Source organism: Hydractinia symbiolongicarpus, chromosome 8 (genome assembly GCF_029227915.1).
Source record: "Hydractinia symbiolongicarpus strain clone_291-10 chromosome 8, HSymV2.1, whole genome shotgun sequence".
Lineage (NCBI taxonomy): Eukaryota > Metazoa > Cnidaria > Hydrozoa > Anthoathecata > Hydractiniidae > Hydractinia > Hydractinia symbiolongicarpus.
In genome coordinates this window covers 8,756,303-9,012,589 of record NC_079882.1, presented here as the reverse complement: position 1 = coordinate 9,012,589, position 256,287 = coordinate 8,756,303, and the positions used below count along the sequence as shown (strand labels likewise).

Sequence of the window (256,287 nt, the reverse complement as noted above, 5' to 3'; positions counted from 1 at the left end):
AAGATTTATCTATTTTTAAGCATGATAGATCAATAACTCGATATTTCCTCACTTTAAGTTTTGTAGCCAAAGATATAATTGTCGCAATAAACTTGTTTTCATACAATTTCGACAAGATGGAGGGGAGTGTTCGACAAAAATATATACCGTTACGAATGAAAATTTTATTTAAATAAAAGCAAATCAAAGACCTATGCTTTTACCTGCAAGAATCATGGTTACACCCACTTAACTTAATAATTCATGAATATTTTATTTAAAATTAAAGGTAAAGTATTTTCGCAGAACTTTGGGTCTAGTTATTGTTAAACAGACAACAGGATAACATAACAGGATAAAAATGAAAAAAATAAAGAAATAAATTAAAAAGGTATAGATGATAAATAATAATATATTTGTATAGGTTATTAAAGTGTGTTTATTAAATGTTTCCTATGTTATATGTAGGGATGCAATTTTTTATTCGTTCTGCATAACTCTCTTTAATTATTATACAGATTAAATATATTTAAAGAATTTTAAACTTTGAGCACACTATTGAAAACACTAAAAGAAAATATCAGGAAATTATGCCAAGGAATCAAAATTAAAAAAAATATTTTTTAAAAAAAAATGATTGTAGGTATTTAATGTATTTAAGACACAATTTTTTATATATTCTATTTTTATTATCCAGTGCATGTTTTCTATTTTATCAAACAGGATTTTGTACCGTAGAGACTTAAAAAGGTATTTAAGACACAACTTTTTATATATTCTAGTTGTTGAGAGGAATACATGGGAGAAATATATGTCAGAGCTCACTCCAAAGTTAAATTTATGTCTTGTTCCTTTAGAACAATTTGGTAGCAGAGGGTAGTTGCTGGTTACAAAATGGCTGACCTATCACATTAAATGTAATAAAGAGATCAAAAGCAACCAAAAAGAGCAAGCCGATTAAGTAAGTATTCAAGATCATCACTAAAAAATATCTATATTCCAGAAAGGAAAAATCCTCGCTTGCATCCAGAGTGATGAAACTAAAAGCATAGGTGGACCTAGGCAGGGAGATTGAAGATAATGAAAAAAGCTTAAACTGTCAGACTCAGCTTAATAAACTACAGCACGCAAATGGACATTTTGCAACGTGGATCTCAAGTGGATGTGTTGAAGTGGATGTGTTGCAGCATGGATCTCAACAGGATGTGTTGTAGTGTGGATGTGTTGCAGTGTGGATCTCAAGTGGATATATGTATTGACCTTAAGAAGTGTCTCTGCATGGATCAAGATAGCTCTCGTACTCTGTGCAGGAGAACGGGGTTCGATTGCTCTTGACGGCGATTCAACATGGGTGAGTGAATGTTACCATAGCCCCGGGTTCACCCAAGCCATGTAAGGGAAATTGGGGTGATGGCTCCATGTGTGGGCCGTTGGATGTTGTCGGGAGTTGTCTAGTAGAACGTGGGCCCTAATTGGGTCTGCATAGCTCAAAACGAGCATTAAATACTCTAGGACTCTCCATCTACGCCATGGCCCCTCCTGGAAATAATAGACAGGGTATATCCCTCGATATTTGTGAGGCTAGCCATGTAAAATATGCACATCTATCTATCTCTAGAAGAGAAGTGAGCCATAGGGGCCATCGTAGAATTCAGCTGCAGCATACAAGTCTGCAAAGTCAAGAAGTATAGTGGCTACCGTATTGCCCTCTATATTAAAGAATTTGAAATAGTTTAATTCGACATGGAAATGCATGTGGAGAGGTTTTGCTGATTTGCTGCTGGCTAAAAACCTGCTTTTTGATTTTTGGGTTAGAAAGGAGACCTTTTCCTGTGGTTATTGCTACAGAAAAACCATTCTTAGTCCATCATTCTTTTAGGTACCTACTCGCGTTAACCATGTAAAAACCTTGACTTGTAATGTCATTCAATAATGTCATTTCATTCAACATTTACCATGCCGTAAATATGCTTGCACTGTTGCGGTATCATCATGGATTTCACAATGTTGGTTAAGTGCAGTATAGTCCCAGGACGATTTCCCGGAGTAAAAATGGCGGTAAAAAAGTGACTTGCCCACAAGTGACATATTTTATCGCCAACTTTTTTTTGCAGAGCAGTTCAGCTTTTTTTAGTCAACATTGTTGTAAAAAGAAATGTTTGTAACAAATTCTTTTTTATCTGATCAACGTCGATCTAACTGATTATTTTTAGGTGGAAACCATGGTATACACGTTTTTTTTAATAAGAAACATGTTTATAAGAAACCTACATGTAGAATCTTCAAAAATTAAGAAGCTTTCACCACTACATTTTATGTCTATTTCTGAAATAAGAAACTTCTTGTTTCTAATTAATTCTTAAAAGTGTTTATATTTTGTGCTGTTGTGTTGTTGAGAACTTTTAGTAAAAGAGACTTTGAAACGAAAAATGTCATATTTTTTTACCAACTAGTCCAAAAATTAAAGAAACTTCTAGAACTAGCTATTTATTTGATATAAGAAACCCTTATTTTACTAGGAAAATTAAGGAAGTAAATAAGAAACTTTTGAAACTAAAAACATGGAATTTCAGCCTACAAAGAAGAAACTTTTAGAACAAGGCCCCTCGCCAGGTTTCTTATAAAAAAAAACGTGTATGAAAATATCGTAATGATACGAACAAGGGCCCCCGGGCGCTTATTAAATTTTTTGCATGGCGCTTAATCGAGGGGGCGCTTAAAAAATGCTGGGCGCTTAATCGGATCATTATGATACACGATAGTTTCACAATCGCTTAACAAAAATTTACTGTGTAATCATTCTATCGCAACAATCAGCTTTCCCTCTGATTGGATTGTACCAGTGGTGATAAGTCCGTCAGTTAAAAATAACTAATTGTTTGCTAGGTGACAAAAATTTTCACGGGCGAAATTAATAATTAACGGTTTTTCACTGATAAAGTTTTGAAAAAAGTTAAAGGATTCTTGCATTAAAAATGTTATAGATATGCACCTTCAAAGAGTTTTCTGGCCTCATGACACGCAATAAGTAACCCTATAAATACTTGAAATATCTTGCAAAGATACATAATAAATATCATTTTTTTTAAGCAGTGTGGACTTATGCTCTGAATTTGATGATATCTTAATATATGTAATGTTTTGTAGTTTAAGTATCAGAAGTTCTCGGATTGTGAAAATTTTAATTTTGTATAACTTGAGAATAAAAAAATATTATTGAAGATATTATTTCGGTTTGTCTGTTCAGTATATTCATATTACTGTGGAAAGTTTATCATTTCTTGAACATGATAGTTTAGTAGGCGACGTTTCGGGAGATCCTTCTCCCATCATCGGGCAAAGTAAAATGGTGTTGAGCATGTATTTATATAATTGCAGAGGATCGAAATTCATAAAAATTAACCAATCAGAAACGAGCTGATAATTACAGTTAATTACGGTAATTAACATTTTCGGACCTAGATGTAGGTAACTACTTCTTCTGTAGGGCTGGTAACCAAATCTCAGGAAGTTGATACGAGATGCTGTTTATGTGTTTGTTACGTGCTACACTGTTGATGGTTTCTTTAATCTTCCTGGCCGTTGTTCTGGATTCTCTGTCAATGATTTTCTTTTCATCCCAATTAAACTGATGACTTCTGCTCCAGCTGTGGTCCGCAATTTTGTTTTTCTTCACATCTCCGTTTCTCACTGCGCGCATTCTTGTTCTTGTACTCATTGCTTAAACTTTCTTTTTGTTTCGCCTATGTACACTGCATCACAATCTTTACACGGGATTTCGTAAACAACATTGCATTGTTCTTGCAGGTTTATTTTGTCTTTTGGTTCAGACAAAGTGCTTCTTAGAGTGTCTTTAGAGTTAAGAATGCATTTTATCTTGTGTTGCCTTAAAACTCGACGAAGGATCTCGTACTAGACCTGGTACAAAGGGTAGGAATGCTGATGCGATGAAATCCTCTGATGTTTCCTTGTTGTCTCCGTTGCATCTTCTCTTCATTTTATTTTCTACTTGCGTGATGATTTTATGACTGTATCCATTTGCGATTAATGCATTTCTTACACGTCGAATTTCTTCTTTCCTCTCCTGTTTGTCACTGACTACGCTGTTGGCACGATTCAGTAATGAAGATATGACACTTTGTCATATCTTCATTACTGACTAATTTTTATGAATTTCGATCCTCTGCAATTATATAAATACATGCTCAACACCATTTTACTTTGCCCGATGATGGGAGAAGGATCTCCCGAAACGTCGCCTACTAAACTATTATGTTCAAGAAATGATAAACTTTCCACAGTAAAATAAAAAAATATTTTTAAAAAATTCCAAAGAACTTAATAAACAACTTTTTACTCTCCACAACTAAAGAATGCATCAACGTTGCTTTTGGTACAAGTAACATTTTTAAAATCAAAATCGGGTTGATTTTGTACATTTGTTGTTGATGTATCAAATTTATGTTGCGAGTGACAAAAAGCTACACTGGGGACACAAACTATCATTATTTTAGGGTGGAAGGATAAAAAAGAGATCCACCTATAGATCTTAAGCAATAGCAATCAGAAGTCGCGATAATAGCCTAAATTTTGAACCGCATTAAACTTATATGTGTGATCTTAAAAATCTTGATCACCTTGAGAGAGAAAAAGAAATTTAAAAAGGTTTCTTTAAGTTCTTCAAATTCACCTCCGAATACATACATACTCTCACCCCTACTTTCTTTTGGTACCGGGGAAAGTTAAACGTTAGGTGGTTTTAATTTTGAATCATAATAAAGGAAAATGTCGAGGCAACCGAACTGTCAGAAAGAGAAAAAAAGCCCTACGGACAAGGATCAAACTCGTACCTAGAGCTCTTTTTTTCCGTCGAGGTATGCGGCCTCATATTAGACGGCGCACCAGTCTCTTCTGCTAGCGCATACTTGACGCGCAGATGTTACAAAGGCAAGAACCCCTAGGGATGAAGTTGGTTGGAAGTCTAGAGTCTTCTTATAAACTTTTAAATATTTTATAAGGATTAAAAATAAGTAGCATTGTACAAAGGTTAATTCTGCTTCATTCTTTTTCTTCTTTTAATGCTTCAAATAGACTCTTTACAAGTGGAAATTGAAAAGTGACAGAGCGCGAAAAGCAGAGGGCGGCTATATTGTTGCAACAGCCCCTTCGAACGCGCGTTTTTAATCCGCCTAGTAGAAAACCGGCCTAAGGGATGTCAATATTGCAACCTGTACATAACAAGCTCTTCATCGTTGTCCCGAATCAAAATAGTTGTTTATAATTAGTGCATAAACTGACAAATTGTGGCGAAGAGTTCTATGTTACGGCCACGAATGCAGCAAAAGTTTTTTAGCTCGCTCGTCTAGGACTTTAATATTTTCCAAGAAAATTCTCATTAATATTTAATAATCATTTGCTCAAATTTTTAATACTGTAAGACAAGACATTTCTTACTAATCAACATCAAAAAAATTAGGGTAAGTATATCCTCTAACCATTTTTCCCCTCTAACCTTTAACTAACCGCTATAGCTGAACCAATTTTTATTTTATTGCAACGATAACGTTCGTGATTATGTATTTTAGGGGTCCAGCCTTTGCTTAGCATGTTCTCAAACTACAGCCAACCTTTCATTTTAAGCAAGAGGGGGTGTAGCTAGCTAATTCTAAATTGCTCTCTATTCTGTCCCAACAAGCAAACGCTTCAAAACTCCTTAAGAAGGAGAATCCTTCTTAAATTAATAATGATATTTTTCCTTGAATTTTTAATTTGTCTTTACTACACTAGTGTAGCAAATAATAAAGAAATAGACAATTTGTAACCTAATTTTTAGATGACTAAAAACTAATATAAGCTAAAAAATAAATAACTTTAGCTAGAGGCTCCTTCTAAACACTAAAGAAAAATCGCAGTGATATTTAGATTACAATAGCTAGGCTATATGACTATGATTTGAAAATGTCTTAGTCTCTGATTTGCTTTGTGGTCAATTAAGTTATTGCAAATAAGAAAATAGCCTATATGTTGCTTTGTTTAAGTGATGCATCATCCTTGCATTATTTATTATTTTGCATTCTAAATTCCATTATTTGAAACATCTCACCTACTTGTGTTGTGCCATTAGTTGTCAATGTGTGGTTTAAATCACTTACTCGTCGCCTAGCTAGGCAAGTTTCTTAATTAGGCGGCTGTAGCCAGGACAAGCCCAGATGCAGAATCACTTGCATTTAAAAATAGGCAAGAAAAAGTAGTACGATCAAAGCTCTTCAGACATCCTATTTTTTGGCCACTGTTAATAAGAAAAAATCACCAAGCAGAAAAACCCTGGATCCAGAATATTATTGCATGTGTTTGTTTGTAAAAATTGACAGCTTTCTTTATCTTCCAAGCAAACACCTCTTAGTCAGAATAACTAATGATAATTTGAAGCTTCTATAGTTTGAACTACCAAAGTTGATTTATCAGTGTCTTATTACTTCTGAATGAATAGATAATTCTGCAAAAACTCTGCCCTTAACTTTGAATAATGTTTAAATTTGTGCTCCCACATGTTCGCAATTCCTGGTTGTTACGCCTGGTTATCAATATTTTGTTTTTTAACTTAGAGTGACCATGTATCAGAAAAATTAGAGTTGAAAATAATGTGTCTACATCGCAACTTTTGACCTCCGGGTCTGGAAAATTTTTTTTTTATCCCTGCACCATACACTTTCATGTTATCTATAACGTATTGGAAACTTAGAAAACTTATACAAGAACCATCCGATTTCCAAGTCAGATTTTGAACAAACCGAACAGGATAACAGGGAATTTCATCAAAAACAAAAGACGCATGCTACAAGTCGTTATCCATAATAGAGAATTTGCGAGTTTAATTTATATATAGGGCCCCTGAGTGGTGTAAAAGTGTTAAATGTATATACCAAATATATGCTGTAGGATTACATTAAAATACTGAACAAAGAGTGGGCTGTGTCTTACCATGTATTAACTGGGATGGTGTGCCATTTTGTTTGCAGTGTCAATCTGCCCCTTAACTTGGTCTCAGACTATCTTTTCACAGGGGGTTATCTTTTCTCCCTAACGATTGTACCACCAGGGGTTATTTATTTCCTTTTATCATCAAAGCTATTTTTCACACATATTTTTAACAAAGAAAGTTTTAAAAGTTTTTCCTACTGAAAAAAAAAACAAATAAAAATGTGCAGAAGATTTGTTTATATAGCATGATTTTGCATTGTATTAAAAATAATAAAAGGCTCCCAAGAGCTTGTGGCAAAAATTGAATTGCAAATGAGCAATGCCGAAACATTCTTTGCATAAGATTATTGCATAAAATTTCTCTTTCGAGAAAGGAAAAAAGGGTTTGAAATAATTCACATGTGAACTTTTTTTTATGGATGCAGTTGAAAATTTGAAAAAAAAAATACTCTCTATGAATACATGTAAACAAAAATAATATTAGAATTACACTGAAGGATAATATTGGAAGTTTCAAAACTACAGTAAGACACAAACCAAGCTTTAATGAATAATGCTCAATGTTTAAATTTTTTAGTAAAGATGAAGATAAGTGTTCTAAAATAGCCTTGTAGGTGAACATCACAATTTTTCAAAAGCGATGTGTAATTTTTGGCTTGTGCGATAGTTCACATGCCTGGATAGCATTTGTGCATGTTTGGGCATAAGCGCGTGTGATCTTATGCATCTAATGGAACTGTCTGGGATAACTAATACACATGTTTAACAAAAACAAACACAACCTTTTACCTATAAACTCTTTTACTAGACATTTTAAATAAACTAAAAAGTTTAAAAAAAATTTCAACAGTGAAGAACACAAAAGGAAATTATAATTTTTTATTTTCAACACTTCTTAAAAATGCAGAAATAAATAATATCAGATACACATACGTTGAATCGACATCAAATAGTATGCACCTGAGAAAGTGTGAAAACTATGTTATTTACCTGTTGTACATCTCCCAGACATCCTATTTTATACATTCTCAGCACAAAGCAATATAACTATTGTTAACATAATATGGCTATCGTTACAGAGGCTAGTCATACTGTGGAAAAATACATGTGTCAGCATAATTAATAACATTGTGATCCAGAATAAAGTTGTATAGTCATTTTGAACAGATGAAATATGAGTATTTATTATAACATGTGTCTTCTTTTTTAGATATATGAAAAGACAAAGAAAAAATTCTGATTCTAAAGAGGGCAAAATGGGTGAAACTCTTGTTGCAAGATCTGTTAAAATCTTCTCTGTTGTCTGTGCTTATTGGTTAGTGTTATTTTGTTATTTTCTCCTGCAAAAGATGCAGGAGAAAACAATTACCTGTGATTTCTCTAATTTTAAAATAATGTTAAATTCAAAGTGTAAATACAATTTTGAAGCTTTTTTCTATATCTTTGCTCCCTCATGTTTTTTTTTAACAAAATATATAACATAAGCTTTTGCCATTTTTTCCTTTGTCCTCCTCATAGCAGGTAGTCAGATGCCATAATGAAAAACATTTAAAGTTGTTTATTCTACAAAAAAATTTATTTATTATATTATGTATAAAATTAAATTAATCACTATTGGTGTTGTGAGGGACTGGACTAGAATTTTTGGGTCCAGAATGGCACAACTCCCATGACAAAAAAAGTTTATGAAATTAATTCAATATTTCAGGCCTTTGTAAGAAGTTTTTGGCACATGTGTATCAAAAAGCATGCAAGTGTTTTAGGCATGTTTTTTTTAGTTTTCCAAAAAAACCGACATTCAGCATTTGTGATTAATAGCACACCTTAATCAATTTGCATATTTGTGAGGGAGTGCTATTGCATGGCTCTCCTGAAAAAGCCTGATATTGTTTTTATTTTTTTTTAATAATTTGAAATGATGCTCAAGATAGAAGACAAACTTTGTCTATTGTTTCTTATTGGTTTAGTCAACACATTTAATTAAGCTAACTTTCAGAATGCTAAATTTTTGCTGACATATTTTTTTAAGTTGTATGTACCTTGAACAAAAATTTCACTTTTATATTTGCGTTAATTTGACTGTTGTTTGTGTTTAGTTTAAAATGTGTGGATATGAATCCCCCTCGGTCTGAAAATTTAGTTAAAATTTCGGAAGGAGTACATATAGTAGATATTCAAAAGAAAAAAACAGAATATGTATTGCTAGTTTAAAATACAAGTTTCATCATTCATCATTCTAGGCTTAACGTCTGTTTTCCAAGTTTGCCGACATGAATCAGACAACTAGTGCAGACATGAAATAAATTGAAATATAAAGGCTGACAAACTTTACAACAATTTGATATTTTCAAAAAATGGAGGGAAAATTATAGCAATATGTATAATAAACCTAACAATGTGTGTTTAGTGAAAAAAGACGATAGTTTTCTCTTATCATGTAAAATTATCTTTGATTTGGAAAAATAATCGTAACATACTAAAACATGCTTCTTGTAGTTGTGATAAAAGAAATAAACTCGTTTTAAAAACACATGTTAACATTTGTTTTAAAAACTTTTCTTATTTATTTGTTGGCTGATTTATCATAATAAATAAACTCGTATAAAATCATATATATTGGCTTCTAAAATTTTTGACAAAACTAAAATTTTAAAGTTTCTGTTTTTTAGGACTGTTTCCATTTCATTGGTATTTTTGAACAAGTACTTACTTAGTAGCAAGGATCTAAAGGTTGGTTTATATTTTTATTATTGTGGTCATATTGTTTTCCATGAATTGCATGACAACTTGATACAGGTCAATAAATTTCACGGGAAATCACATTGTGTACATATTTAATGCATCACAATTTTATTCACCTGTTAAGTATGAATAATAAGATTACTTGGATGTTACTAATATGATTATAGGTGCAATACACATGTATTTTCATATCCATCTTTCCTGTCATGCGTTGGAGGGCTGTTTTTATACAAGTTAGGCATCAGTTTTAAATGACACAGAATTGAGGTTCAAGTACTTAACCAGGTGCAAAACAAGATTTAGCAAACTTTCTCTTTTTCCAACACCAAATCAAAACAAAATTAAGATATCATGTGAGATTGTCTACATTTTTGTAAATCATGTGTTCTGCCTTAAAAACATGGCATGTATGGCTACCTAGCAGTAATATCATATATTAGCTAGTATAGCTATACATAACTTGTGGAAATAATAACTTCACTAAGCACTGTATAGCTAGCTACTGTAAATTTTGCATGGATTTTTACCCATATATAGCTTTATCAGATTAAGGTTAATATTTTCTACTCTCTTTTTGAAAATTAAAAAATAAAGGATCCTAGTGTTTTCTTGTAACTATATATTCTTTTAATACATTTCTCGTGTTTCTATTACTGTACTCCTTTAATATCACTACTACAAGGATCAACAATACTTTTGCTATCCTTTTCTATCAATCCATCTTATTGTATAAGAAGTTAAACCACAATAATAAGGCTTTTGTAAAAACCCATCTTTCCTTATTTGTGTACATTCAAAATATAATGCCTAAAACTTCCTCTTTTACAAGTACAGCCACATTTTGATTTACAGCAAAATTGATAAGGAAAATAATTATGATGGCATTTTCGATTATAGAACCCTCACTTTTTAAATAAGAAACTTGGTATAATTTAGCTCACAGACCGACAACAATTATAATATAGGTTTGCAAAATTATTTGTATATATCATATCACATTATACTAATTGCCAATTATATCTTTAGTTGGAGTAGAAAATGGCTATTTTTATTGTCTTTTTGACATACTGCAATGCTGTGATTAAACTCCCCCTTCTTTTTGACACCAATCTCGATTTAATGCCCCTCCCTTTTAATAATGTTTTTCAATGAGCACATCCTCTAATTAACACCCCTTTTCTTCAGACGAGCATTTTTTTTAACATAATGGAAGTGTTGATTTTCACCATTTAGGATCTTCATATGAAATATGTGAATAAGATATGACTGACACTGCACTAGTTCTTGATATATTTTGAACATGACAATATTGATTTTGATGTAGATATTATGTGAAAATATATGTTATTCAATTGGCAAAAAAAAAGAAATACATACAAAAACTCATTAAACACCTCCCTCTCTGAAAATCGAAAATTTTATTAACGCCTCGGTGTTTATTTGGAGTACCATGGTGATTACTAACAAATTTATTTTTCAGCTTGATGCTCCTTTGTTTATAACATGGTATCAATGTGTCACATCTGTTGTGGTGTTGTTTTTCCTCAGCTTGCTTGGTGATAAATACCCTAAAATTGACAAGTTTCCAGCTTTTCGTATTGATCTAAATATTTCTAAACAGGTATGTTATTTCCTGCTTTGATTATATACCATATACTGTATTTCCTTGAAAATTGGTAAGTTAAAAATAAACCGCTTCAAATGTAGGCCAAAAAGTTCTAGAAAATATAAGAAAAGGTTGACCTGGAAAATAAGCTTAGCAAAGTGAAGCCATTGTATTGCACACGACTTTAAGCCAGGCAAACAAACGTTTAAATCAAGTCATTTGAATGTACTAGCAAGTTGTTTAAAAAAAGATATTTTGAAAAAATGCCTCCCATGAGAAAGTCCTTCTCTGTTAAGTCTCTGTTAATAAAGGCTGTTGCAACAATGCCGCTGCAAGACGCTTTGGAATTAAGGAAAAGAACAGAAGATAAAAAACGCTTCTCCTCTTTTCAGGAAACCCAATTCAAAAGTAGAGCGAAAAGTTTTATTTTATTTTATAAAATAATCCACAACTTCTTTTTGAGAATATACGATATAAAAAGGAAAGATTTTTAAGTAGTAATTGTCTTTTACATGTTTTACTTTTTAGGTGTTACCACTATCTATTGTTTTTGTTGGGATGATTACAGCTAACAATCTATGTTTAAAGTACCTTGATGTAGCCTTTTACAATGTAGCAAGAGCTTTAACTACATTTTTCAATGTGGTAAGTTAGACTTATTTTGTTTGTCTTTCCTCTTGCTGGATAAACTGTAAACTGACTGTACTGACCCTTTCCAAAAGTGCAATTCTAGTTGTTATGGTATTGTGTTGTTATTTAGTAAAAGTTAAATTTTATCAATATTTCTATTAAGGTTTTCTCGTATTTCATTTTGGGTCAATCAACATCTATGCGTGCAATATTATGCTGTGGTCTCATTATCTTGGGTTTTTCACTTGGGGTTCGTGAAGAGGGAAACATTGGAGAATTATCTTATAAAGGTGTTATGTTTGGTGTGATTGGCTCCTTATTTGTTTGTTTAAATGCAATCTACACAAAGAGATGTATGCCAGCGGTTGATGGTAACATTTGGAGATTACAACTCTACAACAACGTAAATGCTGTGTTCTTGTTCTTGCCATTGATTTTGTTAAATGCAGAACATAGTATAATTGCTAGTTTTACACATCTTTCTGATCTGTATTTTTGGGTGATGATGACTTTATCTGGTGTTTTTGGTATTGGAATTGGATATGTGACTGGACTTCAAATCAAGGTGACATCACCACTCACACACAACATTAGTGGTACCGCCAAAGCATGTGTGCAAACGGTTATTGCGGTTTGGCTAGCAGCTAGCAACAAATCTGCATTGTGGTGGAGTTGCAATTTCATGGTTTTGGGTGGATCTGGTTTATACACTTACGTGAAACATGCAGATATGAAAAAGAAAATGGAAGATGAATTGCGAGCACGTGCTATGGATGAAGAGCAAAAACTGATAGATAAAAATAATATTGTTTAAAATGACAGTCCTGTCAATTTCAATCTAATCATGATTTGTTATGTTTATAACTCCTGTAGTTATTTTGCAGTTTATAAGTATTAACTATGTTTACACTATAAAGATTCAATGGAAGTATCTAGATTTAAACGAAAACGAATGCAGAAAATGTTTTTTCTAAAACTTTTCTATCGTTATTTTTTTATCGTTTTGATGCCAAATCTGTACAACTTTGCAAAATCTTTTGTAAAAACAATCCATATAAATTTTAATTTAAGTAACTTTACTCATGAATCTGGATAAATTTGCTTGTTTAAACAGAGCGGCATTCAATTTTTTTATTTACCATAATTGCGAATAATGTTGTCCTTGGCTGTTTGTCCTTCTTACCTTGAAATGCTGCTTAAAAAGACAGATATATGTGTCACTAATTAAAAACGTAGTCAAGAAGACTGTAAAACAATAAAAGTAGGTTTGATGTAACTTTGGGCCTTTTTATATGAGACCGGGAAACTCGGTCCACAGAGATATCCCGCATGACCGAGATTTTGGATATTTGGAAAAGACCGCTAAAAATTGAAATTGTGTTTATATGGTGCATATTCATCTCGCCCGGGCAAGTGAGCCGGGATCTCGGTCAAACAGGATGGATATTTGTCCATGTAAGCAGAAAAACCAAGTGTCAAAGTACGAAAAAGTTTATGTAACCTTAGAGGAGTAATCTATATTATAATACCCGTATACGTCTGTCCGTCCGTCTGTCTGTCACGCAAAATGGTAGCTTAGCTGCACAAGTAGCGAGACGCTCGCAATATGCGGTATAACAATGATGGGCGAACCCATAGATTTTTCCACAGCCTAACTACTAGTTATCACTATTACTACATATCAATGGACATATTTGTTTTTGTATCATAGTGTATTTGTAATAAAAGACAGCAAAACCATGAAACATGCTCTTAAACACAAGGTTTCACTAAAATTATAATTGAGAATGATCTAAGATCAACTTTTAATCTTGTTTCAAGTGTGTGGAAGATTTTAATGAATAATATATAAATTGGTCAGAAATGATGGAATACTGGAATTTTCAAGAAATTTGAGAAATAATTAATTGTGATAACACAGTTGTTTCAAGCCTTAACAATATCGCTATCTTCTTTTTTCTGATAATGGAAGCAATATTTGCTTGCATATTCACCCCTCCACTTTTAATTTCCCGCTAATTATTCTTCATATAAACCTGGGATGGAAAATGACAAATTTACATATAAACTTTAGTTGATATTAGCCCGCTCTACCGGGAAACGTGATGGGCGAGTTTCCCAGTTCTCATATAAAAAGGCCCTTATTGTGTTGATAGTTTGAATGTGACAGTCACATTAACACCTAATATAATAATTTTTATTCTGCACAAGAAACTTTTTTAGTATGGGAAAAAATTAGAATTTTTTTTGTAGGGAGTCTGGTTGTGTTTAGTATTATTTATTTTCATGTTTAGGATTTGCCAGTTGTTTATATTTATTAAACTTGTTCATGTTTATTAGCTACGTTTCACACACATATTTACGTTTGTTTTCATAGCTTTCATGTTTGTATTTTGTGCCAGTAGGATTTTTGAGCACTTTTCACTTAAACATATATAATTTTTTTTTACAGACTGACCTTTTGAGGTCTTATTGCACATAGTGAATTAAGCTATGAGTAAAGTAAAAAAGTTTTGTCATCCAAGGGTTGATTGAAAATGCATTTAGTTCATTCAATAATTCCAAGAAAATGATGTATGAGAGAAGAGTTGTTGAACTCTTAAAACCTTTCCTTCCTTTTTATAAATTAATTCAACACGTAATTGACTTTTTGATTGTTGCAAACTATTTATTTTTATGTAGTCAAATATATCTATGCAATAACACTTTTTTCAGTTTTTTTCGTTTTTTGTTTAAATCCAAATCTTACCCTAACAAACTTTTATCTTGTGTTCGCCTAAAAAACTTCAAACTGCATTTTTAACCAGTGAAATATAAAAATTATGACATGCAATTTTTGATTTCTTATTAAATCTTTTAGTCTACAACAGGGTTGCAATAAACAAGTCATAAAAATTCCAAAAAATTCATAGAAAAAAATCAAGTCATGTTTTCATCTGTGTTTTTTTCACATTTTAGTGATTGTCTGTTTATGTTGTGTTTTGCTGTTTGCAGTTATATCGAGTTGTTTCAAATTGTCTGGTTTTTTTGTTAGCTATATAGTTTCTTGACTTGAATGCAATTATTAATCAATTTCTAACCTTGGAAACATTTTTACTGGGCTCAGTGAGCTTGGAATTTTTTTTATGAAAATCATGGAAAGTCATTTCGAAATATTTGTGACCACAAGTGACCACTTAATCAAGACAAAAGCATACATTTTTAATATATATATGACATGGACATCATCGAAATTTATCAAATCCTATCCTATATTGTATTTTCACTTTATCTTGCACAGCTTGGATTTATATACTTAATAATTTAACACATTTGAATTCTTTGCAAGACTTTTTATTCCAAGGTTTATGTTCTGCCATGTTTGGAAATATAATGACATTATCTTAGACGTCATTCAATTTTATTTTTATTTCAATTGTTCTCCAATGTGCTAAAAATCTTTGCAAATTTTTGTGGCAATGCGCTGTCTTATTTGTTACTTTTGAAGAGGGAGTGTTAAAAGAATTTGGCCTGTGAAGAATATTAATAGTTGTTAATGTGTTGGGCCAAAAAAAATAATGGTGTATCTTTTTGCATGGAAATAGCAAAAAAATATACATAGTATTTCGAGGATAAACAACTAAAGGTAACAACATCTCAGTCTATTTGTTCTATTTTTCAACTATTCTTAGCTGTGTGTGTTTTTAACAATCATTTTAAAATCAGGCTTACTGCAAAAAACACCATCATTAGATATGAATTCGAAAGGAAAAAAAAGAAGAAGAAAACGAAAGTTAGAATTAACTAAACAAAAAGGTGAGTGCTGTAAACACATCTGTGATTGGTACACAAATCTGAACGTCTATGTGTTGAATAACAAGCTACTAAAGGATATTGTCAATATAAAACTGTCTAATTTAATCATATAGATATAACACAAAAGGGGGGATTCCAAGAACAAAATAAATTTCGTGACTTCGCAGTATCTCTTCAATCCTGTTCATATAAAAGACAACAGGTTAGATTGCTTACGTTAATGCATACATTTTAACAAAATATAACAAAAGAGCACATTTACTGATGAAATATACGGAAATAAAAATTGTTAGAGCATTTGGAAAATGTTGTTAATTTAACCTGTAGAATCGAAATGAGGAGGATATTGATGGATTTTCATCATCAGATGGTGGCAGTGATATTGATCAAAGGTTATTTACCTAATATTAGTCCCTACATGAAATAAATTCTTTAGCAGTTTATTATATAACTTAATGCTACTATTTTAGCAATTATATAAAAGAAGAACAAGCTCATTTTTCGACAAAGGTACATTTTATAAGTGTTTCCACCCCTACCCCCACTTTCGCTAAGATGAAGTGAAAATTCTATTTAACTTGGTTTAAGTCACCATTAAATTTCGACTCAAAAGAAGGGGTAGTATTTGTTTCTTTTTTTAGTTACTTATTTACTATCATAAGACCTCTTCCAAATTTTTAATAACACAAATAGAGTGAAATAAAAATTCTGCAAATTTGGTTAAATTTCTTATTGTTATTTTCTTGGTTAAAGAAATTTTTTTTATCCTCATTTTCTGATTTGTCAGAAATGTTGTGCTAGGGGACTTATAAAACTAGGGGTGTTTGGAGTCTTAGCTTCTGTATGGAACAAGTGGTTCAGGTACCATTCTTAAAGTGATTTGTTAGTTCCATCAGCTGATTTAAATAATGTTTATTTTAGAATAAAAGCTACTTCGACATACTAGATTGTGACGAAAGTGAGAAAATCAGATGGTCTGATAGTAGCATTGGTAGATATTTGCTCTTATTTGGGACACAAAAGGGTGACATGCGTTGCCATTTTTATAATTTTTATTACAAGTCACAGAAAACACTCTGGAAACGATTTTCTTTGGCTACATAATTTTTTTTTGACAGAATTAACTTTTGAATGTTCATCTAGAAATGGAAAAATTGTTAAAAATAGAAGTTAGTTTTTATTGGTACTTCAAAGGATAACTTTAGGTAATTTTTGGGAATTATTTGGTATATTTCTAAATTATGTCAAATAAGTAAAGACTATTCGCAAATATTTATTCAAGCGAAGAATCTTGATTTTTATTTTGTTTGTACTATAAATCCTGAAGGCTTGTAATTTTTGTGACCCACAAGTGTTAAAAAATATTTAAAAAGAAAAAGAAAATAGCTTTAAAGGGCAGAAAATACCTTCCAAATTTTGAAAATAGCTTTTAATACAAAAGTAATACACACCCATCAAAAAGAAACATAAAAAACCAAATGATATAAATGTTGCGCATCAGCTGATATGTATTGTACAGTATTATCTTTTTAATTATAAGACTGGTCAGTGCCTAAAAATATTTCAGGTAAATTTTCGATATATAATTTTGTTTGGGGTACAAGTAACCCAGTTTGACTGTACATTATAATTTTTTTCGCAAACAAAACAGTTTTACGAAAACGTTTTTCTTTGATTGCATGAATGTTGACTGACAAAAAAAAATTGTAAAAAATGGAAGTTATTTTTATCTTTTTTTAAACCTCTGTAAATTTTTGAAAACTGATAGATGTATTCTTTTAAAAAAAATTTCATGTGAAAAACAAGAAGAAAAGGATCATCTATTTTTTTCAAAATATTTTTTTTTAGATATAAAAAATATAAGGAAAAAACCCACAAAATTTATATTTAAATTGCATGAATTTACTACATGTTTTTTTTTTTTTTTTTTTTGTAAATTGTCTTTGCATTTTAGTGTTTCGAATGTTTTTAATTATATTAATTATGAAAACTCATCATAAAACTTCTTACATGTTTACTCGAAAACTCGTTGTTTTTCCACTGGTTAGTTTGTAAAAATTAAAAAGTTGGCCAAGAGTAAGTTCAGAATTGTACACATCAATGTCTCAAGATAGCCTCCTTAAATATCCTAAATAACCTAAAATTTGTACTCAAAATATTGCTTCATCCCGAAATCTAACATTGTTTACGGTAACATCCTTTTTCAAATAGTCCTTTTTACGGTAACATATTTTTCAAATAGTGAATTTTTGTTTTTACAAACTAGCCAGTGAATCATTCTTACAAAATTACCACAATTCGAAATGGACAGCTTTTTTGACACAGAAGCAAGGAAAAGCTGGATTATTAGTAACTTTGTTTTTTCCTAATATTTCTGCAAAATTAAAAATATGGAATAACTTTTGTACGTATTTAAGAAACCAGTTGTGAATTGTACACTATCTGATGGATAGATATCTTCAAAATTACAGTCAGATTGAAATTAGGAATACATTCCTATTTTAGAAGATATTCAAATACCTGATGAAAAAGAGGAAGAATCTTTCTCGGATGAATTTGTTGAAGAAAATCCATCTGAGATTTCGTCACGCAGACATATCCTTGTAAGTATATTTTCTTTAGTCACAAAAGTAGTTACAACAACAAAACACATTATTCAGATTGTTAGGTGGTTGAGTGACAGTATACACAAGTTTTTTATGGGAATCATTTTACAAGTTAAGGTTTGATAATTAAACAAAAAATTTGGAAGAATGATCATGTTATTAATTGGGACAATAAACAGATCATAGACTGAGAATCTGGTTGGACAGCCAGAAAAAGTGAAAGAAACCATAAGTAGTATAAACAGAAATACTCATATCAATAGTATTTCCTATCAACTTCCAGAAATATGGTTACCCGCACTTCGGAAAGCAAATATTTAGAAAAAAGTGCAAAATGGTTTGGGACAAACGTAACAAAAAAGCGAACTTTTAGAAAAAGAAACGTAACATAGAGCGAACTTATTTATATTAATAATAATATTAATAATATAATAAAATTTATTGCTTCCATCTGGATTCGTAAAAAAGTTAATTACTTTAATTGCTGTGATATGATTGGTTAATTTCGATCCTCTAATTATCTCTTCAACTAATAAATAGCCGAAGATAATTACAATCATTGCCCATCGATGACAGCTGTAGCTGTCAAAATGTAGCCTAGACTAAACTCGCTTGTTCATGACATGATAATATTTATATCAATCAATGACAATGACTGAACAGATAAGTGGTAACATTTTTTAAAAGAAAGTTGTAGCTTTTGTTCCTGTTAAGCATCTCGGAAATGTATATAGATTCAATACCTTTTGAAGTTTTTGTTTCTTTTTTTGCTCCTGTTAGGGACCAGCATATTTTAAAATAAGTTATGCAAAAATTTGTAAAGTTAATTTCCATCTTTTTTTTCATATTAATAGAATGTTTCAATTAAAGAATATGATTCTGAAAGTGAGGCGCCTGTAGAAAAGAAAGATAGAGTAGACATTGATAAACAGGTGGAAATTTTTGGATTATTTTTTTTATTATTATTATTATTATTATTATTATTATTATTATTATTATTATTATTATTATTATTATTATTATTATTCCAAATATTTATACAGGATATAGCCACCTCAGTGTAGGAAACACTGTTATCAATGTGGGTCCTGTGTTCGAAATGTATACATTAAGTATACATCGGTAATACCTACCCAATTTCCCTCACATGGCATGGGTTGACCCGTAGCTGTAGTAAAGACACTTGCTAATCATGCCCGCGCTGTGGACCGAACCACAGACCTTGTGATTGCGAAGCGAACTCCATAACCACAAGGTCACGCGCCACTTTTTTATTGTCAGATTCAAAAGATTTCAGCGAGATGTTGTCTATTTTTTGTCTACTATGAATAACTAAAACTACTACGCATATTTGATGAAAAATTGACCTTGAGTATATGTATGTAAAAAAATTTTATATATTATTTTTATATATTATTTTTATATATTATTTTTAGTAAGAAAATGAGCCTCAAAACCACAAAATCTTAGAAAATGCCTAGCCTCAGCGTATTAAGATCCAATTTTGGAGACCAATTTACAGTTACTGGATTAAAAAACAACACAATAATCCTTTCGATAAAATATCGTAGTTATTTATAAGGAAAACAAATAAAATAGAGGAATAAAAATTAAGAAAAAGAATAAGAAGTTATTCAATCTTAGTTGTAAGTAACTGTTTAACTTTTAAGACGTCACAAGATACGATTGATGCTTTATCACCTTCACCAGCTCTTCAAAATGTTCAATCATTGGTTATGTCAACAAAAACAGAAGTTTTTAACAATGAAGAATATGAAGAAGATTACGAGAATGCAAAAATGCAAGATGAAACTGCCAAGAATAAGAAAAAACCTCTCAAGTACCTTTTATTTCTATTCGTGTTTTGAATAAACGATTAAATGATTTCTCAAACACAGGAGAATGAGAACTATCAGTAAATATCAAGTTCTCAAAAATAGACAGTGGTTGATTTATTTTATTTATCTACCCATATTTTTAGCTAATTTTTTCACCAACATTAATTTCCTACCAATTTTTTTTATTAAAATTTTGCTGTAGTATTAGCTATAGTTTTTTAAAATTTCACACGAGTGACTAAATTAAAAATTGACTAGCTGACAAAATTATTTCTATAATTTTTCATTAACAATTTGCTTTACTCTTCTCCTGATAAAACATATGCACGTGTTTTCAATAAGGTAAAGGGTATTTGCAACTAATTGTTTTGTATGTTATATTAGAGGTAGACTTGTGGAAAGATTGCATATGCTGTTGACAAAAGAAAAATCTGATTTGACATTTTGGAAGCATGGTGCGAATGAATCCTTGTTGAGAATTATTAAAATGACCTAGTGGCGAAATAGCTAGCTGGAAAAAATGTCAATTAAATTAAGTAGTAATTTGTTTGTTTTGTTTAGAAAGTAAAAGAAGCTCAGCAGAAGCATTACCATTGCAAGTTATCTCAAAAGACACGTGTTTTTCTGTCACTTCTGTTTGCTGTCAATCATCATCTGGTATGAAAGTTTATTTAATGTTACCGCTTACCACGATGAAAAACATCTCCATCAACACAAACAGCAAACTTAGAATATATCCTCCATGGTAATATGTTTAGTGTTAATGTTTGTTTGCATGGTGTGAATGCTCTATTATATATACATTAAAAAGATTTATGTAATGATGAATTTTAACCGATATTAATTGCAAAAAATTTCAAAAATTAATTGTGCTTACAATAACATAAGAAAGTACTAGATTTTTGAAAATCCGTGGCACCACTGGTTGCCTTTTTGCTTGTCCCAGGCCTCTTATTTTTTTGCTGATGAAGATCAAATATCTTAGAATCTGCTCATTGGTTTGCGATAAAATTTTGTGGGTAACCTTATTGAGCTCTGTAATTAAATCCAACTTCATTTTTTTTTTTTTATCTCGGATTCCCTTTATTTTTTCTTATTGGTCCATTTAACAATACAGTTCGACCTGCTGCTCTGACTTTTAACCATTACTACAGGAAGAAGATGTTTTGCAGAGATTTGAAAACTATTGTGTTATTATGTACATATCATTTGGAAATTCTGTCAAAAGACTCAGTTATGTCATACAGTAAAGCGGAGGAAGGTAGGCACAGTTGTCCTGGCCTGGATCGTTATTCTTACCTTCAAAGTTCAAAATCAATATGTCACAGTGACTTTACCATGCTCACGTGTTATCTATGACTGTCTGTTGTTTATATTTACTGTTCTTTTATTAGATTTGCTTGCATTTTGCCAGAAGAATTTAAAGTTTCACACAACTTCCCAGGTATTTTTCACGCCAGTAAAAACATTCTCAATATCGCAACTTTATTAAAAACACTATTTTTGAAATTTGTTTTGTCCTAGAACACATCTATTGATGAGCAGGTCTTAACCGCATTAAGTGTGACTGACATAAATCAAGCTTCACCATCGAAGTATAGCACCATTTCTGAATCGGTTGATAAAGATGGCTACTCTGGTCGTTCATGTATTTACGGAAGAATTCAACGTGTGCTTATTAAAAAAACATCAAGAAACGACAGCGAAACAATTCTTCAGAAACCAAAATTCTTTTGCAAAAATTTCAATCAGTCTAAAAGGTGTTTGCGTAGTTTCGTTAATTTTTTTTAAAAGGTTGTTCTTCTTGTCGCATTATTTGTTCTTTCTTAAGCATTTATGTCTTCTTGGTGCAAGATAAAGAACATGCACTAGCGGAGGTGGAAATCCCAGAATGCATTGCAAAGGGAAATTTGCTTTGGTATGTTCATTTGATACATTTCAGTTGCTGTTGACGTGTCGACATGTAAACTTCAATGATGTGCGATCTCTTGTGTTTCTAGGAAGCAAGCTGTGGCGGAAGGAGAAGGCAAGCTTTGTTCTTTTCTTAACATTAAATTAGTGAACAGAAAGAGTTACAACAGGTAAACAAAATCCTAAGTATATAAATTTTTATTAATTTTGTCTTTTTATATACTTCATTTTTTTTATTGTTTTAGAAACCCAGTTGTTCTATCAATGATGAAAACATTTTTTCCAGACTCACAATCTTCTACGCAGCAGTCTGGTGAAGCAAGTCAAGACATACAAGTAAGTCAGTGGTTTGATCATAACCTAAGTTGATCCTTTTTTATACATTTTAAAGATTTGGAAAGCTTTAAAAGTTTAGTAAGGATTGCACGTTTTGTTTTAGGACATTAACACACAGCATTCGTTCATCGCACCGACCTGTGCATATACCTTCAATGCAGACCTGCAAAGTTCGTTGAATTTTGATGCAACACCAGAAGAATTTAGTAAGCAGGGTTTGTTGTGTTGATGTGTTTTAATGAACGAGCTGATTTTGTTGTGTTGATTGTTTATTTTCCATTTAGTTATTGAGTACCTCCCACCTAAAATCTTAACAAAAGGCGACAGTTTATCGAATGGTAGAGTTTCTATGGAAGCAAAGATTGTAGCTGTAACCAGCTGTAATGTGGAACTCGAGAATGTTTTAGATATATTGGACGTTCACTGTAGATTGCACTGTTTCTACACTTCTTCAGATAAGTTAGTCACAGTCAGGAAACTTCCAACTTGTTTCATTTCTAATTGCGCCAAGGATTTGTTGGTTAATGATATAGAAAAAGATAACAATTGCGTATTTCTCAAAGATTTAGGAATAAGAAGTAAGAAATTTCTACATAGCTGTTTCTACTTTACATTTCAGGAAATCTGAAATTCTGATATGTAATTTTACTTTAATTTTACATTTCAATGTTCCAATGCTATATTTATTTCGAAAAGGAGAGCTTTAAAGTCGTCAATATTGTCATGTCATTCAAAGCTTTAGTTGCATGACCTCTTGTTGTGGATTTTTAAATTTATTTAGAATTATATTGAGTATATCTATTTTGCACTTGATGAATTTTTAGGTGATGAATTAATAGCGGATAGCTACACTCAAATCATCCTCAAAGTGAATCAACCCACTGCGACGAAAATAAATAAGATGGATGTATGATGTCACAACTACTGTATATGGATTCTATGTGGTGTTATAAAAATGACTAAGACTTTTATTGTTTATTATATTTCAGGATTTGTTTATAAAATGCTCCAACCACATTCAGAAGTTTGCTCCTTGTATTTCTATGTTGAATTTATCTTCAAAGGTTGGCGATCTGGTGTCTCTTGAAGGTAAAAAATGAAATATATTACTTCTTTTTTTACTCTTTTTTTGTTATTTTTTGTAAATGTTTTCGGTTCGCTAGGCTCTATTTGTGGTGTTGACGAAGAAACTACATTGTTTTGGAATGCATGCAGTGTTTGCGGAGGAGATGAAGTGGGCCATGACGAGAAGAAGTATGTCTTTTTTATGCTGAGAAATTGCTACCTTATTGTTTCGCGCAAAAAAAATTCGTTAGTGCGCGAAATTTATTATTTACGATTAAAATTTTTTTAAGAAACAAAACTTATTGCGGAAAGGCGCTTAACGTACTTTTCCTTGTTTATTATTTATTTATTTTTTGGAGGGGGGATTGAAACTTGCGCGCAAAAAGTCGCGTGCAAAAATTAATACGCGCGAAATACGTTTACAGTGCTTTTGTGCTAGAATTAATAGGCGAAATATATGTAATTTTTTTTACGGAGCGAATATATAATATGCATGAAAATTATTACCAATAAGGTATTTGATTTTTGTTTTCATATATAGTATGTGTGTGTTTGTTTTATTCTGAAACCACCTTTCCATTTTGTCATCCTTGGCTGCTGCTCCCAGTGTTTGCTATCGGGGCGTGGAAGTTCAAATTTTCTTCTGGTCGCAATGTATATGATTTGGCAGTTTCGGAAATTACAGCTACAGATCTAATCGTTAATTTAAATGGAAATTGACCATATTGGGCGCCGATGCTGAAACGCTCGAAGGTGCAAACATGGCAGACTTACTGTCGAAATTCAGGATTGTTTTTATGCTTTAGGAATGTGTGGTGCAAGACATGCCGTGCAGTAGTATCCTCAAAATTGCGCATGCAGCTTGATGTGTTTATATACATGAAGTCGGTGTCGAAATTTTGTATTCTTTGCAAAGTAAGTTTTTCCTTCGATGACGATGATAGGTAGATATATTTGCTACTTTACGCCAGTTTAACAAAGGTATTATCGTAAATCCCTTTTTTCAGTTTCTCTACTCCTGGGAGAATTATTTATTCTAGTTCTTCAAAATGTTTATTTGTCAACAAACACAATTTGTCACTCTACTATTTTAAAAACTTGTCATTGTCAGTAACAACTTATCGAAATGTTTGTATAATCCTTCTTTTCTTGTTTAGCTTCTGGAAAAAACAATAACATCCCTACTTGCCAAACCTCCCGATGTAAATTTTGAAGTGAGTTTTATCATGTTTGAGCAATATTACCAACTCTTCGAATTCTAAGTTAACTCACCTCACTTTTGTTTATATTTAGGGCTATGACGTGAGCAGTATTCTTAACAAGTCATTGTCGCCGACACTCTGTGTTGTTGTTGACGTCATCAAACAAACTAAAGACGATGGCTGGAAAGTATTTTTGAAAGAAGTTGAACCACTATGCAACTTCGTTTCTACTTCGGTTTAAATTTATGAAGTTCATGTATATATGTTTCCAATCTGTTACTGTTGTTAGATATTGTATATAATAATTGTATGAAATATGAAACTATACAGTATAAGTTTGGATTTTTTTCTCGCCTCAAGAAAACTAGTCAATAAGCCCGTGAAAGAATCCACTTAGTCAGAAAAGCAATGGAAACACACAGGTTATTTTAGGAATTTTAATGACGTCAGCAGTGCATAGACTAAAAATTTTTTTGTAAAACATCACATCGAATTTTTTCTGGTTCGGTATTTTCACAACCTTGTCCCAGGGTCTTGTGCCCCCTAAGTCGTTATTACGGAGTGGCCAACAATCTTTTTGCCGTAGTCAACTTCATCAACAAGGCAAAATGTCCTGGGAATGAGGATAGTATTTTCACTCACAGACAAGCTTTCCGTATTTATATTATCAGAGACTAGTCATTTAAGCCTGTGGAAAAATCCACTTAGGAACATTAAAAAGCTCCTTTATTTAAATTTGATGACGTCAGCAATGACTAACAAAGTAGATTTAAAACATTTTATAGAACACGAAATGCTAATAAGAATAACTTATAAGGTCATGTGGTTTCAAAAAACAGTTGAGGAGATGGATTTAAAAACATTTGCTAAAATTAGCAAGGAGCTGCCTAAACACAAAAATTAGAAATTTGTATACCCGTTGCCTTCATCCTATAGATCTTGAAACGCTGTTTATGAAAATGTCTAGGATTATGAACTTTTGACAAACAGTTACAGAGATATTAAAGCTTAAACGCTCTTTGCAAAATGAATTTAGGGATCCAGGTTTGAGATACTTATGGTGGCAGCGCATTCGGCTTGTGATCATAAGGTTTCAGGTTCGAGTCCACATTCGGGCGCATTTTAAATGTAGTGTTGGTACCATCTACTGACCGCTAATCGGCTACAGTCGTAGAGGAGGAGGAGCCAGCCGTTAGGGTGAAACGCCAAGGAAGTTTAAACTCTTGTTACTTATTTGCGTACTTACATATTTCCGATTCCATACACGCATAAAAGAACTCTGTTTACATTTTATAATACCGTTTTTTAAAATCATTTATCCTTTGTTGTGTAAGATACAATGTTTTGGTTAAGAATTGAAGAGTGAAAATTACGCATAATGTTCAAGATTTAAAATTATATGAACACTGTGGAGAAAATTCAAAATATAAATCATATCAAACGTAGAAGCATATTGCACCCCTGCAATATGTGGGATTTGTATTTTATATGGTTACCCTAACTAATTTCGAGGGTTATAATTTGTCAGTTGTTTCCAGGTGTGACCACAAAGGCAATTCTAGATTGTTTAAAGCTCCCATATGAGCTGCAGAAACTTTTTTAATTTCTTCCCAACCGGACAACGCCCATGGTGTGTATGGTTGAGAAGAATACACGACACCATTTGGAGGTTAGTCGAACGCTCTCTACTACTGATTACTGAGCTAAACTGGTTCAGATGCTCATCCCTTTCTAAAGATGAGCATCTGAATTTTTTTCGTCTTGCTTAGGGAAACGAGGGCTGAAAATATTTGCGACCGTGGATTTCCTATTTTTTTAGATATTTGACAAAACAATGCTACGAATTCGTAATTGTGGCCGCGAAATTATTTTACCCTCCTTTCCGAGACCAGCCGGCACTGTAATTCCAGTCCCCCTTTTTAGAGTTGGCTGTTGCAAAAAATTGATACGACCGACTCGCTACTTTGGCCAAAAAATACTTGCTTGTTAGGAAAACGTTTTTTGTAACCACCTTTCTGAGACCGGCACGGTAATTCCGCCACTCCTTTCTAAAGTTGGCCGTCGTAAAATATTGTGGCGAACTTTTGCGATGAATTCGAAGTAACACGGATTGTTTTTGACCCTCCTGCCTGCCATGCATGCATAAAAAAGAGATGAGAAAAGAACATGGCCAGCGAGAGCATGTCTTCTAAATCAATAAAAAAATACTGCAATAAAGTCCACTATACCGTAATTGCCATTCCGTAAAGTCTCCGTAATTGTGGCCAATCTTACCTTAATTCATATTTACCTTAATTCATATAACTTGTTTAAAACAGTGTGGCCATTTTATTGCAAGGTCTGCAAGCAATGGGAATGCTTTGCTAAAACTGTGGAGAGGGTTCGATGGTGTAAACATTGCGAGAGCGAGGTGTGAACATTTGTGAATAACATATTAGATAACAGGTGCATGAAAATGCTACGTGATTATGTGGATAAAAAATAAGAAAAAAATTTTGTTGATATTTTCATACTTTATATGCATAAAAAGAATTACTTAATTAGTTACTTAAGCATAGCTTAGGCGGGCTTAGCTCTCTTTCTCTTGAGCTTTTGCTTAAGCTGTGGATATTTGTTTACTACGACGCTATTCTTTTTTCCCTTCTTCCTTTCCTTTTTCCCTTCTTCCTTTCCTTTTTTTCCCTTCTTCCTTTCCTTTTTTTTAATCCCACCTTCCTTCAGTCAGAGGGAAAACAGTAAATTAGGATATCATAAACTAATTAGGCTATTTGCCAAATTAGGAGAAGAATTCCTAACCTAACCTAACTTGGCTATGCTATCCTAATTAGGCTATGAAAATTTAAAAGCAAAAATACCACCATTAACAAGCTATCCACATCTTTATTTCACTGTCTTTGTGCAGCCAAATTTCAAAACTTTGATATTTGGAAAAATTGCATTTGTAAAATCAACTACAGGTGCTTTAAGCTGAAAGCTTAAAGTGCCGGGTTTTTTCGTAAAAGACAGTAGCCTTAGAGTGCCGGTTTGTTTGCAGTGATACTTAGAGAACCGGGTTTTTTCGTAAAAATAGGGTGCCAGGTTTTTTGCAGTGATACTTAGGGTGTGCATAGTTTACATGGCTAGTCTCACAAATATCGATTGATATACCCTGTCCATTATTTCCAGGAGAGGCCATGGCTTAGATGGAGAGTCCTAGAGTATTTAATGCTCTTTTTGAGCTACGCAGACCCAATTAGAGCCCGCGCTCTACTAGACAACCCCCGGCAACATCCAATGGCCCACACAGTGTGCCATTTTCCCAATTTCTCTCACATGGCTTGGCTTAACCCGGGGCTATGGTTACATTCACTCACCCATGATGAATCGCCGTCAAGAGAAATTGAACCCCGGTCTCCTGCACAGAGTACGAGAGCTATAACCACTAATCTACGGCGCCCTCTAGGGAACCGTTTTGTTCCGTAAAAATTAGAGCGCTAGGTTTTTTGCAGTGACACTTAGGGAACTGGTTTTTTTCGAACAATTAGTGTCGTTTTTTTGGAAGATACTCATTAAACTTAGAGTGCCGGTTACTTTGTACGAGACAAGGTTACCTTTAGACTGTCGATTTTTGTAGAAGATTAGGTTAACTTTAAGTGCCGGTTTTTTGTAGAGATATTGGAGTGCCGGTTTTTTTCGGGAGACTCATTAGGAAGGAGTGCCGTTTTTTTCATGCGATTCAATAGACTTAAAGCACTGTTTTTTTCTGTTTTCCCTGAATGCCAGTACAGCCAGAAAAGTTTAAGTTAAATAGAGCTGGCTATTCTTTTGGATCTGGATTAACTTGTCCAAATGACCAACATATTTGAATTCAGCACAAAATTATATAGAATCGTGCAAATTCTCAAGCTTATACCCTACATACAGCTGCCTCTGTTACATAAAGTTAATGCTTTGTGAAGTAATTACCACACAAATCAACTGCAGTGAATATGTTTCACTGCAGTTAAATATTAGGGTCAAACTCTTATAAAATTTATCAATAAATCCTGTTCTAAATAATCAGAATCAAATTCCCTATATAATTTATGCTAATAAATAAATATGCCACTCATTTTCTTCAAAAGTTTCTTTTTTCTTTTTTAAATTTGATGATGTTAACCTGGATCAGAGAATTAAGTAATCATTTTTATATTTATTTAGTTAGTAGGTAGGCAACGTATTACAAGAATTTTATTGGTAAGACGTTAATACTCACATTGCCTACAAGAATTGTACAATAGGTGTAGGCAGGTAAGTTTAAGGTTGCCCACTCACTGAAAATGAATAAAATTTGTGACTCTACAACAAAAAAGGTAATCTGCGAAGTAGTAATACTTCGATTGCTTTATAAATGACTTATGTAGGGTTTTAAGGTAAAACATCAGTGCTTTACTACAACCAAAAAGCATCATTTTCCACTGTGACCGACGAAAAATATTTTGTATAACTGTTGCACATAATTTGTAAACAGATCTTTATTCTTAATTATGGCATAAAGCCGTACATCTAAACCTAAAAGATATAATGAACATAATGACAATTCTCTCCCTCTCGAAAAAAATAAATCATAAAGTATGTTCAACAAAAGAAACTGCAAGAAGCAGGAACACAATGTAAGAATGTTTTTAAGGACAATGTTGTCAAACATTTGGAAGTGTCATTTGGCATACTGGTATATTTGTTCTAATTAACCAAAACTCAACGGTAATGCAACTGTTCTCTACCAGATAGTATACGAAGCAGTTTTTCAGCTAAAGCAGTGCCTTTAGTAAGGCAGTCAGCAATCTGATCACTTGATTTTGTAAGAATAAGTTCCCCGATTTCTCCTTTTTTGACATCTCACGAAGTGCACAAATATCAATATACAATTGTTTATCTTCTATGACGTTGGTATTTTTTACTGCTTCCACAAGTGATTTATTGTCTGATATACAGTTAATCGGTATATATCAGCTGATAAAAATCTCTTTAATTGGGTCTGATTAACATAGCATGTTCCACACCTTCTAATTGCTTTTCGCACCTAACTACATGTTTTAACTTGTGAGATCTCCAAATAAGTGGCGCAATTTGCTTTCACCATGCAGTAGCAGAACAAATCCACATTGTTGGCTGCCATTAATTAAATTGCCATGTGATGCATCACTGAAAAGTATAAGCGATGATACTTTAACTTCTCCAGTGTTTGAAATAACAATCTTTACTTCAGTCTGCTGTAGATGTTTGAGCTGCTTGTTCCATGTTTTATGCGAGTGCTTAAATCACAGGCAACGTAAGCAGAATCAGGTCTAGTTTGTTTTGCTGCCCATTGAATTTGACGTACTAAAGGCTTTTAAGTGACATGCTTCATATTGTGCAAGTGGAATTGTAGACGTATGGTCAAATTAATTGGTTTAATGTTACTATTTCGTAAATGTGCAATGACAGTGTCACGAAACAAATCACTTGCAACGAAGAAGCAATCATCAACATGACTGCAAATTACACCTTTGAGTAAACTTTTTTTTCTCCACATGTAATGCTTCTTGTAGCTCCAACTTTATCGAATTTGTTAGATAATGTCTCATACCAAGCGCGTGAAGCATCGCACAAACCATAAACAGGTGTTTTTGGTTTCTACAACTTGTCTGTGTTAGCTTATGGTGGCAGAAGAAGATGCACAGCTGTATTAATCTTGAAGACCTTGAAGAACACCGTTTTAATATCAAGACTGAATTCTCCACCCATGTAGAATTCAGACGAAAGGTCTCCTTGTTTACAGTTGGTTAGTCTGTTCAAATACCAATAGTGTACTCTTCAAAACCCTGAGCCACTAATCGTGCTTTAATTTCTGTTTTACCTTCATGACTTTTTTCAGTTATCACCCAGAAGGTTGTGATTATGTCTTGCCCTTTGTCTTCAACTTCATCATAAACATTATAATCATGCCATTTATTTAATTCTTTATGTTGAGCTTCACTAACATCACAGACGTTTTTACATTATATACTGACTCTGTGTTTCCCTTATTTAAATCCAAAATTGACTGTTCATTGCAAGGTGTGTAAACAACTTCTTGCTCAATGCTTGATTCATGTGTTGTTTCAACCTAAGCATTGGAAATAACAGGGATCTCATTTGTATTTGCAGCATGATCACTAGGACTGTCATCAAGTACAACTTCTGACAATGTGTTGATATTAAAATCGTTTGTGTTTTCAAGCAACCCATTCGCTACGCTGTTTGAAATCTCATCAACACAATCTTACTTTTTGGTTGTAGTTTTCTTCACTTGAGGGTTTCCACTTGTGCTTTCCTGACAACTATGGTGTCCCTTCACTGATTGCAAGTGACAAGGACTTATTCGAACGTAAGTTCCCCCGTGTTTAATAAGGATCTATTTTCCATCAATTCCATTTACACCAGGTCCTCTCCACTCTTTCTCCCCAGGTCGCTTATAGTATACCAATTCACCATTGTAAAAATCTTTGCTGGTAGATGTCTGTGTTTGATGACTGAGTGCTGCTTTAATTCTCCTTGAAGATTCACTTTCAATAAGTACTTTGTGAGCAGAACGCAGGGCATTCAGTGATTCGCAATTAATTGACGGGATATAACTGTTTGAAGAGCAGGAGGCTTAGCTGTAAGCACAGATAGGAGAATTGGATTGTGTCCAAATACAAGCTGATTGGGGCTGAATCCATGGTTATTATTCTTGGCACAAGTGGTCCACATAATTGCATTTTCAACAGAACAACTAGTGTTGTTGACAATTTTCAAAATAACCATTTGACCATGAAGCTTCTGGGATGTTATTCTAAGTTATATTCTGATTGTTGTGTTACTTGCCACCACTGTTGCAATTTTAGAGTTTACTGTGTAGTGATTGAGATTTGTTTTGGGCTCTGTGAATGTTACATTTGTGGTGTATTCTTTTTTGCGATGGTACTCTTTGAAGTATTATACACAGTAACAGATTCTGATTCCAGTTCATAGACTGTTGATATTATCTGCAGGACGTAAAATTGCATTGTCTTTTGTATTGTCTGAGAAAAATCTCCATACATTTAACTTTTTAAGATTTCAAGATTGATTCCTGCAAGAATTATGATGTTACAATCTGTCAGCAAATTCATGAAATTTACTAAAAATATACGTTGTTAATGTAAGAACTAAATAACATGAAAAAGTGTATAAAGATGAAATTTGTCCAGTTGTTGAATTTTTCTCAAATATTTGGTGCTTCACAGTTTGTAATAAAATTTAGTTATTGTTCCTTTGCCATAACAAAATTGCTCGAATTTATAACAAACTTTGGACAGCTGATAACTGTTACTGTAATCCTGGTTGTTTTACAATATTTCTCAGCAATAATTGTTTTTTTTAACTGTTAAAAAAAATTGATTTGGACAGCCATTTTGTAATTCTTAACTTCATTTTGACTGCCGAGGGTGAAAGTGAAAGCCTGTAGCAACAAATGGCCATCACCAAGTTCTTTACTTTTCTCATATCTCTCATCCAATCCTTCCTTTATCATGATTGTACATGTTGTATGATCTTTTTTAATTATTTGCAATAAGTAACAATTAAAGATATGATTACCAGTCTTGGTCATGAATACTTGCACCCGCGTGCGGTTGTACATACGCCTACACTAATACAGGCGTGCGATCAGTATTGCCCGTCTAGCCTATGATTTTGGCGTGCAATTATTACATTCAGGAGAGCGGCAGCGCAGAGTTTTTGAAGCATTGTTTTTTACTTTTTATTTGCTTCTTTTTTGTTTGTTGACTTATTTATTTCAGCAACAAAATGTTTACAAACCATGTTCACAACAAGCTGCCATATTGAATGAAGCATATGAAAAATGAATAACCAACTTTGATCCAGACCCCAAACAACCAAGTAGTAAATGCAGGCTTCTCATTTTGAGGTACGTGATCGCGTTCCTTCGCCCTATCGTGTACCTAAATTACATGAGGTACGGGAAGAACCGAGTACCTCCGTTAACAGATTACTTTTAGATCTAAGAATTATTGAATAATCCTGGCCCTTTTAATCCATAAGCAAGTCTATTCATAGCCAACCTCCCCATCCTAGCTAATTCACCGACTCCTGACTTAGTTAAAAGACATAAATCTCTTTTGCCTGGCCCCTTCGTCGTTGGTAACCAGGTCTTACCAAGAAATCCAGCCATGCGGTTCTTAACTAATGCGGAGGTGAATGCCGACGGAGCACGGATGAAGCAAGTCTGCAAATATGCACTTACAGGCAGAATAGACATTTTATCATGGATTTAATGGATGCAAGTGTTATTTAAACAACTTTAGAAACAAAACCCACGTGCTGTTGTCTCTATAAATATACAAAGTTTTGGTATATATTTTTAATGAACTTAAAGATTATTTATACATCGCTGCCTGTTTCATAACTATCACTACTCTCGTTACTCTCTTCGTTGTCGCTGTTGCGTGTATCGTGATCCATACCTGTTACTAGAACAAGTGTCTCCATGCTGACAAACCTCTTCTTCTGCATGTATGAATCGACTGCGCTGTTCAAAATTTCTTCTTTCTCTCCATCACTCCACATAATACTTTCTTTTTTCCAAGATAAGAATGTAGATACTTCTATGGAAATCTTTTTTTGTTTTTTTGAAGCAGAGGCCATCTTTCAATGAATGTCGCATGTAGCTAATTTTACTGTGATTTTTAAATAAAGATGCTCCCCCGTGAATACTTAGAACGTTGTTTGTTCGATTGAATGTTCAATTAGAACGTCTTTTGCTTGATTGAAGTAAACATGTTATGCTGCATTTTTCTCACCTGTTTTTTTCACGTCACACAAAAAGGTTATTTGATCTTTGATCGATGGGTGGTTTATTTCATTCGAAACTGATGGATCAAATAAATTTATTAATTCAACTCACGAAAAAAAAAAAAGAAAAGAAAGTAAACATAAAATAAACATGTCACTAACTAAAATTATTCAAGCAGCAGAAAAATTGCGGTGCCTTTCGATTCGTAATAATGATCGACAAGAATGTATATCGTATTAAAAAAAAGTCAAGAAGTTCTCTCTCCCACACGACACAGCAGGCAATAAGTAAGCCCTGCCCTCCGTTTTGTGAGAAGAAATGTTCTGCGAAGACTCTCAATTGAGTTTCCTGTACAGTTCTGCTTTGCATTAAACTGTGCCTGTGACAAGCATTTTTGAAGTATGTCACCTGCGACTTCTGCGATATTCAACTTAATAATGCCCTGACCTTCGGTTCGTAAATAGCATTTCCATTTGTCATCGTCTTAAGGAGATCAATACAAGGGTAATGAATAAATTTTTTGCCAGCTGAAAAACAAAAAAAATATTGTCGACGCAATGCCGACGCAAAACATTTGAAATGTATCTCACATGAGCAATTTTAATGAAGGTGGGTATTTAATAGAAATACATTTTAACGCGGAAGAACAATTATGTATTGGGTAAAGTTTGGGTAAGGGATTACTCTAAAATAGCTCAGTTCTGGCGTGTGTACGAAGTAGAACAAGGCGTGTGATAAAGAGCACTCCCGAATTTCACATGGCATGTGCGGAGGCGTGCGCGTGTGATCGCACGCCATTCATGACCAAGACTGGATTACCCAATATGAAATATTATTACAAAGGTTAACACGAGCAGGCAATAACACAAGTTGACAAGGCATAGTGTGAATGAAACTGAAGTTTTATGGAAATTGTTTTGCTAAATCTGGTAAGAGAATGAAAAGATGTGACACTAAGAATCCAAAAAATAAATTCCGATAAAATTACTGTGGATCACTTTAGAAAAAGTGAAAATCAAAAATTGGATCAATATTCAACCTGACCATATTGTGATCAACATTATCGTATTATTAAAGTATATTAATAGTCTAGTGGCTATCGGCACTGCATTGAGATCTTTTTTTTGTACCCAGGATGTAGGCCTATGCAAGTAAAATCATTTTTACAACTTATATTTTCTGTAAAAGATGTAAAGCAAACAAAAACATTGGGTAGCTGTCAGTGCTGACTGACTGACAATTCATGGTAAAGAGTAGTTAGAAATTTTAGACTCTGGGCAACAAAAACAATAGTATTTTTTTACCATGTTAAGTTGTATAAATACTTTTTTAGGTACCAAAAATATAAATAAATATACGTTAACAAGAAACTACCTGATGTGTAATGGGAAATTTACTTCGGTTACTAACTGGACCCAGTGAACCTGATTCGAAAGATATATTTTTAGACTTTGAAAGTAAGTATGTACATTTTTTCACGTTGCAACAGGCTTCTTCAGATAGATTTGGGTACACATGCAGCAGAAAGCACATGTCATCTGTTTTTGGTGTGCTTTCATGTTTGCTACGTTAGTTAACCTCTTATAAAATTTGTGATATTAATAGCACACCTTAACCAATTTGTGTGTGTGCAGGGGTGTGGACACACTATCTAACACCTCCCCTTAAAAGGCATTCACATGAATGGAATAAGGGCTCTTGAGAAATTTATCATAATAACTTCTAAGATCTTGCATAAAACCTAACGTTCCTTCCTGTACAACTGGTTGTGCTGTGATAAACTTGTGATAAACTGTGATAATAAATTGTGATAAACTATTTTATCAAGAGTCCTTGATAAAATAGTTTATCACAATTTTATGTGGTTGTTCATAACTCTCCTCTCCTAAAAAGATTCAGATAGGCATTCTAGGCTATTAATGCAGATCCCACACTTCCCAACATGCATGCACGCACACCCACACAAAGATTAATACTTTTATGTAAGCAAAGACTATTAAAGATTTTTTAAGACATATACAATGCCCCAACACAATTCAAAATCAGGCCCATAAAAAAACAGCGATAAGGATAGAGCATCCTGAGCAAGGCTGGTTATGTCCACATACACAATCCTAAATTAATAAAAATTTGAAGTTTAAAAAATGTCAGGGGACGATTTAACCAGTGAATCCCAAGGACTGGAGGCTTTGTAGCTCTCATCTTGAGTTAAAATAAATTGTTATTTTTACCTATTACCTGTTACTTATTTAATAGGCTTGTTTTTACTTGTGGTTGCACTGAAATATAATAAATGTTGATGAAAAATATGACTTGTGCAAAAAAAAAAGACATATAAAAAGACATAAACGAGTCAACAAACCCAATTTAATTTAATTTAATGAAAGCTTTCAGCCATAACTTCAGCCATGTTGAGTCATAATACAAATTTGTTAACATATAACCTGCAATTTATAGAAAATGTAACACAAAATGACTTCCTAATTTGGACAAGTCATTATCACACTTCAACATACACACGAATGCTGTATTCCATAAAGAGTTATAAAGAAACTTCTCAAATAAGTACAATGGAGTTAATGATATATTCCTATTGAGAGATGGTTTGTATCTATAAATCATGAGACTCTCCTTAATTTCGAAAAGGAAATTTTGTGCCAATGTTTTGACAAGGATGTCGTTGAACGATGCCATACTATAAGAGAATAGATGATCTTTAACAGCAGTAGACTGAGTGCTATTGACACGCTTAACCAAAACTGGTGACACTATTCAGAAGCTCTCACTTACAAATGTGGGTTAGTTTTGTCAAGATAAGTAGCATTGCAACTACTACACTTAAATGACATTCGATAGAAGAGCTTTAGGAACACGATCTTTGAATTTAAAGAACCATGACAAACCAACTTGTGATGTAAAATCACTTTAAGACTACAGGCTGGAAGAGATTTGTTAAAAAAGTTAACCAATGGAAAAGATTTATTAAAAAATTTAACCATTCTAGTTCGAAGTTGTAGAGATAATGTACCTAAATATGGTAAAAATAAAATAATTGTTGCTTTTCTACAGTAAGCCGTTTAGGAAAAAAGATTTTAATGTAATCTAAAAATGTTTTAATACACTTGTCAATAAAACAATCAGCATATTGGTTCCTACGTAAAACAACCTTAAGTTTTTTAACCTAAAATCTCAAAATTAGAACAAATACAAAATATACGATGTAATTAAGTAAATATGAGGCCATGTTTGTATTCAACAGCAATAAAGCTGTTAAAGTTAGAATAAATGCATTGTGTTTTTGATAGCTTTTGACTTCCTGTAATTTACATTTAAATATTAAAAAAATTAAATATTTGTATCTTTTTCTGTCAAATTCAGCTATAGTAAAATGGCAGAAAAGATGTGTATATTTTCCACATTGGACCACACCCATATTAGTTTGCAGGAACTTTTCTTTTTCTGATCGCAAGTAGATCGCTTACTTAGATTAATTAACATATGTGATTCCGTTTTAGAACTAGGCCCATATAACTTGTGTGTAGTTTTTTTGATAAAACCTTCAGCTTTCCATTTGGCTTAATGAATTTTGTGCAAAATATAAATACAATGCATTTAGCCAGAAAAGCATTCATTCACGCTGAATGTTCAGAATAAGTAAGATGAGCATCGTGACACAAATTATGAACAGCATATGTTAACATTTACCAAGATTATTACATTTTTTAAACAAGGTTTGAGTGTATTTATTGGCCAAAATTAACTGGCTATAGAAAGGGAATGTAAAAAGTAATAGCTCTTTTTTGTCTACTAAGAAAAAATTTCAAAAAAAATCAAAAAAAAAAATCAAAAAAAATTTTTTAGGATCAAGTGACTAAAAAACTTGAATTTATTTTCTTTGAAAAAGCGGAAATTTCAAGTTTAAGCTCAAAAATAAATACGAAGGAATCAAGTTGTAACCTTAAAATTCAAGCATAATTTAGGCAAATGAGAGGCCAAACAAACAAAAAAAAAATCAGAAAAAAATCTTTTCTACATCTCAAATAAATGCCGCTCAAGTAAAAGAAAAGCCAGAAAAATTCTCAATATGTTGTAAAATAAAAAAAATGACATATAAACTTAATAAAAACTAGAAACTTAACTACAACTTCATTTTGTTCACTGTCTCTTTCTTCAGTGTCTTCACTAACTTCACGTCTTTAAATCTCTAGGATAGAGGTTCAAAGTTTTCCTCTACCTCACTTTCATACTCCCAATAACATACAGAATCACTTTCCCTCTCCAAAACGATGTCTGAGCTATCACTTCTAAGGACAACATCTAGAATCTCGGTAATGTCTGTGTAAATACCTTTAGCAGCAATTGCTCAACTAGTCAATGGCCTAAGATATCAATCCTATTCTCATGCTGAGTGCTAAGCAGAAAAATAGATTCACACTTTTATAGTCTTTTAAAGTCTCAATCTTGATTTAACAATTCTGTACAACGATTATTTGATGTTATGATTTAAACTAACGTTTATGCTGAATATAACACTAAGTCATCTTAACTATCCACTCATCCACGCCTAATTCTGCAGGCAAAATTGGCTAAATACTTTTTCTGAGACTGCCTAATAAAAAATATTGTATTCTTATACCACACCCTAGAGCAAAGCCGAATTGCATTCTATCTATACCAATTTTTACTCTAAGTAACTTTCAATCACTTTTTAATAACTTTTGTTACATAAATTCTCTATAACTACTTCTTTCTAAGGCATCGTCCTAGCTCTACTACGTTTGGCTGTCAGTCACTCAGGATAACAACTTCCTTTATAATCTGATTGGTAAAACTTGTGATAACCTCAACAACACCACTGCAACCTTATCAATCTTCATTTTCTAATAGCGTTCACTACCCATTCTGTCTTAATGTGCAAAGCTGGCCCCTTTATGGTATCATCAAACAAATTATCTTATCCCAATAAACCTCAGTGTTAAGTAACCTTTTTAAATAACTTTGCCAAGCAACTTTTTTCTCTTCTCTATTCTAGCCAAGACACCTTTAATCATTACAGCATACAGTATCTAGAAGATTTGGCGCTAAAAAATAAATTTTAGAAATTAGTCATTTTCTCACTTGCAATGTACATACACATTTAATAAGCATTATAAATCTTTAGTGGAGTTCAGTTGTATATTGCACAGATTTTCGGAGGCGTGAGCAGCAGATCCTTCGCATTGCCAAACTGATGACACGTCTTGTTGCCTGAGATGCCATGCAGGGGAGACAATTTTGAGGAGTATACCATCCTGGACCTCTTTTTAATACATTAAACAAATGATAACACATTTATTTCCTTTAGTTTATATATTTGTCATTTAATAAACAATCTTCAACAATAATCTCTATGGTGTTTTTACATTTGAATGATTAATTCATTATGCAATCAAAGAATAAAAGCAAAAAACTGGCAAAAAAGCGAAAGAAATAATTCCACAGGTGTTTCATTATGTCAGCCTAGGACGGCATTTACAATGGCATTACACAATGCCATTATTGATTCCAGACACTAATATTACACACACTTCTCACATATAACACCTTATTAGTCTTCTTGATTTGTCTTGCTGTCTTGAGTACCTCATTTATTAGTATAATTAATATAATGTTTGCATCCTTCACCATCTTTTTGTCTGAATTTCTCACTAGGAAGTTATCTTTCTGTTTCTGGGGATCGCCTGACTAATATGTTATCAGCTTGCTCTGCCTCCTACTGAAGGTTGTGTGGCAAACCAATTGCCATTTCAAACACAAGCCGTCACCACCTTTTCTTATGTCTGCTCTAAAATCTGTAGTCTTCATACACATCTCTATAACCTTCAGATGACTTCCCAACATGACCATTAAAGTCATTGTCTACCTGGACAAGTTTACTATCTCCAAACCTTGATGTAACTACTATCAAATTAAGCTGAGAACTCAACTTATTGAAATGAAGATGTTTAACAAAATTTACCTAGTGTCCCTTTTGATGTGTTTGTGTTTTAGTTTTCAGGTGGCGAGGTGTCTCACCAATTAAACTTAAAAATAATTTGAGAGAATTTAATACCTTTTTATCACCCTTTTTTTAAATTGTATTTTATAATTATTAGGGAACAGAGGTGTAGAAAGTTTTTTATTTAATTTTCCGTTTAGACCCAGAGAACAAAATTATACAAAATCATAAAAAAAAGAATTTTTGGAAAATAATGTATTTTGAGCAAAATACAAGCATTTAAAATTTTCAATTTTTGAGTACAAAGTTTATTTTTTCACAAAATAGGTGTGTATTGGTAGTGTCGTTTTAATGAAATTATATATCACATGGAAGCTAAACAAGCTGTGTCATTTCATCTTTCTACTGTTATATGTATATTATCAATTTATTATGTATAAATATGCCTCAGGATCAACATATCAAAGTTTCCAGTCACCTACTAGCTTAGCTGTTCTTATTTTTGTTGATTTACATACTTGCTAAAAGTATAATACGGGTAGCCCACACAACAATGACGTCATATCTATTGAAATTTTAAATTTCTTTTTTCAACATTTCTGTTATTGTCACATTATACTATTTTATTGTAACTAAAAAAAATAAGAAAAAAGTTTTGACTTCTGTTCCCCTTTAATCTGAAGATGAATAATCACATAAATCTACCTAATGATTTTTATTATTAAATTAACTTTGGAGCTTTCGAATTTTAATTTTTTCATTTAGAAAGCTTATCAGGTTAATGTGATTATAAAATTGTCACATAAAAACATAATAAGTTGGTCATTTCTTTTCCTATTAAATAATGTTTTTGAGTATTTAAAGTTCTTTATCAAAAAAGCAAACAACTCAAAAATGAATAATGATAATAAAAAGCAAGATTATCTGCATCATTAAATGTCTCCTTTTGGATATTTTGTATAGGGCTACTCAAAATGTAAGATTATTTTAATATTAGAAATTATGAATATCATAGGAAGTGAACCTAATTCATCAGAAGGCCTTGCAAATTTTAGAATTTGCACAGCAATGCCGCCTTGTGTACATCTTTGTGTGCGCACAATTATTTACTCATAAAACTTAGTTTTACCATGAATTATTGCATTTTTGGCTTTCTGCAATCATGTTTTGGTAGTACTATAAACTATAACGTTATTCCCTTTCACATGGTTTATAAAGTTTAAAACAGCCTTAATTTACTTTAAAATTCTGTAGGGTAACTAACCTTATGCTTGTTGAAGTGTATATGCAAGTGCATCATATATGCACACTTATACCATGGAAGCAAAATAGAGGTGTACTGACTGTTACGAGACCTCTAATGACTGTACAACTAAAGAATTTTATAATAGTAAGTAAGTAACAGAAAAATGTTCTTGGGGATTCCATCCTAATGGTTGGTTCTTTTTCCCCTCCGACTGTAAATATGTAGATGGCTCTACATGGGCTGACAACACTACATTTAAAGTTTGCCAAAGTCGGAGTTCGAACCTGAAACTTTATAATTGATTACAAGCCGAATGCGCTACCACTATGCCATCTCCACCAATAGTATAAGTTTTTAAATCCCCCGATATAAGGGTGATCTTTTAATACTTTTCTTTATCACGTAGATGCAAAACCCACTCCTGAAGAGCAAGAAGTATGGGAAGTAGTTAATACAGTGCTGGAAAATTCTTCAAAAGTGTTAACAGATTTAGAGAATTATCAAGGTGCTAGTGAAGAGATACGTGTGGTAGGCGAATATTTTGCTTCTGTTTCTGTGTGTAGTATTGAAATTATTGAGAAATTCTAACTTTAAAAACATGATTTTTAATTATTTATATACAACAGGAATTTTCTTTGCAGTTGTGTTTGTAGGACTATATAAGTTTATCCTCAGAAAATATCATTTTACTACTTCAGAATAACCATTTTGTAAATAACTCACAAAATAACATTTGGTTGGTTGGTAGCATTTGTCCCAGAAAATAACAACTGGATCAGTTACATTCGTGATGTAAACATTTACTGATTCAAACTTATAGTAAAATGAGGTTTAGTTGTGCAAGTAGAGATGGTTACTGTCACCTAGAAAATCCCAAAGGCACTTAAATTTTCATTACAATCCTGTTCAAAAACTTGATTGCTGGGTTAACCTATAAGTTAATATGCTTCAAATATATTAATCATTGTAAATATTGTTATTTTAAATTAGTTATTTATTTCGCAGTTATATGCAACAGGTTTGAATAGAAATTACGACGATTGCACTTATTCACAAAAACTGTGTCAAGCTCTGAGATGGTAGTATTATTTTTGAGTATTATCTGGGTGGCAACACTTGATTCTGTGGAAAGCCTGTTGATTTTATGTTGCAAAAAAGTTTCTTGTTAAATGTTTGGCATTGCAACACAATGGCAAGGCATTAAACTGCATTTAAATAATCAATTGCATTGTACCTTTAAGTTTGAGGACTTGGAAACATGTGAAAATAACCAACAACATCTCCAGCAAATGTAGCTAGGAGAGCAAAATTGGGTCAATTCCCTTAAACTTGGTTAAATTATATTGCGTATCAGCAGGTCATTGCCGAAAACATCAAAAATCAAACGAAAATTCTTTTTCATTGTTTTTTTTGCCTAAACGGATTTTTCGCCGGCTTATTGACTGGTGTTGAAAGTAAGCTTGATAAATTTGATTTCAAATCATAAATGTTAACTCATGAAATTTCACTAAAATATATTAAACAAAACTTTTAATATTTAATATAAATGTTTTTATAGTAAATTTTTAGGTAGTTAGTTTTATTTAAGCACTGCTAAGAAAAACTCAGGACAATCAGGAGCAAGCACAATGTTAAATTCATGTTAAGAGTTTTCCACCAATTTGTATTTTAACTTATTAATCTATATTTTATCTACAGGCCATCGGCAATCCTCGGAGCGATGAGTTGCAAGAAGTTGCATGGAATGCTGTCTTACCTTTGGTTGCTAAACTAAAATCATTTTACGAATTTTCAATAGAACTAGGTAAATGGGAACGACTTTTTGTTTTACACCAATCTAAACTTGTTGAAAATTATTTATATCTTTTAATATAGTAAGTTGTCTTATTTTAAAATAATTGTGCTCTGCATACAAAATGGTTCAACTTTAGAATCGGTCGTTCCACAGCTTCTGTACGCTCTCTGTGTTGGTGGCAATGGAGCAGAAACTCAACTAGCAAATAAACAGGCTCTTGCAAAACAGTTTGCGGAAATATTGCACTTTACACTGAAATTTGATGATTTAAAGGTAACCTGCACATTAAGCGTTTATTGTCTCATCATTGCACCTAATTGCAGATGGTCCTATTTTTAGTTTTAATGTATTCAACTCTGCTTTGTACTAAATTTGAATTTCTTGTTAGTTCATGTATATCATTATTTTTCTTTTCAAGAATATAAAACTTAATTTACAGGAACTTTCAACTTGTAAAATTTTGAAAACAGTAAATGTGCAAGTTGACAGGCTTCTAACTAAAATATATGAATTTTTGAAGAAACTTCATCAGCATTAAGAAATACCCAGGGTTAACTCCAGAAGTCTGTTACATAATTGTTATTAACGTGTACGTATTTACCAACCTGTTTAGATGACGAATCCAAACATCCAAAATGATTTTAGCTACTATAGAAGAACTCTGAGTAGAAAGAGGATGGCCAGTGAAGTAAGATATTATAAATTTCTCCACCCTTACGGAACCTATGTTATCATTTTTATTCTATTATGTTCTATTATGTTAGAATGAGGGGGAAAACGATCAAGCCCAAGTAACGACTGAAATGGCCAATAGGATGTCTTTATTTTATGCTTATCCTACTCCTTTATTGAAATCTTTGAGTGATGCTACATCAAAATTTGTGTCGGAGGTATCTTTTACATAAATACTATTTTTTTCCTTTTCTTCGACTTTGTTGCAACCAACTTTTTATTGCTTTTAGAACAAAAGTTTACCAATTGAAAATACTACGAATATGTTGAGTACACTTTGCACATTATGCCGTGTTATGGTTGAAAATAAGTGAGTATTTCTTTTTCTTGGGATATAGATGAAAATAAGTGAGTATTTCTTTTTCTTGGGATATAGATGAAAATAAGTGATGATTTTCTTTTTGTTGGGGTATAGATGAAAATAAGTGAATAGTTTCTTTTTGTTGGGATATAGATGAAAATAAGTGAGTATTTTCTTTTCTTGGGGTATAGATGAAAATAAGTGAATAGTTTCTTTTTGTTGGGATATAGATGAACATAAGTGAGTATTTTCTTTTTGTTGGGATATAGATGAAAATAAGTGAGTATTTTCTTTTCTTGGGGTATAGATGAAAATAAGTGAATAGTTTCTTTTTGTTGGGATATAGATGAAAATAAGTGAATAGTTTCTTTTTGTTGGGAATGGATGAAAATGAGTGACTACTTCTTTTTGTTGGGATATGGATGAAAGTTAGTGACTATTTCTTTTTGTTGGGATATGGATGAAAGTGAGTGACTATTTCTTTTTGCTGGGATATGGTTGAAAATGAGTGACTATTTCTTTTTGTTGGGATATGGATGAAAGTGAGTGACTATTTCTTTTTGCTGGAATATGGTTGAAAATGAGTGACTATTTCTTTTTGTTGGGATATGGATGAAAGTGAGTGACTATTTCTTTTTGCTGGGATATGGTTGAAAATGAGTGACTATTTCTTTTTGTTGGGATATGGTTGAAAATGAGTGACTACTTCTTTTTGCTGGGATATGGTTGAAAATGGGTGACTACTTCTTTTTGCTGGGATATGGTTGAAAATGAGTGACTATTTCTTTTTGTTGGGATATGGATGAAAGTGAGTGACTATTTCTTTTTGCTGGGATATGGTTGAAAATGAGTGACTATTTCTTTTTGTTGGGATATGGATGAAAGTGAGTGACTATTTCTTTTTGCTGGGATATGGTTGAAAATGAGTGACTATTTCTTTTTGTTGGGATATGGTTGAAAATGAGTGACTATTTCTTTTTGTTGGGATATGGTTGAAAATGAGTGACTACTTCTTTTTGCTGGGATATGGTTGAAAATGGGTGACTACTTCTTTTTGCTGGGATATGGATGAAAGTGAGTGACTACTTCTTTTTGCTGGGATATGGATTAAAATGAGTGACTATTTCTTTTTGCTGGGATATGGTTGAAAATGGGTGACTACTTTTTTTTGCTTGGGTATGGATGAACATGGGTGACTACTTTTTTTTGCTTGGGTATGGATGAAAATGGGTGACTATTTCTTTTTGTTGGGATATGGATGAAAGTTAGTGACTATTTCTTTTTGTTGGGATATGGATGAAAATGAGTGACTATTTCTTTTTGTTGGGATGTGGTTGAAAATGAGTGACTATTTCTTTTTGTTGGGATATGGATGAAAGTGAGTGACAATTTCTTTTTGTTGGGATATGGATGAAAGTGAGTGACTATTTCTTTTTGTTGGGATATTGATGAAAGTTGTATATGTTTAATAAATCTTTAATACTTTTTTCTTTTAGGGAAATATATAACAAATTTGAAAACGACGAAACAAAATTATTTGTTTTAAGTGTCATGGTATGTTTTTTTAGTTTGTTGTCATTGCTAATAACCACCTTATTATTGTTGTCAACAAACTTGACAGTTGGGCTTCATTACGTCATGCTTAATCATTTTACAAAAGTCCACTTTTCTTGCGGAATGTTTTGATCGTGGAAACCCTCTGTCATTAATATTTTTTTCTTTTTGTGAAGAGGTTGCGGCCATGCTGTTGTGTCATCAAATTACATGAATGGATTGGAATTTTAGTTTGCTTTAAGTAGTAATAATAGACAATTTGTGTGTAACTGGACTTTGACGCTGAATCAAAAAAATGAAAACATGGCACAGATTATTTTTAACAGTTTATGTTGAACCACCAAAAACGTTTAGGCTAGGGACAGGAATCTGTCCAGGAGAGAGGAGAGGGGAGTGGTAGGGAGCCTCCACACCAACTTATCTTAACTCTGACCTTACAAAGTAAAACTCGAGTATTAAATTCTGTTTTTTTTCAATCTTACTTTTTGCTGAATGGTTAGTTTTATAATAATTCTTAATCTCCTTATTTATCCAAGAAATCATTTTTTAATTAACTTATTTAACTTACTGTTTACTTATTCATTTAAGGTTGGTGTGATCATATTATACGACCATGTACATCCTGTTGGAGCATTCTCCAAAACATCCATTGATGTATGTTCATTCAACTTTGTTAGGCTTTCCAAAGTAAAAAATAATGCTGAACTGTAGCTTCGTAAAGATGTCATCTTTTAGAAGGAATATTTTTTACTTTAAGACCCTTTCAACAAGACTTGTTTGAGTTTTATTTTATTACTAATAATAACAGAACAACATAAGACCTCCCAATTTGAAAAATTGAATGAAATTTTTTTGTTGATATAAATTTCTACACATTAAATATTTGAAGAATTGTTTTGATCCCTTATAAAGTGATCCAATAAAAACAAAAAAAAGGTATTTTATTAACTTTTTTATTAAGGATATAGTAAGCCACTTTTGTAACATGTTTACTGTACTTGTTTTCTTTGTAAATAGCTGGAGAAATTTCTGAAAGTCTGTTAAATTTTCTATCGATACAGTAATTTTCCATTTTTAAATAAAATTTGACTATTACATTTTAACCTAGTTTTTTTAAAAAAAGAAAATGTTCAAAAAGCTTGTGTAATTATACAAGACAAAAAGACTTCTTTTTTTGAAAAATTATCTAGTTTTTTTTTTTAATCTCATTATATTATAAATTCCTCGTTTTCATGTAAATTGTAGGGATAGGAAAAAAGTATCTATAGCTATATTTTATAACTTTATAATAATAGCCATCGTGTGTCTCTTTGTCTGTCTGTTACGGAAACACGGAATGCAAAATATAAAGGACAGGCGACCCCGTGGGTTTATTCATAGGTTGACGACTACTCTCTATAATAATAGCCGCTGTGTGTCTCGCGAAATGGTAACTGCACTAGCGAGAATCACGAAATGCGGTAAATAAAGGACGGGCCAACTTGTGGATTTATTCTAGGGCCACCGACCGTTTATAAAAAATTTAGGTTAACATAACAAAGTTTCTGTAAATGTAATTGATATTTTTGTGTATTTTTATAGATGAGAGCTGTAATAAAAGTTTTGAAAGATCAGCCTCATGGAACAGTAGATGGACTTTTTAACGCTCTCAGGTAGGTCGGATTCAAGCTCACCTCCTACAAAAAAAAATTTCAGGAAACTTGTCCGGGAGTCTTTTTTGACACATTATAGCGAATACGTGACGTTATGCATAATTGCAACACTTCTAAGTTCAAAATCTTCAGAACAAATCAAGATCTATTTAAAAACGTAGCTAAGTTTTTTAAAATAACGAATTGATTTTGCAAAGAGATTTGCAAGTTGTCTAGAAATTGATATAAAGTTGATCACATTTTTTGCATCACATTTTCATGTCATGAAAATGTGATGCAAAAGCCCCCGGACGTTCGGAGCCTCGGGGCTTATCTGCTAATCAGGAAAAGCTATGCTGCATACATGAGGAAATCATATTATTTACATTCGAAACAATTGCAAAAGCAAAATGGAAAAAAAAAATTTTTTTTATTCCTTAGCGGACGCAAGTAGTTTCCGTAGTTGGTGACAAGTGTAAGGAAATTTTTTGGAAAAATATTTTTAATGATACGAAAAGTCAACAAATGTCCTTACTGATATTTAAAAACAATCTGGAGATGCCAGGAGCACTGTGAAATCCTCCCCTGTCCGCATGAGGTTAAAAATGATCATATAAAATTAGCTTTTGTTTAATCCACACATGCGTAAATAATATTTTCCGTAAAAATGTGGAATACTACTGTTAGTGTTTTTCTGTGAAGAAAATGAACCTTCAATTTCGCTGTGTTTTTAGGACATCCCCTACTTTTTCTTTCATTACTAATGTCGTTGTTTCTGAAATAATTTTTCTATTTTTCAAATGGGAGTCGTGAAATTTTACACGTTTTGCCCGCACACAACATGAAAACAAGAAGGATGCCACGACTGAAGTCACAATGCGATGAAACAGTTTCATTTTCGAAGTTGCTAAAATATATTACAAAAAAAACTTTCTTTTTAAAAATTTTTATTTTACGGAAAGTTTTAAAACTTTTTCTCGCGTTTTTGTGCCAGAGGCATTTTTTTAATTTTTTTTTTTTTTGGAGTTTACATATAGCTGAACTATCCTTCTCTGGTGTAATCTTTACATAACAAAGGGTTTCAGTGGCAGTAGTTGCCTCATTTATTCCAATTAAATTCACTGAATAAAAGGCGTTGGAATGACACTGAAGTTTGTCGTTCTCATCAGGGACCTTATCAAGTTGTTAGTAGTTAATAAAAAACCCGAAACGTGCACATTCGCTACGTCAATTAATGTCTCGATTGTTCAGCCGTTATTTGCTCACCTGTTTGTTTTCTATTGTATTATCACGAAAGAAAACATAAACGATTTCCATAATGGCATGTAAACAAAACAGGTGCTCACGCACTGTTATTTTTTCACGCTTAAAAAGTCTGTCTGCTAGATCAGGGTAAGGTCGAGTGAATTTGCTGGAATATAAGGAAACAAGCTTTTGCGTAACCAATACAACCATAGCGACAATACTTGTCTCTTTTTTTGCTCTAGACCTTCGATGTCTGTCCTGATTTTTGTGATTGTGACCCTGCATTTTTTAATGTGCTCTATTAAAAATATCAAAAAAAGAAAAGAAAAAATGATGAGTTCAGTGTACTAGACTAAAGTAATACTGTGAATATCATTTCTTCCTCCATGCGCTTTATTCGGAATTTTTGTTTGATTACATTTTTTTAATATTATTATTTTTATAGGTATACCACAAAACACTTAAATGACGAAACCACGCCCAAAAATATTCGTATGTTACTGGCATAATTACTGCGAACTTGTATATTTAACAGAATGAAGCACTAATTGAAAGGACGTTCCAACGTTAGCAAAAGAGATAATGATGATTCAGCCAAAAACACATACAGAAAAACCTAAACGTCGTATTCGAAAATTAACATGTGAATTTTTTTGAAAGAATTATTTCATATTTTTAGTCCGTTTGTTTTAATACTTTTTTTGTTTTTTTGTTGTTTTGTTTTTTTTAATCAAGGAGTAAGCTCTTTGTAGAATTCGATATAATAAATTATAGAAATTATATTTTTGCCTCTTTTGTTTATACAGGGTGTCTACTACAGTACTCTCGCGTTATATGGGACACTAATAGGATCGTAAAAACTCGTCTGACTTAGCGAATATCTCACTTTACCGAATCTCCTGCTAACTGAGACTTTTTCAAAAAGTTTTTAAATGCCCCACTTATCGAGCTTTTTTCACTTTCGTGTATTTTTTGGTAATTAATTTTGAATTTAGTTTTGACATCCCTTCACAGTTCGTGGCTTTTAGACAGCAACAAAAAAGTTTTTTTTAACTCGATTAGCAGTGAATTGCATTGATGTCCCACGTAACCAGTTTTTTGCGAAAGGGACCGCAAAAGTAGTCCACGTGTAACTAAAGTCCCATTTATCCGGGAACTCACTTACCCGAAGTATTTTTCCTTGGACTTAGTAAGGAAGTTCAAGGGATTGAGAAATCTTGACCAACTTCTCCAGGGTCCGTCTCAACGCGAGTGTACTGAACTCCTTGTTTGTTTTTTAGCGCTAGGTTCCCTTTCCTTTTTTTTTCCTCCTAGGAACTTCTGTTTTTTGTCGTACGAATTTACTCTTGTCAAGAGATTTCTAGAAAATTCCAGAATTTACTTTTTGAAAATGACTGGCCATTCTGTATGGTGTAACACGGGTTTACCCTCTCATCTAAATTGCGTTTCCTCTCGTATTATAAGCAGATCAAACCAGCTAACGATTTCCGTGAGAACCTAATTGTAGAAAATGAGCTGTGAATAAGCTCGCTTCTGCTCAATCGGCTATTTGGATTAATGATGTACTCTCAGTTGAAGTTAAAAAATTATAATATTGTATAAATGAATCATGTTTGCTGTCTTTTACATTTTGAATTCCTCTGGTCGCCGAAATATGGCTTTTCCATCCTTCGTCCCTTTTTATCACTTTTTGGACAAACAGGGACTTGGAATTTCGCGTTAACAAAAGTGTGAGGGGTCGGGGTTGCCCCTGGGGCCTTCAGGGTCGTTTTTCTGCTTGCTTTAGCAAAACCATTTTGCTTTCGACTATGATAAGATGAGGTTATTAATTATTTGGCAGCTATAATTTCGGATAAAAAAATGTAATTCGAATGATGTGACTGTATGATTAAAAAATATTGCGTCCTGCTTTTTGAAATTCAGTCTTGATGTAGCACTTCACTTCGATTTCAGGTTTTTACGAGATCAGATTTAAATATATGAATCTGAAGTATTAATGGAAGGGTGTTTAAAATTTAAGAACATGGTCAGTCTGAATTACAATCCAAGTAAATCTGGACATCGTTTCCCTATTTTTATGTCGAAATATCTAATTCCGAAAGAAACACAAAAAAGAACATTCGAGTTTAATAACATTTCGGATAGAAAATCCACAACTTGTTATAATTTTTGTTGTTCATTGCTGCCTCGCTTGCCCAATTTTTTGTGCATAGTTATTATTATTTGGGACTTTGTTTACTTTTTAAGCTTTATTCAAAATCTTGTCTCTGTTCTGTTTTCATGTTATTTGTTCATACAAAATGAACAAACACATGACGTCATAAAGTTTTCGTTTCAATTGTTGTTCATATCATAATGTTATTATCTACACAAAGCTTGTGCAAACAGCAGCTGATGTGATTGCGAAAGACTGAACAATACAAAAATATATCAACTAAATATCAAATAATAAAAACACGTGTACTTCTTTAATTGTATGAATAAAATAATATCTAAAGATCTATATTTTGCGTAATTAAGTTAGCAAATCTCCTAATTTTGACTTTTTCTGAATGCACTGTAAGTTAAAGACTAACATTCCTGCTGAGCTGGGTTCCATTTATAACGAACTGACGTCATCATAATTATGTATAATTAATCTGGAATGTGTACTATCTTACCTCGTTAGTGAAGGATAAATTTATTATTTGTGAAAGCTTTTCATAGCTTGTTTTACCCCCGTGAAGTTTATATCGACTCCATCTCATCATTTTCTGCTCAATTTTCGACATGAGTCAACAAAAAAAGTGCAAAGTAAAACTGGTATATATATCACTTGTGGTTGCAATCAATCATCGCATTATGAAATTTAGGCTGTGATATATTTTTGCCTAGCCAATCTTAACGCTCTCAAGAACAAAAAAAAAACATTTCTACTGTTGCCATGGTTGCACATTAAAGACACTCGAGTTTTTAGGCTCCTTGTTTATCACTTCAGAATGCGAAGATCAAAATATTTTTTAAAAAATTTTTTAAGAACATGAAAATTTCCTAGACTATCTAGCAAATTACTTGCTGTTGGATCTACGACTATAAAAGGGCCTGCTTAATAGAAAACAAACAAGTGTCCGCTTTTTGGACGTTTTGTTGTTGTTCGGCTGTCAAGCTAAACCATTCCGAATGCAAAATCAAACTTGACGTTGAACTTTAGCTTGATGGACAAACTGCGGGTACAAAAACAAACCCAACGTAAGCAAGAACGGGTTTTTAACATGGAAAATTAATTATTAAAATTCATTCAATATTTTCTTTTTTCTTGTATGCATGGTACCTGTGCCGAACATTAATGTTTTTAATGACCTTATTTCTTTGAGTTTCCGCTCGCTTGTATTCAAAATAAAGCCTCGCGTGTCTTGCTTGATCGAATATTTATCTAACTAGACACTTCGGCATACCCAAGAGACATCATTAACACCTGAGGGCGACATACGTTAACACCTATTTTTACTTTGAGAAGATAACTGACAAATATTATGAAGGGGTAAAAAGTTCGTTATACTATTTGCAATTTGACATAATTTAAATATATATTATCAGCATCAATCTTCTATCGCACCTTTATAAGAATATCAAAGGTTTGATGACATACGTACTAACAAGTCAAATATTAAAAACTACTTTCACAGGTATTGGTACAAAGCTAAAATTAAATTCGAACGCAAAAATTCGAACTGGAGTAAAAATAACTTTACAACTGGAATTAGTGTCCCCCGTGCCACCATTGTGCATATACGTCTATTTTAAGTGGCCACAAGAAAATGCGTAAAAGCTACAATTATGCCACCCATAACATTATACTAAAACAACAAAATGAGCAAAACTCCCTTTGAGCACACGAGCCAAAAAAGTTGGTTGGTTTTTTTAAACACAAGATCATTAACAATAGAAAATTTTGTCATTCAAAACTACGGTTATGCAACGTATCAAGGGGAACCCCCCACACAGAACTTCACAAATTAATGCAAATCCTAAGTACATGGCAATGATTGCACGATTAAAATTCCTATATAAACATAAGAAGTCAGTGTTTACGTTGCAACACCGTTTGACTAAATAAATTTTAAAGTTGGGCAGACAATGTTTTGTTGCCCATTATAACACTTCCACAAAAACACTATATAAAATAAATAGAAACTATTTTAATAAATATATACAATGTCGTTTTTCCCGCTAAAATTCTCTCAAAATGTCAACCGCGAAAGAACACAATCATAAAAGTCACCGCATTTAAAACACTATTTCTTTGCCTTCTTGCAATAGCTGTTTGAGTTTGTTTATTAAGTCTTGTTTTTCTTTTTGAAGTAGAATTTTTTGTTCAGTTAATTCAATTTCTTCTTGCGTTAATTTTGCTATGTGTTGCGCAGCTCGTTTTAAAACCACAACTTTTGGAGCTTTATCTTGCTTCTCAAACATGGGGACACAGTCACGTAATCTTTCAAAACTGTTTTTCAGATCGATCCTTCGTTTTCTTTCCAGTACGTTGTGAGTTGCTCGCCTGGATTCAGGGTCAGAATCGTCAGCAGAGTTAGAGGAAGCTCTTCGAGATTTTTGTCGTTCGAACGATGGCAACGTAACGGGAGAACTTTTAGCTTTTTTCAGCAAAGGCTGTGGCGGCACTCGAGCACACACAACAGCGGTTATAAGTTTTCGTTTTGTTCCTACGGCAGGAGTAGGCTTTGAATCGACGGTCACAACATCAATTTCTTCGTCTAAAATTAACACAAAGAAATGTAAATACCGAGATGCAGACATTCAGAATATCGGAGGCTCACATTTACGTTTTTCATAAAACACGAAATTTGAATTAAAAAATTAGTTAACATTTTCATCTAAGAACAACAAAAACTTGCTTTACAAAAACGTCTTAACGAATTAGAAGCTAAATTTACCTGTATCTGAAAATTGGGTGCTGTGTGTTTCGTTTGTTAACGGAAAAGGGAAAACTGTAGCGGGATCAACACATTCACTACTTGAAGGGCATTCAGCGCTTTCTGTCGTGACACTTGGAAGTGGACTGGGACAAGGTGTAGGATACAAATCTTCTTCGTTTTCTGAATACAATTTTTTACTGTGACTAATAAGTTTGTGAGCACTTGTTCTGACAATTTCAACAGTATTACCAGACCACATACAATCTGATATGAGTTTCGAACGTAAGTTTAGAACACCAGCTAGCTTCGAAGCGTTATAACTTGTTAAATCGAAGGTGGAATCGAGACTTTCGCAAACATCGTGTAATCGCTCAGCGATATCTGTACGACGATCCTCTGAAGTTTCACCGTAGGTTCTAGATGGAGAACTGGGAGGCGTTAATGGCAGCGCAAACTTCCGCCATATATCGTCACTGGGGTTGGAAGCATCCATCATTGGCTTCGCTAAATTCATAATTTCTTCATTGTCACTTTCATCAATGCTTGACCACACGCTGTGGTCTCGATTTGCACTAGTTATGATCATTGCTAAAATAAAAATAAATGTCCCGTAAATAAAAACACACTTCGCAAACAAATAAACAGAACTCTTGAAAAATGTTGAAAACCACATATTCTTATCAAAATAAAAGTAGTCATAAGTGACACAAAGAAATAGACAGCTGGCTACTTTAAAAATGTCAAATAAGCGACCCAAAGCATTTTAAAAATCTTAAAAAATTATGCAAGTTGTTAAACACTAAACTGTTGCTTCAACACAAGGGAATAAATATATATAACTTACTACTCGCCGCGGCTTCCGTCGTTTATTAAAACTTTAGTTTAGTGATCCGCTTGTCTAAATAAAATACAACTAAGTCCTACAATTTTTTTTTAAAAAAAATACGCTAATCAGTAATTTAAAAAATCATCTTCTTTGTTTACCTTAAACACTAACATAAAAATTTAAAATGAAACTTATAAAATTCGTGGACAAGCGAGGCCACAAAATCCTCCACACTTTATCAATATTAACAATGTTAACAAATTGAACAATAAATAGTTGCACGTTAAAAATACTTACATTGAAATATAAAATTTACTCAGCTTATAAAGCTGTCTCAAGTATTCGATTGAACGCTGCTGTAACTTTTGAACTGATATACTCAAATTAGGTTTACTGTGGAAACCCTGTAGTTATTTATGTTAACGTGATTGATTGCTACATTTTTAAACCAAGGACGGGTGTGAAAATATAAAAAGATTTAATGATATATAATTATGTTATTTTTTTCTTCTTTCTGTTTTAATAACTAAATAAACAATATAAAACTAACACAATACAAGAAAATATACCTATTAAATGAAATACCATATGTATTTATTACATTTACATATAAAGTAAAAAAAATATAACCATACCCCCGGTTACTAAAAAAACAATTAAGTAAATAACCCAATCACAAGCAAAGTTCTAAAAATGGACTGGTTATCCGCTATTCTCTATAGACGTTTTTAGATATTTGAAGCAAAAATATATATATAAAGTCTCCCGGGATCGGATAGTCTTTTTTATGCAAATCTGTTGGGAAATATAAAATTCTAAAGCGCAATCATTTTTATGAATGAACCCACGTGAGCAAAAAACATGTCAGGGGAAAACCCGAAATCAATAAAAAAAACTACGTTTGAATGAAGTTAAAGAAATTCGAAACCGTTTAAATATCACACCTTAAAGGTATTTCGGCCAGGAAATAGATTAGGCTATCGGCTAAGGGTGTAATGCAAGTGGAAAAATGCGATAGCAATAAAATAGTTATAAATTTCTTCGCCGTCATAATAGACCCAAACTGAATTATGCTTGTGCTGGTGAAAACCTCAAGTTTCCGGAGTTATTCAAGTTTTAAAGAGGTAATTTCGTCCAACAAGTTTTATTCACAAGTGTCTAATACAACTTGATTGACAATAAAAATATTTTTATAACGCAAGAACACACGTGGTAGATCAACAGCGACCAGTCAACAAAGCTAGCAGCGCCATACGAACATACATCCCACATTCCATCTGGCGAAAATAAGCAGCTCGTGGATCAGAATCTACCTCAATGCTAAAGAAAAAATTATTAATTTTAAATCAGGATTTGTGCTTACAAAGTGTATACAAAATGTTTTTGCTGTACCTGATTTCATTTACTCGGGGTAAAGGATGCATAACCACCATTTTTTCTTTGGCTTTTGTTAAAAGTTTCGGTGTTACTATGTAACACCCATGTACCTGTAAACGAGGAAAAAACATGCAGACGATGTATGGAAGAATGCAAGACATGAACAGTTCAAAAAAGCAAACAGTCGCAATTTTTGTACCTCCTCATACTCAGCTTCAGTGGAAAATCGTTCCTTTTGTATGCGCGTCATATAGAGAACATCGGTGGAGGGTAAAGCATCCTCGATCGTTGGATACTCTTTCTTAAATTGTAAAAAATAACACAAACATTAAATTTACCGGGCATTTATTCATGAATGAATCATCAATGAGGGAGTTCACCTAAGCAAGTGTTAATATTGATCTGTTTAACAAGGACAGTAGCAACCAAATAAGAAAAGACAGTTTTCTTAGAAACCAACTAAGTAAACACTAGACATTGTATTGTATAAACTTTGAATGCCGATAAACCACAATTGTGACTATTTGAAAGGAAGCACGAATGATTTAAAAAACTGTCTGAAGTTTTGAGTTATTTCAGCTCAGCGGGAGTTAATAAAAAGAGATTCAATACCCGGACAAACAACAAGGTTGTTTTACAAAAAGATCCGCTGAGAAGATAGAAAAACTGTCAAGTAGAAACTGTCTGGATGAGATAAACCTTCGGTCATTTAATATACTAACAAGATTTAAAAGCAAACATGAGTAAATAGCAAACCTATGACTAGTGACTTTATGTATAACCAAAAAAAAAAATAAAGTATAAAATATTTAAAATGAGTAACTAGGAAAACTGCGACATTAAGCATTTTTTTGCACTGGGGGTCGTTCACTCGGAGGCTTTGAAATAATTGAATTAATTAATTGATAAATTTAACGGGGATAACAAACAAAATTAAAAATGAAGTAAAAAAATAATAACACAAAACAACCCTGAAAAGAGACAAAGCTTTAACCAAACAAAAACTGAGTAATATAGCCTGTGATATCCGTTTAATTCGGTAAAAGGAATTCTCTTTTTTTTCCCACAGGTCAATCTTGTGACACGATAAGAAGGCTTTAGCAACGCAATTAAATGAACACAATTCATTTTTGTGGTTTTAATGCTCGACAAATATATGAATGAACTTTCTTTTTAACAAGATCAAAAAAAAATCATAAGAATTTTAATTCCGAATCTCACGGTTATCAATCGTTTCTTTTAAAACTGCTTAGGTTTGATTAATTGTGAAGATAGCCTCACGGCTCTACGTGTCACGATTGACATGTAAATTGACACCAATGGAGTTTTCCAATGATGCATTATGCAAATTACCCAGATTCTCAATTGAGGTACATAGAAACTGAATAACGTGTCAAAAACAAAATGTATAACTCACCTGTGGAATCCCTCTGCGTTCTACATAGGCTTTCACATTTTCTGGCATTTTTAACGAGTTTGGTGAAACGTATTGCAAATTGACTCTGTAGAGAGTTAGTAGTCTAGCGAGAGAATGTACTGTTCTACCATGCTTCAAATCGCCCACCATTGTGACCTAGAGCAAAGAAAATATATCAGTGGACCAACGTTTTTTTGTTGGGGAATATTTTGTTGGGTTAAATCAGTAAAAGACTAGTAGAACTTTTAAGAAAACAACAATTTTGCAGTTGAACTGGTTAAATTTTAAGATAATAAAATGTTATCTAATAAATCCCTTAACCATCACATCTTTTAACTTCACGCAGTGCTTTATTTCACGCGGAGGTTAAATTTTACGTCAAAACTTCATAAGACGATAAAAAAGGCCGTTAATTAGATAGCTGCAACAGACATATGTAATTTATTTTTTAAATTTTTACGGCTTTTTAATCATTGTTAATAACATTAAAATTGTAACCATCAATTATAGGTATACACCAAAACTAATCATGCGCGAATACGTCACTTTTAAAGAAGTAAAATTAATTGGGCGAAATTAAGATTATGAGTTTCCAAAATCCATTTTGAATCGCGATAGCCTGATGGCTTGGTTTTAGCTCAGACTATTATTATTTTACTTTTTTACTTGTGGTTTTAGGCAATCACTTTAAGTCACTTCCCGCGTTTTACTTAAAATCTAACAAGGCATGTACAGAATGTTTTAACATGGGACTGCCTCTTCCTGCGAATTATGTTTAATATCTAAAAGCAAGATAGTAGCTATGATAATCCTGCTTCAAACTTGACAGACCTAGCAAAATCAAAAATATTGCTTCTAGTTTCCAGAGTTTTTGCTAACAGGAAGTACCTTTTTCAAATCCAAATACTTTTTAACTTTTTCGCTATGCAATTTTATGTAAATATGTCAGCAGAACTTACAGTAATTCCATTCACAGTTCCAATTTCTTCCCGGATTGTAAAAACATCAAGTAGAGCTTGCGTAGGGTGTTCCCCTACCCCATCTCCAGCGTTTATAATCGGGCGACGACAGTGCTCGGCAGCACGCTAAATTCGAAAGTTAGTTACAATACAATTGCGAATAAATTATCGTTCTACCAAGTATGAGTAAAAAAATACCTGGACAGCGCCTTTCTCTGGATGACGCAGAACAATAGCGTCACAGTAGCAGCTCATCGTATGCACAGTGTCTAATTAGTAAAAAAAATGTCATAGTGAATCTGATAGAGAAAGGTCAAGTCGGGTGAGGATATTTAATCTGTTTAGAACAAATTTTGGCAGGATATTTTGGTACGTTTAATATTGATGTGGGTATTAAAGACAGTATAGCTTAATTGAATTGTCTCTCTTTTAAATAAAATAATGGTGGCTTTTCACTACGATTTTACGCCATCTTAATCTTAAATATTGGTTAACCTCAAAAATTTGGACTATAATTGTTCAACTATGGGATGCAATTGACGATGTTGTCATATCTTGGACATGAATTTCTTGTTGTAAATAATGAAATATTTGAGGGAAACAATAATCCCTCAACTTAAAAATAATGTGATAAAATTAGATCAGTGATCAAATGTGGGTATGGTAATATTCATTGTGGGTAAAATAACACGTTGTGGCGACGTACATAAAAGAAAAAACAATAGCCTCAAAGAGGCTATTATTTTAATTACAGGCTAATGGCGTCTGCTGTAAAATCTGTAATGAATCAGTTGTTCAATCACGATAACGTTATGAGCAATAAAAATGTATGGTGAGTTGGTTAACGATGGGTTAAAAATATCAACAACAAAAAAAATATACATTTTTTGTTAACAAACGTGATAAAAATAAAAAAAAAATTTTATGCAACAGTAAAATGCTACTTTTTTTGAAAAAGGAGCTATTGTGGAAGGATGCTTAATCACTTTAAATTCTTGAAACTCTTGTCAGGATGTTAATTGATGTTGCTGTTTGAAGATTCAAAATACTACTGCTTATTCTTATTATGTACAAAGATTTAAAAAAACGTTTCTCATGCTCCTTGCTGAGGTCGCTGTACTCTCAACAATATTTTTTTAAAAAAACTGCTTATAAGAATTTAGTGAACAGCTCTCTAAATATATTTTAGTAGTGAAGAAAGTTACACGTTTCGATATGAAACAACATACATTTTGAGTTCAGTCTGGATGTTTCTTAACTTTAAAAAAGATTTTCTGAAAATTTATAGTCAGATCCCTGTTTTATACTTTTAAAATTTTTTTCACTAAGACATCTGTCAATTTTCTCAATGTTTTGTGAGTTAGCAGTTGAAGTACCTATAACCTCAGTCTTGTTACATGTTATGCTTTCTTGAGTATATTTTTTACAAGCAGCAATTAAATTTTTTAAATGTCATATTGACAAGGTACCTTAAAAGTAACAACGAACTTCAAAATCACAAAAATAATGGTAATAATAGTAAACTCTCAATTGCATTCGACTTCCTGTCCAATAAATCTGTCTTTAAGGAGTTAGGGTGAATTAATAGTAAAATATTTCAGTGCTGGGTTCACTCAACCTTTTTTTAACACAAAATAACATGCACCAACATCTACCTGATGCTTTTAAAATTTTAAAAAACGAGCAACACATAATCATCATCTCATTACAAATTTGACGAGGGGGAATAAGGGGATAGAAAAAGCAGGCCCTCCCACCTCTTATCTACCACATTCTGCTATCAGATCCCTTAGCTAGATAAACTAATCATAATATTTCCCCAAGTTCACCAAACGAAGTACACTAAACAAAACGTTACAAAATTCATAATCTTAATGGTAACTAATTAGAAGCGATTAAACTTATTTATATAAACGCGATTAAAAACAACTCATAACAAGTGTGGATACAAAGGTCAAAGTTACAATTAAGTAATTTATTGAAGAGAAAATTGTTATTTAATGTATCAAGCTATTGAAACAAACCACATGCTATTTAAATGATGGAGACTGTGCAGATTAATGATAGCAACTACTCCAGTAACAAATTTTTATTAAATTTTCTAAAAGAAGTTGCCATGGTAAGTGATAGCTATATCCGGCTGAGTAACTTGCTAAATCTTGTTACTATAATAACACTGATACCAAAGTATCCACTTAATATATTGCCTTAATGAATTTGTTGAAAAGCATTTTATTTTTGTTTAATTTGTTTTTGATTAACGATGTAGATTGCAATTAGAAGTAGATGATGACGTAAATGCACAATACAGTAAACTAAATGTATTTAACCTAAAAAAAATACCTTCTAATGATTCTCCCTTCTTTAAAGATGAATCTGATGGATTAATACAGAACACAGTTCCTCCCAACCTTTGCATGGCTATTTGAAATGAACCTGAAGTTCTTGTACTGGCTTCAAAAAACATTAAACCAAGAACTTTACCCTATAACAAAAAAAATTCGGATCAGCGTACAAGGTCTCAAGAAAGAGAAGTCCCAATTATCCTCAATGAATAGATTGAACAACCTTCTTAAAAAAGCGCATATAAATGGACAACCCTGACCCACAGGGTGATCAATTGAATAGAATAAAGTAATTCCACAAGTTTTACCCTCTTTTAAAATGAATTAGTTTGAAAAAAAATCAGGAATTTCAATGAGAAAAAAACACACAAACACACAAAATTTTTAAAAACCAGACATACCACAATGAAAGGAGTGGAAAAGTGACTTATGTTAGCTGAGGACATTTGAATGGAAATTTTGACACAATTAAAGAGTAAAAATTAAAGAAAAATATTATAAAGGCTCATCTAAAGGTGAACTAAATATTCCTAGTTTAAAATACAGGGCATTTCTGGTCAATTCAATAATTGTCTGCATCCAATAAGAATCCTTCTCAAATTTTGTCTACTCCAAAACCTCTAAAAATTAATTAGCATTTTGGTGCGCTTAAACGGTGCATCATGGAATTTTATTTATAGTGCGTTATGATTTCGCTAGGGATTGTTTGACCCGTTTAACCTTAGTCATTTACTAATTAATTGGAGTAATTTAATACCTCATAACACTAGAAGTCAATTAACAAACTCTAAAATTAACCGTTATATCTACCTTTAAAGTTTCGAATATCTTTCCCTTCCGCACTTCCTGTCGCATGTAGTGAGCAAGGTTAAACAAGGAACCCAGCTGAACAAAAATATTATTTGAAGGTTTAACTTAAATAAGTTCATACAAAGCTGCAAAAAGTATAAGTAACAAAATACAAAAATAGCTAATTGAAGACTTACATGGTCTTTGCTTAGTGTTTCCACAGACAGAATATGTTTTCCATACAAAGCATGTGATTGCAATGAAGGAGGGAGTTGTTGCATGACAAGAGTGGGTACACTTATGTGTGGTGTATCTTGAAAAACATCTGAAATCAATCATAAAATTGGAAGAGATAATGGATTTATATTTTGCCTAACTTAACATTTGAAATCATCAAATACGTTGTTTTTGTAACAGTAAACTAACTTTTAATACTGACAACGGCCTGTAAAACAACCAAGCATAAAATAAACAAAATTTATGTAACAACCTGGAACATTAACTTTCTATTTAAGTAAAGTGCGTAAGGTATAAAAATAATGCAAAGAAAGCCTCCTGTACCTTCTAACGCTTTTTGTGGTGTTGCTGGCAAGGAGAAGGATGGAGCAGAACCAGCTTTGCCACCTGGGCTGGCAGGAGTATCTTCATTTGAATCTTTCTTTCGCAGTGTTTCATGAAGTGTTGGAACATTAAGGAGTGAAGACTGTGTATCCTTTTTGGTTATACTGGATATTTTTTGTTCAAGAACAGTTACTGGTGGCAAGCAATGAGGTGGTTCCCAAGAACGAATATCTTCACCAAAACCAGGTTTCATCAAGACCTAAAAAAGGTTCCATGAAGTGGGGAAAATAGTTTATTATTGAAAAAAGCTGGTAAACCAAAATAATGTAAAATGTCTTAAGCTTCACCTGATCTTCGATAACTGCAAGTTGACCCCTTAGTACAACTCGACAAACTTTCCCTTGAACTTTCATTCCAGCAAAAGGGGTCCATTTGGATTTAGTGTATGATAAAGCATCAGGAATAATCCATTCTTCTGACATGTCAACTTCGACATAAGTATCTAAAAAACACATTTAAATTGTTGAATGTTTCATAAAGTATAGGGATCTAAATAGCATACAATTACCAAGCAACAGATGAGAATAGGTAACACTTCATTAGCAGCCAGTACTTTTTACATTGCATACAGAAACCCTACAGAATAATTGTGCAAAAAAAACATACTTTGCTGCTCAGGCAAACCAAAAATACGTCTTGGATTTGTATTAAGTCGCAACACGATATCATCAATTGTCAATCGACCTTCACTGACTGCTGTTAATAACAGTGGCAACATTGTTTCCAAGCCAGGAAATCCTGGTGGAGGATTCTTAGAATCTTTTTCATCTACATGATGGGGTGCTAAAAACAATATATTTTTATTGTAAATAGTACTTAATGCTAAAAAAAATGTTGCATGATAAAAGAATAAATCATCCGTACCATGATCTGTAGCAAAACAATCAATTATGTCAAGGTTATCCCACAATGCTTTTTGATCTTCCTTGGTACAAAGTGGTGGTTTTACTCGACCTCTCAATTCGCCAATGTTTGGGTAATCATCAATAGTTAAAAACAAATGATGTGGTGCAACTTCACATGTCACTTGCAAACCTTTCTTTTTAGCAGCTTTAATAATTGAGATCTAAAAGAATTATGAAGATTTGATTTAAAAGATTTGAATTACTTTAAGGTAGTCACACATGCAATAACAAATTTCTATCAGTTGTTGGAATGAACTCTTCAGCTTATGTTCTAAACACCCACACATTCTTCTGACAATAATTTTATTCAAAACTTTTTATAAAAGTATAATGTGAAAGATTAACCTCTTCTTTTCTGGCTACATGTGCAATGTGAACTGGTCTGCCATAAATTTCTGCCACTAGCAACACCGCAGCAGTTGTTTGGCTTTCAGCATGACACACAATAGGAAGATGCTTTGGCCATGCTTCAAAATGTTTCATCCAATCTGTTAAGTTATCCATCTTTAAAGTAGTGAAGGTGTCATTCAAGTACATCTTTAAACCAGCACATGAAGGTGCTAACTTTGAAATTTCAATTGCATTATCTGTTGATGCACCAGCGTACAATGCAAAATCACATCTTGAATTTTTATCTGCAATCTTATAAAAAAAAACTCATAAAAAAAAATTCATAAATTAATGCAAATTAAATATCAATGAATACTTGTCTAAATTGAAAAATTTACACTTTTACACAAATTTATCTGGATTCACACCTTTAAAAATATAGAATATGGAATTAAGAAAAAATCTACCTTTTTAGCCAATTCAAAAGCAGCTGCATCCGTAATTGCAGGTTTTGTGTTTGGCATACACAGAACCATTGTAATACCACCAGCCAAAGCAGCAGCTGTACCTGACTGAAAATCTTCTTTGTGAACTGCACCAGGTTCTCTCATGTGAACATGCACATCAATTAGACCAGGAAGACGTATTATATTTCCAGCAGTAACACAATCAATGTGAGTCTTTACTTCCACTTTCTTACCAATACGATATAAAGCCTTGAGAACAGAAAAATAAAATCTGACAGGTACACAGAAACATTTATTCAATTTTTTTTTTGTCTGGGGTAGTTTCATTTGTTTTGTTTTCATGTTAACATGTATACTAATTTTTACTATCTTTACTTTTCGCAATGCAAAAGTCAATATTATCTTTTTTGTCAGCGAAACCTTGTAAAAGATTCAGCACACCAAAAGTATTTAAGAACAACCCAGTCTGCTTGATTTTAGTTGTTCTGCTTTAGGTTAAAATGCTAAGCATTCAATTACTTTTTTTTTTTATTTTGCAAATTCTATGCTACTCTTTTTTATATTTTTGAAACATTCATACGAACTAACCTCACAAAAAAGTCTTGCACATTTTATATTAGTAATCAGTGGGACAGCATGATCAATAGCCAGTCTGCGAGTTCTGTAACCATGCGTAACAAAATGAGATTTCTTTTTCGTACTAGTTTGTCTCATTGGTATGTTAATAACCAAATCAAATTTATTTTGTGACAAGTACTCTTGGATACTTTCTTCTTGACCTTCCATACCATTTTCTTCAAATGGCCAATCAATAACTTGTATCTGCAATAATGGAATAAAAAATATAGTAAAACCACATGCTTCATTCAGTAGCTTAGCTCGCAACTAATTAAAAAGAACATTTTTGAAGGAGTATTTTTTCTGATATTTTGCATGTTTTTGTTTAGGGCTATAAAAAAGAATTTTGGATGTACAAAAAATACAGAATCCAATCTATCAATGGGTCTTGAAAAACAATCATTTCCATACAACCACAAAGCTTGTAAGAGTACAACCAAACCAACCTACAGAAAACTATAAAACTGCGAACTCAAAAAAAAATAATTGAAAAAAGTAAATTTATAAAATGACAGAACTCGCTGAAAAGCATTTTAAAAGCAAAAGGCTTTATAAACTTTTTAAAAAAACCTGGAAAAATAAATTATTAGCTAAACTTTATTTCTTATATTTAGAGACAGTGCTTAACAAAGCATAATTCAAGCTAAACATAGTGAGTGCTAAATTTGCTTCACCTTTGATTGTGCTTTCTATTCATAAATTTTAATGCAAAAACCTACCTTAATCCCATGCTCTTGATAAAAATCACCAGTTCCCATGCTAGCGTACAATTCATAACCCATTTCTTCCAATAACTTGACACTTGACAACATTTCATTCTTCGCCTATAAAGTATAATTTTAGTTGTTATTAAAAGAATCTGTGCCTTAAATTCAAAGTATAGCCAAATTTAAAAATTGATGAACACACACTTAAAACTCAAGCAATCTGATATCCCCTACCTTGTAACTTCCAACCGTAAGAAGAATGGTTTTTTTTGGCAATTTGAAGCCAGTACTAATCATTGCTTTTAAATAAGCTTCATACTTATTTTCACCGAAACATGCAACTTCACCAGTACTGGCCATTTCCACACCCAACTCAAAATCTGCACCAGCAAGTCTTGCAAACGAAAATTGGGGAACCTCAAAAGTACAATACATTATAAATAAAATAAAGACACCTAAAATATTTAAAAATGTTATATGTACATAAGAAAGAGCTTTTTTACGGTTTTTGCGAAATTATCTTTTTGTATCCATATCCCTCTGGCAACTTTTCTAAGCTCATTAACCACCAGGTAAAAGAAATAGCATTTTAGCCCTTTTCTAAACTTAATTATTGTCTCATCTATTGAATAGACATTTAAATACATGCTTAAAAAATGCGAGGACCATACTGTTCTCTATAATAAAAAATGTATTTTGTCTGTTTTTGCATCAAAAATCAAGTGGTTCTAAGGAAGCACAAAATGGCATTATCCTGGATACATACAACAGGCAAAAATTTGACGTGGGAGTAGGTATGATGGACAAACCCATTTTCAATTTTATGAGGTTGGCCATATTACAAAATCCTACAGTTTCTTAAAGTCCATTGTTTAAAGTGACAACAGAATTGGCGAATTTGTGTAGCAAAATTTTTATCTTTATCAATTTTAATATTATTAATACATTTATATCAGTAACTATTGCCATCATGTACCAATTAAGACCATAAAACTAAAAAAACTTAGACAGTTTTATTGATAATGTTTAGAAAACATTGCCGATGAAGCTATTCTATCATTTACAAAAATTTATTATCAAGACAATATTGATGTCAAAGAAGTTTATTAAACTTAATGAAGCCTTTGTATTGCAGCTATAACCTTTTGAGAACAAATAACTTTAAACTGGTTGTAATAGCTATTCCTGTATGTATAACTAGATCTGCCTAATATTAATTTTTGACAAATTTGTTAAACCAGATCCAATCTGCTGGTTTCAAATCTTCTTAACAGTTTATATAAAAAACAACAATCCTATAGATTATTTTGATCAGCGAAAAAGTGTTTTGTTCACAAGTCATCATAGAAAATCTATAATTTTTCCATTGTCCTATTGGATTCCCATGTCCTTACAAGTAGTCCAACTCACTGAATTACAATACAAGTTGTCACTAACCTTACATCCAACTTTTTTACATTTGCTCATGATTCCTATCGAGGGTTCCACTGTTTTTCCAATAATAACTTTCGTTGCCATAGCAACCATGTCAAAATCAAGAGTTTTTGACACAAAGGGAAATGATCTTGAAACTCTTAAATTACATTCAATCACTTTTAATTCATTATCCTGCAAGAATATTAAAAATAAATGAAAGAATAAATTTACACTGGTTTACAGGTAGTAAGATTTAAAGCTTTAATACCTTAGCAATAAGTTGCATATTAAAAGGACCGGACACATTTAGAGACCTTCCAACTTCTAAACAGATCTGCTTGATCTTCATTAATGTTTCATCGTTAAGATTTTGTGGTGGGCAGATCATGGTTGCATCACCCGAATGAACACCTGCATTTTCTACATGTTCTGAGACAGCTATTGCCAAAACTTCGCCATCTGCTGCTACAGCATCAACATCTATTTCCTAAAATGAAAAAAAGTTCAATTTAAAAACAATACTAGAAGATATATTCTACTTTGTTGTTATTCACTGCAAAAAAAAGGGTTTAATGTATACTTTTGCGTCAATTATGAATTTTGAGATAACAACAGGGTGTTCCTTAGAAACTGCAGCAGCTGATCCGAGGTAAGCTTCCAAATCATTTTCACCAAATGCAACATTCATTGCTGCACCGCTCAAAACATATGAAGGACGAACGAGTACAGGAAATCCAACATTTGAGCAGAACATGAATGCTTCCTAGAAAAAAATAGTTGTTAAAAGATAAATTTGCCACGATTATTAATCGAAGCTTTGTTTGTTTTAACTTACTTCCATTGTTGTTAATTCTTTCCAAACTGGTTGCAACACACCAATTCCATCAAGCATACGTGAGAACTTGAAACGATTTTCTGCTGTGTCAATCATTTCTGGTGAGGTTCCAAGTACATTGACCTATGAAGGTTTTTGAAAATAATAAAAATATCAACAGAAGTTTTATTATATTAAAATTCAAATATTAACACAACATACCTCCTGTCGATGTAAAGCCATAGCAATGTTATTTGCAACTTGTCCTCCCATAGATAAGATAACTCCTTCTGGGTTTTCTTTGCAGTAAATGTCCATAACAGTCTAAAGAGTAAGTCAGTCAAGATAAGGAAAGTTTTTTAAATGGGATAGATTCATTCACAAATTTTACAGAAAGCAAAATACAACTTTTTAAAATCTTATTTGTCCTCACCTCAAATGAAATTTCATCAAAATATAATCTATCACACTCATCGTAATCTGTACTAACAGTCTCAGGATTAAAATTCACCATGATAGTTTTCTTTCCGAGCTAAAAAACCAAAAAAATTGTGTGAAAAAAAGCAAACGCAGAATAAAGTTCTTCTGGCACTTTATTCCTTTTCCTTAAAAAAAAATGGGTTGTGAAACTGTATGTTAAAATGAGAGATTGAAATGAAGTAATAACAACAAAAGTACCTTTTTAAGTTCACGGATGCAACCAACGGCACACGAGTCAAATTCAACACTGCTTCCTATTCTATATACACCAGAACCTATCACCATTATTTCATTTCCTCCGTTTCCAAACTTAACATCATCAGTAACACCATTGTAGGTTAGGTATAAGTAGTTTGCCTCAGCTGGAAATTCTGCAGCAACAGTATCAATTTTCTTAACAGAAGGTAAAATGTTTGATTCAAGTCGAAGCATGCGAATGGCTAGCTCAGTGCTAAAAAAGAGAATTAATACATTAAACATTTTAAAAAACTACATGTTTAAAATGTTTAATGTTTGTTTACTTTATGTAAGTAAAAAAAGCATACCTTTGTACATGCTTTGCTATTTGTTTGTCTGAAAATCCCATTTTCTTGGCTTTTAATAAAACTTTAGGAGGAATATTTTCATCTTCCGTAAATTCCTTAATGTAAAATATGTTAGAAATTAGCAGCCTCAGTGGTTGCGGTTTAGATTTCTCAACACATATTAATATTGCCTCTAGGCCTCAGTAAATATTGTTTTTTGCTGTTTGGATCATACATAATGGAAGTTTTAGCATTCTAAATTTAAAATAAATAATTTGCTACAAGAACTCTAAGGTGTAAAGACGTTTCTTACTTTTTCCAACATCTTTCCAAACTGAGATATTTTTTGAAGTTTGTAAAGAAACCAATGATCAATTTTAGTAAGGTCATACAACTGCTCAACACTATACCCAGCCTTTAACGCACTAGCCAAGTAGAAGATACGTTTGTCAGACGGCTCTTGTAGTTCCTAACAACAACAACAACAGTCGAAATATCCATTTCCTGCAGTATATAACAGTATTCTCTAAAAATGAAATCTAGAATATTTCATACAATATCGTTTAAGATATAGTCATGTGCATCAAATCCAAGATTATACTCATCAACCATTCGAAGAGCCTTCTGAATAGCTTCTTCAAAAGACCTGCCAATAGCCATTACTTCACCAACGCTTTTCATGGATGATCCAATCTAAAAAAATTGGTAAAAACTGAATTTAAATTATTTCTTAAATCATCTAGGGTACACCCAGTTATTTCTAACGAACAAAAAAGTAGACACCAATTAAGTTGCTTCAACTACAATCAGTTTACAATAAACGAAACCTGACAATTAGTAACTCACAGTAATTTTTTGTGTACTTTGTGGGGGCTAATACAGAAGTTTATTTCATATTATAAATATTATTATTTATATTTTATATTACTGAACATCTAAGATCCCACAATCATGCCAATCAATAAGGGGCAATCAATTGCTCTAGCACACGCAAAGAAACGTCTAATACTGAGAATTGCGATAATAGCTAAGCCATTAACAGCCCTTAAAATTAGCGTCGGCATTCGGCACTGCCGACGTAAAATACAAAGATACACGACACAGCAGGCAATAAGTCAGCCCTGCCCTCTGTTTTGTGAGGAAAAATGTTGTGCGAAGATTCTAAAAATTGGGTCTCCTGTACAGTTTTGCTTCATGTTAAACTGTGCCGGTGACAAGCATTTTTAAAGCATGTCACCAGCGAATTCTGCGATATACAACCTAATGTTGCCATAACCTAATGAGTTCATCATAAAAAGTTGGCAGTGAACTATTAACCTAATGAAATTCACCATGCGGAAGGTATGTCAATAAAGACTTATACTGTATTCCCATTTGTCATCGTCTTAGGAGATCAATGCATTGAATTTATGAAAGGTCTAGCCCTAATAAAAGGTGAATGACAAAAGTTATTGCCGGCTGAAAAATTTTATTACAAAAAGATATTGCAGACGCAAATGATGTCTTTCACGTCGGCAATTTTATTGTCTCATCAGGTCTTCACCTCAGCACCAGTGAAGGATTGCATGGCTATAGATACAGCTGTAATCGGCTGCTACCAACTACGAAAGGGCCATGTTGATGATATCTTAGCCTGCGTAATTTTTTATCTGGGTGAAAAGTAGGTGGATTGGCTAGGATGTACAGGTTAACTTTGAATAGGCCAGGTAATTTCGATGGTTAATTGCTTCACAATAGAACAAAAATGTTTATTATTTCTGAGGTGTGTGATTATTACGTTTCTTAGGAAAGTATAATCGACAGGATTATGAGAATAATGATCTTACAATCATCAGGTTTGAAAACTTTTTGATAGTCTCAGACGACTCCAATTTGATGAGTTGTTCTACGGGCGAAGTCGATAGTGGCTTACGGTCGGATTTTATCGAGAATGTATGGTTGGAACAACAAAAAACAATGAAAATAACAACGGAGGAAGGTGTTATGACAACCGTTTTTTTTCTATGTATTTTTGCATAAACGCACACAGTTTATATTTTTTGGTTGCAAAGAAAAAATAATAATTCGTCTCACTGAAAAATGTAACCAGTTTAAGGTGAAAAGATAAAAATACTTGCATGCTCAAAAACTTGTTTTTAAAAGTTATGCAGGAAAAAATTTTCTTGTGTTGTTTTGAAAGTTATACAGCAAGAATTATTCTTGTGGTGTTTTGAAAGTTGTACAAAATATACTTATATTGTTTTGAAAGTCTTACAGCAGGTTATACTTGTGCTGTTTCGAAACTTATACAACAAGTTATTCTTCTTCTACTTAAAATAAAAAACAAACAATTTAAAGTTCTTTTAATGTTTTTGCGCAGTTTTATAGGAAAATCTAAATTTAAGTGCAAATTTTTTCTCAGACTATGGTTGTTTAGTTGAGAATATTTGAAGTCTTTTGCAGCGTTAAAATCATTTTTTTTAAATTCATAATAGAGGAGGGTGTTACGACAAGCGTATTCTATTTTGTTTTAATTATTTTTCCTAAATGGTATCAACTGTATTAGCGTAATTTTAAACATATATCGCGCATTTTAGTTTTATCGCAAAATATTACCATAAACAAAAAAACAACTTCCAGTGGCCTTAACAACATTGGTCCTAAAGTAATGTTATTGATTTTAGTATAATTGTAGATTGACATTCAACTAACAAAAAATAACATTGATTATCTTCTATAATGCTCATTATATTTTCAGGAGATGGGATGAGAAATTGTTTTTTTTCCTTTTTTTTTCTTTAAAACTTTTTTACTTGATATTATTTTTTTGCTTTCGTGAAAATTAGGGTTGGTTAGGCCGTATAACAACTAATTAAATTGGAGTCTCCTTATTGAGAAAAATAAAATAAGTAAAAGATCAAAGAATTTTTGACAATAACAGAATAATATTTTAAGTACTGATTTCAGATCCATCGTTAGTATTGTCATTATAGGCTATTGTTCAACATTCCATAACTTCTTGTTCCACAAGTAGTCAATTAAGTATTATTTATTCCACAAGTAGTCACAAAGTTTAATTAATGACTCTACTTACAACTTTATTATGTGGGTCGAAATACCAGACCGTGAACATTACTGGAACTTGTACATGCTTGTTCCCCACGCCAAAACAGCTACACCTGTGCGGTGCAGAGTCAAAAGAATTTTGTTGCTTTAAATTTTCGACATTCTTTATATTTTGGAATCGGTGGTGCAAACAAAATTATGGAAGCTTGGGGCACGCGATTTATCGCGAAGGTGTTTTTTTTAATAGGTCTGAACAACATGGAGCATACATGTTAAGGAAAAATACCATGCTTTACTTAAAATTATAAACTTAAGTTCAAGAATTTGATGCATAATCCATATACTTCTCTATACTTAAATTGTCCGCATGATTTTATAGTCATGGTACAGACACACAAAAAAGCAAATAGGTTAAGCTTAGCAGAATTTGAATGAGTGAAAACATGTTTCCGCGCTCATTTGAAACCCATCCATTGCACTGTATTTGGTGCATTTTTATTTGCTGAGTGAGACTAGTATTTTAACGACAAAATAGAACTTTCAAAAAACATATTAAGAACTATAACGAGCATCAATAAAACACCTGGATTCGTAGAACTATAAGAATTCATGCTGGTAAAGTATATTTTCTTTACTTGCAAAACAATTCAGCTGGTATTTGGAGCTTGTATTGTGTAAATTGTTGCCCTAAGATATGATGTAATTTTATATCTTGCAGATATTCCTGTATGTGCCCTCTTAGCATAGGGTCAGGTAAAAAACATTGATAAAACTTTTAAAAACTATTGCAGCAGGAGGGGTTGCATATTGGTACATATTTTTTTCTTCAAAGTTACTCAATTTTCGGTATAAAATCAGTGACTATTGTATCTTTCATAAAACAGAAGAAAATATTAATCATTTGTTATTATCACTAATTATGCGTTTTTCGTTGGGTGATGATTTACTTTGCCGAGATTGTTTTTTTATTTTTATTTTACATAATTTCCCAATAATAATCCTCATATTCGGCTGATTTTACTTATTTTGTGCCTTTACCAACAAAAATGTTTAAAAACTGTTTTTAAATGGTCAAATTACAAAACAAACGAGTTTTCACCACTAGAAAAATAATTTATAATCTATGCAGAGATAACAATGAGCAACGGTTATTTTTATAATTTAAGCGCAAGATTTTAAATTTTTTGTTTACAAAATTGAATTTGAATATAATGCAGCAATCTGCAGATCGGCAACGAATGGTTAAACTACTGAGATGTATCTCCTTCTCTCTTTACACCTCTGGTTTCTCTCTTTAAACCTGATTTAACTAAAGCTCCCTATGTGCTTTATTCAGAAGGAACAAAATTAGGAAGGAAATATTTTAAATCAGTCAGCCAGATTGCATTAAATTAATGACATATAAAAAATTAGTTCAAAATTAGCAAATAAAAATCATCCCTTACCTTTGTACAAACTCTCTGAAACTTTGCCAAATCCCAACGTGGTACTTTCACAACACAGTAATCAAGAGATGGTTCAAAACAAGCCGTTGTAGAATTTGTTACAGAATTCTTTAATTTTGGCAAAGGAATCCCAAGTGCAAGTTTGGCAGCAACATATGCCAGAGGATAGCCTGTAGCCTTGGATGCCAGAGCTGAACTTCTTGAAAGTCGAGCATTAACCTCAATAATGAAATACTAAAAAAAGGAACGTAAAATTGGTATTAATAAACGCAAATGATGTATAAAAATATTCTGCAAAAGATAAATACCTCTTTAGAAAGTGGGTTTAAAGCATATTGAATATTACATTCGCCAACTACACCGAGATGTCTAATAACTTTAATTGCTGTTCGTCGTAGCATATTGTATTCTTCGTTGGTTAGGGTTTGACTTGGCGCAATAACAATGGATTCTCCTGTATGAATACCAAGCGGGTCAAAGTTTTCCATATTACAAACCTAGAAAAAAATATAAAATAAATTTTGACTTTTAACAAATGAGTTTGTAACAGGTGTTTTGCTAAACAATTATTTTTTTAAACCTTTGCCTCATTAAGCACTACAGAATAAAAAAAAATGTAAAAAACTGTTTATGGTTCTGCCTTGGTATATTGATATTATTTGCAGAAAATATAACAATGAAACCTAATAAGAACTAGCACTTACTGTAATACAATTATCATAAGCATCCCTAACAACTTCATATTCAATTTCTTTCCAACCTTTCAGAGATTTGTCAACAAGAACTTGTCTTGAGTGTGCAAAAGCAGTAGTTGCTAACTTTATAAGTTCCTCATCGTTTGACGCAAAACCAGAACCCAATCCCCCCAATGCAAAAGCAGCTCTTAAAAGAACAGGATATCCTAAATTGTTAGCAGCATCTAAAGCCTAAGAATAAACAAAAATAAATATAGTAAATCATGTTTAGACTAACAATTAGACTGTTACTGGCAGTGTACTCTAAAAACTATTTTTCCGTTTTCTTTTGAAAGAGCCTCTGCACCTGGTTAATACATCACCCAATATCACAAATATTTATCACAAATATTTTATTTACATTATCGAAAAATTGTGATTAAAAAAATCATGTTGAAGATTTATCCTTTGGAACTATGGGTGTACTTCGACTCTTTTTGCCTGATAACACTAAATACCTTTCCTATTCACCCTATAGGCTCAAGTAAAAAATGTCTGCCCTTAAATTCTGCAGAAGAACTCATAATTCACTGGAGACAGATACATAACAAAGCTAAAGAAACATTTATGTCCCACATATTACACCCCACTAACAAGCATTTCCTGAATAAACTATTTCCAGCATCAGTGAGCAAAGTGTTCATTTTAATTAACAACAACTAACCTGTTTAACATTGTAAGCTACTTCACTTGGTGCAACATGCTCATGTATTTCTTCCATTTTTTCTGAAAACATTTTTCTATCCTCAGTCCATTCAATTGACTTCACTGGAGTTCCAAGTACGGACACCTCAAACTGCTCCAAAACTCCTCGCTCTTTTAACTTAAGACCACAATTTAAGGCTGTTTGGCCACCAAATGAAAGAAGTATTCCATCTGGTCTTTCTGCCTCTATTACCTGGACAGATATTGTAAATTTTGATTAACTATTTATGCATGTTGAATTAAATTCTTTTTTTACATAATATTACTTAGGAAATAATTTAATAAACATACCTTACTGACATATTCAAATGTCACTGGCAAAAAATAAACTTTGTCTGCAAGTCCTTTTGAAGTTTGTACTGTTGCAATGTTGGGATTGACCAACACTGTATGTATGTGCTCTTCTTTTAAAGCTTTTATTGCTTGTGAGCCTGAATAATCAAATTCGCCTGCTTGACCAATTGATAGGCCACCTGAGCCAAGAATGATCACTTTCTTTGGAGTAACTAAAAAAGTTTTTAAAAAAATGCCTTAGAATCAGTATGGTCTTGTATAAATCATTTATAATTTTAATTTTATCCTTGCCATAAACATTTAGAATGAAACATACATGCTTTTGTCTCTAACCCATGTTTAGGTTCATACTTGATTTCTTCAGTCAGTAAATCTCTCAAGTGTGGTTTTTTACCATCTTTAACTTGCCTTACAATGTTGATGAAAAATGAAAACAGAAGTTCTAAATCTCGGGGACCACCTTGATGCTCAGGGTGGAATTGTACAGAAAAGCAAGGTTTCGTCTTGTGAACAATTCCTTCATTGCTGTTATCATTTGCATTTGTAAACAGAACTGACCACTCTGATGGTATTGTCTTTGGGTCAATGGCGAAACCGTGGTTTTGACAAGTTATGAAACATCTTCCAGTATCTTCATGAACACATGGCTGATTATGACCCCGATTGCCATATCTAAAAATAGCCCATTAATTTAAATCCATATCGTTAGATTGTAAATTTAAAAGATTTATAACTTAGCCAAAATGATCAACATAAAGCTGCAAGTTTCAATCCTAGTTATGTAACGAAAGACGTTTAATCAAGCACCTACTGAACACTTGAAGGGTAAGCAAAGTTCCTATTTATCAAGCGAACTACTTTCCTAACACATAGAACAAAAACAATAAAAATAAAACAGCGGACAGGTCTAAGTTATAATTGAAATATTACTTAAATAATGTGTCTAAAAAAAGGTTTGGACAAAATAAACACTGTTGTGTCGCTAATACGTATAACTCTGAGGCTTTCGCTTTTTCTGATGCTGAAAAGGAGACTGTGAGATATGACTTCAAAAACACCAAAAAAGAGAAAAACACTAACTATTTAACTAACTTAAGAGAAAAAAATTTCAAAAATGGAAATGGATGGAAACTGAACAAGACCATAAATGTTTCGTGTAAAAAATCAGTTTAAAGTCAAGGGTATATTTTTCAGTTCAGTTTTTTTTCTCCTTGGAAATTCTTTATTAAATGAAATCATCTGTTATAAGAAATTTATTAACACAATTTCCAAACATCAATAAAATCAGCCATTACATTTCATTCACTGCTAGGGCAGAGTTTATTTTCATCAAGCAATTGATAAGCTTTGTTAAACCTTTGGGAGTGGGTGCTTATTCAAAGGGGCAAGGGCTAAAAGCAGGTCAGGATAGGTACCAGTAAAAAAGTAAAGAGAGATAGAGAGAGAAAACAAGTTCTTGTTGACCAATGAAATATTTAGACTTTTAGCAGTCAATTTTACGTACTGTCAGACATTTACTTTCAGTGACATTCTTTGTCAATACCCCTATTTTTAACGTAATATTCTATCAATAGGATACTATTTTTATCACAGGTAAAACATTGGTATCGATATAATATTAAAAATAATTTAAATATAACTTAAGAAAATCAAAAAAATCATAGATTAAACTTACTTCATCTTGTAAGATTTGCAACCAGCAGCAAGTGATAACAACTGATGACCCATACATATTCCAAAGATAGGGACATCTGGAAACTCTTGCAGTAACTTCTTCACATTATCAACAGTAACTTGACACATAGTGGGATCACCAGGACCATTGCTAAGAAAGACGGCATCATATTCTAAAAGGTAAATAGCATTAACAATAAATAAGTTAACATTCAAAGATCAAGCCACAAGGTATCTAAAATGCTCCTATCACCTTTGTTTTTGAGCAGCTCCAAAAAGTCAAAATTCCAAGGAACAACAATAACTTGACAGTCACATTCAATGAGACATCGTATTTGGTTGTATTTTATGCCAAGGTCGATAGCGATTACTTTAAACTTTCCTCCTTCATTATAAACCTTTGATTTCTAAAATATTAAAAAAATGAATTATTATCCAAGCTGTTTTCTGTGTTTTCCTGGGTTTTTTTCTGAACAATATTGGAAATTATTCAAAGCCCTTAAAATCATCTTTTCTATTAGGTGTCAAATGATAGGGTCATCCTAGTCATAAAAGCTCAACACTGATGATTAACGTAAAAGTTTAAAAAGGTTAAAAATTTCTAGGAAATGTGTGTTGCTTTAAATTAACTTTATAAAGCTGTCACTATTCTTACCACACTTTTTAAGCAACTGCACATTTTGACATATTTAATTAATTATAATAAAAAAATAACCTTTGAAGAAACTTCAGCAACAAGGTTTCTTTTATTTGGATCTTCTAATGGAATCTGATCAGCATTATCCCCATCAACCACAATCTAAATTTTTGTATTTCTTCTGTAATATAAATGTACATATCCTAATTCTAGTTTTCATATTGGTACTTCTTGTTTTAGTTCTTTGCAGGTATATCATTAACCTCCCATTTTTTTTTTATTTTACTAGTGTTACAATCGTTATTGGTGGGCAAAGCCTTTACAAAAGCTTATAAACCAGGCTTGCATTCATTCTAATCATTGACTGTTATTTTTTTTATTCTTTAAAAAATAAAATAGAAAGTAAAATTTTTTACCTTTCCTAACATTGTGCCTTTTTGCCTTATCTTTATTGTCAAAGCTCTGGTGTCAATATCTAAAGTTAAAACATAGATGCAACTCAAGCATGGAATGATAAGCAAGTGAAAATCCAGCTGCTTATTTTGGTATTGACTTCTATATGAATGTAAAACTCATACAAACATACCATAAATTCCAGGTATTTTATGAGACTTCAGCCAAGAAGAAAGTGACTGGTCTGCACACCAATGACTGTAATCTTCGGTCAAGTCACCAACAATTAAACCATTAGTCCAAATTCGCTCAGACTCAAAAAAATTTGGCATTCCATACTTATCTTTAGAATTGTCAGGAATGCCATAATTTCCAATTAATGGATATGTAAGTACAAGAATTTGACTGTTGTAAGATGGATCAGTCAATGACTCAGGGTAGCCAACCATTCCAGTTTGAAATACTAAAAATCAAATGTAATTGTATAACTAACAGTCAACACCAGGCAACATTCTTAGTAACAATTTTTCCAGTTAATTCAATGTTTCATGTTAAAACTTTTTAAAATTTTGTCAATCAATCAATCAATTGTCGCAAAGTTTAATTAATCTAACAAGTCCATAAAAATTTGTCTAAAATCTGCTTAAAATTGAATTCTAGAAGTAATTTCAATATTTTTTATTAGAGAGCCAAATAAAGCTATATAGCTGTGATTCAGATTTGCTATATGTTTGCTATATGTTTTTGGCATTAAATATATTGTAGACATTTTTGATTTCTCTTTCCCCTTTTAAAAGATTTTTTAAACTTTTTTCAACATCTTTTTTCTTTGGTATTACATCACTAAAACATTCGTCCGAAAGCTGTATTAAGGTACAGGACACCTAATCTCTCCCATGTTCTGGTTATATTTAACTTGCATGGGTGCGCACTCTTCTCGCAGTATTCTCTGTGACGATGAAGGTCGGGCTGACTTATGGCATGGTTCCAAATGGTCTTCCGTCTTTCGTTCGAGTCTCAGTGTAATGCACCAGCCGAGCATAGGAGTGTCAGCATGAAGGAAAGGGGCTGACTTTAATGTTCTCTATACTTTTTAAACAAATCAATCACGAAGAAATGAATGTTAGGTAATCAGCATAATAGCCTTTTTCATCGCTTTATAATATTTTAGAAAAAGAAAAAATTCACGAGTGCGATAAAAAGCACTCGTAAATCTTTTTACGAGTGTGCGGGCGAGTGCGCGTGCGATCGCACTCGTCTCAACATGGTGCCATAACACCATGTTCAAATGAAACATTAAAAACGAATATTGTCATTAAATTTTGCTACAAAGTAAATCTGGGCAGTAACAAAAAATTTTGCATGCCTGAGGCCACAAAGAACTTTTTCTGCATTTCTATGCTCACTTTTTTAATACTGCTTTTGAGCTAAGGCAGTCGTCATCACCATCATCATTTTATTGTAAATTGTAGTAGGCCTATATATATCTTTATTTAACGACTTGGAAATCACAATTGTTAAATTGCTCATTATGAAATATTGTTAATATTTTATTATTAATGAGGTTATAAGGGAATAATGGTTAGAAAGTCAGACAAGAAAGTGGTGAAGGACGTGAAAGTTAAATCGGGTGTTTCCCAGCATAGGTTGCTGGTTTGTGATATTATCTTGAAGAGCGTAGCAAGACAATTTAGTGCAAAAGTTCAGCAGTTAGCCCACAATTTTCAGTGTGATAGTGACAATGTTGAAAGTACTTGGACTACTTTGAAGAATTGTCTTCTAGAAGCTTCTGATGATACCTGTGGGTGGATGAAAGGACCAGCTAGATATAGACAGACCTGGTGGTGGAATAATGAGGTTGACCAGTGTATAAAGAAAAAGAGGAAACTTTGGAAAGAGTGGAAGTCGAGTGGTAGTAAAAATATTTACTTAGAAGCTAAGTGTTGTGCTCGTACAGCAGTGTATAAGGCAAAATCAGAAGCAGAAAGAAACAGATTTGCAAATGTGTTAAGAAGGGAATACCAGCGCAATGAAGTATTCAAGATAGCAAAGCAAATGAAAAAGATGTTGTAGGTGAGAAGTGTATACATAATGATGAAGGTGTTTTGGTTAATACAGGGGAAAAGAAAAGGGTAGCTTGGAAGAATTATTATCAGAGCTTGCTTAACACTGAGTTTGATTGGAATGAGGATAATTTGTCTGATGATGTTGTAGAAGGGCCAGCTATGCAGATCAAGACAGAATGGGTAGTGGAGGCTATTAGGAAATTGAAGATTGGCAAGGCTGCAGGAGTCTCAGGTATTGTTGCAGAGATGATAAAAGCATCTGGATATATTGGAGTTGAGCTTATTACAAGTCTTGCTAATCAGATTATAAAAGACTGTGCTATTCCCAGTGAGTGGCAGTCGAGAGTAATAGTGAATTGTTTCAAGGGCAAGGATGATGCATTAGAAAGAGGAACTATAGAGGTTTGAAGTTGGTTGATCAAGTAATGAAAGTTATTGAAAGAGTGATTGATAAGTTACTTAGAGAAAGAATTGATATAGATAAGATGCAATTTGGTTTTGTTCCAGGGCGTGGCACTACAGATGCAATATTTTTACTCAGACAGCCTCAGGAAAAGTATTTAGGAAAGAGAAAGAATATCTATTTTGCCTTTGTAGATTAAGAGAAAGCTTTTGATAGAATGCCACGTAAAGTTATTTGGTGGGCAAAGACAAAATTAGGTGCGGATGAGTGGCTAGTTACGATGGTACAGTCTATATACAGCGATGTCAGAAGTCGTGTCAGGATTAACGATTCACTTGGTGATGAATTTAGTGTAAATGTTGGTGTACATCATGGTTCTGTACTTATTCTTTTGTTGTTTGTTCAGTCTTAGAAGCGTTGTCAATGGAGTTCAGGTTGTCCATGGGAGTTATTGTATGAAGAGAATGAAGTATTTCCAGCTTCAATGATGTACAACAGTGGTTCGCTAGAGATAGTTGAGAACTTCTGTTACTTAGGTGATATGTTGGGCAGTGAAGGGGGTGTTAGAAGAAGTGTTACTTGCGGGATAGGTTCTGCTTAGAAAAAATTCAGAGAGTTACTTCCTTTGTTGACTAGTAGAGTGTTCTCAATTAAGTTAAAAGGTAGGTTGTATGAGGCCTGTGTAAGTGTTATGTTGTACGGTAGTGAGACATGGGCAGTGAAGCAGAAAGATCTTGACGGTTTAGAAAGGAATGATATGAGAATGGTTAGGTGAAAGTGTAACGCCAGTCTGAGAGACAGAAAGAGTTCAGATGAGCTAAGAAGCAGGCTAGGTATCCGTAGAATTAAAGATGTTACCCAGATAAGAAGATTGAATTGGCTGGGGCACTTGGAAAGAATGGAGGGGGATAATTGGATAAGAAAGTGTAGAGGCTTTATAGTTCCTGGTACGAAGCCCAGAGGCAGACCGAGGAAGACTTGGCAGGAGGTTATAAGAACAGACTTGATACAGAGGAAGTTGAGTCTAGATCAGATTGGAACAGGGTCATTAATATACTCCGTCCAACCCATGCTAGCATGGAAAACGGACGTTAAGCGGAGAATGATGATGATGATGAGCTTTGACTTTTTAACACAAGAGCATTAAAACATAGCATGTCTATGTAAAGGTTTTCCAGTTAAAATTGCAATTTTCTAATCTTGTGAAAATGACTGTACTTTTCCAATTTGACAAGTAATAACGTTTTCATACATACCAACTTCACCAGATATACTTCTTTTGTCACCAAAAACTTTTCCAGCAAATCGACTTCCATCTTCTAGGATAAGTTGTGCCATTCTATTCTAGACCTATAAAATAATTTAAGCATTAATCATTTGAACTGAAATAGTTTTGAAAAGACAGCTATTTTTAACTGTAAATTGCACAAAGCAAATAAAGTTTTATTTATTTCATAGTTGTCTTTTGTAAGAATCCACGGGTCCTTAGATTTTCGTCTGTGGTAGGATCGTTATTTAGTGCATTTTTTTAGTATCACACACTGTGTGTACCTGTTTATCCATTTTTGGTTGTTTCAGTGCAAAAAATGTTAAGGTAGCCTTTTAAAAACAGAAAAAATTTTCAAACAATATCTCTGCAATCACCAGTGCCTAAAATATTGTTACATCCTATGTAATCACTGTGACCACCAAGAATTCAAAATGGCCAGTCAAGTCAATTTTATTGGTGGTCAAAAAAAACCATAATAATTGCATAGTAAAAGAGAGTCTTTAATTAACTTTGTAACTACTTATGAGAAAACATATTAAACATACAGCCTTTGTATTTTGCAACAGCACTTATTTTCAAAACATAAAACCTTGCGTCAGCAATTATTTGCCATGGTAAAATTGCACATAAAAAGACCATTCATTAGGACTTGTGCGACCACATGTGCGAAAAAGAAGCCAAAGATATAACAAAAAGGGAATGTTTTTATTCCCATAAAACATAAAAACTTGCATTTCACACACAACATTACGCTTAATTAAAAGAGTGGATTGAGAAAAAGTGTTTTTAAAGTGAGAAGGTTAATATAAACATGTTGTTAACTGTGTGGAGGCGTGTCACTCACTGCTGACTGAACAATTTAGATTAAAAGTCAAAAACATTTTTATATGTTTTAAAATCCATATTTTTAACAATTTTTAAAGAAAATTTATATACATATAGCACGGCTTAAATAATGCAGCTGTTTTGACAGGTAAAAAAAATTACGTAACTTTAACTGCACCACTTTTAGATGATAAGTTGTGTGATAGTTGCATCAGGAAGATCTATTACTTACAGTTGACGAGAAGCTTATACAAATACTGTAGTTAGTTATTTAATATTAGTGTTTCTAAAAAATATGGCTAGCACAACGAAAATAAGAAAGAGATCAATTAACTGCTGTGTTATAGGTTGCACGAACAGCTAATACTCCTTAGAAAAATGGAAAGAGACTGAATGTTCAATTCACGAGGGTTTATGTCATCATTCGTGCTCATGCAAAGCACTGTTTGGTAAAGCTGAATCTCCACTGGACGATATATTCGTGGCGATTTTTGTGAGGAAGAGTAGAAACCAATTCAACTTTTTGTCATGAACAAAATTGCAACCAATTAAATTTGAGTATTGATGACAATCGCCGTAACAAAATTGTCCATAGGGACTCGCCTTAAGGCACATATTATAGTTCAAATTATAGTTAAAAGATTGCATCCTAAAAGCATAGATTAGATGTGTAGGTTGCGTAATCCGTCTGAAAATTACTTTGCTAAACAAGCATAAAAGTGACAACAAAGATTGCACATAAATGCTGTGCTCGGAGCAGTACGCGAAACAAGCCAAGCTTTGATGATGCTTTATTTGTGTGAATGTTAAAATAAAATTGTGCCAGTACAGCATGGTTAGATTCTTCTTGACAACGATTCAAAATATTTTACCCAAGCTGAGTGGGCTACTCCCCATATTGGACTGGCCACTCCTGGAAATAATAGACAGGGTATATCTCTCGATATTTGTAAGGCTCGCTATGTAAAACATGCACATCTATCTATCTAGCTAGCTATCCATCTTAGCCCTTGACAGCCTGGGGTAATTTTGTGGATTTCACGAACATTGAGCAGCACAGCCAATGTGAGGTGTGAGCAGGAAAAAATATAGTTTGTTACACTCAGTTTAAAACTTACCAAACTTAAAGTTGTCTTTAAAAAATAGGTTTTATAAGTAAAATAAAATTACCTGATAGAAAGCAAGGAAACCGTCCCTTCTCACAGCTGCGGCCTGGACAACAGCATCACACACATGATCAATTGTGGAGCACGTGCGATTTGGTTGTGATGCCTCGATTTCCCTTATTATGTGCGATATGGCTGGACGAGGCAAAATCATTGCCTCAGTTAGCCGTGGAGGAACACCTCCCCGCCACATAAAAAAACATTCCTTTTTGGTGAATAAAATGCAATTTTGTCCGTCAAATTTTGTTTTTTAAACAGACTGAATCTCTGTCTTCCTCCTAAGTCAAGGACTGGGGTATCTCAAGTTGTAACGACTATTGACCGCATTTAATATTCAAAGAGATAATGATATTTTTACGTTGTGGAGGATATGCAAGTTTCCAAGTCGTTCCAGCAACGTGTCCTTATTATCCCTGCCGTATTGTATCGTATGTTATCGTTAAAAGTTGACAAAAAAGCGTCAGTTATCACAACGTGAAGATGTCTTTTGACTTAACCTGATGCTTCTAACGCAAGTACTGAATTTACTGTAACAAGCAATTTTGCAGTAGCGGATGAAAAAAGGAGAAATGTGTGAAAAAAATGTTAGCTTTATGTTCTTTATTTATTGCGTATAGTTGTCAAATATACAATAAAATTACATTATAATAAATTCCTAAAAAAATTATACAGCTCAGTGATATAAAAAACAATAAACGACGTTTTACAAAAGCAAAATGCAAAAACAAAAAAATACCTTATCTAAAACTGCAACAATAAATAAATTACACTATTATATACTCAGAATACTTTATCATTATGAATATGTATTTATATATATATATTTATTTAACATAACTTGTATGGAAAAATTGTTATGGAAAAAGTTCTGTGTAGGTCTGTTTTCAAAGCTATCTCTAAAAGTTATGTTAGAGATCTAAAGTGAACTTTAGGAACGAATGAAAGTGATTCGACTCAAGTGGATAAAATCAAGATGGATTTAATTTCTAACACAAAGAGAATATTACTGCTAAATCTAATGCTAAACATTTAAGTTTTTTTAAATACTGTTCACTTAGAGTTGATGCCCCAATCATACGGTATGTGATTCAACTTGAAGTTGTTGGATTTTAAAAGTTCCGCAAGTTGAGTCTTTTTTTCGCACGCTCCCATGTTATCGTGTACAAATTGAACAATCTAAATAACCAATGAATATTAATTTACTCGTTAACTTGTGAAAAAATCCACGGGTTCAGCCTTTAAATTCATTGGGAGTCCACCTGCGGCAACAAAGACAATAAAAATATGTCTTAAGTACTATTTCGTGTGTCCGTAGCACGACTCTTTTTTCTCAAAAAGAAAGACAAATATGGCGATTACCAAAGGAGGTTTTTCAACACGATACAAATAAATAATGACGACAAAGGTTTTTTAGACACCCTTTCGATATTGTTCTTTAAAATATTTAAACAGAAAAATAAGAAGGAAAAACTCACCTGGTGTTTATTTGAACCAAAATCTTCTTTGTACCATTTTAAAATTTGACTGACACACACCTACAAAATAAATTCACACACGAATGAAAAATATTGTTAAGATAGGAATAAGAAGGTAAATTATTTGCAACGCTTACTTCTTTTTTCTTCATGTCGACGATGCATCCATCACCTTCCAAGAAAGATTCTGCTGCAAGTTTTAACTGGTTATCAACATCCTAAGAAATATGCAACTTCGAACAATACATCATGTTTTATGAAAGAGATTACTTTAATCGTTCGTCTACTTTCAGTACTTCGTACTTCGTGAACTTAAATACACTGTCGTGAACGCGTGGAAAAATCCACAGGAATTCGCCTGTCGTATATATTTCCCGCATCGATATTGCCTGCTAGAACAAAGTAATTTGAATTACTTTTCCGGAATAAAGCTGCGTGGCAGCCATTTCGAACACGCATATGATGGATATTATCATTATAGTAATAAAAACGGCTGTTCCTCCTTTGAGAATACCTTTGTATTGCTTATAAAAACATCGTGTATTCCTGTCAGTTTAACACGAAGCAGAAAAAACTGCGCCACAAATTTAAAACAGAAGTCGTTTTATTAATACAATATGTTTCACTTTGTCGATAAATACACAAATACAAGATTAAGATTAATTCATCACTAGTTGGTTGTAGAGCAGTATCAGTGAGACGAAAAAAATTTAATCATATCCATTATCTACATATTCGTGTCAACAACCGACAAAAGAAAACAAACAACACACAAGAACAGCCAAAAAACTTACCTTCGCTGAATATGTTTTAATTGGAGGACAACTTTTTGCACCACAGACCAACGCAAAGTGGATTTTTGGTTCTGGTTCAGCCAATGAGATCTTCAAACGAGGATCAGATTTTGAAAATGGCTTTTTCAGAGAACCAATTGGTTTGCGGTTTGAACGTAGTACACCATTCTCAATATCATTCAACGAGTAGTTGTATCCACCAATCACATATGAGACTGTGTTGAAAAACTAGAAAGAACAAAAATCATCAATGCGGTGAAGAAAATTAACTTAGAATGATTTCCTCCGACGAGGAAAATGAAGCAGGGTTGCTTTCTGTTTTGTTAACTACAGCCTGGAAGTGAGTAGAATGCCCTCTTCACGTTGCTTATGGGTATCAGGGCTGTCCTGGTGTATATCTGTCTGCTTCTATCGTTTCCACCACCATGCAACAAATTTGTATATTGTTGCATGGTGTTGTACTGGGTTATTTGTTGTTGCCGTATTCAAAATGCAATTGTTTAATTCGATCTAAGCTAAAACAGCAACCCCACAAAATAGGGTTGTTATAAAGAAAATGACAAATAATAGAAAGTGACCTGACTGATGTGTTTTGGTTGCAAGATTTGCCTTGTTAAAGTTTATGAGCAGAAATGTTTACACTTTCGCCAAAATTATTATTATTATTATTCCGAATATTTATACAGAATATAGCCACTTCAGTGTTAGGAACAGTGTGGGACCTGTGTTCTTAATATTACACATTAGGTATACACCGGCATTCCCTATCCAATTTTCCTCACATGACATGGTTTGACCCGTAGCTGTGGTGCAGACACTTGCTAAACATGCTCACGCTGTGGACCGAACCACGGACCTTGTGATTGCGAAGCGAACTCCATAACCACAAGGCTACATGCCACAGATTTTACTGAAGTTTTTAAGTCTGTCCTAAAGCTTTTAAGTCTGTACTAAAGCATTTTTAGTGAAGTTTTAAACTTGGTAGTAAAGCTTTGAAGTTGGTAGTGAAGTTTTGAAGTTTGTCGCCGAAGTTTTGAAGTTGGTAGTAAAGTTTTAAAGTTTGTACTGAAGTTTTGAAGCTGGTACTAAGTTGTTTTGAACATTAACGACAGCTACATGCTTGGACTCAGCATGCTTGGACTTTTTATAGAGTTAGACCCCTGTTTTTAGCCCTTAAAGAGGAAATTTAGTATTCTTCTTAATTTGATCATTATGTTGTTGATGTGAATATCGTGTTTTATAAGAAACACTTAGGAAACATGAAGGTGACACTATAGGTAATTTCAACTGCTAACTAACAGATGTTAAGAAAATTGAAAAAGGAAATTAATAGATAGTGCAAAACAGCATGTAACTGGCTGGTAGAAATGAAATTTTTTGTTGTTGATTTCTCCAGATATTTAAATATGCATTTATGACTCAGATGATGATTAAAAATACGTGTTAATATATAGTAAACCAAACTCGACAAACAGTCATTCTATTTATATATTATTAATGTCACTTGAAATTACCTTATATCTTTGCCAAAGATTAACAGGTGGTCCTATAGTTACAAAAGCATGTATAACCAATGCATTATAAATATTGATGAAAAAAGCAAGTTTTTCCTTTCTAGTGGCACCTTCTACATTGACGCGATGAAGTTTACCAGTGTGTTGTACATACGCTTTAAACTTTGGATTTTCCTCAATTGCTTTGTAGTCAATTTTCTAATGGAAAAATGTAGGATATGTAGAAAAATGATTCTCCTTTGCATTTCAAAAATTGTTTATTTGTTCCTTTTACGATTTTCACAGATGAAAATAAAAATTTTTTTTACATAAATGACACTATAAATACCTTCCCATCTGAAGAAAGATGAGAATTATAGATTGATAAAATTAATTGACGTAACTCCTCTCCAAGGTCTGAAGCTAAAACACAAAAAATTACTTAGTTTAAAGGGCTACTGTAATAGACTAGATTTTCCTCCCTGTATCAAATAATTACCTTTCTTGAGAACTTTGAAATAAATGACTTTAGGCCACAAGACCACCATTTTTTGCCTTGTTTAATGGTAAACAAGGCAAAAATGGTGGTCTGGTGGCCTAAATTCTATGAGCAATAATTTGACTTATCCACAATATTCTATACCTATTTAACCTACCAAGTAATGGGCATTAACACTTTACCAATGCTCAGTAGATATAATGATAGCTTACCATTAAAATATTCTAATAGGTAAGATGAAAAAAGGCTAACCAATGTTGTTAAGTATTAAAAAATAAAAATTGCACTGCCATTCCTTTTAACTTTTTTAAGCCCAAATAGGTTAAGAATATCATGCATTCTTTAAATTTTGCAAAGTTATAACAGCACAAAGTTGTATAATCTTGTGTTAGAGAGCGCATCGGCACATATATTATATAGCTACAAGAAGCTTTGAAACAAAATAAAAAACTGATTGTCAATTGAAGTAGTTTGAAATAATTGGGAATTTAAAACTTTACTGGAAAGCACATGTTGCATCAATCAACATACATATCAAATTACAGCTTCCACGGTTAATTAACAACATGATCAAAACGTAAAAAATGACACTGTCATCTTTAGAAAACTGTGTATTAGGAAGGAATGGCACCTAATTTTAAAAAAAGGGGTTTAAAAAAATATACCTGGCCTTGGTTCACACTGTGTGTGTATACCAGCATTTAATGCTTTTCCTTCGTCATCCTCAATAAAACGATAAATTGAATTGTCATCCTTGAAAGCTGACTCCTTCTTTACACTGTGGCCAAAATGTCTTTCAACCAATTGCTGACACATTGAGATTGCAGCTTCTCGCTCTAATTATATCAAAATTACTCTAATAATCGCATTTATTAAAAAAAATCTGGTATATACATTAAAAAGATAATAAAAAAGTTTACCAAGATTTTTATTTATAGACAACCAATCAACTGCTTCTTTTCCAATGAAAGAATTTTTGTATGTTTTCAAATTTTTCTTATGTTCTTTGACTATACCACTATCTCTTAACTCATTAACCAGTTCTCCATATTCATCCAATTCGCAGCGAAAATCAAAAGGATTTGCTAAATATATAAATGAAAGACGAATTACAAAATACCAATGATGTATATACAGATTGAAATCCAATAAATCAATAATATGCTTTTGATGTATTTATTTGGAAAGGGGATAGTCAAAACTTTTACATCAGTTCTCAGTTGAGTTCCTTTCAAATGATAAAATTTAAAAATAGTACAAATCAGGCTTTTCACTGTTTTGTGAGTATTTGTATTAATTTTCAGCAACTTACATTTCAAACCAAGCATTACCTTGAAAAAAACTTCAACTAGACATTTTTTTAAACAACCTCTAAAATTCAATAAAGATATGAAAAAAAGGAAAGGCACATAAGCAAAAAAAAAAAAGAGAAAAAAACTGCTAACATGTCTTGTCATCTTCTACTGCAACTGGAGGCTTTGGAGCACTTTCTGGTGCTTCATTCTCTTGCACCAATTTTATCAAGCGATCCAATTCTGCTTTTTCCTGCAATAAATCAAAATCTATATAAATCACTCTGATCAACCTTGTACTTTACATATCTCGAAAAATATCAGCTTATACAAAAGTGGAATGATTAAAAGGTCTAAACTTTATATCAGCATTTAGATTGTTACTTCGTCATAAAACTTAACAAGAAGCTTTTTTAACACATCAAATATGTTGTCAGTTTTTATAGTTAGCATAAAAAAGGAATTTTTTTATTGGCACTTTTGATAAAATACACAATATTCAGAAAATATTATATCAACGCAAAGTGCACCAATATAACTGGCGAGATCCTAAATACAGCACTAGATGATGACTACAAATCTGGTCATGACTTGCGTGCGATCGCATGCGCACGCCTCATCACACGCCTAAAAAAATTTGGGATCGCAATATCCTGCATGCCTCAGGACCTGTGTGAAGAGCGATACACAAGATGGAAAATCAACAGTTTGATTTTCGATGCTTAAATGAAACTTTTTGCAGTTGAAGAGACTTTGAATTTGTACCATTTTCGGGTTATGCATGTCACACAAACTAAGGAATGCTGGATCGTCGAAGTGAACTCACTATTTTGTCATATAAATTTTAACATTCGTAATTTATAGAATAAATGATTAATCTAGCCAGTGATATCCCTGTTACCAAGCCCTCAAAACAGAAATCCCCTGTGACAGTTTTAAAATCCGTAAAACTTGCACCAGGCTTTTTGTTTATATTTTCTTTCTAATTATCTCTGGTGGTTCATTGAATGAATTAGCTTGTTTTTAATTATACTCCTCCCAGGAAGTTTTTTAGGAATCGCACGCCTACTATCCTTCATCGACTTCTAAATAGATCTCAGGCATCCAATGTTTGTCTCACGCTATTGCAATTTTAGGAGTGTGGCCTACCACACACTCACAACCAGGCTTTTGAACAATCTATAGATCAAATATAGATAGCCATTTCAAGATTGAAAGTTTTTTTCACATCTCTATGCCATCTTATAAAATACATACATCATTGAGTGATAAAGACTTTTATGCAGATTTATGGAAGAATAATTTATGTATGCCTAATTATACGTTACTACAAATTGTTAATAAACATTTACAAACATTTAGAATTAAAACTAAGTTAGAATTTTTTGGAGGTAACCTCTTTCTAGATTTCTGATAAAAAAAATTATTGACTTACTAATTTGTTTAAGTCTCCCCAACTACCAATATAAATTTCGTTAAAAAATATCTGTGGAACAGTTTTTTTACCAGTCCTTTCAATTACCAGCTGTCTGGCAGCACAATTTTTATCTAAATTAACATCTATATAAGATAGGCCAAGTTGTTCCAAGTAACTTTTTGTACGAATGCAAAACGGGCAGCCAATGACAGAAAAAACAATTATTCTTCCTTTCATTTCATTTTCTCTTTACCTTAAATAAATAAAATAGTACATCAATAACAACAAGTAACAACAAATAACAAGCAATGGTTTTAGATTTCTCAAGTATATTCTTCATAAGCAACCAAGGCTGAGATTTGTTCTAAAATTTAAGCAATTGCAAAGCAATGGCCAACAAAAAATTGTTGGAATTGTTTTCTTAATGTAATGACTTGACTCTGCTGAACTTGTTAAATTGCATTGGTGGGTGTATTGTAGCTATATTGGGTATATTTTTTATTATTTCCATTTCTGCCCAACTATAGAGACAACTGTATAGCTCTTCCAGAGTCAAATATGAATTTCAGTGCTTTCTCATGCTCAAACAATAAGCTAATTTTAATTAACCTATTGATAGTTTGAACTTCCTTAACCCCAGTCTGTTGGGGCACAACCACACGACAATAGCTGGTAGGTAGGTTATGCAACACTAAAGTGTAATCATGCTTTAGTTAGTCACACAATTCAACGCACCTGTTGGAGAAAGATTTATCAATAAATTTCGTAGTTCGTAAAAAAGCTCACCTAGTAAACTTTGAGAACAGTACGCTTGCTCCCGCAAAATAATTTCAGCTGACAGTCACATGCACGTTCTCCCTGGTTGGTTGCACTTTCTTTTTGGCATTGTTTGGGTATTTTCGACTGTACTCACTTTACAACGGCCGTTTGTTTTGAAGTTCACAGACCCAGACGGGCCGGCAACCCGATATATTCAACTGGTAAACCAAAAAAGTCGCAACCTCGTCCCCGAACTTTTTTTTTGTTGCTGTGCTGGCCGCTCGCATGTCACATCTTAGAAAGCTTCTAAATTTTCGCACGGAAGAACTTTTAGCCAATGTTATCACTTACTTAATCATTAAAAGTGCCGCAGTTAAGATCTATTATTTTCTCTTCTTTATACATATGCTTTTCACGAAATAAAAACTCAGCCACCCTGGCGGCAATATGTCATCCCAGAAATAGCACAGATTAACACCAAATTTATTTCTGTAAACACAAACAAACATCAAAAGAGATGCAACAAGAAAATGATGAAGCGAGTAATTTGATCCTGATTTACATGATCCTCGCTAGGAATTTTTGCCATTTTGATATGGATGGAAAAATATTTTTGTCAGGGTTGGAAATTGCAGCATTACCTGACTGCTGATGTGGTTCTTGGTTAGTGATGGTGACAGCTGCATTGAACGGTAACGGGTTGAAATATGACTCTGAGCTCTTTTGAGCTATATCCCAGGACCCGGACTGGTCAAAAATGTCATTTAAATTTAGTGTTTTATTTTTAAGAAAACGTTGCCGAATATGATTTCGCTCCCAGAAATAAAAGCAACACGAGTTGGCTTCCCCTTTATGTTGTGATGCAGTGCCCTTTGAGTAAAGTTGCAGTCTTTACTCAAAATTTTCAATACTTGTAGGAATTCATCCAAGTCTCTCCAGGTTGTTGTCGACAAGTAGCTAACAGATGTCGAGCAAAAACTTCATTTAAGGATCGTTATAGCGTCTGTATATACCGTGGATTCACTGAAATGCTCATATACACTTGGTAATACATAATTGATTAATATCGAAATTTTGTCAATACCTGTCAACGGCAAAATTGCAAGGAAGTTCTCAAAAGTTTTAAGTCAATACGTTAATTCTTTTTTAGCGGTTAGGTTTGTTAGGATTGCATTCGAAAGAGAATATAAAATGTTCCTTCTGGCGCAGTCGCGTGCGCGTACACAGTGACGTCACAGCAAATCCAATACCCTACAGTACCATACCATGTATAGCTATGGAATTCAAAGGGTAAAGTCCCTATCATACAGCGTTGAGTAGGGGTATATCGCTAAGGATCAATGACATCATAAAATGCAGCAAATAGGAGTCCAAAATTTCTAGCGAGGAGAAATTCCCTGATATTCATCAAAAATCAACGCATGCGCAGTAAAGACACGCTAGGTCGAGCAGAATGAAATCCTCCGACAAAGTAAAAATCCATACAATAAAGAAATAAACACACATACGGTGAAACAATTACGTGATGTCGCAAAAGATCGTGGTTTAACCGGGTATTATAAGCTACGAAATGCCGAATTGATTTCTTTATTGGATGTACCATACGCCCCGAGACCACCTAAAAGGGTTCCAGTTAAACTATCGGAGCATGTACCGCAGTATGCCTGGAGGCCGCCTAAACAACCAGCTAAGCCTATAGTACCGGGGGGTATGGATATCTTTGAGAGGCAGGAGATGGCGAAGGTCCGTCCAACTATTGCGGGTAAAATCAGGGAGTGGCATAACTGGGTATTGCCCCCATCTCAGATGGACGTCTTCGAGAAACAGGAGCTGTCGAAAAATCGTTCTGTTGTAAGGGATGGAATGAAGGAATTTTATAATTGGCTTGTGGACGCTGCCCCCAAACCTATAAGGGAGGGGCCAAGAGAACATATGCAACCCTTGAACCTACGGTGATAAATCGGGGCAAGATTTTACACCACAGGAACATAAGCATGCTCATAACAGGACTTATCGAAGTTTCCGAATTCCCGGTATAGGAGGAGCAGACGATGGTAAGGCCCAACGTGAAAACCTTGGTTGAAGGGCAGATGGAAGATATGGGCTCAGCGAAGGTACGGATATTCCTATGGATTATGTGGAAGAAGAAGAAAACGAACCTGGAGGAGGCCAACGAGGAGTATATCGAGGTGAATAAGGTTTTCACTAGCAAAATGACGTCAGTGTTCCAGAGTAACGACGTAGATGACGTGCTGGATAGGATGTTTGCACAGGTTAAAATACATGTGGAAAATCTAGCACTACCCCAGAGTGGCTTGACAATCTCTCAAATCCTAAACCTCGACGTAGACTTCCACAAATTGAGACTAACAAGGGGTTCATCGTACATCGAACTACCTAAATGGATAGCCTCAAAAAAGGCAATTATTAACCCAAAAAATGAGGATGAGGAGTGCTTCAAATGGAGTATAATAGCATCCTTACATCATGAGGAGATTAAAAAAGACCCACAAAGGATCGGCAAGCTGAAATCTTACGTGGACCTTTATAACTGGGAAGGTATAGAGTTCCCAACCAGCACCAAGAGCATATATAAATTTGAGGTGAATGACATTGCGGTGAACGTCTTGTATATAGAGGGAAAGAAGATCAACATCCTACGCCGATCAGTGCGCAACGGACGTACTAAGGTGGCGACCCTACGGCCGTCAAAAGTCTATCGAGGCTCCTGGGCAAGGAGACTTCGAAAAATAGGAATGCAATGCATTTTTGTTTTAACTGCCTACAGGGCTTTCCCACAGTTGAATCGAAGGACAAACACTATAGAAATTGCGAGGATCACGAGGCAGTCAAAATCACATTGCCAACAGAGGCCGAAAAATGGCTATATTATAGGGATGGACAACAACAATTCAAGGTACCCTTTGCTATCTATGGAGATTTCGAGAGCCTACTCATTCCGGTAGAAGATGCAAGGGGTAAAAAGACTAAAAAGCTAAGCAAGCATGTACCATCTGGCTGGTGTACCTATAGTACCTTTGCCTATGGGGATGTACCAGACCCTCTAAACGTCTACAGGGGTGAGGACTGTGTGACGAAGTTCGTGAACCATCTGGAGGATGAGGTGAAATGTCTCTACCATGCCTACCAGCAGCTGCCTCTAACAGAGGTCCTAAAAAGGGAACATGATGAGGCATCGGAATGCCATATCTGCCTAAAGCCCTAGCATGATTACAAGAATAACCGCAAAGTTAGGGATCATTGTCACTATACTGAGCAATATAGGGGTGCAGCCCATAAACGCTGCAACATCAAATACAAGTTACCCAGCCATATACTTGTGATATTCCACAACCTATCGGGGTATCTTTATGGGGGAATTAGGTGAAAAATATGACACTCAGGACATTGGTTGCATAGCAGAGAATGTCGAAAATCAGTTTCAACGTCAAAATCAAGGTACCCCTTGGAGGTTTTGGGATGTGGTGATGGGGAAAAGTACAAGACAATTGAGATTAGGTTCATAGATTCCTGTCGATTTATGGCATCCTCGTTAGACAAATTGGCAAGCAACCTCATTGGTACGAACGCCGCTGGTATAAAATGCCACCAGTGTGCAGATACCTGCCTTGAATTCCAGGGCATAGACGCCGAATACATGGCAAAGTTTTGGTGTAAAAATTGCGAATCAAATACCACGAAGGAGCTTCATCGGGACCAGGTAAAGGCAAATGTACCATCCATGGCAAAGTTCGTCGACAAAGATGATACCTTCAGGCTGATGCTGAGAAAAGGCGTGTACCCCTATGAATACATGGATGGATGGCAGCGATTTGAGGAGTTGGAGCTACCTCCAATGAAGGCCTTCCACAGCGAGCTCAATATGAAGGGCATCAACGACAGGGATTATGCCTATGCAAAAGAGGTATGGGATGTCATTACCCCAGAGGATGATAACGTCACCATGGGGGACTACCATGACATATACCTGACCATAGACGTCCTTTTGTTGGCCGACGTATTCGAGACATTTCAAGGCGTCTGCTTGGACAATTGCAGCCTTGATCCCTCCCATTTCTACTCCGCACCCGGGTTGGCATTAAAGGCAGCCCTGAAATTTACCGGGATCAAGCTAGAACTCCTTACGGACCTCGACATGTTATTGATGTTCGAAAAAGGTATCCGAGGAGGTATAACCCAGGCCGTACACCAGTATGATATTTATAAATAAAATTGCGACTCAAATACCACAAAGCAGCTTCATAAGGACCAGGTAAAGGCAAATGTACCATCCATGGACAAATTTATGGACAAAGATTATATCTTCAGGCTGATGCTGAGAAAAGGCGTGTACCCCTACGAGTACATGGATGGATGGCAGCGATTTGAGGAGTTGGAGCTACCTCCAATGAAGGCCTTCCACAGCGAGCTCAATATGAAGGGCATCAACGACAGGGATTATGCCTATGCAAAAGAGGTATGGAATGTCATTACCCCAGAGGATGATAATGTTACTATGGATGACTACCATGACATATACCTGACCATAGACGTCCTTTTGTTGGCCGACGTATTCGAGACGTTTCGGGACGTGTGCTTGACAAACTACAAGCTTGATCCCGCCCATTGTTACAGTGCACCAGGTATCGCCTGGAAAGCAACACTGAAATTTACAGGTAAAAGGCTAGAGCTCCTCACAGACCCCGACATGCTCCTGATGTTCAAAAAGGGTATAAGAGGAGGTATAACCCAAGCTGTACACCGGTATGTCAAAGCAAATAATAAGTACATGGGAAACCAGTACGATCCGGGGGTTGAATCCTCTCACCTACAGTACCTCGACGCCAACAACCTGTATGGATGGGCGGTGCGTCAAGACCTGCCAACAGATGGCTTCAAATGGGTGTCAAACGTTGAGGCCTTTACTGAAAGGCGGATCGGGAAGCTCGTTGAGGACAATAGGCATGGGTATATCCTGGAGGTTGATATCGATTACCCGGGGGGACTACACGACAAACATAACGAGTTGCCGTTCCTACCTGAACGCCCGAAGGTCCATAGGGTGGAGAAACTGGTGTTGAATTTGGAGGACAAGCATAGATATGTGGTTCTTATAAGGACCCTTCACGAGGCTTTATAAGATGGGCTTGAATTGAAGAAAGTACGCAGGGTCATCCGGTTTAACCAGAAAGCGTGGTTGAAGGGATACATCGATCACAACACTAGGCTGAGAACGGATACTAAAAACGAGTTCGAGAAGGACTTTTACAAGCTTATGAATTTAAGCGTGTTCTGCAAGACCATGGAAAATATACGCAACCACCACAACATCTAGCTGGTTACCAACGAGGATAAGTATACGAAACTCCTCACGAAGCCAAATTTCAAGGGTGGAAGCCCCGGTTTAGTAAAAACCTAGTAGGCGTTGAAACGGGCAAGACTGAGGTTAAAATGAATAAGCCGGTATACATTGGTCAGGCGATATTGGACATGTGGAAGCTAATCATGGAGTTTCACTATGATTTCATGCAACCAAAATATGGTTCTAAAATACAGCTCTACATGGATACAGACAGTTTCGTTTACCATATACGAACGGAGGACTTTTATAGGGATATTGCGCAGGATGTCGAGACACGCTTTGACACAAGTGCCTATAATCCTAATGATGGGACGCCTCTTCCTATAGGGAAAAACAAGAAGGTGGTAGGACTCATGAAGAAAGAATTAGGTGGTAAAATCATGACCGAGTTTATAACACTGAGGGCCAAGCATACAAGAGCCTTACCAAAGAAGGCGGTGATCGAAAAGCCAAGGGCGTCAAAAGATGTATGACTAAAAACTCCATTATCTTTGATGACTATCGGCGATGACTGGAAGAGGGCGTTGACATCTACAAGAGCCAGGTTTTAATTCAACACAAGGGTCATAAGGTATACACGCAAGAGGTGAACAAGCTAGCACTCAACAGGGAGGACGATAAACGGATCGTGCAGCAAGATCAAATTACAACGATTGCCCGTGGCCATTACCGCCTAACGTCTAGAGGGGAATAAAATGGAGGTGTCTTTGTATATAGTTATACTCCTACCCTATGCCATGATAGCTTACATACTTTTTCGTTATAAACGACTACTAATAAAGTGTCTGATATTGCACAAGTCTTTGACAATGCCTCTGCAGAATATGAAAATATTGAAAAGCCTATGGATAAGTGTCAGGTGTTGAAAGAAGCCCTACGCAAAGGCAAGGGTCACTTACTACCCAAAAAAATGCACAGATGGCTCCATTGGCAAGGCCCCCGACGAGGCGGCAGAAAAAGTACATGCCGAGTACGTACAACGTGAGCTTCAGGAGAAAGGGGAGAAAACAGCCAGAGCATTGTCTACCCATGTTATTAGCCTGTATGCTAGCATTATTGGAAACCTTGTAGATATAGACAGCGTAGATAAATTGCGTCGAGATATCCAGGAAGATGCTATAATCAAGTAATATCAAGTAATAATAAATCCATGACAGATTTGGGAATCCTTGTGCACTGCCCTATCGGGAGGTGTTTGGCCCCGCTTCTCGTGGCGGGCCATACTGCGAGGCATATGAGCATGAAGTAAGAGAACGCGGAGAAGAAGGTGGAGCAGGCGGATGAGGTGCTGCTATAATAAAATGAGTGAAGAGGAACAAAAATAAGAGGAGAGAGTCATAACCAGGAAGAACGAGGGTCGTGTAACAGCCGGCAAGAGACTTGCGGAATGGAACAGGAGGAACAAGGCCAACCTAAAGAAGAACGTGGGCAAAGAACCTTCACAGGATGATAAAGAACCTGCGACAGGTTCCAGCAAGTCAACGGATGTATACCTTTATGGAATCGGGAATTTAGCCATAGTGCCGATAGGAGTATGCGTCTGGTATAAATTTGGCATGGGTGGGATAGAAACTAACAAGCCGGCGACCCATCCAGAGCCTTGGCAACAGGTCAAAACTCAGTCAAATATCGATATTTTTAGGATGCAATGAATTTTCTAAAAAATGACCTTAATAAATGGCAACAAGCCACGTAACCCCTAAGAGAAGGAGATCCTAGTTATGCTGTATGAGACCGTCGTAGACCTTAGTTTCACATTTGCCTATGCCCTAGCAGGTAAAACGTTCCTGGGTATTTCACGCCCTTCTACAAAAATGGATACAAACGATGTCCTCAAGATGGTGGCGTACTTCGCCGCAGGGAGAGCGAGTCGTGAAATAGCTGTAAAGAAAGGGTGGTTACTCGCGAGTATCGTGCCAAAGCCAAAATGAGCGTATAGTAAAGTTTCTATTTGTTGTAGAGACAAATAGAAATCAATATGGGAGGGAAATGTAAGTGTTCTAACTGTAAACACTTTTATCCTTGGAAAATTTCATGATCAAGGGAAATGGTCAACGGGCAAAAATTTGCATCAAATGCCTCGATGCTAGCAGGGCGTCAAGGCATCGTAATAGGTGCCCCCATCAAAGGCAGAGATCCAAGTGTAAAGAATGCGGGAGAAGTGAGATTTGTGAACATGAAAGGCGAACATCTCGCTGTAAGGACTGTGGAGGAAGTGAGATTTGTGAACATGAAAGGCGAAGATCACAATGCAAAGACTGCGGGGGTAGAGAAATATGCAGCTATCATGGTATGATAAGATTCTGGTGTAGGGACTGTGAAGGTGAGGTATCTGCAGTGCGCATGGTAGAATAAGATCTCGCTGTAAAGACTGTGGGGTGGAGAAATATGCGAGCATGAATAAAAGGAGAGCAATATGTCCCACCTGCAGCCCTGATGGACATGAATGGTGGATGATGGATCGCTAACGTTGTAAAAAGCCAAACCCACCATGCTTTGAAGGAAAACAAGGAGCTTAGTTCTCAGGGGTACCTTGGGTGCGACATGGCTACGCTGCGGGCCCATATTGAGGCCCAGTTTGTCGAGGGTATGGACTGGGGCAATTATGGAGAGTGGCATCTCGATCACAAAAAACCACTCGGGTATCAAGAAAATGGGGATGCTCCATCGCTTGATGAGGTGGCGAAAAGACTTCACTATACCAACACTCAACCCATGTGGGCAAGTGAAAACATGTCGAAGGGCAGTCGATACATTACGGAATAGACCCCATGGTAAAGTTTCTATATCTTCTGGAGATATAGAATTATGAAAGAGACAAAAAAAATGTTCCAAGTGTTCAAAATCCCTTTTTCTAAACCAGCTCAAGATCAGGGGCAATGGTGAAACTACAAGTACATGCATCCCATGCCTTGATCTTGATCCTCAGACGCTGCATCTATATGCAGCACCTACACGAATTGATAATAATATAACAGGACCATATTCAGGCCCATATTTCCGAAGGTTATACCTGGGAGAACTTCGAGTTGCATGTACACCACAAAACACCTTTCAGGTATCAGGAAACATGGAAGTCTCCACACGCTTACTGATGTCGCTAAGGCATTACATCGGACGTACATCTCAATACTAGATGGTGAACAAACGCTGTAGAGGATGCAAGAAACTGCTTCCCCCGGACAAGTTTAAAATCATGGGTAATAGTTGAACCAAGACCTGTATAGACTGCCTGTCCAAAGCTAAGGCGAGGCGGTGTACCAAATGCAAGGACCATGTTATCGAATACGAAATACAGCCCCTTGTATTGATAGTGAAATTAGAGGGTTCAAACAGGATGAGAATTACCTACATTATACCTCAGTGTACTGAACTAATCGGAGAGGACCCGGAAAAGGCACTGCTGGTCAAAAGGTACCGCAAGGTACTGCGATGTCTGCAGGGAAAATTAACATATCCCCCATAACCCATCAAATACTTGGCTCGAAATACCAAGCTATGCCCTGCCTGTCGGGGGTCTTTGGTGAACAATCATGGAGGTGTATGGATTTGCTCCGCATGTGCTGCCATATACCCCAAAATTTAAGACAGAAAGTGGTCGAATTATTGAAATAAAATGTTAATTACAGTAAAAGACCCCCATACAGTAATCTTCACAGGCCGTACTACTTGTGGCAAGACACAGCGTGTTTTTGGACCTCCTCGAAAATGAATACAGACACTACTATCACAATATCATAACTTTATGCCCTACCTTGTGGTGGAATACAACTTATTTAGAGAGGGCCTCGCTCTGGCGTGACAAATATGTGTTTCTGATTGATCCTAAGGAGCAGTTATTTGAATGGATAGCAAATTATCCTCATTGTTCGCAGGAGAGAACACGTTGTTTGTGATTGACGACGTCATAGCCGATAAAAGCCTCGATAAGCGTCGATAATCACTACTTGAGCTTGCTATCAGTGGTAGGCACCGCATACATAGTTTGTGCTACTCACGCAGTCATATACTGCCTTACCCAAAAACGTGAGGAGGCAGAAAAAGCAGTTGTTTTTGTGGTATCCACAGACTAATCGACAAGGAGATGAACTTGATCCCCGACTGGGATGATATTAAAGCCGAGCTTAAAAAATCCAAGCATGCATGCCTATATGTGAGATTAGAACATCCTAGGCTTATAGGGTATTAAAATGACCATATTGAAATCCTCCGGCCTACGCTGATATATTAGAAAATATCTTCACGGCTCGCCTCATTCAACGCAATACCCGCAGGATCGATTGAGTTCTTGTTCAATAAACAAAATCAGCCCCTGTTCAAGCGTGCTGATCTCGAGAGATTCCTGTGTATTCCGAATGCTAGGAAGTATGGTCTTTATCGCCATATGACAATATCAAGGGGAGAACTAGAGGGTATACAGGGAACTGTACCCGGCGGGTACAGTTGTTCAGGTATGCCGGAAGGAGTGAAAAAACGGCATGACATATTCGTCACATTAGACGTGGCGTTGGAAATTACCGTCAGGTCAAGAAAGCTTAAGGCCGTGGCTTTAACAAAATGGTTGGCCGGTAAGGGGGTGGAAAAATTACAGGATGAACTCAAGGAGCAGCGTCAAGCCCTCGAGGATAAGGAGAATGCCATGGCCTTTCTCAATGATGAAATTGAGGATAGAGATAGTCACATCGTGATGTTGGGGGATGAAATTGAGGAGCTACAGCAACCTGCCGTGCGCCACTTCGAAGATCCTGGAAGGGATAATAGCATGGTCATTATCCAGAAGAATAACGACGATCCCTTCCAATACCTTGCCATTTGCGGTCAACGGGGGTACGTTGCCCAGAAGATTCGGAATAAGCTTGTTGACTACCCCAAGGGTGAAATTGTGGTACTGGCAGAGATACCAAATGCTATCGTCCATTATAATTGGCTTCGAGAACGCAGATGTATAGAGGTAAACCCGGAGCGTGTGAGACATTTTAGGCTTGGTGAGCATTACACGCATGAACGCCTCCTAGAGCTCGCGGAATGACTTAAATGTGCACTAATTTTAATACTCTTTTATGGGTATTAAAATTGATTTTCATGACCATGTTGAAATCATCTGGCTTGCGTTGATATATTAGAAAGATGTAGTCACAAGTTATGTTCAACACAGGATCCATCGAGAGACTATCCAACAACCAAGATCAACCTATGTTTAAACGCGCCGATTTGGGACGGCTTCTGGGTATTGAAAAGGTTATAAATATGACGATACCTTTATCGTTCATATCTACCAGGTCCAAAATAGTAGGCATGTCTAATGAGGCATCTCCCATGGGCCCCCGATCAGGTATGCGAGGAGGAGTGAAAAATGGGGACGAGGTCTTTGTCACGCTCGAGGGCGCCTTGGAAATTGTGCGTAGGTCAAGAAAGCCTAAGGCTGTGGGAGTCATCAAATGGCTGGCCAGGGCAGGTGACCAAAAATTACAAAATGTAATTAAAGAGCATCGCCAGGCCCTGGAGGACAGAGATGGGGCCCTGGCCTTACTCGGCGATGAAATTGAGGATAGGGAAAACCAACTCCTGGCACCCGGGGATGAGCTTGAGAATAGGGATGAAAAATTTAGTGTTCTTGAGAAAGACAACTCGGAACTACGGCATAGGCATGCTCCACACCGATATCAATATGATACCGTGCTATGTGTGGTTGATAAAAACGATCCTCAAGAGCATGGAAAAAAGGTATACATAAGCACTATATGATCCAATGCCAGCGTAGGCAACTCGGTGCAAGGATAAGCACGTTAGGGAAGATATACCCCGAGATGACTGTAAGGAAACTGGAATGCGACGACCCCAATGCCGTACATGCCTGGTGCCGATTCAGAGACGATACCCTAGGCACCGAGAATTGTTACCTAAATCACTTCACGTTACCCGACGTGATACACGAGATCTATTCGAGGGAATGTTTGACATTAATATGTCGTAGGCAGGCGCTAATTTTCACTACTCTAATTGTATTCAAAAGTGGTGGGTTCCCAGCCCCTCCCTATTGAATACACCTTTTCGACACTTTTGGCTGTATGTTAAAAGGTAATGAAAATATCAAAAAGATGGAAGCCTATCTACAAAGGAATCAATTTACAATCAACTACAATATTCAGGCACCTGTGCTAAATTGCTGTATAAAGGTAGGATCAGTGACCAGTTATTGCTCTACCTGCCTGGAAAAATCTTAGGTATCGAGGTGGAGTATACTACGAAGGTTTTGAATACCTCACAGACGAAGACCTTTTACACAGGGTAGCATCAGGCGAAAAAGCATGGGCAACATTTGCGAGAAACGAGATCGATAATGATCTCGAGAATGATATTGAACGTCTAGGTCTCTATATCGTTGAGGCCAAGGAGAACAACTATGGGCACTCTGCTACCAGATCGTCAAGGATAAGGATTTGAAGCTAACGGATTTTGCTGATATCACAATATACTCAACTTTCCGATACGAGATAGCCGTCTAGTCGATATTAATTTGGATAATGAACCTAATGTCATCAAAGGCATCGTCTATGGGTACCCGTTCTACACCCAACATCCTTTGGACTATGTAAGGGAACCGATTGAAGAGGATGACGAAGATGACGAAATATATTTGGATGACCTAGAGAAACTCGTGAAAGCATTTTACCATTCTTTGATAACCTCCAGCGGTACCTGAACATACTCTGGTACTCTTCCGAGACGAAGCTGCGATCAGGACCGTCTTTCTTTCAGGTACTACCTGTTACAATACGGTCCAACCTATACATTTTCCTGCTCCACCAGGCGTCAGTGGCGCGTCTTTTCGAGTCACTGTGCTCCTCCCCGGGTTGTAGGAGGTAGAAATACAATCCATCCTCAGGTAGGGGTTTCCTTTCGGGATATTCCTCGCTTTTTGCGAGTGGTATCTCATCCAGCTTGATCGCCTTGTTAGGTTTCATGTTTATGACAGTCTTGGTATTGTTGAGGCTTTTGACGATAGTGTATAGGTGTTTGACCCAAATGCTACTAGTCTCATCAAAAGCCAACTCTTGCGCATCCTGAGGCTTAAAGAGTCTTGACGCGAGTACCATATTGTAGGACTCTACGAAAGCCGTGAATGTATGATGATATTTGTAGTGGACCACTTAATCTCAACACCTTTGCCTTCTAGTAGCTTGGTTACATCATTTGAATTCGATACCGTTGTCACACTGGAAGATTACCGGGTAGTGTAACGGTCCCGCCTTGTAGATGTCCTTCAACATGTCAGCGACTTCAATATCTTTCTTCGTACTTAGAAGTCTTGCTACCTTATACCTACGTCATTACCTGTCAGGATGTATTTATACGTATTGCTATACAGTCGATCATGGAGCATGTATAGTAAATCGAACTGGTGCATTCCGTTGGGTGTTGTAATTGTGAAATGCGGATAATCGATACGTTTTGGACCTTTGATTTACCTGAGAAATAACAGTTGGCGAGGCAGCCAATAAGTAACCTTCTTTTTGGGGAGGGCACTCCCCTTTGCAAGCAGTTTTATAGCCTTGCGGCCTGTCCACAGGTGTTCTGGCATGTAGTAAAATTCTTCCTCTGTAACGATATGTGATGCTTTTGACTTTATTATAAATTTTAAAAACGCACGTTCTTACAGATACCAGTAGGCAATAAACGATGAATTTGAGTTCCCCATCATGTTGCTCCTTTGAAGGGGTGTAAAAATCTTTCAATTGTGGGGCCTTCTCGCTTGAAACGATGAAGTATTTGTACATATCGTCGTCCAACTCTCTCAGACTCTTACCAGCCTTGAGCTGCATCTCCCTTTGTTTTGCAAACCAGTCCAATTTGGCTTGTAGATCTTGTACCCACTTTGCTTGGGCTGCCTGTAGTTGCTCCATGGCTTTATCATGTCTCTTCCGTTCCGCTTCTCCATGTCCCGCAAGCTTACTAAAACGTTATAAAATCTACGATCTAAGATGTTTAATTAAGCGTCTTGAAGCAATAGTACACGTAGCATCTAAATTCCCCATTTCCATCAGCCTTTTTTGTCATATGCAACGTGATGCCATCACTAAGGCGTTGCAGGGTCCTTCCACTACCATGCAGGGTATCATTGGAGGAAGCTCGAAAATCGATGAACAACGCATACCTCTCGTTAAGAAATTGGCCAATTGTGACATTGCTATCGTGTGCACCGAAAATATTGAAAATCTGTTCGATGTGGTCTTTTGGGAGCATGGCATGTGAGTAGAACTCGTTAGGTTCCCCTTCAACCGTCACGCTTATCCTCTCAATCTTGGGGTTGTAGAAGACTTCATTGACACCGGCAAAGGGCTTCACTTTTCCAGGGTCTATAAAGAGTAGCAAGACACCTTTGAGACTTTTGGCCGGGTTATTTAGCTGGAGATTATATGAGGTGTCAGCCTTTTTCATCGTGACTACCTTGCTATGTATTTTTCTCTTATAAGGTGGTGCTAACCTTGCATACCTTGACATCATGGCACTTGCCAGACCTTCATGGGTAATCTTGTCAAATTCAAGCTTGATGTTCTTAATTTTATACTTAGAATCAGCCTCCTTGGCTGCCGTGCTTCCCGAGGTTGCTGTCTCCGCATCTTTGATGACGTCACCATAAGCCGCAAAATGTATTACAAACTGCAGCCTGTCATGGAGGTCCGCCGGATAAATGGGGAGATCTCTTGTCAATCCTGCCCAAGGGTATATAGAAGGTGTTGCCGTACGCGGCAACAATCGCCTTTTCCTCATACGTCCCAACCTGGTCGCTAGTTTTGACTTACAGAGCCCTGATAGTCCCATCGTTCAGGTTGATGCCGTCTAAGATGAGGTTGTTGTCCCGATCGAACTTGAGTAGCCAGAGATAACGGTATACTGCCAGGGTATTATAATCAGATATATTTTGTACTTCCTCGCCGTCCAACGTTATGCGTAGATTACTATGGTACGCTTTGGATTGCTCCCTGTCAGTGTCAGGTCAAACAGAAGCTTGAAACTACCCGGAAAAATTACATCATTCTGAGGCATGTTGGGAATATCAACATAGAGGTCTTCATTCCGAAAAGCTGCTTCGTCTCTGCGTATGGATCCAGAGTCTTTCCGAATGCATTCATAACCCGATGATACGCAAAAACTTCCATCAACGCCAGCTCTACGAACGTCTTAGCCGGGATCCGAGGCTGGGGAGGCGTATTGTTATACCTTACGACGAGTTTAGGGTGGAAGGGAAGCACAGACTATAAGGGGTAACTTGAAAATCTTGAAAAGCAAGATAATCTTGTATGATAGATCAACAAGGCGGATAACGAGGCGAAAAGACTCGAGAGGCAGAAGGCCACGGTAGACAAAGAAAAAAGAGCTAATCTTGAGAGGGAAATAGCAAATCTTGTGGAAAAAATTGAAAAATGGAACGATTTGAAAGAGGCTGCGCAGAATGCCCATAGCTTTCCTTCCAGATTTACAGCCAGTTGAAGGTCATCAAGGAAACGTTGATGAAAATTGCCGGAGATGACACGTCCCTGCTTGAAATGCTCTTCAAGATGCTCTTCAAAGAGCAGGGTATAGCCATAGCCGGTATAGTCTATGCTATTGACCTATTGATTTCAACCATCGTGCTATCCGTTACAGGAGGAGGTGCCGCAGGGAACGGGTTTGTAGAGAAACAGCTTGAAAGTCTCGGAAAGTTCTTGAAATACCTGGCAGGTAAGACAGGTGTTGCATTACCCGGGATTATGGGTACCATAGTCTCCTTCTTTTCAGGGTAGCGGCAACCTTTGTTGAATACGCCGCCAAGCATCTGTACATGGCCATCGCGGCTGCTGTCGGGTTTGTCGTGCTCTATATCAGGAAATGGACCTATTTTTTAAGCCATATATAGGCAATGATGATCCCCACCCCTGTTATGATCATAACGGTCTTGGTATCCTCATGCTGGTTTTTCGCAGGTTCATGTCGGAAGGCAACATGCACACGCCGGGCATAACGGCGAAATTCACCGATGTCCGAGCATATTGAAGCACCTTCTGGAATTCCGTAATGTCATGGCCTACATTCTCCTGGCGTTGTACCATGGCTTCAAATTTTTGCGATAGGATCTGCCTTGCTGTATAATTGTCTGCACCGGACCCTAGAAGAGATGCCTTGGCCCCTGCTTGAGACCCCAATAACAAGACTACATATACTCTAATACTTTCACTCAGCTTGGTCAGACCTTCCGACGTTAGGCCTTGACTTGTGGGGGTGATGAATTTTGTATTCAGAGCGTAATCTTCTCTAACTCAATATTTACAAAAGTGTGCTCTTATTGTTCATAGTGTGCAAACCAAGTTGGCCACTTGGTATGCACCAGGTTGGCAATATGACAATGAATTTGGCCCAATCGCCGTCAGCTTGGTGCCATCATCTCCCGTTTGTCAATGACGACATGACATTGAATTTGTAGAAGGCATCAGGGTCTGCACCATACTCGCGACATACTTGGGCGTATCTGGAGGTTGAGTAGGGTTTTTTGTACTGAGAAAAACCGTCATCATACGGCATGGGTACCTTCATTCTGGCAAGAATACGACGCATGTGGTAGTACACGTGAAATTTAAAGATGGAGTTGACGAGGGGTACCGAACCTGTCAGATGCTTAGCAGAGATGCCTAATGCCGTGCTTGCACAATGGGTAGCAAAATTCACCTGGATATTCCAGTAGTGCAACACTTGCCCTGTCCAACCCACACTGACAGGGTGTTTCACCAAATTGGTGGGTATTTTTATAGCATACTTGGTGAATCCAGGGAATGCCACCTCAATATGTGAGTCTGTAGACACGTACAGACCTTGATGCTCCAAATTGGTTACACTAAATTCCCATTCTCCTCTGTTACTTTTGTACTTTGCATTGGGGTTGTATGAGTATATGTTCATCTTTGTTTTAAAACAGAATTGCATCTCATTGTACATGCGCAACCACCTCCGTTATATGTGATATATTCATGGTAGTAGCACCAGCACAACATTTTACCCTTTACCACGAACCTCCGAACACAGGTGCATTTATCATACTCGTCAAGTACCCTTCCACAGTCGTTATAATGCTCCATTTATTTATCACAGTTACAAGGACGATCTAGGACATTAAATTGATCCCAGAGGTCTTGAATTGAGATACCAATACCAGTAGTAACCAGTAATACCAGACACCAATACCATACCAATACCAGGGCAGGGAGATACCAATACCGGCTATAAATAATGTCATGACTACTACAGTTCCAAAGCTATTGAATTTTGATTGACAGCTGATGCACATTTATTAGTATTATCTTACAACTATGTTGTAAGATTACGTTTCAAACCAACCTTAAAAATTCCTTTTGCGTTAAGTCCCCTCCAGTCTGGGGAAGGCCTTCTACGATGAGGGCCCTGTTGCACATGTCCTGCATCTTGAACCAATCTGGTACATATTCGAGCGCGCCGGGATTCTTTTCAACAACCTTGTTGTGCATGTCCTGCGTCTTGAACCTATCCGGGACATATTTGAGTAGATAGGGCTCCTCCCCAACGGCTTTGTTGCACATGTCTTGCGTCTTGAACCGGTCCGGAATACCATGAAGCCAAGTCATCTTTATTATTCTTCAACAAAGTCCGCAGATTACATAATTATTCCCCTCTTTACTGCGCATGCGTTTATTTTTGATATCAAGGAATTTCCCCTGCGCTAGAAATTTTGGAATCCTATTTGCTGCATTTTATGATGTCATTGATCATTAGGGATACACCCCTACTCAACGCTGTATGGTAGGTATACATGGTATGGTACCGTAGGGTATTGGATTTGTTGTGACGTCACTGTGTACGCGCATGCGACTGCGCCAGAAGGAACATTTTATATTCGCTTTCGAACCGTTCAGGTTTTAATGCTTTTCCCATCATAAAATTGTTGTAACGTGGAGTAACATATAACACCTTTACTTCTTATCATAAGGTTTTTATCTCCCTAAAGTATATATAGAAATACATATAACACAACATTGTGCACGAGAAGAAATAAAATTAAGAACGGCAAAAAGGCTGTTTGACGAAACTAAATTGAAGCAAAACAACTTTTTAGGTTTCCAATAAAATTGCCAAGAATTAAGTTTGTAAAAGCATATTTTATCTGTTAAAAAAATTTGCTTTAAAATCAAAGCATCTCCACCATAAAGTTTTACAAAGAATTAGTTCTCAATTATGCTCCTGTAACAGTTCATTCAATCAAGGAAGCCCATGAAAAATGATAAACAATATATCAAAAGATTGCTCTTCAAAGTAAAGATGAATCTGGCACCTGTGTACTACATGACGAAGGCTGGTAAAGAATATTGACCTCGATTTAAAGAAACGAGAAATAGTGATATATCTCTAAAAATTATTCGCTGAATGAGCAGAACGATTGTGCATTTAAGAGAAGCAAGGATTAGAAGCGTTTCTGACGTGTAGACTTGTTTCTTGAACAAAAAATCCAAGTCTGTCCCGAATAGACATCATCGAAGGTTTTCAGAAAAACAATAGAAAGGCAGTGCCAAAAACCATAATTGGACAGGCAGTTTAAAAAGGCAAGCATTGTAAAAGCAATTTAAAAATGTTGGTTTCCTTCATTTGTGACGTTGAAAAAGAGGGCAAAGGTTTATGATGACGAAGATAATGAAGGTATGCTGTTACATGAATTCATGGAATTTTAGCACACATCTAATTTTCGCGGATATCTACCTTATCAGACGAAATAAAGCCTGTCCAAATTTTCTCCATTTTTTGAAAATCTCGTAACTTATTTCATTTCAAGTATAAATAACTAAGCGACATCCAGACTGAAGTTATCATGTTTCTACAGAAGGAGTTTTAAGCTTTTTTAGTGTCTTTCATCAAAACAGATCGATATTATCACAGGAGGAGTGTGCTTTTGTACAATGACCACAAAGTTGTGAGAATTTCTATAAAATTTAAAAAGGAAACAAGTTAAATGTTAAAAAATTTTTTTTTATAATTTCTATAAAATAAGCAGAAGCTTTTCAGACTACGTCCGTCTTCAGTGCAATGAATATACAAGTGAAAGCAAAGCATAAACTCCGAAATACAGAGATAAAAAGAAATCCAAAAAATTGATTATTTTTACAATATGTATACATAAAAAAGGTGTTAAAACGAGTAATCCCAAAGCGAAAAAGGTATAAAATTTTGGAAATCTAATTGTTCATTCAAAACAGGTCTCTTAATGGAGCTTTTAAGTTCTTTTTCTCTCTATCATTCAATTTTCTACGAGATGGTTGGCTGGTTTTAATGTGTGAGGAGGAAGGAGGAGGAAATCAAGTTACTTTTTGCTTTACAATTCCCTCCAACCAGTAATTTTATTACCTTTGACCAATCTCTAGCATGGAGGTTTAATATTTGCGTGATACTTATGCATATCTTTACTTTTCCACCGTAGCGCTTATTAATGTCAATATAATCTCAGATAACTCAAATATATAAAGGTGAGGGTAAAATAAATTCAGAATATTTGAGCTTGTTCTTAGCAACAGCAGTCGTTGAATTCGTCGATGTCTTCAATGTTAACCGCTGCCTTTTTGTATGGTTTGTACTTGCATAGCCCAGGATTGACGTGTAAGGTGCCTGAGCATTCTAAAGCGCAAAGCTATTTGACATAAACCTCAAAAGTACTTTCGAGGTTTTAATCTGAAATAGCTCTGGGGACGAGAATTGTGTCTGAGTGTTCGCGGGAACAGGCTCTTTTGACTGGTTATTGTTAAACAATGGGGTCCATAATTGTACAGAAATATAACAATATAACTCAGTATCCCTGACATTTATATTATTAAGGATTTTTGTAAAAAAATTGTTCGAGAAAGATATGATATTACTTGCATCACCAACACCACTGGTCACATCTACCGCTGCCATATCCTAAAGCAAAAGAAAAACAAAATATGTAGACGAAGAAAAACATGACTACTAAATGTTTATAGCCTGTTACCTCTTCTCACACGTTTTCACAAGTTGTGGTGCACCTAATTATGCTTTTTACAGGAACATCTGTTTGTGCCAAAGTATCTAATCGAATGTTACAGACAGTAATTCGATGCAATGCTCTAAAATAGATGCAATGCTCATCGGAGGGGTTTAGGTTAATTTTAAAAAAAAATTGTATAACATCTTTTCGATTTGTGCTGAAAGAATTAGTCACGTCCTGCATATATCCTGACCAGCTCAGTCGAGTTTTTAGTTCACTACTTTGTTTGTCACATGGATGGGTGCATTCGTGGCTTGTAAGATTGGTTCAAAGACAAGTTTTAATACACCCTTTGTCCTGGAAAGTAACTTCTGATGACTTCGAAAAAACAGCCTATGCAGGCAGCCTCCAAGCAACTAATGACTCTTAGACAAGCTTAAACAACATACTTAGCAAATACTCTGCACTTGACACAGAAGCATCGTCCATTTTAATTTATTCTTATTTTTTGTATGTTAACTGTTGGAAGGATAATAGAAAAGAGAATTATTGGAAACTTGAAACAACACCTGTCACCCTCGTTTCCAGACTTTTTTGCGTTTTTGTCTTTTTTCGTGTCAAAAAAGAAAGAAAACTGTAAACGAGGGTTTGGGAGATAAGAATGTGAAATTCTTAAAAAATCACGCGGCTGCAAATATGCATTGGTAAAACTGATATGGACACCTATTACTTTAAAAAAAAAGAAGTTAAAACAATTAAAATTTTCGAATAAAAAAGGTATCGTAACAAGATATCATAAAAAAAGAGGCAAAAATTTTTACGTGAATTTGTAAGTGGAGTACGTAAGAGGGATTGGCGACATGAAAAAAGCAATAAAATTGTAAACTGTTTCTTTTTATTTATTAATCTAAATTATATAAAAAAATTCAGCATCTAGCCGGGACCAGAGCTGCGAGATTACCCCCATTACACAAAAGGAACAAAAATCCCCCACGAATATAAATTATTTAAAAACTACAGTGCAAACAAAAACTAAAAATAAATACATTTGATTTTTTTTATAATTATATACTTCTATTATTAAATATACCCGGGAAAACATATAAAATCGCTTTTTTACCGCGCGTATTTCCGATATTTAAAAAAAATTCCTTATATCTTTATTGTATGTCGTTTTAAATTTTTACTTTGAGCTAATAGCACAAATGTTCTGCGAATAAAAAATAGGTTCCTGATATAAAAAATTGTACGTGGTTCTTTCAAGATGTCATTTACATCGTCAAGTGGGTTGGTTCGCGTTTGAAAATCTAAATGTTAGTTCTATGTATAAACGTAAATAGAAAGAAAAAGAGACAGCTTCCCAACTGTGCCAACTAAAGGCTGAATATATAATCTTTATTTTTTTTCCGATAATACTGCTCATTTAGAGTTGATGCCCCAATCATACGGTATGTGATTTAACTTGAAGTTGCTGGACTTTAAAAGTTCAGCAAGTTGAGTCTTCTTTTCGCATGCCCCCATGTTATCGTGTACAAATTGAACAATCTAAATAACCAATGAACTATTTATTATGTGGTTTCTAAATAAGTATAAAATATTTAATCCCACTAATTTTAGGGTGCAGTAGTTTTCACGCAATGGACTTGAATTGCAATTTCGAAAAAATTAATTCTCACGCATAAACCGTTTTTCAATTTTAGCACATGAAAAGGGCAAGGGAACAGAACAGAAAAGAATAAAATACATATTGAAAACGTCAATGCCCTAAGCGTGATAAGTGACATAATTTTCATACTTTTGCGCGCAAATTTGTAGCTGCGCACAAGAATTATGATGAATATGATACGGACGCTAAAAATTAAAAGACAGGGGTGCAAATACTATTCTCTCACAATCCTAACCACAAAAAAGAAACTCCACCTGTTGTTTATTCGAACCAAAATCTTCTTTGTACCATTTTAAAATTTGACTGACACACACCTACAAAATAAATTCACACAGGAATGAAAAATATTGTTAAGATAGGAATAAGAGAGGAAATTATTTGCTATCCTTACTTCTTTTTTCTTCATGTCGACGATGCATCCATCACCTTCCAAGAAAGATTCTGCTGCAAGTTTTAACTGGTTATCAACATCCTAAAAAATATGTAACTTTACACATACATATAACATGTTGTATAATTTTTGAGAGAAATATTTATTTGAAACAAACTTCACTTATTTATACACTTGCTTGGTTTTACCAAACATTTTCATGTGTCGCTTACGCTGTACTATAAAAAACTAATTATATAAAAACAGGTCCTGTCTCTTTGAGAATAATTTTGTCTACGTGATTAAAACAACTCTGTCTGGCTGCCTCAGCAGTTTCCACAAAGTAAGTAAAAATGAAGATTGCTCAATATCAGAAAAAAGTATTTGTGGGAAGAATTTTTTTAAAAAAATGCTTTATTCTCTATCATCATCATCATCATCATCATCATCATCATGATGATGATTCTCTATCACCTAAAAATTAAAATTTGTAAGAAAAAGGTGTGAAATTCCATCTTGTAATTACTGAAAATACTCACCCCAGCTGAATATGTTTTTATTGGAGGGCAACTTTTAGCACCACAGACCAAAGCAAAATGGATTTTTGGCTCTGGTTCAGCTAATGACACCTTTAATCGAGGATCAGATTTTGAAAATGGTTTTTTCAGAGAACCAATTGGTTTGCGGTTTGAACGTAGTATACCATTCTCAATATCATTCAACGAGTAGTTGTATCCACCAATCACATATGAGACTGTGTTGAAAAACTGAAAGGAAAGAAAAAATATTGTTGTGTAGAAGATGTAGCAAGAAGTTATAATTGGCAGATACTGGTTATAAGTTTAAAACATCAACATAGTAGACATTTTAGTAAACTTTGATTATTCCATAAATTGATAAATGAATAATTTATCACTTTGCATGCTTGATTACAGTGAAGAATTACAATAAATTTATATGTGTCATTTCTAATTACCTTATATCGCTGCCAAAGATTAACAGGTGGTCCTATTGTCACAAAAGCATGTATAACCAATGCATTATAAATATTGATGAAAAAAGCAAGTTTTTCCTTTCTAGTGGCACCTTCTACATTGACACGATGCAATTCTCCTGTACGTTGCACATAAGCCTTGAATTTTGAAGTTTCACCAATGGTTTTGTAATCAACTTTCTGAAATTTAAGAATGCAATTAATAACCATAATTGTAACCTTTGGTTTCCCTCTCATCAAAAAAATCAATTGACAACAAGATTAAATTTTAATTGAGTAATGAAATGCATTAACCTATATTACCTTTCCATCCGGAGAAAGATGAGAATTATAGATTGATAAAATCAGTTGACGTAATTCCTCTCCAAGGTCTGATGCTAAAAAAACAATATTTAAGATTAAACTAATTTATTATAGAATATATGTCAGAATCTAAAAACACTATATAATCTATACTAAAGACTTTTTCTCACAGACAAAATCTTTTGTAAAAACATAAAAAACAATATTGAAGTACCTTGTGCATGAGGCAAATTAAGCTTTGACTCAACTGCAATTTCACTATTTATAGGGATGTAAAGAAAAAAGCGTTGGTTCTGCAGAAAGCGCCAAAACCCAGTGATAAGATCACAAAAAATGTGCAAAAGTACTTTAGAGATAATCAGGATGTATCTGATAGAACCTTTCCTTTTACCTAAACAAAAGGTGACTAATAGCACCCTGCCAGGTGAAATTTAGTAAAGTTAGTTTATTCTCTTTTGTTTAAATATAGCTGGTATCAGTTAGCTTTTCAAATTTGTGCAGTCAAAAATAAAAAGTGCAGATACATTAGAAATAAATACAGTAAAAAAAGAAAGATATAGGAACATTAAAAAATATATATATATACCTGGCCTTGGTTCACACTGTGTGTGTATACCAGCATTTAATGCTTTTCCTTCATCATCCTCAATAAAACGATAAATTGAATTGTCATCTTTAAAATATGACTCCTTTTTTACACTGTGGCCAAAATGTCTTTCAACCAATTGTCGACACATTGAAATTGCAGCATCACGGTCTATTGTATGAAAGTTTAGGACACATTTTATCATTATTATTCTTATTTTGATTTTTTTTAAAAAACAAAAAAAACAAACAAATAGGTTTACCAAGGTCTTTATTTTTGACCAACCAATCAACAGCTTCTTTACCAATAAAAGAATTTTTGTATGTTTTTAAATTTCTTTTATGTTCTTTAACTATTCCGCTGTCTCTTAACTCCTTAACCAGTTCTCCATATTCATCCAATTCACATTGAAAATCAAAGGGATCAGCTACAACAAAAAATTTAGATATGAGATATTTTTATTTTTTTAATAGAAACAAACAGTTTTCACAACACATAGGAATTAAACACATAGGAATAAAAAAAGGCTAACCACTCTCTTCTTCTTCTACAACAGCTGGTGGTTTAGGAGCATTCTCTGGAGGAACATTCTCCTCCACTAATTTGATCCAACGATTTAATTCCTCTTTTGGCTATAAACAAGGAAAAATTGTACATTTGTACATATGACTAATAAGCCACTATAATAATATCTAACAAAATTTGTTTATACTTACCATTTTATTTAAATCATCCCAACCACCAATGTGAAGTTCATTAAAAAATATTTGTGGAACAGTTTTTTTACCAGTTCTTTCTATAACAAATTGTCTTGCAGCAGAATTTTTATCCAAATTAACATCTATATATGGCAAACCAAGCTGTTCTAAGTAACCTTTTGCACGAATGCAAAAAGGACAACCAACAATTGAGTAAACAAGTATTCTCCCTTTCATTTTTTCCTCACTGTAAAGATAGATTAAATGACATGTTTACTTCTAATGAAACCTTTTAAAGTATCTTTATATATATAGTAATAACTGATGAATGAATGAATGAATGAATGAAATAAACAATGAATGAAATAAACATATATTTCAGTTTACTAGGAGATAAATATACATTATTAATTAAAACTTTTGCCCTAGTAAACCCCGGAAACTGCCAAAGTTAGCAGAGCTCGAAGTATGACAGCCACCGTGGACAATACAAAACACACAACTTACACACACAACACTACAAAACAAGACAGACAAGCGAAAAAATGTGAAAAATATTGCAATTGCAAATCCCAAGAAAAAAGTGGTGTGAAAGTGATTGTGAACAATAGTAATTTTAGGTATATATAAATTAAACATAATTAGACAACAATGTATGCTTTATTAGAGATTTAAGTCTATGCAAAGGGAGATCTAAAAGTCTTATTTCAGGTAAGGTATTCTGACAACTAGACCATGATAGGACACTTTGATGCCTAATGGATTTCAAACCAAATGCAGATGGTATATACATGGGTAAATAAATGTTTTAATTGGAACAGATTTGGCAGGTATGTCAGCCTGGTAAATGAAGAAAAATGCATAAAAGATCATACAAGTGTGATTGCACTGAAATTGTTTGTTTCACTGCAGTTGAATATTACCGTCAAACTCTTATAAATCTAAAATCTTTAAATTATATACAATAGGTCCTTTTCTAATAATTGTATGGTATTCTCTATCTTATTTAATTTTTGCTGATAAATCCAAATATGCCACTCATTTCCCTCAAGAATTTATTGTTTTGATGATGTTAACCTGGAACTGAGAATTCAAGCAAACCTCCTTTGTATTTCAAAAGAACAATAAATAAATATCATCAAGATTATGTGGGAATTTAATATTCCAGATTTTTCTGACTATCACAACCAAGGTTTGAATATCATAAGTAAGTAAGAGGAAGGTGGAGGAATGATCTACCACAGTCTCTAGTTCTGATAATGGACAGCCCTTATTTTACATTATAACCCTGTCCCAAACGACCCATATAGTATAGCTATAGGTTTAAAATCGATGATGATAATAAAACAGAGGACTCAAACTCAAATATTTTATTGACAACCAAATGGTTAAAACACAAAACAACACCCAAACAACGTTTCTAAAACAATAGTTTCTGCATATAGCTAATGTAGCTGCAAAAGAAAAAGTAGAGGGCAACTTTTTCTTTTTTATACAGTTCCGCAATTTAATGTTACCTACCTATCCTTATGTTTAACATGTGAAAGTTCTTATAATATATTAATTCACAGTTTAAGCTGGATTTAAACAGATTAATTGCACGGGAAGCATGACTTTGCAATATTCATTCAGTTCTGTTATCCCGCAGATCGCATCAAAACTAAAATGGCCTGGTTTCTACTACTTCCTTAAAAATGACGGGAATTTCTATTGTTATTAATGTAATACATTTATTACTAGCATTTGATTATATTTCAACAAGTGTATGGCAAATTTGACACATATCTTATTATTTAATACGCAAGATTATTAAAATTTACATAGTTTTTTACATATATTTTTCAAAATTGTAACTGAAACACCCCATTTGTTTTGATCAGAAAACGGTGTCCTATCCTTGGCCAAACGCTCCCGGACGTGTTTAAATTATCTTATCAAAGTTGTGACCTTAGGAAGACTGAAGCTGCATGGAATTTAGATGATGGAAACAAAATGGCACACATACCATGACGAAGCGATGAGGAATAAAAATAAGAAGCTCTTATAAAAGCAATCAATAAATCTGTTTTATTGTAATAATATGTGGTATAATATTAACTAAGAATGTCAAGCAAAGACAATGAAAAATGTAATACACTAGATAAAGACTCGAATGAGAACGAACTAGACTATGTATTTGAAAAACTTCAAGTCAGTCCTCATAAAAATAAATCTACAATTTTTAAATTGAATACAAGGTAAAAATTCAGTTAGTCTTATTTACATTTTCAATGAATGCATTTAACCTTTATCTAACATTTTACTTTAATGACATATCAATAGCTAATGATGGGACAAGCTCTATGCTGGTCCAATAGCATTTTAGTTTGGACTGTTGTCCTAATTAAAAAAGACAATTTGTTAAATAGAGTACAATTTCTGCCAATCTCTTGGATTTCCTTGTCTTATCTTTATCAAGATATGACCTTATATTCATGCTTTCAAAACAGAAATTATATTTTAAATTTTCTTGTATGGGGTCATGGTGGGCTAACAACTTATATATATCCTCCATTACTTGATTTTTTAAACAAATGGGTGTGGAGGAGAGCACACATGACAATACACGAGTTTACAGTTTCAGTTAACCATTGCTTAAATGAATCTTTCTTTTGTAACGATGCTCTTATTGAGAATTGAAAAAGGAAGTTAACTGTTATAAATGAAGAAGGCTCTGACCTTGAAAAAAAGTAAAATATATAATTTTTTGTGAAAAAGTTACAATTCCTTCACATATTATTAAGTTTCATATTAAATTTTATCAACTTGTTTCGACATATTACAAATGTCGTAATCATGATATACACAGTAAAATTTTAGTTAGGTTACAAATGTTGTATATAAGTTTATACTTCCTATGCGAATATTCACTATATATATAAAATAATACCAAAATACACAATAATTACAATGCTTTATAATAATAAAGAATGGGTGAAAATCTATTTACAATATGTAAAAAATAGCTAAATAGTCATATGATACAGTATAAAATACTTCTGAATATTTACCCAAATACTTACGAAAACGTGTTTTATCTGTTTGTTTAACAATGGTTTTTGCCAGTCAATATGTATAGCCTCCTTGATCTTCAATCATCACATATGTTTTACGTAGGTTTACAACATAATTTTCATGCCGTGAGACTAATAATTTCTTTAGAAAATGAAAAGTATTCATAGTGCCTACGATCAAAGCCCTGTTAAATTTACTCTGTGTACTTCCTTTTTTTTAATGCAGAGAATGAGTGAACAAATTAAACTGTGAAAAGGTGTATTATAATAGGTTCTAAATTCATTTTTGCCTGAAATGTTAATATACAAGCTAAAACAAGCTACCAATTCCCGAAATTATAATGTTGTTGACCATTCTGTAACTTAAGATTTGCTTGTCAGTTTGACTAAAATTTTATAAGTATGATCATAAACCTACTTTGACATAACTATTAACAGACAAGAAGATCTAGTTAAACATCGTTTATCACCTAAAATTGATTTATTATATTCCTGCCAGCGGAATGATTAAACTTTTTTTCTCTTTAGCTTCGAGAAACAATTTGTGGATAAAATCTCCAAGAAGCAAAAAAGAAAAAAGAAAAACCTGGTTAGGCAAGCAAAGCTCGTTCTTGATAAAGATTTGAAAAAAAAGAGGCAGTGTTCTAGTAGAACTAACGACCAAGAGCACAAACCAGAAAGTTCAGATGATTCATGTTTGAATAACAAGAAGCAAAACAAACATTCTGAAGAATGCCCCACAACATGTAGTGCCCAATTTCTATGTTTAAAATCTGTAAATTACAACACAAATGAAGATTTAAACCCAGACGAATTAGCTTCTTACTTTGGAGAGTTATTATATATTCCAAAACCCATGTCTCTAATGGCAGAAATGATGTATGCGTGACAGAGAAAGTTTTTTTATTGGAAAAGAAAACTAATGTAATGTTGTGTATGTTTGATAGTGGCTAATATTTATATTTATATATGTTCCAGGTTTCTTACTTTCCCTGAGGATCAAATGTTAAGTCATCATGGGATATTTTGTTTTAAAGTTTATTCTTTGCAACCACATTGACCATCTGTGAAAGGTTTACAAAAATAAGAAAATAAAAGTGGTCTGTTTCCGTTTCAATTTTATGCTTCTGTAATAAAATAAGACGTTTTGATGTTCAATCCTGAAAGTTACTATACGTGAAATCTTTCAGAAGCATTCAATTTACAAAAGTTTATGTTCGCATATTCTTTTAATATGGCTTATTAGCGAAAAATTTAATGTTCCTGAATTACACACATTGTTGATCATTTAACTCTTTCAGTCCCTGGTCACCACCGTCAGGGATGACCAGCATTTTTTATGTTGTAGATGCTTTGGCGCCTTATATATAGTTTATATATTTGGGCGCCCTATAAAAAACACATCAACATTGCCGAACGAATACCGTTAAATAAAAGTCTTTATTGATGATATTATTCATGGTGCAGAATATCATATGGCAGATATAATGTTGTAGTTATATTTTTAACAAGAAACTTAGAGTAACATTGCTCTTTATACATTTTTTGTGTTTTGAATATCAAAGAGGCATCCTTTTTACTTAGTTTTTCAGTCACGTAAATTTTCTTAGATTTACAAGTTCAAAAGGGTCAATGTTTTTTGCTATAACTCTCAAGCTTTTTAAGATACTTGCAATGCTCTTAAGATGCAGTGAAATTAACTGACCAATATCCGGAACTGAAATGTTTAACTATCGCGAATGACCAAATTAAGTATCATTTTTATGATATTGAAAAAGTTGGACAAAATCAACTTCGATATTATATATATATTTTTCCTTGTTTTGAGTGAAGCTATAGGATTTTTCAAAAAAGTAGCTTTTTTAACGCGAACACGCACAGGGAGTAAAGATCGGTCGAACTATAGAGTGCTCAAGTTTTTTGCAGTTTGTGCATATATGGTCAATTTAGCAAGGTACCTTATTCGGAGGAAATTTAGCATTGATTCTATTTGGCGTACAGCACAAAAAAGATTGAAATTTAAATATTTTTTTTGTATCAACGATAGACTTTACTTATTTTCCCATTTTTGTAGCCATTTCTTAGAAACTTGAAATTCCCAAATATTCAGTGCTCCAGTACCGTCGGAACCATTTTCTTGAGAGCATTATTCCGTTTATTAAAAAAAGTTCACTTTGCAAAATTAAAAAATATTACTCGCATAAATCCTTGAAAAATCCACATGGGAATTCATTTGTGGGAAAAATATGTGGGAATTCGCCCGTCGCTACTTACAAATAGCGATCGAGCATGACAATACAGATTTCTGCCAAGCTTCGTTAAATTCATTGAACTTCTCTGATTTTACTTTCTTAAAAGATAAGATATATTTAGCTGTTATAAATAGGAGTAATATGTTACTATCAGAGGAAACAAAAGAGACGCGGAATGTCTTAAACGTGTTACATAGCTTTTATACGAAAGTTATGCCATTAATATTGTAACTATCTCTCCAAAACTAAGAAGAGTAAAATATCAGGGTTCTATCGAAGTCAAGGCAAGATATTTGAGGTATTGATTGAGGAAAAACAACAATGATTTTTAAAGAGTAAGAAATAATGAATTAATTCCAAAAATTATGGGTGGTATAAAGGACAAAATGAAAGAAAGAAGAAGCAGTTGAGGATGATAAGTTTAATTTATATATTTATATATATATATGTTATTATATATATAAATTATTATATTGTTTTAGGTTAAGCTAAATTTATATGTTGCAGTTACTATTATTAGCGGATGTTCTAAAATATGCCTTGCTGGTAAGTCACTCTTCAATTTTGGTTCTTCTCTGTCTTGTTTTCCTATCCGTTTTTTCTTTTAAAGGTCCCCATAGGTGCGCAATTTTTTAAAATGATTTTAGCGGGTGGGCACACTTGAAAATAACTATTAGGATATTAATCCACATTTTAACATATGTCTCACAGATGATGATTTGATCTTAATATGAGTGTTCATTTACCAAATCAACTTTGTCAACATATCACTTACCAAAGTTTTTGAAGAGATGATTTCTATTTTTAACAAGATAGAATCAACGTTTTATCCAATATTAACTGGTTATAGAAGCGGATCCACATTTGTTTGTAGGGATTTTTGCCTTTTCGATATGACGGCGAAAAGACCTTGGCATCGCACCCTCGTCTGCAAGCGACTGGCATCTTTTTAATTCGTGAAAATCGGAAAACGTACAATTTTTCGTTGCTCTCCTGCAACCCAAAGCAACAATTACGTTGCACACATTGAGTTTTTAATGTTTACAAAAGTTTGTGAACGAGAGAAGATAGCACACCAACCTCGTCCCCAGGGTTGTTTTTTTCTTCCGATCGATCTCGGCCGGCCGTCGTCAAAAGAGCCCTAGGGACGAGGTTGGATAGCAAGCATTTTGATAACCTGCCATTGTACGTGAAAAAGCGACCGGAATTCTCGGATCTGCTAATTTTAATGCACAAAACGGCTGATATAGCCATTCTAATTGGTCGATAGACTGTGACTGATACCGTAATTCCTCTTTTAAGCCCCCGGGGGAGGGGGAGGCTTATTACATTCTGGAGGTTTTAGACGGGGGCTTGATAGAAAAGGGGCTAAATAAAGGGAGGGCGCTAAATAAAGGGTGACGAGGTTGCAAAACTGCAACATACTATCGCAAAGGACAGAACAATCAGTGACATGAACATAGTGTGGGAACAGAGACTTTTAGTTAAGAACAAGAAAATCTACATTTTTTGCGATCACATTGAACTTTCAATCTACTGAAATCAGACGAGTCCAAAACCTCGTGACATATTTTTTGGAGAAACTTTCAAACAATCGCACCGAAGTGTCAAAATTTTTAAACAATTGCTATAAAATTTTGTTTGGGGCAAAAAAGTAAAAAATAAACAATTTGCCCCGTAGATCTTACACAGGTAAACAATGACTAAACAATTTTATGGGGGTTTTTCCTAAGTAGCCAAACAATGTTTTGAAAATGGGCATCGAAGTCATTTCCAGAGCGTTGTTACTTGAACGCTTTAAAATACTTGTCTATGCAAGTCTATGCAAAAAGAGTTTTGAATATTTTTGGAAATTTGAATGCATTTCTTTTTTTTTTATTTACCCAGGATAGCATCTTCAGTTTCTAATAAAACTGTTATCAATAAGGATCCTGCGAAAGGGGTCCTAGCGCATATAAAGCTCCCAGCAGTGGAAGCGAACGCTCTACCACAAGGCTACCAGTCGGTAAGCTTTTTAGAACTGAAGTTTGAAAAATAATTTAATGGATAAAATTTCGCGAATTGTCGATTTAGGAAGTTTATACCAAAACTTTCTCGAGACAAAGTTTCGCAAAACGGGCAAAAAATCGCTAAAATTAACAAAAGCTTTTTTAATTAAAGTAACTGAGATTGAATTTTGGTGTTTTAACAGAAGGCCGTATTTATTTATTCATTCATTTATTTGTTTATTTATTTATCTTTTAAATTGGTTAGGTGTGGAATGAACATATATTTGTACCGAATAAAAATTTCAAACAAGTTAAAATTCTAATGCTTTTTACACCACGTGCCATTTTTGGTCAAAATTGACGACAAACTTGAGGACACAAAATAAAAAATCAATCTTTAACTACAAATAACTTTTTTTATTTTCAGTACATTTTACATAGAGGTTTAGTGCTGAATACGATATTTCAGCACATACCTCTTAACGATGAGCAAAGTCGATAAAATGGTTTCTTTATCTATGTTTTATAAAATAAGATCTGTTTAGCGCACGTCGATAATTTCATCACCGCAGAGTTTAATACAATAAAAAATAACCTAACTTTCATCACACTAGATATGCACTCTTCTATCAGCGAAGGAGAGTTTATAAGATAATATCTGAATCTATAATCAGAGCAACAAAAACAAAAACAAACTAACAATTAATTATTTTACACAATATACGTACGCGGGATGGAATTTAAAAAAGCTAATAAATTACTCAGATTTCCCACAATATCATACAGTAGAGAAAACGTCCTAAAAAACCCACTACGTGTTAACTATGAATGATAGCAAATTCATGATGTAAAAAAACTCACATGGACTCTCCTCGTAGATGCCGAAAATAACCAAAAAGGAGTGTTTGTTTTCCTCTTTTCCGATAATTTTTCTTGCTTGTATACAAAGACCAAAAATTTGACCTAGCGCTTGTGTACAAACATTTATAAAAGATGTAAAAAATGGTAGAAAAATTCTGGTGTATAAGAATTACAAATAAAACCTCAATTGAAGGCAGCTATGCGAGGATAATTTTATGTAGAGAAAATCAACTAAGATAGAGCACGTTCATGATCAGTCCACTGGGTAAGATGCTGTATTGGTATTCTTCGGAGTTGTTTTGTAAAAGAGATGCGTGATATACGATTACACTAAATAAAAAATAGGAAGATTTACCCTAAATACCCTTGCGATGTAGACTTTCGGAAAAAAAGAATGTAACAACTTACTTGGAATCAATCCTTACTGTTCGACGCATTCGAATGTTGTGACGTAACAGAAGTAGATCGATGAGAAGACTTGTCTTTCCCTTTCATAGATTTCGTTGAAAGTGTTCTAGATATGCTACCAATACCTGATTCTAAATTTCTAAACAAGAAAAAATATTAACAAACTTAACAAAACAGTAACGCAGGATATCAGGCATTCAACACATTTAAAGGAACGTGAGATTACTTTAATAACAGGCAGTTTATCTATTATTACAATTATTTATACAGAATAACATCTTCCATTCCTATTGCTACTGTTATCAATGGAATGAAAGTGCATTTAAAACTCCCATTTTAACCCTAAGCAGAAAAGATCGATTCATATTATTGTACAGTTTCTGGCATGACTCTGCAGGGGGGATTGAAACCACAATCTTCTGCACTATAACTAGAAACCGTTACCTTTTCTTAGGTGGGCCTGCAGCCGTCCTTACGACCTTTTTTGACAGGTTCTGTACCCACTGTTTTTGATCTTCCACTGTATTTGCCAAGACTAACAAATCTTTAGCGGTGGCGTAATCGACAGTAACTAAGGCAAACAAATGGCTATACATAACACAAACTAAAGTAGTTCATCAAATATTCAATAGTCATAAAGCATACAGGGAAAAGAAATAAAATTAGTTCCTGTATTACCTTTGCATTCTTGTATGCAACTTTCTTCACGATCAACATGATCTTTGTGACATTTTACATGACACCCTAGAAAGTGAATTACCAATTTTAGAAGCGAATTAATCCCATGAAAAAAATCTGTGAATTTTTATATATAAATTGACAACACCAGTAAGAAAGAATCTTACGCCTGCATTCCAGGGCGGGTGGCGGTTTTATCACATTCCACATAGCTTTGGGACATAAATCACAAGTGGTTGGCATATGATAATGCATAATATAAAACTGATGATCTTTGAACGGTATGGAGAAACCAGCTTTATCCTAAAGCAAAGAAAAGGACACATTACTTCAGTTCACGGTAAGCACACTGCAGATATATAAGATAATCAAGGCTCACGTCTGCTTGCTCTTGTTCCGTTTTCTCTTCTGGGTTTTTGCTCTCGCCCTCATTTGCGTATAAAATCTAAAACAAAATATTTCAATGAAGTGTACTATATTTTGCATATGGAGAGTAAGAACGTTCTCGCATACTCATTTCCACAAACAAACAAAAAGGATAAGCTTTCTCGCATTATCGTAATGTAAGAAATTTATTTAATCAATTTCCTACTACACTAAGGTACTGCTGATGACTAGGTAATACCTACCTGGAATATTTTTGGGATATCTTTTGCATCGGCTCTGATGACGTCACCTTGCGTAACTGATCGTACGTGAAATAATTTGCTGAAAAATAAAAACAAAAGATGAAAATAATATTTAAATAAAAACTACAAAAAAAGGCAAAGAAAACATAAGCGACGGGGCGCCATTTGCGAAAAATAATACCTAATATCTAATATCATGGAGGGATTAGATGCGGCTTTTTCTTGTTCGTTGTTATAAAAAAATATCTTCTTCCGACTAACCACCACATATTGTTTCTTCCAATCATAACGTTTTTTATTCTTCTTTTCTGGTATAGACAGCCAGCCCTCTAATTTGAAATTTGCTGAACAAACAAAAGTGTGAAATTATATTAAAAGTAATAATTTATAACGCACAACACAAGAGAGAAAACGGACCTTTTGTTGATAATATTTTTACATCGAAACAGCAACATGAATCTTGTATACATTACTACCCAGGAAAGAGGACAGCATTGATATTTTCTGTAATCACGCAATGTGATTGGTTAGAACTTACGTCATAGCCCTTTTATGTTTCATTTCGTTTCACAAAATAAAGCAAACCCGAGCAATAATTCACTTTATAAATGTCTATTTCGGTGAATACCTTGGAATATTGACCTCGCAAGCTCGGCCAATACTGTCCATCAGTCAATATTCTCTTGTATTTCCCAGTTAAACAAATAATCAGTCATTATAGCGTCAGTCTCAGATAAAAACTCAAATCAAGTTACATACATTGCTGCAACAGCAGACTACTATCAGCATCACTAGGTACCAGTGCTCTAACTGCAGTAAGTTCACCATTTAAACTAGCGATTTGGTCTTGAAGTTGCTCAATGGTCATATCCTTGGAATCTGCTTCCATCTAAGTATGTAAAAACACAGCTTATTTTGAATTACTTTGTGCAGTGACTGAAGAACTAACTGCAATGTAACTTAGCCTTTTTTTAAATAACTTTTTAGCTGACAAAATATTTTTATCGCCATAAGTGTTTAACAAAGATTTATGGCAATAAAAAAGACGTTAAAAAAGCATCGACATTATACTTTTCAAACAAAAACATCTATACACATATTAGATGCGCTCTATTTTAGCAAAAGCAGTGTTCACATAGTTCCGTAGATCGTAAGCCAGCAAGGCGAGCAGGAACAAGAAAATACATTATGATTACACGTAAAGCGTAATCGCTTCGTGCATGCAAACTATGAAAAGGTTGAATTACCTTTGCTTTACCTAGCTCTTCTTTTGCATCAGTGTTGGACTAAACATGGATATAAACAAAATGTCATCTTATTTATCACAAAAAGGTGTTCACTATACGAACCCTACTTACCGTTGTCAGCTCGTACACTTGACCTTGATATTTAGTTACCGCCTGCTGATATTTTTCTTTTTCCTGAAATGTAAAAAATCGTTAAAAAATTTAGCTTATTATTTACGATCTCGTTGAATAAATAATGTGAAGTGCAATGCGTCAACATCAAAAATATTCCTCAAGGGAAGAAATTTTGGAATTTAGCGGACAAAATAAAATTTTCTATTAATTCTATTATCTTACCTATTATTTTTTTATAAATGAGGGAGAGCGAAATAAATAAATTTTGGCGGGAATTTAATTTATTTAATTAGATTTCTACCCTTAAAAGAAACTGAACTACGGTTTTTTTGGTAAACATTAACAACCGTCCACAACATTTAAAATATTTTCACCTGCCGCAGTTCGAGTTGTAACTTTCGGTTTTCTTTCTCTTTCTTTTTCACTTCAGAAGAGCTTACTTTATTACCCTTCCCTTTTCCACTGCCTACATCTTTTCGTTGTATAATTTCGGCTAATTTATTTACAGCTTGTATTTTTAAAGTTTTTTCGTTGGCTAGAGTTTTCTTCAGAGCTTCAACTTCGACGTTATTACTCGACGTATCATTCTTCGCACTTTCAACGTCTAAAAGTAGAAAAAAAAGTTAAATGCTAATATAGGGTGTCTGAAAAACGTTTTTCGAGGTTTTTAAAGTCTTTTTTACCGGGGTTTTTTAATCCAGAGACTTTAGTATCCACCATTCTCTGGAGAAAAAAATCTAGTTATAAAACATTGACTCTTATTAAAAATATTATTGGCACTTATAATCAACGTCACATATTCTTACTGCCATTTTGGGGTTTTAACTACCTTATCGTGTTCTTATTTTTTCTCTATGTGCATCAAAACTTTAAAAATTCTGACTAAAAAACAGCAAAGTTGTTTTTTTCGCAAACAGGTTAGTTTCTTTATAGAAAGTTACATTAGAAACAGTTTATTGGGGAGAACAGAAATTGTTAAAAGAGGTCTCATTCGGTTAAATCAACATTCCATTCATAAATAGCAAATATACGAAGAAAAAATTTACCTATTTTTAATTGTTCAATATTTTCTTCTAATACTTTGATTTCATTATCTTTGTTTTTTATACTAAGTTCCAGCGAACGAACTTTGTCTTCTATCTAAAGAAATTACCAAAAGGAGCGTACTTTAGGACAAGAAACTTAACAATAACAACAATTTTTGTGCCGGCCTGCCTTTAAATATAAAAATATCTCAATTTGCTATATTAAGGAAAAACTTGTTAACGCCATTGCAGTATGACTCATTGCTTCAATGTACAGTGTGTCAATCTCCACTGTCATAAAATAAAAAATTAGAAGATTAACATACCTGTATAATTTGGTTACTTCTGTCCGACAAATCCATTTTATGTCTAGCAATTAAATCTTTTACTTCAAGTTCCAACATAGTTTTTTCTTTCTCAAGATCCGCTATTTGCTCTTCTGCAATGGACCGTGCTAACTCTTCAGATTCTGCTTTTGCAAGTGCTAATTCTAACTGTGCAGACAACGAATCTCGTTCTTCTTGTAGAATTTGTAAATCGCCTTGAAGAGCTTGTGTTTGCTTGGTGCGCTCGTCAACTTCTTCTTTTAACTCGCGCACCTGCGTCTTGTACAGCGTCTAGAAAAAAAAAGTTTGTCAGCTTTTTTGAAAGCACTTAACTTACAATCAAACAATTTAAAAAATAAATAAGCAAATCACCGAAAAGTATTGTTGTGCTTCCAGTTGATCTTGCAAATCCTTCATCTGCATATCATCAACAGCTGATGCACTGAAATTTAAAAAAAGACAGATATGATAAAATCCAAGTTTACACTATCCAGGTTTCGGCGTAAAAGTTTTCGGTCTGTAATTTCTGAATCCCCACAGGATTAGTTTTAGCGTTAAAAAGCGAGTTTTTTTTCATGAAAAATGAAAAAATCACAATTCAATGACTCATCTAACCTAGTAAGTTTCGTTAAGGAGTCTTGAGCTTGCTTTTTTTCTTCCAACACTCGTGCACAATCTGCTCTTAATTGTTTTTCTTGAGTTTTTAAAACTGTCAAGTCTGCTGTGGCAGCGTTTAATTCTGATTGGATGTTTGCTCGTCGCTCGCCTTCGTCATCAAGCGCACTTTTTAAATTATCAACCTACATATAATGAATTCGGTTATCAACCTCTCATTCTCTGCAAAGCGTACATAGCAGATTATTGTGTGAACTCCTATATACACAGAGAGAACAAGTACAAATCTTACAGAATGTTGACTGGCTTGGTAATCTTGCTCAAGTCGAGAAAGTTTTTGTTTTAAATTCTTCAAGTCCAAGTTTAACACATTAACTTGACGTTCTAAGTTTGCAGCTTTTGACTCGGCTCGTATGCGATCGTCTCTCTCTCGTTGAATGTCAGCAGCTAATAGAGAAATGAAATTATTTTGAAAGTTTTAACACAAAAAAAGCACTGCGAAGGAGTTTCAGTATGCGTACATTCTTTTTCAAGTATTTGTATTTCTGATAACTTTTTCTCTTTTTTCTCAGCATTCAGTTTTGCCAGTTGGTTCTAAAACAAAAATAAGAGTAGAAAAATCTTTTGAAGTTTTCAGCAAAATTAAGACAAAAAACAACCCGAAATAAACTAACATAACAGCGGAAACATTTCCTATAAAAAAAGCAAGAAGACAAAAACAAAAACAAACAAACAAATAAATAAACAAATAAGCAAACAAACAAACAAATAAACAAACAAACAACCAAGAACATACCTCAAAAGTTTTTTTGTTAGAATCATATCTACCCTGCAATTGTTTATACTCAAATTCTATATTCGCTTTCGATTTTTCTAGTGTTATAAGTTCATCTTGTAGTTTCTGCATGGCTGTAGTATCACTTTTATACTTGCTGCGCAGTTGATCAACTTCATCTTTTAAAGACTGGTTCTGTTTCTCGTACTCCCGTCGAATGTCTTTAGCATGTTTTACCGAATTTATCTCGGCTTCTAGTGATACTTGCGCTCTCATTAATTCCTTTTCAACATTTGCCTGAAGAAAATGTCGGGGAAAAGGTTATTAAACAGATCCTCAAAGGGGGTAAAAAATCTTAAGTAAAAATCTTGATTAGCTAAGAAAAACAAACCTACTTTGGAATTTGCTAGTAATTTATTCTTCTCATTTAATTCTTTTATAGAGTGCTCAGCAACTGTTTGAGCTTTTTTCAAATCATTTTCAGCTTTCTTTAGCTTCATCGTGGTTTCAGTTGCAGTTTGCAATTTTTCTTTTAATTCATGATTCTAAAAATTCAAATATTAAAATCAAAACTGATCTCGAATATAACTCTACGTGTTAAATACTATAAAATATGTCTAGACTAAACATAATAAATTTTACATTATCTTACTTCTTTTTCCAAACCTTGTACCCGTCGGTGTAATTTACTGCTTTCCTCTCTGATATCATAATCTGAATCAAGTTTGGATTGAAGCTCTTGAGCTTTTAGTTCTAACTTCCGTTTCGCGTCGGCTTCAAACTCAGCTTTACGTTGACTTTCCTTCATATCGTGTTTATACAACGCTGCTGCGCGTTCTAGATCACGATTCTGTGCTTCGGCTTTCTTGCGTGCTTCAGCCTTAGATTGAAATGACATTTCAATAAGAAAGTGATAGTAAGTGCAAGTCAACTATGCTTAACAGCTGTAAACCATAAATCAGTACCTCCTCATCAAGTTCTTTACTCTGTCTGACTTGCTTAGCTTTTAAAGTTCTAAACAAAAAAACATCTATTTTTTAAAAAAGTGATCTATAGATACAATTTGAGTGGATGTATTTTCATACAATTAAAAGCATCCTACATTAAAGAATAAAACAAGGATAAAGAAAAAACAAAACTTCACAATACTTTATCTGATTCTCGAACTGCTCCTTAGAGCTTTTTAGTGTAGTTAATTCTTTCGTCAGTTTTTTGTTTTCCATTTCCAAAGTCTTCACCTAAAAGAAATATGGGATTGTATAAATTCGTACAAGTTAGACCATCAGTGCAGTTAGTTTTAAATTGACTAAAATCCTACCTTTTCATTATCATTTGTAGGTGATATCTGAAATGAAGCAGAAAGAAAGTCATTTTTGCACATAACATCTGTTCTTGCTCTTTAAAAAGGCTGCACATTACTTCGTCAAAATCTTAAATGAGCAATAGTAACAAGTGATACTCACAACAACTGCATCTCTGGAACTGTTTTTTGATAAAATTCTAAATAGAATTTTTTTTAATAAAATAATAATAAATAGTAATAAAAAAATAAACTTAAAGCAAAAAAACAAACAAAAAAAAAACAGAAGACTCACTGATTATGTTTTGAATACGTAAATCCAATAAATGGAAGATGGTTACCAGCAAATGCCTACATAGTAAACACAGTATCAATTCAAATGCACATAACACTATATATCGAACACCTCTAATTCTCACATCCAAGTACAAAAAAACAGACCAAAAATCCTAAGATTACATTCCTGAAAATCTTCTTTACACTAGAATAACATAAAATACCTTCGTTAACTCAAAATTTTCATTTGTACCATCAGGCTCGTTAATATCTTCAAAGTTTGACGTATCATCGTCTCCTCTCAATTCTGGAACAACTGGAGCAACAGCTAAAAATCAAAGGCGATTCTTTAGTGTTCCATAAATTTAATTTGAAGAATTATTGGTAGCGAAAACAATGTTGTGCTGGAGAGAAAATGTGTACAGCTTGTTTTTACTCATTGTTAACTCACTTGTTCGTATAGTATCCCAATCCCATAAATCTGTGACAAAAAATCTATGTTTTTTAATTTCTGCTATTCCATTTCTACCAAGTCTGTGTTTACTAAAAATATAAAGCATGCGCAAGTATAGAATATATTTGTTTTAAGTACTTTTACATAGAAATTAGAGAAGCGTATTAGATGATAAAACACCAAAAATATTACATACTGATCAGTTAGGAAGGCCATAATGAGCTTCTTTCCATTACCCGATATTTCAATGTCATCAGGGAACTGCAGTGAGTTTCTGTGATCCATAATTTTACCTTAAAAAAGCAAATAATATTCTTTACTTTCCTATTATTAAGTAATTGTATATAAATAGAAAAAATTTCTTACCATATGTACCGACGAGAGAATCAGCAAAAAAGGGAGTCTCACCTACAAAAAAGTAATGTATTAAAATTTGAGAAGGTTTGCGAACTTTTGATAATAATTTTTAATCTTTAAAGAAAAGATGACAGTATTTTTATAAAAAAATGAGGAGAATTGGGGACCCTTTTACATTTTTATAAAGAAATTAAAAATATTTGAGATTTTAAAGGTAAAGAGTGAAGATCAATTGGGTGAAGCGTAGCGAACCCTATCTTCTAACAAGTCAAATTATTTCTACTCACCAACTAACATTTCATAGAGAAAAACACCAACTGACCAGTAGTCACATTCTCTACCGTATATACCTTCTCCTCCCTGAGAAGCTAACACCTAAAAATTAGAAAAGTTATTCAAAAAAAGTCGAGACACATGAAACGCATAAAAAACACATTTACAAAGATGCTTCTTCGTACCTCTGGTGATATGTAATCTGGAGTCCCTACAGCTGTGTCTGATCTTACAAGACCATCCTTATTCATTTTCATGCATGTACCAAAATCACCAAGTTTTAGATGACCATTCTTATCAAGTAACATATTGTCAGGCTTTACATCTCTAAAATAAATAAGTTTTTTTTAATATATAAACCCTAAATACATAAAAAATCATTCCTCTTAAGAACCAAACAATACCTGTGAATAAATCCCATATTGTGGATAGCATCTAATGCAAGTATAACTTCAGCAATATAAAATTTCGCCCAAACTTCAGGAATATCATAGTTACTCATTAAATTCACAAGATCCCCTCCTAAAATAACATAAAGAGTTTTAGTTGACTTTTAGTTATGTAATTGTGTCTGTCTGGAATTTAAGGACAAGCTAAAAAGAATAAGGCAGAATTATTAGTTGTCTCTTATTCTCAATGACATCAACAAGGCTGGCCCAGAAATTTTTTTTTTGCGTTGGTAACTTTGGTGGTAATGGTAAATTATCTGTCTATATTTTGTTGGCATGTGTTTGGTTATGTTTTCAGAGAGACTGCAAAAATGTATGCTTATAATATGCATTATTTTAAAAGTGTTTTTCTCTTTCATAACATACTTACCTGGCATGTAGTCCATTAACATATACAAAAACTTTTCATCTTGAAAAGCATAATGTAGCTAAGGAAAAAATGTTTTTTTTATTATTTTATTTAATTTGAACATATTGAAAAAACAAACAAACACGCAAGACCTACAGCTATAATCCATTCAGAATTAGCATGTGCCATAATATCACGCTCTTCCCAAAAGAATGCTGAATCAGACCTTTTTATCTAAGGTTAGAAACAACAAATTAAATTATGTGACTAAAACGTCTATAAAATAGAATTGACAAAGGCATATCTTACCATTTCAAATTTACTTAGTAATTTCATTGCAAAAACTTGTCTAGTGTCTTTGTGTCGAACCTAAAGAAATAAAAATAAAAGGTTTAAGTATAATTTAATAAGAATAAAATAATTACTTTTTCACTTAAGAAAATAATAATGGGCATTATGGTTAATCCAGGCTGCACAAAAAGAGCTTTTTCTAAAAAACGTTTAGGTTATTCTGGAATTTCCAGTAGCCTCAGAGATTACAGGTACAAAATTTTGTTGACACAAATTATTTCATGATTTGTAGCTGAGAGCATAAGATTAAGTTTCGAGATTCCATTGAGGTAAAACCTAGCTCAACAGCAAAGGAGAATTACCAGATTCAGATGTTCTAGGTTAGCAGAAACAGCCCTTTTAAAAATTCTGTTTTTTTTCTCTGTGAGCAATCATATATAATTCATTTTTTTTCTTTACCATGAAAGAAACATTTAACCAAATAAACATTCCACACTTATTTGATTTTTGTTTTAATATCATTTACTTAAAGATAAAAACTTTTAATAATAATTATTATATCCCTGTAACCTTAGTCTATCTATTATTATCAACCACAAAGATTGGAACGATTTTAATCATTTTACTCAACTCAAATACTTTCGAACTAGAGAGCATGTATTACATCGTGGGAAAAAGTAAACAATTAGGGGAACATATTAGTGATGTTAACAGGTAGAAAAGGATTAAAAAGAAAATCTCCTGTAGCCACACAAGAAGTTGTCCCTTAAAATCTTGGACAAAAATATTGAGATCAAGGCAGTTTTTTCCATTCTATTGTAAATATGGACAAAAACGTCAAATAGTCAATGCTCTGCAGATGACTGCTAAGTTGCTCCTAATGCACATACGTAGGCCAGTAGGCAGCGTTAAAAATTGCTTATTGCATTCTCTGGCACAGCCATTCACCACAAAATTCAAGTCAGGCCTTAAAGGCACCAAAATCTGGGAAAAATGGCCATACTGACGTTAACAACAATTAGCACATATTAAGAGTTCGGACATAACCAAATAAACTAAAATCCAGTCCAAGTGAACTTTGGCTAGTTCAAAATGTGTTCATCTGAATTAGAAATAGTCTATGATATTATTTGAGGTAGCAAACTTCGAAATTGCGTTTTTCAGGGGAGGGGGAAGGAAATTGTATAGCACATATAAGCTTTCATTGATTCACCCTGTAAAATACTGTTTTAAAAAATAAGTTACAAAATAATATCTTACCAATTGTACTTCCCCAAAGGCGCCACGGCCAATAACTTTTAGAAGCTTGAAATCTGTAACATTTGCCCTATTTTTTTGAATCATTTTAGCAGACTGGCCATCTAAAGAAAAATAATAAAGCATGATATGTTAAACACTGCTCACAAAAACATGTAAAACATGCAGCTTTAATTATTATGATTTATCATAATGACATTAAAAATATTGCCATACTTTTGTGGTGTTTGCAGGGAAGGGGTTGGTAGTAACTCAGTTTTTTTTTTGTCAGACTTGCAAGCATTGGGTACATAAGAAGTGCAGTAGTATTGTTGGAAGGTTAAGATCTGACATTCAGTTTGTATGCAAGCGTTGCAAAGGTGAGATTATAGAGAATGAAGTATTTCCAGCTTTAATGATGTCCAACAGTGGCTCGTTAGAGATAATTGAGAACTTCTGTTACTTAGGTGATATGTTGGGCAGTGAAGGGGGTGTTGGAAGAAGTGTTACTTGCAGGATAGGTTCTGCTTGGAAAAAGTTCAGAGATTTCTTCCTTTGTTGACTAGCAGAGTCTTGTCAATTGAGTTAAAAGGTGAGTTTTATGAGGCTTGTGTAAGAAGTGTTATGTTGTACAGTAGTGAGACATGGGCAGTGAAGCAGGAAGATCTTGACCGTTTAGAAAGGAATGATATGAGAATGGTTAGGTGGATGTGTAACGCCAGTCTGAGAGACAGAAAGAGTTCAGATGAGCTGTAAGAAGCAGGCTAAGTATCCATAGAATTAAAGATGTTACCCAGATAAGAAGATTGAATTAGCTGGGGCACTTGGAAAGAATGGAGGGGGATAATTGGGTAAGAAAGTGTAGAGACTTGATAGTTCCTGGGGCAAAGCCCAGAGGCAGACCAAAAAAGACTTGGCAGGAGGCTATAAGGACAGACCTGATACAGAGGAAGTTGAGTTTAGATCTAACACAGTCCAGATCAGATTGGAAGAGGGTCATTAATATACCTCGTCCAACCCAGCTAGCATGTAAAACGGACGTTAAGCCGAGAATGATGATGATGATGATGTTAATTCTCATCTGTAATGAAACGTTTATCAATGCTGAGGAGACAAAGGAAGGTATAACATTGATTTTTACATGCACGTTTATTTTTACATGTTGAGCAAAGTGTAGGTGTACACCAGGTGAAAGAATACAAGGAGTGTGCACCTAATTTTTAAAGCTCTGTTCATTAAATATGTCAATTTAAAATTTTAATTTTTTTTGTAATAAATTATTTTCTTTTGAATCTACAGGTCCAATATTTGTAGGTTCACCTTTGAATTTACGATGGTGCAGGAATTATTACTTGCTAGGAAATTTGATACCTAAAATACTAATGCCAGTTGGATTTACAACAATTCCCAAGAGGCTCTTATATCTATATAGATATACTTATCTATACAGGCCTATTTACAATTGTAAATAACAAAACAATGCAACTTACATCTATTTAGAAAGTTCTCAAAGTTCTTTTCTTTCCGTATATTTGGGAAATCACAATCGTTGTAAATGGATGTGATTGCATCCTGCAAACAAAGAAACATACATCAACTCAAACTTTTCTCGAAAGCAATTGTCTAACATAAACTATACCTGAAAATGCCTTAGCGTTGTACATTGGTAAATTTAAAAAGTTTCAAGAAACTATTATTTATTTACTTGGCAATAATACTTATACACAACAAAGACTTCAGTCATTGTATACAGTATTAACAAAAAATTTAACTGTTATTAATGATAGTAGTGTAAAAATAAAATTAATGTGAACGTATAATGAAAGTTAAAGAATGTTTTCCAAGTGTTTGTAGGTGGATAAAACATGTTTCTGTAAAGATAGAGAACATGCGCATGAATTAAAAACTGTCTGCAAATAAATTTTATATTATGCAATTTGTTGAACAATGCTAAATTTGCTGGCGAATCTAAAGGGCTACTATATGTAAATTCCATGCAATGGCTTCCTTTTTCAAAAAAGGAGAAGCCTTTCTACGAAAAATCAAACAATTGTCCTGTGAACATTGTGATTTAAGAAAATCAAATTAAACATTCTTTATATAATATAGTACATTAAATCTAATAATAACTTATTTCAACTATTTGATTTCTTTGTCTCTGTTATTGACAAAACTTATCATTTAAACTTGCTCATTCTTTTTAAAAAAAATGAAATACAAATCCTTTTACCAAACAAAGTGTAAACAGTTTTTTGTTGTATAGCAATTAAAAAACCTAAATATATCACAATTATGTTTAGATAAATTTTCTTCCTTATATTTACAAGATGTGTTTATTAAGCATAAAATTGCTTCCCTATTCAAACCTAACAGCATTTTTAAGAAATTTTGGCGATGTTCGAATTATGGCATGTCATTTTATTGATAGATTTATTTTTTATCATATTGCCTACTACGGACTGTTCCAGTCAAAATAAAGATAACAGAAACATGGTGTTTTTTTATATAACATAACTGGTGACTTGCCAGAAGACATTGGGTTTTATATTCTTTTTTAAAATTTTGAGACAGAATGCTTTGTAGGTCCTTGTACACACATTAGCATACAAAAAGGGATGTAGAATAGAACAATTAGGTTCGTAAGTGTTAGTAATTTTGTGTTTAAACTTGAGAAGGCTTTTTAAAACATTCTCTATGAACACATAATTTTTAGCATAGTTTACTTTATAAGAGAAAAATGTGTTAAATTGTCACACCGTGCATCATTTTCTCTGTTAATTTTCCATTTGTTTGGAAAAATGTTAAAACGTTATCATTGTACATCCATCAAATGATTAAACATCACTGTATTTTTTATTACAAAACTTCCAAAATTGAGCTTTAAATAATTAACAATAACAATGATGTGCATTAGAACTTTTATGCCTTAAATCATTTTTACTTCTAGTTCTAGTGACAATGAAAGCACTGCAACTGGGACCTATAGATCATAACAGATAACAGAGCGTGCTCCAGCAATCTCTGTACGCATTAGTTATCTTCCAACTAGAATTTTATCAGGAAAATAAAACTTTCTATTCTCTCCAGAATATCACTTAATCAAATATGTATACTGAGAAATGATCTGATTTAAGGCACCTGAAATTTCTCGCCTAGCCACATGCTTTAGGGGATTTAAGATAAAATTCTGAAATAGGATTTAAATTATTGTCATAGCGCTCCCATGTTTCTTTTAATTCTTCAAAACAATCTACATTGAAACATTCCCAATTACGTAAAAAGTTTAAAGAGACAGATTTAATATAGATGTTGAATATCGATGTGAAACCAATAAGATATGTATACTCAGAACAAGGGCAGATTACATATATATCACCATCATCTATGATTAAATACATTGGTGGCAAACTAATTTATGCAGCTGGTGTATCTTTTTACTACTCCAACATGAGATGAGATATATTTTAAATAATTCAGTATGCATATTTAATTTTTAAAATTTGCACAGACTTAATTACCTCAATCACATATTAGCCAGGTGAACAGCAACACTATAGATGACATTTTTACATTTAAAGAGGTGAAAACAAAGAACAGTTATAAATATTAAATTTCCTGGGATCCTTGAAATACAAACTACAGTTCAAATTTTAAATCCATATTAATTAAAAATTTAGTTTAGTTAACCAAGCATGAAGAATTAAGAAAGTACACAACACTTTACTGTTCATGTAAACAAAGAAAAATGTTTATTATATTGTGTAACAGTTAAAAAAATTAAGATTGTATTTGACATAAGTAAAATTATGGCAAATTACTTTCCCATGTTTTAAACAATTCTGTATTGGTGCTGAAAACGTACTTAACACATTTTTACTTCAGTTCTATTGCGGCTAATATTTTTAAGTGTCCTAGTTGCAATCTACAACAATCTCCATTTCTTTGACATTGCTAAGCACACCTTGACATTTACAGGTTGTATTAAAACTCTTTCTTTGTTAGTTACAAGGTACAATTTTAAATCCAATCCTGACCTAAAAGAAAGTTGCCCATTAAATAAAAAAAATTTGATGGCATTTTTTCAATTCATATAGTTTTTAGGGACTTTTCTGTATGAAACATAAATCCTATTACATAAGTGCTAAGAAAAAATAGTAAAAATTTATTAAAAAAAATAATCAAATATTGAAAGAATAAATTTTCGCAAAATTGACAAAAATACAAATTACAGTAAGTCAATTTACACAATAATTCATTCTGTTGGGGTAGTTGGAAAAAAGGTAACTGATTATATACTGAATATTCCAACTGTTCATATGGGAGCAATTCCTATATAGATTGCTTTAAGCAATCTATTTTTACATTTTTTTAGACATACTAGTTCTTAAGTGGAGTTGTCTATTGGAGAGATAGAACCTCTCCTAGTAAGACCAACCTTTTTAACACAATATACAATGTTGGTATTCGTACTTCGTTTTTTTTGTTTTTTTTAATTTATGGTTCTTTATTTAATGACCATTGTCAGCTTTTTCTATGGAAATTGAGTAGATAGAGCTTCCACATTAACCTTCTGTTCTTATGTTTAAAGGATTAATTCATTGTGGAACAAAGGAATAAAACAACAAAGTGGTAGATGTGCACTATAATGTTGTGAACTGGGAAAAAAATGAAAAAAAAAATAAAGAAATTCTTTACAGGTTTCTTCACAGGATTTTAAGACCACATTTACAATGACATTGGCAAATGCTGTCGTAGATTCCCAATGCTGTATTGTTCTAACTTAAAATCCAAACAGTATCTTACATTTGTTTGTTATTATACAAGTTGTTTACAAAAGGTGTATGTGTATATCAGGGCAAAAAAGCAGGCCTGCGTAAGAAAACATCATTATTACCCTAATTCATGGATTTTTCTTGAATGTAAAATACAAAAGGAACCAAAACGAATTTCCTTGTTACTCAACTTCCGCTAATGTGGTGTTTGGCAAAATGGTGGCAACAAGTGGTAAGCCATTGCAAAATCATCAGGAAGGGTAAATATATGAATTTCTGAATATTTATAAGAATTAAGTGAAACAAATTTTTCATATGTGTTTTTTTCTGTGTTAAAGAAACAAAAGAATAAAATTCTTGGAAAGAAAATGATATAAAAATCCACTTTTTATTATATACAAAAAAAGGTACATTAGGTAGTAACCCTACGTAAAAGATATGTGAAGAAATTAAAACCTTTTTTTCACAACAATTTTAGACAATGGTTAACTGAAACTTTGCACTCTTGTAATGCAGGATTTTATGCATGACCATTTGTGCATTATTGCCTGCTTGTTACATGAAGTTATGAATTTTACTTGGAATGGGTTTATTAGATTACAAAATCTTAATTTAAATTAAGTAAGTAATATAAAGTAAGTAAGTAATATAATGTATACAGATTTGTAAACACTAACTATAAGTGATGTAACATTGTTAATGTGAGTTCTGTGACCTTAATAAGGAGATATAGATCAGAAGTGCTTATCCTAGTTAGACCAACATAGAACACTAGCTAGCTAGTAGGTGGTTTAGAAGTCATTATAGTAGTTAGCCGAGCTAGGAAGCTAAACATAGCTAGCTAGCTAAAACAGAGTGACAATATAGAGGTTTTGCATGTAATAAAAAAGATTACATCTTACCAGTAAACCATCCACATGCAGTACACTGGCAGGGTTACGAATGCTTTCTTCCAAAGCAAGGTAACGCTTTTCAAGAGACATGATGTATGGGAATTGTTTATTTTGCCGCTAAACCAACTGGCTTTAGCAAGCTATTAATTTGTGTCTATTAAAAACTACTAATATAGTAGTTACTATTATGGCAGATATCTATTTTTTCTATCCTCCCTCGTGACAAATACTAAATGCCATCATGTCAGCTAATATACAATGTACAGCTATTATGTGTCAATTTCATCAAGCCTTCACAAGCCGATCGAACGTTTTTACTCTCTTCATGTTTGATCTCAGTTTCATACAGAGACCGAAAACAACGGCCGTTCCATGGGAGGTGGTATAAGTCACGTGACTGAACGTTCTTGTAAAATTTAACATTGTAGATATAACAAATTTACAAGATGACCTTTGTTTTTGCTTTTATGACCTTACTCTCAAAAAATGAATTTTTAGTTCTTTGTTTTTATCTGGAAATTATTTTTTTTTGATTTAAAAACTGTATTAGTCAATTTTGTCGAGAGGTGTTGAAAGGCTTATCCAGCATCGCTGTATTGTAGTTGTCTGTTCCGCAGAATAAAGCACCCATTCGCGCGTAATCAGTTTTGTTTGTTTTTATTTCTCGGAATCGTCGGACATGTGTTTCGGTGAGGGAGAAGAAAAAGAAAACAGAGAAGAAAGGAAGATGCAACAGTTGATGAAACCTTTTAGGTCAGATTTTCAATAAGAAAATATATATAAAATATATTTTTTCTGTTTAGTTATTTAGCTATATAACTAAATAATTCTGTGGAAATAGCTGAGTTGTTTTTTTCCGAATTCGCAAAATAAGCTTCCGAAAAAAAGGTAATAAATGATTAAGCCTCCGCAAAAAGGTAATCCATAAAATTATTAACAGCGAGAATTAATTGATATTTATATATACCATCCACACTTGAGAATAAAGGTGCCTGGTGATGACAAAACTTTTCTGCAATCAAAGGGGAGAGGTCTAAGCAGTATGAGTAGGATAAAAGTCGTAAAACTAATATCCTGGAACCATTATTGGAACTTACTAAGGTAGAAAAAACATGTTGACATTTCTTTGTCTATCAAAAATCTTTCTGTGATCTTGTACATGCCTTTCCTCTAATGCCTGGATTGTTTACTAACAGCACCACATCAAGCCTTGTATTCCATTGTTCCTGAACATTACCTTGACAAAAATGTTAAATGCAGTTATACTGTGAATGGTAACATGAACAAACTTTGTTAAAAGATTTTTGTTTGTTTATCCTCAGACCCCCAACCCCAGTATCTCTTTAACTGTTCGTCAAAAGCGCATAACTCTATACATTTTTTGATCAGCTCTACAAAATGGCAACAAAGAAAAAAAATTCTCAATTTTTTTTTTGGGCATTAATGGGTTGTTGCTGACGTTATTAAAATTCAAATGATGGATATTTTTTGTTTCTTTTTCACTTAAATAAAAAGGCTTATTGACTAGTTAATTGTTATTGACTGCTCAACAAGTATGTGGTTAATAAGTATATAATACAACCTTGTTTGTTTACTCCATAGGTTTTTTTTGTGCCCAGATTTAGGGTGATGTTTTGCATTTTGGGAATAACTAGGTTGCATTCAGGAAAGTGTAGGAGCTTTTGGAAGAAAGTCAAGGATTATTTATATTTAAAGTTTTAACACTTTCCCAAATAGAATATGGTTGTCATAACAAAGGCAAAAGGCATTGGCAGTTTTCTCAAATTTACAAATCCAAATACTTTTTCTTTAACTTCCAAAGAATCTTCCAAATATTCTTGTTATGAAGATCTGCAGGAATTATCTTGATTATTAGATCACAACAGGCGAGGTGTGTCAATTCTAAAATTATTATTGAAGTAAGTGTGATAAAATATATGTGTTATATATGTTTCTTAGGGCCGATTTACCTCTGCACGCTTTTCGGGAGTGCATATACTCATTTGGAGATTATTACATATGAGAAACACAAATATAAACACATATTTGTTTGCAGAAAGTCTTGAATAATACTAAGGAGTAATATATAGTCCAGAAATTATTCTTGAAAAGTAATTATTTCCAAATATTTTCATATAGCCTCGTATCACTAAAAAATAGCCATTTTGATTTTGCCTGTAGACAAAAAAAATGAGGGAACTAGAAAATGCCTAAACCAATACACGCCTCTGTGAACAGACAAGTGTAATATGCACATATTTTTAAGTTAGTACACAAAGTTTTTAAAGTTTACACCTAAGTCATTTTTATTTATTTTTTGACAACTAACTTGTCACACTTCACAGATTATGGGGGTTTAGTCTTCAAGGTAAAAGTTGGTAAAGTGTTGCAAAAGTTATTTGTTGCCGAATGAATCTGTATTAGAATGCTTGCTCTCTGTCTGAGCCAATTTAAAATGCCAATTATAATTGCAACAAGAATCATAGTAATGCCCAAGTACATTTAATTACTTCTTGCTAACAGGTGGTCAAGGATGCATGGAATAGCATAATAAGGAATAAAATAAATTACCTCGTCTCTCTACCATTTAAATTCAGCAATAACAGAGACAAAACTTAATTATCAATTATGGCAGGATAAAAGTGGACACCTTGGACAGTTGACTGTCTTATAAGGAACGTTTGTATAATCTTAAGCAGTTCATTTCAATTTTACAATATCGAAATAATTCATATAAACATTGTGAAAAAACTGTTGCCAAGTAACATTGTGTCACCACGCTTCATACTGAACATAATGCTCTATTAATAAAATAATAACTAGACAGAAGTTGGCAATTTAAAGTCTGCTAAATTAAATGTGCTTTTGACCCTAAATAAAGGGTTTTTTGAGTTTGTACTCAAAAAATTAGCCACTACCAGCGTTAACTAACTGGGTAACTATCTTGTTCAATTAACTGGGAATGCTGGTTTGAATGAGATTATAAATCAAACAGGCAAGACATTTATACATAAAACTTTTTTCCTTTTATTATTGTTTTTAAATCCTAGTTCTTTTATACCAGATGCTTCTGGAGTTAAAAAGCAACTGAAAAAAATTGGTTGCATTCTAAGCGTAACGTTGTATAGTTTTATATTTTTTTAGGTATTTAAAATTATTATAGAAGACTTTTCTTGAAAGAAAAGATTTAATAAACTTGCAGTTTTATTTATAAATGTTGGAAAGCAAAGAGAGTGCAACACTGATTCAAATTACTCTTGAAAAAAGTGAAACTAAGACTTGCATGAGAATCAATCCTTTACAAATGTCACAAACTTTGCAAAAAAAGTTTCTTGCCAAAAATAAAACAGATGGTATTAACAAAACTATAATATCTACTGGTTTGTCAGCATTATCAGCTTCAAAAAAACGGTCCAGTTCATCGTCAAGCATTAGTGAGAAGAAAGATGTTTTGAAACCCACTAATATCCTTACTGAATCTCGAAAGTTGAATGTAAATTCTCCTATCGGTTTGCATCAAAACTTTCATGCAAGTGACACAAGAAGTAGTGTTGTGTCTTCAATCTGTGATGGTTATACAAGTATACAAGGTATTTTATTGGTAGTTGTTCTGCAGTATTATCAGTGTCTATAAAAGAATTATTAAAGTTTGTAAAACAAGTTCATTTTTTTCAATTGTTTTTACAATTTACCTGATTGATTTTTTAGCCATCACTGCCAAGCCAAGTAGAAGCTATAACCAAATATATTCTTTCGAGCTATTTTACCATAGAGTCATTATCAGAAGTTTGCATACAAAAATATAAACAAGGAGATATAACAAACAGTGTCAAACTACATGAAAAGTCAGTTGCTGTAGTTTAATTGAAATCAACCATGTCCTTTTTTGTGTATCGATTTGTTTATCGCTATCTTATCACTATCGTTAATAGTAGTGTCAAGAATTTCAAAATAGGACTAGTCACTATTGTGATTGTTATTATCAATAATTTATTGTTTGTTTTGCTTTAAAGTGTTAAAAATTATTTTTAGACCTAAATATGCAATATTGTATCTATTTTTAGATGCAAAATTTGAAAAAGAAGAAGACTATTGTGAACCTTCAGTTGTTAAATATCAAGTTGATGAGACTGATGGTAACATTGATACAACAAAATATCAAGCTAGCAACTCTGTTAATTATGTTCTGCCAATAGAAAGTTTCAACAAATTTAAAGTGATTTTACCAAAATCTAAACTGGAATTAAAAACCATTGATGGAACTAAAGTAATTGTTACAAGAAGTTCTACAAATAAAAACAATTGTCTAGAAATCGAAAATTCTGAATCGACAAAAGCATCGTCAGAATTGACTAATAATAATTTATTAACAAGAAGTTTTTACAAACATCCGAAATCAAGTTTAAGTATTTTAGAATTGCTAACACGCCAAAGAGCAGATCTAAGCTCCAAACTGCCAAGTATATATACAAACCGTAAAACAGTGGATCCACGTAATTACGTATACTGCACTAAAACAAAAAAGTTTGTAATTGATAGTCAAACTGGTTTAATCTCGTGTCAAAATATTGCAGGAGTAAGTGTAACAGAAAAAAAAAGCGACAGCGATGAAGTTTTTGTCCATCCTGATTTTGTTTTGGCCCCAATTTCATCATGGTTGTCATCAACATACACAAAGAAACTCTTACAACAATATAAACCAATAAGCAGTGCTGTAAAACGCGTTGCTAGCAAAGTTTTATGTAGCAGTGGGAGACTTACTTTGAAAAGACTGAAAGATGATGACACAAAAACAGCTGGAGAGTCATTCCAATACGTCATTTTAAGCACAAAGTTTGGTTCGTTTGTTCAAAAGAGAAACTTAAAAGGTACATGTTTGGTTATTTTTGGTTTAGATATTATTAAAACGAACGTAATCGCTTTTGACAAGAAATAAGTCACTATATGTGAACCCACTCATACGATAGAGGTTAAGCATTTCAAATTAATGCCAAGCAGTTTATTGGAAAACACCCGTGTTATCATGAATTTAGTGAAGATTAAAACATTTTTTGTTATATTTTTTTGACACTTTGTAGTCTTTTAAGTTAGTACAAAAATTGCTAGAAATATGTATGTGTTTCTTTGTTTTAGTTTTACAATCGTCTCCAGTATTTATAGATGACAGAGGAACCTGTTTTTCAAAAGAAAGTAAGTGTATGAATCTGCTTTTTTTAACCAATACTCCTCAATACTTTCTCTTACTTATGTATATACCTTTATTTCAATAGAGTCACGCGTAATTGTTAATTTTGCGCGTCTCATTTATTTTTTTTCGCTCCCTTTGGTGAAATTTCGCGTGTATCTAGGCGCACTCTCCCAAAGTTATTTTTGCCAACACTAAAGGTTTGAGGAAGGAATAGAAACATTAAATGTGGGATATAATCATTAAAATTTGTTGTTATGTTTTTTAAAGAGGACCAAATATTGTGGAGCTAACTATTATGGACGCACTTTTTCGTACAGCTTTTAGTGCGCGGAATGCATTTGTACCTTACCACGCGGCTATACGCTAGACGTGTGCAAAAATTGATCCAATTTTCTGACATTTTATTTGTTTTAGCTGACAAGTTTAACAACATGGCTAAAGTTCTTCAACAACCAAGGTAAACATATATTTTTGAATATTTTTTCATAAGTATCAGTACAACTCAATTAGAAATCGAAACAAGGACAGGACTATTTTGGACGGCGAAAATATTATTGTCTTTTCAATGCGCATCTGCAGATCAGGGTAAAACAAAGTTGACATTCTCTTTTCAACTCGAAAATAATGAATTGAGGTTGTGGGTAGAACGTCAGATATTTTAACGAAGTAAAAATGTCATGTGGAAATACTACTGATAATAGCATGCAAAAATATAAGTGCTTTAATAAATTTTATTTTTTCAACGACTTTTTCGCATATTTTCAGTTTTTAAAATAGCCATTTATTCGTTGCAAATAGCCCCTGTTCTTGTTCGTAAAACCTCTAGTATCGACTCTTCATCAAGTGAAAACATCAAACGCATTTTTCTTAGAAAAGTTGAAGAAGAAGCTGCTTTAGTTTCATTAAAACAGATGCTACCAGCTTATCTAGATTGTGATGTAACAAAAGTAAGTTTAGACAAGAAGACTTCAGATAGTAAGAATAGTCAGTTGAAATAAAAGATAACTTTTTGTGTTACTTCTACTGAACCTGTGTTATTTATTAAACACGCTTTTGAAAGTGTATAAACCCAGATTTAGCAAAAAACTTAAAAAGTTTATAAATTTAAATAAAAAATCCTCTCCTTTTCATCTTCTTTCTCTAAAATAACAGATAATAACTTATCATCAATAATAGTGCCACAAATGAAAAAAAAAACTTCGTTTGGAACCATTCTTCATGGTTAAAACTTAAAGTTTCATGCCTTCTGTGAACACAATCTTCAGCATGATTCATTTGTGACATTTTATTGACTCTATTAAATTATTGAGCACTCTGTAATGAAGAAAAAACTTAATTACTTCGTACGCATGTTATAAATATATAAGTTTGACCATTAAAAGTTTGCGTTGTGTTTTAGGCAAGTATTATCCTCCACACAGTAATCTACATCAAGGATTTAGAAGAAGAAATTAGAAGTAGGGAGTAAATATTAATTAAATTCAGCAGTTTACTTTTTTATCAATACTATATACCGTTTACATTTTTTCATAGGCTTACTTAATGAAAACGATTCCAAATATATAAATTCAAAACATGACTCTTCTCTGGAGTGTTGTGATTCCTTTATGATCCCATCGACTGAGCATTTAACTTACGGTATACTATACGACAAAGACTCTTGCCGTAGAGACCCACTTCTACCTTCATATACACAAGATCAAGATAAGTGTACAGGGGTATTGTCACCTCACTTTTCATTGAAATGCAGGTTCGTTAAAATTTCTGTTTTACTAAAGTTTATTCATGCCGAAAACATTTACATGACTTGTTGAATATTACAGAGTGGAACCTCTCTAAATCAAACACTTTCTATAAGACAGGAGTTTTATACGAATAACAAAAAATCTCACAGCGTAAGATCTTATTCCGAACACTTATTACGGGGTCTTGCCGGAGCATTTCGTCTTAAATTTATCTATAAAGCGAATATCAGCAGAAATGTTTTTGTTTTCACTTTTTTACAACAATTTTTTTATACTGCTAAATTTATTTATTTTTTATTTTTATTCAGGGCATTGTCGTTTTTCTAACTAGAACACTCTTTCAGATACGCAGTGAAAAGGGCTTCGAAGGGTCTGTAAAAGTACGGGAACTTTTCTTGTTGCGTTTCGGCCCTGAGCTATTCGCTTCTCATTATCGTCTCTGGAGTACTTTATTTTCTCTATATTTAATTAGGGAAAAAAATGAATCTTTAAAGGGGGGACCTCTCAAAAGCAGTCAATTTTTTTGTCTCGCTAGTGTATATTTTAGGGAGGACCCATTACATTTTTTTATTGTTTATTTTAATTTTCTATCGCGTGTTTCAAACGCAACCGTTTCTGAAGATTCTTCGACAGAAAGTTAACATTGTTGTTTTAGTGAGGTGATTCAATCCGAAAAATTAATGTCCTTTGAAGATCTTTCAAAGACGGTTCTCAATAGTGAAAAGACGTCCAGTCTAGGTACAAATGGGGATTATTTTGATGTGAATCTTAACATGGTCGAGTGTTGCCATGACTACCTTTCAACTAATCCGACATCTAAGGATATCTGGATCATGGAAAACTCGTGGAATAATGAAGGCGAAATATTTGAGGACAACGAAAAGCACGAGGAAAGATTTTCAAGTGAGACTTTTGTTTACACCGATGTGAATTTGCATTCTTCAAGTCAAACTTCGACCGCTGTCCAGTCATGCGCAGATAGTACTTGTGAGGATGCTTCCTCTGAATTATATCCAATTTTAACGAACTCCTCTGGCGAAAGCAGTTTATTTTCATCTCAATCCAATGGATTCGTTTTATCTCCTCTCACGTCTGATTATCTTTTACCTGCTCGAGATGTTAATAATTTTTAAAGATTTTAATGTTTTATGTAATTTTCATGTTTGCCACTAAAGTACGTTTAAAAAATTGTTGTTAACGCGGTTTAGTAAGTTTCCATGGTTACAAGTTTTGTATTTTGAGTGTTGTAAGTTTTCTAGAGTCAGATTTTTAGGCTCTTCGTTCAGGTGGGCCGATATAGTTTTATACTTTGGCCGAAATTCTTTTGGCCATTTGTTCAGGACCTATCAATCAGAGAAAAATCTACCCGAATGCTGAAAGGCCTTTAATACGTTTTTCTACATAATGTTGTAATTTTGCCATATAGTTGTATTGTTACTAAATATGCTGAGGTTAGCATGTTTTTAACGTCAATATTGTTTTTTTTATTGGTCTTTTTATTCTTGTCTACGAAATTCTAACTTTCTACTTCGCAACGAAGCGATCTAACTTTAAATAAGTCAAGTTTGACAAAAGAGTTTTCAAAAGGACAATTTGCTGGAATGTAAATTCAATGTTACACTTTTTTTATAAACAATCGCCCAAAAAATTGCCAAAATTTTAAACAATTGCCAAACAACTTTCACTTGGCGAATAAATTGTCGAAAATTACCGATTTGCTTGCCAAATAATTGGTCAAATAACATATAAATTTCCATGGTTCGAGTTGAAGTCCTAAGTTTGTCAGATCTAAAACCCTTGCAACAGTGGCACTTTGAATGAATACTTTGCAAATTTTCATGTTCTGAGGTTAAACACTTGACTCATTTTGAAATACTTTGAAAATAAACAATTCGCCTCGTACAATCTTACCCAGGTAAAAAATGACTAGACAATTTTCTGGGGTGTTTTTCCTAAGTAGCTAAACAATGTTCGGGGCGAAGTGCAAAAAGTCAATTGTTTATAAAAAAGAAAGTGTAACCGCGGTTTTATAACAAGTTGAAGTTTCTTGCCAATAAATTTGTTGTTGTTTTTAATGTCGTTTGTTTAGTGTGAAAAATAAGAAGTTTTTGTTGTACTAATTTCAAAAAATGAATATTAATTTTACATTATTATTATTATTGAAATTGTTTACCCAGGCTAGCCTCTTCAGTTCCTATTGGTACTGCTATCAACGAGGGTCCTACGAAGGGGGTCCTAGTGCATTTAAAGCTCCTATTTGAGCTACGAAAGTCATACAAGCACAGCAGTCGTTCAACTAGACAACCGCCTAAGACATCAATCCTATTCTCATGCTGAGCGCTAAGCAGAAAGGATTCATTCAAAGATTTATAGTCTCAGGTATGACTCAGCCAGGGTTTGAAACCAAGACCGCCCACACTGGAAGCAAACGCTTTACCAGTCAGCCTACCAATTTCCATTATGGGTAGCATTGAGGCTCCAAGCTTTTACCAAGTCCGATGTCTTGGAACACTGAAGAGGGACTTCGAAATGAAAACAAACCATTACATCCTAAGGAATATGTTTCTTTCTAAAATAATCGACTTAACGATAAAATTTGATGGAACGTGCTTGCAACCAAACCAAATTCTCAAGCGTGAATAAATAATGTTCCAGATGCATCCAGTGAAATGACTGCTGGTAACGCTCCATTTTAAAGATGGTTACCACAAGAATTTAAATACAGCAAGAATACAAATTCTGAGGTTGATTCGTTCTTGCGCACACATGATAATATTAAGTTAAAATTTATTTTGTGCAGCTTTTGCACAAGATCCTCTTCATTTGGAGCAGTTGATTTTCTTGTTCTAAATAAAACGCGGAATTTGTTTTTAAGTTATGGTCGGCAATGATATTTTTGCTAAAATAAAACTTGTCAATGCACCAGTGCAAAATTTTTGTACATCAAGCGAGGGGAGTTGGGAATGGTTTAACAAACTGAACTTGCCCCGGTCAACTACAACTGGGGGCATTTTAATTTATTCAAAAATTGTGTTACCATACCTTCAAACTTAATGCCTTTAACTAATTCTTCTTTGGCAAAAGGTTGCCTAGAGTTGATTAATTTTCGCGAATTTTATCCACAATAAAAAGTGGCGTAAAAATTTTAAAGTTGCAAAAAAAAAAAGAGTCGAGAAAAAATCAATTCGCGAATATTAATCATCGCGAAATGTATTTTTTCGGACTTTGCAAAAATTATCGTCTGTCATGGTGTTATCCCTTTCTTTCTCCAATTAGATGATTTCTAACAGCACTCATGTGCACTTCAGAACAGTAAAAAGAGGTGACAAAAGAGAAACTTGGACTTACCACGCAAAAACATTTCCTGTTAAAAATATCAAACCAGTGCTCTCCATCATCTCTCACAATATCGTTTTCAACACAGCTCTTTGAAGGAGATGCTTCGCTTAAATCTGTCGAGTCATCAAGTATTTCATTTCTTAATTCTGATAACTAAATGAACACAAATTGTTATTTTCCATTTTAAAAGCAGAGACTTTTGAACATGTAAAGTAATAAGAATTAGCAACATATTCTGTACCTGCTTCTTCATTTCTTTAAGTATTCGAGAGAACTTTTTTATTTTCTTTGTCATCGATTTTATCTTATTCAGTAGTTTAATTTTAGATTTTAAGTTTTGCTTTTTACCAACCACCACAGGTAGTTCTGTTTCTTCAACGACAGTGTTATTAAAGTTAAACGGACTTTCATCAATATCAGTAAAAGATCTTCGGTGACGGTGCGTTGACCTCTTCCGCGGAGAGCTCGAACGATTTTCTTGAAGATAATTGGTCAGTGTGTTTGTGTGATCCGAAGAAGAACAAGCTGAAAAGTTCAATCAGAAAATATTTTTACTTTGAATAGTGATGTCCAACGCAGCTGACTTCAAGAGCGCTCACGAAACAATAGCAGTAGTAACCTAATTTCTCTTGCTCACTTAACGTAGTAAAGCTTAAGGAAAGGAATTTTAATAGCAATTTGAAAAAAACCCCGCTAAATTAAATTCCCGTCAAAATTATTTTTTCCTGACATCCGTCAAATCTAACCAAATTAAATCTATTTTTACTGCCAGCTAAATTTTTTAAACAACCAGTGAATTTTCATGTGGTTCTGCACGAGGATTTCAATAGTCTTGTTTCAGTCTTGATGTTAGTATTTACAACGAGTGGCTTTCTTTTTGATCTAATTTTGTAAAAAACTAATGTTGATATACAAAAAACAAACCAGTTTGCAAACTTTTATTGAATAAAGTTTTTTCTTCATCAAAATTAAATTCCCGTCAAATTCCGCCGATTGCGCCCAAATTTATTCCCTTAACGTATATATGAAAAAACAAAGAGCATACCGTCATCTCCGTTACAACATTCTTTCCAAAACCTTACGTCGACGACAGGATGTTGGGAACAGGGTGTGTAGTCAGATGTGCGCGTCACACGTGTGAACACATCACGTTGCACGTGACGTATATCATCACTGTTGTCACATATAACGCGACTCAACGTTGTCTAAACAGAACGTAGTCAGAATACATATAACGCAACTCAACGTTGTCTAAACAGAACGTAGTCAGAATACATATAACACGGCTCAACGTTGTCTAAACAGAACGTAGTCAGAAAAGTTACCTAGAGTTAGTAGTCAGAATACATATAACACGACTCAACGTTGCCTAAACAGAATGTGGTCAAAATAAATAATTCCGGGACAATGTGGACTATTTCTAATTACCACTTAAACAGTTTGTTACAAGCAACCTCGTCCCCAGAGGGTTTTGCCTTTTTGACATCGTAAAGCGCTATCGACTTTGGTATAGGCAACAAACCATGAAGACGAGGATGTGTTACACGCTGACTAATCGTTGACGGAAATATACATATGTGCCAAAGACTAACTACCTTATTGGGAAAACCCAGGGATTAGGTTAAGGAAAATTAAGAGTCCAGGAAGACCAATCACCAATGCATAGAATTAGTTTATAAATAAAATATTGCTGTTGTGTATTCAACTTCATCCCCAGGACATCTTGTATCTTTTCTAATATCGGGAGGGCGATACCTATGTCAGAAATGATACTGGTTGGGGGTGTATTGTCTTTTCCTGTCCTGTAATCATAAAAGTTCATTAGTTCCTTCATCATTAGTTAAAATGAAAACTGCTCACTTTTCCTGTTTTTCCTTCGACAAGGCATTTCTCTCACTCCAAAGACATTTACCTCCTCACGTTAATATAAAAATAAAAATACTTACTTGTTTGATTTGAGTAAGTTGTTCTGGTGTAAACACTCCCGGGTTTTCGTACCAAAACCTATCTCCATCGCGGAGCCTTTTGAACTGCAAGGAGATTAAACACATAAACAAAGGACCTAAATTCGAACCAGGGAGAGGGTCTTCTAATATTCCACCAACTATTAAATCAATCTTATCCACTGATCCATAAATTGTTTTCAATTTTTCTCGAAGTTTTTTGTTTTTTATTTCATTCTTTAAATCTTCAAAACGGTTAACATCGCTCATATTGCAAATCGAACGCCAACTCTTGTATGTAGGTAACCCATGGTCTCTTCCACGTTGGATATTCAACGCAGCAAGATCCAGTGCGACTGCATGCGCCATTTCAAATAAGTGTTCAGTGAGTTCGGAATTAAACGGTTGATGGGTTGCTTTTCGGTCTTTTACTGGAGTTCCAAATAAACCTCTTAATAAAGGATCAATACCGCCCTCCTCGATCAAGCGGTAGGGGGAAAAGAAAGCCTTATGCAATGGTAAATTACCTTCGGGAATTTCGTCAAATGATTTATTCAGACGAGCAAGAAATGGTTGAATTAAAGTATGACCGAATCTAAAAGCAGCAGTAGCGAATGCATTAAATATTGTCGGCTCAACATTCGGATTATATCTGGTATATTCACCCAATTTCGCCATTCCTTGTTTACCGAGTATTTTCGGGAGCCATTCGGTATAAGAAATGTGCTGCATTTGTGCGCCTACGATTTTTCTCGCTTCCTGGTATACCTTCTCGCCTTTCCAATGTGGATTAAAACGACGGAGCCGTCGCGCTAAGAGATTATGTTGTCGCATCCATAACGTATGCATGGAAAGCAAACCAAGTTGTTCGTTGCCACGGTGATCTCCTGTTAAAAAACACGGCACCCGACTTTCAGATTTGTTTACTTGGCAATCGATAGGAGTGTTCTGGTTGAAAGGCAACAGAAACTTCCCATCTTTATAATGCATTCCCTGTTTTAAGTAACCGCTATCTTCTTCAAAGGACCTTAAGTCATATGCATCTTTTTCAGAAGAACCGTACACGTTAGACGCATCAATGAATGACGTAATTTGGTTTATTTGCTGACGGGGCGTAATTGTGTCGAAAAATACAGACGTAGAACCGCTTCCACAGACAGCACTTGATCGAGTGAATTCCATACATTTGTATCGCTTGATACGAGGATCGTCCTCTGGTATTTTGATAGGAAAACAAGGTTGTTGGTTTTCGCAGCTTTCACGACAAGAGGTACCATCATTAAAACGAGAGGTACTGGGACTAGTGACAGTAAAATCCATATCATGATCCAAAAATTGACCCCACTGCATTAACATATGTGTATATTGTTTGTCTGCCGTAACGTTAGCACTAGATATGATATCTAAGGAAACTTTTCTGGCACTTGGCAGCTGAGTGTCATTCCATCCAATTGGAGTGTTAAAACCATTCTCATAGTTAGGGATTAGGAGGCGGGAAAAGGGCGTAAGAGCAGCACCCCACATAGGGTGGTTAAAATTGTTGCAAGAACCATCATATGAGCGATACTTTCGGTGAAAACAAAGGTTCGAACAGTTAACAAGACGATGATGTGCAGTGCATCCAGACAGATTGGCCAGTAACCGAATGCGTTCTGGTGAAACCAACCCATTAAAATGGTAGTTCTGTTTCATCCCTTTATGCAAAATACCTGAATCTACACTCTTTTGAATGAGTTCCAAAGCTATTTCGAATATTTCTGCTGACCTTGCAATTTTTATAGCATCAGGAGAAGGAAAACGAAATAATGCTAATAAGTCCGCAGGTGACCGTGGCTGAAATGTTTGTAATTTCTTTTTTGTCAATTCGATAGCACCATCAACTTCTAGAAGAGCTTGCTTGACAGATTCAACAACAAAGCGATCACCTTCATATGTTCCATTTTTTGGACCTGTAAAGTAACCAATGATAATTAAACTTTTATAAATAAAGAAATAAAGTAGAATATCCATAGCATACACAGTACAGACACGATCAACATCTGAACTTGGTATAGATTGCATACCAATAACTGTGAGACTGAAAGAATCTGAAGCAAATCCAACACTGTTCCTAGACACGCATTCCCATCGACCAGCATCAACATTTCCAATATCTTTAATTTCAATTACACCAGTCACCGAGTTTACACTAAATCGGTTGCCATTAGTTACCTATGTAAACAATATAGTTTCATTAATAACATAGGGTGTCGATGTTGTGCAAAGGGTTAGATAAAAAAAGTAAACAACTTAGTCACCAACCTGTACACCGTTTCTTCTCCATGCGATAACCGGCTTCGGCGCGCCTTCTGCTGCGCAATGAAAATTTATTGTATTTCCAGACTGTACAGTCATATCTGCGGGCTTTACAGTAATTTTTGGCTTGACTAAAAAATAAATAAGTTAAGTAAACCTGTTCTGTATTTGTTTTCAAAAGAATTCGTCAATAAATGGCGGCTTACTTCGCGCTCTGACTGATAAATTTGCACGCACAGCAACCACACCAATAACATTTATGGCTTGACATTCATATGTACCCGCGTTTTCTTTACGAGCATACAGTATTCGCAGCGTACCAGATGGTAACACGACATGCTTGCCGTCAGAAGGTAATCGGTTGCCGTCTTTGAGCCAAGCAATAGCCGGTGCAGGATAGCCAGTTGCTTTACATTTAAAGGAGGCCGTTTCGCCGTCTAAAATGTTTTGGTTACTCGGTGTTCTTGTAAATGACGGGGGAGCTAAAATTGAAAATGTAGTTTGTTACAAAATCAAAGCAACAAATACGACGACAACAACAACAATAACAAAACAAAAAACAATAACAAAAACAAAAAACAACGACAGCAAAAACAAAAACGACAAAGACGTAAACAACGACGCTAGCAACAACAATAGCAACAACACCGACGACGTACCTTTCACAACTAGTTTAGCTGTGTGTGTCACACTCCCGACGTTGTTTTCTGCACGACAGGTATAATAACCAGCATCGCTAATTTGAAGTGATTGAATTTCTAAGTCGCCAGTTGTTGAGAGTTTAAATCTATCTTTTTCTTCTTGTATCTGTTTAAGAAAATATAACAAAAGTAAAGGTAATAATCACGTTACTTTTTAGCATGAAAAGCATGGGATATTTTAACCTTTATTACTCACCAGTTGACCATTTTTCACCCATATAACACTTGGTCTTGGGTATCCAGTAGCACGGCAGTTAAACAACGCTATGCTGTCAACAATAGCATCAATATTTGTTGGTGTTTCAAGAAAAGTAGGTATGACTATAAAAAGGTAAAAATTTAAGTTTATTTCTTAAATATTTGCATGTTTTTTTTTCTAATTTACCTGACTCTCACCTTCATCCGCAACAATTCCAACAGTTGTACCAAGGACCTTAATCCCAATAACATTTTCAGCAACACATTGGTAGAAGCCAGAAGATTCTACCGTGATCGGACTTAACACTAAGGTGCCATCGCTTTGAAACTCATGACTTATATTTGCATTGATGCGGTTACCATCTTTTAGCCACGATATTTCGGGTGGGGGATTCCCTTTGGCTTTGCATGGCAATTTTACTATGCCGCCAAGCACTGCTATCTGCCTTGTAAGATCGGTTATAAATGTCGGTTTATCTAAACAGCAATAAAGACAGGTTGATAAAATAAAGAACAACAAACCTGTCATACTTTTGCATATTCCTATTGGTATCAAATCTAATGTTTTCAGCAAAAGTTCTCCTATTTTTAAAAGTTTATACTTTCCGTATACAGTTCACACTTTTTTATGAAAATCATCCTTTTTATTTTTATTCGACAGACTGGGAAGAATTTTTCATGATACGAGTCTTTTGAGAATTAATGAATCCTTAAACTTTTGAATTTTGATCTTATTTCTAAATTAGAGCGCCTAAAGTATGTCCTCAATGATGAAAGGGAGTTGCACAAGCAACATGCATAAATAAAAAAATTGCTGGAATAAATGGCGGAAATTTAACCTTTTGGGGAAGACGTGTCCGGGCTTTATTAGCAAACCAACCGAGTTGTTTTTTCGGAGATTTTAACTATGTAGTCTTAAAGTAGCTATAATCGAGTCTCAAATTATGCTGTTTTTGAATAGGTAACCGGCAAAAAAAGATTTTTTTTATTCAGTGAAAAATCGTTTTCTCTGCCAAAAGGTTAATCCTTGTGAATTTTACAAATTCATCTGATATAAAAAAGTGTCATATTTTAAAAACTACGGGAATAAATTTAGTATATTGAAATACAACTCACAGCATCCCAGATCTGAGTATTTCAAACTGTTAGCTTGGTGTTCTACATCTTTGTAAATACAAGTAGCTCCCAGATGTATGTTCCCTTCAAGTGTGATGTCTTTCACAAGTCGCGCAAAATGGCACGTGCACGGAATGTGATTTGAACTGAGTTTCCTAAAGTTATTTAAAAACAATCAAGTTGGTTAAAAAAAAAGTAGTAAGCCTTGAATTGAAAATCTAAATTATACGTAGGGTGGTCGGTTCATTGTCATTTTCATTGTCCTTGACCTTCCTCTAAATTTTCCGCAAGTTTTATTTATATTCCCTAACTTACGAAAACAAAATTTTCAAAGAAATGCTCAATTTGCAGTTATATATTCGACAGCTGAGCTTTGCACAACAAAATTCCACAATCTTTTCTTGACATTTGAAAAACATACTAAATTCCCTGACTATTTGTTGCAATTTTGAACTTCTTTTCCAGGTCTTCCTAGATTGTTGGTTACTCTAGGAGCAGTTATTGATATTGGCAAGATTATGGTCAGTGATGAAAAAAAAACAAGGCTTACAATCTGCGTAATTGTTTCATTGGTGACAAAACACGCTTATCAATTTCTGTCAGCTTATTTCGATGTAGATATCTAAAAAGAATTATTTTTGATGAATTTAATATTTAAGAAAATAAAATACAATACAAATACAAAAAAAAAAAAAAACAATAAAAATGCAATGAAACAAACAAAAAAAATTTAAATTCCTAGCTAAATTACTTTCCTTGTATAAACATCCTGCCGTGATCAGGCCATAACCAATTTGGCATTTGCATTGCAGTCAAAGACTGAAATTACCTGGATAGGAATTTTTAATGTGGTCTGTATATGTCACTCTGGCAATAAAAAACCAACTCACAATCTTTGTAAGGACACGAGATCAGAGAATGCTTTCGGTGAATTTCTTTCAATTTCATTATTTTGTAAGTATCTAAAAGAAAGAAAAAATATGATGGAATCATTTCTGTATAATTTCAACTTAAAATAAACACCCTCTTAAATAGATATGCCACCCCCCCCCCCCACACACAGCCCATAGCAAAAAAAAAAATACTTTTTTTGGAGTGTTGTTTTGTATAATTAGAAATTGTCTGTAAGAATGCTTTTTGTTTACACATTTAAGGGAGAAGCGAGAAAATGAAATCATAAATTTTTGCAGAAATATGAAGAAATTAAGAGAAGCTATTAAAAAGCTACGAATCATGTTTTAATAAATAATAGCAAGATATACTAACACATTCACTCTCCTGGTTTTAGGAAAAGGCTGAACATTCTGTGTCATGTTAACTCAACTTTAAAACAATAGGTTAGATAGTGTAAAAATCTATTTTAATAAATTTCAGCACAGCAGGGATTTAAGAATTATCTGTTTAAATAGCATTACAAGCATTATTACAAAAATGTTTTTGGTATTATTTTTATGACTACAGTTATGATTGCTTGCTCATGGACATTTCAAACTAGAAAGATGAGAAAGGTTTGAAAGTTACAATTTTAAATTCTGTAATTCTTATGTTAAACTTAGATAAAATTCATTTAATTCACAATAAAAAACAGCAACTTTAGCATTTACACCACATCTTTTGGTATGCTAATGTTTAGGTTGTGCACAACAGTGTTTTCTAGTAAAATACAATGAACAGCTTTACTACAATATGAAAAAATCAATGCTTAATGTTTAATTTTTTCACAATTAAAATGTTTAATCTTAAATGTTATTAATTATGCTAAAAATGATTTGTGCTTATCTATGTGGTCTTGTTGAAGTATCACAGAGAAAGTGCAAAATAACACATAAAAAAGAAAGTCAGTTAAAAGTTAAAGTAAACTATATCTATAATATTTATGATATTTATATATTTATGATCTATAGATCTATGAATGATATAGATAACCTAATAACAAGTATGTTTTAAATCAACTTAATTCGTCACTTAGCTAATTATTCTGTTTACATTTGTCCTTGAGAACATATTTAGTCAACTCAGGCGACTTATGGCATAACAGGGTGTAATCCAGAAATGAAAAATAAGGACTGCTAAATCCCAATGGAAATTCCATCAGCTCTAAGCCATTATTGAAATCTTATTCCTTCACAAAAATATTAGTCCCATATTTTGTAATAAATATAATTAGCTACTCTAATAAATTAAGAAATTTGGGAAAAATTTTAATTGAAAAACTGTCGTTTAACGGCTACTGAGAATGGTGGATTACAGTCTGCACAACCCCATACATTTAAAATATTTATTTATTTTAGTTCCTTATTTGATACATATATATTAATTATATACTAAATTAAGTGCCTTAAAAATTGTTTGCTTGCCGAAAGTGGATTTATGTAGTAACTCATCAACATTTTAACGTCTTAGTTTAGTCATGGGCATCACACCCTGGCAAATGTATTAACTTATTAGAAAAAAACTAAATTTTATATTTTAAAATGTTGTTAATAATTTTCGGAATTCAGTAACAAATTAATCACAAAGGAATAAAACAACATGACGACATTCACAACATATCCTGAACGGATGTAGAAAAAAGGAAAACAAACAAAGAATGTTTTCATCTCAAAGAAACAGAATTATCTTTAAAAGTTTAATAAATGTCACATCATCTTAATTTCTGTTATAACAATTAAACTTTATGACAAATTTAAATGCATTTTTTTATTTACATACCAATTTACAAGATAAACACTGCATATCTAAATATTTTTTTATTTTTTAAAAAAGAGTTTACTACTTAGGGGTTAGGTCAATTTATTTTTTTACTCCAATTCCAACTAAGATTTTGCCTGGGTGGCAGGTTTATTGAACTTTTTTTTTTGAAAAATTGAACAGAAAAGGTTTCACACATTTTTTTTAAAAAAAAGAAACTAGAAATAACTTACAACTGTTCTAAATTTGACAAACCAGAGAAAGTATTTTCATTTATACTTTCTAACTTGTTGCTAAATAAATATCTATGAAAAGAAAAAGGATATTATATATAAATTATTGGGCTTTAACGCTATGTTTATAAAGCACTTATCCCAATCTAACACAACATCAAAACAAATAAACATAAGTAAATTAACACCTTTGTTTTTTTAGTATCAAACTTTACAGACAAAGTCAAGCATATGTGGCTACATCTAATATCTAAGTACTTACAAATGCTTCAACTTCTTAAGATTTAAAAATGAAAATGGTTCAATATCTTTTAACAAATTGTTTCCAAGAAATCTATTACATAAAATATATTAAATGTCGTTATTTAGAAAAAAATATAAAAATAAACAAAGAATAACAGAAGAAGCCACTTACAATCTTTCAAGATGAGGAAGAGTATTAAAATCTTCCTTTTTTATCTCGCTGATTTGATTATACCTCAAATCTCTAAAAGAAGGGGCAAATATAAAACTATAAGAAATAATGTAAAGTTTACAAACCTAAACCTAATGTGGCAAAGAAAAAAGGTAGCATCATCATGGCTATGTTGTAGAGGTGATCGCGATGCATATAGTGTAAAAAACGAAAGCGAAACACTATTTTACCCGGAAACTATTTAGCGGACCAGACACGATGGGCAACTGTTTGGTGCGGCCAATCTAGTTCCCAGGCCTTCTCTTTCTAATATGTGGCGCGTGAATGAAACACGTCTCAAATTATTACCAGAAAAGCGAAAATAAGCTGTGGGTCGAGATTGCGCCGCTGCCGGTTGTTCAAGCCAGAAAGCCAATCAAGAAATAAACTTGAAATGTAGATAGAGTTAAACATAGAGTTAAACATAAATACTTACAAAACGATTGTATCGTTAGGTATATTCGCACTCGGTATACGTTTCAATCCAATATTTATACATCTTACTGTTAGCGGCAGTCCGCATCGACAGCCTCGTGGACAAATTTTTTCTCTTTGTCGTTGAGCCAAACCAGAATTTAAAAATATGATAATTATTATAAAAATGTTGTACAACATGTCTGTGATCTTTTTTTAAAGATACCTAATATATCATTTTATATGTTTTGAAATGTATGCCTTCCTTTAAAAAATCACCAAGTTACTTTGATGTTCACACATGGACGATAACCATTACTTTCTTACTCATCTTTGTATAAACACAAGGTGGCTGGAAAGTGTAAATAAACGGAGACGCGTTCTTCCTGAACAATTTAAGAATCAACTGCAATTTTTTAAAAAATCGTATCAAGTTACAACATCTCTATGTCAAAAAATTATTTTAACACACAGCGTCATAAAAACCGAAAGGATTTTTAATGTTTGTTTTATTATAAAATAATATAACCTTTGTTTTATGACGTTGGCTTAAAACATAGGAGGTCAGCATTGTATTCAATCCAACTTCTGCTTATTCAATTCTTATGGGATAAAGTTTTTTATATGTATATTTTATATATATTTTTGGCATACCTGCCTCCACGATGTGGACGTATTATGTAACTTTTTGTTTCGACGCCAAAAAAAATAAATCGGTGCGGAAACTCAAGCGAGTCTGTAAAATATACTATGGAAACTATGGTCATATATGAAGTAGGTTAAAATTATGAATATATCCCAGGTTTATTTTACGTACACTGACCATGAACTTTGTTATTGTTTTAAAGCCAGAAATAAACATTCGAATGGAAAATAAATGGCGACCAAAGAAGGTGCAGATTTTAAAATTAAGTTTATAGGTAAAAATCTGCCTGCAAAAATTCCTTGATTTATATTTTTTGTGTTACAAAAACGAATTAAAAGTTCTCACCACTAAGCAGACAAGGCCTAACTCCTCTCCGTATCTCTGCATTTTTTATTTGACAGAAAATAGCTGCCATATAAAATGCCCTAATGTGGCGATTATTAAATCAGCTGTGGGATAAAAATACACTCACCTGAATTTATTATATGACTTGCATAGTGTAACGTTTCTGCCCCCGACCCCCCAAAAAACAACAACAAAGAAAAAAACAACCCTTGGTTCAAAAAACTGACTTTTTTGCCAGGAGAATCTGCCTATAAACCAAGCCAATCATTTAACTCTTGATTGCATCCACATTTGCAAAATTATGTATCAGCAAAATATTATGCTAAAAATTATTTCCCAAGATTGAATCAAGAAATGCTAGGGAAAATTTCATCTTTGGGTGAATTGTTTAAATGTTTCACTGCGAAAAAGCTTTTCTTTTAAAAAATATTCAGTAACATGCAAGAAATTTGTAATGATTAATCACCCAAAATCTATACAAACAATAAACAACAAAAATTAATAGCCACAAGATGTAAGTTCTTTCTATCCAAGGAAATATCTAGCCCTGAATATTAGAACCATTAAAGAATATTTTTCTCTTATAAAGTTTCATTAATTTTTAGCAAAGTTTTTTTTAACTGATTTCTTAGTGTGGTTTTTACGTTATCTACATCAACTCAAATTAATGTGCTGATTCAGGAAATAATATAATATTTTAGTTAAAACTAGTAACTTTACAAGAAAAATCCCTTTGAAGTTGTGAAAATAAGCAGCTCAACCTGTTGACAATATTCGCTTTCAGAATGTGAGTCCATATTTAGTGACACAGTGGGAGTATTTCATAGAAGCTTGAAGCAAAGTGCCGCTTAGACAGCAACAAGATTTTTAATCACCCTCATTAATAAAACGAAACCAAAATTTATACTTTAGCTATGATTTCATAATTCAGACCCATAGTAGATTATTTGGTCAGGCATTGGTAAGAAATATTTTATCTGAACTGTGTAAACAACAACTGTTCTTGTTAATATTATATCATATTTCCATAAAACAACAGTCTGGGTTTTTATTTAAAGTATACAGTTTTGTTGCAATATTTCTAGGGAGTTTTTTTCGCATACTCAACTACATTGCATACCAGAAGTTATCTCAGCTAAATGTAGTGAGTGAATGAACAAAAAACAGACAGACTATATAGAATATAAGAACAAATTTTGGAAGAAAAAAAGTTATATTGTTAAATCTGAACAAATATTAAGTCAATCTAAAAAAACCTTTTGTTTTTAATAAGAAGCAACAGGATAATTTTGACATTAACTCCTCTTGACCTTCAGGATTCATAAAAAATGTAGAAAAAAAAACTTAAAATGGCAAGTGCAGCTGATCTATCAACCAACTTACAGTCACTGCTTGTATACATTGGTTCAAGAATAATAAGAGGTCCTGATTGGAAATGGGGGAAACAAGATGGAGGAGAGGGACATGTTGGAACAGTTCGTAGTTTTGAAAGTTCTGAGGAAGTTGTTGTTGTTTGGGACAATGGAACAGCTGCAAATTATAGATGCTCTGGTGCACATGATTTAAGAATTCTTGACTTAGGTCCTGCAGGTAACTTTAAAAAATCACCACTTATCTGTTCAAGTCATTGTCATTAAATAATATAAATATATCATCTCATCATGTCTTAAACAAGCAAGTTTATCCTAGAATAAACTCACTTGTTCATTACCATGATAGTCATGCAGGTATAGTATACTTTTTTACTAAACGTTTTGTAAGGCAGTGTGTCAGCATCTTTGCAGCTTTTCTTTGTAATATTTAGGTATCAGGCACGAAAATTCAATGTGTGATGGATGTCGCACACAAATTATATATGGTGCACGCTGGAAGTGCACTGAGTGTAGCAATTACGATCTTTGTAGTACTTGTTATCACGGTGACAGGCACACTTTAAGACACAGATTTTATAGAATTAGCACTCCCAATTCAGAAAGGTGCGTTTAAACAATAATTTTCAGATTAAAGGTTTATATAGATACCTTTTTCAAAGAAAAGAAAAATGTCGCTTCTACGTTATTTTATGCTTGGTACAATCCTATTTTGATAGTTATGTATTATAATGTGGTTATAATCCGAACCATGTACAATCATGATCACTTTTTGTTTAGATTTGCACCCATATGAACTGAGTATTTTAAAACTTCTCATATTTTGATATTTTGGCAGTATTCAGGAACTTTACGCTGCTACAAAATCTGAGTTTCTCACAATGAGTTAATTAATAATATGACAATAGTAATAATAAAATACAAGTGTTTTGACTTTATCTAAAAGCTTTTTGAAAATTTAGTAGACCAGAAACAAAACATTTTAAAAAAAAGTTGTAATGTAAATTTTCAAAAGAAGCTTTTTTTAGTTTTTTAAAAAAATCAATTTTTAAGTTACATTTTTTTTCAAATGCACAATAATTTATCCCACTTTTACCAGATCTGCAAAAATATAGCTTACTAATTTCTTGCATGTTAAATCAGCAAAAATTAATTCCGAAATTCATAGTCTGTGAAGAAGTTCTATGAATAAGGTGCTGAAATTATTCAGAAATTTACACAGTTATATATTATTGCTTGTTTTCAATATGTGATATGATCAAACTGTGATGAATTTTTAATATTCTTGTAAAAGTAATAATCCAAGTATCATTATAGTATACTCCTTGATACAAGACGAAAGAGCAAAAAGATCACAACTCGGGGAATTTTTCCAGGAGCTAGAGTTATAAGAGGTGTTGATTGGAATTGGGAAATCCAAGATGGTATGTTAGAAAACAAAACACTAAATCATATATCATATTTACAATTCACATATCATTTTTTTTAATAAGTTATGTAATTATTATCATATAATAATGCGGAAATTGTGTGTGTCTGTCTAATAACAGACAAAGTCCATTATCTTTTTTTAAAATTTTCTTTGAAAGCTCCTATAAAACATCCTCTAAAAACTAATGCTCTAAGTTTTTTTTAAGCAGATACCAAGGGTTCTAATTACTGGTAACATATACCAAAGATGTTATTTATGTGTTTCAGTAAACATCTTCCAATCCAATGTGTTATTTTTTTACAGGAGAGGCTGGTAGAAGAGGAAAAGTTTCAGAAATACAAGATTGGAGTGTAACAACCCCAAGAAGTGCAGCTTACGTTAATTGGGAAAATGGAGCTAAAAATCTATACAGAATGGGATTTGAAGGAATGGTATGCAGTTATTTAAGTAGATTTAATCAAACATAATGTTTATGAGCTTAATCTGGGCACATAATTTTGTCTCCACAGTTCTGCTAAAAGTGGATTTTTAATTTTTTTTATCAAATTTTCTCAATTTTACAACATTTACCTGTTTGTATTTCCAAAATACATAGAAATGCCACATATTCGTATAGCAATATTTATTCTTTACTCATGATATTTTTCTCCTCGAAAATATAAAAATATGCTTAAATCTCAATTTATTTCTATCAAAACACTTTCATCTTCTCCAAAAAAGGTTGATAATACTCATCAAAAGCCCTTATACAAAGTGTAACAACCCTGTGGATGATTTGTTTGTCTTTTCAATGGTTCAGATTTAGATTATTTTCAAAATCTAACACAAACAGGTTGGTTGTACAAGGCCTGTGTAAGAAGTGTTATATTGTATGGTAGTGAGACATGGACAGTGAAGCAGGAGGACCTTGACCATTTAGAAAGGAATGATATGCGAATTGTCAGAAAGAGTTCAGATTAGTTAAGAAGCAGGCAAGATATTCCGTGCATTAGAGATGTTATGCAAATAATTTCAGTTGGTTGGTTCAGTTGGAGTACTTTGAAAGAAAAGAGGAGGATAAATTCATAAGAAAACATAGAGACTTTAGGACAGTATTGTTGCAGAGAAATTTGAGTTTAAAACTAAGATTACATGGAAAATGATTACGCTTAGAATGATGATGAGTTTAAACAGACAAAGGTTGAGCTGTTTTGAGAACCTACTCGGGCTACTTAAGGCCAGTCCTTTTTTATTTCAGGGTCATTTTCAATAACTCAAGTTATAAAGATTGTGGCATAATTTATTGGCCACCATATCATTATATGAATAGTAAAACACAGAATTCAAAAATTTGGATGACGTCATATGCCATAAACGCGCTTTACACGCAGTTTTTTCAAGTGGTTATCTACACCATTAAAGGATCTTTAATTTCGCGAGAAGTAGCATAAAAGCAAGTCTTGGCATGAAGTGTCTTACGAATACTCTGTATCAAATTGAAATATTTACCTCCCGCGAAGATCCAGCGTAGTCAATTTTCAAAAATAGCTTTAGATTTACCAGAATGCGCGTTTTTGACACTTTGGCGATTTATATAAACTTACGACAGGGTTACCCTGTAAATAGACCACATAAGACGCGCTTTTACATCTTTTGTCGCAAAAATTGTAGTTGTTCAATAACGCAGAAAACCGCTTAAACTGCTTAAAAATGACCGTCGAATAAAAAAACACTGGCCTTAAGTAGCCCGAGTAGTCAAATTAAAACTTCAGTTTGGAATTGACATGGGTGGAAGTATTGGATTTTCAGTGGGATTTAGGACAATGGTATTCTAGAAAATAAATTTTCCAGAATGTTACTTATTTCTGGAATATATACTTTTTCAATTTGATGTTTACTTGTAATGCTAGGAAACACAATTCTCAGAAACAAAGAAATCTCAAATTTATTATATAATTTGCTTTGTAATTTTATTTTTGTCAAATAATTGTTATATTATCTTTTGTTACAAATGGCTGCATATAAGAGTGATTTCAGTCAAATTGCAAATAAAATTGACCCACACTTTTTATGGCATTAGGTGGTGGGACTTTTTAACATTTTATATAGGATTCTACAGTAGAATTTAAATTGATTTCTTGTTATACATTTCAACTAATAGGTGGATTTAAAATGTTCATCAGATGCAAAAGGTCCATCTGTTTATCGAGACCATCTACCTTTGCTGAATGAGAGACCTAACCAGAACACAGTAGCCGTAGCTTGGAAAGTTGGTGATTGTGTCAGAATTGATTTGGATGTCGAACTTGTACGTTCCTTGCAGTTAGGCCATGGTGGATGGACGTATGGTATGCTAGAGGTAATATTTGATTTAACTTTTTTTGTTGAAATGAAGTAATGAGAGATAAGGCAACTCCTCTAAAGTTACTATATGGTTGCATTTAATCATGATGGAACATTATGTACAGGCTTTCCACACCTTAGAAACCATCCAGACATCCTACATTATGAAAAATCTTTGCAAAGCATCATCAATTTTCCTACAAAAACCTTGGAATTATTGCTCAATTATTTCAAGAAAATTTCGGGTAACTTGAAAATGCCAAAATTATGTTCAGTATGACAAATTGTTGGCAAGAAAAAGGTCAAATACCTGTCCAAAACCAAAGGAAGCTCTTTGTAACTTAAATGTCGTTTTAAAAAATAGGAAAAAAAATTTACATTCAGCTTTTTTGGTTCAGGCACTTCAAGAAATGGGATTAATATCAGGTTTTGATGAAGATGGTGATGTAATTGTTTCATATCCAAGTGGAAACAGGTAAAATATTATTTTCAATTTTATTTATTTGTTTCATTTCAATTTAATTTAGTGTAGTGCTGTAATTCATTTCCCAAGCACATTTCCACCTTTAAGCACCTCTTTCCTTCAACTTCAATAATGGCGTAGCCTGTTGAAAATGATCAACTATAAGCACCCCCTCCCTCTAATAACTGTCCCTTCCTCTAATAACTGCCGCTTCCTCTAATAACTGCCCCTTCCTCTAATAAATGCCCCTTCCTCTAATAACTGCCCCTTCCTCTAATAACCGCCTCTTGAGTGGCCACAGCTATTATTAGGGATAAAGCTATGTCTCATAAGTGTGAGTCACTTTAAGGGACGATGCAAAATCACTGCGAAATTTTTGGAATTACTTTTTGAAAAGTAATTCCCAAGACTTACTGGTCTTTTAAGAGATGTTTATGGGAATTAGCTTTTACATTTGTTTCTTTTGTTTATTTTGCAAGAATAAAAAATAACTGGTGGTGATTTTTACAATAAAGACCGAAATCAGGTGTAAAGTTATTAATTTATATTTTGATTAAAGATTTACTACTTGTATTAAAAAGAGATAACATAGAAATATATTAGACCGTGTGTTCTGGGTCTTATTGCGTTAGTCTCCAGCTCTCCAGTCAGTGGAAACTTGAATTACCACGAAAGTTTCTTTCCCTTAAAGTAGTTCTTTTAAAAGTCTTTACTCTTTTAAAATGGAGTCTTGTTACTATTTCACTTGTTCAAAAAAATTTGGTGGTTATCCCGTTTTCTTGTCGGACTGCCTTGATGTTAAAAGTTTGAAGTAAGTGTACCACTCCCTCGTTTTAAAGCTTCCTTCAATAAGTTGCCATCCGATATTTGAAAATAAAACACTAGGCTGCCAGGGACTTATTAGAGGAAATACAATACTTGCCTAACGAACTAAGCAGTTGTTTATTTTCTACCATTTTTAAGCCTTATGTGTGTTAATTTTTACTTTTAAGGTGGACTTTTAACCCAGCAGTATTAACAAAAGATAATCGCATAAGAAGAAATCAGCTCAGTATTGAAGCATTCGCCAACATGAATTTATCGTCCACCAACATAAATGTGTCAACAGCCAATGAAGACTCTTCGACGACTCAGGGCACTTTTGCTGTTGGAGACATAGTGCAAATTTTGTCAGATGCTGAACAAGTTAGTTGCTTACAACTTGGGCATGGCGAATGGACAGAAGCTATGATACCTGTACGTTTTTTTCAATTTCATTCATTCATTCTTTCACTCATTCATTTAAATATTACAGACCTCGAGCAAGGAGACCAACCCCTCTCTCCTTGCTCGCTCCATTTGTCAATTACGAAAACAAATTTATTAATTTTTTTAAAATACTTTTTCCAATTTCTGTTCATATTGTTCCATTACTTACGTCACAAACTACAGAAAATTAAGGCCCTATTTTTTGCGTGCGTAATTTAAATTTCACTGTATGCTTTATTTTAATAGACCTTAGGAAAAATCGGTCATGTGCAATATGTTTACAGTGACGGTGATTTGAAGGTATTGTAATTTTTGTCAGCAGATGACGTCACTAAGCTTATAAACTTGATCTACATAGCACTGACGATGGTTTAACACCGAATAGCTTTTACTTAATTTTAAAAACATTTGTTTTCATTTTGTTTATCCTGATATTTTTTCTGTACTTTAGGTTGATGTGAATGAGACCACGTGGACGTTCAATGCGAGATGTGTTCGAAAGATTGGAGCAACTAGAGGAAGCAATGGAGGTAAATAAAGTTTTTATGTTTAAATTCATTTGTTTGTTTGTTTCTTTTTATTTTATTGTTTTTTATGATTAGATGACGTTTCGTCACTCCTTAAGAAGTTGTTTGAAGGTCATTCTTCAAAAGAACCTGCGGAGTTGTTAGTGAAGTCTGCAGCAGAAGGGAATGTCAAGCAGATTGAGGAGATTCATAAAGAATATGGCGTCCACGTATGTATTTTGTAAAAAAAGAAGCTTTGGTTATTTTTTTTCGTCATTTTTTTCTCTTTGATACATTCATTTCTGATGTGTTAGGTTGATTCGATATTTGCTGGTCACACCGCATTACAAGCTGCTTGTCAAAATGGTCAAACTGATGCTGTTAAATTGCTTATCAAGTTGAAGGCAGACACAGAAATACAGGTGATGTTTTGGCAATATAAAAAATACAGTTTGTGTGGTATTATGGATGTCATGTATAGTGATTTTATTGACGTAGGACAAAGATGGCGACAGAGCAATCCACCATGCCACTTTTAGTGATAATGGTATTTAAATTTACTTGTTTATTTATTCCCAAATAAACATCTCTTTGCAGTCTGCATTAAACACAATAAATTATTTTTTTATAGGCACTGTCATCAAGATGCTGCATGAAGCTAATGCCGACTTGAACGCCCGCAACAACCGACGTCAAACCAGTCTTCATGTTGCAGTCAACAAAGGGCACTTGGAAAGCGTCAAAGCCCTACTGAACGCTGGGGCGCATCCAAATTTGCAAGATTCAGAAGGTGATACGGCTTTACATGACGCGATAACAAAAAAGCGATGTGATATTGTGGAAATCTTAATCGAAGGTGGAATTGATATTTCTTTAACAAATAATAATGGTTTCAACGGGATACATCATGCGGCATTGAGAGGAAATTCAAGGTAAAAATTATGTTTTATGGCCTACTTATTTAAACGGCTTTTTGATCGATAGGAAAAATCATGTGTCATTACCGATACGAAAAATTACGAGTAATCGCCGATGTGAAACGTTCCGAGTCATTACTGATACGAAGCGTTTTGTGTCATAATGTAGCTTCCAATCAACTTGTTTTTGTTTTTTATTTAGAGCCATTGAAATAATGTTAACTAAAAATGATAAGCCCTGGGTTGTGAACGAGCCAAAAGACGATGGTTACAGCGCATTGCATCTAGCTGCTTTGAACAACCACGTTGATGTAGTAGAACTTCTGTTGAGACTAGGAAAGGCCAACAAAGATTATCAGAATACAAATTTGCAAACGCCTTTACATTTGGCCATACAAAGACAGCATGGTGAAATTGTCAAGGCAAGTTCACCTTGTTTCCAAAGAAAAAAAATTGCTGTTAGATATGGCATTTATATTAAAGTTGTTTTATTAGCTATTGGTCGGTGAAAGTGCGAATTTAAGTTTGCAAGATAAAGATGGAGATACGCCTCTCCACGAAGCTCTGCGATATCACACTCTCCTGCAGCTTAAAGAATTGCAAGACGTGAAAGATATCAGTAAGGTAGGCAAGACAAAACATCTCATTTACGTTCAGCTTCTTTTAATGACATTTTTTTATTGATGTAATAGCTTCTTGTCGGGTTTGGTGCTCCTGGATCTAAGCAGGGAAGCGCATCTATCGCATGCTTTTTGGCTGCAAATGGTGCTGAACTACAAATTAAAAACAATAAAGGACAGACTCCGTTTGACTTGTGTCCAGACCTCAATTTACGCAAAATGTTAGAAGCGTGTCATGCAGAATGGATGAAGTAAGTTTTAATTGTGTTTGACCGGAAATTCTCGATTAAGTGCCGCAGCGCCTTAATCGAAAATTTAAATCTAGTTTTATTCAAAAATAGATTTTTTAGCGCGGTACTTAATCAAGGGCGGAACTTAATCAGGGTGACACTAAATCAAAAGCACAATTTTGAGATAAATCCAATTTAAAGTAAATTTAAAAAATGCGGCGTTTATTCGAGGTCGGCGCTTAATCGAGGATTTACGGTATTTTCTTATTGTTTGAACTACATTAACAAGGGTGGGAAATAACTGAAAACTAATTGGAAGCACATTTGAGGCTGGAAGAAACACAATGCTTATAAAAGAAATAAAGTGTACACAAACTTTTTGCAATATTTCTTTTTTTATCTTTTAGAAAATCTCCTACATCCGAAAATCTAGACCACGTGAATTTAGAATGTCTTGTTTGTTCAGACGCACATCGCGACGTTGTCTTTCTTCCATGCTTTCACGTCGTCGCGTGTTCTGTCTGTTCACCGAGAATTAAAAAGTGCTTATTATGTCGCCAGTTTGTGCAGTCCAAACAAAAGGTATGTTCACACTTATTAAGATTTATAAGATAAGTTTTCTAATACAATTTTTTCAGAAAAGATAATAATTTTATTTTTCTAGATTGACGAATGTCTAGTTTGCTCGGACAGGAAAGCAAGTGTGTTGTTTAAACCTTGTGGTCATATGGGGGCATGCAACGGTAAGTAATATGCTACTAATTTCGAATTCCACTGAGGATATTGAAGTTTGCATGAATAAATTGTGCGATTTTTTTTTATTTTCAAATGTTTGGAAAAAGCGAATTTAATACTTGCTAAATTATTGAAATTTGTATACAATGGGCTCTCTCGTTCGCGAATTAGCAAGGGGTCGAGAAATTTTTTGACGATGGAGAAAAGGATATAGGAAGATATTTTTTAGAGAGATGTTTAAGATGAAGAGAGTAAAAACCATTTCCTGAATTATATTGCACGACTAAATCAAATATTCAATTTTTCCTTAGCTATTTACGAAAACTCCTATAATCTATATAACTCCTTAATCCTATAATCTCGGAAAAATTCATTTCCCTGAATTTTAATTTTTTTAGGCTGCTCAAGTTTGATGAAGAAGTGTGTACAATGTCGCGCTACTATAGAAGAAACTGTCTCCATTAAAGATTTGTGTTCTGTAGATGGTAGGTGTTTCAAAACTCATTGAAGTTGCGACGCATGGATGTTTTTAAAGTTTGTAAATAGAGGGCTTATAACGACACTGGTCAATGACATTTAGTGAGATATTGGAAAACAACTTTAAAGTAGCTGAGTTAAAACGGGTTTTTACATCCAAATTTCTTTTTTAGAATCTACGTCAGCAGCGGTAAAGCCTGATCGTCCTGTTTCTGCAAGCAATGACGACGTTACCATTTTAGAAAAACAATTGCAAGAAATAAAAGATCAGGTTTGAAAAATCAGCTATCGTATACCGTAGATTTGCGCCATGTACCGTGTCAGTATACCGCAATTATGTGTGGTACACCGTAAATTTGTGTCGTTTTGCCGTGAATTTGTGTCGTATGTCCTGAATTTTTGTCGTATGCCTGTAATTTGTGTCAAATACCGTGAATTTATGTTGCATATCGTGACTTTGTGTCGTTTATTTATATCAGTGTTAACTTGTATCGTGTTTGAGCATTAGCCAATTTTGTCATCATGCTGTAACCGTGTTTTTACTTTTAGACTGTCTGCGCTGTATGTCTGGATCGAAGGAAAAACATGATCTTTTTATGCGGTCATGGTTCCTGTCAACTTTGTGGCGACAAACTTTCTGATTGTCCGCTTTGTAGAAAACCCATAGAAAAAAGAATTTTATTATTTTAAAAGAATGTCCGTCATCTTAGGAGGTCTGTCGATTAGTTGAGTTGACGCACATGCAAGCTGCATTGTGAGAAAAAAATTATGTAACAAAGATAATTTGTATATAGTGTAAAATAGGAGAATTTTTGAGAGGAATAAAATAAATTAGCGTCGGGTATTTTAAATAGCTTTTGTAAAAAAAACCATAATTAGGCTTCTCAAACCCACACTTTACGGCGTCCACGTCTTACACCAAGTACTGTCAGTTTAACGCCCTTGAGCTTTTGGGGGAGAAAACTTTCACAATTTTTTGATTGAAGGTTAAGCGCTTTCATGAAATTCTTCAAATTTGATTTAAAATGTTATAATTTATTTATTTTTATTTGACCTGTAACGCCATTGCCGGCATCTTAATCGATTTCAAGTTGCGAACGAACCTTGTGAATTTAGGCGTGAGTCTGGCTATAAAAAGCCTATAAAAAGAATTGAAGATCAATTATCCAAGTGCATATCCATTTACACCTCGTCTTCAGGACATCTTACATTTTTTCTAAGAGATAATAGAAAACTTTATGCTCGTCCCCAGGGCTTTTTGTGTCTTTCCTGCGCAGCGCTTATTGACATTTCTGGCCCTTGGATCGAGGTTGATAGCAAACAAACATCAGCAATGCATGGTGAGAACTAGGCTTTAGAAAGTTTAGCACACGTCTTTTATTATTCAATCGCGAAACTTAAGGGAAGGAGGTAAATGTTTATATCCAATTGAATTATATTTAATTAAATGTAAATTAAATGTTTTCACACAAATAATCTTTTAAAGGGTTAACTCTGCACCTGTATAGGCATTCCCTAAAACAGCTGTCCTTCGTTCATTTGTTATTAAAAAGAAGGAATAAATAGACATCACTCTCCCACTAAAATTATTTATTATCGTCAAGACTTGTCGTTAAAAAGATAGTAAAATAAGGTTGGAAAGAAATATCAACCAGTGATACTTTATATACAAAAGGTTAAATTATTATAATTAGTTTTAAATTTCCGTGTCACCATGTTCGTCCTCGTCGTCAACTTCTTCTTCGTATGTTTGAACGGCCGTTAACACAATTGTTCTGTCGTCACCGGCATTTTCGTTTGCGCTTTCAACAGCGTTTCGAATCATCTAAAGAGAAATGAGGAAAAAAATTTGAAGATACATGATTAAGACCCTAAAATTTGAATTGTATCAATGCTTTTAATTCGTGAAAAATGCCCCTAATGTTTTAATTCTATGGATCAAGGCTGTATTTGTTTAGCAACCAAGCTCAGTAAAGATTTTTTGCAATTTTTTTATTTTACAGTGTGCGGCTTTATGTCATATGACATTACGTCAACCCAAAAAGTCGTGAAAATTACGCATATAAATAGTGTTGTTGAAAAAATATATTTTTGTTTAACAAATAAAAATACGTTAAACAGCTTTTTAAGTCTTAAAGTGCAAAAGAATTATCACTTTTTACATGATTTACTACGAAAAGTGATCAAGTGAGGCTTTTGTGTGATAACAGTGCGACAATATCACATCGTGCGTTAATATCAAGTCGTGCAAGTCAAATGCGTCTACGGTGGAGTGTCTACGTCCAGTGAAGTGCAAAATTGCAAAAAATCGAATACTCACAGCGGCTACTGCCTCGTTGTCATCAAGTTGTACGTCCTGAAAGCGAGGTGCGCATTGTTAATGCATCTTACAACACTTCGCGCAAATAAATACCACAAAACGTTACAAAATTATTGTTTTGATTATTTTGTATTAAAAAACATTCAGGTAAATCAAAAGTACGCAACACAAACTACACAACCTGATATATCACACTTACCCTGTTCATTTCTTCTTCTGTTCCATCACCAGTTACAGTGATCGTTTGGCCAGTGATTACTTTTTGAACAGTAGTTGTCTAAATACGTCACCGCATAATTAATTATACTTTCTGTTTAGCAATGCAGGTAAATAAACACAGATAATTAAGAAATCAAAAATGAAAAACATATATTCACCTTGACAACTTGCGTATATGTCGATGTTTCGATTGACTCGGAGTCTCCACCTGCTTCCGCAATGAGTTTTTGTAGCTCTTCGGGCGTCATGTTCTCCGTGTCGCCTTCGATGGTGATGGTTTTTGTGATAACTTCAGTTGGAAGCGTGTGTGTTGTGACGATGCATTGACTTTCTGTTTCGTGAGTGTTAACATCAGGAGGAAAAACGTGAATAGTTTCGATGGTTCTAGATTCAGTTTGTGGGACGATGTGAACAACATGTGTTTCAACTATGTCTGGTTCGTCTCCTACAGGGACTAAAAATAAGGAGACATAACATTAAAGCGTTATATATGGAAACAATAATGGCTGGATGGAAAAATATTATTTTGAGGCTATCCTGGGCGAAAATCTCCATATTAATAATTCCTGTCTGTCATCTCTGTGCAATTTTATAGTGCGCTACATACGATAAAGTAAATACGATATAAAAGGGACGAAAACCCGTGGCTACCTACTAGTAATAATAACTTTAGCACTTACCAACTTTAACGTCATCCTCGATTGGTCGGAAAATGACGGGTTGAGTTTCGACCTGAGGGAGGTCTGTCGGCTCGATAATGTCGTGTTCGATGTCGGGATGCGATTCTTCAGGAATCTATTACACACGAAGTTAAAAAAGCTCTTTAAAAATACGTAAAAGTTAGACTCAAAAAAATCGAAATACAAAAGCGAAACATGCTTGCCTGGTTAACTTCGAACACCACTTCCTCATCTGGTAACTCCGAAGTGGCCGGTACGATAACGGTGGGTTTGGCTGCTACAGCAGGCGGTGCTTTTGTTCGAATAACTTTCGCTTTATCGTTCTCGTCGAAACTGACGGTACGAGTGGGCACATGTCCTTTTGGTGTGTATGGTGGTTCGCCGTCTGACGAAACTCTCGATGAACGACGGACAGATTTCTCCTCCTCCGTAGCAATGCCTTCATGTTTAGCTACAAGTAGATGGAAATAAATATTTTAAAAGTGTGATAGAGATAAAAGAACTAAAACTACCTGTTGTGTCTTTTTAATTACCTTTCACAGCTCGCACGAAGCCCCCTGCACCTTGTTCCACATTTGAGACATCGGTAACAGTGTAGATGATTTGAGAACTTCCTGACTCATGGGGACGATGGTAGTCACTCTGATCCAAACCAACGTTAGATAACGGACTAAATATTAATAATACAAAAACTATATGATATCGTATACTGCCTTTGCTGATTATAATAAAAGTCATGTCGAAGAAATATCGAAAAATAAAAATACCGTGCGGGTTTTGGACCAGCCGATAATTTTCTTGGGGTTACGATATCACCAGTAGATGCGCGTTGGTTTGGCACGGTGGCTGATCTTTTTGCCGGTTTTGGTTTTACGATCTGAAAAAAAATTCACTGAGTAAGTACTAAGCAGAAGATAAAAAAAGGAATTCTTTTAAATAATTTTAAATTTGTTCACCACTTACTGCTGTGGGTTTTGTTTTCTTTTCATCCTCTTTCTTTTGTCGTAACAAAGACGCTGTTCTAATCATTTCGTCGGTATCAATGCCGATATACTCGGCATCTGCGACACTGACAAATTCTAAATCGTCGTCACTTTCAACTTTTATGTGATCTTCCGGTATTTCAAACGATATATCTTGGAAACGAGGTCCTAAGCCACGAAGAAAGATGGTTAAATGTGATACTAATTGTGATAAATTTATAGCTAATTGTGTTGGAAAGTTTTCAAAGCTGCAACTTACGTTCTGGTCTTTCCGCGAGTTCTTCTTCAGGTAGTGTGAAAATACTGTCGATAGTTGCATTCAGATCTTCGCCTAGTCTCTTCTCTTCCTCACTTCTTCTTCTTCGGTCTTCCTCCCTTTTTCGACGTTCCTCTTCCGTCTCCTCATCTTGTTCCAGTTGCAATTTTTGCATTTCATCATCCAACGTCTTCAGCTTGTCGTTTTCTTTGATTTTCTGAGGCTTGTCTACTCCTTTGCCTTCATCATCCAAACTTCGAGACATGGCACTAAAACAAAATTGAAAAGTGAACCAAATGTTTCAGTTTCGAACAACGACTATTTATCAAGAAATTATCTAAGTAACGCCTATAAATATCGAACTACTATCGATGCAACGAATATCAATATCAAATAACTATGTAGGTCGAGGTCATACTTTATTTCAGTTAGGATGTCGTCCATGTTGACGTCGAGTACAGGCAGTTGCACTTCTCCATCGAGTTCTTCTAAACCACTCTCCGTTGTAGTGGTGTTTTCAGAGACAATAACGTAATCATCTGGTAGTTTTTCACTTTTACTAAATAAACCACAAAAAATAAAAAAAAAATAAAAAAATACGTAAGAGAAAAAAGTATAATATAAATTCAGAAAGAAGATTAGTGACAATACCCATCAGGTCCATTAAGAACAGTGACAACTGGTGATGTCTCCGTGGACACTTCTTCTTGTCTGCCATCAGGGTGAACAATATACGTCGTTGTCGTCGTTGTAACGATAGTTATAATACGTCGTCGATATCGCTTTTTTGTTCCATCAGGGAGTTCCTTTTCAACAATTTCCCAATCCTGAAGAAAAAATTTATTACGTTTTATCAGAAATAATTTTTATAATGCAATAAGTCATGCCAAATAATTTTTCTTACCTCTGGATCGTATTTCTCATCTTCAGGGTTTGATTCATCGATTTCAACTTCTTCATATTGAACTGGAGCTTCGTTAACTATTGGAGTGACGTCATCAGGTTTATTTTTTCTGCCAATAGAAATTACAATGATTCTTCTTCTGTATCTTTTCTTCGTTCCATCAGGTAGTGTTTTTTCGACAACTTCCCAATCCTAGGATTAAAACCCAGATATTTTAACGAGATATTGTACTCTGATGTTATTTTTTATTTTCGGATTTGAGAGTTAATTTACCTTTGGATCGTATTTCTCGTCTTCTGGGTTAGTCTCGTCAATCTCAATTTCTTCATACTGTAATGGTGTTTCTTCCACTATTGGCTGGTCTTCCGGTTGTTTTGGTTTTTTAACAACAGTGATAGATACAACTCGACGTCTCACTCGAATTCTTACACCATCAGGGCGAGTTCTTCGAACAATTTCCCAATCCTTAGAAAATTATGATTAGCAAATAGAAGAAAATTAAACGTCCAACCAAGCTTTTTTGTATAACATACAACAATGCATAAAAGCAAGCAGAAATTGAAATAAAACATAAAAGGGAGCTTACAATAGGATCGTATTTCTCATCTTCAGGATTTGATTCATCAACTTCAACCTCCTCAAATTGAATTGGTGCTTCTGACACCTTCGGCATGACGTCATCAGCTTTTCCGTTTCTTTTCTTGATAGTTGCCACAGTGATAACTCTTCGACGGAAAACTTTCTTCGTACCATCTGGAAGCGTTTTCTCTACTATATCCCAATCCTATAAATATAAAGCTTAGCTAAATACCAGGGTCTGCCAATGTTTCTTGATAACCCTTTTTGCTATGCTGCATTGATACTTCCTGAGTTTCTATATTAATCTAGTAGATACCTGCAAGCCAAATTTTTAGGTCCCTTACTTCTAGAGTCTAAGGTATGAAATAATCTTTATGAACAGGAAAATTTAATAACTTTCCCTAGGAATATCGCAACTTTAATTTATCAAAAGGAATCATTCTGCCAAGTCTGAACACGTGATAAACTTGATTTCCCCCCCCCCCAAAAAAAAAAATTCGAATTTTCGGGGAGTTTTAACATGTTTTCATGTGAAAATTGAAAAAAAACCGTTTAATAACAGTTATTTTGCTGCCAAAAACTTAATTAATCAATTAAATCTTAAGCAGATAGTGGCATTTTGTGAAAATTTTAGGCTTCCGATGACGTCACAAGCTACTGCTACCATTTTTATGACACACTAAAAGTATGTCAAAAAATGGTACAGATTTGTATACATAAAAAGCCTGGTATCTTTGGGGTTAAGCGGTCTCCCACTTTTGTCAATGCCAATTGTAGTCAATACCGAATGAAAATTAAACTGCAAAGTATTAAAGAAGTTGATATAAAGTATGATGGAAATAGAACGATACCTGTGGTTTAAACTGATCATCATTCTCTGGATGTGCATGGTCAACATCAACTTCTTCATAACGAATTGGAGATTCTTCAATCATCGGAATGATACCATCTTTACTTTCTACATCTTTCTTGTCATCACTTAGTTTAGGTTTAGTTAAAACTATAATTCTTCTCCTAAATCTTTTCTTTGTTCCATCAGGTTGAGATTTTTCTACAACTTCCCAATCCTAAATGTTACAAGAAAACAATATCAAAACATAATATGAAAATTTACTGGTTTCTTTTCGCCCTCTCCATTAAATACTTACAGAAGGTTAAAAGACAAAAATCAAATATAAAATCAAAGAAATTATAATTTATTTATTTTTTTTACCTCGGGGTTAAACTTATCATCTTGTGGATCATTTTCGTCTATGGGCACCTCTTCATTGAAGGGCGTTTCAACAACCATCACTGGTGCAACAATCGCATTCTTATCATCTGTCTTGGGCTTAATAGCGGTTACTTTAACAAGTACAACCTTCTTGCGCACCACTCTTCTCTTAGTGCCATCTGGGCGTGTTGTTTCGACAGTTTCATATTCCTATAATAAAGTAAGAAGTATGAAGAACTAGTAGCACCACAGCAAAAGAAGTCCAACACAACAAATAGATACCTCAGGGTCATATCTACCATCTGATGGATTGGTTTCATCAATTTCGATTTCTTCATATGGAATATGTGCTTCATCAAGCATAGGATCGTCTTCACCTTTCTTAGTGAGAATCACATTGACCAGTCTTCTTCGGTATTTTTTCTTTTCGCCATTAGGGAGATTCTTCTCAATAACTTCCCATTCCTAACAAGACGTTCAGAAAAACATAACATTGGACAAAATTCACTTAATTTAGAGTTGAAATAAAATGTGCATACATCAGGATCGAGATTATTATCATCTGGTTCTTCTTCATCATCAACTTCCATTTCTTCATAAACAACAGGTCGTTCTTCCACCAATGGAAGGTCTTTGCCTTTCTTTCCAGCCACCAATAACACTATAACTACTCTCCGTCTAACTTTCTTTTTGGTACCGTCTGGAAGAGTTTTCTCAACAACTTCCCATTCCTAAGCATGAATCAAATATACAAAACTTTAATTGTGTACAGCTCTAGAATGGAAATTGACAACAGGTTTTATCGTACCTTTGGGTCATATTTTTCATCTTCAGGATTTGATTCATCAATTTCTACTTCTTCGTATTGAATTGGAGCTTCTTCAACAACACTGTCATCATCCTTCGGCTTGTTTTTCCTTATGACAGAGATGACAACAATGCGGCGTCTAACTCTTTTCTTTGAACCATCAGGAAGAGTTTTTTCCACTACTTCCCAATCCTAAGCATAAATCAAGCATATAAAATGTTAATTGTGTACTTTCCTAGACTGACGATATGTGTTCTTGGATAACTTATGGAAATTGACAAGAAGTTTTATCGTACCTTTGGGTCATATTTTTCATCTTCAGGGTTAGATTCATCAATTTCTACTTCTTCGTATTGAATTGGAGCTTCTTCAACAACACTGTCATCATCCTTCGGCTTGTTTTTCCTTATGACAGAGATGACAACAATGCGGCGTCTAACTCTTTTCTTTGAACCATCAGGAAGAGTTTTTTCCACTACTTCCCAATCCTAAGCATAAATCAAGCATATAAAATGTTAATTGTGTACTTTCCTAGACTGACGATATGTGTTCTTGGATAACTTATGGAAATTGATAAGAAGTTTTATCGTACCTTTGGGTCATATTTTTCATCTTCAGGGTTAGATTCATCAATTTCGACTTCTTCGAATTGAATTGGAGCTTCTTCAACAACACTGTCATCATCTTTTGGTTTGTTTTTCCTTATGACAGAGATGACAACAATGCGGCGTCTAACTCTTTTCTTTGAACCATCAGGAAGAGTTTTTTCCACTACTTCCCAATCCTAAGTAACATAATGACATTTAAAACTATTTTCAAAACATACAACAAAATTCAGTGGGTTCTACAAAACTTAACAAACTCGGGTGAATCCTAAATAACACAATCAAATAAAACATACAAAAAATTAAAAATCGCATCGCAGAAAACTTAAACGGAAAAAAGATATTCGTATTTGTGACTGCTATGACTGCTAGGAAGCAATGTTTGCCTGTTTTTCAGAAGAGAAGTCCATCAATAGTAAATATCCATAACCCACCTTTGGATCGTATTTCTCATCCTCAGGATTTGATTCATCGATTTCAACTTCTTCATATTGAATTGGAGCTTTATCAACTATCGATGTGACGTCATCAGGTTTATTTTTCCTAGCAACAGCAATCACAATGATTCTTCTTCTGTATCTTTTCTTCGTTCCATTAGGTAGTGTTTTTTCAACAACTTCCCAATCCTATGAAAATATAGTAAACAAAAAATCTTAGCATGAAAAACAGAAAAAATATACGCTTACGCTGTTGTCTTTTTACACATCAACTTTCGTACCTTAGGATTATATTTCTCATCCTCAGGATTCGATTCATCAATTTCAACTTCTTCATACTCAATAGGACCTTCTTCAACCATTGGAACATTATCACTATCCCCTTTTCTCTTCTTTAATGTAGTCACAACAATGACTCTTCTTCTTATCTCCTTTTCATTACCATCAGGGTCGATTTTATCCACAATTTCCCAGTCCTATTGACATATACAAATATGAAATATTCATGTTACAACATGAAATCATCACACTTTCCGCATGTACCTAACTAATTAATTACACAAACGAAGGCTAAATCAAGTATTGTTTTGTTGCATTTCACAACAAAATCTCATACCTGTGATTTAAACTGATCATCATTCTCTGGATGTGCGTGGTCAACATCAACTTCTTCATAACGAATTGGAGATTCTTCAATCATCGGAATGATACCATCTTTACTTTCTACATCTTTCTTGTCATCACTTAGTTTAGGTTTAGTTAAAATTATAATTCTTCTCCTAAATCTTTTCTTTGTTCCATCAGGCTGAGGTTTTTCTACAACTTCAAATAACTGTAATAAAAAATACGTTTAATCAGAATCTAACGTTTACAACAACTTACTGCAACAACCTTTTTTGAAAGCATCAACATACCTCTGGATCAAAATTTTCATCGTTTGGATTTGCTTCAGTGAGCTCAACTTCTTCGTAATCAAAGGGGCTTTCCACAACAGTAACAGAAGAATTGTCTGGCTTTCCATCTTCCAATGGTCTTCTTGCAACAACATTAACAATATGAATCTTTTTTCGTCGAAGTCTTTTCTTTTTTCCACGCGGAGTTTTTTTCTCAATCGTCTCCCATTCCTAAAAATGACAGTTTACAGGTTATTTAAAATTTGAAGTATGAAATAGAGGCTAGCTGAATCAAAATTATCACTAAAATAAAAATGGAATCCTAAAATTTAACCTTTGGATCATATTTTTCATCTTCTGGGTTTCTTTCATCAATTTCAACTTCTTCAAATGGAATAGTAACTTGATCATTCATAGGATCGTCTTCACCTTTTCTTGTCACTGTTATAATCCTTCTGCGGTACTTCTTCTTTGTACCATCAGGAAGTTTCTTTTCAACAGTGGCCCATTCCTTTTAAAATAAGTACAAATATTTGAAAAAATAAACCCCAATTGTCATATCTTAGTAAACATTGAATTTGTAACTTTATGTAGTAATTAATTTTTTGTTTTAAAAAACACACCTCTGGATCATACTTGCCATCTTGAGGATTGTTTTCATTAACTTCTTCCTCTTGATAGCAAACAGGACCTTCTTCAACCATTGGAACATCATCATTATCTCCTTTTCTTTTCTTTAACGTAGTCACAACGATGACTCTTCTTCTCAGTTTCTTTTTATTACCATCAGGGTCGATTTTATCCACTATTTCCCAGTCCTATTGACATATATAAATATGTAAATATCCATGTTACAACATGAAATCAAACTTTCCGTATGTATCTAACTGCTTAATTACACAAACGAAGGCTAAATCAAGTATTGTTTTGTTGCATTTCACAACAAAATCTTATACCTGTGGTTTAAACTGATCATCATTCTCTGGATGTACATGGTCAACATCAACTTCTTCATAACGAATTGGAGATTCTTCAATCATCGGAATGATACCATCTTTACTTTCTACATCTTTCTTGTCATCACTTAGTTTAGGTTTAATTAAAACTATAATTCTTCTCCTAAATCTTTTCTTTGTTCCATCAGGTTGAGGTTTTTCTACAACTTCAAATAACTGTAATAAAAAATACGTTTAATCAGAATCTAACGTTTACAACAACTTACTGCAACAACCTTTTTTGAAAGCATCAACATACCTCTGGATCAAAATTCTCATCTTTTGGATTTGTTTCAGTGAGCTCAACTTCTTCGTGATCAAAGGGGCTTTCCACAACAGTAAGAGAAGAATTGTCTGGCTTGTCATCTTCCAATGGTCTTCTTGCAACAACATTAACAATACGAATCTTTCTTCTTCGAAGTCTTTTCTTTTTTCCACCCGGAGTTTTTTTCTCAATCGTCTCCCATTCCTCAAAATGACAGTTAACAGATTATATAAATTCTGAAGAATGTATTAGAGGATAGTTGACTAAAGATTATCACTAAAATAAAAATGAAATCCTAAAATATACCTTTGGATCATATTTTTCATCTTCTGGGTTTCTTTCATCAATTTCAACTTCTTCAAATGGAATATTATCTTCATCATTCACAGGATCGTCTTCACCTATTCTTGTCACTGTTATAATCCTTCTGCGGCACTTCTTCTTTGTACCATCAGGAAGTTTCTTTTCAACAGTGGCCCATTCCTTTTAAAATAAGTACAAATATTTGAAAAAATAAACCCCAATTGTCATATCTTAGTGAACATTAAATTTCTAACTTTATGTAGTAATTAATATTTTTTGTTTTAAAAAACACACCTCTGGATCATACTTGCCATCTTGAGGATTGTTTTCATTAACTTCTTCCTCTTGATAACTAACGGGACCTTCTTCAACCATTGGAACATCGTCATTATCTCCTTTTCTTTTCTTTAACGTAGTCACAACGATGACTCTTCTTCTCAGTTTCTTCTTATTACCATCAGGATCGGTTGTTTCCACAATATCCCAGTCCTACATGTGTATAATCATGCAAGTTTTCCAGCAGAATGAACTTATTGTAGACCTGACCTTGGTAAGGCTTGATTCATTGCATTATGTTCCACTTATAATTTAAAAGCAGTGATCCAACATTTATTTTATAAATTTTACCAACAAAATCTCATACCTGTGGTTTAAATTGATCATCATTCTCTGGATGTGCATGGTCAACATCAACTTCTTCATAACGAATTGGAGATTCTTCAATCATCGGAATGATACCATCTTTACTTTCTACATCTTTCTTGTCATCACTTAGTTTAGGTTTAGTTAAAATTATAATTCTTCTCCTAAATCTTTTCTTTGTTCCATCAGGCTGAGGTTTTTCTACAACTTCAAATAACTGTAATAAAAAATACGTTTAATCAGAATCTAACGTTTACAACAACTTACTGCAACAACCTTTTTTGAAAGCATCAACATACCTCTGGATCAAAATTTTCATCGTTTGGATTTGCTTCAGTGAGCTCAACTTCTTCGTAATCAAAGGGGCTTTCCACAACAGTAACAGAAGAATTGTCTGGCTTTCCATCTTCCAATGGTCTTCTTGCAACAACATTAACAATATGAATCTTTTTTCGTCGAAGTCTTTTCTTTTTTCCACGCGGAGTTTTTTTCTCAATCGTCTCCCATTCCTAAAAATGACAGTTTACAGGTTATTTAAAATTTGAAGTATGAAATAGAGGCTAGCTGAATCAAAATTATCACTAAAATAAAAATGGAATCCTAAAATTTAACCTTTGGATCATATTTTTCATCTTCTGGGTTTCTTTCATCAATTTCAACTTCTTTAAATGGAATAGTAACTTGATCATTCATAGGATCGTCTTCACCTTTTCTTGTCACTGTTATAATCCTTCTGCGGTACTTCTTCTTTGTACCATCAGGAAGTTTCTTTTCAACAGTGGCCCATTCCTGTTAAAATAAACGCGGTGTTTATAAATGAAATAGACAATATACTTTAAAAGAACTGAATTGAGGAAGTACAAAAAGGTTATGTTTGCATAATGGGTGGATTAGCTTAACTGGCTAGTAGCCTTAATCCCACCCAGGAAATATTTCTTGATCATTAGAGTAATTTTTAAGTAAATAACATACCTCTGGATCATGCTTGTCATCTTCTGGATTGTTTTCATCAACTTTTTCCTCTTGATAGTAAACAGGACCTTCTTCAACCATTGGAACATTTCCTCCAGGTCTTCTTTGTCTGTATCGTTTCTTTGTACCATCTGGAAGTGTTTTTTCCACGATAACCCAATCCTAAAATAAAACAGGTTAAATAAACTGATTTTATAAAACTAAAGTTAATGCTGGTAAGGGAAGCAAAGTTTAGTAAGGTTTTTATGTGAGCAACTATAAGCAATAATGCATTTAGCAAACTAAAATATATAACAAACACCTTTGGGTTGTATTTCTCATCCTCAGGATTTGATTCATCAATGGGAATTAGCTCATGCCCTAAAGGAGTTTCTTCAACCATTGGTATATCATTTTTGTTCTTATTGGGCTTTACAATAATAACCCTTCTTCTGTATCTTTTTTTTGTTCCATCAGGAAGCGTCTTCTCAACAACTTCCCATTCCTTAATCATAATCAGAAAAACTATGAAGCCTCAACAGATGTTTTAAGAGGGTAAACATTTAAAATATGTGAGAATCCTATTATCACCTTTGGATCATATTTATCATCATCTGGATTGGATTCATCCATTTCAATTTCTTCATATTGCATAGGAGATTCTAATATAAAAATATATGCTTGAAATAAATTGAAGATAAATAGTCCTGCAAACTTTCCAAAAGAAAACTTGCAGGATAATAACGATTTCTTTCACAATAAAGACATACCTTCTTCTGACACTTCCTTCAGATCAGGCTTTGGTCTTCTTTTACTTGGTGTTCGATTAAACGATGTATCACTCACATTACTATCATTAAAACTTGGCTTGTGTCTCAATTGGTACAGTGTTCGGTCACTATAAATTCAATAAAAAAGTTGCTATTTAAAGAACTAGTAAATATTATAAAATATTTTTCTTAATACGATATTAACTGTTTTGTCTATCTATACCGAGAAATATTACCGAGGTCAAAAGTATAGACCAAGCTTGCGATGTCGATACGCTGAATTATCTAAATTATTTTTGTGGATGAGTTGCTGACGTCATCAAAATTCAACTGACCCTTCTTTGTTAATTTTACTTCTGCCTGAGTGGATTTTTCTATGGGCCTTAACGACTTGTTTGTGATGTTTTACTCTTGCCGTTTACTTGAAGCCGTGTGGTATGATTTTAAACTTTCAATGTTTTTGTGACCACTTAATTGAGAAATGAAATTGAGAAAGAGTTGAAATGGCTGTTTTTCTGGCGGAAAGATTCGAGATTTTGGAACTTTATTTTTGTTCTGTAATAAATCAGAAGCATCAGAGAGAAATTTTTTCCAATAAATTTTTACCCAAAGGTCGATCAAAATACAAAACATTATTTTTAGCGTGCTGGGCTGGAACAACAGCTAAAAAAATTGGCGAGTCACTTGTTTTACTTGTGTCTGGCCAGTGACTAACAAAGAGTTCGTAAACCCTTACAGGACAACGGTCAGTGCTTGTAGCATATGCTCGAGGGTTAATAGATCACTGATGGGGGTTGCTTTTTTCTCCTGTCCTTGTTTTGCTTCCTCTTTCTTTATCCCATTCCAAGTATTTTCTCCCGTTTGTATCGACACAAAGTTTTATGTCCCCGTATTTTAACTTTCTCAAATAATCCCTGGCACGATAACCAAAGCATGTTGTTACAATCCACCACATAGTTCGTTGAAGTGTTTTACCATCTCCAACATCGAAGTATTTGACTTCAAAAAGTTTGTCAACTTCACCTTCTTCCAAGGGACGTGGTGGCATTGGGTTTATTCCCTATTCCAAGTTGTGTGAGGTGTTTCCGTCTGCTAGCCAAAACTTTTCGCGATCTGTCAAATTCTTTGTCAGTTTTAATGTTTGCTTTTTTCCCATTATCATCGAGAACTCCTTGCCATGTGTTCCTGAAAAAATTCAGTGTGTCCAGTTGGTACAAATTATTTTTTTTCAGGTTTTTTTCTATTTTTTTAGCTTGCATGAAAATTTGACACATCAGCTGATTCAACTCACATGGTGATAGATCGAGAAAATCACGAGTCTGATGAGCATTATTTTCTTTCATAAACAATCTCAATCGTCGAGAAGCTGCTAAATCTTGATATGTCGTTCTCTTAGATTTACTGGCGAACAAAAAATCGCTGATTTCATCGTCGCTTGTAGAAACTGACGTCAAAGATTGGGATGGCATAAACTCAATTCCAAAATCGAAATTATTTTCCAGTTCTTCAATGATACTTAAAACGATCATGTTGTTGCTTTTTGTAGCTTTAAAAAAAGCTGTTTTGTAAAAATATAGTTATTAAGTAAAATTTCAAGACTTGTATGTAGCTTGTATGTTTTCATGATTCTCTGGCAATGTTATTTGTTTACATTTATAGCTACCATTATGATTTCTAAGAGGTTAAAAGTTATACCGTGCTGTATAAAGCCTGTCGTTCAGGATTTTTATCCAATCAGCGCTACGGATTTCCCGTATTAACCAGTTGAAAATAGCTATCAGTTAATAATTTCTTATATTAACTAACCTGTATCGAAAACTTGAACCAAGTTTTAATTTATCAGCCTTCTTCCGTGGTGCATCAGGACGTGTCAAGCGGAAAAAGGTGTGGTACTCCACTGCAGACTTGTAACATTGTTTACATTCTTTGGCTGAATCTGAATAGTAAATGTATGTCAAATTTGGTTTGTTCTCCTTGTTGTGGTCGTTTTCCTATAACAGACATTTCTCACATGAAAATCTTGTGTTTATTGCAAGTAATAGTTGTGAAAGTGTTTTTCTTACCAGCGGCTCCTTTAACTTCACAGTAAACTTTCTTCTGTTGTACAAAATTGCATCTACTGACTGCCTAGAAGAGAAAATTTGACATGAAGGCTCTTGATAATCATTTAAACATTTTTTTTAAATTGTTAGCTAAAAATATACCCAGTGTACTATTTAGATATTATTTTAAATTGTTACTAAGCTTAGGGCTTGTATTGCATCCACACATTATCGCAACAAAGGGAGCTTTCATGGTTGTTTTTTGAATGAAAATGTGATACCTGTAACTAGCACGCCTACTTGGACTGATAGATTCTTAGGACAATCTTTATATGAATGGTACAACTTGATTTTCATGTTTGATCTTGCATAGGAATTATAAAAAAAGTATTATGTTTACGTTTTTCTGCACTTTGATTGGCTTATCTTCACAAAATATTTTATACTTTTTTCTACCAAGAAAGCATTGTTTTACTAATTTTCTCTCTGATTAGCTAAATTAGCTTGCAAAAAACTTTGGTTCTATTAGGTTGAATTGAAGTTGTTTGTTTAAAAAACTAGGTCAGTAAATTTATTACAAAAATTTCTTTCAAATAAAATATAATTATACAAACATAAAGTTCAATTCTTCTTTTTTCTATATAATACAGTCAAGTTCTTTTTTTATTTGCATTATATAGTCATTAAAATGTCACCAGAGAGCCTGTAGACTCCACCACTAAGAATGTTTATTTTAATTGTGACTTCAATGAGATTTTAAACACATTGAAGAAGACATGTTTTTAATTCGATTATTCAAATTAAATTGTAAAACCTTATTCGCTGTTGAACAAAGAACATTATGAAACATGACTGAAATTAAACAATGATTTGCCCAAGTATACCAAATATACAACGATTAATGCTTGGTTTATACCTGTTCTCAAAAAATATTGTCAAAAGCTCATTTTTTAGTTCTTGTATATTTCACTCACCTAAACTCTCGTAAAATATTCAAACAAAAACATCAAATTTTGAAAGATATTTACAATATGCTCTCAGCACTGTGTGATAACTGCTTGTATCAGTAAAAAAAGCAAGAAAGGAAAATTACCAACAAAAATTTTTTGAACATTCTTGTTAAGTTTCTGCCTTACACAAAAATTATATTGACATTGAAAACTACATTAATCAAGTCGAAAAATTCACCTACCATTTAAAAAGGCATTCACGTTGATCATTGCGGTATATGTTTATACCAAGTGCAGCCATTCCTATGTCAACTGGACCTTCTACATCCTGAAATTTCCAATCAAATGTAAACATACAAATAAAGTAAAATATAATACAAGTTATCAATCTGATAAAATATATACACAAACATCCTACATGGGCATGATGTATATCAACACCATAAAGTGGAATTTTTTTCGCAACTTCCAAAAAGTTTAACTCAGCCTGAGCAGGTGTCTGACCCCTAAATCAAAACAAAGACAAATCAATGGAAATAAGTTATAAATATATAAAAAGTTAATTATAAAAGAGATAATACCTTACCACATAAAAGTCGATAAGATAGTATAATAATTAAAGAAATCCAAAACTTGCCTGTGTTCTTTATGCAATTCATGAATATTTTTGTTCATTGTGGCACTCTAAACAAAAATTATTGTGACAAAAATGCATAGAAGGAATGTTTTAAAACTTAAATAAATTAATACCAGGCCTCGTCAGGAAGAAAAATGCTGGCGTGCGAGCTTCGCACGTCATGACACTTTTTATCATTCTGAGGCGTGCAATGTTCACACAGCATAATTCTCAATGGCGTGCGATGGCGTGTGCTTATTTTTGTTCCATTTTTTCTCTCGAGTAATCATAGAACTCGTATACAGCAACACTAATTTTGTCATGTTTTAAAAAGCAGGTAATTTGTTGCGACGAAACTAAAATGTGCAATGTGCTCATTATTTTTGAAAAAAAAAGTATACAACGTATCAACAGAACGAAGAAAAATTATAAAACATGCATGTTAGTCATAAAACTCTTTCAGTTAACAACTTTTTTGTAAATATTTTTTTAGAGGTAAATATTTTTTATTTTTATATTTCTCAAAAAAAATATATCATTAAACATTAAACTGTTTTTTTTATAAAAAAATCCCTCATGTTATTATTGTTGCTTCGATCTTAAAACATTCCCCCCTAAACATAACAATAACAAGCTTTGTGACGTCCTGTTTCTATGGCGATGTTTTAAAATTATACAGATTGTTGTCTGAGTTATAAAGCAATATTTGTTGAAAATATTCAGAAAGCAAAGTCTGCATATGGCAATTGATCACCATAACTATAATTAGATATCATGCTGACTCTGTGCTTGCGAAAGAACATGCTGGAAGTGATTTCATGTAACGAAAGTAGCGAAAGCATTTAAAGAAGTAAAAGACGGAAAAGTTGAACTTTAAAATTTATTTATTAATTTCAAAAGAGCAACTAAATTAAAAAATAAATAAATGGTGAATTAAAATTAATGTCTTATGTTTTTCTTTAATATAACTCGCGAGTAACATAATATTTTTTTAAAGATTTACTTGCGAGTATTTTAATTATTGATTACTCTTATTTATTTTACTTGCATTCGCATTGTTCTCTCACTCTGAATTATTTTACTCCCATTTATTTGTACTCGTACTCTCAAAGATGTGTAGCTTTACTCATGATCTGCACTGTATATTATTCCCGTATGCCTTCATTAAACAGAATATTATTTATTTTGGTGTGCGATTAGCGCACACATGTATTTAGTGTTTTTTTCGGCGTGCGAAGATCGCACAGGAACATTTGACCATGGCATGTGTGGGTGTGTGCGCGTACGATCGCACGCCATTCCTGACTAGGCCTGAATACTGTTGTTTGTTGCATTTGTTGATCTTACCCTATTTTTGGTTTATGGCCCAAAAGAGAATGTTATACAATGTTTCTTTTTACTTTGCAATCAGTGAATTCCTTCCTTTAACATACCTTTTCTGGTGCAAAATCATAGTCATCCAGGTAATTATGATCATGTTCTGACAGATGGAAATCTCCAAGTTCAGCTAGAAAAAGTAATAATCCATCATTACCATTCAATAAAGCTTCCAACAAATAGCCAAAAAAAGTTATGCCTCATCTGTTAAATTTTCTGATGTTACGGCATGACATTAATAACACTAATTTAATGTCAATTCACTTGAAATTTTGAGGCCAAGTAACTTAGAAACGAGGTGGTGACGTCAGTCAGTTTTTACCGTGTGGATAATTAGGGACCACGTGGCATTAATTTGGGTAAGTTTTCCAAACCTGGGTTCCTGAATCCAGTCTGAAATGGACAAGTTAATGACATCAAAAAACCTTTAAACCCAATTATGTCAGTATCGTTCGTCAAAAGTACATGACTTTACACATTTTATTGATTAATGTTTTTAACTCTACACAATAGAAGCAATGTGTAACCAAGTTTCTAAATTATTTTTGTGTATGGATGGGTCATTGCCGATGTCATAAAAATTTAAATGACAGTTCTTTTTCATTGTTATCCTTTCCTAAGTGAATTTTTTCATGGGCCTTGACTAATGTTATTATATTTTACCTTGTGCTGTATATGCTCCTAATGTAACGTATATATTGTCAGAGCAGACCAATCTGAAACAAAAGAAAATAATTCTTAGAGGCTTCATGAAATAGGAAAACTACTACAAGACTACTGTTATAACCACACAGTGTTAATAGTGTAAATTCAGGACTAATGGGGTTACAACAACACCTTTAGAATGAAGACAAAAAATCATTATACTGAGACTGTAAAAAAGATCATATACCTCCCCATAGTAATGTCTTCTCTCAGTTGCAAATAAAGAAGATATCTAAAATAGAAAAACATAATATAAAAATTTTTCTTCCATGTTTCGTTAGTACATGGGGAAAATCATATATGTACCTCATGTACTCATCTTGCAATCTTGTAGGCTCAGGTTCATAAAACTTTACCCTTAGTTCGAAATTGGGTTTCGCATCTACAAAAAAAAGTTACATAATTCACGCTTACTGACAAATAGTTTGTTAGATTTTCAAATTTTATTTATTCAAAATAGTTTATAATTAAAGCAAATTGTTTAGGAAAAAAATTATACGGTTTTATCACCTTTTAATTGATGCTTCATGTCCTTATGAATATCAAGCCAAACCTGTCCAAAAAAAATATGCTTTAGAAAAAATGCAATAATGAACTTTTTTCAATTTTTTTCAGAAAGGTTTTAGGACATGTGTAGCAAAACGCACATATCAAGTATGCTACATTGTTAGGTGTGCTATACATTGGTGAACCTGTTATTAAATTTAGTATTTTGCATGTGCTATCAATAGCACTCCTTAATTGATTTGTGCATATTTGGATGCGTATACGTGCACAGTGTGGGCATGTTTAGCAAGTGCTTTCACCACAGCTGCGGTTCAACCCATGCCATGTAAGGAAAATTGGGTAGGCAATGGATGTATACCTAATGTGAACATTCAGAACACAGGACCCACATTGGTAACAGTGTTTCTCATACTTAGGTGACTGTATAAATATTTGAAATAATAATAATAATAATAAATAATAAAAATAATTATGATAATAAAAAGTCCAACTTTATAATAATTTACTTGAAAATATATTTACCTTGACACCTTTATCATCGTTGAATAACAAGCCCATATATTCTTTTTCAGTAATCGATAGGTCTTCAATGATCTTCATAAAAAGGACTTCCCCTTTTCCAGATTTCTGAAAAAATAATGTAAAAATGATGCAAGCAATATAATATAACAATAAGAAGAAAATGATAAGATAGTGAAAAGGTAGAAAACAGAAGCATAGGTTTAAGCACATACATTCACAGTTAGATTTAACTTGGATCCATCTAAACAGGTGACTTCACAATCATAATGCGAAGATGATTTTTTCTTTGCTTTTTTAGCACTGCCACTATCAGTGTCTTCGACTGTTCGTTTTCTACTTTCAGTTGCCATTGCAACCATATTATTCTAACAGCTAAAATAACAAAATTAATATCATGTACAGAATGATTTGTGCTTGAAAATATACAGATATTTGTTCCCACAAGTTTACACTTTTGATAAATATGAATCACATTGTTTCTAAAATAACCAGCATATCACTGGATGTAGTGATTTTCTTGGATATCTTGTATATATTTCTTTATTTAGTGCTTGTGGAGATGGTAAAAGATCAGGGTTTATAGAATACAATAATAGTTGCATATAATTTTACTTCTATTTAAAATAAGCAGCTACAAGTTTGACAAATAAGGACTTTGATTACATGAATTTAAAAAAAAACTATGAATTATTATCTTTGGGATTTATAAAAGTTGGAAATTAATAAACAAACTTTTTTATATATTGTTCAAAATGCAATCCCAAAAGCATTTTAATTTAAATATTTTAAATAAAGTCTATGATCCTAAAGTGAAAACCGCTTTTTACCAACAAACAATATGCTTAACGTTGTTTACTTCACTGGACATTTTTTGAAACACTAAAGAGATGATTTTTTAGTAGTTGTTTTACAGATTTCTAATCACTCAAATTTCTTGTTTATACTGCACACCCAGCAACAAAAAATAAAACATAGATTACAAGCATCATATTGTGACAATCATTTTATCATTTCTATTGTAATATTTAAATTTTATTACCATTGTGACAGCAAGGTAACTAACCATGGAAATGCTATGAGTTGTCTGTACATCTTTTTTACTCATGAGGAAATATTATTATCAATTCAATCAGTTAGTTTTTTTACAGTACACCAAATACACTAAATTATTTTGTAAAAATTTCTGGCAATCATATAAATTATGAACATTACATAACATAAGATGACAATTCATATAAACAACAAAAAGAAAAACGTTTTTTATCAGAATACAAGCCAAAAGGTTTTTGTGTACAAAACAAAAATCCAATGTTTACTACAAAATTAAGTGCATTGGCACCAACCATTATATCTAAACTTTTATGATGTTGGAAATTATATGTAAAAAATTTATGTTACATGTCTGTAACTTCATCATATGTTTTTAAATTTCTAATTGGAAACTAATTAAATATAATGAATGAACTGTTCATTAAAACTGGTTGTTTCATAAATAAAATTTGAAAAAAAAAGTGCTGTATACGTACGCCGGAAGAGTAAAATTATCAGCGATATCTATATTATAACTCAGGGATTCGCCCTAGTAAAGTCAAAAAAAAATATATTGTATTTGTTATTTATAGAATATATGTGTGATTTAGCGTGATTTGGCAACACAAAAATTCTGACAACTAAATCTCCACAGATTTTTACAACTAATATAAACAATGGGGATAACTAAGGCAGTATTGAAGGGTATTGAACCGACAGACATTCCCGAAAATCAATGAAGTCCAGTCCAGTAGTTGTGTCAAAAAAGTCAAGAATATTTTGAACATGGATTATATTTCAAAACTTTTACTATCAAGCTTTTTTGTTGTTTTTTTGTATTTTATTTAGAGAATAACTATTATGGCTAATTAATCATTGATTTATACAGAATGTGATGTTGTCATTTGTGATCTGGTGTTTTATTATTAACGGTCTAGACATAATGATGTAATCACATTTTTTAAGAATATATCGTTCTGCATTCATTCAATTTTTAACATCACAAACAGGCATATTTTTCACTTGTCCTCTATGTCAAAAACTGAAATATGTATGGGACAAGAATAGAATTACATTTAGAAATATTTTAGTTTTTGAATAAGCCTGTTTGATTTCAGTTGAACTGTTACTTTCAGAGAAAGAAAAAATAGCATCAAAAATATCCACTGTCAATATGCGTAATAAAATTTTAGACAGTTTAAATGTTTAATATTACACTGAGAAAATTTGTCCTTCTCTTTTTAAATTTCCATCCACATTGTTCCCATGGTTTCGTTTTAGTGTTATAAATGACTTGAGATATTCCCCATGCCCATAAGTATGACTTGCATGCCAATGTGGTTTATACATTTACACATATATATGGCAGTCGTTGCAGTGACTTGAATTACTTATAATACAGAAAAAAACACATTGCATTATAGAGTAAGTCTTGCCATTAACTTTATGAAAATTATGAAATGGTTTTTTGTATTTATGGGTTTAGACCTAACTGTTATGGTCGTTACGGTATCGTTTCTGCAAAGTCTACTTTACAAAATCTACAAATTTCCAGGCCTAAGTAAGTAACTGTGGTGTCCACGAAGTGATTAAACTGATAAGAACAAGGATGGAAATACATAGGATGTGCAAAAGGAAAAGAAACAACCAAGCATACAATGTAGGTGAAAAGGTCCTAGAAATGACATAAAGGACAGTCAATATAGGTAAACAAGAACTGGAGATGCAAATAAACTGAGAATTAAGCATACATTGAACTGTATTTCGAACAAAAGAAAATAAGTGAATAATGAGTAATTGACAAACCTTGTGCAAGGAAGCCAGAATGGTAGAGCGTATGCTGGTGACGGCAAAAAGGTTAAAATAAAAATTCAAAACTACAAACTGTTTTTGGCTTTGATTGGAATAAAAAGGCAGGCTTTCATGCGAAACATATTTAGCACATGTGCTGCCATTTTTAAAACTGCTTGTTCAAACTGTCCATTTGTGATACTATTGCAGTATATCAGCAATTATGTTATTTGTCTAATATATATCTTCAGGATACAAGGCTTGATGTCCTGCTCATAATAAACTATCAAGAAACACTCCTCCTGTCACTAGTTAAGTCATTTTTACCTGACCCAATTCTTCCAAATGAAATTTGAGTTTTTTTAAAAATGCCAACCCGCCAAAGAAAAAAAGCCTGTAATTTTGCACTATTTTCCTTGTCTACTCCTGTTGCGAATATAGCCTAGAAAAGAAACATTTGCTATAATTGATGAGGTAAAACATGTGCCGTAAGCAAGAGTTTACCCTCTCAGAAATCTTAAATAATTGTAGGTTAAATTTTTTTAAATGGATGTTAGATGTTTATAGTTCGTTGTCGCAACTGGAATGGTGCTAAAAGCGTGGTGGAGAGAGTTTATTTTGACTGCCAGCACTTTGCGCAAGCGCAATTAGTTCGCAAAATCAAAACACACGGAAGCCATCTAGCTATACAATATTGACGCTTGGTATTTGGCTTTACCATGTAGCTAGACACTAATTTTAGAAAAAATATGCTGCGTTATTCACCCCTTACATTTTGGAATGAAACCTAATTTATTAACTAGCTAGGTGTAAAAAGAGATAGCTTATCATTATTAAACAAAAATATGCGTCATGAGGTCAAGCAGTTACTTCCTTCTTCCTTCTTTCAAAACAACAAAACACAAAAAATAAAAACTAGCTAGCTAACTAGCAATTTCGAATATAGCTAAATTGTAAATCAAAATAAAAAAAAATTATGATGAATGAATTGTACATTACACATAACTTAACATATAACATACAAAACCCACGTCCTAAAACAAAATTAATCATAGCCCATATACATACCTTCCAAAAATAAAGTTTATTTTGATCTGATTGCTATTTATTCCGCCCTTTTTGAAAGCGCGCCAAAGTGTATTTATTAACCTTCGCAAAGGATGGTTACTGTTCGCGCCCCATACAGTCATGTACCCTTGCTGAGATTGGTGTTGAATTCATTCAACACTAGCTCACTGTACCCGACAATGTCAACTCTAAAAAACATTGTCGTATTCTTGGCCTGACGACAGCTTAACTGCTCACTTGGTGCCTATAAGGACTTAAGGAAGTTCTTGCGTTTGCGACGGTGTTAAAGTACTAAAACGAAGATATTTCATAGCAGCATTGTCAAACTAGAAAAATTATAAAAGTCACATTATTTTTTCATCTCTCTGTTTTGACTTTTGATATTTTGTTACCATTTTTATGAATATCATGATTATTTTTTTTAATTTTAATTTGTAAATATTCAACCCGCAACGCCTCCAGTCATATAGCTATATGGAAAAAGAATAAAAAAATTAATAAAAAAAAATTTCAAACTGTATATTCGAATCCTTTTTCAGTCCTTGTTTCTACGCAATTGAACAATTGTAAATGTTATCTGAATGCAATCTGAGTTTAAGAAACCAATAACTCAGAATAACTAAACAAGTAGGTGTCTATTACCAATAAAAACGCTAGAATTATTAAAGCGCTTGAAATGTTTAACTGGAAAACGAATTACTGTACCTCTCCTTTTTGTTGCGTGCATGAAAAAGCCACTGTATCCGTATCTTCATGGGGGCATTTACTCAGTGACAAACAATATTTTTTTAAATTCATAAACCCTATTTAGGAAATAGCTTCAAAAATGTGCAGAAATATTTGCTTTTTGTATTATCAAAATGACAAAAACTATTCCTTTTCTTAAAAACTAATTTCTTTCCCCTTTAAAACAGATCTCTGTAATACCATTCCTTAATCCTCTCTTTGAGTTGCTTTTTCTTCTTAATAAAAATTGTCCTGAACTTCTTGAATTACCTAACAGCTCATTATTCGGTAAAAAAGTCGTATGAAAGTGATTTCCTATGATTCATGAAATGTGATATAATAAGGTTACTTAATTACGTACATCACATAGTGTAATATTACTCAGTATAATACGACATATGGTGTGATATCACGCGATCTTAGCGCAATAACACATAATTTTCACGCATGTCAGCTAATACAATTGTTCAGCAATGAATTTTTAATTGGATGTCTGTATTTCTTGCTTTGTGAGAATACGGTGATTAGAGCATCGGTTAAGTGTATTGAAATGTTCTTTTAATGACAGTTGACTTACTTTACAGATAAATTTTTGTTAAGGCACCATGGCTTTACGTAGGTTACAATGTTTTGGGTATGCATGTATAGGTGCTCTCCTAATAACACATGAGCTTACTCGTTTTAATGCATTTTCGTGCGTGGCATTGATAACTATTATTTTTAAATTTCTGTTATCTGGTCTGTTATTCCACCGGTACCGGCACAATATCAAACAAAAAAATATTCTACAATGCACCGTTTGCATTGCGATCTCGGTAATTGCGGTTAAGTGGATCACAGAGAGATTAAAAAAGTGTATTACCGAATACTACAAGTTATTACAATGTATTACCAAATACTACAAGGTATTACAATGTATTACCGAATACTACAAGGTATTACAATGTATTACTGAGAATACTACAAAGTATTACAGTGTATTACCGAATACTACAAAGTATTACAGTGTATTATAGTATATTGCACTAGGTATTAGAATGTATTAGCAACATTACGATGTTTAACCTCGATCCCAGGGCCTGTAGCTTTTTTTATATGTACTTTTATCCTCATTTAAAAAAAACTACAGGTCCTGGGAGCGATGTTGTACGATGTTTAACGTTGTGTGTTGGATGCGCATTTAAGTTGTTGACGGGGCCAGGAATACGACATTGTCGGGTAAGGTTAGGTTGTGTTAATGGAGCCGACATGGGTGTAAAATTGCAGACCAGATTTTAAAATTTCCGTGTTAAGAGATGGTTCTGGACCACATGCTGAAAAGTGTTAAGCAGTCAGAAGAGAAGTGTCAACATACAAAAAAGTAACGTGAGGAGAGAAGAAGAAGAGAAGTGCTTTCAAATTAAAAAAGAAGTGAGCCATAGGGGCCATCGTAATTAATAACCCACCTCCAGCTTCAGTCGGTGGCAGAAAAATCTATGAGTTCGACCGTCCATATTTTTCTTCTTGTGCGCTTTCGATTTTTAAAAACAGTGTTTTATTTATCTTAGGCGAGGCAAATGACTTAGACTAATCCCTTTATGTTTTCCTTGCCTTTTTACACGAAATTACTAAATTCGTGTAGTGCTTACAAGACATTAAAGTCACATGAATAACATGCCGTAAAATTGAAAACTACACAAAACTTAGAAATTGATATTCTAATTTCAAGTTTAGCTAGCTTCCCATGTGTTTATGAATAAATATTGCTTGTGTAAGAGTTCTATGTAAGAATTTCTGTTTATGTAGTTAGTTTATAGTCTTGACAATTTGTTTATATTTGTATCACAAAATTTAATGCAAAATTTATTAAAAAGGGGATTTGTAAAAATTAATTCACACAAAAATGTATTATCTTATTTTCAAGGTATAATACAAAAATCATATATATATATGTCGTATACAATTCTTGGATCTCTTAAATTCACTTTTCACAATACATCGTTACGATAATTAGGGAAAACTAACACTCCATCGCAGCTTATTTTGCAATCAGAGGAGGTAAACATCACCCTTTTATAAGAGTTCTATTGTGATAACTTTTTATTCCGCGTTTTGTTTTTAATGAAAAGTACACATAAGTTGTATCTAGTTGTATCATTTCCTGAAAAGTTAAAAGAAATTGATGCAAAGGAAGTTAAAAAAACTGGAGAAAACACGCTTTTGTCTGTACCAAACTCTTATAAAAACAGGTTTTTTACCTCCTTTCTTCTAATATTGTAAAACGATGGAGAGCCATAGGAACTCATGTACAATTGAATTATTGTAAAGGTTTATTGATTGAAATTTGCTCTGTTGTAATGATGTAACAGGCTACTGTATATATTAGAGGAAATGACAGACACTTTTCAGCCATGTATCATTGTCCATGGAGGAGCATTTAATATTTCTGAATCTTATTGGAAAAGATATAAAGAAGGAACACAGTCTGCTGCCAGAAGTGGGTATGCAGTACTTATTGAGGTACCTTTGTTACTTTTAAACAAAAACTGTTAAAGGTATATATACATTGTGAATTTGAGGACCTATTTACGCTCCAAGAATTTCCTTTACATATAAATTTTGACTTATAATAACAAAAAAATTTAATTCTGTGACTTCCTAAAAAATTAACCAAGGCCAAAGATGTTACATTTTAATTTTGTGGATTTTTACATAAATAATAACAACCAATTTTGTTTGTTACAAACTTTTGCTAGAAGAGAATAACTGCTATTCATGAAACTGTTAAATATTTTGCAGCTGCAGAAATGAAAACAAAAATTTTGCAAGAATGTTTGCATTTAAAGTTTGTGAAATTTTTCTAAATTTAACTTTTTTCAAGAAAACTAATACTTTCTTATCACTTGCTGAAGTCAATTCAAATTAGGCAAAAAATTTTAATACACCAAAATTAATCCACACCAAAATTTCAGAAAGTCGCCAAATCAAATCTACGCCAAATTTTCACTTCAAAATTAAATTTTCAGTTCCTAGCCCGAGTCTGTTATTAAAGTGTGGTGAATGTTATTTTTAGAATGCTACCAACACTATTATTGGATTGCTACCTTTTTAATTAGGGTGGTTCAGCATTAGATGCAGTCGAAAAAGCTGTACGGAGTTTGGAAGACAACCCTGTTTTTAATGCAGGCCACGGCTCAGTGCTAACAGAGAGTGGAACTATCGAAATGGATGCTATAATTGTTGATGGCAGAACAACTAAAACAGGTTAGCAGACACCCATAAAGAATACAATAAACCCAGTTAACTGATTGCTAATTCTATTTTTAATCATATTTAGGAGGTGTTACATGTGTAAGAGATATTGCGAATCCAGTTTCTCTGGCACGCAAAGTTATGGAAGAAACCTGTCACTGTTTGTTATGTGGAGAGGGAGCAATAAAATTTGCTGAATCAATAAATTTCCCTATCTTATTAGATCCAAGCAAACTAATTTCTAACGAGTCGGTCTGTAAAAGTTTCGTCGTCAAGGAAGGTAAATCTAGATTACGTAGCCAGTGATACTATTCCAGGCTCGGTAATAGACGCCTAGCCTTTCGTTTAGGTACCTTTGATGCACATATTGAAGCATATATGAACCAAATTGTAAACGCGAAAGACATTTCCGATTTGGAATCCACCTTTAAAACGATAATGAAGGAAAACAGATTTTCTCAGAACGGCCATGACACTGTCGGAGCAGTTGCTATTGACAACGATGGAAATATTGCATGTGCTACATCTACTGGTTGGATATTTTTCTTCTTTCTAATTTTGGCGTAACCATAATTGGGAAATTTTCGCCAAAATAAGTCCCCATTCGCAAAAATAAATTGCGCGAAAATAGTTAAGTTTGTAAAAAATAGAAGTAATTAACCATATCATTACTTTCTCGCGGCATGTATTTTTTAATAGTTCTTACTATTATAGATACATCTTTCTGCATTTTTCTCGAACATTTTTATTCCTTATACTTGGTGAAGAATACGTCTTTGCTAAAAATTTACGCAGCACTTTCAAAAATTAGTCTTCGCGTAGTTACAAGAAAAACGCTTCGCGAAAATAAATTATTGTCACTTACTTATTTTTGCAGGATTTATTTTGTGAATTTGGCCCCTATTCACAAAATTAAAGTTCTGAAGAATTTTTAAGAGTAAATCGCAAAATCAGTTTCGCATAAGTTAATAAATTGTGAATTCGTGAAATTTTTGTGAAAATTTGTGGCTTTTTTTAAAAGATGAAACATATTCATGCAAGGCACGAATTTCTTACGAATTCGCGCCATGATTACGTAAACCATATTACTCGGGTTTCAACCCAGTCTCATTCATTCCTAGGACATCTTGTATCTTTTCTGCTACCTGACGGCGGTACGAAGATTTAAGATGCCTTGGGAACGAAGTTGATTTCAAGCGATGCGCCAAATATTGCGTATTCACGAAAGTAATTTTCTTGCGAATATTAGAAAAAAAAACAGCTAGCTTTGTGCAGCCATTTTCCTATTGTTTCCAATTGCGCGAGTTGTCTCTTAAAACTCTCAATGTTTTATCCTGTTTCGAAGTACTGTTATTGTCCATTAGGCGGAATGCCAGGCAAAAAACTTGGACGAGTTGGTGATAGTCCGCTACTGGGTTGTGGTGCGTACGCTAATGCTACTGGCGGTTGTTCATCAACTGGTCACGGAGAATGTCTCATAAGAAGCACTATATGCAGGGAGGTTAGTGTTTTCTCATTAAATGTATCATGCTTCAGATGATTTTAAGAACAGCTCGGCTTACTTGAAGTGGGTTGGGTACCTAAAAAGGATTGCGTATCCCCTTTCACGACAAGAAAGATCCGAAATATCGTGGAATTAACACGTGCTGACGTCAGCAAAATTAGAACTCTTTAGAATTTTGCATTCAATCAAATACTTGAGATCCTAATTGACAAGTTCGAAGTGTGTGTTACTTAGAAACGGCGTTTTTAGAAATGAGGGCGTCTTTCTTATAGTAGATACATTCAAAGTGAACGTTCACTTTATTTAGGCTGTCTTTTATTTGGAACAAGGTTTGTCAGCGCAAGATGCGGCACAGAAAAGCATCGACCGTACATTAGATATGACGGGTGGCCGCGGTGGCATCATTTTAATCGACAAACATGGAAAGATTGGGAAAGCATTTAACACCAGCAACATGGCATGGGCTTCGGTATCGCCACGTGGTGTGGAGCATGGATTGCTACCATGTGAATTGAATTTTGAAAGTTTATAAAGAAGAACAATATTAACGATATAAATGTTAAAAAGAAAATAAATATATACAATTTATATGTAGTGTGATTCATAAAACAAACGCCCCGTGAAGCTTCTAAGAAGTAGCTAGAACAGACCGTGCTTCCTTCAGTTGTTTTGAAAAGTTCTAAATATAAAAACAGATTAGTACAAGCTTTAGAACTTTATAACCCTGATAAAAAATTGCGGAGATATTTTATGTAAACGTTTTTCACATTTTCTATCGCACAACCTAACAGATAACATAAAACAAGGAAAGTAAATACTTCATTGCATGAGTCAAAACCGCGAAATTAAAAGCAGTAAAAATCTTTAAAAAATATAAATGAGGAAATTTGTATTTATACACAATGTGCTATATATTTTTATCTTAAACGTTTGCATTAAATTTTGTTGTTAACAACTTAAACCAACAAAGTTTTTTATTTTGCGAAATGCATAAAACTCTCTAATGCAGAAAAACTTATTCACGAAAAGTGATTTTCGCACCACGAAAGTGTTTCCGCCCTCAAATTAAATCTTATTATTTTTTGTCTACAATATGACAATACCTGGAATTCTGACAAATTCAACTCGATACTTTTTCGAGTTTCTACACCAGCTAAATCTTTTAACCACAGTACCAATGTCACCATAGGAGAATCAAAGTTTTTGCAAGTGTTTGAGCTAGTTGCCATACTTATCTTCCAATCAAATTTGGTTAACTCGCCGATATTAATTTGATTTTTGTCAAACACCATGACTGTATTATTTACTCTCTAAAGATGTATAAAAAAGTTTAAATACAAGCCCTTTTGAATGTTTTTATTTTTCGGGGTAAGCTCTTTTGGCTTTAACAATTGAGTGACAGACAAAAAAAAAAAACAACGGAGACTGGATGAAGCATGGTCCATTTTCAGTAAATTTCTTCGCAAAAATATCATTAGGAGTTAATGAATATACGTGGATCAGAAGATACCCATTTACACTCAAAAATAGTTTAAAGCCTCAACAGTGAGAAGAAATTAACTTCTATGTTTTATGGCTCTCCAGTTTTTATAACCAATAGGGCTTACCACGGACAATGTAATCATTCAAAAAATGTCACGATATACTTGGTAAAATGTAATCACACAAAACACAGCTGTAATTGAGACGAAAAAGGTATGGGATGAAGCACGACTATATAAAATATATTTTTCGTAATTATCATCACTACAAAAATGAAAAGATATCAAAATAAATGAAATGTTTATGACATGGTAAGACATCTACGAAATGTTTGTGTTCAAGCGCTCATACGAGTTCAATCTCACACAGTATCTGATAAGAACGCCACTCCAGGAAGTTCTTTACCTAAAAAAATACAGACGAAAAATTATGCAGAATTTCTTCTCTTATTACAAACATTTCGCGACAAGTATATTTACCCTCTAAAAGTTCGATACTGGCACCACCACCGGTGCTCACGTGACTAACATCTTTTTCACGTCCAAATTTCACAGCAGCAGTGGCTGTATCGCCTCCACCTGAATATACAATCAGCATATAAGATTGGCATTCGCAGGATAGGGTGTCTGAATTTAAAGATTCTCCTTGGAGTGTTAAAATAGCAAGTTCTTACAAACACAATCGACATCGTTGAAATAGGAAACGGTAACTTTTAGATACCGAAAGTGCAAGAAATCAGAATTAATTTTTTTTAAAAAACGATTGTTAAAAAGCCAACAAGGTGGACACATCTTTTAAAAATTTTGCAACTTTAGCACAATTTATGTGGTTTGGGAATTCAGTTTTAGGAGAGAAATCGTTTAATTTTTAGGTGATTTGCATCGAAATATCAAGGCATTTGAGGCATCAGGAGTGTAAACAAATATAAGATACGCACCAATCACCGTGACAACGCCGCGTTTAGTCGCATCACACACTTTGTCCATTACACCTTTCGTCCCTTCAGCAAATTTTGGCATTTCAAATACACCAGCAGGACTAAGTTCAAAAAAAGAAGGAAATAAACACATCAGTTTACATTTCAGACGACAATTATACCTACAGTGAACTTCATGTTTTATGATTTCGAATTGTTTTGGAAAGGCTTATATATTGTACTAACCCGTTCCAAAAGATTAACTTTGATTGGTCAATCACAGTACCAAATTGTGCAGTTGATTCTGGTCCAACATCCAATCCCTAAACATACCACAAATCATAAGGATTTTACCATACGTTGTACGACGTTTCAGAAGATGCTCTCCCCTCTCCTCTTTTTTCGCAATTGACACCACAAGTAAACGTGAAGTAGACTTACCATGTAACCAGCACGGATACCGTCTTTCACAGTTGCTACACAAGTTTCGGCATCGTTCGAAAACTTTGACCCACATACAAAATCTGTTGGCAGGTGTATTTTCACCCCTTTTGATTTGGCTGTTTCCATTAATTCCTTGATGATTTTTGAACCTTCTTCGTCGTAAAGTGAAGCACCAATCTAAAAAAGTTCATTCGTGGTTAAACCAAAGATATTATTATTATTATTGAAATTATTTACCCAGGCTAGCCTCTTCAGTTCCTATTGGTACTGTTATCAACGAGGGTCCTGCGAAGGGGGTCCTAGTGCATGTAAAGCTCCCATTTAAGCTACGAAAATTGTTCAAGCACAGCCTAAGATATCAATCGTATTTCCATGCTGAGCGCTAAGCAGAAAGAATAGATTCACACTTTTATAGTCTCTGGCATGACTCGGCCGGGGTTTGAACCCAAGACCTTTCGCACTGGAAGTATAAGCTCTATAATAATGCCATCAGTTAAAAAAAGAAGGTTTTATGGATGGCGTGCAGAATGTTAAAACTATACGTACTTCCATATTATTTAATACTTTGAGAAAGGTGAAAGCCATCCCTCCTCCAATAATCAATTCATTAACTTTATCCAGAATGTTGTTAATTAGCTGAATCTTGTCAGCAACCTTTGCACTGAAATCAAAAGCCAAAGAAGTTTAATATTTCATTTGAAGCTGATTATTCGTTCTTGCTTTACAGAAAAAGTTTTTAACAATGAATTACTTAATATAATGCATTACCCTCCCAATATAGCAAGAAATGGTCGATCTGGATTTTCAAGCACCTTTTCAAAATATTTGAGTTCTTTTTCCATCAGAAATCCAGCTACTCGTTGTTTATGCGAGATCCCAACCATCGAACTGCAAAAGAGTACGCAATGTGAAATTTTAGATCATAACCAAAAAGACAAACCAAACATTGAGAATCTATACCTATGAGCCCTATGTGCGGTTCCAAAAGCATCATTTACGTAAATTTCACCAAGTTTTGATAAAGATTCACGAAAGTTAGCAATAGCTTCTTTCTCTGCCTTCACCTAAACAAAATATGTGATACATAACAAAATCGGTTCCTTCCTAGAAAGAGCATTTTTTTAAAAGCACTGCGTTCCATTAAGCACCACCTCCAAATAAAGCCATCTACTCCTAAAAATTGTTAGTTGTTGTACTTTATGAGGGTTTACTTCATAATCGCAAAAGGTTTAGTCCACAGAAATTGCCTTTCCCACAACACGGTTCGACCTATACCGTATTTTCTTCAATTTTTATAAATTTTATGATTTTAGATGGCGTTCATAAGAGAGGGGCGTTCATAAAAGAGAGGCGTTTATACACAAAAAACATTTTTTTGATATGTATATATAAACTATATTTTGATATATATATTTTATAAACAAGATGTACCTTTCTGGTGATAAATATATATAAATATATATTGAAGCAGTGTTTTCACCATTGAAAGGGGAGGAGTGCATTTGTACTCCGCGCGGTGGACGTTACCCTTACCAACGGTATATAATTTAAATACTCTTGGGTTTGCTGTTATGTGTTATATGTTATGTTAAGTATTGTTTTATACGTCCTCTGTGTATTATGTAGTTGTTGAAAATTATATTTAAAAAACTTGTAAGATAATTGTAACAATTTACGTTGATAATGTCTTGTAGTAACAAGACGAAATATCCGTTAAAATAAAATAAAATAAAAAAAAGTCATCATCAATCAAACTTCTCGTAGTTATTTTTATTGTGAAGTGTTTATCCTTATAAATATTCAGAAAAAAATAATACTTTATTTCCATCCTTGTCAACTCCTTTTCCTTCTTCTTCAACATGAAATCGCAAATTTTCCAACAAAATGACTTCACCTAAGATGAAAAGAAGTTTTGCCAAACATACATAAGATTAAAGAATTTATGCAGCCTAGAACCACATATATCTTTCACCTACCATCAGCTGCATTTGAACAAGCACTCTCTACTTCACTTCCAACGCAGTCAGATAAAAACAAAACATCCCTAAATAAATAAATTATTCAATCTACTGTTGGAGTTTATACAGGTTCTGAAATAAAATTACCTGGTGTTCCGGGTCTTCTTGTCTACTTTTTAATTCCCAGTTTTTTTAAGGAAGAATGTTTTATCTTTATAAAGTAGCTACTGTATTATCAATGCAAAAAATATGGATATCACCCTTCCACCTTTATTGTTGTCATAATGTTAAAATAGTCCATTTTTAACAAAATGTTTGTATGGGTGTTTTTAAAAAATGGGCCAATATAATTTCTAGAAATACACTTTTTTAATGAAGCAGGAAATTTGGCTTCGGGTGTTTTTTCCAAATGTTCACAGCCTGAAAATGTTTTTGTTTATTAGTTATTTTCAGCCTCCCTGTTCTTATAAAAATGCATACACAAAAAAGAGAAATACAGAAAGTTGGATGAAAAAAGAGGGAGGGCTAGATTTTAGAAAATCATATGTCAGTTAACATTTAGGACACTTCATCAATTGAGGGGCAGGTTGTCATAGTACTATCTTTGACGAATAAGGGTTAATAACTTAGTTTTCTAATTTTGAAGTTTGCAATCGCATGCCTTTGTCCTCACATAAAGGCATAAAGCCTTTGTCAATTAAGATGATTGTTATACTTGTCTAAGACACCATATTGGAGGCTGTGCATGTTGTTTTGTGTATACTAACTGTCACATTTACATTGGGTGCACCTAGTCACCACATACGCAAGTCCCGAAGGGCTAAAAAATTATTCAATTAAATCGCTTAGACATTATACTTCAATTTAAAACATTAAAACAACAAATGAGCAACAACGCCTTGCAACATGAGTCAAGTAATATAAATCCTGTTGTTTCCAGAATTCAACATTTTTACTCTTAAAGTTAAGAAGGATTTAAAGTGAAAATGAGTTGCATTTAATTACAACAGAAGGCCTACATGTATATATATGTACATATAATTGCCATAGCCTAAAACTTGTTTGCATAGAAAATACCTTTGTAGCAATTTTTTTAACTCCTCTGCCACTGGTGCAAGTGTATATTTCTTATTAACTTGTCCGTCAGGCCTGCCCAGGTGACTCATCAAAACAACACTTTTCGCACCATTTGATATGCAATGCTGTATCGTGGGTAAAGCAGCGACAATCCTATGAGAAATAGAATTTGACATAAATTTCAAATATCATCCAGATATTACCCCCCTGCCTTGTCAACATCGGGTAAATTGAATTTAACATAGATTTCAAATATCATCCAGATATTACCCCCTGCCTTGTCAACATCGGGTAAATAGAATTTAACATAGATTTCAGATGTTATTCAGTTAAGATTGAGTGGGTTGAGACATTTAAAAAAAAAAGAATAAAGGAAGATAATTGGGTAATAAAGTGTAGAGACTAAATAGTTTGTGGGGCAAAGCCCAGAGGTAGACCGAGAAAGACTAAGTAATAAGGACAGATTTGATGAAGAAGAGTTTGAGTTTAGAGCTGACACAATCTAGACCAGATCGGAAGGTAATTAATATACTGCATGCATGGAAAATGGTTAGCAGGTCATAAAATAGGAAGTAAGGTAAAAAAATATTTGTATTCACCTTTGGTTGTTTGTTATAACACCCTCTTTAAGAGGTACATTAAAATCAACCCTAAATATAAAATCATGTTAAGCCTTAATATATCTACAGTGTAATATTGTACAGAAAAAAAGTATATAATATTTCGAACCTGATAAGAACTTTCTTTCCTTTAACATCAAGTTGAGTTAGAGTGGCTTTCTTCAAAGTCATAATTTTATATATAACTACAGAAATTTATCAATAAAAGTGCTATGTTTCTGTATAAAAAAGCTGAAATTATTAATTCAATGTTATGATTATGATTCATTGGTTTGTGTATATTGTTTCTTAGGTTCTTTGGTTTTTATACGCGTATGTGTTTAGTTTAGTTATAAGTTTCTGTTTGTAATCTTAGTTTTAAATGTCCCTTGTACTATTTTGCCACCCACAATAATAGTCAAACTATGTTGAGACACAACGATGTGCCCCCCCCCCCCCACACACACACACACACAAGTAACTGAATAAGCTAATTATATATCTGATTCTAATTGTTGGTGACGTCAACATGGCCATTTCCCACAAATTTTGCTTTGGAGGACCTTGATTTGGATTATTTTGTTAGAGTATGCGACTAGCAAATTTTAAATGCTATCTGCCTGGCTTAGTGTGCCAATAGCAGATCATTGATTGTTTGATTATAGTTTCTTTATTTAGCCCGTCTATGGTAAAAAATTAAGTGATTATTTTGTGTCTTTGGATCTGACCCACAATAGGCCTAATGGTTAATAGAGAGAAATGATAATACAAATAAAGATGACATGCAAGATGAAAGTTAAGTTTTGATAGTATTTTTGTTTTTCTTCAAAATTCTAATTCAGCCTTTCTAATTCATGATGGCACTCAGCAAGTTGAATGCTGATGTGGAAACACAAATACTTAATACAAGTTGGCAAATTTAAATACAAAGGCTTTGCTCTCGTTTTCTCACTAAACTTCACTGTTGTTTGTGTACGGGAGTGTACAGTTGCAAAACAAATACAATAAATATAATGCCAATGTGAATCATAGAGCCATGATGGTAAGTAGATTCCAGATATTCTTCTATCATTGATGTAAAGGTTCTCAGAATTTGAGGAAGAAGCCACAGACTAATGACTCTCCATTTCTCTAGCTGGCATAATGTCAGAAAAAGTTGATGAACTTACGCAAACACAATGACTTTTAAATTTTGCTAAAAGCAAGGTTTTAAAAAAATGAATTTCAGGAATGACGGAATTGACAAAAATTTGATGTAAAAGAATTATATGTATTATGAAGACGTAACATTACAGCCATATTGTGGGACTAGTTTCAAAACTTAACTTTAGCAATGAAATCCTTCTTGCACTAAGTTCATTCTATTCCTTTTTTCTTAGACTGAACTCCTCTTGACTTATTGCATTTTAAGCTTGCTCTTTTTATTTCAGATGCACCAAGATAGTTTAATTAGTTATTGGGACAGTGCTAAACAAATCTTTACTGCAGAAATTTGAAAAGTTTTGCCTCATAATTGAACTTTATACTAATTTTTAGAAGCAAAAAACATAAAAGGCACTAAAATTATTTTTTTAAATTCAATGGTTAAACATGTATTAGATAGATAGATGTGCATATTTTACATGGCTAGCCTCACAAATATCGAGGGATATACCCTGTCTATTATTTCCAGGAGGGGCCATGGCGTAGATGGAGAGTCCTAGAGTATTTAATGCTCATTTTGAGCTACGCAGACCCAGTTAGAGCCCGGGCTCTACTAGACAACTCCCGGCAACATCCAACGACCCACACAGTGTGCCATCTTCCCAATTTCCCTCACATGGCTTGGGTTAACCCGGGGCTATGGTAACATTCACTCGCCCATGTTGAATCGCTGTCAAGAGGAATCGAACCCCGGTCTCCCGCACAGAGTACGAGAGCTATAACCACTAATCTACGCCGCCACATAAACATTAAACATGTATTAGCTACAACGACATAGAGAGCAATATCAACTATACACTTGGAAAATTAAAGAAGGCTTAGTTCCAGATTTTGGTGGCATTTACAAAACTATCAACTATTACATCTCACCACATGGAGGCAGATTATGCAAGCTTCCTTTTGTTATTTCACAAATCCCAAATTCAATATTAGAACCAAAATGTACGGTAGCCTGGGTCATTTTGGCCCAAGACTCTTCAATACACTACCAAGACATCTGCATGACTATTCTGATGAGGTGAACTCCTTTACAAAACCTTGTAGATGAATTCTTGTCCACTGTTCCTGATGAGCCCTCCGTACCAGGCCACCAAAAAAATAAGAGTGGCTGATACTAACAGCCTAGTTGATTTGATGCAACATGTCTCTGCTGCTTCTCGGTGCTCTAACTTTTAGTACACTTGAAGCAGAAGTCGCCAGCATCATTGACGTAGATGGAATCTAGAATGCTGAAAGATTATCAAAGATATCAAAGGTATTCAGTTAAAATTAATGAATCTTTTTTATTTGACTTGTGGTCTTATCAAAGGTATTCAGTTAAAATTAATGAATCTTTTTTATTTGACTTGTGGTCTTTTCTACATTCTCTGCCTACATGACTTATTTAATTGAATTATGCTTGTCTATTTTTTTTTCACAAAATCAAAACATTATACATGGAGAGTGATCTATTATTAGATTATTTCTTGAATAGCATATATGCTGCATGTGTCGCTAAAAGTTATTCATAGGGTATATCTGTCAGATACACACATTTTGAACTTGTAAAAGTTCACTTGTCAAAATTCATAGTGGACTTTAGGTCATAAGTTTATTTGTTAAATCCAAACTGGAAATGTGCTGTTTGCTGTTGACGTCTAGCTATGACCATTTTTACACATATTTTAGGACCATCGGTGGGACTCTTTTATAGGCAAAAAGATGCTACAACTTAAAAGAGAGGTTTTTCCAGCAGATCTTTTTGTACCGAAACTTTGTTGTTACAACTTAAACTGTTATTGAATATTTATAGGATTCATACTACCTTCTGATACAAATTCCTAACTTCAACTTTATAGGAAGAAATGGACTGAAAAAGACTTTGCTTCACCTGGTGTCCACTGTCAGAATTTAAAAATGTATATATTTGCTGAGGCTGAATATGTCATATATTTAGCTACGTTATTTACAACATAAATATTTTTACGTTATTTACAACATAAATATTTTTTTCCAATAACTAATCATATATGATACAACTGTTCCTCTGCACTGTCTGTTGCAATCAGCCAGGTGATTCGTGCGACATCTCATAAGTAGATAATGTATAGCCTGGTGTTTCTCGTATAAACAATCGGGGCTAGTTTGAGAGACGGAGGGAAATAACCAAAAGACTTCTTAATTTTCCCTGAATATCTGAGTGCAGGGTAAAGGGAATTTTCACGAAGCGAATTAAACGGAGAATTGTATCTGAGCATGCGCAGTTTTGTTTGTTTTGATTTTGCATCGAACTGCGCATGCTCAGATACGATTCGCCGTCGAATTCGCCGTGTTCAATTCGCTTCGTGAAAATCCCCCTTAAAAGGAAGAAAATATTTTTCTTTGGTACATTGTAAAGTGCTCTAATTTTTTTCAGTAATAAGTTTTAAATTAAAGTTTTTAAGAGATCATTACTATTCACACCAAAGCTGCGACTTCATGATACAGTCCGTTCACATTGCTATTGTTTTTTCTTCTCGCTTTCTTTTTCGTGCTGGAGTGTGCATTTAACTTCGTTTTGTTCACACTACTAACAACTTTTCTGTTCTTCATAGGCACCAGTACGTCTTCTTCTGTTTTATCTTTAATCAAGGCAGTTTTTCTGTCACTGCTTTTCATAACAGTTATCTGCATTTTACTGCTTTCTTTTGAGAGTTGATCAATGTCGTCTTCCACGTACGTCTCGGATAATTTTTTCTCCGTTGATTTTGCTTGCCGTTCAGAGTCTTGCAGTTGGAGGCATAAATCTTTAAATCTTGTTATATTTTGACTGTCCAGCAAAAGTTTGTGTATAATGTCGATTTGTTTTTTTTCTGGTTGATTTTTAAGTTCGACGAATTTTATTCTGGAGAAGAAACCAGGTACTTGGCGTACCAATCTTGAACTGTACCGTTTTAAAAACAATTCTTCAATCCCTTCCATCCACACATGAAGAATGAGGGAACTGTACGAAGTCAAAAGCACAAGTATCGATTCCTTCAACGGCGTACACCAAATCAAATCTAAGAATTCTTGACTGATTAAAATCACTGGCTGTTTTTGTTCGTTGCATTTTTTCAAAGTAAACTGTATAAGATATTCTTTGTTACGATGTGTGTAAAAGTTGATTGATTCGTAGCTTGTAGATGGATCAAAATGCTGCATACGTTTGATGTATTTTTCTTCATTATTATTACCCGAGTGGATAATTTGTATTCTGCTTTGAACACTCATGTCTCAGCCTTGAATGCTTTGTTATTGTTGCTACTATGCACATATAATGTTCGTTTGGGATTCCCCTACAGTAGTTTCGAAATCGCAGGGAAAATGTTCAACCATAGTCATAAGAAAAAGAGATAGTCTGGTAATTCCGGGCCGTCCATAATGTGTTCCTATTGTTCACAAGCAGATATGTTTCTTAAATCGGAGTGGCCAGTTTAAGACTGCACGGAATTATCAATAATGGCTGCCCATGGGGAGGATTTCTTTGGTGAAGATGATTTTGATGCAATCTTGGCTGTTATTGATGAAGATTTATTAGAGAAAAATCGTGATTTAACTAAAGAATTATCCGAAATTGTTGAAGAAATAGTTGACGACCCTTCTGAAAGCTGTTTTTCCTGTGATATATGCTCCAAAACATGCAAAACACAACGGGGACTCACAAGACACCAAAATGCGAAACATCGTCAGCCACAAAACCAGTTAAATGACGACAGCCTCACTACTGCTGAAACCAAGCTCCATCCGTTATACTTTAAGAAGTACACCCAATTAAGTGCAAGTAAACTTTCTAGATGAATGCTATAGTGAGAAGACCAGAAATGAATTTGTCAATTATGTTATTACAAACGACGATACAAACTTTTCCTATAGTTTTGTCAGAGATGTGATTGGTAGTTTTAAAGGCGATGCTGAAAAGTTTTATCCGGCCTTCTATAAATCTGTGTCTGAAAATATTGTTTTCAGAAATTTATCAAATCGAAGCTCTATTCTCCTTGGTTTTGAAGTGGCTAATCACGTACTTGCTCATCTCACTAATTCAACTGTAAAAGAAAACACTGTAGAATTTTCTTCCCATGTGAATTTTTCACCCAAAGAAAGAAACATAATTCAATATCTAAGTGGTTATGTATTTAGTACCCGTCGCATTAGGAGATCAAAAAAATCAAGAAGTATGCTTGGAGTTCAAAGTTTGGACATCTTATTAGCTGGAAAGTCATGTCTTGTGGAAGATGATAAAAATTCTGATTTAGTAAATATGAAGGACAGAGGAGGGTTATGGTCAGTAACCGATGATGTTTTCAGAATTTTTTGTTGTGCAGAACTTGAAGTTCGTGCTGCAACTGCTAATTTTCACCATACAATTGATAGTAAGAAAATTGTTTCAGACCTGCTTGAGAACCCTGTTGTGCTTTGTAATTACAACAAAATAACATCACACTCAACTGAAAAAGTCACAAAAGAATTAGCAATGAACTTACTTGAGCATCTCATCATTCTTTATGTTCGTGTTCGTGTTTTTTCATTTGTGAAAGATAAATGTGAGCTGCACAAAATTGCATCAAAACAGAAAAAAGCTCGATCTCTACGCACTGAAATCAAGAAATCTTCAAGCAATCTTTCAGATGGACATTGACACTAAGAGTCCAGAACAGTGACCATAAACCTGTTACAACTGCTATTTTTATAGCAACAAATTTTAAAACAATATTATTTTAGCACATGGTATAATAAATAATTATGGAAGTCTACAAAAAGGTCCAGGTAGTGTATATAGGTTTTAAGGTATTTCAAAATATTTTTTATTAATGTTTGTGCTAAGCAGAAATACAGTGCTTGTTCTTGCTTATTAAGCCAATTTAATGTTTTTTATAAATGTGTGGCTATAAAAATAACCGATTTTAGTTTCTTCTTTCTTCCAAGTGTGTTTAATTGCTCTTACGGCATGGCACAGTTTCAATATCAATTTCATGACAGTTACCAGCTATGGGTCGGAAAATCTTTTGTGTTCTAATTGTGTTGTCGTTATAACCAAAATCACGGATTAATGGGTTATCTTTCCTATGACCAATTGCACGTTGACGACCAAAGTAGTTTTCAAGGGGATCTTGACAAAATCTTTCTGTCAGTACATATGGAACTCCATTATTAATTAAATACTGGATTAATTCAACAGTAGAATGGACAGTGATTTTGATTCCTTGGTAGGTTTGCCGTAAAATAAACATATTTGCTCTAGCATTATCCGTAAAATTACCAGGCCTATCAGCAATTGAATCCTTCCATGTTTGAAATATCCTAGAAATGTTTCGGTCAACCATAAGAATCTTTCATCATCAACAGATGTGTACGGTTTAAGAAATGGTTTACGTTTAATTGCTGCTTCTTTGGTATTCTTGACGTTAAGACAGTCAAAAAATTGGTCGAACATATTACAATATTTGGCAGTTGCATTAGCTTCTAGTGGTCCATACAATTTAAGAGCGTTAAAGACAGATTCGCTTAACACTTGTGCTGCCAGACGTACATTCATGACTGAATATGGTGTGAGCTTGATGTGGTCATTTGTTATTTTAGGAACAAGATGTAATCCACAGTCTAAGTCATCAAGGAATAACTTTGAAATATGGTTCCAGGTGATATAACTTCCATCATTCTACATACTTCTGATACATCTTCCTGCAAGAGAATTACTCAGGCAATTGCGGGCTGTTTTAATTAAGTGTGGTGGATCTGAGATGAAGTAGATGTACCGTTCCTCATCCGCCATAACATTCAAAGTGCGGTATGTTACGTCCACTCCTGCATTAATGTCAGCTACACGGGTCATGTTTAGGTGCATATGGTACATTCGTCGGTTTGGATTTGCAAATGAAAATTTTAAAGGATTTACAATGCTTCTCACAAGAAAAACTAAGACATGAGATGCAATTTCATCAACCTTTTTCAACGCAACATAATTTAGATCAATATCACCAAGGTCAGCAAAACCGATAAGATCACCATTATGCTTATCCCACACAAGACTTTCTTGAATTTTCATTTCATCCATTAATAATATTGCATATTTCTCATGTGGTTGGAATTTGGAGACCATATTACACAATTCCTGGATAACGTCTTTGTTAGAACCTTGCTCTGGACGAATATAGTTCTTATAGTCCCTTAAACGACGTCTACTAGGGAGTACCAAGAAACCACTGTCTTTCTTATCGTCAACACGAATCTCATCATAAAAGGCGGGGGATTTTGCAGCTAAACCCAAGCAGTAACGAATGATCATAGGATGATAGCGAACACCAGTTTTCGATGATGATAAATATTTCTGCTGCTCTTCCCAAAAAAATTTCATGAATGGTGGTATCTTGCGATTAGTTGTTGACATAATTTTTATGAAATCATCACCAAGACTTTTTTGGACTGGAACTGCACAAGTGGAAATTTCATCTTGCATTTTCTTTAACTCTTCCTTTAATTCTTTATTTTCCAACCGGTGATTTTGAAGGGTTTTTATGATTCGGTCTGGAGAAGTCATGGAAATTGGTGCTTTAAGTTTGGCAGGTGAAATTAAATTGTCCCTTTTCCTTTTCAAACTTAGGCTTTCTTTTGACTACAACCTAACACATTCCAAGCATTTTTCAGAAGAAGGTGGAATAAGAACTATGCAATTTGGAGATCGATACCATTTGCTTTGATGAAGAGGTGCACTAGTACTATCCTTGATGTTAAATACTTTTGGAACACAGTGCTCAAGACAGCTACCAGCAAAGTGGTCTGTCAAACCTGGGCATAATTTCAAATCCATAATTAATCTTGTTAAATATGTGATTGTAATAAGTTTTAGTGATTGAGAATAAATGTCGTGTTTAGCAGGAACAGACCATAATAAAACACGAACAGCAAAAACAAGATTATTATCAACATATATCTCATACTTTGGAACTGAGTGGATAGCATCATGACAGGCAAAAGAAGCACAATCACTTGTATAGGTAAAACTCCAACCGACTAATTTCAATAACTGAGTTTTAGAAATAAAATCTGTAAATGACTTGTACTGATCAGTAATGACATTTTCCACTGGTTCAATTTTTTTCTGCAAAATTGATTGTGCTGATTGACGAGGCTTAGAAGATGTGGAGGATGAAGGAAAACTTTTGATAGGAAGGTTTATTGTGGGGATAGCACCGGGAACAAGTGTGGTTCTGCTAGAGTGGTTACGATTCATTTGATCTTCGCTGAAGTGCTTTTCACAAATGTATATTTTCTTTCTTTGAATTCTATTCCTTAGAGCATGATCAACTTCCCTATCTCTTATCACAACATCAACTAACTTTTCTCTCCACGACTTGTCAAATTGATTCCACCAGCAGGAACTTTAAAAATAGATAGACCTTTATATTTAGCCCTTCGTGAAACTGTGCAACCGTATATAGAGCAATTTTCGCCAGGCATGTTGAAAATAATTCTGTTTAAATGTTTGTTAATCATATGTTGTTTACAGTAACTAACCACTTAAATGCGCCATTTTTCAACACGAGCGTGCAGTCAAAGCACTGGGTACGAGGTATATTCTGCTAACAAAAACATAAACAATAGAGCCGCGCGATTCACCAGACTATCTCTTTTTCTTATGACTATGGTTCAACCATAGATAAGGTGGCAGTAATTCTTTCAAAAATCGGAAATTTTTTTTACCTAATTAGTTACGAAAGGTTATTTTCAGACTATATATCCGTATTTTTTCTGTTATAACACACTTGTCGCGATTTTATGGCTAAAATACTATTATCTTTCACCAAAAATATTCAGCTTCAACAATTTCTCTTTAAAATAAAATCATGAATAATTAATTAATTAGTTCTGTCGAATATAGCTTAAGTCGTGCTTGCGAAATTGTACAGAAACGACGTAATTATTAAAGAGAAACGTTAATAACAACAAAGATGGCGCATTACATAGAAATTTAAGACGATCTTTGTTATGCTACGCTGCACGAGCTTTAATTTTCGATAGCATTTTCGTTTTACTCTAAAATTTTCAGACATGCTATATTTCTAGGAAATAGGAAAAAAATGGTATAAATAAAACACTGAGTAAATAATTCAACTATTTGGACAGCTAAAAAAGGGTTACTGCCACCTTAATAGTGTTTTCTATTAACTATGGTTCAACTTTTGCTAAGTGTTTTCTATTGAAGTTAACAGGATGATTAATGAGCTATTGTTTATGCTAGAGATTTGAGCATATTTTTTTCGGTTTCTAAACATTACCGTATAACAGCAACGGAAGATTTACGTAATTTTTTTTCCCGCTTTCCCTTTTTTCTGCTTTCATAATTTTTTGACATAATATTTCATAAAAACTCTTCTTCCTGCCTGTCACGCGTCAATATCAAACATGTTCAAAGTTTTATTTTCAAATGGTGAAAGGTACTTTTCTTTATTTTATGTCGTTTGCACAATAATCATTTTTAAATGATCATTTAAAACGACGTGTATTTCGGCCTATTCGTGCTACCTGTTAACTTTTCCTCCATAACCTTTTATGTAGTTAACGTTGATATCAGCATTAATTTTCCGCAAATTCTTTTTTAAGATGTTTTTTAGAATGTTTTTATAAGCTTTAGGGGTGCTTCCTATAATATAATGAAACATTAATTTTTGTTTCACTTAAAATGTGACAAACAAATCTCAAATTTAGGCGAATTTTTAACCACTTCCGTAAATTTAATGACGTCATTAGAAAAAATGCTGACATCAGATGTTTTTGTTACAAGTTGTTAGTTAAGGCTTGAGCAACACTTGTCCTTATTTTCATGTCTATTGTAAAACAACTTTAAAAATTACAGAGGGGAGAGGACGAATCATGAAACTGGGCAGTAGTCCCAGTGCTGTTTCTCAGAAAGAACAAAATTGCGAATTGTGATTGGTCGACTCTTGGTCGACTATAGAGTTAGTTCAAAAGATTCAAAGGAAAATCTTGCTTTCATACACGACGAATCGCTTTATGATTTCAGTTGTTTTTTATGCAACGGAATTAAGTAACATTCGCCGGGAATGTTTTTGAAATCAAAAAAAATAATTTTGCAAGCATTTAATTTTTTTAATTTTCACCAAGTTAGCAAGTCCTGATATTTTGTGGGAATTAAATTTCCTGAATTTTTAGAATTTGATGACAATTTTCTCTCATTTTATACCGTGTTTTAAGGGTTTTTCTGTAGGAAGCCTGCTGAAGTTAAAGCGGCTAATTACATAATCACCCGCTTAAACAAGACGTAGTCGTTTCATCCCGAATTCCCGGTTAAAAAAAGGTTTTGCAAGCGAAGGATGAATTTCGTTCCAGGTATTACTTTCCTTGTATTTCCTTCGATGTTGGGCGAATTTTGAAAACAATGAGTTACAGTTAGAATGAATTTTTCAAAAAATCTCGCGAAATTTACGAAAATGATTTTCCTTGAGGTTGTAATCAGTTTTGTCTGGTCGTATAGTGCCATTTTTTATCTCAAAAAAAGCGTTTCAGCATTGTGTGACCGTGTTAGAACAAACATAACAATAAAACCCTTGCGACGTTGACACTCGCCACAAGTAGTATCAAGATATGTACAAATGTTTGCCAGTTTTATTCTCCTATCTTTGAATCCAAAAATCTCCAACTGCAAATATTCTGGATCTGAAGATCCACAAGATAAATACATCACAGCAGGCGAGATCTTATTGTAGCTGAACCGGCGCGAAATTGTACGAAGCGATGTTGTTGAGGGGTTTAAAAACTTCAAGAATCAAATCCAGCATTACGAATCAGTTCTAATTTTATTTGACCCTTCCAGATGATGAAAAAACCAATAAACCGATAAAAACCTTACATGGAAATGGGATATCTTCGTATCACTTAAAAATCGCCATTTTTAAATAGCCGGTAAACGAAAAATTTAATTTTTTCATTCCACCATACACTCAATCGTAGTGGCGTGTTTTTCCTGCGCGCGCAGAAATGGAGGTAACTTTTCTGCTTAGTTTGTTTACATTTTTACCTCCATTTCTGCGCGCGCATCGGGCATTACGTAATCACTTAGATGCGTGCGCAAGTAAATATCGGGACTGTGATTCCATGTATTGTTTGCTAAAAACCTAACGTTTGTTATTCCATGAAAATAATTTGTTACATCTAGTATTACATGTGAAAGTAGCTTAGCAATCTTGCAAATTTTAGTGTAGTTTGCCCATAAAACATGTACACCTCTCCGAAAACGGACGAGCGTCATAAAAAGCTCTTGTAAAATTTCGGATTATCATATTGCAGCTAGGAATGACGTAATTAAATTAATGATCTTATTTCGGATCTGTGTATGAATATACTAACCATTTTAATTTCACACGCTAAGTCTAATAACACATCCTCTTTTGAAAGTTATAATTGTCGAATCAGCTAATGTTGTGAAGAAAGAGATTTATAAGAATATTACTGATGTAAAACTGTAGTGTAATTATTGTAATGTAAAATCTGCACAAAATGTTTTCGAGATGTGAATGTAATATCTGCTTCTCCGTAGTTTCGAAATCACCTGCGAAAAAAAATATATAACGATCGAATATACATGATATTGAGATGGAAAAAAAAGTTTAAAAATAACGAAGCTTGTGTCATTGGGGATTACATTTTACTCAATATTTTGAAAAGCTGTCGATGATTTAAAGTATCTATGATGGATCTTTCTAATGCCTTCGTAAGAAGATAAGTTGTGGAGTAAAGAAGATAAAGTTTTTAAGAGTAATCCATGTTTTTGTTTTTCTTCATCTTTTATTGATGTTGAGGAGCACGAAAACAAAATCGAGCAAAAACTCGTGAAGAGAGAACACATGTTCATAAATGGCTGTTCAAAGACAAGGTCTTGAAGAGGGAAAGAGGAAAAAGTTGCTTCAGAAACGTCCTGCAATTAGTTCAGCACAGGAAAATATCAATAAGATACGCTCGTTTAAAGTCTTAGGTTTATACGTGGCAGCAGAAACAGCTTTGAAAAGAGGCGCAAAAAATGAAGAACAACAAGGGCAGGTTAAAACTGCTTTTGATGAAGTTTTTGAGGAAGTTAAAACTGTAGCTCGAAAAAGAAGTGAACCATTACCGAAAATGTCCACTGAAATGAAAACTGTCATCATGGCGCTGAACAAAAATGATTTGATTTGTAACGATGACGTCATTGCAGAAGAAACAGAGAAATTCGAAAAGATTGGAGAACATACAGAAAATAATTTCAGGGGTAATCAAATTTTAGAAAAAAGGCCGAGATGGAATAATTTTGTTCGCTCGCAAATCATTCCCACACAAAGACTGATCACGTCAATCCAGAAAGAAGTGAATCTAACAAAAGAAAAACAAGAACGCGAAAGAGAATTATTGAAAGAAAAAATGTCTTCGCAATTCTCTCTACCTCATGTCTCAACCAAAACAGAAAATTTATTACTTCGAAGCACATCTTTAGACTACACGATCAAACGTATAAAAGAAATAAGAGATAGAAGAGGTGATAAAGAAGATAAAAAACGCCTCGGTAAAGCTAAATCGAACCTCTTTTGATATTACCGAATCTCGCATTTTATCTAATATAACAGAAAATTTATATTACAATGCTCACAGAACTTCCGTCCGCCTGTTGATCTGCGAACCAAAATGGTGACGGCGAAGTTCTGTGGATTTTCCACTGGTTAATAACAAGTAATACTGGAGAAGGGTAACAAACATGCACTACCGTATTAAATACATTGTTTCGTCAATGCAAAACAAAACAGTAAACTGACCAAACCCGCGCACTGAATTAATTTTTTTCTTAAATATGCGCCCTTCTTGAATAGGCAGCCTTCTTGAAAGAGCGCCCTACTTGAAAAAGCGCCCTCCTTGAGATTCCAAAATTAAATACCTGCAAATAAAAAAATGGAAAAAGCGCCCTCCTCGATATTCCCAAATTAAATACCTGCAAATAAAAAAATGATAGCTATTCTGGTCTGACAAATAGATTACGCTACGATTTTATTTATTCTCACAGATATTGGGCGTTGCCTTGCTTAATGAAAAAGTTCCATGCTTCGTAAAGTTTTGAGGCAAGTCAATCAGCAGAAATTGACGAAGAGATTCTTGCAGACTACAAACGATCTATCAAATTGTATATAATTTAATTCCAAAAATATACGATTGAGAAATGTTATAAAAGTGTATAAACAAAAACATGTTGTAATAGTCTCGTTTTTAAATTCAATGATTTGATTAACAATTGTATTCTAAAGTTAAAACTATTAAAACAAACGAAAAGAAAAATTTGTATTCGTCCTAATTTAGTTACTAGTTTTTTATCTTTAAACTTCAGAACAAAACCTATTAAAAACATATCGGATGTAAAATTTCTCACTGTTCGATTCAACAAAATGTTGATATCGGTAAACTCTGAAGTGAATGAACTATCAACTAGCGAATTTCTCAGACTTCGATTTGCGATTAAACAATCTACGGATTGATGATCCCTTCACGCGTTTCTTCTTCGAATGAACCGTTGAAGCACTCGACGAGATCGAGTCATCCGATAAATAAGAAATGTCTTCGCAATCAGAATTGTTTGCACTACGATTAAGTTCCTGCGAACTTATAAATTCCGCAATTCTGCTACCACTGTACTCCTTTTCAGCATCAAGCGATTTTCTATTCTCGTTTTTTCGTTGTTCGGATGTTTGCCTAAATTTTCCATTCATAAAGGCCATCCGAGACATGTTATTCGGTTCCGTCTGCGCGCGCATTATCACCCTCTCAGGGCTTCGATGAAGTGGTGTATAATCCGAAGCAGATCGCAACATATCTCTCCCTTGGTTCGACTCGTCTTTCCCGCTCTCGATGAACTGTACTGGCGAGTCTCGACCTATTTTGAATGTTTTACTTTCTTGGATCAACGACGCAGAAGGTTGTGGACCTTCTGATATATTGTTCTTACTAGATTTTTCACTTTCAGGACTCGACGTGTATTCTGTCTCCTTTACATTAGCGCGTTTCGAAGTGAGGTTTTCAACCTCGGAATCAGTTAAATTATTCTCTTGGCCACTGTTTCTACGAATTGACCGAGGAGATTCTTTACATGGAACAGAGTTTAAACCGAAAGATGCAACGTCTGCCAAATATTGGCCAATCGAACTCTTCCTTTCAGAGATTTTTTTAGCAGCAAGCAACCCATCATTAGCGATATTGAAGTTACAGATTTCTTCGATATTTCTCCACCGGACCTGACGCTCTTGCAGGTCGTTCGTTACTTCTGCTAAAGCACTCCTAGAAAAAACAGCGCTTTGATATACATACTTACTAAAATAAAAATAAGTAGAAAGACAACAATATCCTACCGCGCGTCAAGTATCTTTTGATCCACAGAATCGATAGTTTGACCATGCGCTAAACGTAACGAACCAAAAACAGAGCGTCTTGTCTTGCTTACTTTGTCACACTAATCCAGACAAAAGCAATTGTTTAGAAAACAAAATAACACAGGCGGACTTGAAAAAACACAAAATGAAAGTGTGAACGATACCATATAAGATGTAAACAATACCATGTAAGGTGTGAAAATGTCGTTAAAAAAAATAAAATGAAAGCACTATGTTTACTCAAATAAAAAATAACCCTAAAAACTGCAAAGTTATCGAAACTCGAAACACTGATAAATTCGAGAAAAAAAAACTCACCGCTTCTTTCGCCTCCTCCATTTGAGTAAGCGCGATTCGCTTTTTGTATTGAAAATGTTCCGCTTCTTTCTTGTATGTCATTTGAAGCCACTGCTGTAACGCTTTCGGTGAGCGCAGCCGGCAATGATTCATCTCCAACTCAGCTTTAGCTAACGCTAACCGAACTTCGGAGAGCTCTTGCTCGACAAGTGATAATTTAATTTTTTCTTCTTGATTTTTACCTCTCTCTGTGCGAAGTCTTTCGGCTTCTTTCTAAAAAAATGGCAACGGAAGGAATTTAGTCCAGTATCCTTTTATTTAACGAGAATAAAAATTACAAGAACATTGAAAGACGACAATATAGGTGCAGCTACACGCAGACTTGGCAAATCAAACACGCCCTAGTGTTACAGTTCTGAAACAAACAAAACAAAAAAACAAACAAACAAAAACAAACAAACAAATCAGTTTAAATTACACATAAACAGATAAGAAAAATGTCTCGTGTATGTTACAAAACAAACATATCTTAAAGTCAATCCGTATCAAAGTTCAAAACACAACAATAAGCTCCTCCTCGTTCGGTGTTAACTGCGTTTTTTTATTCGTCCACATTATTCTTCTGACCAGTTTTGTTATGTTTTATTCTTGCAGATAGTTTCCATTAAAATGCTCTTGCCCGGAAGTATATAGGCATGCAGGTAAAAATTTTTCTCGCCTAACTGTTTGCATTTTGATCTTTTAAACTGTTCGCAACTAATTAAAATTTTAAAATTCTGTCATCGTTAGTATTATGGAGAGTGAGCCTATTAATCATCGGTAGCTGTTACCAAAGAGCAATGAAATGACAACCAGCCTTTTTCTTTCACTGTTTTATCCTAGGCTTCGTCTATTTCCTCTTCTTATTTTCTCAAGAAAACAGGTTGGGTGTCAATGATTAATTCTGAGATGTGAAAAAGCGTATTCAAGCGTAAACACCCGAAGGCTTACATTTGCTGTGTCCTTTAGACGTCTCACTAGCTTTATTACGGTATTATGATTTAAAAGACATACTTTTGCTGATTCAATCTCTTCAAGCAGCTCGCGTTCTCTATCAGAATTATCCTCTCCACTTTGTCTCCTTTGATCTTCAAGTCTAAAAACCATAAACAAAAACGTTTTAATTTATTATACATAATAAAGCTTTGTTACTTTTTATTACTTTATTTTGACTAAACCTTGTAAAATTATATAGCTTACGATTCTTGCATATTCTTCAGGGTCGACTCAGCTTGTTGCAGCGATTCCATATCTTTGGACATATGCTCCATCAACTTACGCGTGCGTGTGCGTTCACGAAACGAGTACACGCACACGAGAGAAGCGAGCAAAACAACGATGAGTACAATCGTGTCGTTAAAATAACTTTGGCGAACTAGAACAAAACGGGTGGAGCATAAAACGATGCAATTACGACCAGCAACAAGTGTGCATTATGAGAACAAAAAGAAACGATCGCTTCACAAACCTTCTGGCACACCAAATAGAATAATGTCTGATGATCGCAAGTAAATCTTTCGACGATGCGTTGGGTTAGACACACCTAATTCTTTCTGTAAGTAATGCGTTGTATCGGTTGCAATTCTAAAAGAGATTGACCATATAAGGAAGTGTGCAGAACAAATCAGGACACTTTTTGGATGTCATTTTCACACAAACAGTGCCTTACCTAGGAATGCTCTTTCCGTCAATATTCTTTTCGCGAAAATTCTTCTCGTATTGAGGAAGACCAACGGTAATTTTCAGCCATTGAATAACTTGATCTGTTGTCCAATTGTAGACTGAAAAAAAAAAGATATAAAAATAAGTTAAACCAAGTCTAACACAGAGAACAGGGGAAGCTAGAAGGATGCTTGCCTACCCTCGCTTTTTTGCCAACTTTTCCATAAATCGTCCACAGATATTTCATTGTCGTTATTATGAAAGATGGAAATACGTTTCGTGCTCGTTTCTTCCAACTCATCTCGCATGTACTAAAGAATAAAAGTTGATTCGAACTCTACCGAAGTCAAATTTTAAATTTGTAGACTAAATTCACAGTTCAAACTCATTATAAACTGATCAAGTTGAGCATAATTCTCAAATTGTGAGTGTTAGTAGATAAGACTATCATTCTTGTTTAGCCGTTCTACATATATATTTTTGCTAGGTTTTTTATTTTTTATTACATTTTGAACTCTTTATTTTATGCTATCTTTCCGGGCGTTAACAATTTAAAGAATTGAATGCTATATCCTTCTTTATAATAGTCATTAGCCCGTGGAAAAATCCACGGGTTCGCCCGTCGCAGCTAAGCTACCTTTTTGCGTGACAGACAGACGGACCGACGGACAGACGTATACGGGCTTTATAATATAGATTTTTTATAAAATACAAGTTTTTCACAAGTTTGTTAAAAAAACTAGTTTAACAGAACGTAGAAGGTTGATATTTAGCTAAATACAAAGTATATATATAATAATAAACTAAACCTGAAACCTTTTAAAGATTATAAGAAGAATGCGAGTCTAGAATTACTACTACTTAGAACAATTTTAATTTTTTTTCGAATAAGATAAATTTAACATTATCTATTTCAGCCTAAAAATATTCATCATCAGCCGTAAATCCGACCATATATTTTCAGAAGAACACGAACATATTTGATGTTGAAAAGTGTGAATTATGGAATTACAAAAATTATATCACGTGACGCACCTCTACTGATTCATCTGTATCAATATTCCCATCTCTATCATCGTCAAGGTGTGCATGTACAGCTTTGATAGCAAGAAAATTTTTATCCATTTCTAATTTTGTTGACTCTACTTTTTCATCTAAACAACAACAAATCGCAAACAATGGAAACTGCGCACAAAGTTTAAAGCGTCATTAGATATATCCAATTTTAACTACCACGGTATGTATGATGTGGGAAAATTTTGGAAATGAAGCATGAATGATTCGTTAACGCAAGCTTGCTAATTACACTAATTACGTAGGCCCCATAAAATCAGAGTGTTGTATTTAATGGTTTATGTTGTGACGAAAATATGTTTTCAGTTATCCAGTTTAATATTTCAAACATATTTACATGGATATTATTACTTAGTTATCCCTATTGTCATTTATACAAGCGATTGTTTCTTAGCATCTATGACGTCATCATAATTTTCGCGCGAAATTTTTTGAAAATAAATAGATTTCGATGGAAATAATTTTGGGTGAAGTAGGCGCGTCCTAATATTCCGTCACAATTAAATTTAGCAAATTCTGCAAAAAAAATTGATGACATTTTGTTTCTCAATTTATCCTGTTTTTTCAAGGGCGTGTATATAGAGACATTAAATAAAGATTACTGAAGTTGGAATTCACATTATATGTCTTAGGTGCATAAGAAGAAAAAAATTAGTGGAATTTCCACTTTTTCCAACAAAGAAAGAAAACTAATGCGAATATCGAGTTTTTCAGTAATTTTCGCGGGACATAAATTTCGCGAAATTGACAAAAACTTGCGAAATCCAAGAAAATTAATTCCCGCGAAAATTAATCCCTTAAGACATATCTGGATATTGTCATTGACTGAATGCTAACAAAGAAAAACAAAGTGTTTGTTTTTGTTTAAAATAAAAACAAAAAATGTAATATTAGATATCATTAATTTATTACATTTATTACAGACTCCCCCCTTACCCTCTTGTACAAGACTAGTCAAGAGTGACATTATCTCCTGTGTAAACAATTTTGCTATGCAGCTTTGTATTGACATATATATATAGCACTTCGTACTCACTCTTTTTCACATAACGCTAGATAATTAGGATTAGTTTTTGCTGTCACAGAACAAAGAAAGTAATAGTGCGGAACGCTTTATGTAGGGGGCTGACATGAAGACCAAAGTAATTATTAGTATGAAAATAATAAAGATTTTGATGTTACTATCCTTGCTAGGCATTCATGTATCAGTTTTATTGTGTAATTCATTATTGCAACTTAGTGAACGCTTCCCTTACCTTCAGGAGGTCCAAACAACACCAGGTCAGTTGCACGAAGATAGATCTTCTTACGGTGATTGGCGTTTCCTACTTTGAGCACTTTTTGAACAAAATTTGTTTTCGGAGTTGCAAGTCTGAAAAGAAATACGTTTTACATACTAAATATAATAATTATTTACATAATATTCGAAAGCTCGTGGAAATCCACGGCAATTCATCAGTCGGTAAAATACACGGGAATTCGCCTACCGCTCTCGCATCTGCTATGTTTTGTTGCTCACAGAGGAAAAGTTAAGTATTATAATATAGACTAGTCGTCGACTTGTGGAAAAATCCACGGTGTCACCCGTCCTTTATATATCACATTTTGTGTTTCCGTAACAGACAGGCGACGGCCATTATTATAACGACTTGATGGCCACCGGTGGAAAAATCCACGGGGTCGCCAGTCCTTTATATATCGCATTTCTTCATTTCTTTATTATTTATTTTTCCATCACACACACATATTATACGCTATTTCGAAAGAAAAGCCAATTTGTATATCTTAATTGGAGTCGAAATATATTACCATTAGTATTATTAATAATATTTCGTGTTTCCGTAACACGGAGTTTCTTTTGCAAACATACAGACAGACAGCTATTATTAATATAGAGATTAATAATCTTTTTTGTATACAACAACACAAAAGATGGCAGTATAAAAATATATATACCTTGGAATTAATGTACCGTCAATTTTATTTTGAATAAAATATTTCTCATATTCTGGCAACTTCACAGTATTTCTCAACCAGTGAATGACGTCATTGATACTCCATTTATAAACTACAACAAAATATTTTTTCACATTCTTTCTTTTTCCCATTTGTATCCAGTTTTAAATAAAGTTAAAGATAGATTATCAATTTTTGTTTAGGAAGAACTGGTAGCCTTGTGGCAGAGCGTTCGCCTCCAGTGCGTAAGGTCATTGGTTTATTCCCCAGACAAGTCATGCCATAGACTATAAAAATGTGAATCGATCCTTTCTACTTAGCGTTTAGCATGAGAATATGATTGATATCTTAGGGGGTTATCTAGTTGAGCGATTATTCTGCTTCCACGCGTATAGCTCAAATAGGAACTTTAAATGCACTAGGACCTCTTCGCAAAACACTCATTGATAACAGCACTATTAGGATCTGAAGAAGATATTCTGGGTAAATAATAAAGGAGAGTAGAATAAGTTTGTTTTTTCACCTTTACTCTTCGTCCATTTTCTCCATAAATCATCAACAGATACTTGGGAGTCATCTTCATGAAAAGAAGACTGCCATGACGACACTGGAGCCTCTGATTCTGTTTCCACATACTAAATATAAAAAAATAAAATAAAAATAAGACCTTATATTCTCATGTAATAAAACCAGGTGAGTGTTCGCTAGAAATTCACAATTGGGGTTCTTATATCCCTCCAGACATCCCATGGTGAAAAATAGATAAAAATGTGAACAAGTATTCTCAACTTCTAACACTCAAGAACAAGGCTAGCTAACATCCTGTAAACGTATTAACAGAAGGGATACATACATTAGCAGATTCTTTGGTATCAATATTTCCATCATGATCATCATCTAAATGTTGGTGTACATCTTTGATGGCATCAAATGATGTATCTGACACTGCCAGAACTAAACAAAAACATACACAAAGATTAGTGTCCAGTCCTCCGACTTTCAATCCACTGTCAAATTACTATTGCATGGATTTTTCTTAGTAAAAACAAAACAATAACTTGCGTTGAAGATAATTTCTTACCTCGTTTGCTGAATAAAAGAAACACGAGAATGTATTTTTTGTAACCCATTATTACTAAGGTCACATGTCAAAGTATATATTTACAAAATCTAAAAAATTTAACAGACAAAGAAAATTAACATGTGTATTCTACACCGATTCTTTTTTGTATCTTTTTACAAATTATACTAATCGAGACATATTAGAGGGACATGATGCATTTTAGAAAATGAAGCACATTCTAAGCAAGCAAATATACTAGCAAAGGAGACACATTTTACCAATCCAGAAATATGGTATGAATGCTGCTATATTTTTTAAAAATTTAGAATAACATAAATCTGTCAAAAAAATCATTGAAAAAACCTGTAGAAAATGGGAATTGAGAAAACATATCAAAATTAGTCAATTTTTTACCATTAATCAAAAGTAGCTGTTGGGTGAACGACACAAACATATTATGCATGTTTTTTGCATCTCACAACAAAATATAAAGCAATATCTATATTCTATCCTATTCTCAACAAATACACATCAAAATAAAATCAAAGCATATACACTGTAGTTTAAAGGAACAAATGTCACAAGCTTTTTCTATTTTTTATAGTAAGTGTAAAAGGTTAGAAGACTCTCACTAAAACATCCGCCTAACGTTTCAACTTGCAAAACAGAAACTTACGATTTTCTATTCATACAAAAAAAACTTAAAAAATCATCACCACAATAAAAAAATAAAAACATATATAAAATAACTTCCAGAAATATATATTCTTACAAAACAAAAAGTGACACACGTTTACCTGTAAAAATAACATCATAGGAATGTGAAAACAATCAAGGATTGTGTATAGTGCACTTTTACTCGACTTGCTTCCTTTTTTCATGTTAACAACTACATAATTGTGTGACTTAGCTGAATAAACATTACGTTGTGAATTTAATCAACTCACTTTCGCATACAAAGTCAAAGGAAAATATCAATAAGAAATTCAACAGTAAGCAAAATTTTAGAAATAATAATTTCATTCAACCCTGCTGGCAGAGAAATTCTAAGCATACAAACATTAAAAGTAAAAACTCTTTCCTCTGCTCTTTGACCTTTACAAACCATTCAGAGAAACAAGTTATTTTATTGTTCTTTTACAACTTGATTGATTAATAATGACAAGCATTGTCAACAAAAGGTCAAAAACTTCCTATTCTGCTGTGGCTGCAAAAAAAATGAACCATTCAACATAATCTAGCATGAAGACAAAAATTTTCCCTAAAGCTGATATTTCTTATCATACATTATTTATATGACATCACAGATAGCATTTTGTGGATTTTAATAAATTATCAATTTATTAGTAATTATTTTATTCCATTTGATTTATTGATTCAATTTTTTTTCAATACCAAAAATAAAATAAATCCCATTCTTGAAAGACAATTTATAGTAAAATTTTAAACATTTCATCTTTCACACGAAAAGCCAACCAACAATATTTTTATTTTCAACCAACCATGCTATGATAGATGATAGTTATTAAAATAAGTTATAATGGGTTTAATTAAATTTGTATAAAAGCTGCTAATAATAGTAAAGGACAAGAAGATATTAAAAGAAATAATTGTTGTCATGGATTTCCACTAAGATTCTCAATATTTTTGTCACACAAAGTATTACTTGAAGCATTTTTTTCTGTCGAATCATCAACTTGGCCATCAATACTATTTTCATTGATTGTTTTCTGTTTGTCATCCTCTTGTTTTTCCTCCTCCTTTGTGACTTCATCATGCTCCCAAATAATATCTTCAGGATCAGGTACCTTTAACATAAACTCTTCATCTGGGCATATTGACTTAAATATTTTTTCAGCTGCTTCAACGGATTGTGAAAATCCCAAAGTTGGACCTGGCATTGGCGTTACCATGACGTTTTTTGGGAGTGCAGTAAACGAAACTTCATGCAGGTGGTTAAAGTAGAAAGACCAAAGCAATTTTGGCTTGCTTGTTGTTCCATTCTGTTCTGTCAAAAGGTTAACATAATCCTTTAAATCTTTAATTGCAACTGAGTTTGATACACATGTGAGGTATAACACATACAACCCAGCGGGACAAGCTGATGACGCCGGACCTAACTCGATCACTTGCACAAGCTCGTCTCTTCCTGGTAGTGGTGGAATCGTTAAGAAAGATATATTTTCTTCATCTGAACAAACAAGGGATTTGTTTGTTATTAAAATACATTTTGAAATCGTTGACACATTTGATTTTAAAAATTTTTGAGGAACATAACTTGATTCCATAACAACATTCTGACATTCAATTTTCTGCTCATCAACAATAACATGCGTGCATTTATTAGAATCCACATTTGTAACAATAGATTGAATATCAGTACGTAAACAATATAACCCACCAAATACAGCGCTCATTCGACAAAATGCTTGTGGCAATTCACCCACACCAAACAATGGCCATATAAAAGGTGATTTTCCGAATCGTCCTAGAGATTTCAAGAAAGTTTGAGTTTCATGCAATGCCAGTAGCGTTGGTGTTTGCGGTTTCACCATAGCTATTGAATAAATCACAAATTTCTGTAAACTTTCAGACAGTCTTTTGGATTTCAAATATTCTTGAAAAGGCTGATCTTTCATACTTTGAATTTCTTCAGAGTCGGCATCAAACTCTACACATAATGTTAAAAATTTCATTAACATGCGCTTTTCAATCATGCTTAAAAAACTACTGCTAAACACATCAGCACGATTGCAGGGCACTTCGATAATTTCTTTGTTTGTGCACATTAAGATTCTGTTGACAACTTTAAATTCAGCATAATGTGCAATATTAGCTTTGATTATTGTTTGCACTAAAGGACCAGCCGAAAATAAAAATTTAGAAGTGATGTCCAAGTTAAACTTTCTTGAGAGAATTTCAAAATCTTTTAAAGATATGTCGGAGCTGCCATCTTTAATTTTAGCTTGACTAATAATACTCTGTGGTGGTTTTGTTACTGCTGCAGATAATTCATTTTTTACATTGTCATCTAATGTATTCTCTATTGTCAATTGATTATCCATGGATTCCTTCTCTTTAACATCATCTTCTGGAGAAGTTAATTCTGATCTGTTTTCCTTGCTTTCCTTGCTTTCACTTTGACAATTTTTGTCGAAAACACTCTCACCAGCCATGTCAGGAGGTGAATCGTTTGTTTCAATTGAAGTTGTAGTAGTTCTACCTTCCTCATGTTTGTCATCTTTATGACTTTCTATTAAATCATTGTCTGTGGGAATAAAAGATTCAATAACAATATTACTAACACAAAAATCATGCAATGGAACATTAAACACACTTTCTTGAGTATTTTCCTGCGAAGAAGTAGCATTTGACTTATTTTTACATTTTTCTGTCCAATCTAACAAGGCTTTGAAGTTGAATGTTGCCCATTGGCTGCCATAATAATCATTTCGGTCTATATGGAGTACTTTTTTCCCAATACGTGACAGGGACGCTGCAATCATAGACTCAGTTAATCCAGTACCACAAACGATTACGTCGAAAGAATCAGGAAGTACTTCATTTTTTGCCATCTTTTAGGGCAAGGATTAATTAAAAAGTATATACTTATGAATTAACCTAAAAATATAAAAATGATAAGAACAATATTTTGTGCCCCAAAATCAGAATTTCAAATTTAATGGTTGGGCTCTATTGTCTTAAAACTATGTAAAAAACATATACTAGTAAATCCAAGCTTACAAAATTTAAAAAATGCACATACTATATGTACTTAAAGCTGCATTAAAAAAATCTTCACTTTTAAGGTACTTTAGCAGCTTAGAAACCAGTAAAATATTCCTGGGCATGCAGATTGATTTCTCCATGCACATGCACCCCTATGCAAGTTATTTTAGCAAATCTTCAGGTTATGATGTTCTTTTGTCAATGACCAAATAACATGGAAAGGAGGCTTGTCCTTACTTATGTCAAATTTCTCCTTATAAAGTTGTTCTTACATTGATTAAATAATATGGAAACAAGGCTATAGCTGTATAAAAGTTTCACTACGTCACACCACATACAGCAAATCTTTTACCTATGAAAAATTGGTTGTTTTATATATGTGGCAACCATCTTATAGGGATCATAACACACAAAATTGCTTTCACACAGCAGCTCAGTTTCACAAGAAACAGTTAATTGACACAATACATCTGGTCTGAAAATTAATAAGCAAAAGATAAATATAACTGTGCTACACATTGAAAAGTAAAAGGGTTTGAAATTCAGTGTGTTAAGCCGGCTATAAGATTCATTGCATTGCAGTAAAATTGAATCTGTAAAGTAACCCAAAAGTAATTTCAAGTAAACAATTCTCATAACAACTGAAAGAATGAACCTAAAATCATAAAATAAATTTGGAACGATGGATATTTCTCTGTGTTATAATAATATGCAGACGGATAATTTTTAGCTATTTGTCCATACTCTGACAAAAAATTTTCGCATTTTTCTTTCCTGCGCAGTTTGTACAACTAAGTAACCACAGAGGATGACACTGTTTTATACAGACAGGCATGTGTTCCAGATTATGTGAGTGTGGGTACTTCTCCATTGTAAAAAAATCCAATGTAAAAAATTGTTAAAGTGGCATCATTGGTCATGTGTTTTAGTGAAAAAGTCTCCTAAAACGAAGTATTGGTTCTGCAGCTGTTGAAAAATACTGGAAAAAGAAAAGTAAAATAATGCAAACGTCTTGTCAAAAAACTTTGAATATTTCTTTGTACAGAAGATTAAAAGAAATGCGGACAAATAATTAAAACTGTAGTTCTTCTGCTGTACAGGCAGTACTGTTGAATAGCTGAAAAAATATTCATCTATATATTACTGAAGTGCAAACGAATATCCACTTCAAATTTAGAAACAATATTTTCCAGGAGAATACTTTCTATTCAATTACCATGAGTCTCAAAGAGTTTTCACTTAAATATTTCTCTCATAAAAAGGATCTAACTGATGTTTTTATATTTTTCATCACACAGTGCTAAAAAGAAGCATGATCAAAAGGGAAAGTAATAGATGATGGCTAGCTTGATAGCTAGCTAAAAACAAATGAAGACAATTTTCTAGATATAGCTAGCTATGCATGATATATTAACATCACCACCTTCACTGAACAAATTTCAGACAGATTCTCTCTCGAAATATAAAAATTACGATAAAACAAACTAAAAATAATTAAATTAACAGAAAAGAAAATATTTAAAATGAACGAGATCAGAACAAACTCTTCTGTTAACTTGCTATATAAACGTTTCGTCAATTTTGTTTGAGTAAACGAGAAAAGCGTAGGCCGAGAAAGGGGAACGACTTCATTTAGCACCGGGCTAAGTGGTCCCGACACACGACGTACAACATAACTAACAACCTTCATACTTTATCGACATAAAAAGCCGACAGACGTCCAGTCATACTTCTCCAACCAAATGGACCCGACAAATAAAACCGCATTATCCGACATCCTCTCTATATAACAAATACATATTTTTTCTGTCAATAATCCATAACCAACGTAATATCGCATAATACTGCATAATACTGCATAATACCTTCATAATTCAAAAAAAGTACATAAATTTTCTGTCAAAGGCCATACCAACGTAATATCGCATAATACTGCATAATGCCTTCATAATACTCTCTGTCGCTACATAACAAATACATATTTTTTCTGTTAATAATCCATAACCAACGTAATATCGCATAATACTGCATAATACCTTCATAATACTCTCTGTCGTTACATAAAAAATACATATTTTTTCTGTCGATGGCCATACCAACGTAATATCGCATAATACTGCATAATACTGCATAATACCTTCATAATTCAAGAAAAGTACATAAATTTTCTGTCGATGGCCATAACAACGTAATATCGCATAATACTGCATAATACTGCATAATACCTTCATAATTCATAAAAAACACATAAATTTTCTGTCGATGGCCATACCAACGTAATATCGCATAATACTGCATAATACCTTCATAATACTCTCTGTCGTTACATAAAAAATACATATTTTTTCTGTCGATAGCCATACCAACGTAATATCGCATAATACTGCATAATACTGCATAATACCTTCATAATTCATAAAAAATAAATAAATTTTCTGTCGATGGCCATATCAACGTAATATCGCATAATACTGCATAATACTGCATAATACCTTCATAATTCATAAAAAACACATAAATTTTCTGTCGATGGCCATACCAACGTAATATCGCATAATACTGCATAATACTGCATAATACCTTCATAATTCATAAAAAATACATAAATTTTCTGTCGATGGCCATACCAACGTAATATCGCATAATACTGCATAATACTGCATAATACCTTCATAATTCATAAAAAACACATAAATTTTCTGTCGATGGCCATACCAACGTAATATCGCATAATACTGCATAATACTGCATAATACCTTCATAATTCATAAAAAACACATCAATTTTCTGTCGATGGCCATACCAACGTAATATCGCATAATACTGCATAATACTGCATAATACCTTCATAATTCATAAAAAACACATAACTTTTCTGTCGATGGCCACACCAACGTAATATCGCATAATACTGCATAATACCTTCATAATACTCTCTGTCGTTACATAAAAAATACATATTTTTTCTGTCGATGGCCATACCAACGTAATATCGCATAATACTGCATAATACTGCATAATACCTTCATAATTCAAGAAAAGTACATAAATTTTCTGTCGATGGCCATAACAACGTAATATCGCATAATACTGCATAATACTGCATAATACCTTCATAATTCATAAAAAACACATAAATTTTCTGTCGATGGCCATACCAACGTAATATCGCATAATACTGCATAATACCTTCATAATACTCTCTGTCGTTACATAAAAAATACATATTTTTTCTGTCGATAGCCATACCAACGTAATATCGCATAATACTGCATAATACTGCATAATACCTTCATAATTCATAAAAAATAAATAAATTTTCTGTCGATGGCCATATCAACGTAATATCGCATAATACTGCATAATACTGCATAATACCTTCATAATTCATAAAAAACACATAAATTTTCTGTCGATGGCCATACCAACGTAATATCGCATAATACTGCACAATACTGCATAATACCTTCATAATTCATAAAAAATACATAAATTTTCTGTCGATGGCCATACCAACGTAATATCGCATAATACTGCATAATACTGCATAATACCTTCATAATTCATAAAAAACACATAACTTTTCTGTCGATGGCCATACCAACGTAATATCGCATAATACTGCATAATACTGCATAATACCTTCATAATTCATAAAAAACACATAAATTTTCTGTCGATGGCCATACCAACGTAATATCGCATAATACTGCATAATACTGCATAATACCTTCATAATTCATAAAAAACACATAAATTTTCTGTCGATGGCCATACCAACGTAATATCGCATAATACTGCATAATGCCTTCATAATACTCTCTATCGTTCCATAAAAAATACATATTTTTTCTGTCGATGGCCATACTAACGTAATATCGCATAATACTGCATAATACTGCATAATACCTTCATAATTCATAAAAAACACATAAATTTTCTGTCGATGGCCATACCAACGTAATATCGCATAATACTGCATAATACTGCATAATACCTTCATAATTCATAAAAAACACATAACTTTTCTGTCGATGGCCATACCAACGTAATATCGCATAATACTGCATAATACCTTCATAATACTCTCTGTCGTTACATAAAAAATACATATTTTTTCTGTCGATGGCCATACCAACGTAATATCGCATAATACTGCATAATACTGCATAATACCTTCATAATTCAAGAAAAGTACATAAATTTTCTGTCGATGGCCATAACAACGTAATATCGCATAATACTGCATAATACCTTCATAATTCATAAAAAATACATAAATTTTCTGTCGATGGCCATACCAACGTAATATCGCATAATACTGCATAATACCTTCATAATACTCTCTGTCGTTACATAAAAAATGCAAAAATTTTCTGTCGATGGCCATACCAACGTAATATCGCATAATACTGCATAATGCCTTCATAATACTCTCTATCGTTCCATAAAAAATACATATTTTTTCTGTCAATAATCCATAACCAACGTAATATCGCATAATACTGCATAATACTGCATAATACCTTTATAATTCAAAAAAAGTACATAAATTTTCTGTCGATGGCCATAACAACGTAATATCGCATAATACTGCATAATACCTTCATAATTCATAAAAAACACATAAATTTTCTGTCGATGGCCATACCAACGTAATATCGCATAATACTGCACAATACTGCATAATACCTTCATAATTCATAAAAAATACATAAATTTTCTGTCGATGGCCATACCAACGTAATATCGCATAATACTGCATAATACTGCATAATACCTTCATAATTCATAAAAAACACATAAATTTTCTGTCGATGGCCATACCAACGTAATATCGCATAATACTGCATAATACTGCATAATACCTTCATAATTCATAAAAAACACATAAATTTTCTGTCGATGGCCATACCAACGTAATATCGCATAATACTGCATAATACTGCATAATACCTTCATAATTCATAAAAAACACATAATTTTTCTGTCGATGGCCATACCAACGTAATATCGCATAATACTGCATAATGCCTTCATAATACTCTCTATCGTTCCATAAAAAATACATATTTTTTCTGTCGATGGCCATACTAACGTAATATCGCATAAAACTGCATAATACTGCATAATACCTTCATAATTCATAAAAAATACATAAATTTTCTGTCGATGGCCATACCAACGTAATATCGCATAATACTGCATAATACTGCATAATACCTTCATAATTCATAAAAAACACATAAATTTTCTGTCGATGGCCATACCAACGTAATATCGCATAATACTGTATAATACTGCATAATACCTTCATAATTCATAAAAAAATACATAAATTTTCTGTCGATGGCCATACCAACGTAATATCGCATAATACTGCATAATACTGCATAATACCTTCATAATTCATAAAAAACACATAAATTTTCTGTCGATGGCCATACCAACGTAATATCCGCATAATACTGCATAATACTGCATAATACCTTTATAATTCATAAAAAATACATAAATTTTCTGTCGATGGCCATACCAACGTAATATCGCATAATACTGCATAATACTGCATAATACCTTCATAATTCATAAAAAACACATAAATTTTCTGTCGATGGCCATACCAACGTAATATCGCATAATACTGCATAATACCTTCATAATAATGTCTGTCGCTTCATAAAAACTACATATTTTTTCTGTCGATGGCCATAACCAACGTAATATTCCAGAATATTTCGCATAACTGCCATTTACGGAAAGCTGTTTTTATAAAGTAGACAAAGTTTGAGGTTGGATACACATCCATACACAAACAGAAACGATATTTCGCTCAAATATCCTTTTGCAACAAGACATAACAACGGCCCTATTGCAGGCTAAACAAAGAGGCGTTTTTGTACAATATATTGAACAGGCGGTGGTGTTCTATGCCCACCGATAGCCAATAGAAAAGATATTTTGGACTAATACCCCCGCGAAATTACATATCACAAGTCCTAAAAAATGCCAATCTGAGGCAAGGCATTATACTATAAATTTACCGGGCTTTACTGTTATGTACTTATCCGTGCAGCAGTAGAAACAAGTGTCCTCCCAGAAAATGACGCATCAAAAGCGCTAAAGCAGGCCAATCAATCCAAAGACATTACGTGTGTTTTTTATTTCAGACCATGCAAAAGTGTAAATTCTATGTCTTTTTTTCGGGGCAGTATTTCAATAGTATAGCTTGATTAGTTCTTAAACCAAATAAATCTCTTAGATGCATAAAAATTTAAATGTTCCAATGATTTTTGTCCGACTGAAGAAGCTCTTGCCGTAGAGAAGCTATATCACATTAAAGTTTAGAGCCGTTTACGATGAAATTATTCCATTGTTTGTAGTTAAAATTTCACAGGTCATAACTTTTTATCGGCAAAGGCTCTTAGGCTGAAATTCTGTAGAAGGCATGTCAGTAATATAACGTATCATTAGGAAAAAGAAAAAATACTTTTTTAACAGATATGGAAGAATTCCAAATTAAAAGTCAAAACTTCTATTTACATGGAACAAAGATGTTCCAAAAAGGCATAAGTATAAAATTTATCTCATTTAAAGAGTCTCCGTAGATTTGATATTCCATTGAAGTTAGGATCAGAGTACAAAAGCTGCGAATAGTTCTAAATAATGTAAGTATTATTGGCTATTGTTAAAAAATCATATGGTGAGTTAACAAGATCAACTTTATGAGCAACTGACCGAAAAACCAATAGACGTATGATATCGTTAGTCTTTTTAATAATAGCGGTATTTTGCCTGTTTGTCCGCGAAAAGCGCGTCCTGTTAATTAATCACGAAATTCTTTTATCTGCACAAAATACCAAATGCGATATATATTTACCGACTTTGTTTTATTCTCCCGCGTGTAGCATTCAATTGCAACGCCTGATTTTTTTGAAAAACCAATCCGAGATTTGGCAGCCACGACAAAGGGATGTGTAAAGCAGAGAGCAGTGTTATTACGGCCATTTTGAAAGTTGCGTAACGTTGACGTTGATAAGTCTGTCCTTGTTTTTTTATATATTTTTACATGTTAAGTTAAATATGCTGTTGGTATTATTGATTCTCTAAAATTTGCGCTGTTTATGAAATAGGTTGGGAGTTTACAGAGGCCGTGAATAACGAAAAAATTACTTTCAGGGGTGTTATAAAAATAATGGAAGCTCGATATTGTCGCCGTGTTCTAAAAGAAAAATTCATGTCAGTTCCATTATTCATAGCATAGTAGTTGGGTTGAGCGTCTCACATGGATATTGATTTCCGGAAAACATGCGTAGAATGTGATGGGAAACCTAACGTGCTTTCATGTGACGGTAGGAAGAATGGAATGGGGTTCAAGAATGCATTTGTAGAACCAATAGAAATCCTGCAAGCAGACGAAGTTATTTCTTCTCGTTTTAGAAGGCTTGGCAGTTGCTTTATAACATCAAAAGTGACAATAATAGGGAATTATATCGTCCTAATCGTAGCTTATTGTACGTACGAAAAAATGTTTTTGGGGAGATCTCAGAAAAGAATCGAATAGGTGACGATGCATTATGTTTCCATTAGGAGCAATTACGCACACATTTGCCATCGATGTCCGTCGGTCTTTACTGCCGCTTGATATCTGATAATACCAACATAAATGAAAAAAAAGCAATAGCGTCCGTTTTTAAACAGTTGTCCAACGATTCTTGTGTTGATACTCTTATACCATTCCGTGCAGTAAACATTATTATAGATTTGAGATTTGCATGTCAAGTAGGTAGGGGAACTCGCTCGTCTGTACTGGAATTTTGTTACCAGCAACAATTCTATCAAAAGATTGCAGATGTAATTATTAAGTCTTCAGAACACTCTCAAAATTGTCTTCCACGCAACGATGTGATTAATTTACCTTTGTACCCTGCATATTTTGTGAAAACAATTTATTCCTTTAAAATACAACAAGAGCAGTTATTTGAAGGTTCTTACAATCCAGCTGAGTTTGGTCTTTGTTTTTTATTCTTCAAATTATGGCAAACAAATTCGGCAAGTTAGGATATTTTCTGCCGACTCCAGCAACTCAAGCAAATACGACGACGTCCCTATTGAAGTTTGTCAAAAGTCATTTCTACAAGTGAGCAAGCAAGACATGAAGTTTGTGTTCTTTTGGTTCTACCCAATACATGGCCACTGCTGTGGATTTCACGTCATACTTCATATTGAAGGCCGAAAAGATGCACCTACTTCTTTTTATATACATCTAGAAGAGGCCCCATTAGATATGTTCTATGATCATGCGTGCATTTTAAGCGAATACGTCCAGAACAGAAAATCAAGATTCTACCAACACACGCGCTTTTTCACACTCATAAGTTTACCACTGCATTTTACTTAAATTCCATTCTTTTTTCGCGAGCGTGCTACGTCGATTTGTGAATAGCTTCATCCTTTTCTTGTTCTATCTGTGTTCTATATATATATATATATATATATATATATATATATATATATATATATATATATATATATATATATATATATATATATATATATATATATATATATATATATATATATATATATATATATATATATATATATATATATATATATATATATATATATATATATATATATATATATATATATATATATATATATATATATATATATATATATATATATATATATATATTATACATATTTCAAAAATCGAATTTACTAAAACAACTGAATTTTATATGTATGGATTGCGTCTTAATAACGGTAAATTATCTCCGTAAATGTTTTTTCTAAAGACCGAATTTACTAAAAGAACTGAATATCATGGATTGCTTGTATGGATTGCTTCTTAATGCGGGTAAATTATCTCCCCAAACGTGTTTTTTTCAAAGACCGAAACAATGAAACAATGTGTATGGATTGCTTTTAAATACGGGAAATTCATCCCTAACCTTTTTTTGTGGTTAATCAAAACAAGCTGAACTATGGATTTGTTCCCTTTTGGCAGCTTTTCCCAATATGCAAAAAAATATTACAAACGTTTTACACTGCGACACAAAATGAAAAATATTCAAAAGGAAGTCGAACGGAAAAGTATTTTTTAGGCCCTAATTTTTACTTGTCTATTGGACTTTAACTTTAAGATTGCAAAAGCTAAGGCCTGGTTGACAAATTGTCAATCTATCAATAATTTCATATTTTAAACTTAACTGAACCACCATGAATTCGTCATGCTTGCTGTGAATCTAGGTTATCGCGACTTTGAGTTTCTTCACTAAAGATAAGATAAATAAAAATGGAACAAATCTTATTCGTTAATACGAAAGGGTTTCTTGAGATTGATAACAACGAACATTCGAGCATTTCTCTAACATGAAAACAGTTAATATGTTCGGACTAACCTTCACTTGTTGTAAGGATTCTTTGTTCTCTAATGCTTTCACCATCGTTTCTGTCGGCAATATCTTTTGTCTGTTCTCTATAAACCATAAAAAAGCACAACATAGCAATTAAATTGTTATATCCAATTAATTATTTTCTGTCACGTTGATTTTTGGACTTTTTAACTGAAAGTAATAGTACGTGCAACCCACTACACAACATTACTTTCATATTTTTTTTCAAATCAAACCTCAAATCAAATTTCAAATCTCAAATCAAATTCAATAAAAACTTACCATTGGCTGCCTAACCCAGTATTTTCCTTTTGGCATTACAGCATTTATCTAAACAAAATTACTTAAATAGTTATGTGAATGTTTTACAAAGATTTTCCTAAAAAAAATAAGTTTCCTCAAATAATTATTTTTTAACATAAAAATAAATGAATGATAAACATTTATCTTATATACATTATATATATATATATAACAGGCAAAGTGGATATGTTAATTTTCCTATGATCTTACCGAAATTTTCTTTGAAGTAACTGAAAAATGCATGTCTAATATGTTAAATTTTCGGACGTTACGGCGCGACGTCAATAAGACTACTTTAACGTTAATATTCTATATTAAATAAATGAAGCCATTACAGTGCACTTAAAGCTTTAAGGCCAAATAACTTGAAAACGAGGTGGTGACGTCAGTGATTTTTCACCGCGTAAGTAACTAGGGACCACCCGGGACCAATTTGGGTAAGTTTTCCAAGCCTGGGTCCCCGAATCCGTTTCGGAATGGAAAGGTTGAGGACGTCATCACAAAACCTTCAAACCCCAATTTCTCTGCAACCGTTTGTCAAAAGTCCATGTTCCTATACATTTTCTTGATCAGCGTTTTAAGATCTACACGATGAATGCAACGGGTGTACGAATTTGTGAAGAAATTTGTTTTGGAACTTTTGGTAGGAACTTTGCTGACGTCAGAAAAATTTTTAAGCCCTTATATCTCCCTAAGCGTTTCTCAAAAACATACGATACCATACATTATTTTAGTCAACGTTTCAACCTCCACACCTTACAGACAACGAATGACTAACTTTAACCAATTTTCTTTTTGTATATGCACTGCTGACGTCAGCAAAAAATCTAAAGCAACCTATTTTTCCATTGTTCTTCTGCCTTAGTGGATTTTCCCATGGGCTTTATCGACTAGTCTTGTATAAGTAATCAGCTAAATTTACACTGAAAACACGATTCTTATACAAACTGGCACTTTTTTCTTCATACAACCCATCACTGCACCTAAATGAACAGGGTCACTTTAGAGAAGGATCATGCAATCATTACATGCAGTCTTTTATGAAGTTTTTTTCCAACAATTTTTTTTACTTCTTTATCCACCGAGACTGTAAATACATTCTCAAACACACATAACATACCCGTAACACATATTATATTGCCATTACAATCTATGGAAATCTATGTATAGTTAGTTAAAAAGCCTCAATGACACTGATTTCTCTTGTGTATTTAGTGTTAGTTTATTTCTTTTAATGGTTATCACTTCTGTTGTCCATCTTCTCTTTAATAATAGCCGTATTCTGTATATTCAAAATGGTTGTGCGCGGCTTTTATCAGAAAATTTTGGAAAAACCCCGCAGAACCTGATTTTTACCAGTGAAGGAAAGATAAAGCAATCTGAGCTACGGCCATTTTAGAAGCTGTGGCATTGATGGTTATTCTGTTTTTGTCTTCAAAAAGGTTTTCATTTTTGTTTTTTTACATATTTTTACATGTTAAGATAAATATATTCTCACGTTTTGTAGCTAAGTACAAATCTCAATCCCAAAAATTTCTTGATTTTTGGCTAGGAACGAAGATTTTTAAGGAGCATTCTACAATCAGCTAGCTAGCTAGCCTTGGTTATTACTATTCAGTTTAGTATAACAGCTTTATATCCTAGCCAGTATTATTTATTTTTATGTTAAAGTTGTGTTTACCTAGCTAGCTCCTTAGCTACTTCTGACCAAAAAGTGAAAGTAGTCAAATGCAGTTTGGCTGCAACACAATTCTTAAGTCTTATGCTAAATAAAGTTAGGCAGCTACCACTTTTATTACTGTTATGAAAACTTATGGTGCAAAATAAAATTGCTGAGTATTTTTTTAACTGAACATGATAACAACAGCGGTTTCCTGGACTTTTTTTAACCGAATTTGCGATGAAGTTCTTTTGAAAAATAGTGTTACGCCTATACTCATGTGTGACATGGTAAACTGGTATTACATCTGTATAGATGTGTCACATTATTTACCTGTACTAAATGGTCAGCTAACACTCACCGGGAACATTATCCGAAAAATAAAAAAGGTTTGCCAGAAAGTTTTTGCTATGACGGGGTAACAACAAATTGTAATCTGTGTTTTTATTTCAGCTTAAGTTGTAGAAAGTTAATTGATGAAAAACATATTACACTGGACATACCATAAAGTTGTGTGCACTTCATTTGATTTACTACATACTACATAACTTTACTAAAGCGCTTTATCTGAATATGTGGCGCAGTTGACGGCTCTTATTAATTACTCATCCGGGTGTTCAACGGCGGGTAACAGTTACCTAGCCTTTTGACAGAGTGTATTCTGTGTTCTGTAAACCAAAGATGCAATGTAGTTTTTTTGAAAAGCGTATTAAGCCTAAAAGCATGTGTGATACAGTTTAGCCAGCTACAACAAAATTCTTAATTAGTAATTCTTATGCCAAAAGCAGGTAGCTACACCTTTTATTACTGTTATGAAGACTTATTCCGCAAAATAAAATTGCTGAGCGATTTTTTTAGCTGGACGGGCTGTTTTCTGTGTTTTAACTTTTGTCCGACAAAATTTTTCGGACACCTGAAGTTTTCGTCATTTTAGTCCGCGAAAAATTTTGTTCGACGAAAATTTTGTTTATTTTGGATTTTTGTTATTTCTTATTACAACAAAGTTTGTACAATGAAAAGTTTTCAAATCAAGTGGCAATTCAGTTGAAACGAGGCATTGATCCTGCGGATGTGAAGATTTCCTCAAAGTTGTTAGATTTAAAACCAGTGCACGCTTCCTGAATCGTTCAACTTTACCACTATTTAAGCAACGAAGCAGAAATTATCATCAACGGGTTCGATGCATCTTAATTACAAAAGCTGTTAAAAACGCACAATCTGTTGTGGACATGTTAAAAATGCGGTTAGAAGCATTTAAATTCTGTAAGAAGTGAAGGAATGCTTCTGTTGTCCTTCTTCTCTTTAATAATAGCCGTCGTCTGTCTGTCTGCCATTAAAGACGCTTCCTGTTACGAAAACATGAAATGCGATATATAAAGGACAGGCGACCCCATGGATTCTTCCACGGGTTAACGACTAGTTTGTAATAATTGCTGAGTTGTTTGGTTTTAAAAGGAATCGTAGAATCGTCCTTTGTCACTGGTGCATGACCGCTCTCCACCACGAGCGTATATCCCACTGACTCAGCCCCTGGCAAACTGTATGGTACTGCCAAAGTACACAAGCTTAAAACAGACGATGTTGCCGATTTACCTTTCAGACCAATTATCTCAAAGGTTGGAACAGCATCATACGAATCATCATTATTATAAAAATCGCTGAATGTTTTAAGGGGGCTGGCAGCACATTTTAAAAAGTCCAAATATGATGGAAATCTTTTAAAAAGTGCCAGCACCCCTAAAATTCTTAGTGTTTTTATCATATTTTGTAAAAAGAAAACGGAACTGAGTTATCCCTATTGTGAGAACCAAACTTAACTTTGGAATAATAATGGTTTGAACTAATGTTTAAAATATGTAAACACTATAAAAAATATTTCAAAAGAAATAATATATGTTTTCCTTGTTTTAATTTCTTTCGTGTTAATTTCGTAGTCGTTAATTTTGTTCCTTTGGTAATTTCTCTGATAAGGTATGTCATTCCTGATTTTAATTCGGAACGTACGGACTTCTAAATTTAATGAATAGAAAAAGTTTTGAACGATCGTAACTTAACGGATAAACATCGTTTGCCGAGTTATTATTTTAAACAACCCCAAACCACCCTGTCTGCCTGCGTTAAATTTAAAGGTAATATTAAAACAAAACAAACCATATTTTTAATGTTTTTCTTTTTCTTTTTCCACTTTAAATTATGAAGAACGTTGTGAACTGTTATTTATAGCTGGTTATTTATTCTGGTTGGCCTAGCGCTCTCAGATATGATATCCAACCCCGCCCCAGGGCTCTTATTCTCTTTTTGACAATTTCGCCAGGTGGTGTGCATATATATTTAACCTTTTTACGATCATATAATTACTCCAATTATATGGGTGAAATATGTTTTTACATTTTATACACGACGTAATTGCATATAATTGATCCAATTACGTTGACTATTGTTACAATCAACCCTTTGAAGTATCATCACACATGTTCAATAAGCAACAATGACAAATTTTCCCCTTTGAAGTAAAAAAGTTCTCTTTGAAGTAGGAAAAAGTTCTTTGAAGTAAAAAATATTCTTTTAGTTATTATAAGTAACTATAACTAACTATATGTCAAGTTTAAACCTTACAAATTTATGTTACTGTAAATGGAAAAAGTAAACATCAATCTATCATGAAATAAAATAAAAGTAATAAACTGCCCTTTTCAAATGTGAATAAAATTTGCTGCGTTGGCGCCTCAAACGAAGGGTCTTAAAGTAAGCCAAAATAGCTAAAATGTTTATATAATTATTAAAATTAACATTATTTTTGTCAATATTTACAAAAAAAATAATAAAAATCTATCATAAGCTACACAAATGCAAGAGAAATAATGCTGACGTCCGCAAAGAAATTCTGACAAAGTCAGCATTTGAATCATGATTTTTAATTGTCATGTGACAGATATCATCCATACCAAGTTTTATAATTTATAACCTAACACAAGGGAAGTTATGAGGTTAGGGCACTAAATTATTGTGCTTGAGCATTTAATACTTTATTCCGCGTTTGGTTACTTTCGCAGAATATCTCTTTAGTGATGTAGCTATGAATGGGTATCCGATTTGCCTTTTTGCAAAAGTAAAGATTTACTTCAAATGGTCTGCTAGAACGTTATCTTCTTCGCGCGCGATATTTCTTAAAAGTATCTTTCTAGTGATATATCGTACATATATTTTATTTGTCTTGTTCTGCTAGGGCATCTAATATTTCAATGGAGCTAAAAATTCTCGCAAAATTTCCTTTTCATTGACTTATGAATGGGTCCAGCATTTCTGCTTTATTACTGACCAGAAGATGGTTTTCCTTTGAATTTATTTGCCCTTTTAAAGGATCTAAGATTCTATATTGTGTAGTGTATTGGTCTGGTTTCGGACCTTTGATGTGTCATTACGCAGGAAGGTATTTGTCCAGAACATCGTATCTCTTGGTGTATAGATAAGTATAGAACAATACCACTTGTTTAATGTATAGTATATTGTCTTCCCTCAGATTGTCATGTTTTAGGACATCTAATAATGTCAGCTCGAATGAACATAGAATCGCTTCTAATGAAGTATGAGTGGGTATAGCACACTGCTGTCTGTTCAATGTATTGCCTTAAGACTTTTAATATGTTTTTTCGCGAGAGGATATTTGTCCAGAATGCAGTTTTGGTATTTTGTCAAAATATCTGTTCTATTAGTGGATGGATTTGTACCCTACCTCAATACCTCTATAGTGCAACGTGTTCCCTCAGATTGGTTTATATTGTAAAGCCTTCGCATTGATTGGTCTGCTTTAGGACTGTTGATGCGTCATTTCCAGGGAGGGTATTTCTCCATAAAATTGTTTCTATTTGTGTATGGATGTATTTCCAGCATAAGTGTTTGTGAAGGGTAAAGTATAAAATTTTCTCTTTGATTGGTCTTTTAAAATATCTCAGATCTTATTTTGCACATACCTCAACTTCTAAAAGTGTTACCTTAAATGACGTATGGATGTGTCTCACATTTACAGACTTCTTTTAATTTTTCTGCTAGGATTTCGACCTTTACTTTCATCCAGGTTGTTTTTTAGCCATGTATTGTAGAATATCCCATTTACTTACTGGTTTAGGGAGGCTTTATTTGAATAGATCTATTAGGTCATTTTTTAAATAGTCTTATCCAAGCTATCACTGTCGTCTCTATTGCATGTGCATAGGTATAGAACAAAACCGCCTTTTTAGTGCATACTATACATCTTTCCTCAAATCTAACAGCTTAAGACTTTTACTGTGTCATTTGCGAGGGGGTATTTGTCCAGAATATTGTTTCTATTGGTGCATAGATGTGCACCCAACCTCACTGAATGTTTAATTTAAGGCGTAAAGTCTTCTCTTGATTGGCGTGCTTCATCTTTTCGCGGAAGCGTATTCGTCCAAAGTATAGTGTCTATTTGTGAATGGATTGTTATCCAACATCAGTGTTGGTTTGGTTTATAGTGAATAGTTTTTCCTTCGATTGGTCTGCTTTGGGACTTTTGATGTGTCATTTTCTTGGAGGGTATTTAGTCAAATATGACTTCTATTGGTGGATGGATGTGTATCCAACCTCAATATTTGTTCAATTACAGTGTAAAGTCTACACATTGATTAGTCTGCTTTAGAACTTTCATTTTTTTATATCGCGGCAAGGTACTTGCCCAAAATATAGTGTCTCTTTGTGTATTGACGTGTATCCAACATCAGTGTTTGTTTAGTTTAAAGTATAAAGTCTTCTCTTGATTGGCGTGCTTGAGGACTTTTAATGTAGGACTTTTGATGTATCATTTCGCAGAAGAGTATTTTGCCATAATATCATTTCTATTGGTAAATGGATGTATACTCAACCTCAATTGTTGTTTTTTTCAATATGTGATCACTTTGCATTAATTGGTCTACTTTAGAAATTTTGATACGTCATTTCCAGGGAGAACACTTGTTTCTACTGCGGAATAATGTGGCATATTACGTTGGTTATAGCCTATCTACAAAAAAATGCATTTGTTATGTAGCGATTGAGAGTATTATAAGGGTAACATGCAATATTATGCGATATTACGTTGGTTATGGATTATTGACAGAAAAATATAATATTGTTATGGAACGATTGAGAGTATTATGAAGGTATTATGCTGTATTATGCAGTATTATGCGATATTACGTTGGTATGGCCATCGACAAAAAAAATTTGTATTTTTTATGGAACGATAGAGAGTATTATGAAGGTATTATGCAGTATTATGCGATATTACGTTGGTATGGCCATCGACAGAAAATTTATGTATTTTTTATGAATTATGAAGGTATTATGCAGTATTATGCAGTATTATGCGATATTACGTTGGTATGGCCATCGACAGAAAAAATATGTATTTTTTATGGAACGACAGAGAGTATTATGAAGGTATTATGCAGTATTATGCGATATTACGTTGGTATGGCCATCGACAGAAAATTTATGTATTTTTTATGAATTATGAAGGTATTATGCAGTATTATGCAGTATTATGCGATATTACGTTGGTATGGCCATCGACAGAAAATTTATGTATTTTTATGAATTATGAAGGTATTATGCAGTATTATGCAGTATTATGCGATATTACGTTGTTATGGCCATCGACAGAAAATTTATGTACTTTTTTTGAATTATGAAGGTATTATGCAGTATTATGCAGTATTATGCGATATTACGTTGGTATGGCCATCGACAGAAAAAATATGTATTTTTTATGTAACGACAGAGAGTATTATGAAGGTATTATGCAGTATTATGCGATATTACGTTGGTATGGCCATCGACAGAAAATTTATGTGTTTTTTATGAATTATGAAGGTATTATGCAGTATTATGCAGTATTATGCGATATTACGTTGGTTATGGATTATTGACAGAAAAAATATGTATTTGTTATGTAGCGACAGAGAGTATTGTGAAGGTATTATGCAGTATTATGCGATATTACGTTGTTATGGCCATCGACAGAAAATTTATGTACTTTTTTTGAATTATGAAGGTATTATGCAGTATTATGCAGTATTATGCGATATTACGTTGGTATGGCCATCGACAGAAAAAATATGTATTTTTTATGTAACGACAGAGAGTATTATGAAGGTATTATGCAGTATTATGCGATATTACGTTGGTATGGCCATCGACAGAAAATTTATGTATTTTTTATGAATTATGAAGGTATTATGCAGTATTATGCAGTATTATGCGATATTACGTTGGTATGGCCATCGACAGAAAATTTATGTATTTTTTATGAATTATGAAGGTATTATGCAGTATTATGCAGTATTATGCGATATTACGTTGGTATGGCCATCGACAGAAAATTTATGTGTTTTTTATGAATTATGAAGGTATTATGCAGTATTATGCAGTATTATGCGATATTACGTTGGTTATGGATTATTGACAGAAAAAATATGTATTTGTTATGTAGCGACAGAGAGTATTGTGAAGGTATTATGCAGTATTATGCGATATTACGTTGGTATGACCATCGACAGAAAAAATATGTATTTGTTATATAGAGAGGATGTCGGATAATGCGGTTTCATTTGTCGGGTCCATTTGGTTGGAGAAGTATGACTGGACGTCTGTCGGCTTTTTATGTCGATAAAGTATGAAGGTTGTTAGTTATGTTGTACGTCGTGTGTCGGGACCACTTAGCCCGGTGCTAAATGAAGTCGTTGCCCGGGAAAGGTGCCAGCGCCCTACGCCCTCGAGAATTTAATACAGTAGTGCGTGAATCCTCTCTGCCACATTTTTCTCAGGAACGGATGGATATTTGGGTAGCGTAAAAGAAGTACTTCTTTTCGCACCAGCTCGCTTATTAGAAACTCAAAAAGAAGCTCTGAGAACGAGGTTGAGGTCAACCAAAATTATGTGAGGAAAATTAGCCAGGGAATGTCGATGTATACGTGATACATACATTTTGGACACAAGGATCCTCATTTACCAGTGTTTTTCAAAAATACTAGGTGGCTGTCCTGCAAAATCTTCAGAGATGATACTAAGCAACAAAGTCGAATAAATCTGGTATAAATCAAGAAAATTCGAACTAAAAATTACCCTTCTCCTACCTTTCAAAACACGTTTCTTACCCAAGGCTGGCTGTTTTTATTTCTCAGGCCCGATTTATGTTTATTTTATTCTTAAAAACACAGCATCGTTTTTTTCTTCTTCATTGATTTTTTTGAATTTTTTTGTTCAAATTCATCTGAGGTCTGAAGTTTGTGTTTATATAAAAAAAAATAGGCTTCTTTGTCGATAAACCTTGAGGCTCTTATGAATTCTGTTCCTATATTTGAAATCTGAGACTCGTGTTTCTATAAAATTGTTCGTAAGTCAACATGCTGCAACGAAATCGTAGCTACTTCCGACGTCACTGAATACTGAATTTTTAAAGAGATTGCACTGATTCGATATTGTGTTACTCATTTGATAACATGTTTTTTTAATATTGCGTTTATGTCCGATAGTGTGTTAATGGTACAGTTATCCACAATGATACCGGTAACTCGAATATTTATTATCTCAAACCATTCTCTTGGGTCCCTTGAACTTTCTTTAATACTTTCTAATAAAAAACGCCGTTTTTTAAACTATGGATAACTCGAACATTCGTTAACTTGACCCATTTTTCGTACCTCTTTTAAGCTAATTTCTTCCGATAACTCGAACTTTTTACTCGAGAAAAGGAAATCAAAGGCTAGATAATTGTTAGATTTTAATTTTTTTTTGAGTTTCTAGTAACCCCTGATATGTAATAAAGATAGATAATAAACCGGCATTCATCTGTCTGTCACGCAAGATGTTACCACAAGCAGCAAGACACACGCAATCCGTATAAAAGGGACGGGCGAACCTGTGAATTTTTCCACGGGCCACCAACATAGATAGATAATGTTGTCTGTCAAGGAAAATTACAAAAAACTTGTATGCATTTTTCATTGCCAAGATTGCACCTTCTCCTGGTAAATGTTGCCCCAACGCTTGAACAAATCGCTTTAATTTGAACGATAATCTCATTTTAGGCTAAATTCGACGTTATTTTGAGAAAAACCTTGAAATATTTATGGTTGCTTTAACGTTGAAATTCACGATCAGGTTAGACATTCCGTTAAAACCTAGCGGATTACCTCTCGGGCAAACATAACGAAAGGCTTTCTGTCTACAATCTTTAAATCATCTTTCAAGTTGAAAGCTTCAGTTCAAGCTAATGGTGTATTTTTTAGCGCTAGCATGCATTTCAGGAATCAAAAAAGAAGCTCTCTCGGAATGAGCCTGAACGAAAATATTGTATTCTTACTGTAGCAATGTTTTAACCTCGTTCCCACGCCATTTCGCCTGTTTGATGAATTTGATTACATTGTTCGCCGCTACGTAATGACGGCTCAGGAACCACCACGAGACCCGGGGACAAGGTGGACACTGTTCAAATGACCAGCGTAATCTTTAAATTTAATCAAAAATTTTATTGATATTTTTACGAAAGTTGTATTGGTGAATGTTTTCTTTTGTGTTTTAGATTTACTGAGTGAGACATTTTCATTTCTGAGAGATCTGAGAGAGTAATTTGTTCTTTTTATGAAACTTTTTCTGGAATTTCTCTGGAATTTGGGTTTATACGAGAAAATTGGATGTTTTGTTGCTGATGCAGCTTTAAAATTATGAACATTCGCGCCAATATAAATACTTTCTCGGGTATCGTAGGTGAGAGATCGCAACCAAACAAATATTGGTAGCTTAAACTCATATCCTGGATTTATCTTATTTTTATGAAAAAAATTTAAACTCGGGTTGTTGTTACTTTTGAAACTTATGATTTATGTTATCATCTAGGGCCCGTGTTCGTATAAATTTTTTCTTATGAAACAAGAAACAACAACAGCAAAAAGACACTGGCAAAAAGACTCCTTTTCCGGCAAAATTGGGGAATCTCTACACAAACTTAACTCGAGCAAATAAAAAATGGTCAAATCAGTATTCGAATGGATAGCACAACGCTGGGAAGACTACAAAAAAAATGCTTTATCTCCAGAAAAATTAAAAAAAAACCAAATGTCTTCACAACCTGAACCGAACAAAATAACAACAAATGTTTTCAGCATTCCAGCATTCTGTCTCATAGGCAAACCACAACATCATGGCAAAGGCTTATGTGCCGTCTTGTAGGTCTCAAATGTGACAAGGGTGCGGTCGTTGGCCACCAGCCTTCTAAACAATACTCTTTTTAGTTCAATACCGCAAACATGCTTGAGATTTTTGTGAGATTATAGAATTATAAACACAATATCATTGTCCATCAAATTATTAGGCTAATACCATAAAAAAATGATATTTCCTGTCCTCAAATCCTTTTTTCGCGGAAAGAAATGTGGTTTTTACAACAGTATTTACGCATGAAGAGAAGGAGAGAGTCGCGCATTTCGATATCTTGCGATTCGATATCTATCCAAGCTGGATACAAGGATGCTGCTTAATCTAGCGACTTTAACATCCATCAAAAATACCCTGGGAACGCTGATAACTTGCTTTTAACAGAAAGTATTTGGCAAAGTGGTGAAGCCTAAACCTTTGTGTATTAAAACAGCTTTGTGTCGGTCTAATGAATTCTTTAATGCTTTTAAATAACTATATTACAGATTAATAAGAATAGTTCCCAACATATTTTATACTTGTCTTGCTTTCCTTTTAGGTTACACTTACGTTGGCCCTACATTTCACATGACTTCAAAATGGAATTCCAACTCAATTATACGCTGGCTTCCTCAATCTATATTACTTATTCTGATCATGTATTACGTAATTATCTTTCGAATAACTCTTCATTTCCACGGTATGTTTTTTCCATGTGATGATAGAGATTCGAGTTGAAGTCACGCTTTTGATTGGACTAACAGGCGCCCTCTTATAAAGGCTTCTTTTAATTTCCGCTTGAACAGTTTTATTCATAAACAAGTATACCCATCCGTTAATAGAACAGTTGACCACGTAAGCCATGGTAACGAAGATGCCAAATTTATACGTCACGCTCGACATATATCCAATGGCTACGAACGGAACGTCGAAAATAAGTAGCCATGATGAGGTAATAAGAAACTGAAAGAAGATTTTTTTCTCATAAAAAAGTCGCCTTTGTTCGCGAATCATGCTGAATCTCATTTGGGCACCAACTTGATGGATTTTTCTAAAATAAATTGTTTTCTATGCAAAGTCTGTAACACCAGACAGTAAACATATTTTAGTGATGAATATATGTTACAATTTGCAATAGCGATATGAACGTATTTTGTGCGTATTAATCTTTGCGCAAGTTCAAATACCCCACAAATAAAAAGTGAAATAATAATGCTTAGAGTATTTTTGTATAGATGATTTCAAATGCATCTCTGCATGTATCAATCATGTATCAATCCCCCAACAGAATTTGCGTGCAATTTCTGGACTACATTTCGCTCACAAGCCAGTTTTTGCTAGAACGCGCCAAAATTAATCTGAATATTTTACTTTTTTTCTGCAGAGGTTTGACCAACACGGTTGTCGCGACTGCTGCCTAGTACTTAAGAAGCAACATAGAAAACAACAAATGTTTCTCACACGTACCTTAAGACACATGCATTGAACACATAGATTATTATGAACGTCAATACAACCATGACTAGTTCTGCATAGTCAAGATAAATTGTTTTATCCTGATTTGCCTTCCAACTCCAGGACATGATAGTGGAGTCAAATTTGAGAGAACAGCAGGAAAAGAATGTTGGAATGGAATAGGCTGCACCAAACAGCCATGATCCCAGACATAAATATCCTGTGTTTTGTGATGTAAAAATTTTTCTAAATCTTTCCCGATCACAAATGCAAAAATATCTATTTCCTGCTAGTAAAGTAATTAAGGGCAATCCGCTGAACCAACCTATGTTGAGGATACCACCAATGACCCTGCTGCTGCTTAGACTTGCTTGTAATATTATACACGGCGAAGCGTAACCAATCATTAAAATTAAACAGATGCAATCCGCGATACCAAGCCAGCCGGCAATGACGAAAAATGATTGCTGATGGAAGCGTTTTCTTGTGAACACGAGCACGATGAATATGATGTATGTTACCAAACCAAAGAGAGACAAGACGAGAAGGAAACTGCCAAGGATTCTTTTAGTGTCTTCTAGAGAGTTTTGTGTTGTGGTGTTTGTAAAGTTATTCATCATATCTACAATAAACAATAATGTTGCTAAAAAAGATCAAATGGCGAACACTGGAGTTATGTGTCACTCACAATAAACACAGCATCTTTAATTCCCATAAATCCTTGATTGAGCGCCGCGGCGCTTATTTAAAACTTAAGATTTTTAGTGTGGCGCTTAATAGCGGGCGGCGCCTAATCTAGAGCAGTGCTTAGTCGAGGGTGGCGCTTATTTAGTAATGGAAGCTGATGATTCAAAAAGTAAAACTTTGTTAAAGCTGATGATTCAAATGAAATATGTGCGAATGTGAACAGGAAAAAAAATGAGAGGATCGATTGATCGTGCCAGCAATGTTCACTTGTCTAACCAAAAGGTTTCTTCTCGCTGATGTTGTCCATAAAGAATTGGAGACAAAAAAAGAAGTACAGTTTTCTTACAAGAAAATATGGTCATACATTAGTTAACAATAATCAAAGCGTTTTCTCTTTAAAATCCCTCCAACTTATCCTCAAAAACCTACTTTAAAATCATGTTTCGTTCAGTGTGATACCCTCGTCCCCAGGGTTTGTTGCCTGATGACAAAGTTGCTAGCGCTTACTTCACGGTTAACAAGTTTTTTCGGCGCCTGCATCGATGTCAAAAAGGCAAGAACTCCTAGGGATGAGGTTGTCAGTGGTTGTCATACGAGGGCGGCGCTTATTTGAAAGTCAGAAGATAGTTTTAAAAAATGGCAACCACTGTGGAGAGTTAGAAAAAAATTTTTTTTTAATTTTTACAGTCAAACTTTTAACTGCGCTGGCAGATAGTAACTGATAGACAATAAAAAAAAACAATAATAAAAAAACACCTCAAAAAGTCAAAAAATATGATACCAGCAATTTATTACCTGCTGGAATATATTCCCCTTGCTTATTCTTTCACTTATCCAAGTCATATTAACATTTGCGGATCTCTATGCACGCCGAAAGTGTGAAAATTTTCCAAATGATTCGTCTTGAATAATTTATTTGTTCCTTGTTATGAAACATCCATTGTTCTTCATTATTATTTTGAATACAACAAAACAATATATTTACGCGAAAATTTTATTTAAACGACGCTAGAAATACTAATATAACTATCTTTTTTTAACATTAAAAAGTGATATTAAAATAAATTATACTTCAAAATAGAAGTATTTTTTCTGGACTGCACTTATCATTTCCTCTATTTTTTCCTATGTTACAATAATTTACAGTTCTCATCCTATCTTAATTTTTCCAGGTATTTCTAATCGGAATGCATTTCGTAAAAAATGATTATAGAGGAAAGTAATCTCTGCGGGTAAGTGCATTTTTTTTCCTTACTTGTTCTCCCACACAGTCGTTCCCAGAATTGAGATTTCGTGGTAAAATGAAACACGTGATTTGTAACATCTTTTAGTCTTGCACAGATATGCCTTTCGTGTAGTCAAAATTCTTTCTTTTGTCATTAACCACACTTTTTTATAACCTACCTAGCAAGAGGTCTGGTGCCAAGAGGTCTGGTTTCAATTTTTAGGTAGTCTAGTACTATTTTATAACCTGGTTTGTCATATTATATTATTATATTATTATAGGTAACTGCTAAAAGTTAACGCCATTTTGCTTTATCGTCACTTGTTCGTTTACTCCTCCTTAGTGTCGATCTTAAAGAGCATTCCACTTTGATATTATTTTGATGCTAAGCTCTACTTTTTGGCAAACGTATTAAAAAAGTCTATTATAAATGGATAGCATAAGGTCAGTATACACAAAGCATACTAAACTCGTACCGCCTCGTCTGTCTGTGTGTGAGAAGAATGTCGTGCTACATACACACGAATTAGCAAATGAGATATGATTTCATTGACTAAGCGAATTCTAAAGTGACAAAAACTTCAGGAGGTAGTGAGTCGACGACAAATTAGGGAGGCGACAATTAAGGCCAACGACAATTATAGGAGGCGACAAATAAGACCGACGACAATTTTGGGTGGCGACAATTAGGGCCGATGACAATTTTAGGAGGCGACAATTAAGGCCAACGACAATTTAGGAGTCAATAAGTAAGACAAACATTGTTTGGGTTGATAATAATACGTATAAGTACATTTTGTTGATATTCCTTCGTCTGATGAAATGTGAACATGTGCACATTTTTCATGTTTTCTAATTTTTTTTTAACAACACACAATTTTGGCTGAGACTCAATGTTGTTTAACCCTATTCAGTCCGGGGGTTTTCGAACATATTATGACCGGGGGAGGGGGGACCGGAATTCGCCCCCCTCCCCCTCAATTATGGAAGCATATTACGGCCATGGTAATTTTTTTTTTTAATTATATTCTCCGTGAATTATGTGCACAAAATAATATTTTGCGCACATAATTTTATTTTGTGCATATAATATTATTATGTCGACTTAATTTTATTTTGTGCACATAATTTTATTATGTGCACATAATATTATTATGTGCACAAAATATTAATATGTGCACATGGCTGAGCATGGTTCATCCACATGATCTTGTGTCCTCTCATTCAAACATTCAAGATGGCCGTTGAAACAGCGAGTAAGTTACTGGATCATTTAATGATATTGTCACTTGTGTTATTATGATTCTGTCGCACTGGTTTTATTACAAATTTCGGATTGATGTATATCAAAACTTACTTTGAGTTGGGGTTTTCATTGTTTATTTGGTCGACATAATATCAGCTTGAGGTGTGTTTTTTTCATTCCGCATTTGTTAGCACCCTTTGTATTTCTTTATCAGAAAAGGTCAAAACATGTT

General features: G+C 33.7%; 19 protein-coding genes across 25 annotated transcripts; 7 read left to right on the top strand and 12 right to left on the bottom strand.

Annotated features, from left to right (window-relative positions):
- The first annotated feature begins 5,266 nt into the window (after window positions 1-5,266).
- On the top strand, window positions 5,267-14,646 carry LOC130654113 (GDP-fucose transporter 1-like). The gene is made up of 6 exons (XM_057456642.1): window positions 5,267-5,456; window positions 8,171-8,275; window positions 9,630-9,690; window positions 11,183-11,323; window positions 11,837-11,953; window positions 12,102-14,646. Exons 2-6 carry the CDS (start codon window positions 8,175-8,177, stop codon window positions 12,750-12,752), a joined length of 1,071 nt encoding a protein of 356 aa, XP_057312625.1. The 5' UTR covers window positions 5,267-5,456; window positions 8,171-8,174; the 3' UTR covers window positions 12,753-14,646.
- Window positions 14,647-15,487: 841 nt separating this feature from the next.
- LOC130654111 (DNA repair-scaffolding protein-like) lies at window positions 15,488-25,026 on the top strand. The gene is made up of 24 exons (XM_057456641.1): window positions 15,488-15,733; window positions 15,847-15,935; window positions 16,061-16,125; window positions 16,204-16,243; window positions 16,655-16,724; window positions 18,239-18,336; window positions 19,194-19,271; window positions 20,010-20,179; window positions 20,562-20,632; window positions 20,739-20,922; window positions 21,332-21,438; window positions 21,572-21,621; window positions 21,702-21,937; window positions 22,009-22,095; window positions 22,178-22,258; window positions 22,334-22,424; window positions 22,528-22,630; window positions 22,709-23,002; window positions 23,249-23,331; window positions 23,414-23,513; window positions 23,588-23,678; window positions 24,296-24,404; window positions 24,647-24,703; window positions 24,783-25,026. The coding sequence occupies exons 1-24, from the start codon at window positions 15,673-15,675 to the stop codon at window positions 24,930-24,932; spliced, it is 2,565 nt and encodes an 854-aa protein (XP_057312624.1). The 5' UTR covers window positions 15,488-15,672; the 3' UTR covers window positions 24,933-25,026.
- A 9,786-nt stretch (window positions 25,027-34,812) lies between these two features.
- On the top strand, window positions 34,813-48,769 carry LOC130654231 (CYFIP-related Rac1 interactor B-like). Its single transcript, XM_057456779.1, has 11 exons — window positions 34,813-34,963; window positions 41,136-41,257; window positions 42,428-42,533; window positions 42,661-42,797; window positions 43,138-43,212; window positions 43,289-43,414; window positions 43,487-43,566; window positions 45,054-45,111; window positions 45,700-45,765; window positions 46,693-46,763; window positions 48,433-48,769. The coding sequence occupies exons 1-11, from the start codon at window positions 34,891-34,893 to the stop codon at window positions 48,494-48,496; spliced, it is 978 nt and encodes a 325-aa protein (XP_057312762.1). The 5' UTR covers window positions 34,813-34,890; the 3' UTR covers window positions 48,497-48,769.
- Window positions 48,770-51,534: 2,765 nt separating this feature from the next.
- LOC130653927 (N-myc proto-oncogene protein-like) lies at window positions 51,535-54,157 on the bottom strand. The gene is made up of 4 exons (XM_057456421.1): window positions 54,021-54,157; window positions 53,742-53,795; window positions 52,916-53,485; window positions 51,535-52,735 (listed from the first exon to the last, which is right to left on the bottom strand). The coding sequence occupies exons 3-4, from the start codon at window positions 53,481-53,483 to the stop codon at window positions 52,254-52,256; spliced, it is 1,050 nt and encodes a 349-aa protein (XP_057312404.1). The 5' UTR covers window positions 53,484-53,485; window positions 53,742-53,795; window positions 54,021-54,157; the 3' UTR covers window positions 51,535-52,253.
- A 53-nt stretch (window positions 54,158-54,210) lies between these two features.
- LOC130653926 (CAD protein-like) lies at window positions 54,211-82,284 on the bottom strand. Its single transcript, XM_057456420.1, has 41 exons — window positions 82,154-82,284; window positions 80,145-80,238; window positions 76,613-76,882; window positions 76,443-76,501; window positions 76,105-76,188; window positions 75,643-75,796; window positions 75,391-75,562; window positions 74,032-74,387; window positions 73,713-73,927; window positions 73,381-73,614; window positions 72,687-72,908; window positions 72,291-72,479; window positions 71,983-72,216; window positions 68,048-68,185; window positions 67,806-67,961; window positions 67,514-67,608; window positions 67,167-67,419; window positions 66,922-67,020; window positions 66,711-66,812; window positions 66,510-66,632; window positions 66,255-66,437; window positions 65,943-66,161; window positions 65,696-65,866; window positions 64,493-64,675; window positions 64,271-64,375; window positions 63,522-63,755; window positions 62,934-63,182; window positions 62,482-62,778; window positions 62,096-62,297; window positions 61,838-62,014; window positions 61,519-61,673; window positions 61,172-61,430; window positions 60,808-60,935; window positions 60,632-60,706; window positions 59,820-59,961; window positions 57,675-57,745; window positions 57,477-57,602; window positions 56,518-56,673; window positions 55,300-55,401; window positions 55,116-55,210; window positions 54,211-55,043 (listed from the first exon to the last, which is right to left on the bottom strand). The coding sequence occupies exons 2-41, from the start codon at window positions 80,224-80,226 to the stop codon at window positions 54,941-54,943; spliced, it is 6,669 nt and encodes a 2,222-aa protein (XP_057312403.1). The 5' UTR covers window positions 80,227-80,238; window positions 82,154-82,284; the 3' UTR covers window positions 54,211-54,940.
- A 450-nt stretch (window positions 82,285-82,734) lies between these two features.
- LOC130655498 (uncharacterized) lies at window positions 82,735-90,383 on the bottom strand. Of its 2 annotated transcripts, none has more exons than XM_057458266.1 (11): window positions 89,906-90,383; window positions 89,138-89,366; window positions 87,856-87,955; window positions 87,331-87,495; window positions 87,076-87,246; window positions 86,261-86,334; window positions 85,933-86,130; window positions 84,419-84,646; window positions 83,762-83,842; window positions 83,625-83,684; window positions 82,735-83,325 (listed from the first exon to the last, which is right to left on the bottom strand). In XM_057458266.1, the coding sequence occupies exons 2-11, from the start codon at window positions 89,354-89,356 to the stop codon at window positions 83,200-83,202; spliced, it is 1,422 nt and encodes a 473-aa protein (XP_057314249.1). In that variant the 5' UTR covers window positions 89,357-89,366; window positions 89,906-90,383; the 3' UTR covers window positions 82,735-83,199. The 2 variants fall into 2 exon arrangements, with proteins under 2 accessions (XP_057314249.1, XP_057314248.1); XM_057458265.1 differs by having other exon boundaries at window positions 89,138-89,372; window positions 89,906-90,062.
- Window positions 90,384-110,114: 19,731 nt separating this feature from the next.
- On the bottom strand, window positions 110,115-115,447 carry LOC130655492 (uncharacterized). 2 transcript variants are annotated; one of them, XM_057458258.1, is made up of 12 exons: window positions 115,375-115,447; window positions 113,872-114,100; window positions 113,688-113,787; window positions 113,418-113,582; window positions 113,156-113,326; window positions 112,784-112,960; window positions 112,570-112,643; window positions 112,249-112,446; window positions 111,812-112,039; window positions 111,294-111,374; window positions 111,157-111,216; window positions 110,115-110,781 (listed from the first exon to the last, which is right to left on the bottom strand). In XM_057458258.1, the coding sequence occupies exons 2-12, from the start codon at window positions 114,088-114,090 to the stop codon at window positions 110,656-110,658; spliced, it is 1,599 nt and encodes a 532-aa protein (XP_057314241.1). In that variant the 5' UTR covers window positions 114,091-114,100; window positions 115,375-115,447; the 3' UTR covers window positions 110,115-110,655. The 2 variants fall into 2 exon arrangements, with proteins under 2 accessions (XP_057314241.1, XP_057314242.1); XM_057458259.1 differs by lacking the exon at window positions 112,784-112,960 and having other exon boundaries at window positions 115,375-115,398.
- Window positions 115,448-115,813: 366 nt separating this feature from the next.
- Window positions 115,814-117,876, top strand: LOC130655496 (uncharacterized). Its single transcript, XM_057458263.1, has 2 exons — window positions 115,814-116,090; window positions 117,435-117,876. Exons 1-2 carry the CDS (start codon window positions 115,957-115,959, stop codon window positions 117,793-117,795), a joined length of 495 nt encoding a protein of 164 aa, XP_057314246.1. The 5' UTR covers window positions 115,814-115,956; the 3' UTR covers window positions 117,796-117,876.
- A 3,666-nt stretch (window positions 117,877-121,542) lies between these two features.
- LOC130655486 (rho-associated protein kinase 2-like) lies at window positions 121,543-138,825 on the bottom strand. The gene is made up of 39 exons (XM_057458251.1): window positions 138,484-138,825; window positions 134,300-134,381; window positions 132,834-132,934; window positions 131,592-131,651; window positions 131,439-131,516; window positions 131,304-131,361; window positions 130,889-131,006; window positions 130,670-130,811; window positions 130,499-130,586; window positions 130,221-130,262; window positions 130,051-130,147; window positions 129,852-129,943; window positions 129,625-129,728; window positions 129,420-129,475; window positions 129,288-129,324; window positions 129,143-129,169; window positions 128,974-129,062; window positions 128,790-128,838; window positions 128,477-128,704; window positions 128,220-128,369; window positions 127,846-128,121; window positions 127,571-127,643; window positions 127,342-127,496; window positions 127,050-127,234; window positions 126,807-126,876; window positions 126,435-126,725; window positions 126,130-126,223; window positions 125,458-125,687; window positions 125,081-125,143; window positions 124,970-125,008; window positions 124,482-124,611; window positions 123,904-124,066; window positions 123,723-123,801; window positions 123,473-123,538; window positions 123,261-123,396; window positions 123,094-123,159; window positions 122,860-122,986; window positions 122,416-122,554; window positions 121,543-122,337 (listed from the first exon to the last, which is right to left on the bottom strand). Exons 1-38 carry the CDS (start codon window positions 138,562-138,564, stop codon window positions 122,422-122,424), a joined length of 4,155 nt encoding a protein of 1,384 aa, XP_057314234.1. The 5' UTR covers window positions 138,565-138,825; the 3' UTR covers window positions 121,543-122,337; window positions 122,416-122,421.
- A 302-nt stretch (window positions 138,826-139,127) lies between these two features.
- LOC130655490 (uncharacterized) lies at window positions 139,128-147,560 on the top strand. Of its 2 annotated transcripts, none has more exons than XM_057458254.1 (9): window positions 139,128-139,227; window positions 141,619-142,064; window positions 142,539-143,342; window positions 143,608-143,664; window positions 144,077-144,119; window positions 144,534-144,609; window positions 145,062-145,119; window positions 145,196-145,412; window positions 146,063-147,560. In XM_057458254.1, the coding sequence occupies exons 2-9, from the start codon at window positions 141,689-141,691 to the stop codon at window positions 146,538-146,540; spliced, it is 2,109 nt and encodes a 702-aa protein (XP_057314237.1). In that variant the 5' UTR covers window positions 139,128-139,227; window positions 141,619-141,688; the 3' UTR covers window positions 146,541-147,560. The 2 variants fall into 2 exon arrangements, with proteins under 2 accessions (XP_057314237.1, XP_057314238.1); XM_057458255.1 differs by lacking the exon at window positions 139,128-139,227 and adding an exon at window positions 142,183-142,319 and having other exon boundaries at window positions 141,995-142,064.
- Window positions 147,561-147,950: 390 nt separating this feature from the next.
- On the bottom strand, window positions 147,951-159,187 carry LOC130655485 (peroxidasin-like). Its single transcript, XM_057458250.1, has 18 exons — window positions 158,814-159,187; window positions 158,339-158,410; window positions 158,186-158,257; window positions 157,924-157,995; window positions 155,890-155,961; window positions 155,550-155,621; window positions 155,000-155,154; window positions 154,082-154,360; window positions 153,882-154,006; window positions 153,644-153,791; window positions 153,191-153,466; window positions 152,991-153,115; window positions 152,753-152,900; window positions 150,693-152,638; window positions 149,792-149,951; window positions 148,988-149,271; window positions 148,756-148,899; window positions 147,951-148,253 (listed from the first exon to the last, which is right to left on the bottom strand). The coding sequence occupies exons 1-18, from the start codon at window positions 158,990-158,992 to the stop codon at window positions 148,227-148,229; spliced, it is 4,356 nt and encodes a 1,451-aa protein (XP_057314233.1). The 5' UTR covers window positions 158,993-159,187; the 3' UTR covers window positions 147,951-148,226.
- Window positions 159,188-160,790: 1,603 nt separating this feature from the next.
- Window positions 160,791-170,946, top strand: LOC130655487 (E3 ubiquitin-protein ligase MIB1-like). The gene is made up of 21 exons (XM_057458252.1): window positions 160,791-161,372; window positions 161,587-161,758; window positions 162,470-162,576; window positions 162,888-163,015; window positions 164,725-164,922; window positions 165,305-165,381; window positions 166,362-166,605; window positions 166,864-166,917; window positions 167,069-167,147; window positions 167,220-167,353; window positions 167,438-167,545; window positions 167,622-167,670; window positions 167,755-168,055; window positions 168,243-168,462; window positions 168,536-168,664; window positions 168,733-168,911; window positions 169,298-169,472; window positions 169,555-169,633; window positions 170,024-170,110; window positions 170,276-170,373; window positions 170,652-170,946. The coding sequence occupies exons 1-21, from the start codon at window positions 161,132-161,134 to the stop codon at window positions 170,790-170,792; spliced, it is 3,000 nt and encodes a 999-aa protein (XP_057314235.1). The 5' UTR covers window positions 160,791-161,131; the 3' UTR covers window positions 170,793-170,946.
- A 731-nt stretch (window positions 170,947-171,677) lies between these two features.
- Window positions 171,678-194,555, bottom strand: LOC130655484 (titin-like). Of its 3 annotated transcripts, XM_057458247.1 has the most exons (52): window positions 194,533-194,554; window positions 190,857-191,016; window positions 190,645-190,749; window positions 190,126-190,168; window positions 189,922-189,997; window positions 189,803-189,847; window positions 189,574-189,626; window positions 188,967-189,040; window positions 187,555-187,601; window positions 187,336-187,423; window positions 187,160-187,245; window positions 185,989-186,052; window positions 185,732-185,916; window positions 183,926-184,053; window positions 183,747-183,817; window positions 183,478-183,660; window positions 183,177-183,338; window positions 182,817-182,993; window positions 182,504-182,713; window positions 182,206-182,421; window positions 181,857-182,051; window positions 181,566-181,742; window positions 181,254-181,463; window positions 180,956-181,171; window positions 180,623-180,817; window positions 180,334-180,510; window positions 180,021-180,230; window positions 179,723-179,938; window positions 179,388-179,582; window positions 179,104-179,295; window positions 178,657-178,848; window positions 178,361-178,552; window positions 178,065-178,256; window positions 177,796-177,987; window positions 177,539-177,721; window positions 177,257-177,466; window positions 176,895-177,110; window positions 176,051-176,248; window positions 175,738-175,929; window positions 175,465-175,656; window positions 175,212-175,387; window positions 174,979-175,119; window positions 174,564-174,829; window positions 174,285-174,472; window positions 174,089-174,198; window positions 173,855-173,991; window positions 173,525-173,772; window positions 173,322-173,436; window positions 172,800-173,095; window positions 172,622-172,699; window positions 172,423-172,458; window positions 171,678-171,927 (listed from the first exon to the last, which is right to left on the bottom strand). In XM_057458247.1, exons 2-52 carry the CDS (start codon window positions 191,001-191,003, stop codon window positions 171,799-171,801), a joined length of 8,022 nt encoding a protein of 2,673 aa, XP_057314230.1. In that variant the 5' UTR covers window positions 191,004-191,016; window positions 194,533-194,554; the 3' UTR covers window positions 171,678-171,798. The 3 variants fall into 3 exon arrangements, with proteins under 3 accessions (XP_057314230.1, XP_057314231.1, XP_057314232.1); XM_057458248.1 differs by lacking the exon at window positions 172,423-172,458 and having other exon boundaries at window positions 194,533-194,555; XM_057458249.1 differs by lacking the exons at window positions 180,021-180,230; window positions 180,334-180,510; window positions 180,623-180,817; window positions 180,956-181,171 and having other exon boundaries at window positions 194,533-194,555.
- A 3,030-nt stretch (window positions 194,556-197,585) lies between these two features.
- On the top strand, window positions 197,586-200,581 carry LOC130655495 (isoaspartyl peptidase/L-asparaginase-like). Of its 2 annotated transcripts, none has more exons than XM_057458261.1 (6): window positions 197,586-197,757; window positions 198,354-198,501; window positions 198,575-198,769; window positions 198,839-199,021; window positions 199,854-199,990; window positions 200,301-200,581. In XM_057458261.1, the coding sequence occupies exons 1-6, from the start codon at window positions 197,629-197,631 to the stop codon at window positions 200,523-200,525; spliced, it is 1,017 nt and encodes a 338-aa protein (XP_057314244.1). In that variant the 5' UTR covers window positions 197,586-197,628; the 3' UTR covers window positions 200,526-200,581. The 2 variants fall into 2 exon arrangements, with proteins under 2 accessions (XP_057314244.1, XP_057314245.1); XM_057458262.1 differs by having other exon boundaries at window positions 197,616-197,757; window positions 198,311-198,501.
- On the bottom strand, window positions 200,538-201,336 carry LOC130655497 (COMM domain-containing protein 6-like). Its single transcript, XM_057458264.1, has 2 exons — window positions 201,097-201,336; window positions 200,538-200,672 (listed from the first exon to the last, which is right to left on the bottom strand). The coding sequence occupies exons 1-2, from the start codon at window positions 201,283-201,285 to the stop codon at window positions 200,622-200,624; spliced, it is 240 nt and encodes a 79-aa protein (XP_057314247.1). The 5' UTR covers window positions 201,286-201,336; the 3' UTR covers window positions 200,538-200,621.
- A 360-nt stretch (window positions 201,337-201,696) lies between these two features.
- LOC130655493 (probable phosphoglycerate kinase) lies at window positions 201,697-206,717 on the bottom strand. Its single transcript, XM_057458260.1, has 13 exons — window positions 206,600-206,717; window positions 206,470-206,520; window positions 205,871-206,023; window positions 204,812-204,879; window positions 204,653-204,729; window positions 203,796-203,899; window positions 203,604-203,723; window positions 203,382-203,496; window positions 202,833-203,012; window positions 202,638-202,714; window positions 202,413-202,513; window positions 201,955-202,053; window positions 201,697-201,880 (listed from the first exon to the last, which is right to left on the bottom strand). Exons 1-13 carry the CDS (start codon window positions 206,659-206,661, stop codon window positions 201,837-201,839), a joined length of 1,251 nt encoding a protein of 416 aa, XP_057314243.1. The 5' UTR covers window positions 206,662-206,717; the 3' UTR covers window positions 201,697-201,836.
- A 13,277-nt stretch (window positions 206,718-219,994) lies between these two features.
- On the bottom strand, window positions 219,995-227,319 carry LOC130655489 (stromal interaction molecule 1-like). The gene is made up of 14 exons (XM_057458253.1): window positions 227,176-227,319; window positions 226,948-227,048; window positions 226,618-226,729; window positions 226,095-226,206; window positions 225,395-225,510; window positions 224,100-224,218; window positions 223,264-223,375; window positions 223,072-223,183; window positions 222,871-222,986; window positions 222,603-222,777; window positions 222,417-222,498; window positions 221,385-221,636; window positions 221,046-221,146; window positions 219,995-220,974 (listed from the first exon to the last, which is right to left on the bottom strand). Exons 1-14 carry the CDS (start codon window positions 227,222-227,224, stop codon window positions 220,125-220,127), a joined length of 2,409 nt encoding a protein of 802 aa, XP_057314236.1. The 5' UTR covers window positions 227,225-227,319; the 3' UTR covers window positions 219,995-220,124.
- Window positions 227,320-227,555: 236 nt separating this feature from the next.
- On the bottom strand, window positions 227,556-231,459 carry LOC130655491 (rab proteins geranylgeranyltransferase component A-like). The gene has a single exon (XM_057458257.1). The coding sequence runs from the start codon at window positions 230,730-230,732 to the stop codon at window positions 228,774-228,776; it is 1,959 nt and encodes a 652-aa protein (XP_057314240.1). The 5' UTR covers window positions 230,733-231,459; the 3' UTR covers window positions 227,556-228,773.
- Window positions 231,460-251,447: 19,988 nt separating this feature from the next.
- Window positions 251,448-255,649, bottom strand: LOC130653690 (melatonin receptor type 1B-like). Its single transcript, XM_057456206.1, has 8 exons — window positions 255,570-255,649; window positions 255,286-255,373; window positions 254,380-254,445; window positions 254,066-254,118; window positions 253,861-253,925; window positions 252,910-253,519; window positions 252,109-252,493; window positions 251,448-251,558 (listed from the first exon to the last, which is right to left on the bottom strand). Exons 1-8 carry the CDS (start codon window positions 255,647-255,649, stop codon window positions 251,448-251,450), a joined length of 1,458 nt encoding a protein of 485 aa, XP_057312189.1.
- Window positions 255,650-256,287: the final 638 nt, after the last annotated feature.

Bases quoted from the DNA above. Each gene is read 5' to 3' on its own strand.
- LOC130653927 (XM_057456421.1), bottom strand. From the start codon at position 53,483: ATGATCATAACTAGTGCAAATCGAGACCACAGCGTGTGGTCAAGCATT. The intron at 52,736-52,915 runs GTAAATTTAGCT...TGTTAATTTTAG, and splicing joins CACCCAATTTTCAGATACAG to ACGAAGAAATTGATGTTGTG.
- LOC130655490 (XM_057458254.1), top strand. From the start codon at position 141,689: ATGTTGGAAAGCAAAGAGAGTGCAACACTGATTCAAATTACTCTTGAA. The intron at 143,343-143,607 runs GTACATGTTTGG...TCTTTGTTTTAG, and splicing joins TCAAAAGAGAAACTTAAAAG to TTTTACAATCGTCTCCAGTA. The intron at 145,120-145,195 runs GTAGGGAGTAAA...ATTTTTTCATAG, and splicing joins TTTAGAAGAAGAAATTAGAA to GCTTACTTAATGAAAACGAT.
- LOC130653926 (XM_057456420.1), bottom strand. From the start codon at position 80,226: ATGGCACAACTTATCCTAGAAGATGGAAGTCGATTTGCTGGAAAAGTT. The intron at 72,909-73,380 runs GTTAGTTGTTGT...GTTTATTCTTAG, and splicing joins TAGCTTACAATGTTAAACAG to GCTTTAGATGCTGCTAACAA. The intron at 66,813-66,921 runs GTGAGGACAAAT...CTTACTCTTTAG, and splicing joins TTGATGAAATTTCATTTGAG to ACTGTTATGGACATTTACTG.
- LOC130655485 (XM_057458250.1), bottom strand. From the start codon at position 158,992: ATGTTGTACAACATTTTTATAATAATTATCATATTTTTAAATTCTGGT. The intron at 155,962-157,923 runs GTAAGTTATTTC...TCTTTCTTTTAG, and splicing joins TTGTCAAATTTAGAACAGTT to ATACTTACAAAATAATGAAA. The intron at 153,116-153,190 runs GTAAGCCGCCAT...TTTATTTTTTAG, and splicing joins TTTATCAGTCAGAGCGCGAA to TCAAGCCAAAAATTACTGTA.
- LOC130655491 (XM_057458257.1), bottom strand. From the start codon at position 230,732: ATGGCAAAAAATGAAGTACTTCCTGATTCTTTCGACGTAATCGTTTGT.
- LOC130655484 (XM_057458247.1), bottom strand. From the start codon at position 191,003: ATGGTTGCAATGGCAACTGAAAGTAGAAAACGAACAGTCGAAGACACT. The intron at 173,992-174,088 runs GTATTTTTATTT...ATTAATATTTAG, and splicing joins GCTGGTCCAAAACCCGCACG to TCCGTTATCTAACGTTGGTT. The intron at 173,096-173,321 runs GTAAGTGCTAAA...CCTTATTTTTAG, and splicing joins CGAGGATGACGTTAAAGTTG to TCCCTGTAGGAGACGAACCA.
- LOC130653690 (XM_057456206.1), bottom strand. From the start codon at position 255,649: ATGTGCACATGTTCACATTTCATCAGACGAAGGAATATCAACAAAATG. The intron at 253,926-254,065 runs GCAACAAACCCT...TTTTCTTGTAAG, and splicing joins GCTAGCAACTTTGTCATCAG to AAAACTGTACTTCTTTTTTT. The intron at 251,559-252,108 runs GTAATACATGAT...AAAAATCTCAAG, and splicing joins GTTATTCGAAAGATAATTAC to CATGTTTGCGGTATTGAACT.
- LOC130655486 (XM_057458251.1), bottom strand. From the start codon at position 138,564: ATGTCTCTTGAAAAGCGTTACCTTGCTTTGGAAGAAAGCATTCGTAAC. The intron at 132,935-134,299 runs GTAAGTTGCATT...ATTTTTCTTTAG, and splicing joins TGAGAACTTTCTAAATAGAT to ATGGCCAGTCTGCTAAAATG. The intron at 122,555-122,859 runs GTAACGGTTTCT...TTTCTTGTTTAG, and splicing joins GCAGGCCCACCTAAGAAAAG to AAATTTAGAATCAGGTATTG.
- LOC130655495 (XM_057458261.1), top strand. From the start codon at position 197,629: ATGACAGACACTTTTCAGCCATGTATCATTGTCCATGGAGGAGCATTT. The intron at 198,502-198,574 runs GTTAGCAGACAC...AATCATATTTAG, and splicing joins TGGCAGAACAACTAAAACAG to GAGGTGTTACATGTGTAAGA. The intron at 198,770-198,838 runs GTAAATCTAGAT...CCTTTCGTTTAG, and splicing joins AAGTTTCGTCGTCAAGGAAG to GTACCTTTGATGCACATATT.
- LOC130655498 (XM_057458266.1), bottom strand. From the start codon at position 89,356: ATGAAAGGAAGAATAATTGTTTTTTCTGTCATTGGCTGCCCGTTTTGC. The intron at 86,335-87,075 runs GTATATTTTTTT...TTTGTGTTTTAG, and splicing joins ACAGTGTGAACCAAGGCCAG to CTTCAGACCTTGGAGAGGAG. The intron at 84,647-85,932 runs GTAATTTCAAGT...TGTTCTTTCTAG, and splicing joins ATCTTTGGCAAAGATATAAG to TTTTTCAACACAGTCTCATA.
- LOC130655492 (XM_057458258.1), bottom strand. From the start codon at position 114,090: ATGAAAGGGAGAATACTTGTTTACTCAATTGTTGGTTGTCCTTTTTGC. The intron at 112,961-113,155 runs GTATATATATAT...CCTTTTGTTTAG, and splicing joins ACAGTGTGAACCAAGGCCAG to GTAAAAGGAAAGGTTCTATC. The intron at 111,217-111,293 runs GTAAGGATAGCA...TTTATTTTGTAG, and splicing joins TCGACATGAAGAAAAAAGAA to GTGTGTGTCAGTCAAATTTT.
- LOC130655489 (XM_057458253.1), bottom strand. From the start codon at position 227,224: ATGGGTTACAAAAAATACATTCTCGTGTTTCTTTTATTCAGCAAACGA. The intron at 223,376-224,099 runs GTGCGTCACGTG...TTTATTCTTTAG, and splicing joins ATACAGATGAATCAGTAGAG to TACATGCGAGATGAGTTGGA. The intron at 220,975-221,045 runs GTAGGATATTGT...TGTTTTTTCTAG, and splicing joins CAAAAGATACTTGACGCGCG to GAGTGCTTTAGCAGAAGTAA.
- LOC130655497 (XM_057458264.1), bottom strand. From the start codon at position 201,285: ATGGTGTTTGACAAAAATCAAATTAATATCGGCGAGTTAACCAAATTT. The intron at 200,673-201,096 runs GTATTGTCATAT...TTTTATATTTAG, and splicing joins TGAATTTGTCAGAATTCCAG to AACTTTTCAAAACAACTGAA.
- LOC130655487 (XM_057458252.1), top strand. From the start codon at position 161,132: ATGGCAAGTGCAGCTGATCTATCAACCAACTTACAGTCACTGCTTGTA. The intron at 162,577-162,887 runs GTATGTTAGAAA...ATTTTTTTACAG, and splicing joins GAATTGGGAAATCCAAGATG to GAGAGGCTGGTAGAAGAGGA. The intron at 168,912-169,297 runs GTAAGTTTTAAT...TTTATCTTTTAG, and splicing joins TGTCATGCAGAATGGATGAA to AAAATCTCCTACATCCGAAA.
- LOC130654111 (XM_057456641.1), top strand. From the start codon at position 15,673: ATGAATTCGAAAGGAAAAAAAAGAAGAAGAAAACGAAAGTTAGAATTA. The intron at 16,725-18,238 runs GTAGATATTTGC...TTCCTATTTTAG, and splicing joins ATGGTCTGATAGTAGCATTG to AAGATATTCAAATACCTGAT. The intron at 18,337-19,193 runs GTAAGTATATTT...TCATATTAATAG, and splicing joins CGTCACGCAGACATATCCTT to AATGTTTCAATTAAAGAATA.
- LOC130654113 (XM_057456642.1), top strand. From the start codon at position 8,175: ATGAAAAGACAAAGAAAAAATTCTGATTCTAAAGAGGGCAAAATGGGT. The intron at 8,276-9,629 runs GTTAGTGTTATT...TCTGTTTTTTAG, and splicing joins TCTGTTGTCTGTGCTTATTG to GACTGTTTCCATTTCATTGG. The intron at 11,954-12,101 runs GTAAGTTAGACT...ATTTCTATTAAG, and splicing joins TAACTACATTTTTCAATGTG to GTTTTCTCGTATTTCATTTT.
- LOC130655496 (XM_057458263.1), top strand. From the start codon at position 115,957: ATGTCAAGCAAAGACAATGAAAAATGTAATACACTAGATAAAGACTCG. The intron at 116,091-117,434 runs GTAAAAATTCAG...TTTTCTCTTTAG, and splicing joins ATTTTTAAATTGAATACAAG to CTTCGAGAAACAATTTGTGG.
- LOC130654231 (XM_057456779.1), top strand. From the start codon at position 34,891: ATGGGAAATTTACTTCGGTTACTAACTGGACCCAGTGAACCTGATTCG. The intron at 34,964-41,135 runs GTAAGTATGTAC...TTTATCACGTAG, and splicing joins TATATTTTTAGACTTTGAAA to ATGCAAAACCCACTCCTGAA. The intron at 45,766-46,692 runs GTATGTTCATTC...GTATTTTTATAG, and splicing joins TCTCCAAAACATCCATTGAT to ATGAGAGCTGTAATAAAAGT.
- LOC130655493 (XM_057458260.1), bottom strand. From the start codon at position 206,661: ATGACTTTGAAGAAAGCCACTCTAACTCAACTTGATGTTAAAGGAAAG. The intron at 206,521-206,599 runs GTTCGAAATATT...TTTTATATTTAG, and splicing joins GGAAAGAAAGTTCTTATCAG to GGTTGATTTTAATGTACCTC. The intron at 203,900-204,652 runs GTATTATTTTTT...TATTTTGTTTAG, and splicing joins TTGACAAGGATGGAAATAAA to GTGAAGGCAGAGAAAGAAGC.